Source organism: Pygocentrus nattereri, chromosome 1 (assembly GCF_015220715.1).
Source record: "Pygocentrus nattereri isolate fPygNat1 chromosome 1, fPygNat1.pri, whole genome shotgun sequence".
In the NCBI taxonomy this organism is placed as follows: domain Eukaryota; kingdom Metazoa; phylum Chordata; class Actinopteri; order Characiformes; family Serrasalmidae; genus Pygocentrus; species Pygocentrus nattereri.
Window position 1 is genome coordinate 25509940 of NC_051211.1, and position 285693 is coordinate 25795632.

The window sequence follows — 285693 nt, forward strand, 5'->3', positions numbered from 1 at the left end:
TGGAGCGTGTGAACAGCTTCAAGTTCCTTGGTGTCCACATCTCCAAGGATCTCACCTGGATGACCAGCTGCTCCAAGCTGGTAAAGAAGGCTCACCAGCACCTCTTCTTTCTGAGGAGGCTGAGGATGAACCACCTGTCCTCAGACATCCTGGTGGACTTCTATCGCTGCACCATTGAGAGCATCCTGACCAACTGCATCACAGTATGGTACGGGTGTTGCTCTGCCTCAGACCGGAAGGCGCTGCAAAGGGTGGTGAAAGCTGCCCAGCGCATCATCGGTGCACCACTTCCTGCCATAGAGGACATCTACAGGAAGCGGTGTCTGAAGAGGGCTGGGAAAATCATCAAAGATCCCAGTCACCCAGCACACAGACTCTTCACCCCCCTGCCCTCTGGGAGGCGCTACAGGAGCCTCCGGACTAAGACCACCAGGTACCGGAACAGCTTCTTCCCAACAGCTGTCACACTCCTGAACTCTGCCTCCCGACATCTAAACAAATAACAATGGACTGTACCCTAACACACAGACTTACACACCACTCAACACCACTTACCGGACTGTACACACAGACTTACACACCACTCAACACCACTTCCCGGACTGTACACACAGACTTACACACCACTCAACACCACTTACCGGCACTTACATCTGCTGTATATACTGCCCATTATTGTATATACTGTGTAAATACTCTACCTGTTCATAAGTACATACTTATCCCCCTTCATATTTATAACCTGTTCGTAGTACTTTATACCCCTTCATATTTATAACCTGTTCGTAGTACTTTATACCCCTTCATATTTATAACCTGTTCATAGTACTTTATAGCCCCTCATATTTATAACCTGTTCATAGTACTTATACCCCTCATATTTATAACCTGTACATTCTTGTTTATAACCTGTATAACCCCCTTCATGTTCATACCCCCTCATATTTTTTTTAACCTGTATATACTATACTTACTGTACATTGTAAGATATATATTTATATTGCTGCTAAGCACTTCTGGATGGATGCAAACTGCATTTCGTTGCTTTGTACCTGTGACATACGCAATGACAATAAAGTTGAATTCTATTCTATTCTATTCTATTTCAGATTACCATACAGAGCAGGATCATTTTAACACAATAGTAAAGGTGGGTATCTGTATGCTGCAAAAAATATACTGAAAGTGCAATTTATTCTGTAGTAATACTCACATGCTTACACACTCTTTGACCTTTTTGTTACATAAATCTACTCATTAATACATAAATCTACTCCAACGTAAAGCTAGATTTGAATATGGTATTTGTCTTGATATGCAGTATTCTGTAGCGCAACACTGAATCTTTTAGTCTTGGCTTGACAGAGTTCATGATTTTATATTGTTTTCATGATTTCGTTTATTGATGTTCTCTCACTATAATACCCACCATGTATTACATAAATACATCATACAACTATTTGACTAAATTTTCACTGGCCACTGATCTGTAAGCTAATAAATACTCCAAAGATTGCATTAGTTTAACACTTACCTTGCTGGTCAAACACTCAAGCACACAACTCAATAATCAGAAAAGACATAATATGAAAAAATTACTTTCATGGTGAATTTCCAGATATATCTGTCTGATTGCTGTGACATACAATTATGTTGCTATTGGAATATGAAAAGATGATGAAAAAATCTGCTTAACTACATAAAAAAAATCTGTGTTAGTTTTTACTCTGTGTTTGTTTGTACCCTGTGTTGTCCAAGATGGTTGGGTCAGAACTTACAGTGAGAATCCACAGACCTGTACTGCTTTAGGTCATAGTATAGAACGGAGGTGGAAGTTTGGGAAATGTTTTCTTGCCAACTTTTATACCAAATAGACAAATTATAAACAACACACATCATCTCAACCTCTCAACCACAAACATGACAATGTGGATAACTGTATTTTTTATAACACATTAAATTATAAGTAAAAATAAATAATAAATAAGTAAAAATTACAGTGCACACTACATGTATTCTGAATGCATTATTTATTATGTGTTGTAGTAAAACAGGGTTAAATACATTCAGGACAGTATATTCAGTATTCAGTTGTCACAGATTTTTCACAGAGTATACAAACTTTTTTTATCTCCACCCAATATGTTGATGCACATCTTGGGCAGGCACCTTTTAACCAGTCCAATACCATAATACCATCACTGTCCAGGTGTTATTTAAGTGGTGGACCATTCTCATCATTGCTGCTACTCCAGCAACACCACCTGTGCTAGATACAGTTGTGCCAGAACCTTACACATTACCATGTGAGTACCACGTCACTGAGAATGGTCCATCACCCTAAAAATTTGTGGACAGTGGTGGTCCTATAGTGGACCCTTTCCACTGATGGATGGGGTAGAGTGAAGCAACAGATGAGCTACAATCAGTGAGTACATGCAAAATGCACCTATATGGTAGATGTAGTTGATAAAATGGCCAAAGAGTTACATGAGCACCTGGCCAGTCTTTGTATATGACCAATATAGGCACATCATGATGGAGGCACATCATGAGTTCACTTTATACTTGCAGGGAGATGATATTTTTTCTGTCAAAGGATTCTGTCTAGATTACATTAATCTACAACTCATGGTGCCTTTTCATTACGGGCTGAAGCAAATCCAAGGCTCATGAGTCACACCATTAAAAGTATCTCTTGAAAATTCTCTTGGCTCAGTTAACATTTTCAGCACTGACTGCTTCCTCACTTCTCTAGGGCCTACACTGTGCACATTTTGAAACTCTTGTGAGTGAGTGTGGAAGAAGTATCTCTCTGGTTTGAGGAACTGAACCCGAAACACAGCATGTGCTATGAATCATGTAAGAACTGGAAGTTTTGACAAACACTGCACCTTCACCCCCATTCACTCATTTATTTCTGTTTTGTACTGATGATTCACACCCGTCCAACGTTTGGGCGTTGCTTAAAATTTTTCAGTAGCTATACTGTGGTGACTGGAGCTTTGGGTGTACTGTGTAGGCAAATCTACATACTCATTAGCCTTTGCACCTTTGCACAAAACATTGACCATGTAGCTTTAATGAGCCTGCTCTTTGTTAATATTATTGTTGTCATCAAGATTCAAGAGTTTTATTGTCATGTGCACAGCAGAACAGGCAGTTGCACTCTACAATGAAATTCTTACTTTGCTGTCATCATTGAGGTATATTCTTAGCAAAAATGTATAGTACTGAAAATCAGGTTCTTTGACTCACATAACACAGTTTTCCTATCATAGGAAATAACCATTTGGCTATGAAAAGAATCATTTATGCATTCAAATGGTTCTTTGAGTGTTCATAGTTCTATATTGAACCAATACCTTCACTAGCTTTGACAGTTAACTGATAACTTGCTATTCCCAAGTTCATCCCAGACAGATTACACTAAACAGACACAAATATGCTGCCTGATGCCTGAGACATTGTTTTACATTAGTTGTGAGATAAAGTTTTAGCCTAAACATAAATATTCTTATCATAATAATTAAAAAAACACCAATGTTACATATTAAAAACGTGTAGATTCGGTGGTCTTTTTGGACAGTAAATGGATATATTTTTGTTGTAGACACTGTGACTGTGGTTCCTATGATTACCACTGTAAAGAAATCTAAGTCGGGACGTTTTTCTACAATTAACTATTTCATATCTAACCATTCTGAATGACTTTGTTTATAACTTGAAGATTTAATTATGCAGCAATTTGAAAAATCAGAGAAATTCCCCCATTATAACTGGCACTGCAGGTGTGTGTGTGCTCATTGAAAAGGTTTCTCCCTTTAGGGTCACGATACTAGTACTTAGACTACAGTACCAATTCCTAAACACTAATTTTTTCATTGTCAACTGTGAACTGTTGCAGTCCCATAGCGGCATTCAAGTAATAAGGAATTAAAAGTGCAGATGGACAATCAGTGGGATTTAACTCTGAGTTACAGAGCTCTCTAGAATTACTCACAGCTTTGGTAGATGTGAGCAGGAAAGGCTTTGAAAATGCCACACTGACAATATGACAGCAATCTGACTTTTTTTAGCGAATTAAAATTATTTAGAGAAAAAAATATATCCTTTTTTCTTAAAAGCATGTCACAGATATTAGCATGCCTGCAACAGCAACGAGTCTTCTCTTATTAAGAATGAATGAAGCAAGAAAATATACATAAAGGGGTCTGAGGCCACACAAAATCTCTCCAGATTAAGATTTATATGGATTATTTTCTTTGAATGATTTTAATTCACTGCTGCTTTTCACATTTCTTGCATTAAATGCATCAGTGTATCAAACTGATAAGCAACCAAGACATATTTTCATAGTTTTTTTATAGGGGTGCATGATGATATGAGATTCATATCAGTGTCAGGAGAAATTGTATCCCTAGCTTGTTTAGGTGCATCTTTATCAAGGGGCCATTAGTTCTGAATGGTACTGTACATGATTTAGGCCAATATCCAGCTCACTAAGTTCTGGTTTAACCATTGTGAAAGGATGATGTTAACAAACTGTGGCAAACTGCAAGGAGGCTAGGCTGAGTTGGACCATGCTGATAGCACAAAACCCTTTTCACACACATCATTAATTTAACACATTACTACTTACAAGTCCAACTAATGTTTAATTCAGTGTCTGATTAGACAAATAGGCCGTGCCCATATGGTCGCCCTGTGCTTTGGTTGAAGCACCAAGTTAAGTTGGTTTTTCCTGCTGTCCCTTGGCAGTCCACCAGGAAAGGCTTACATTCAGGTCAGAAGGAAATGAGCCCTGTGTAGTGTTGGAGGGGGAAGTGGAATGGCAAAAGCAGTAAAGCAGTCGTCATCATCAGCCTCCAGCCATACCGGGTCCTCTTCTGACGGACTGGAACCGGGGAAAAGTCAGAGGCAGCATGAAGTTTACATCACTGTGACAGTTTAATGCAGTTCTGTTTCGATCGGCTCAACTAATCTCAATTCGGACTAGTGCCATGCCACTGATTTGTTTCCTTTCATTCAGTTAAGTGTTTTCCATGAATCTCAGGTCAAACGGCCCTGGACTGGCTAGGCCTCATGGCGTGCTAATTCATGATCTGTTCCAAAAAAAACCTTTAAAAGTTACTAATACAGCGTTAAAAATGACGCAGCGGAACAGAATCGGCTTGGTTAAACCTTCATGCAGTATCTTCTCAATAATTGTTGTTCATATACATAAACATCTTGCCTTCAGACATAAAGCATGACTGCCCTCTGGTGGTCGACGTTTAATAGAGGATCATTTCAAAATATGACTGATGTATTTCAAGCCCACTGTGTATTCTCTTTATGCCTTCATGTAGACAAAAAATCCATCTCTTCCACCTTCCTATAACCTCCTTCATGATCCCCATTTCTCTCTCTTACATAGATTTCTAACCTGACTCCAACCCCTACTGCACTCCCACTGCCTGCCAAAAGTGTAACCATAGCAACATAGATGGCCACTGCAGCTTTTTGCTTATTGCCCTGGTTAGGACCGCCTCATAATTCTGCACCTCTGTCCTCTCTGTCCATTTGCACTTGACAACACACACAGATTGTGTCAGGCCGACCTGAGGACCATGACTCCATGACATGCAATTCTGCACCTCCTATCAGGCACCAGTGCACCTGACGTTAGATGCCCACAGAATCATTCTATAATAGGCAGGTTTATTGATTTCACTAACCTAGAAAGATGAGTTTACATGTTTAGACCCATTTAGAATGTTTGTACTGTGTGTCTTGTGCCTCTGCACCATGCTTAAGTAACTTCATATACAACTACTGTTATTTGGAACATCTGGGTATTCGAGTATGGAACTTCTAAGAACCGTACTGGATATTAAAATCATGGTTCATGGGCTTCTGCTTTGTTGTTAGGCTACATATATTTATATAACATTATATAACCTCTGATGACAACTGGACTGAAATGCTCCAAAATAAAATCATACTACATTAACACACATAAAGGTGTAGACAAAATGGGACTCATGCAAGACCTCATAGGCCACCAATACTGCCACCTTTAGATCAGCAGCCTTTAAAGTTAGCATTTTTGAGAGATAGAAAATCAGGTTCCTCTCTTCCATCAGATTTGAAAAAGTCCACAGGTGTTTCTGTCCATCCTTCCACTGTGAGAGAATTTAGTTTTACTTTACATGAGAAGCAGAACACAATAAATTAAGGGTGATCTCTGGCTGTTGCACAATTAAAATAGTGTTAAAGACAATACAGTACTATATATATATATATATATATATACACAGTATACACACACACATACACTCACCAGCCACTTTATTAGGTACACAAACAGCTAATCAGCCGATCACACGGCCGCAATTCAATGCAAAGGTGTCAAGACAACTCACTGAAGTGCAGACCGAGCATCAGAATGGGGAAGAAAGGTGATTTAAGAGACTTTGAATGCGGCGTGGTTGTTGGTGCCAGACGGGCTGGTCTGAGTATTTCAGAAACTGCTGATCTACTGGGATTTTCACGCATAACCATCTCTAGGGTTTACAGAGAACAGTCAGAAAAAGAGGAAATATCCAGTGAGCGGTCAGTTGTGTGGATGAAACTGCCTTGTTGATGTGAGAGGAGAATGGGCAGACTGGTTCCAGATGATAGAAAGGCAACAGGAACTCAAATAACCACTTGTTACAACCAAGGACTGCAGAATACCATCTCTGATCATACAACATGCCAATCCTTGAAGAAGAGGGGCTGCAGCAGCAGAAGACCGCACCGGGTGCTGCTCCTGTCAGCTAAGAACAGGAAACTGAGACTACAATTCGCACAGGCTCACTGAAATTGGACAATAGAAGATTGGAAAAACGTTGCCTGGTCTGACGAGTCTCGATTTCTGCTGCGACATTCAGATGGTGGGGTCAGAATTTGGCGTAAACACCATGAAAGCATGGGTCCATCCTGCGTTGCATCAACGGTTCAGGCTGGTGGTGCTGGTGGTGTAATGGTGTGGGGGATATTTTCTTGGCACACTTTGGGCCCCTTAGTACCAAGTTAGCATTGTTTACATGCCGCAGCCTACCTGAGTATTGTTGCTGACCATGTCCATCCCTTTATGACCACAGTGTACCCATCTTCTGATGGCTACTTCAAGCAGGATAATGCACAAGGTCACAAAGCTCATGTCATCTCAAACTGGTTTCTTGAACATGACGATGAGTTCACTGTACTCCAATGGCCTCCACAGTCACCAGATCTTAATCCAATAGAGCACCTTTGGGATGTGGTAGAACGGGAGATTCGCATCATAGATGTGCAGCCGACAATCTTCAGCAAATGCGTGATGCTATCATGTCAATGTGGACCAAAATCTCTGAGGAATGTTTCCAACACCTTGTAGAAAGTATACCATGAAGAATTAAGGCAGGTCTGAAGGCAAAAGGGGGTCCAACCCTTTAATAGCAAGGTACCTAATAAAGTGGCTGGTGAGTGTAAGTCCCTTCTGGGCCATCTTACTGTTTGGCCCATCAGCAGCTAAACCTCTGGACCATGTTCTCGCTCTCATATACACACACACACACACACACACAACAACAAATATGTTTGTCAGAGAATTAGGTGCATATTTCATCTGGTTAGAACCATGAAATGGTTAGAATTGGCTACCAGGATATTCTGTAAGAATATACTTGATGTGACGTGACGTGACGTGACGTGACATGTTAGAAATTTGGGTCATGGACTTGACTGGAAATCAGCAACGCAGCAAAGCGACATTTTATAAATACCAAAGGGAGAATTTACAAATCCAGGGTAAATATTCACAGAAATATAAATAATAATAGAACCCATCATTTTGTAAGAAATTAATTAGGCAATGTCAGTTTTTACCTTTAGATCTTTTTATTCGTCCCCTGATTCCCCTCATGACAAACCAGCAACATTGTGACTGAACTGCAGATAGTCATTTCTCTTAGCTAAAGCATTAAAGTGAAGACAGTGAAAGATGATTTACATTCATACCACATATTCTACTATTAAATGGCCATCTACTCAAGGTTAGTAGAGCTTAAACTCAAAAGCTTATGTTAATATCAAAGGAAAAAACACCATGTACACTTGGGGTTGTCAGAAGTCACAAGCTCAGACTTTTACACATAATGCGACTTTATGGCATTTTAAATTTCTTTCATCAAACTTATCAAAATCCTTTTTGCTTTCTGTAAGTAGTCTGAAGTGACTAACGGGAGTATGTTTTAAAGCCCCAGTGGAGATTTGCTGAAACAGCACTACGAAGATCCCCAGAACAAGCTCTCAACTTACTAAAAGAGAGCACAGTAAATGCACATGCATATTTTAGCAGTTGATGTCTTGAAAGCAAGCTGCAACTTTAACAATGAATGAACATCTCAAGAACAGCTAACAAGACCCTCTTGAAGGCAGAAAGCATTTGCACTGAATCAGGTACAGGGTTGTTTAAGCTAGGTGACAGGCTCAGCAGTCACCAACACAACTTCCCAAAGCACTAGAACCGACCAAGTGGAAGCATAAATCAACCAAATATAGTTTCAAAGGCAAATGCTTCTGAACAGCAACTTAATTGGTTTATATGTGTAGATGTAATGCTGTTAAGTACTCAACTTTTCAGAACCTAGAAATCCACCAGTTGGTCTAAAACGATTTACCATGCTGAAAATTTACTATGAAAATTAGCCACATTAACTAATTAACACATTTGTTTTTACTATAAGATAGATAATATTTACGTTTGTCAAGTATATGTCCATTCCTACACAAGATTGTGTCTCTGCCTTCATCCTATAACGTAATACACAACATCTCTCAATCAGTACAAACAAGATAAAGACAAGCTATCCACACTGCTATCACCTACACATTTAGAGGCACCACTTCTAACAAAATAACAACGGTGCCTTGGAGAACAGTTTGTCATTTTTGCAATAAATTTCAGATCTTTTTTGCCATCATCACCGTAAGGCAGGTTATTCTTCAGAACAGGGCAATTCTGGAAATTCGTTGAAAAAGTGTTCCAAGTAGTGCCTATGTTCAAATTCCAGGCGAACTCTTGGTCAAGTGTGGGTTGTAGTTTTGAAACACAAACCACCTGTAAAGCTGAAGTGCTAGTCCAGCACACTTTTGTACAAAAATATATATATATATATAAACTTCCCTGTTTGTGTCTTTATGACACATTAATCAATTAAAAACATTCACCCATTTCATTATGCTGGAACTTATGAGTATGGAAATCTGTGAAGGTAACTGAGATTCAAAGAGTAAAGACTTCAGTCATGCCCTGCGCCCTTTTTTTGGTTGACTGTTGAATTATGCACCTTGTAGTAGCAAGCCTTCTGTCAGAGCTTCCGATGTCCTGATGCTGCAATCCAGAGGGGAACCAATTTAGCCCTGCATGAGTTATGACAGAGTGCCAGGGGTTCAGCAGCAGCCGCAATGGAAGTCTGCGCTTGGGTCAAGCAGGAGGGAGGCGCGGTTACGGTCATGAGGCAGACAGTCCAGGTGGTACCAGGCATCACAGTCATCGCACTGCACCCACTGCACAGTGTCCTGCTGTGGTAGACGACATCGCATTGCCGCACACGGCTCTACACCCTGGACTACCCCCATGTCTTCATCGTCATCATCATCATCCTCTGAAGAAGAGGAGGAGGATGAAGATGAAGAGCTAGAAGATGAGGAGGAGGATGAAGGGGATGGCAAGGAAGGGCGTGGCAGGGGATGTTTTCTAGGTCTGCCACGTCGTCTACTGCAGAAGAGAAGATGATAAATTTCAGATAATCAGATTATCAGATATTCAATAGGGCTAAAAGGATGACAATAAGTGTACACACTAAATCATCTTATTAACATGAATGATCCTGCTGCGCATCTAGTTTAGGAAATTTGACGAACATGGCAAATGAAATCACAAACAAACTTGTCTTGTCTTAAAGTTTCCTATTTGATTATGTTGATAGTCCACATTCATTCCAGTTGAATTCATCCCATAAAGATTAACAAACAAGAACGAGCAGGTAATGTTTTCCAGTAACAATGCAGAACTGACTTACCCAGTGGTGGCACTGAACCGTGCAACCTGCCCCCTCTCTCTTTCCACTTTTGACTGTCTAACTGATGGAGAGGTAAGGTGATAGTTTTCACCTTTCACCACCTGAGGGGAGAACACTGGAGAGCTGTTTGCCCTTCGCCTGCCCCGTGGAGCTGGTGTGCAAGGCTTCTGCTGTCGGTAGGCCACAAGATTAATGCCTTTGTTGTGGCCCATGTTTCCAACATCACGCTTTTGGATCCAAGTAAAAGAAGGATTAAGCTTTCCATTGGCCGAATGACTGTAAATGATGCCATTTTGCTTGGACATCACAGGCCTGGCATCAAACTGTGGCCTCATGCTCAGCTCTGTTTTGGACAACGGATGTTGGAATACCTCCGATTCGGACTTGTAAAGACGCCGTCTCTTTCCCCCTCTGGCTTTCCTTGCATCCTCCAATCCACTTCTACGACTGACGGGATCATCTGAACTATCGTCTTCCAAGAGCACCGTGTGGGCTGACTTGCGTCGGCTCTTAGACGATGGCGGAACAGACTTCGAGGAGGTCTCCATAGTAACAGCAGGGAGAGGTGGTGGAGTGGAGGGTGGCACCAAAGCTGTAAATGTGGGCGGTTTGGTGGAATTCAGGTCAGTGGTTTTGTCAATCTTTTTAAACGTCCAGCAGCTGCCATTCATCTTGCTCAGGCTGCCAATGGAATTAAGGATGACAGTGGCTCTGTTGATGGACAGTTTAGAAATGTCAAGATTGGGATCTGGTTTACAATCCAGGCTGGTTCTGATGCGGTTCTGAATGTCAGAGGAAAAGGAGCTAGCCTTTGGAACTGTAATGGCATTAAAGTTCTCTGGACGGACCCGAACCTTCTGGAAGAGGAAATAAAATTCCGGGCTCCCTTGCGCTGATTGGCCGCCAAAGATTAGTGTATCACCATCAAAGATCTCCATCAAAACACCCTGCTGCATTCGAATATCATTCACCCATGTACCTGTCAAACAAAGCAAGATCACATGTACTTATTATCACACATAAAATATTGTAAACTAACGACACAAAAGTAAACAGAAAGACAGACAAAATATTTGTATATCTGATACAAACCAAAACTGCTCCGGTCCTTCACATGGACTTTCCAGCTCTCCTCTCCTGATGTATCAGTCTGTCTTTCAGCATGCAGTTCAGCATGGATGCGGGACACAGTAGTTGACTCCAGGGTGACATCACACAACTCTGCCGCCCGTCCCAAGCGGAACACTGACTGGGGAAGCGCTGGGCGAAATGTGTACAGGTCACGGGCAGAGTCCGACACACTACCGGTGTTGCAATTAGCATTATCTGATGAACCGATCCTCAACAGCTGGAAACATGGCTGGACTCCAGACAACATATTGGCAAAGATAAAAGCCCAAGCTACACTCAGCAAGAGAGGCAGACTCACAGAGAATTATAACCCTCCATGTCAGATTTTCCTCTCCAGAACATGGACACTTAATAAAATATGCAAATTAAGAAAGCGCGTATAAAGTTTTACATTCGGCAAGAGGCAGGATCTGTGCAATGTCGACACGCTGAGTTATCTGCATGCTGAGCGACCTCCCGTGTCGTTGCACTACGATTGTTCAGCTTTAGATGAACGAACATAACAGGGTGTGTGGTGACCAGGCTGGCGGTGGTGGGGCGAGGCCACACTCAGATGATCTTCTCTCTGGAAGTAAAAGAAAAAACAGTTTTACGTTTCTCAATATGACTTACAGAGCGAGTGTGTATGTAGCGAATCGTTAAGATGTGTCAGTATTAAAGAAACTCAAAGCTGTTACTTTGCCTGGATGATGCTTCAAACACCTTAAACAAACACAAATCACACGACCTGCTGTAGCGCCGCACAAAACACCACACTTTCCCCTCGCGTCGTTGGCTCTATGTTTAGACGGCGGTTATGCAGCTGACCCATATGACCACAGCCAAGCCGGCGAGCGCTGGACCTGCAGCAAGGCTACAAAGCACCAGGCGCTGGTTTAGCACCAGGCGCTAAGTTAGCAAGCTAGGTTAGTTGAAAAAGCTCCGCGAGCGAACTTCCTCGCTAAATAAGCCAGTTTAAAAAATATCCGACTTCAAACTAAAGCGTGTCCGAAAATGTTTGAAACCAGAAACGTCCTTACTTTTTACCTTAACTACAGACTGGATTGCAAAACAGAAGGAAACACGGCGAGAGGCGGCGCAGCGCCGCGTTAGCCTCCGTGCTACCTGTAAGCCATCAGCCCGCATACTCACGAAAACTTACAATAAAATGTCTAATAGAAACGCGAGATCTCGTCTTAATGTAGCATCATAAGACAGGGACGCTTGGCGAAGCACACCGTACCCCATTTGCGGCAGCAGCGCTGCTGTAAGCCTCATATGTGGCTCTTAGTTTCTCCGCGGTTCACTTTTCGCGTCTTTTCCCAGGAAGTGCTTTGAAATTTGGCGCGCCGGGACGAGTTTCCTTGCGCGAGATTTAACGCCACTTCCGACGCTGTTGACACAGGACCTGTCAGCAGCTGCAGGGGGCGGCTTACAGCCCCCAGACAAAGTCCCGCAGAAACAGCCTCTTTAGGATGAAAATCTAGGTGTATAATATCAGTGTGGAAATGCGCTGTTTCTCCATACTGCTCTAAAGGGCTGTCGCGACAGGAAACGCCACACTTTTAACTGCTTAAATGTTAAACTTTTTAAGGCAATAAATCCCAGAAATTAATTATTATATCAGGAATTCAATGTTATTATTAATTCAGTAATGACTAGCGGAGATAATAGTTGTAATCGAAAATTACAAAAGGCTTATGGAAATATGGGCATATTTGTTTGAGAAATAAGCCAAATGTAAAGCCCTGATTGGGTTATATGGCATTTGCTAGAGAAATATTAAACTTTGTGATTCTATAGGAATTAATATTGTAGTATTGCGTTTTCTATTCGGTCATTTATGTGCAATAGTGTTGACAAAAACCAGCAAAGAGAGCCTGTTTAATTCTGAGAAATACAGAGAGGTTTGAGCCACTTTGGAGCTTTGGCCCCACTTTGGGCAGCCCTGGTAATGTTAATCGATGCAATGATAACGTGTTCCGTGGCTAAGCACGTTGTTGTGCATTGTTGTGACATTAATATTACCAGAGAACTTGTAGAGAGGAGAATTACTCTCTGCAATCTCTCAAACACTAGAGGGCGCTACCGAGCGAGTCCAGAATGAATGGGTTGATGCGGAGCATTTGAGCCAAATCGTAGTTTATAAATGCTTAAACATTTTTAATGTAAAATAAGACAATCGTTTCCTGAACACAGAACAGCATAAAACAGTTTAACACCGCTGTTTTATTTTGAAGAGCTTTTAAACTCGAGCTATAGGAGTTTAAAACGACGCCGCATGTCGGTCCATGACGTCAGTGAGCGCGAACAGCCAATGAGCTGCTCCGCTCGTCAATCAATCATCACTCTCTAGCAGTAAAGCCCGCCTCCTGCTGCCCAAACACCCGTTTGCTGTAGAAAAAGGGAAACAAATAGGCGTCATGCATCATAATTTTAAGTTAAATTTATTTCATTTTATTATGTTAATGTTATACAAAAGTCTGTGCATGAACATAAATGCAGAGATGGCCTTTATAGTGGCCTTTTATTGAATTGTGAATTCAGCACATTCATTACCTGTTGCATAACAATGTGACCTACACTCTGTTTCTCTTGTATGATGGTGAAGTACTGTTAAAGTCAATGATACTGAATTGTAAACAAATTCATCCTGCCAAAGAAAACCAAAGGTGCCCACCCCTGGCCGAATGTAGAAGATTTAGTGAATTTTATGTGTACAATTTTTTACTTGTCAATTCTGCATAGTCCTCTCCTAGTACAAATTAGTTACTTGTGTAATTAGATACACAGTACACACCACTGAAATCTCGAAATACATTTCCCATTGTCATTTCAAGCTATTCACAAATGGTGTGTCAAATCTGTTCTCCAAAGCTGAGACAGAAACATGTGCTATAGTGCAAGACTGGGTTAGGGTTAGGGTTTTGTTGGTTAACCTAACATTATTGTTTCTCTTATTTTGTTCAAAGAGAATTCCATCTATTTTTAAAGACGACAGTTTAATGGTTGAGTCAGATACTAACTGACTCCCGCTTCATTAAACGGTGATGATAGGAACCAGTGCCTTGCAAATATAGCCCTTTTACTTGCTATCCAAAATGTATGAACGGCTTAAAAAAGGTTTATGATCAAAGAAACAATGTCTCAGGCATCAGGCAGCCTGTTTGCATCAATTTCAGGAATTAGCTTCCGATGAAGTAGCTTTTAGAGGCATTAAACTCTTCAGACATCTGGTTCCTATCACCTCCACCATGAGCCATACTGACACCCTAAGCTCTAAAATACACCATTCCACATCAAATCGCTCTGAATGACTGTTCACATCTTTATTTATGCAGACATGTTGAAGAATCAGTGTTATTCCCCTGTACTTAATGTTGCCATTTCTCTTACTTAAAGTCACACAAACGTTTACAAAACGAACAACTTGTAGGATTACATACAGCAGTACATAGCCAGTAAGGCGAAAAGGCTTGAATCAAATCCGTCTTGCAACTCAGTATGCATATACCCTCACCAGCAGGCTAAGATCTGTCAGTGTGTGCTTTTCCCTTTCTGATGGAGCCGTTGTAACATTTCCTGAGAAAATTATTTCTTGACTTACGCGACAAGCCTTCAGCGCTAGAAGTAAATCTTATGTTCATCAAGACTAAACTCTTCCTTTTGAAGAGGAACCAATCTGTAGTTGTCGAATCTTCACTGCTGGACATGATGAGTCATGATGTCTCATCTTTTGTGATTTTTCAGTGAATGTTTTTCACACTCCGTGCCAAAGTTACATTGACTTTAAGAATACACCATCTGTTATAAAGTCTGAAGTCAGAGTAAGACCAAATGCATATGTGGATTCTTCTGTCAGACAAGCCATCTATATGCCAGCATGCTTAAATAACTATTTTAACTGCATACATTGAAGATCTATGGCAGCAGCTCTAAGGGAAGAGTGAGAATGTGATATAAGATAAGCATGAGCAGTTTGACTTGGTGCAGCATTTCTTTTCAATAAAACGAAACACAACATTCTCAAGTGCAGCAATAAAAGTTAAACGTTTCCAAGACAAGAAAGACAATACTTGTTAGAAAAAAAAAGACAGATCAAAATGAACGCTGGATTAAAATAAAGTTATTGTGGTGTTTCTTATTTCATTAATAGAACAGAAGCAACAAGAATGCAGCAGTCAAAGGATCAAAAAATATTGGTTTAGAAAAAAGTGTTTTCTATATACATGCAATATATGTATGTACAGGAGTCAGTGAACCTTTCTTTAAAATTGTTTGGGTTCTTTTGTGTGTAAATCTGACATTTGCATCTGTCCTGTGCTGTGTGTGTGTGTGTGCGTCGAGTGCCTGAGCACTGATATTGCTTTCTACAGCCTTGTTATTTCTCGTTCAGCCAGCATAACTGAAAAGGTTTCTTATGTTAATATATATCTACACCACACGTGTTTGACTTTGGACAAGGATAGCCAATCTTTTTACACAATGCTTGAACTATCTCTGTTGCAACACCTACATATATTGTTATGTAATGACACAACAATGCATTATAGTGACTCTATAACACCTCACAATGCTGTCAATGAACAAATTCAAACATCAAATTGTACCTTTTAGACATTTACTCAGTGTCAACTAAACATACCCTGTCTTTCTAAGATAATTCTGAGTGACCTAAGCAGGTCTAAACAAACTCTTTGATTCCTGCTTTTTAGTTGTTTTTTTTGCAGATCATTATTTGTACATTAACTGCAGTTTAAAAGACTATTGCCAGCATTATTGTGCTTTTCTTTGACTCTACACTACCATGCTTCCCTCACATCCCTGCAGACATCAAATGAAATGTGAGGTAGCAATTTTCCCAACAGGCTTAGCCACCTGGATGACACAAAGAGCACTGACCTGTGAGGGAATCGAGTAGCATCAGTCTGATTTTGTATTTAACCTAAATAAGATCTGAACAAGAGCCAAAAAATGTTGCTAAAGATTACACCCTTAAAATTAAGGGGGCCAAAAAGGGTTTTTGTGTGATGTCATAGAAGAACCACGGTTTGTTCAATAAATAACATTTTTTTTAAGTTTTAAGACCCACCATACGATGTAAAAGTTCTATGAAGAGAAGAACCCTGAAATTGATACAGAATAGGAAAAGTTGTTCCTCTGTGGCACTGCTCAAAGGACCGTTTCAGTGTTTTCCACTGCTCAAAGTATTGGAACCTGTGGCACTATAAAACTACTTTTTTCCACTGGCCATCAGTTGTATATACTGAATACTGAATAAATAATACTGAATACTGTTCTGCTCTGTCTTTGGCAACAGTTGCAGCTAAAGCCAATGACGATTTAACAAATTGTTTGCTATTCCAGTTGAAGACAAGACCATCCACCACTAAGACATGACCAAAAAATTGGAATTCAAAGAATTTAAGTTGGACAACATTTAAAATGTACTTTAGATGCCAGTTTTTTCTATGTCAGTTACATAACTTCACTGAGGCGTATTGTATGTTCACTTGTATGAAATGGCTGTTAGTATAGGTGGCTGAAAAAACTTTAGTTCAGTTTAGGTCCAGCTCAAACTAAAACAGCAAACATATTTTATAACTGATCAATGAAGGGTTGTAGGCACTCTTCCACTGTTCAGTGATAGTCACAACAAATGCAGCAGATAACATCAAGCTTGGCTAACTATTATAATTTCCCTGGGCTCAATAAAGTGTACTGATTCTGATTCTGATATAACATCTCATTTACTAGTTGTAGGAAATAAGATTAAAAGGTATATCACTGAGCAAAGGGCAAGGTAACCCTAGAATCAGTTTCCTATCTGACTTACTTCAACTTTTTTAAATAACAGGACATGCTTCTTTCTCTGTCATTATTTAGAATAATACTTGATAACAAAGTAAGAGTGCAAACATTTTAGAAACCCAGCTGTCCTTGTTTTTTGCCTTGTCCCCAAAGAGTCTTATCAGTCATATGCATTTTATAATCAGAACAGAGCACCAAACTCTGTAAGACAGATAAACTATGCATCTTCATCTCTGTACAAAAGTGTACCTCAAATAAAGAACCTCTTTATCCTCTTCTTGATGCCAACTTTCACATGCTAGAGCAATGCACAACATGTGTTGAAAACTGTCCTTATCATACAGGTCATGTCTCTTAGGTTCTAATTGAAGGATCCAGCACAAGTTTTATCATAACATGAGAAGCACTTCAGCTGTGGTTGTGAATTTGAAATATTCAGATGTTCTTCCAGTATCTCCACTTTTAAATGCAGGACATGAAAGGAGCAATAAGATGACGATGAAAAAAAATAATTTGAAGCAAAATCCTAGACCGTGGAGATATGCATAGTGCACAGATGAGAGATTCAAACAGTTAGAATGTGCCAGATTCCTCCTGTTTTCTCTGTAGCTGCCCTTCAGTAGGTAGGCCAAAACAGAGACTCCACAGTCCTGTTCTCTGGGGCTCTTTTTTGCTATAAGCAACAACCAATAAAACTACAAAGACATTGGTGAAGGTCTTTTCTAGTACTGAGAGGTTGTGTAGCTGTTTTAAAATAATATTGTAATGCTTTGGGGGCCAACTTCTATTCCATCAGAGCAGGGGTCACCAATCCTATCCACAGAGGGCTGGTACATCAGCAATTTTTCATTCAAACCAAGCAGTCAGTACACTTCATGTAACTACTCAGTTGTTTGACGACTGAGACCAACTGATAAAAAAAAAAGAAACATCTTTCTGCTTGATTTAGGATGAAAGCCTGCTGCCAAACTGGCACTTTGTGAGGAAGATTGGTGATCCCTTCTTCAGAGTGGCACCAACGAAGAGATCTTAAATCGATAAATATATTTTAACACAAAGCTCTATGATGTGCAATGTTTGCATAATACAGACACTGTAATCACAGATTGAGAGTCAAAACTTCAATTACTGCTTCTCAAGTTACTAAACTATGTGTCATCTTTTTAAAATGAATAAGTACTTTTGTTTCTTTGACTTTTAGGCATTCGTTGTAGAATACTTTTATCTGTGTAAGATCAACTGATGTATAGATAATGTAAGCAAACTAAGCACTGCAAAAAATATATTGGCAAGTGAAAATACTAAACTTCAGTCAATGTATCTTAATATTTCTCATTTTGAGATTGCTGTAAGAATAGACATTTCTAGCTATTTAGACATTTTTACTGTTAGTAATTTTATCTAGTGAAATTGTCTGTTTATTGACATAATTTTACTAGTTTAACAAAACAATGCTGAAATTTATCTGCCAATATAACGAGACAATTTCTTTGAAGAAATCACTTATAAGAGGTAAGATGTCTAAAAACAAGTTAAAGAGTCCTATAGTACTAAAAACCATCTCAAAATAGAAAACAATCTCACCAATTTAACCTGCACAGATACCAATTTTTTTGCATTGAAGTAGTAATGTCAATAGCAAATGGGACAGGAAAATATTCAATATTGTGGTTACCTTTTCCAGAGCATGGAAGTGCTCTAGAGTGCTGTTCTAGTTTTATAGAGTTTTGTGACAAAACATAGAACTGTTTCACTTTAAAGTTTAACATCAAGGTTCACAGTTCAACTCCATGGCATAAGGAAAAGATAAAGATAAGGAAAAATATTCTCCTTTTGAGTGTGTGACTGTTTTTCCAGACAGCCTAACATGCACTGTCACTGTCATTTCACACTAGTATTTGACTGCTAACCATCAAAAATCTTGGGCTATTTTAAATGCATGCATTGTGCAGGATCACATGATCCATGTTCTAAAAAGTTCTTAACGTTACTTCAGCATGTCTCCTTCTGGAGCAAATATTTTCTCTAAAACTTATTGTTCTAGGGTTAGGCTTTAATGCTAATCTATGTCAAAGCATTGTGAAAAATCAGATGACTCCATGCATAGGAAGTGTTACTGAGAAGCCTTAGCAATGTAAGCAGCGGTTTGTTCTAAATCTGGTGGCATGGGAGGGGAAGGACACAGTCAGGCTCACACTGGTTAGTGAAGGTCAAAATTCTGAGCATTTCTTTTAGCCAGAGAACAGACTCTCAGGTTGTGGAACCATCTGGACCATTGCTTTGATCCAATTTGGCCGCTTTATCAGTGAGCAGTGGGGCATCCTGTTTTGTTTCTGGCACTGGGCTGGTTGCAGGGGCTGAAGGTAGCACGACATCTAGCTCATGGGCTTTAGGGATTGTTTCAGGGGTGGTGGCTCCCATCAAGTCGGCATCTGCATAGGCTTCAGACCTGGGCTGAGAAGCTGGGCTGGCACTCAGAACAGAATCAGGGGTGCGGGTAGCACTGTGGCTGCCCTTGGATATGGCCAGGGGGGAGGTGGCGAGGATGTCGGAGTCAATGAGCAGCTTGTGGGGAACACAGGTCTGAGGCGCGTCAGTATCACTGTCCAAAGGGAGTGCAAAGGAGTTATATTCAGCACCTGAGTCACTCTCCAGGAAGGTCTTTTCTGAAGGAATAGTGTGGTAACGTCCTGGTTTGGACACTTCAAGTCCCTATAAGAACAAGACAATAAAGATCAGGTTGAAAAGGTACCATCGTATGACCATCTTGAAAATGGCAATTCACCTTGACACATTGCTGAAACATCTGCTCAGTTTACACTCAGTGGGCACTTTATTAGGTGCCCTTAACAATGTACACTCATTTTCATAATCATTATCATGCTTTTATTATACAGATGCTACAGTTATCAACAGTTCTACAGTTGAAGATCGTAATCAGCCCCAGGGGGGTTGAGCAAGTATTATTTGGGTGGTGGGCCATTCTCAGCCCTACAGTGACACTGACATGGTGGTGGTAAGTGAGTAGGTGTTGTGCTGGTGAGTGAATCAGACACAGCAGTGCTGCTGGAGTTTTTAAACACTGTGTCCACTTACTGTCCACTGTTTTATTAACTACTGTATTAGACATGTCTACCTCGTTGGTGACTTTGTAGATTTAATGTTAGAAACCATAGCTCATCTGTTGCTGCACAGTTTGTTAGTCATCCCCTTTTCCTTCATTAGGAATAATCAGTTAATCAGAAGGAGTAATCAGTTTCTAGCCTGAAAAATTTTGGTCACAGAGCTGAGAATGATCTACTAGCATTACTGCACCTATGGTAAGTGCACTGTTTTTCTTGCAGTGTTTGAGCAACACTCTTTGGTTTAACTTTCTTTCAGATTTTTGTTTACTTTACACTCCTGTATGGATACTGAACAACTGATGCAGAACAACAAAAACCTTCATGATCTTTTGCAGATACAATATGGAATCACAAAAAAGCCAGTTACCTTGATCTCAACCTCTGTGCTCTCAGTGTTGTTCTCCAATATAGACTGCATAGTGGACTCCTCTGCGAATCTGGTATAGGCCTCATGAACCACCTGATACCAAAGGAAGCCACACAGAAATACTCTAATGAACCAACCCTGTTTGGCTGTAAATAATACCTCAGGTGTTACCTATGTTGCAGATGGAAAGCACACAGTGGACCACAACAAAAGCTCCTTTACACATAGGGCCACTTAAATCACGATATATATTGTAACACTGTGAAACAGCTGGAGGAAACGTTACAATATGACTAAATCTCAGTCTTTCTGTAAGTATATAGGTCCGAGGTTAAGTTGTTTATTGTAAAGAAACTGGCTTCTTCTTCAGCATTAACTCTTAAAAATCATCAGTGGCATTTCATAATGAGCAAGCAAGCTTGTTGAAAATTCTCAAGAGAGAATTCCATAAAGGTATTCCATGCCTCCAAGAATATTGAAAAGGTATAATATACCCAATACCATCCTCACACTGCCACAATATATATCTGCATGTATGCACGCAAACATTTAATCAAGTCTTCAGGAGAACTAAGTAATACACAGCAACAACACAACAGAGGAAAATGGGCACCGTGTGGTAAATGATTAATTTTAGACCATTCTATTTCCACCCCCATAAACGTAAACAACCTACGCTTGGTGTGGATTCCCTCATAAACATGTTGTATTATTATCATACATATCAAACACACACTTAAATGCAACTCTATTTATAAACACACATATTAATGACCAATGAAAATCATCTGTTTAGTTAGTGTTCTAGACACAGTGGGGTAAGTTAATAAATTTGTCATTTGAAAGTTATATGTTTAAATATCAGCACTCTAAGATACAGATGAGGGACAAATTAAAGGAAAACCCTAAATAAATGAGTGGAGAAATAGAACAAGTACAGATACTTTTAGATGGGTTTACTACATGATACAATCAAGCAGTTAACATCCTACAATGCTTTGTGAGATGTATGAAAATGCTGAACAAGCCCAGTTTACTAATCAAGATGGCTAGAGGAAAAGATCTATGTCATTTTGTATAAGGTGCACAAAGACTGCTGAACTGGCTACAGCTTCAAATAGAACAGTAATTAAAGCAGGGCTGTTCAACTCTGGTTGGGGCTGTGTTCAACATATATGTTATTTACCTGCTCAAACACACCTGTTTCAAGTCATCTGTTAATTGCCAGGATCAATGGGTGTGATTGAGTAGCAACCTTCCGGGACCAGACCGAACACCTCTAGATTAAAGTCACATCTGCACTTACAATAATGGGATATCATTAAATTGGGTTGGAAAGATTGGTTGAATGCAAATATTGTGGTGCTCAGACATTAATGCATTATTACTCAGGTTACTGAGAACAGTCCAAACACAACTATATATGTGCTGCAGCGCATGAACCCTTATTACAAAAATAAATGCACATTCCGAGTACAATGATGTGAAAGCGCAGGTACTTTTCTACAAAAATGTGGGAAAAAAATTATATGGTCAGATGAATCATCCTTCACCATATTCTCCAGAAGTGGGAGAGTGCAAAAATGGCAAGAAAACAGTACAGTAGTGAGGTCTGGTGCCTCTGATAGTCTATGGGGAGAATTGTGTTGGAATTGTTTGGGTCTACTTGTCCTAATAAAGGGAAGAATCATTGCAGGTAAATATAAAATAACATAAAGCCATCTTTATCTTATAATGATACATTTCAATCCTGATGTGAGTGGTCTCTTCCAGGATAGCATGAAGGGGTCACTGAATGGTTTGATAAGTATGAAAATCATTTAAAATTTAAATTGTATGCTATGGCTGTTGCAGTCAAAAGAGCTGAACTGAACACCTATAAGAGATTTTTGTCAGACATATCAAAAAGCATTCTTCACCCCGTTTGGTGGCCCAACACTTTACCAAGACACTTTATGGTGGTTTTCCATTGTCACTCATCTGTATTTTTAACACAGCTGAAGTTCATTTCTTACTTTTAGCAATTCTGTCCAAATCCTTAATTACTTATTGTCAAAGTTAATGTAATTTCTATTATTGTCTAAAACAAGTAGTATTTATTTCTTAAACTTTCATTGGCATGAAAATGCTGTTTTAGGTTTATTGTTAGGGGATATTAAGACAATTAAAAAATGGATATCCACAAAGCAGAAATATACTTCATATAAGCTTCTAGTATGCATACTACAAAGACTTTAAAAAAAATACAGGTGCCTGCAGAGCGTTGGGATTTTACTGCCTAAGCTTTAGTTATAAAGAATAAAAAAAAACTCTTAAACTGTAATTAGGTCCATAATTATGCAGAATTAGCTAGGGCAACCATTTTTAAGATCACTAAGATGTCCTAAGGCTTAATAAACTATTAATCATTACCAACACTTTTTTGAGCACACACATTCACACAGAAACCAGCACACAGATGCACACACACATACACATAGGTCCACATTTAACTCTTCATTATTTGGAAAAAGAAACATCTAGGTTCATGTGTGTTTCAGCAACAGTATAAACCAAAACACCACTCTGTATACCTATTTGGAATAGAGCTCTAACTGCAGGGATCAATGCGATACCTTAGCAGTTATTTGTGTCTATAGACTTGGATGGAAAACAGAGGGAGGAATGTGGGATGGATGTCACACACAGACAGTCACAGATGGTTGGCACAAGGCCTTTGCAGCCTCTGCTCCTGCTTGACCATCCTATTGTGCTAGTACAAACACTCCTATAGATCCATCAAATTAGCTCTAGGAAAGGGAAAAATTAACACCAGAACGCAAAGCACGCTCACCAAGAAGGTGTTCCATCTGAGGCTCCTTTAAAAGGGAAAAATGCAATGCAAATCAAAGGTTAAGCTAACCTCTGCCATAGAACAAAAGCGCTGATGAGCTCATTACAAAACATTCGCATAACCAGTGAGATCTTTTCGCTCATAAACTACAACAGAGACAAACATAATGGACAGTTTATTGATGCATGAGGATTGGTGATTGACAGGGATGGATCATTTTGGTGAGTGAAGAGGGATTAGACTGCCAAGGAACTACAAGTAACAAGACAGATGTACACAGTAAGTAGAATACACAGTGGAATAAGTACTGTTGAATTCACAGAGCATTATCATTTTTGTTATGGGACAGCTTACTTTATAGTTCAAGGAATTAGCGTGACTTAAATGTGACACTAAAAATGTAATATTCCAATAAAGTGCAATACAGACTATAATATATGCTACATTCAGATACAGGTACAAAGATGGAGACAGATTACGTGAATAAGTTTGAACAGTCACCTGAGGTTTGCTAATGTCATCACATAGTACTGAGACCAATTTGTAGACTAACCTGTATTTATTTTGATTCATTTATATTTTACAATTTCCAGTTGAAATAGCCATTAAGTACAAGTTATTCATTTTTCAGAAGAATAAAAAATTGTGAGACCAAACATAACTTAACCCAGCTGCATAAAAGGGGACCCTCCAAGATCTGGTAGACCACCACAAGCTGTCATCTTTATGAGATATGGGAAAATCAAGGTCCACTCATGCTTCAGACTAGAAAAAATCCACAGGTGTCCTTAGTCCATAGTCTGTCCTTCCACTACGACAACTCAACTCAATGAGACTGAAAGGATGTGCAGCTGTCAAGAAGCCATTACTCAAAAAGTGAAATAGAAAAGACACTGAAAAATTGCTGAAAAATGAATAACTTACTTACTAATGTACATAATTGCCATCTTGTCTGGAAATGATATAAATCAAGGGTGGTCTTTCACTTTTGCATAGTACTGCCCATTATTAGAATGTTATAAAAGTTAGAACCCTTAAATGATAGCTTGTGTAATTGCTCTAGTGCTGCTTGTAATCATGTATCAATTATTAAAAGATTACTTACAAAGTTTGTGTGTGATAAGGGTAGGAGAAAAGTCAAAATCTCAGCAAACTTAATTTCATGACTCTAGATCAGAGTATGTATATATCCCTTTCCAAGTTAGCAACGTTTAGTTTGTGGGTCTTAAGGTTAGTTTAATGTGATGTGTTGTACCTGTCTGAAGGCTTCTCCACCACCCTTGCCAGCCTGCTGAGCAATGAGGGCAATCTTACGGGCTCTTGTTGCCCGACGCCGAACCTTGATCTGACAGGAGAGCAGACACACCAACAGCAGGAAAACCAGCAGACCCACCAAAGAGAGGATCACCACATATAACTGAGGCAGCTTGTAGGCTGAGGGCATGGAAGTGAGAAAGAAGGAAGAGAATGAAAGACCAGGGCAGAGAGGATATGATTAACCAAGAGAAAGAGAAGAGTAAACCTGAAGGAGAAGGCCAGGAACATCATATTAAAAAAAATCAACACACCACGTGATTTAATTTTAGCCAACATTTGCTGTTGTACTCACGCTCCACATTCACATAGACATCAGCTATGCGGAAACCTGTCAAGTCAGTCACTCTGAAAACGCCCATGTCACTGACTTTGACCTTCTTCAGGTAAAACATGGAACCCTCTACGGACACTCTTCCATCCAGCAAGGGGTCCAAAGGCATCACCAGCTCACCCTGATCAAGAATGATCCGGTCCTTGTGGTCAGAGTCTGGAGTGTAGATTATATTGACCTTGGTGTGGTTTATGTATAGCTTGGTCTTCAGAGTTGCATCATACTGCAAGCGCATGAAAATCTGGTGCTCTGGAATTTTGGGAAAAATGGAAGAAAAAGGATTTGATTGATTCATGGATCTATTATGCAATAAATGTTAATTTGTTCAGTTTTTGTATGTAAAGTTTTACTTTTTCCACCTCAGCCTGTCTTCACTCACCTTTAACATTCAGACAGGTCCTCTTTCTGACTTTTCCATCACTGTCCAGTACAGTGTAACTACCCTCATCTGCTCCGGTCACCAAATGGAGGTTAATCTTCTTCTCATTTGCACTGAGGCGGTTCCTGTACCCCTCTATGGGGATGGTGCTCTGGTTGAGAAGAACCAAAGCTGGTGGCTCGACTGTCTGGTTAATGTGACTTGATCTGAACTCCAGGGTGTAAGGCCCAATAATGTCATTAATTGTGATATGATATGTCTCACCATACTTCACGGTTGTCTCCAAGGCGCAATCTGTAAGGGTCAAGAGTTCTATACTGTCAGCAGAATAATCAACATAAAATCAATTACATCTGAAAATAGTTTTTGTATTAATGCAAAAAACTTTATAATTATACACCAACCAGCCACTTCATTAAGTACACCTACTTGTTTCTGCTGTCAGATTATCCATTTTATCAGGTCAACCTAAACCATAAAGGTACACTTTGAAGTTCTACAATTACAAACTCTGTACAATTGCTCATCTCTTTCTCTGCATACTTTGTTAGCTCCCTTTTACCCTTTTCTTCAATTGTTTTGACCCACACAGGATCACTACAGAGCAGGTATTATTTGGGTGGTGGATCATTCTCTGCCCTGCACTGTGTGGGGTTTTTAAACACCTAAGCATCACTGCTGTACTGAGAACAGCCCACCAAGCAAAAATATCCAGTATTATTGTTGTTAGCTGTGGGTTCTTTAAAAAAAGCTTCAGCTAGTTCATAATAATACAACTTAGTTTCAAGATAAAGAGTCAGCTCACATTACCCTATTTTGTACAGTATACACTGGCTCCATGTAATGTTTCAAATTCATTACAACATCCTAATGACGTATAAAGCTTGGTTTTAACCATTTAAAAATGGTTTAGCTCCAGGATATCTTACAAAAAACGTGAAGTGTTCATCCTGTGCATTTAGTTCATAAGAAGCAGGTGTATCAGTCGTCCATAGGGTCAGTTGAACCAGTGGTAGCTCCTAAACCCTGGAATAATCTTCCACAGGATATTAGGAATGCAAGCTCAGTAAACATTTGTGAATTTAGACTAAAGACTTACTTGTTCAAACTTGCTTATTCATAGTCCCTGAAAGTAACCATCTCCATAACTTGTAATAAAATGTATTTTTATTTTTTTAGTTTATTATTTAAATTCTTATTTTAAGATATTTTATATTTTACAGTTTACTATTATTATGGAGTTAATATTACATTTATGCTAATTATGTTTTTGTATTGGAGAAGCGGCTTAGAAAATTGATGGAGGGATGGATGTTTTTGTATTTGTTTAATTGTTTTTTTATACCACACTGTATCTCACAAAAGTGAGTACACTCCTCACATTTCTGCAAATATTTTATTATATCTTTTCATGGGATGCTACTGTTGAAATAAAACATGGATATAACTTAAAGTAGTCAGTGTACAGCTTGTACAGCAGTATAGATTTACTGTCCTCTGAAAAGAACTCAACATACAGCCATTAATGTCTAAATAGCTGGAAACACAAGTGAGTTCAACTCACAGTGAACTTGTCCAAACTGTGCTGAATTGTGTCGCTGTCCCTCCCTGGTGTCATGTGACTTGTTAGAGTTACAAGGTTCCAGGTGTGAATGGGGTGCAGGGCTGTTAAATTTGGTGTTTTGGGTACAATTCGCTCATACTGGCCACTGGATAATCAACATGGCACCTCATGGAAAAGAACTCTCTGAGGATGTGAGAATTGTTGCTCTCCACAAAGACGGCCTATAAGAAGATTGTTAACACCCTGAAACTGAGCTGTAGCACGGTGGCCAAGGTCATACAGTGGTTTTCCAGGTTCCACTTGGAACCTGTCCACGCATTCAGCATCATATCCAGAGGTCAGCTTCAAAAAATAGACGCATTAGTGCTGCCAGCTTTGCTGCAGAGGTTGAAGAAGTGTAAGGTCAGATTGTCAGTGCTCAGAGCATACACCACACAATGCAACAACTCGGTCTGCAGCTGACGCACAAGAAAGCCCGGAAACAGTTTGCTGAAGACAACCAGTCTAAAAACATGGATTATGGAAACCATGTCCAGTGGTCTGGCGAGACCAAGATAAACTTGTTTGGCTCAGATGGTGTCCAGCATGTGTGGTGGTGCCGTGCTGAGGAGTGCCAAGACAACTGTCTCTTGCTTACTGTCAAGCATGGTGGTGGTAGCATCATGGTCTGGAGCTTGAGGGAAACATGAATTCCATCATGTACTATGACGTTCTGAAGCAGAGCATGATCCCCTCCCTTCGGAAACTGCGCCACATGGCAGTTTTTAAACTTGATAACGACCCCCAAACACAACTCCAAGATGACAACTGCCTTGCTGAGGAAGCTGAATGTAAAGGTGATGGACTGGCCAAACCCCAAACCCAATTGAACACCTGCAGGGCATCCTCAAGCAGACAGTGGAGGAACGCAAGGTGTCTAACATCCACAAGCTCTGCAATGTCAATATGGAGGAGTGGAAGAGGATTCCAGTTGCAACCTGTGCAGCTCTGGTGAATTCCATGCCCAAGAGAGTTAAGGAAGTGCTAGATAATAATGGTGGTCACACAAAATATTGACACAATTTGGCACAATTTGGACATGTTCACTGTGAGGTGTGCTCACTTGTGTTGCCAGCTATTTAGACATTAATGGCTGTGTGTTGAGTTATTTTCAGAGGACAATAAATCTACACTGTTATACAAGCTGTACACTGACTACTTTAAGTATGCACTTTTGTGAGATACTGTATCTTCCAATTTCTTTATAATTAAGTTTGGTTTTACTACATATTTTTATTTTATTTTATTTTTGCCTAAGTTGTATGTAAAGCACATTGATATTTTGGACTCAAAATTATTTGATTAAGTTGATTATTATTATTATTATTATTATTATTATTATTAAAGATTATTATTAGTAGTAGAATTAGTAGTAGTATATTATTTTGACCCCTTGTTCCACTACTATTGTATAGAAATCTCATTTCTATACAAGTCATTAAGCCTACAATGAACCATTTCTCATCAAATACCTCAAATGACTCTGTTTATTTTACTATGACTGAATTATATAGACATTTTAAAGAACCAGTGGAATTCCCCTTTAAAGAACTACCTGAGGGTAGTCTAGCTGATAATTGCTGATAATTACTCATACCTCTAACTAACAGGATGATGCGTCTGACGTCAGCTGGTGCTGCAGAGTTTCTCACTACATATGTACCCTCATCCTCTTCACCCACATCCTCCAGAACTAAATGGCAGATGTCTTTGTTAAGCTTGGCTCTGGCATTCAGTATTTGCCCATTCCGGAAGAAATCTATCTCAGAAAGTGGGTTCAATCGAGGTTTAAACACCACCTCCGTAGTGTTCAGTGTTGGCAAAGGGATATGAATATCCTCCCCAAAAAAGGCAGTACGATGGTCATCTTTTGCTACATAGTAAGAAAAAGGCAGATTAGTGCATAAAGAAAACATAAGATGATGTATGATAATGCCACGTGTCATATACACCGATGTGCCAAAAGTCATGGGATAGCATGATTATGAAGTGCCATTACCTCATGGGACTTCTGGGGAACACGCACACTTGTATACATTGTGAGGTGTTATCTTCTGAGTGAGGTCAGCGTGTTCATGGCCAGGCGATGTGAACTGTAAGAGTCACGATAGTGGGTGCCGGATGGATTGGAACTTTTACGGGCATTGAACACTCCTTGATCCACAGTGTCCCATGTTTACTGGGAATACATTATAGAAGCATTACTACCCACAGTGGACAGCGCAGTGGCCACCCATGGGTGCTTATTGATTGTGACCAGTGGAGTCTGGCTAGAATTATCTGTACAAACAGTGCCAGTGACTCTGGCAGAAATCACATCCACATTCAATGCAGTGGGTTCCACATGCATATCTCGCAGGTCAATGTAGCATTTGTTAGCTTCTATATGATATGGGAGCAGAAGACCCACCAGAGTGCCTCTGTTAACACCATGACATCGGATACAGCACCTCACCTGGGCGTGTGGGGTTGCTAACTGGACCCAGGAGGACTGGCAACATGTGGCATGGTCTGACGAGTACCATGGTACCAATAATTTCAGGCTGATGGTAGGGTTTGTGGGTGGCACAGACCCCATGAAGCCATGGACCCTAGTTGTCAACAAGTTGCTTTGCAGGCTGGTGTGGGGTGTGCTCTCATGACATGGGATAGGTTCACTGGTCCACCTAAACATGTCATTGACTGGTGACTGCTACGCTTCACTGCTTAGAGATCATTTGCAACCCTTCACAGACTTCAGTTCCTGTTCCATAACTTTTGGCACATCAGTGTATAACAGTCACTAAACAAAATTCCTTTGGTGTTCAACACAAAATTATATGAAAGCCCATTTTGTGTACTGAATGTAGGGAATTTAAAAGCCAACTAAATTTGGAATTTTGAGGTTTGCAATGATAATTTCAGAAATTATGTGCAAAACCAGCCTTCAGACAGATTACCCACATAATTTGAAATCTTGGCCTATGAGCCTCTACTGTAACTGTAAGTATTCTGCAAAGTAATTAAATATAATGGTGCCACTGAAATCTAAACCATTTAATGACAAATTGGCATTAAAACATAATGTAATTATGTTTACCTTTTATAGTTGCAGACCAAGCTGTAAAAGAAATAAAAACAATGTTACTCATGGTTCAATATTCATGGGTCTTTTTCTACTCAAGGATTATTTTTTTCCATAAAGAACTCGGGTTAGTGACCTAGATATGAGAAGCCGTACCTGAAATGTTATTACATGCGATTAAAGAAAATGTTCACCGAAAAATCACATACAATTCTTCCTTTACCTCTAACATGGTCAACCAAGGCATGTTCGGTGCCTAAAGTTTGCTTCTTACGTTCTGCACAGCACCTGTAAGGCTAATGGATTGTAGCTCCAGTGCAAAACTAAAGAAGCAAACCTCAGATGCCAAACATGCCAGCTTTGATATGTAAACAAAACGCTTTTGCAGTGAAGCTGAAACCAACTACATGCTTGACGGAATTAAGAATTGAAATATTCTTCATCTTCTAGATCACGTACGTTCATGTTTTCAGGTAGTGAAAAAGCTGCAGCATGAAGTTTGTGTTTTACATTTTGTTTACATCATGTCTTATACTGTAAGTTTATTGGCTGGTTGCGAAGCAGAAATCCTGTCTGACTCATGTAGACCGAGTTTCCCATTATCTGATTACTCAAGTGCATGTACAGTGGTGTGAAAAAGTGTTTGCCCCCTTCCTCATTTCCTGTTTTTTGCATGTTTGTCACACTTAAGTGTTTCGGAACATCCAAACCATCATGGCCCTGTGTGAAAAAGTGATTGCCCCCCTCGTTAAAACATACTATAACTGTGGTTTTTAACACCTGAGTTCAATTTCTCTAGCCACACCCAGGCCTGATTATTGCCACACCTGTTCTCAATCAAGACATCACTTAAATAGGAGCTGCCTGACACAGTAAAGTCCACCAAAAGATCCTTAAAAGCGACACATCATGCCGAGATCCAAAGAAATTCAGGAACAATTGAGAAAGAAAGTAATTGAGATCTATCAGTCTGGAAAGGGTTATAAAGCCATTTCCAAAGCTTTGGGAATCCAGCGAACCACAGTGAGAGCCATTATCCCAAATGGCGAAGACATGGAACAGTGGTGAACCTTCCCAGGAGTGGCCGGCCGCCCAAAATTACCCCAAGAGCGCAGCGACGACTCATCCAAGAGGTCACAAAAGACCCCACAACAACGTCCAAAGAACTGCAGGCCTCACTTGCCTCAGTTAAGGTCAGCGTTCATGCCTCCACCATCAGAAAAAGACTGGGCAAAAATGGCCTGCATGGCAGAGTTCCAAGAAGAAAACCACTGCTGAGCAAAAAGAACATTAAAGCTCGTCTCAATTTTTCCAAAACACATCTTGATGATCCCCAACACTTTTGGGAAAACATTCTGTGGACCGATGAGACAAAAGTGGAACTCTTTGGAAGGTGTGTGTCCCATTACATCTGGCGTAAAAGGAACACTGCATTTCAGAAAAAGAACATTATACCAACAGTAAAATATGGTGGTGGTAGTGTGATGGTCTGGGGCCGTTTTGCTGCGTCAGGACCTGGAAGACTTGCTGTGATACATGGAACTATGAATTCTGCTGTCTACCAAAAGATCCTGAAGGAGAATGTCCGACCATCTGTTCGTGAACTCAAGCTGAAACGAACTTGGGTTCTGCAGCAGGACAATGATCCTAAACACACCAGCAAGTCCACCACTGAATGGCTGAAGAAAAACAAAATGAAGACTTTGGAGTGGCCTAGCCAAAGTCCTGACCTGAATCCTATTGAGATGTTGTGGTATGACCTTAAAAATGCCGTTCATGCTCGAAAACCCTCTAATGTAACTGAATTAGAACAATTCTGCAAAGATGAGTGGGCCAAAATTCCTCCAGAACGCTGTAAAAGACTCATTGCAAGTTATCGCAAACGCTCGGTTGCAGTTGTTGCTGCTAAGGGTGGCCCAACCAGTTATTAGGTTTAGGGGGCAATCACTTTTTCACACAGGGCCATGATGGTTTGGATTTTTTTTCTCCTTTAATAATAAACACCTTCATTTACAAATTGCATTTTGTGTTTACTTGTGTTGTCCTTGACTATTGTTTAAATTGGTTTGATGTTCCAAAACACTTAAGTGTGACAAACATGCAAAAAACAGGAAATGAGGAAGGGGGCAAACACTTTTTCACACCACTGTAAATGTAAATGCAATGATTACTGACAAAATGTGATTTTCTGCAGTTATTGGATTATTAAGTGCAATTATACAACAACTGCAGTGTTACACTGTATGTTTTTATATGTGAGACAACAGTTACTGAACACAGGAGAACACAAATTTTTGAACCAATTGTCAAAAGTGATTCAGAGCTGTTATAAAATTATTCTATAAATACATGTATTGTTTACAGTATGGCAATCAGTGAGGACACTGGCACAAATCTGGCAACCAGTGAGGACGCTGTAAACTGTTACACTCTAAATAAATACACTGTAATTTAAACAATTTTTTTGTTGTTTTCTGGAGGGGTAAAGTTAATGTTTCTAAGTAACAGTGAACATGAGTTAAATTTCATTTCTAAAGTTACATTTTTAAATATTCTAAATTCGAAAATGAAATAAATTTTTAGTATAAAATTAGTTAAATTCATTTACCTTATTTAAAAGACTTCAAATAAGTCAACTTGTGTTACAAGTTGTAAAAGGCATACTATTGTCATTAATACTGTAATTTAGATTTTTGTTGAGATTTTTTTATGTGAAAAAACAATTACCTGAACACAGGAGAGCGCAGAGAACAGCAATGCATATTGATTCCATTTTGACTGGATTTCTGTCAAAATAAAAGAGCATTATAGTAATATCAAAAAAATGATCTGTATTAGGTCAGACAGTGCAACACAATATTGGAAGTGGGAACTGAAATATAGAACCATTACATTTGCAGTACATGGATCAAGGCACAGGAATATACAACTCTTTTAAGGATACTTGAGATGAAATATTTTAAATGTGTTTTGAAGGCTAATGTCCTGCTCCATGCACTTTTCATTTGTAGGTGTAACGTGGAGCGAGGTAGCGGATGCATGTGCGTAGGTAAGCGACTTTTATTTAGGGCAAATCCAAAATCAGGGTCATAACGGTCCAGGGTCAATGAGCCAATATGGAGAGATCGTGGGGCAGACATGACATAAACCAGAATCCAACTAAACACAGACAGGGATTCAAACAACAATACATACAACTACAAAAGACCAGCAAAGACAAAGTGCAAACACGGGGCTTAAGTACAACAGAGTTAACGGGGGACAGGTGGAAACCAGGTGGCGACAATCATGGGTGGAGACATGAAAGGAGGGGATGGACTAAACCAAAACCAAAACAAAGGGGCACGTGGAAGTTCAAAAAACACAAACACATGGACAGGACGGGGAGGGGCCAATCATGACAGGAGGACATTATTATTTGGACGTTCTCTTGAGATTTCACAGCTGTCCAGAGGTGAAAGTGGTAACTTTTTCAAAGACAATTACAGGGCAACTGAAATATGAATGTATTCTCATTTCAATAGCCAATACTGCTTCCATCCAAAACAATCTGATCCAAGAAAATCTGAAAAGACACAACAAACTGACAGAGCATTTGTTAAGATGATGTAGGCGATGGAGGGTTACTATTAAGTGGCTTTCAAACTGAGGTATTTTGCTGATGGATACAAACGGGTGATGTCATACGCTGGGCTTGGCACAACTGATTGCTCATCCGTCCCCTTGGGACACAAACACACACACACACACACACACACACGGCATGAACCCAGTTTCTATCAGTTATTCTGCCAAAAGCTCCAGAAATTTGGAACGTGCTTCACTTTAATCCTCACTCACTGAAAGACTGATGCACTGCATTTACTCAATTCAGATATGTAGGGAAGAATGAGGCATCATATTTATATTCATTTTTATATTTATCTTTATCTTTATATGTATCTTTTTTTTGCATATTCCTATGCGAACATCATCAGTAAATATGTCAACAATCAGACAGGTATTTCTCAAGGATAACACTGAATGCTTTGTGTCACAAAATCTTTGTACAATAAAACTTTTTTTTATCATTCATGTTTTTCAATTACTAAAAAGTGTGTAACAGTCTCAAAATTCTAATCTGTAGTATTTTAATCACCCTCTTGGGGGCTATAACACAGAACTGCTTTGAAGCATGTAAATAATTCACAGTGGGTACTAGCCAGGCTAAAGTACAGCCTCCATTTGACAGGGTTAGTTTTCATACAATGTTGTAACTAAGCTACCCAAAGCTAGCAATAAGAGAAATCCATACTGCCCATATGAATACAAATAAAATGTATATTTTGACAGTTTTTGTGCACATATACATCAATGAACTACAGATATAATGAACTACAATAAAAAAAATGAACTACAGATATAATGTGAATGAAACCTATTTGTATTTTATCGTGCTGATATTTCCAAAAATAAAATTGGCATGTTTAACACAGACTCTTTATGCTAAAAATAATCATGATATTTGTATAGATATTATTACCTGTTTACGTTGGCATTTGCCCTCACTTTACTTTCAGGTCTATTATTGACAAATGGTAGATGTTTTTTTTCATAAAGTGTCTGTTTCTGTTTTTAGCAGATGCATGTAGATTACTTTTACAAAAATATTAATAAACTTCCTCAAATACTTATTTAGCCAAAAAAGTTACATCATTTCTACCACATGAGGAAAATGTATTACATCTCAGTCAATTCAATGTCTCAGATACAGATGCAGAAGAAGTGAAGGTTCACAGCGTCTGTCTCCTTTGAAAACCTTGTTAAGGCTGCACTCAAATGTTAACAGCCCATCAGACAAGAAGCAAGGGCGTGTCATGGTGGAGCTGTCCCACCAAAAACTAGTCATGAATCAATAGAATGAAACCTCAAAGCAAAACAGAGATTGAGATAAGTTAGGCGAATGGACCAGTTTGAACTTCACTCGGCTTTATAAGACATTGAAGTGTAAAAGTGCTCCTTAAATAAGCCACCCACACACACACACACACACACACACACACACACACACAGCAAGCACCCTATTTTCTAGGACACATACAGGCACGTTTGTATTGCTCGATTCCTGAAGACGTTCACTGGCTTTTGTATGACGTATAATAATGCTACACTTACACAACTAAACCTGTCTCTAGTCTTAGCCCAAACCTAAGTAACCCCCGTTTGTGGTTACAACAGTGTGTCTCCTTGTGAGGACCTGCAAAATGTCCTCACTTCTGTAGATTTTTCATGCTGTCCTATACTTTTGAGGACATTTGGTCCTCATAAAGACCTAAATACAGAATATAGGAACTAACATATGCACCCACACACACACACACACACACACACACACACACACATACACCCACACACAGAGCACACAAACGTGACCACCCCTGCGCAAAACCCCGGCTCTCTATTTAGTGCAATTACAGACTCTTACTCAGCGATTATTCTACAATGACAACCTCTACGTGCTCTTTCATGTAATTCTTCCTGGAATGCTGCTGGAAATAAAGCATCCAGTACTCCAGAATCCAGCTGGGTACCAGAAACAGCAGAAAAAGGCCTCTCATTAACCACAAATCAGCAGGTCATAGGCCAAATATACGAGAAAGGAAGCAATAATCGAAGCAAATAAACATCAGTTCCTTCATCCTGTCACTCAGCACGCGTTCATATACGGCTATGTTGATAAAAGACAGACGACGCTGGGAAGCTTAGTAAGCCCTCTCGACATAAGGAGTGATATAGACTATTTATAGATATGTGTTTCAAATACATCAATTAGGCCTCATCAAAATGCCATCAGCGCGTTGGTCGCTTCCTCTACATAAGCGGACAGACTATAAACAGTCACGCCGAGCGCCAGAGACGCAGAAGTTTGTTTTTAATCGTGTTATGGAAAAGACGCCGAAACGCAACGGTCTGTCCAGAACGACGCTGCATGCACATTTTCATCACGCCCTAGTTCATCTGCTGCTGTTCATATCTGAAGCACGCAGTCCCGCAGCACAGGCTTACTGCACCGATAAAACGGCAGAATTCATCCCGTCTTGCACCAAAAGCTGAAGATCCTCGCGCCGCACAGACAACTATGACGGTTACCGTGAGAGACGTCGTGACCGATGCATGTGAAGAACCCGAGATCTGCAGTGCCAGCGGGGAAGGTCCGAGGAAATAGCGTTGATGATCAAAACATGGTGATTTTTTCTTCCCCACCTCTTAGATTCCTCCCGCTTCGCTCCCAACCCGCCAAAGAAAGGGACTTTTGCGGCGTTACAGATCGGGATGATCGGGAAGGGTTCGGCTGATGTCGGCTAGGAGACCATTGGCCATCGGCTTCGCTCGGAAAGCATCGCGCCTGTCTGTGAATAATCAAACCATGCGTCCCGCAGAGCCGTTCGCGTCTCCTCTTCTCGCCTCCTCCATCCTGTAATGATGCTCATCTGTGCAAACAGCCTAGATTTACATCAACGACGAAAAAGACCTGTCGTGGTCACTGCTGTTGTCGTTGCTTTCTTGTAGATGATTTAAATAAGCTCCATTAAAAATAAGCTCCATTTTTAGTAACTCTTAAGTGGTCATGTACAGCGCCCTAAACTTGCCTAAAAGCATCCAGACTCCTCTAATCAGTCAATTTAGCTACTTTAAGGTGGACCCCTTGCTTACACAGGTGATCAATTGTGCAAACACCACTTCATTCAAGAAAAAACGTCTTGATTTGAATTTAAAAGTTATGAATATGTGGAAAACAGAGCTACCGGATAGCAACAGGATAGCACAGGCCCAACCCGGAGCAGAGACGTGCTCGCCTTCTCTGTCCCTGTGCTCTTCTTCCTCTCCCCTTTCAGCATTGTTCATCATAGCAGACAGCAATGCAGTACCTGCGGTTCGTGAGTTTATTGCTGTCTTGAATCTCATTGGCTGAATGCGGACAGGTGTATTCAGTTCATGCAAAACCACCTATGGCTTTCCTTCCTAAAGTATAACATGCATACGTGCTTTATTAGACCTCATGTCTATCTCTACCTATTTACATCATGTTCATTACATACCATCTATATGTTGACGTTATTTTTCCTTCATTCTCTCATTCATACAGGGATGTAGAGAGGAGCGCTGTAATGTTTGCCCCCCTGTCCCCTTTACTTTGTAAAATTTATAAATGTATGCACCTTATGCCTTCATCTTTGAAAAGATTACATAAAAGATTATGAAACTTGTGACTAGAGGTGGAGAGCAGTGTTTAGTCTTAGGCAAAATGTGTGTATGCAGTTAAATGTGTTCAGTTTTGCTACCACTGATGCAAGTGAAAAACATCTGAGCTTCAGATGTTCTGAATTGTGTGTCACTGTACAATACTAGTCTGTAAGTAATCAAGAAAAACTGTAACAAATAGGGCACATAAAATACTTGGGTACCAATAATTCATATATTTTTTATTCCCACACAACATGCATCTAATATTTTATTATTATATCTTACCCTGACGGAGAAGCGGATTAGAAAATGGATGGATGGATGGATGGATCTCAATATGTTATAATAATGTGTTAAGATTGTGTAGTTAGGAGTAGGGAGTGCTTGTCAATTGCGAAGCAGCCAGAAGCCTATTGCTGTGTTTGTGTTGTGCTGTCTGTAACTGTAGGGCTGATGCCATACTCATCACTAATCACTTCCCAATATCCTCTCTCTCTCTCTATCTCTCTAAGAGACAGGCACTCACACAAACACACACACACACACACATGCACACACACACACACGCGCACACACACACACACACACACACACACACACACACACTGTGTGTACAGTAGGAAATGGACTAGAATTCAGAAGCAATTTTGTGTGACAAGGCCAAGTGTAAAAGGCCAAGAATAGCATCACTGCAGCAGTGCACCTATATGCTATATGCTAGACCTCACACTGGAGTCTAATTTGCTGTTGAATCAGCGAGAAATAGAGAGGTGAGTGAATAAGCAAATTAATTAGTGATTTAGCTAAGAGAACATTTTTTCTAAATCATATTTAATAACTTCACCTAATACCTCTGTGTCCATATCATTTAATTAAAAATGAGCTCCCCTGTGACATGTGTCCTGCTAAAGCTGGGGGAGAAGAGAAGGCAGTTAAAATATGTCAGGCATGTCTGTCAGTGACAGTGTGGCTGGTTCAGATTTGTCAACTGTAATATGAATAGCTAACCAGGTATTGCAGTAATCTGGGACTGGGATTTTAGTGGGATTCACTAAAAATAACAGTCAGATTTATCAGAGAGAGAGAGAGAGAGAAGAAAGCAGAAAGAAGAACAAAGTTAAAAAGTCAATGGGATAAAAGTGGATGAAGTAATGCTGTTTCTGAAAAATTGAGGGCAATAAGCAACAACCAACTTGGGGGCCCCTTCTCCCGCCCCTGTCCTATTACTTGGCATGCAAGAGTGTAAAAGTTTACACAATTGAATGTCTAGATAAAAATATGAATAAATGATAATGCTTTAAACAATACATAATAATACCAACAATTATTGTTTATATAGCAACTTTCATACACTGTGGTCATTTAAAGTGCTTTACAAATGAGAAAATACAAAGATAATGCAAATTAATACTTAAAAACTAACAAGAAATAAGGGAGAATAGATATTAAAACATGATTAAAACAAGATAAAAAAATAGATTTTAAAAAAGTATTTTAAAAAAATTAATTAATCATTGAATTCAAAATCAAATAAAAAATTAAATGAGGATAATAAAGTGCCGTTACAGTAGTGAAGTGCAGTAGAGCTAACAGTGTTTCAAAACTGAGATGAAAGCCTGCTCAATCAGGAACGTTTTCAGCCCGGATTTGTCTAGTGTCAGGGCTCTTCTAATCCTCTCTGTCAACTGTCTGACTGACTAGTTGCTAATGATCTAATCTGACTATTAATTGCTAATTAGCTCATACTGCTGCAGCATATCTGAATAATACACTGGCTCTATACTATAGTGACGAGGAGCGAGGAGGCGGACGCATACGCGGAGATAAGTGACTTTTATTATGGGCAAATCCAGGGTCGTAGTCATAACGGTCCAGGGTCAAACAGCCAGAATATGGGTCAGACATGACAAAATCAAACAGATCACAGAATCCAAACAACTTCAACAAGCAAAACAACTAGCAAGACAAACACATTAAACAGTACAATCAAACAGTACAACCAGAACAATACACAACAAAGACCAACACAGACCGAGACAAACACAGGGCTTAAATACACGAGGGCTAACAAGGGATCACAAGACACAGGTGGAAACACAGGTGGGATCAATCAGGGTCGGAGTCATGAAAACAAGGGGCTGGACTAAAAACCAAAAAAAAACACATGGGCTAAACCAAAACACAACAGAACACATGGACAGGACTGGGATGGGCCAATCGTGACAACCATTAGGTGATTATAGACCAGTAATAGTACCTTAAAGTCTATTCTGTAACTTACTAGCTGGTGTAAAGATTTAAGAATGAGGTTGATGTGTTCCCTTCTTTTAACTCTGGCATCTGGACTTTGTATCAACTAAAACTGTCGTTTTTGGGCGTCCAGTTAGGAGACCATTACAATAATCAATCCTGCTAGAAATAAAAGTGTTAATGAGTTTCTCCACGTCTGGCTTAATCAGAAAATATCTAATCTTGTTGATGTTCTTAAGGTGATAAAACTGACTACTTGGGGGATGACTACAAAAACTGATATCAATAGTCCATTAGGACACTAAGGTATATGCTAGTTCTTTAGATTTTTCTCTCAAATCTAGATAGGCAGTAAAACAAATCTAGATCTGTGCTATCTTTATTCAACTACAGAAAGTTGTGTCCCATCCAGTTAGTTATGTGCTAGAGGCACTTGCAAAGTGAATCAATGGGATTATAGTTGTTTGGGGAGTGGGTAAATCTGATTATCATCTGCTTAGATGTGGTAAGCCAGTACTGTTGTGGTATTTGGTCAAGAGGAATCATATATAAATGTAATATGAGCTGCCCAATAACTGAACCCTGGGGGACAACTCACATCAGTGGCACTCTCTCAAAAGCATTATTTTCTATTTGAACCTAGTCTTCCCCCTTGCAGTTGTGAACTGAACCATTTTAGGACAGTTCCTGAGAGTCCAACACTGCTCTCAAGTCTTTCTATAAGTATTTTTTGGTCAATGGTATCAAAGACAGTCCTTAGATCAAGTAGATGTAGAACAGATATTTTTCCAGACTCTGTTTTTAAACAAATATCAACACTAATCTTAATTAGATCAGTCTTAGTACTATGATTAAGATGAAATCCAGACTAAAATGTGTCCACACCATTGATTAAGGATAAAAAAGAAGATCCATCCATCCATTTTCCAAGCCGCTTCTCCGTCAGGGTCGCGGGGATAAAAAAAAAAGATGATTTTCTCAATGATTTTTCCAATGAAAGGTAGATTTGAGATCAGTCTGTAATTATTCAAAAGAGTTGCTTCTAGATTTTTCTTTTTTAAGAATGGCTTCACAAATTCTGCCTTTAATGTGTTAGGAATATAGCCAGACATGAGCAAGGTATTTACTATCTGAAGTATATCCACTGCTGAGCGAAAGACGTTCTGTAAAATTGGGTTGGTAATGTGTGAAGACAGTAAATAGATGATTTGAGATTCAATTTCATTATTAATCATCTCTCAGTTGACACAAATTAAGGGACCATAGGTGATTTTGTTAGTTTGTCAACCACAGCTAAGAGTATTTTTCTGTTGTTAATATCATTGTTGATAATGTAGGAGAAGAAAGATTGTCTAGCTTTGCACATGTCTGTGTTGTAGTCATGCAGCCAAAGATTTCTCTGTGGGTCTGAAGCTTGGTTTGGCGTCATCTGCATAAAAAAGAGTCTCAAAGCTGCTTTTTTCTTTATACCTACAATGAGAGGATGAAGCGGAACTTGGTTACAAAAAAGAAAGAAGTACAATGAGAGTGAAGTGCAGGAGCGGCAATCAGGTGAACTTCATCTCTCCAAGATTGATGTAAGCAAATAACAGTAACATTTAACAAATACAAGCTGATATGCTACATTTGATCAACACCAGCTGTGTTTAGCCACGTCACGCATACACAAAATTACAATCGCAGCTGCAGCAGCCTCTGAGGAGACCAAACCAAGTCCTGACAACATGGGCATGATGGCACTCTCCTTATAGGTGCACATCATTTAGAAACAAGACAATGATCATCTACTATGTCAGTGAATGTGTAGTTACAACTCTGGAATAATGCAAAAGGAAAGCAGTGGATTGATACTGACTATATTTAAAAAAAATTGAATTTAAAATGTTGATTCCTTTGCATATTGGGCAATATGGATGGACATCTCTCAATGATAACAGCCATCACGTATTCAGGCAAGCCAGAGTATAAATAGTATTTTACATGTGAAAATATTTAACAACAAGCCGTGGGTAACAAAGGACATTAAGGCTCTCCTCAACAAGAAGAAGAGGGCCTTCAGAGCTGGAGATAGGGAGGAGGTGAGAACGATCCAGAGGGAACTGAGGACAGCTATCAAGGAGGCGAAGAACAAGTACAGGAGGAAGCTGGAGTGGAAACTCCAGCAGAACAACGTGAGGGAGGTCTAGAATGGGATGAGGACCATCACCAGCTTCAGGTCCAACAACAACAGAGGAGTAGAGGTCAGTGTGGACAGGGCCAACAAGCTAAATCTGTTCTTTAACAGATTTGACATGGCAGGCTCTGTCCCCCCCCAGCCTGACTCCTCTGCTGCCAGTCCTCAGCAGACCATACCACTCATCCCCCCTCCCCCTCCTGATAGCCTGCCCCCCTCATGTGATAGCCCATCTCACACCTCCATCCCTCCCCCACCCACCTCCTCTACAGTGTGTCTCACTGCTGACCAGGTGAGAAGACAACTGAAGAGACTCCACACAAACAAGGCTGCAGGCCCTGATGGGGTTCCACCCAGGGTGCTTAAAGCCTGTGCTACCCAACTTTGTGGAGTACTTCAACGTGTCTTCAACTTGAGCCTGAGTCTCCAGAGGGTCCCCATGATGTGGAAGACATCTTGCATTGTTCCTGTCCCAAAGACGCCACGACCCAGTGACGCCAAGGACTACAGGCCAGTGGCACTGATGTCTCATGTCATGAAGACCATGGAGAGGCTCGTCTTGGATCAGCTCCGACCCTTAGTCCAGCCTTTTCTAGATCCCCTCCAGTTTGCCTATCAGCCCCGCCTGGGAGTTGAAGACGCCATCATCTACCTGCTCAACAGAGTTTATGCTCACCTGGATAAGCCAGCCAGCTCTGTGAGGGTCATGTTTTTTGACTTCTCCAGCGCATTCTCCCGCTCTTCTGGATGTATCAGCAAGGGTGAAGAGGATGAGTACAGGGCAACGGTGAAGGACTTTGTCGCATGGTGCGAGCAGAACCACCTGCAGCTCAATGTGACAAAGACAAAGGAACTGGTGGTGGACCTGAGGAGGGACAAGGCATCGGTGACCCCTGTGTCCATCAGCGGGGTCAGTGTGGACACTGTGGAGGATTACAAATATCTGGGTGTGTATATTGACAATAAACTGGACTGGGCTAAGAACACTGACGCCCTCTACAGGAAGGGCCAAAGTCGTCTCTATTTTCTGAGGCGCCTGAGGTCCTTCAACATCTGCCGGACTATGTTCAGGATCTTCTATGAGTCTGTGGTGGCGAGTGCTATCCTCTATGCTGTTGCATGCTGGGGAAGCAGGCTGAGGGTGGCAGATGCCAACAGACTCAACAAATTGATCCGCAAGGCCGGTGATGTTGTGGGTGTGGAGCTGGACTCGCTGACGGCAGTGTCGGAGAGGAGGATACTGTCTAAACTGCGGGCCATTATGAACAATGGCTCCCACCCACTCTACAACACAGTGATGAGACACAAGAGCTCATTCAGCTCAAGACTCATCGTACCAAAATGCACCACAGAGCGCCACAGGAAGTCATTCTTACCTGTGGCCATCAAACTCCATAACTCCTCCCTCAGTGTGTGATTAAAAAAACTGTTCATATGTGCAATAACAACAATTGTGTGTGTAGAGTACTTAAATCTGGTGTACATACTGTAAATTCTATATATTGTCTTAAATTATTAGTAAAGTGTTTATTTTTACATAAATGGCTGCAACTGTAACAACTGCAATTTCCCCCTGGGATCAATAAAGGAATCTGAATCTGAATTTGAATCTGAATTTAAAAAGCAATTCGGTGGTGCCAGCTTGAATAGCCCAGATGCAGCCCTGATAGAATGAATAACAATTCTATCCATCATTTTTCAAGTGCTGTGCTTAAGTTTGTCAGTAGAGGAGCAAATACTGATTGTAATAATAACATATTATATTCTGCATAGGTCCACTTATTCCGAAAGATAGAGCAAACTGTTTCAAAGAAGGGAGGACTGTGTTGGGAGCACTGGGGTGTCAGGTGTGACTGTGTGGCAATTGCATGTAGTTTCCAAGGATCTCGGTCAGGCAGAAAGGCCCCTTTGTAGAATGTTGCTTAGGGCCCCAGGGAGGTGAGGGCCTGTAATGCATAAACCATACCACATGCAGGTTTCCTCATTTAGAGTAATCTTAAAATCAAATACTCGTTAAAATCGCGCTCGTTTGATGCGGTCCTGTTTCTAAAAGAAAGCCACTAGTGAGAAAGAGGTCCGAGAGAAGGGCTTCTTGAGGATGAATGCCACGGATGAATGACACCCCTCCCATCTTTCCATATCAGAGGAAACTGTTTTTGTACACAGACGCTTTCTAAACGAACCGCTACATTACATTTCACCAGATGGCGGCCGTTTGATGGGAGGGGCGTGGTGTTGCCAGGAAAACGCCATTATCCCAAGGTCCGTATCCCGAGATCCAGGACCAGCGTCGGCTTCAAATGCTAAAACTCTCCAGCATAACAGAAGCTGTAAGACTGGTCTCAGATCAGACCAATAGAAACGATAGCTAGGCCTACCCACCATCATTCCGATTCACAGGACCCCGACTGCTGCGCACAGACCTTATAAAGCTGTGGAAACTGCCATCCTGTTGAAGAACCGTATTTGAAGCGTCAATTCGAGGGGAATATTTCCGTTCTCGGTGAGCAGATTCTGTTTTTCTCGTGTGAAGACTGGAAGACCCGTCGCTGTGACGCGTTAACGAATGTAAACATCGGGTTCATGTTGTTCGCTCCCCAGGCTGCTCCTCGCTTTAAACAAGCGCATTCAGCTGCGTTTTCTCAAGTGTAGGCTCGTTCATATCACGCGAGGTCGGGCTATGTTAATATCGGGTAGTATTGAAACGACTCAGAATATTGGTTGAATATTGGTTGAATATTGGTTGAATATTGGTTGGGCTCGATAGCCTACTGGGCGTGATTTTCCCTGCGTTAGCTGGAGCTGGACATCGAGCGGGGTAGGCTCGGTTATCTTATTAAGAGGCCTCTTACTACGCAAAACGCATTTTGTTATCCGTCTATTATCAATTATATGAAAAGACTGAATTAATGCCAGTCTGCCTGTATAGGCGATGACTAGTGCACGTAAAGGTAACGGCGTGCGTCAGAACGCAGTGAGTGCGTTTTGCATGTATGTGACTGTTCTGTATGTTAACTGATCACCGAGGTTACTGATAAATAACTTGCTCAGTCAAAGTTAATTTGATGGATTTGATGCTGTGGCATAATAGTCTTGAGACAAGTAGTCAATACGCTGTACCCACTATTTTAGGAAGCAGAATCCATCCAAATGTAATTAATTTGATATATTCTAAATTATTTTTTGTATTTTTACGTCATATCTGAGAAACCAGTAGCCTAGATCAGTGATTAAAGTGGGATTTAACACAGTGGTTTTCTTTCCTGGTCCTGGAGTACCACTGCCCTGCATGGTCAGTGTTTCTCCTGCTCTAACACACCCAGTTTAATCAGCTGAGGTCAGGAATAGCTCGCTGATTAGAGATCAACTGGCTGAACATTAAACAGTCCATGTTTTTTTTTTTTTCTCAGTTCCACTTTTGATGACTGTTTAGTTTTATGTACCAAAATACAACCCTGTTTCCAAAAAAGTTGGGACGCTCTGCAAAATGTAAAGAAAAAAACAGAATGCAACGACATGTGAATGATTTAATTTTATTTAATGAATGTATGAAAATGGTTAAAAAAAAGGGCAACAAAAGACGAGTAGGACCCCTGAGCCACAAGAGACCTCAAGAGTATATCATTTTTATTGTAGTTGTTGTTGTCACTGTTATCAATATATTGTTTTTTAGCGTTGTATTAGATTATTTTAGAAAAATGTCTTACATATATGTGGATCATTAATTCATTGGGTATAAAACGGATGCAAGGGACAAGGCCGAAAACCAATATTGGATGGTCGTGATCACAGTTCAGCCAGCTTCCATGATGATATCAGGTTGCATTAGTTCAAAAGGCACCATAAATGATGAACTATATATAGGTATTGATGCAACATATCGCTGTTGGACCAAAACCTCGTATCTCCAGTTTTGTCGATTTGAAAATGCATGTTGGCCTTTATATTGTGTGTACATTTAATGAAGGATGGACCGAAATAAATGGCCAAAAATGACTTGGAAAAAATTCTGGTTCCATTGACTTGCATTGAAAGTAATGCATGTTTTTTACTTCTCCTGTAAAGTTACCATTTTAGAGATATGAGGTTTTGTTTCGACAGCAGTGATATGCTGCTATTCCGTCTTTTTCAGGTAAGGCTTTCCTTATTTCAGCAAGATGATGCCAAACCACATTCTGCATGTATTACAACAGCCTGTTTCCATAGTTAGAGTCAAGGTGCTAAACTGGCTTGCCTGTAGTCCAGACCTGTCACCCAACACATTTGGCACGTTATGAAATGAAAAATATGACTGAATTGTTGAGCAACTGAAATGCTCTATCAAGCTAGAATGGGAAAGCATTTTACTTTCAAAACTACATCAGTTGGTTTTCTCAGTTCCCAAATGCTTACAGAGTGTTGTTAAAAGAAGAGATGATGCAACACAGTGGGAAACATATCCCTCTTCTAATGTTTTTTAATTGTGTTGCTGGCATCAAATTCAAAATAGGCATATATTTAACAAAAAAATTCTCAGTTTTACCATTTGCTGTGTTATCTTTGTATTATTTTCAATTAAATGTAGGGTTTAAATGGTTAGTTTTTATTTACATTTTGCATAGCATCCAAATATTTTTGGAAATAGGGTTGTAAATAATTTTACTTGATCATTACATGATCAATCTCTCTTTATGCCTTTATGCCGAGTTAAACACACTTTTTTTTAGTATATAGAAATGACATCTCTTCTAAGCCCATGCCATGTATAAGGCTTCATTCAAAAAAACAACATTCCTTATCACAACACAATTTATAATTTCTGCATGAATGGCCAGGGCTAAACTAATGTAGGCTGAAAAAACAGATATATATGAATACTTTGCGTAAGAACTTTAATAAAATTATTTATACACAACGCAAAAACACTCAGCTTTTCAGCCCGCAAAGTAAGACAAGATGCCCCCTTTGACTTTTCAGTCCTTTCTTTTCTTTCTTTATAGCTCAGCTCAGTTCAGTTCGGTTCAGTTTGGCTTGGCTCGGCTCTTACACCTTCACAGGTCTCTTTCTCTCTCTGGGCTCTGCCACCTACTGAGAGAAGAGATAACTATAAGTACACTGGCAGAAACAAGGCACAGATGAACATCACTAGCTACTTAGCCCACTGGTTCAGCCTGACCAGCTTCTCCATCCTGCATTTGACGCTCAGCTACGCCCCCTTCTCCACACTTTGGTTTTCATGAATTAATGACAATGAATTCAAAACAAGCTGTTGTCTTTAAAGACACTGTATGATAAATACAATCTGTAGAGATGGTCAGTATTCAGCCTTTACAAAAGCCTATTTCTATTGTTTTATGGTGTACAATGTACATTTACCTAATTTTTAATGTTATACAGTATCAAGAACAACATAAGTGATTCTATTTGAGATTACTTGACAGCTTTACACAGTTTGAGGCAAGTGTAAGTCATGTACTTTGCACAAGGTTAATTGGTAACTCTAAGCTTACGTGGTGTGTTAGCTACATTGTAGCCATTTTTTGACATCAGACATTTTTGGGCTGATTGACTACATTTGGAAGAAGTGGAAAAAGATAAACATTTGATTTTTGGTTGAACCACTGCTTTAATGGATCCTTCTTTCTCTTCTCTAAGTGTGAAGATGTTCTACACTTGTGGTCCAAATGAGGCTATGGTGGTATCAGGTGATGACAAATGCAAATTATTAGCAATTATTATGTTATATATGTGTTATTGAACCAGAGAAATACAGTTCATAGAGATATGTGTTATTACTTTGCATACTATTACATGACTGTTGAGAATATCTTCAGATTAATTTGCGGCGATAATGTGCCTTCATATTCCTTTTCTTTTAGGATTCTGCCGCTCTCCTCCACTGATGATATCTGGAGGCAGAGTGTTTGTGTTTCCCTGTGTCCAACAGATCCAGAGGTATTATCTTTTATCATCTTTTGTGTGTTTTTTTGTGTATTTTAAACTAGACAGTTCATTTATTTGTATTCTTTCTCAGGATCTCGCTCAACACTTTAACTCTGAATGTGAAGAGTGACAAAGTCTACACGCGTCATGGAGTGCCTATCTCTGTCACTGGCATTGCCCAGGTGTCCTTTTTCTCTTTCTCTATGCAGGAATACTGTATCTAAAATACAAAATGCCCCAACCACACTCTGCCAAAATAAACTATGAAGTACTTTATCCAAAGTACACTCGGGACCAAAAGTCTGAGACCACCAGTGCAGTTTTTTATCCGTATAACAATCTGAGTTAACAGTAGAATCTTTGAAATTTTGAAGGGACCGTAGAATGGAAACCTGTATTTACATTGGCATAGTTGAAAAAGGAGTTTGGTACATGGACCTGATATGCCATGAATCTCAAACAGTGTAGTTTCCTTCTTCAAATGCAAATCCTGCATTTGTAAAAGAGGGCAGTTTACGTCGGCCAATTCCAGAATCCTGAACTGTTACTTAACAGTTTTAACTCATTGATATTTACGCCTCCACAATTTACATATACCAGCACATGTTCTAGCCCAACAACAGAGCAACACCAATTAAAATGGCAGACTATGCACAGAAATGTACCTTTCCAGGTTTTGAAGGGTTGTCGGCACTTTTCATGCACTTTTCATACCTTTCCTATTCACCTTAAGTGGTGTCGCAGTTACATTCTGGCATCTCTACAAATTGTAGCATTTAAGGTGGAGCAGAACATTCAATTAAGAAGCTCATGAATAGGAAGCCAACTTCAGCTTCCACATCTTTAACAAGATCCTGGACGGCTTTAATTCAAAGTTATTAGACAGTTTCTCAAACCTTGGATAATATTGAGCAGTGTTAGACACTGAAGAGAAGGGCAGTTATAACTTTATTAGCATCACAACCTGAACGTAGCTGTGCGATTTTATCCACTTTTTGACAGTGGAAAGTAGATCATCTTATATTGAAGGTTTTTTAGTGAGCTAACTTATTCACTTTGTGTTCTTGATTTTGTGATTGATACTTTATGATTGAAATCAGGTGGCTAGTATAGGTAATGTTAACTACTAGCAAGCTCCAAGTAATTAGCATAGCCGATTAAATAGTATGATGATGTAGCTTATTTACGCAGAGGTTCATTCATAAAAGCATTCTATTGCATCTTTAACATGAATTTCACAATATCTGTAGATTGATATAGAATAATGTCATGCACTGGAGCTGCCTCTGATGGGTAGATCAAATCCACCTGAAAGTCATTTGAACACAAATATCTAGGGAAGGAATATCTAGGGAAGGAATAAGGCTCGAAGAAATCAGAACTAAGGCCTTAACATGAGCAAACAGGAGCAAATTTGACTAATGACCCAGAAATAGTACAGAATCTTAAATATTTCTTCATCCTTTTACTTTTATTTACTTACAACTTACAAAATTCTAAATTTTTCTGTTGTTTATTTGCAGGATTGAATGAAAATAATCCTATATTTTCCAAGTGATCTCAGACTTTTGGACCTAACTGTATATTTACATTAAATACACACTTTTGTATTTTGAAAATGCAATAATACTCTTATACAACAACAAGAGATTAGTATGTCTAAAGTCACCTGAATAAGAAATGGGCCATGGGTCAAAATAAATGCTTTTTTAGATTTTCCAGGATATTTTTCAAACATATTTCAAATGCAGTATATCAGAAATGACACCTACCTCTGCCTACATGTGACAGTAAACTATTAAACTGTGTTGTTTTCCAACCCATTTTTATGAAGTGACAGCAATTGTAATGTTGTTGACCACAATGTTGTTTTTCCCCAGATGAAGATTCAAGGACAAAATAAGCAGATGTTAGCAGCAGCATGCCAGATGTTCATGGGGAAATCTGAAGCAGAGATTGCACAGATTGCCCTGGAAACTCTGGAGGGCCATCAGCGAGCTATCATTGCCCATTTGACTGTGGAGGTAATTTTTATTAAGGATCAGTTACTGTTAATTGTCCCTTAGCCCACTGAAATCTGTAAGACAAACAGTCTAAGAAACTCAAGTCACCTCTGGCATGTGTCTGCTCTGAAGGAAATCTATAAAGATCGTAAGAAGTTTTCTGAGCAAGTGTTTAAGGTGGCCTCATCTGACCTTGTCAACATGGGCATCAGTGTGGTCAGCTACACGCTCAAAGATGTTCATGATGATCAGGTGTGTACACATCTTTACTTTATATGTAGCTTATATATATATCGTTGCTGTCTGACGGAAACCTCATATCTCCATTTTTGATGTTTTTCAATTTTTGACATAATTTGAAAATACCAGTTGGGCTTTATCCATCCATCCATCCCATCCATTTTCTAAGCCGCCTCTCCGTCAGGGTCGCGGGGGGATGCTGGAGCCTATCCCAGCAGTCTTCGGGCGGAAGGCCACTTGGGCTTTATATTGTCTGTAAATTTCATGATGAATGGACAAAACAAACTGACCCAAAACAACTTGGGAAGACGTCTTGTTCCATTGACTTACATTAAAAGTAAAGCATGTTTTTTGCTTCTCCTGTAAAGTTGCCATTTTGGAGATACAAGATTTTCTTCCGACAGCAGCAATATACATATATATATATATATATATATATATATATATATATATTGTAAGTTAATATTACATTAAGTAAATATTACAGTTTTTTGTCTGTTTATTCTCTCCTCTGTCAGGATTACCTGCACTCTCTGGGAAAAGCTCGCACAGCTCAGGTGCAGAAGGATGCCCGTATTGGAGAGGCTTTAAACAAAAGAGATGCTGTTATCAGGGTGAGACAATTCAACCTCTCTCTCTTTTCTCACATTTTTAATTGCTTGTACAGCCTTTCGTTTGTTCTTGGTTGAGGCATTTATTGGCCTGCATTGGAGTTACTTCCTCACTACATAAATTTTTTTGAAAAGTTTTCAGACACCTGTTCAACCCATGTGTCTTCCAGTATCTTTTGGGTACTTTTGGAAACAATGAGTCACAAAAAATACCTGCTCCTTATAGTGGATAAATATTCACTTGCCCCACTGGGTTAATGCCATTGGACAGACATTGTTTCAGAGCTTTCATAAATGTTGCTAGCCTACTGGCTACAAGCCATGTTAGCAACGGTAGTCAATAAAGGTTTGTGTAAATCTAGCCTGAAACTAACCTAAACTAACCTAAACCTTCAAACTCTCCTTCTTTTTTTCCATGCATATCTTTCTGTAGGAGGCTCATGCGCTGCAGGAGAAGGTGTCTGCTCAGTACATGAATGAGATACAGATGGCTAAGGCTCAGAGAGACTTTGAGCTGAAGAAAGCTGCCTATGACATTGAGGTCAACACAAAAAAAGCAGAATCTGAAATGGCTTACCAGCTTCAGGTAAGTACTACATAAGGTAGAACAAAAGGGAAAAAATACATATGAGAAATCACATGTACACACTCACAATGTAAGAGGATTGGCTAGGTTCCAACTAATGCCATACCCTGCTTAGAAGCCAGGGGGAATAGGAAATATGTGCATTTGTGTAATAGTGTTTTCTCTAATAATACTGGTCAAAGTTTACAATGGGTACATGTAGCCATATTTACCCAGTGAACACAGGCTGACTAGGTTGTTGAAAATATGAGAAACACTAGAACCGCTAGAGACTGGGAAGAACCCAGAGTCTGAGGGGCAATGATCAGTGAGCCAGGGACCTGTGAGGTTTAGAAACTCACCACAGGCTAAATTCATGAGAAAACAACAAAGGCTTTGTTCATTGAAAGCAAAACACAGCAACCAGAAAGACCACATCAGAGGTCAGGAAGGCAACTGGATATATGTTGGAAGCTAGGTAAGTGATGGAGGCTACAGGAGCCAGGAACTGATTGACCAGCAAGGCTAAAGCTGCTGTAATTGGCCTTAAACTGTCTGAGAAAGATGGGTACACGTGAAACACAGACAGCATTGTTGGAATCTGAGCTCCTGAGGTAGAAAATGCAAGAGTGTGAAAAGCCATTTATACCACTATTTAGGACTGACGTTTGGAGGGAAGGGGCTGTACTTGTTTGACTGAGTTAGCTTCAGTAAATATCCACCAAAAAGTGATGACTCTGCCTTTAAGACACAGAAGCAGAATGAGGAACAGTGGTGACTGATGCCAGAGGATCAGGAGGCTTAGCAGTGATCAACATGGATGAATGTCCATGAGATAACTGGTGCTGCTGAATTCTCTTAATTGCCTTGTCCATTTTGTGCTGCTTCTTTTAGGCAACTCAGGGAAGGAATATGTACAGTTTATAGAACAACTCTTTCTGTAGCACACAGGAGGAGGGCTAATGGTAGAGAGCCAAAGAGAGAGAGAACCCGTAGAGTTGTTAGAAGCTGAATGAGATGTAGTTGTTACTTTCACTTCTAGTGTAGTGTTTTAAGTTTCATGCAAATAAAAGGCGACTTTTCACCTCTGCTTCGTCTCTGAGTATTCTTTTCTTGTTCTTGCTTGGTATCTGGTTTAGAGTGGCATAGTCTGCCTCCAGCTGTTGATGCATTTTCCAACCATATTGTCCTTGCTCTCATTGTTCCTGCGGTAAAAGTGTGTCTTTGGACTAGCATGTCTGTTTGTATCCTAATCACATTCACTAAGTCCATGGTTTACAGCCAGGTCTTCTGTAACAAATATGATACATAATGCAGTGATTGTAAGCCTTGGACTGATACTAAAGAAGATCTGATGCAAAAAAATCTTGTATTGGGAGAAAAATATCAGAAACAAATCTTTTCTTCCCAGCTACGTTCAGTGCTGTAGTTCTGATTATTTAAGTGACTAATCACCTAGAAATAGCTCAGTGTGTAACTATGACATTTGAAGTGTGAATTTGAAGAATTCACCTGTCGATTAAGAAGCTGAACTTGTTAACTCTCAGATAGTTTCAATTCCATGGAACTAATTTTTGACATGCTGGTTTACCTGCACAAGACGTAGTTCAAGTCCCACAAAATTACAGTGAGAGCTCATGTGTTCCATGCTGGTCTGGTGCTGGTATAGCGGACCACTAAGCATGGCCATGTTTGTTGACAGGCATGTCAGCATCCAAAACACAGCATACGTTGCTTTTGCTTGTGATCAGCTGTGCTGGTCTATACTGGTTATTGTATCAGATAACTAACAAGGCAAAATGTTTGAGTGAAGCTTTTGTTTAATGTTATTGCTAGAAAAACATCTGACTCACTGAAAGTTTTTGTAGTCTAGGCTTAGGCTTATTCTGGGTCTGGGAAACTATGTACTGTGCACTGTCTAAAAGTCTTATTTATATGGGCAGTAAGCACTAATTTGTTTGGAAAAAAACAAAAACATTAGAATGATTACAAATGATAAAAATTGTGATTTGGTGGGTGTCTGTGTGTTTGCGTAACCATTTCCAAACCTCTTCTCAGGGAAGTACAGTATTTACAGTTGCCGTCAACTACCTAGTTCATTTAATCGGTTCTTTATTAAAGTACACCAGGTATGCTGCTGATGGAATTTAACAAATCTATACGGTGACTGGAGTGTGTCAAGAACAAAACCTATGTTCTTCTTTATTAATAACCCAAGACATTAACAACTTTTTAAAAAACAACAACAAAACTCCTACATTATACAACCTTTATGTTTATTTGTATTTATTCTAATGTTAATATTCTAATAGTGTTTACTGTCAAGATAAATAGGTTTAAACAATTCTTGCTTGACCTTTTGCACAAACTGTAATGCATCTCCTCAACTCTCACCCATACTTTCTGTTGTTTGCTCCAGGTGGCTAAGACAAAGCAGCGTATTGAGGAAGAGAAGATGCAAGTGCAGGTGGTGGAGCGCACCCAGCAGATCACCCTCCAGGAGCAGGAGATCACTCGCAGAGAGAAGGAGCTGGAGGCCAAGGTCAAGAAACCAGCCGAGGCTGAGCGATACCGCCTCGAGAAGCTGGCAGAAGCTGAACGGTAAGTCTGAGTAGTTGAGGCCAATAAATACTTCAATAATGGTCAATAACACTAAGAGCACCACAAAAAGTGATGGCAGCTCTTTTAGTATTTTTTGTGCACTTTCATTCTCCTGTGTCTCCCTTTTTTATGACAAATACAGTCTTCAGCTCATCATGGAGGCAGAGGCTGAGGCAGAGTCCATTAGAGTGAGTAAACAGTAGCCTTTTAAAGCTACACTCAGGTGTCCAGCATCACTTAGAAACAAAGATTGAAAGTCTCAAGGCTGAGGTTCCAGACAAGTATTAAGCTTAGTTAAATTTCATGGTATTGGTTTTCCCATTGCGATTCAAAGTACAGTATTTATGGTATATTTAAAATGTAGTAGTATAGTATGTGTAATATGGTATGTTCATTTGTGATATCTTGTATTAAATAAAATACAGTGAGTTACTAGTTTCTCCCTTCAGGTGAGAGGAGAGGCTGAGGCATTTGCTGTAGAGGCTAAGGGGCGTGCCGAGGCGGAGCAGATGGCAAAGAAGGCTGAAGCCTTCCAGCAGTATAAAGAGGGAGCCATGGTGGATATGCTGTTGGAAAAACTGCCACAGGTAAGACTCTTTGTATGTGTGCAAATCGAAGCTGTAATAACAAAACCTCCAGCAAAAAAAGTCTATTAATGTATTTCATTTGCAACAAAGGTTATGTCAAAATGGTCATTAAGTTCAAGTTATTCATTTTACAGGATATTCCTGAGGAGATTAGAAATAACTTTAAATAGCATCCACATGAACATGGAGGACAGTCAATGGAAAATAAGTAAAAAAAAAAAACAGCAAAACAAAACAGGAGATTCCAAAACTGTAGAAAAATGATTAAAAGATGGAGAGAAAAATGGGGACTTTTAACAACCATTCAAGACCTGATGACAATGGTATTTAGATGTTCAGGTGTTTGCATAAATTGCAGATTAACATGTTTTCTACTTTATTTCCTGATTCTGAAAAGTAAATAATTTGAATTTGCTTCCAGTTTTGACTAGAAATGAAATAAATCAGTTGTGGACTAGGACCTTTTCACAGTACTGTCTATTAAGGTAAAGATATTTTAGTCGAGTAATTTTGGATGATTTTTATTTGACTATGCATCATGAAGTGTTCACAAGATAAGCAGCTGGCCTTTTTAAATGTTTTTTTGTTTGTTTTTGATATGACAGTTAAGGTAAGGGAGAGAGTTCAGCATCACCTATGTTTCACAAACAAAATTAAACATCTGTAACAGACTCAAGTTATGTTTAAACATAATATTAATCAATATTAACAGCTAGGGGAAACAGGGGAAACATTAGACCAGTTTGTAACATATAACTAACATTATTGAAATGATAAGGAACAGAGATCCCAACATTTTTAAAGGTAATTGTAAAACAAACTGTGAGAGCAAAATAAATGTAAAATCTTCTCTGGGCAGTAATTACACCTACATAAGTTGAACCAATAGCCACCATGGTATTTCACAGGACAAACAGTCATTAAAAACCCAGGTTACACAGAACCCATTGCAGCAGCCTTAAACCCCTAAACCTTTTATGATGGGGGTGGTATGGTGGTGCAGTAGGCAGTGCTATCATCTTACAGCCAGCAGGGCCCTGGCTGGTGGCCACGGTCCTTTCTGTGTTGAATTTGCATGTTGTCGGCATTGGTTTCCCCCAGGTACTCAGGTTTTCCTAAAACATGCTGCGCTCAGAGGCTCATGCTTAATGATTACTTTAACTTTCCTGTCTTTAACTTTCCTCCATTGACTACCACTGTAGCTGTTTCTGTAACAGTCAGATCAAGACCACCTTGATCAGAACTGCCTTCACTGTCACTGGAAGAAGACTGCTCCTTTTAAAGGGAGGGATTCACTTTCTTTTCCCTTGTCTTAGTATGGTTCAGCAATTCATCTTTCTCTTTTTCAAGCAATTCCACTTTTACTTGCAGGACACTGATAGTGTTGTTGCTCTGTTCTTACAAAAAAGTGCCACTGTCTGAACACCTGAACATACCCATCAATGTTTTTTCTTTACACAATTGCTCAGAACCATAAATAAATGCTCCAGACTCCATTCTGAATCCTCTGCAATCACATACAAAATTCATTTTTCTTTGAACACAATTTATCTAACATTTCTGAGAAGTCTCCCTCAAATGCATGTCTTTGTGCATACATGGAAGGCTAAGACTGTAGATGTTAAATTGGACTGGGAAAAAGCCACACCATTTGGGTGAATAGAAAAAAAAAACCCTGCCAGTAATTCCGGAACACTGCCCTGCAGAATTAAACTGTGTATCCCCCATATCGTCAGACCCAGGAATGTTGTTGTGGTGACCTGCATTGACAACCTAGGATTTAAGCAACTTACAGTCAGTAATTCACAGCATAAGTCTTACTTGACTTTAATTAACATCCTCCAACTTATGCAACTGAAGTTAAGGTTGTTTTTATTAGGTCTCATTTACAATTTTGCTGCAGTGAAAGAAGGATACTGACTTAATCCCATCTATGTCACTATTGTCGTCAGTCTTTGTCTTTTCCACGAAAGAGAGTCAGGAGGACAGGGCTGGCACTCTTATTTGAAGAGTGCGTGCTGTTCATTCTTCTACAAACCCTAGTCTCAAGAATAGACCTATAGCTTTACATAGAGCTTTACACTCTACAACCCCCAAGAGAGTCATAAAGGATACAGTGGATGTTCTCTGAGATTTGAATCCTGTTGTAAAAAGGACAGACTTGATGTCATAAGCAGAGTGTTTTGTTCCTATCCTTAGGATGTGTCGTAAAAGGCAACTTGCTGTTGTTGTTCAAACCATGATAAAACAACATAGCATAGTTCTCAAGAGACCACTTCAGCATTAACACTGCTTATCAATAAATAACCAATTAAAACAAGAAAAAAAGTAGAAAATAAAACAATTCCCAATGGTATCCGTCTACGTTTGAAAGTCTCAAAATCTAAAGTCTTAAATATATAAATTTTATATATTTATATCCAGACTTAAATAAGGTCTGGATATAGTAAAATTGACTCACTGGGGTTTCACATTCATAATGTGTTACCTGTGTTCTAATGTGTCCTCTAGGTGGCAGAGGAGATCAGCCAGCCTCTTTCAGCTGCCAATAAGGTTACCATGGTTTCAAGTGGTGGCTCAGAAGTGGGTGCGGCCAAGTTGACTGGTGAAGTTCTGGATATCATGACTAGGCTTCCGGAGACCATTGAAAAATTGACTGGAGTCAGCATCTCTCAGGTGAGAACACTTTAATAAAATGCAACACATGCACATCGACAGTCATAAACTACTTGAGCATTGTGGTGGTTAAAGATATGTGTAGTACGAGGAGAGCAACAACAAAAAAAGGAGAGTGACCCCATCATTAGAACTGAGTGGAAAACAAATCCTATACACCTGCACTGCGTTGGTAAGCAATTTAAATGAGCATAATCAAACCTCCTATTCCTTTTTCTGCAGGTGGCCCGAACTGGCTGAACGCTGACGCTGTGTTGACACCTTCAGCCTTCAGATCCGCATGTGTCAATCTTTTCCTCTTAATGCTCGTCTTTCCTGTTGTCTCTCTATTACCCCACCCACGTGTTCATTCCTGTTAATCCCTTATTTATTTCGTCTTACTTGTCTTATCATTCTTCTCCATCACTGCCTGTTAACTTGCCTTGCTGCTGAGCCCAAAATGCTCAGTAAATCGTTAACATGCCAGTACAGCAAGTAGTGAAACAGCTATTTAAGGAGGTTGCAGTTTACTGACCAAATCCAAAGTATGAAGCCTTTAATCAAAGTTACCGAGATGCTGTTTCTTCATGATCATGGGTCTATCTGTATCTATCTGTATAAGCTCATATTGATAACTTATCGTCTTGTATCTATATTTGTCCTGAAATTTGTAATTGAGATTGTGTCACATATCTTGATACACCTTAACAGTAACATTTCTGTTTGACTTGTATTCAAAGGTAAATAATACAGAATTTTTGATACCTAATGATCTGAATATGGCATATATCTCTCATGTCTCTTGTATTAGTAATTGTAAGAGTTCTAGTGCCACTTTTTCTGAACTGTTCCTGGTAGTGATTTCATAACTAAAAACATGCAAATACAGGAAGTCTCGTCAAGCTATTCATCATGGGCCAGTATTTTATGTATTTTTATGTAAACACCTGTACCTGTGTGCTTGTTAGCAATACTTTCTTTTATACTTCAGAGATTACTGTAATAATCTGTTTGATAATCAAATGGTTTTAAATAGTATACACTTGATTTTGGAGCCCAAAGTTCACACTTGCAGTTAGTGGTTTTGCTGTATACTCTAGGTTGACTAATTTTTAAAGTTATTAGAAGTGCACAAGCCTTAACTGTATGGATATGTATTGTATCTTTGGGGGACAAGTAGTTGCCTACATTCTCAAAATGTTAACCCTCTATTGCCCACATTATGAAAGCAAAACATGTCCTGTTTTCTTGCATGAAATAATCCTAATTATTAACATTGAAAACAAAATTTAAATTGCATTCAGCATCCTTTTTTAGTATTTTGCTTTGAGGAAATATGAATATACAACATCTAGAAGTTGAAGAATATTCAAAGGATTCATTTTGCGAAGCATGTAGTTGTTTTAAGCGTGGCTCCAAAAATGTTTTGTTGCTATCTTGCAGATGCCGTGTTAAATGCTTTTTCCAGTACTTTGGTCTCGTGTTTGCACATGTGCAGGCTGAGAAAATGAAGGAAATGAGAGAAAGAATATACATACGTAGTCAGATTACTGAGATAAAATTCAGCTCTCTATATCAGATTTCTTAATAAGATTTCTAGGCGTTACTCCTAATAATCTAGGAAAGTATGCTTTGCTTATAACCAAATCATTTAAATGATGCTGAATGTTAAAAACCAAGGTGAATGATATTTTTGGGTGGAAATAAAAAGATGAAAAATTGTTTTTCTGAAAGATTAGATTAAGAGACCCTTATTAGTGCCACACAGCGGGCAGCCCTATCCGCAGCGCCTGGGGAGCATTTCGGGGTTAGGTGCCTTGCTCAAGGGCACCTCAATCACGACCTGTCAATTTCCAGGATCAAAACATTGTTGGCTGGTTCCCTAACCTCCAGCCCACGACTGCCCCTGAGAGCTCTTAGCTGAAAATGTATGCATCCGCATAGACTACCAGAGATTTTTTAAATGTCCACCAGAAGACAGTTAGACCTAATGTAAACGTCTTATTGTTTTATTTTGTCTTTTTTCATTAACCATTTTATTCCCTTTACAGATGAATCGCATCAGTCTAAAGGGAGGAAAATTGGTTCTTGAGGTTATATTGTGCCATAGAACGTGTTCTGCCCTGATATTTCCTAAATGCTGTTAGAACATCTCAAATGTATTGGACTGGGATATTTACGTAGTCCTAAACCATTTTGATGTAGTATTTGGAAAAGGATGGTGTGTAGTGTGCACTTGGAGACTTGTGCATGTTTGAGACACTTAGACACTTACTGGAAAGCACATAAACACGCACACAAATACATGAAACTGCAAGTATGAACTTTGGGAATTGCCGAATATTTCCGGAGGTGGCTGCTGTAAACTTTGCAGCAAGCAAGCATGAACATGTGGTTGCCATTTTGCTGAATCTTAAGTAGGTGTTTTGTTGTTGCTAGGTTTTACATCAGATGATTAGCAAGCAAATTATTACTAACGTTGGCCCATCATCAAGAGATTGCGATATCCAGTTAAGCTACAACGACCAGTGGCCGGGAGCCGAGAGCACAACTGGCCTTCCAAGGTGGCCCTCCCTCTCCCACCATCACTCAGCGCAATGCTAGCCAGCAAGGGCTTCTTTTGGCTGATGTATGGACATTGAGCTCTCCACAGACATTGCGTTAGTGCAGTTCGATAAGATGCGGTGGTTAGCTTCACATGACTTGGAGGTTGTGTTTGCCTTCGCCCTCCTAGCGCTGGCTGTATCGTGTGACTGGGGGAGCTCTAACCCCAGAGGGTGAAATTGGATATGGGGGTGTATTTTGCTGTATTTTGCGTATCATTACTTTGAGAATTTTTCACATTCCCTCATGGGACTTGTTCAGGGCCATGACTGAAATACAGAGCAAAGACATTCTTACATGTCTTGTAGATCAGTGCATAATTTCTGTCTGTTCAAACTGCCTAAGTAAATATATAAAACAGGTTTCTCCCTAATTAATAAATGCATTTGAAGCACCATTATAGAAGTGCTGCATTGCCATGTTAGCCTGTGGTACAAATTGTGTGCTGAATATATATTTCACTTGACTGTTATATATAAATCACAAATAAACACAATAAATACTGATATCCTGGTTGATCCATACTGCAGCAGATGTGTAATATTTTTTAACAAAATAATAGTTTACAGTATATTTTTTTCCTTTATTCTGGAACAGCCATGTCCATGCCTATAACAATCTGAATCATTCCTTGCATGAACTTAACCCTAACTTGTTTTAGCCACCTTAAAATTACAGCAGAGGTATGACATATAACTCCATCCTTTTTCCCTGCCTGTCCTTTCCTCTCAACAACGCAGAGTCTGCTTACCAGCCAAATCATGCATAAATAAGCTTTTTACACTATTTGATTATCTTCAAAGTGGTAGGTTAGCACACCTAACCAATATTATAACCTGTAGCCAATCTATACATAGTATGGAAGTCTGGGCTACAAGTTGAACCTGACAGTGACTGCTTAGACTTGAAGAAGGACTTTTTCGCACACTCAGCATATTGTTTGTACTTTGTAAAACCCATTCTAATTATGTACGTGATTGGACCACCATTACTAAGTGTTCTTTTGTGATTTTGTATGTTGAGTTGCGCTGATGCTATTCTGCGCATACCTGAGAAATTGTACTTTGTTACTACATTTTAGTACATTACTTGAGTATTATTGGAAATGAATACTGAGAACTTTCTCAATTACACTGACTTTTTGATCCTTACTCTTTACCTTGAAAGCACTCATAACAAATACCAAAGACCGTGAGATTTTTCTGTTGTAGTTCCCGTGTACCTCAATTTGTTTTTAATGAAACATCCAACTAAATTCAAAACACTGTAAAATGCAACTGTGCACAGCTATGCTCATTTTTTTTACTGCCCCTTAGACCCTTCGCAACACAGCCCAAAGTAAAGAAAACTTTTAATTTATCTTTTAAGGAATTTACTTTTACATACTTGACATTCACTCCAGTATGTTTTTAGGTTGTGGGGCAAGTCACATGAACATGAACTACACTGTGCTCTAAAGTAGATCTTCAGGAGGAAGGCTGGTCATCACTGTACTAAACTACATACCTGAAATTGATATTATAATAAAATGTGAATACATTTCAAGATTGTCGGTAATCTGTTTTCTTAAGGCAAGTAAAAGGGGCTAAACTGATTATGATCTCAGGAATAGTGAGATCACATAAGAAATTACATCTCCATTTGCTTTTAAGTGCTAACCATAAACTGACAGCACTAGTCTTCAATGACCAATGCAATGTCTCTTCTTTTTTTATTATTCATATAAGGTGAAACAGTTATTTAGATGAATGAGCATGGTTTATACAGCAAAGTCAGCATAAAGAGTAGTTAACAAGAGTAGTAGGAGACATTAATTAATATTGAGAACTGTATTATTTTCCAAAGACACATAATGAGATACAACAAGGATTACACATGGAAGACCCAGCCAAACAGCAGTCTGCTTACTGCAAGTGGAAGTGCAGTATAAAAGTCTGTGATTGGATGGCTCAGAAATACGTTATCATTCTGTAACCTGTTCTCTAATGTTAATTTTAATACTTTTTCTTTTAAATTGCATTTCAACAGGAGCAGAGAGACTATCCTTCCCTTTTCTTTAAATGAAAAAATGTCTTCTCTATGTGTATGTACAGTAATTTCCAATCAATAATGAAGGATAATTATGATAATTGCATAACTAAAAGCAACAATCAGTAATAGTTGGTATTAAAAGTTAAAAAACACACTACTAAATAGTACCTGGTAACAAAATCTGCACCAATAGTTCATTTTCATCTCTCTTCTCCATCCAAAAAAAAAAATAATCTGGAGAGGGATACATAATGACTACACTCAATGACAAAAAAGGGAAAAAAAGAAACCTGGACAAGTTCTGGTATTTTCATACGTTAACTCGCCTAGCTCCCTCCCCACTGACATGCTCTTTCAACCATCTCTTCACACGTTCTCTGATACACACATTCACAAACACACACAATTGTGACAGACAATAGAAAAATACATAAATATGATACATGACTAAAATGTAAATGATGAAAAACAAAGTATACGTTTCATTTAAGTGCTGTATCTCAAACAATATTTTGCCTTCCTCCATCTTAGTGCAGTCTAGAACATTCTTTCTCTCAGATCATAACTGGTAGTAACAAACAGATAACACTTGTACTTGAACTCTGTCACTGGCCCCCCTCAGAACAGCATCAGAACAGATCTCAAGGAGACATGATGGCTCATAAAAGCAGTCATAACATTATTGTTTTTATGGTAGCTTGAAAACAAGTGCAAGCTATAACATGGCAACTTTTACTGGCAAATATTCAGACAACATAAACAGTTAAGCTCACGTTATCTTATAAAGTAGCCTTATAAAGACATTGCCTTGGATATACAGTAACTAGATATTGGATATTGTATCTTTGTTACAGGGAGAATTCCCATTTCTAATGAAAGATATAAGATTATACCAGTTTGGTACCTTTCTCAAACCTTGGCAAAGTCCAATCTCCAAATCCATTCTACTGACCTGCAATGAGATTCAATAATTAAGCAGGTACTACTGAGGATTTTACTCATACTCTACTTAAACTTTACTTATAAATGCTTGAAGGTTGACGTGAAACATTGAAATGTGTGCATTTACTGCCATTTAAAAACAGGGAATAAAAGTATGAATATGAGGTTACTGGGGAAAAGATGGACCAAATGGCGTTATGAATGCCTGAGACCTTTGTTGGAACGCTGCTGTGCAGTTCAAGACAGACAGTTCATGTGTAGTTTCAAAAACACAGGGACACTTAGGCATCTGTCGCAAATCTTGAGAGCCACTACATTAGAAGAACATTACAGCATTTTTTCATCCGTTTAGACATTTGTCATTTTTTCTGTGAAAACATTCATTGAATGCAAAGAAGAATCAAGGAACTCCTAAAACCTGCAAATCACTCTATAAATTCAACAATTTCAAACAGTGCATTGTAGCATCTTCCTATTACTGAAATGTTCCAAACTAAAAGGGATGTTAAATAGCAAGTTTATTTTTTTTATTCAAATATCTATGCCAATGAACAAGACCTGACAGAGCTTGACTGACCTTTTATGATAACACTAATTCAGAAACAGAAATAGGAACAGAAACAGATACAAGAAATAAAAGGAAATGATAAAGACAAGTGTTTCAGTGATACGGAAATGAATCCATATGCTGTTAAAATTAGTGCAAAAATAAAAGGTACTGTCCGCTGGTTTTGAGTTATTTTGACTTTTTAACATTACTATATACTGACCAAGCTATTGTCAAGCTATGGTACTTTAGGGAAAGTAAAGAAACGTCTGAAAACAAAATGGCCAATTTTGGTAGTAATAAATGAAACTTTTCTTTACACCCAATAAATATTTTCACTAATTAACGTTTCAGTGACTTCAACATCACTTTTGTCTTTATTTGCAGCAGCTCGAAAGAAGCTCTGTGATCTGAGTGAAAACCTTTCTTCAGCTGGTTTGACATGGAATGACTTATGTACTACTCCTTTCATCTCCCAGTCTCTCTTTTCTCTCGTTGTGCCTCATTCTGTTTATATACAGGGTTTAGCTTCTGTCTGTTCTCCCATCCCAAGGCAGTGTAGTTTCTCTCTCATTTTTCTCCTTTCTCTTTTTATTATATAGTTCACCATCCCTGACTCACGCTCCCCTTCCATTTCTCCTTGCTCCTTTATGAGTTCATGTGTTCCACTTGGATGGCGGAGGTGGAGACCGTGAGGCAAAGGTCTTTGTGGGCTGATAAGTCGGCCACGCTGACCGGCTTGTACTGGATCTCTCCAGCTGATACAGTCTTGTACTGGTGCAGGTCAAAGGGGCAGGGAACTCCCTCTGTGACTGGGTAGCCGCTTGGTTGGTTGGGATTGGGCTGGTTCTGTGCCTGGGCCCCTGCTCCAGCAGCAGCAGCAGCAGCAGCAGCAGCTGCAGCAGCAGCAGCAGCTGCAGCAGCTCCAGTACCCCTGCCTCGGCCCCTGCCCCGACCACCCCCGCTACCTGGGGCCTGAGCTGGATTCTGACCCTGCTGGGCCTGCTGTGCGGCTACGGCAGCCGCTACAGTCAGTGGATCGGGGTTGTGTTTCCGCATGTGTTTCATTAAATACGTCTCCTATGAAGAAAAGATGGCAGCAGACAAAACATATGGCCAAGATATTAACCAAAGTAAATGCACAGAAAATGAATTCATTTTAATCTGAACATCCTGCAAATAACTACGAAGCACAACGTGCACTAATACAAGCAAATCTGACCACTCTGCACATTTTCATTAATTAGCTTGCAGTCATTACAGCTAATGTCTATGATAGTTTATGGACGAATAAACTTAAAAACAGTTTTCTTTCAGATACAACTGCTGTAAGGGTTAGAATAGCATGGCATAGACTACTCTGGTTATCAGAGGTTTAACAAACATAACATCCAGAATTTTTCCGCCAAAACCCTAGAATAAGGCAACAGACAGGATTGGCGATCCCAGGTTAATAAGAAAAGATTATAAAACACGCTAAACTTGCACAAGTGTTTGGATATTATACTGACTTTATACAACTGCCACAACCATTTAATGTTATTACATGCCTGACAGTCTAGTTCAACACAAAAACTGCACATGGACACAGACCTACACAAGTATTAGTATTTGAAAACTGTAACTCTCTACAGACTTTTCATTTATCGTACGAACACTCATTTAAAAAAATTCTATTTTGTGAATATATTTTTTGAAGCTGCATAACTAACTCAATTGAATTAGTAGTTTAATTTAAGGTTACAGTCTATCTCTCTGCCAGTCGCCAATCACAGCTAATCTCTCAACAGAGTATAATTTGAATAAAGTTAGCTCAAATCACAAAGCGTGCCTGTAATTTAAAGTCACTCTGGTTTTAAATCCAATGATGTAGTAACAGGTAGTCTGCAAACATTACCACTGACATGAGATGGCAATTTACACTGTCAATGGATCATTTATTTTCCTATTCTGTGTGAAGTGGTCTTGCTACTAAAGTGTATGGCTGGGAAAAGCCACATTTAAGTACTAGCGATGCTTTGAGACAATCATCTATTATTGGTTAATAACGCAGTGCCAATGCACCCTTCTTGCTGGCTCCACTTATTTAATCATCATAATAATCATAATTATGTTATGATCTACTGATTGTATGAATGCTGCCAAAGTAATTAACAATGTTACATTTTACCTCAATTACTGTCACATCAGCTACAAATCCTCTTCACACGTAACATTCTACTAGATAATGCAGTTAACCTAGCTGATGTGACAAAGAGCACCTCTGTGCTGTGGGTTTATCAGTATACTGCCTGGCTCAACCTCACAAAAAAGGCATCTATAAGAGGTCCACTTATATACAGATAAAGGGTCAAAAGATTAAAAGACAACTTCTACACTTGCCGTCTAGCCATGTTTCATAAGTTGTACAAAACAACACATGTAACAAGACATAACAAGAAAAAGGTCTTACAGAGGTATATGCTCGGTTGCAGAGGCCGCAAGAGAAGAGTTTGGCATGTTTTACTGTGTGTGTAGACAGATGAACCTCCAAACTAGCTGCATCCGTGTAACCACGATTACAGTTGTGGCACTTAAACGGCTTGTCCTTGTTGTGCTGTCTGCGATGAGACTGTAAAAAAAAAAAATTAAAATTAAAAAATGACCACCTTGATTTTTGAGCCTCCTTGTCAGGATGACTGGAGCTGCTGGGATTTAAACTCTCATTTCAGAATCTCATAGAAACTGTGCTTTTTGAGCTCCTCTTGACCTCAAAATCTTTCATTATACTACATCAGAAGTGTTGAATCCTGTTCCTGGCACACCACAGTTAGCAGAGAATAAGAGTTGTTCCTCTGAAAGGCCGAAGTCAACGTACAAACGGCCTAGTTAACTGATGAGTTCAGGTGTGATTAATGATGTTCATTGCATATCTCTGCAGTGCTGTGTCTCATCAGTCAGGACTGGAGCAGTATGATAAAGAAAGAAGAAAAGAAGTTACCTGGAGGTTGGAGAGCTGAGTGAAGGCTTTCTCACAACCAGGATGAGAACACTTGTATGGCCGATCACCAGTGTGGATCCTATAAAATAAAACAGTAATGAACTTCAAAACATTCATCAGAAAAGTTCCATTAGTACTTTCTGACTGAGCATCAGGGGCAAAAAAATAAACAAAACATGAGCTATAACCGCTTCAAATATGGAGAAAGAGGGAAGACAGATGGAGATGGAGTATCAAGATGCACTGATCCTAAATCTAGCTGTCCCTGGCCATTACCTGTGATGTTGCTGTAAGTGACTGAGCTGTCTGAAGGTTTTCTGGCAGTAGGAGCAGGTGTACGGCTTGGCCCCGCTGTGGATGCGGATGTGCTGGGACAGGTAGCTGGAGTTGGCAAACGATTTGGAGCAGTGGGGGCACTTGTGCGGTTTGCTCTCTGTGTGGTTTCTAACAAGGAGTTAAGGGAGGGATATAGGGAGAGAGACAGAGAAGGAGAGAAAACAGAGAGAGAGATTTATAAAAACCACTCAAGCTATGTATCAAATCATAAGATCACAAAATGTGTAGCATGAAATGTGCTTGTAGTTTGTCAGTGTGCTCTGTTCTGTGTCTGAGTTACGAAACGCAGTACACAAACACACACACAATGCACAATCATCCTGGTCTCTCTCTCATTCTTTCTCTCTCTCTTGCTCTTTCCACCCTTCGTTCCCTAACTACAGTGAACTACCAGGTCAGGTCAGAGATGTTTCTGGAGCCTAGATGTTATGGAGACTGAAATATGGCTCACAACAGCATGCTATGGTACAGCAACAGGATGTAAATGAGACAGCACACTAAAGGGGCACACATGTCAATGAGTTTAAAACACACACACACACACACACACACACAACAGCAAGAGGCTACTGAGACAACCATTATGGCAATGACAGACAGAAGCAGAAACAGGCTTTAAGAAGATACTTGATCTGTTAAATGAGGTCAGTATAGTTGAGGCCAGGCGAAAATGACCACACAGGACAAAAGACAAAAAAATAAAGTAGGTAAATTATAGGTACATCAACTTATTAGACACAAATGACGTTTTCGTAAGATGGGAGATAATCTCACAAGATAGATAAAACGAGCAGTAGAGAACTTGAGAAGTAACTATACACATACACACACAGGTCCTGTCACAAATATTGGCACCCCTGGTAAATATTATCAAAACAGGCTGGAAAACATTTGTTATGGCTTATTCTTTTGATCTTTCCTTGAAAATATTAACAAAAATCTAACTTTTATTTGAAGTACAATGATTAAAAATACTAAACTGTGTGTGCCTCAATTGTTGGCACCCCTTCATTTCATAACAGCTCTGAGTCTTCCCTATAATGCTTAGTTAGACTGGAGAACACACGGCAAAGGATCTGAGACCATTCCTCCATGCAGAACCTTTCTAGATCCTTCAGATTCCAAGGTCTGCATTGTGGACTCCCCTCTTCAGCTCATCCCCCAGGTTTTCTATGGGGTTTAGGTCAGAGAAGTAGAATAGCCATGGCAAAATCTTAATACTGTGGTCAGTGAACCATTTTTGTGTTGACTTTGAGGTTTACTTTGAGGTTTTCATTGTCCTGCTGGAAGATCCAAACTATGACCCAGTTTAAGCTTCCTGGCTGAGGCAGTCAAGTTTTGTTTCATTCCTACAAATCCATTCACACTATGAGGAGGTAATTTTCTGCATGGCTATCTGTGTCCACGCCAAACCCACCTCTGGTGTTTGTTACCAAAAACCTCTATGTTGGTTTCATCTGACCATAGAAAACAGTGCCACTGCAAGTTCCAGTAAAGTCAAATCAAATCAAATCAAATTTATTTGTATAGCGCTTTTTACAACGAATGTTGTCACAAAGCAGCTTTACAGAATTTCGGAAAAGACAAAGTTTCAACAGGACTGTAAGAATGTACAGAAACCCCCCCGGTGGGCAAGCCAGGGGCAACAGTGGCAAGGAAAAACTCCCTCAGAACTGAGGAAGAAACCTTGGGAGGAACCAGGCTCACCAGGGGGGACCCATCCTCCTCTGGTCAAACTACCTACAAGTGATTATATTACTAATATTAATAGCAGTAATAAAGCCTGGCAAAGTGAATGTGCTTGATCTTTTTGGTCCTCTACAGCAGATGATTTCTTCTGGCAACACTATTAACTTGTGGTTACATAGGCGAAAGACTAATAGGATGGGTAATTAAGAAGAGTTTTAACTTTTCACGTTCAGTTTATGTTCATGCTCAATTCATGGGGTGTCAATATTTGTGGATGGCACTGTATATTTACATGCACATGTGCGCGCGCACACACACACACACACACACACACACACACACGCTAAATTCAGTTAAACAGAAGAAATTACGCTCTTTGTAATAAAACATCCTGTTGATCAGTGTTGCACTTTAAGTACTGATATTATTACATGCTCAGAAAACAATATTATGACATAATTTATCACAATAACAATAAAATATTGCCATATTGCCCACACCTAATTGGATGCACATCAAATTACTTGAAGAAATAAACTGCAACATACAATTTAAAAAAAAGTTACCGCAATGTATTTTACAAGATTCAAATGTCCAAGCCTAAGCTGGAGCTGCCATAAAATGTGAATCGATTGGAGGGGTGTGGTTCATAAAAACTGGCAGTTTTTTTTAATTGATTAAAAAAGTGAACAATTTGATTCAATATACTAAACAGTGTGATTTGATTCAGATATTCAAACACCTTTAAAAGTAAACATATCAAATTAAAAATAATGTAACGCAAAATGAATGTATAATAATGTAAGAAAAAAAAGACTCAACAAAAAATTCTCAGACAAAAATTGAATACTGAATCAATTAAATTACTTCAGTAATGTTTACTGTAACAAATGTGATATTAAAGAAAACTGCTCTATATGGGCTTAATTCCCTGGAATATCATTACAATCTAAACAAGGTGTGTGGATGTGTGTATGGATGTGCATGTGTGTGAGTGCAAGGTTATGCTTGTTATAGGGTTCATTTTTTGCAAAATGTTCCAAATTACATCATAAAATCCACAAGCAAAATATTGAGTATCAACATAACTAAAATTTCTATTCAGTGATACAGTTTTGCCTGTGGAATCGCTCTTTTGCTTCTGAACATTTTCTTCTGCTTCTGACTTTTGGCACTTTTTAACAAGGGGTGCGTCTTAGAAGAGGGTGTTCACCTGCGCTCTCTGTTGGTCAACTGATTTGGAGTGACAGCTCTTCTAAATATCTAACCACTCGACGTGAACAGCCCCAGCACATGTTGTACTGAGTGCTGCGATGAGTGCAGTGCTGCACTGGCATATCCGACATTATGAAGTTATTTATGTAGCACCGGTTTATGGGTCCTGTGTCGACCTGTGTAAGATGACCGAACTGTTATTTTGGTCATTAAAGAAATGTGTTGTTTATGAATGCATGTAGCTTTTGAGGTTGCAGCTGCTATTGTTAGCTTGCCTAGCAGTGTACTCAAGGACTAACTAGGCTAGCCAGCCTTGTAATGATTGCTTAATGATTGCTAAATTGCTTAAAAATCTAGTTTGTTTAATGAATTAATGTAAAGACAGAGATTGGAGCTGCAGCATTATGTAAACTAGCGTGCTGAAATAGAACACCTGTTTCAGTTACTGACATGAAGGAACTCTTTGGGTAGAAACAAGAAAAGACCGACAAAACAGCCTTCATAACAACCGGAACGGAACAGCTAACCATAACATGTAGTGATTCAACATTACCATCTATCAGCTTTCTCACAGTGGCAGTAACACGTAGCTGGCAGTAATCAGTGGTATTTGCTTCACTTATGCTACCTTATTATAATTTCCCTCGACCCGCAGCACTGCAGGTTTAACAAATTTCTGCCCCAACACACTTGACCAGCTTATTAATGGTTTGGTAATGAGTTGATGAGCTGAGTAAGATGTTTTAAGGCATGGAATAACTGAAACCATGTGGAGCTGCAGGTCTTCAAAATCAAGGTTAAAAAACACTGATTCAAACAGCTGCAAATATCGCCTAGTTCGTCCTTTAGCGGACACCGCAAGGCTAGTTAGCCCAAATATCTGGAAACCTGAAATGTCGTACAGCTTTCTTCATCAGCCATGTTTAGCTAAAATGCTTCAAATATGACAAACGTGGCTCATAATGTCGAGCTCAAACCATGCCAGCGCAAACCTCTTTGACAATACTACTCTATATACGAGATGTTTGGCCATATTTGAGGCAGACTGCACCTCCCAGAGTAGTTCATGTTCAGAAAACCTGTCACTAATTAGTTGGCCAATAGAGAGCATGGGCGAACACCCTCTTCTAAGACTCACAACTACTAAAAAACACCAAAAACCAGAAGCAAAAGAACAGTTCCAATATTGTAGAACAGCTAAATAAGTAATAAGTTTATATTAGAACGAGAGAAAATGAGTAGAAATCTTTTAAAATATTTTTTTTATTTTTTATTTTTTAAAACTTGATTTAACTCATTATTTGTATTTGCAACATATTTTGGATATTTTGATACTAATGGAAGCATACAGCTAGTGGATTTTATTATTTTATTTGAAAATTCTGGCACAAAATTAACTTCACAGTTTGCACACCAAATAAATCTTAACATTTTTAATGTCCACAAACTATTGATGATCAAGTCAACCTGGTTCTCAACCTGGGATTCATGAGATGGTCTACAACAAAAAAGGGCCTATATATTTGAGATAATTCTTCAGTTCAAGTTCAGTACAGCCTGCATGCTGAGCATTTTTCTACATAAACAGCGTGTTCGTTTTTAAATTAGCCTCTTGCAGCTTCACCTACATTTCCTCTACTATATCACATTATCATTTTGAAAGTAGGCTGGTGGGTGATTTAAGGCACTGATACACAGTTAAAGCAAAAACATTTCTTAAGTGACATGGTTGAACAGCCTTTAGCTAATCCACTAACTGCACTACCTTTCATGTGTTTCAGCATTACTAACAGACCATCCAAATACTGAGCACTGATTTGTTAAAGACTAATGACATTAATCAAACACAGTCGTTAGTTATGATTAGTATTAGCTTATGAATGTTTGAGCCACTCGCATACAGTATGGCTGAACTCTGAGAAGAATCTCATGTATTTGTTCATTTGTTGTTAATAAATCACTCCATTATTCCATTTGTAGCAGCTGAAGCATGGTGATTTTATAAATTAAAAAAAAAAAATTCTACCAAATATCCCACCCCTTACTTTCAGCCCTCCTTCCAAAGCCACTCCCACAAAACACACAACTGTGCCACTCACGACAGAGCGTACTGAAGCCTTTCAAAACCAATACAGACTACCACAGGACAAACACCATTAAACGACACTTGCTACACAAAAAGGCCATGTTGGCTGGGTTACTCTCTCACCATAATGGCGCTGATGGTAGCTTCAATGGCAACAAAATGTGTGGTTTAACAGTTGTTCTTTTGGAAATGCCTTCCAACAGTGGTCTTCTATGCACCAATTGACATCTTACAAGTCTCTTTTGTCTTCACTTTGAAAAATGAGTAACAATTTACTCTTTCCATCAAACTCTTGGTACCTACAACAGTTTTGCAGATTTACAAATATGCTTGTAAAGTTTTTCAGAGGTATCCTGGACATAGTTGCAGTTGCAAGGCTTTAAAGGATCAACTGGATGAAACAGTTTGCTAAAGCACCACCTTGAGGTAGGCCAGTGATAGCATCTTAAGTTTGTATTTTTTTTTTAATAAATAAATGCTTATTTTTAATTTGATGCCAACAAGACGTTCCAAAAAAGTTGGGACGGGAACATGTTTACCACTGTGTTTCATTACCTCTTCTTTTAACAACACTCTGTAAGCGTTTGGGAACTGAGGAGACCAGCTGCTGTAGTTTTGAAAGTGAAATGCTGTTCCATTCTTCACTGATATAATATCTTAGCTGCTCAATAGTTCAGGGTCTCCTTTGTCATATTTTTCATTTCATAATGCTCCAAATGTTAGCACTGGTGACAAGTCTGGACTGCAGGCAGGTCAGTTTAGCACCCAGACACTTAATATGGAGCCATGCTGCTGTAATACATGCAGAATGTGGTTTTACATTGTCTTGCTGAAATAATCAAGGCCTTTCCTGAAAAAGATGTCATCTGGCAGCAAATGTATATATCATTCAGCATTAAGGGTGACTTCACAGATGTGCAAGTCACCCATGCCATGTGGACTAATGCACCCCTATACCATCACTGATACTGGCTTTTGAAATGTGTACTGATAACAAGCTGAATGGTCTTTAGCCTGGAGGACACGGTGTCCATGATTTCCAAAAAGTATTTGTTGATTTGTTGGACCACAGGACACTTTTGCACTTCCCCTCAGTCCATTTTAAATGAGCTCAGGCCCAGAGAAGGTGGCAGCTTTTCTGGAAACTGTTTATATATGGGTTTGTCTTTGTTTTAGAGTTTTAACTTGCATTTGTGGATGCAACGACGAACTGTTTTCATAGAGAGTGTTTTGTAGAAATGTTCCTGAGCCCATGCCGTGATTTCCACTACAGAATCATGTCTGTTTTCAATGCAGTGCCGCTTGAGGGCCGAAAGATCATGGCCAGAAAATACTCATGGCCTTGTCCCTTGCATGCACAGATTTCTCCTAAATCTTTTAATAATATTACATACCATAAATGATGACAAGCAAAAGTTCTTTGCTGTTTTATGCTGAGAAACGTTATGCTTGTATTTATATGCTCGTGCAGTCTTGCACAGAGTGGTGAACCCCTCCTCATCTTTATTTCTAAAAGACTCTTTTTTTATACGCATTCACATTACTAACCTGCTATCAAGCAACTACTACACAACTTTACCAGCATTTTGTTACCCAGTTGGAACGGCCCAACTGTTTTAGAACGTGCTGATGGTACAGAAATCAAAATATTTTTCAAAAAACTATAAATTCTCAGTTTCAACATTTGACATGTTGTCTTTGTACTATTTTTAATTAAATGATTTGCACATTTTGCTTTTATTGACATTTTGCACCGCTCCCCAACTTTTTTGGAAATGGAGTTGTAAGTTCCTCCATAAACACAGCAAACAAGATCATTACCTGTCCAACAGAAATAGTAACTTAGGCACTGCTCTTCAGGCCTTCACAACCATTGGAAAGTCACGCCATGCTCACTCTGGTTTGACCACTATCTCTATCCTACCTCATTTTGTTTTAAACCTTTTCTGGTTCTGTCTTTCTTTGCCAGTGCAAGTTTTTGTAGGTACTTGGGTAACTTTCTCTGCCATTCTTGTGAACCTAACTCACTACCTTTCATTTGAGTGTGTGTAGAGACGCACGACGGACTACAGACTTGCACAAAATGAGAATGTGCAGTATGCGTGCATGAGGGCAGGCTGTGAGGTAAGTAGGTAGACAGGCAGATAGGCCATCCAAATGATCCAAGCGAAATGACAGCACAGAGTTTTTACAGTCCTATGGCCTCCACAGACAATGTTTTCGTTTCTTTTATTGCCAGAGTATTTGATTTATTGATTGTTATAAGGATGTAAGGAGTATTTCAAGAAATACAGCAAAAATGTTTCTAAAATAAATCAACTACTCCACCTTTAAAGAATGAATTTTCAAATAACGAATACCACTGCTGTATGCAAAATAACACTGTAAATCCCACAGGCATACAAAAGAAGCATTACCATAGCATTTGAATGTTTATGTAGGCTTTGTTCCATTTTTGTAATTCATTGTGTTATTATTGCAGCTAGACAGAAAAAAGCAGAAATAAAATTATAAATGGATGAGTAAAGTTATTTTTAAGTTATCAACTGGATAATTTAGGAAATGATTAAAAGCTTTCCTACTTTTAAATCCGCTGTTCAGTATCAAGTCACATTTTTGTCTGTGTTTTTAGGATTTCATAGAAAACAAAAATGTATATTTGTGCTTTAAAAAACAGCTAAAGAGAAAGCTTTACAAAAGTCACAGTAACTGCAATCTACTAAGAGATCTATCTACAAATCTAGATAAATGAGACACAAGGTTAGATCCACCAAGACTACTCAGTACTAACTCCAGTCTTTAGTCTGTGCTGCAAGTTATACAGTAATTCTTCCACTGTTGCAGGAATGTAATAAATTCTATCCACCCAACACTTAAAAGAAAAGGTCAGTACCGTGTGTGCTGTTGTAAGTGACTGAGCTGTCTGAAGGATTTCTGGCAGTAGGAGCAGGTGTATGGCTTGGCCCCGCTGTGGATGCGAATATGCTGGGCCAGGTAGCTGGAGTTGGCAAATGATTTGGAACAGTGGGGGCACTTGTGTGGCTTGGCCTCAGTGTGTGACTTGGCATGGATCTGCATATCCGACTTGCTGAAGAAAGTCACGGCACACATCCGGCATCTGGAGTGACAAGCCAAGTTGAAAAATAGTGTAATTAAGAACTACGTGAACACGATTGAAGCCACAATCAGTGTGTTTTTTCCTAAACTCAACTTCAAGTAAATTAACCTGTCACCTGAACCTACATACCTGTAGAAAGATGATGATAAATGTGAATACTGACTTGTACGGAACAAACTGAACACAGATTTGCCAATCTGCCCAATTCTCTTTCAGAACCAAGAAGGACATCGCAAATTGAGCAGTGATCATTCATTCATTGCCATTTCAGCTATATAAAAGTATACAGTGAAATGAAACAACATTCTTCCAGGACCATGGTGCAACACATCACCAGCTGTTATCAGCTGATCTCAATTAGCTGACAGCTCAGCTGATCCCCTGCAATGCATACAATTGGCCTAATTCGTCAGGGCGTTTATTTAAGCTTGCTTGCCCTTTCTTGCACGTCCTCTGCCAGCCACTGCAATTTCCTGCTGGCTGGTGGTTTGCCATGTATGGTTGTTTTGGGGGTCTTTCTGCTGTTCTACCTGCCTTGATTGCACCTCAGTGTGTACGGTAGCCCACTTCCTCATGAAGTAGTAGAAAGTTGGCTGCGCGTAGTAGTTTATGTTGAGCACAGCCTGCGTAGCCAGCTCAGCAGGACCGCTATGCCTCAATGATGCTAAAGAAAGGAAGGGTTTTATTTTGTTTGCCTGTGAAATTGGTATATTTTATAAAGTGTTTGTTTCTCTTGAAACATGTAAGTTTGTGTTCGTAGTTTGGCGAGTCAGCAAATTTACGTTTTTCCGTCCTGAGGGGCGCTGCGGTAGCATCTTGCTTGTGCTAATTTTTATCCAATTGGAATGTGAAGTGTTTGGCATCCAGTGACACAGACTTGCATTGACAGTTTATGAGAACGGGTTAAAGTCACTGTTTTACTGTTCTAATGAATCCTTTAATCTCAATTGAAAGTTGTTCATAAAGTGGTTTGCATCAGTGTCATTGCCCAGCTAGTTATGTGGTTCTGCAAGCTTAAATTTGAGGTTTAATAAATTAAAAGCTATCGGAAATTATTGAGTTGCTCTTTATGCTTCTCAGAAGAAACCTGTTTTAACCATTACACAAACATTGACTAAATTAGTCAGGGAGCTTATTTCTGCCACTTTTGTTTGCTCCCTGTTCTCACCACTTCCTCTGAAAGCATCTTCACAACCTCCTACTGGCCAGATGTTTGTTTGGTACAGTTGGTTCGGGGGGCTTTCTGCTGCTTTTTCCATGTATGCACACGGAAGGGCAGGGAGGTCTCAGAACAGAGCCATACCACCAAATCTAACTAACTGCACATGGAAACAAAATATTTTCTTTGACGAAGTGGCCCTGACTGATCTAAAATAGCCAAAAAAAAATTGTCTCTCAAATTGTCCTGTTTGCTGCTTCATGAGTCATGAATGTGTGTTAACACACATCACACAACACATCAGCTATAAACACAAGGATAAACCTCCATATTCCTTGGTTGTTATACAACCATATAAAGCAATAATCTGACTTCATGAGTCATAGTGGTGCTGATTCAGTTCTGAGGGAATATGAGGCCACAATTTAGAAGTTCACTGGCCAGCTATCCCTGTCAGGTGACTTTTGAGATGACCCCTCTTCCTCTTCACTGACTTCACAGTTTTTCTGTATTTGGCAAATGCTGTGAAGAGCTCCCTCTACAATACATTAAATCATTTGATTTTTTGAATCAATACACCTGCAAAATTCACATTTCAAAACGCTGACTGTCAGCACTGTGTAGTTGCCTTTGTCAATGTTAATCAGTTGGTGTTTTCATTATTTTGTCTACCTCTCCAAAGTATATAAACACACTAGTTTGTATACATTATGCTAACAAGTAAAAATGTTAAAGAATATAGCAGCATGTCAGTTCTGTACCTGTATGATTTGCTCCCATCTTTGCCTGTATGATCATCCTCATCATTAGACAGGTCATACGGATCTGCTGCGTGGTGCTAAAACAAGACAGCAATCAAACATACAAACATAAGTAACGTTCTGTGTGTAAAACTATAGCTAACATGTTTTTCTAGATTTAAAATGGTTACCCACTAGCAATCAGTTAACTAGACATGTCTCTTACTATGCATCCTTCTGGAAAATGCTGATTAACACAATATCCATTTAAAATTTCAGTTAATTTACTTACCTAATGGCTCTCCACAGTGTACGCTCTTACAAAATTAAAGTCTCCTACATGGTTTACGGCTCGGATATAGAATAGAATCTTTAATTGGTATAGAAACTTTAACCTGTAGAAGGTTCTTCACACTCACATATCTCATTTACAAAAATGTATTTTTGAAATTACTATCAATCGTAATTTTCTTTAATGGAACCAGACATGTCCCTGTTCATAGCACCACTCCAATAAATCCTTTCTGGCATCTTTATTTTTAAAAGTGTAGTATATTAACACTTTTAGCTATAAAGAAGTTCAAAGTCTAACTCTGTAACTCTATGCATATTTAGTTTTATTATGAGTTATGCAATCAATTGTGCTTACAATTGATTTACATTCCTTTTCTTTCTCTTTCAAGAAACAACAAGCCTGTCTCCAAAAGACCTGGGATGATGTGTGAAATGTAAATAAAAACAAAATGCAATGATGTGCAATTTTTTTAAGCTCTATTTCATTGAAAATGGCACAAAAAATTTCAAATCTTAAAAATGAGATTTTTTTTTTAAATGTCTTTGATGTACTTTGAGTTTGATGCCAGCAACACATTTCAAGAAAGCAGGGACAAGGGCATGTTTACCACTGTGATGCATCCCCTCTCCTTTTAACAGCATTTGGGAATGCAAGAGACCAACTGCTTTAGTCTTAAAAGTGGTCTCCTTTGCCATATTTTTAGTTTCATAATGCGCCAAATGTTCTCAGTGGGTGACAGTTCAGCACCAATTCAGCACCCAGACCTTTATTACAGAGCCATGCCATTGTAATATGTGTTGTAATATGTGTAGGACGAGGTTTGGCATTGTCTTGCTGAAATAAGCAAGGCTCTCCCTGAAAAAGACGTCAACTGGATGGGAGCATATGTTGCTCTAAAACCTGTATGAATGCGCAAGCCACTCGGATCATGCGCCCCCCATACCATTACGGATGATGGCTTTTGAACTGTTGAACATTTATTCTTGAAATGATGCATGGCCATGCAGTTTTTTACTGAGTGGTGAGCCTGTCCACATCTTTACATCTGACTCAGCCTCTCTGGGATCCTCTGTTTGTACCCAAATCACGTTATTCACCTGTTGCCAATTAAGCCTAATCACTTCTGTTACACCAGGTGTTTTTTTTAAGCATTATACAAATGTAGTAGTTTTCTTCTGCCCTGTCTCAACTTTCTTTAAACATGTTGCAGGCATCAACGTCAAAATGGACATATATTAAAAGAAAAACAATAATATTTCTCAGCTTTAACATGTAATATTTTGTCTTTATACTATTGTCAATGAAGTATAGTGTTCAAATGATTTGCACATCATTGCCTTTTGCACAGTGTCCCTACCTTCGGAAACATGATTGTACAAAAAACGTTCCCCCCCATTTCTCTGGGTGTTAGGCCCACCCTTCTCCCCCTTATAACTCGAACGCGATGCTAGCGCAGTCAGCGCAGTCGTCTGTTAGCTGATGTAACAGAACTGGTGGTTGGCGCTTTCCTCTGAGCATGTTTGCCAGTCCAATGATGTTGCATGAGCGGCAGTTAAAAAAGATGCGGCGGCTGACTTCACAGCGCTGGTAGTATCATGTGATTGGGGGAGTCCTAACTAGTGGGTGCAACTGAAAACGACTAAATTGGGGAGAAAATAATAACTTTTCACCAAATGTGGTTTCAATTAAAAGTTTACACTCTGCAGTTAAGACAAAACGTATCTGCTTGTTTAGAATCCACAGCTGTCAATGAGCTATGAATGACAAAATATGAATATCGACTTAGAGCATGTTTTCATTACGGCTGACCACAACTGTGACTTCTAAGGGTTAAACAACAGTTTCTACTCTGAGGGACAGAAAACCTGGCTTAGTACTGCTTGAAACAGTTCAACAGAAATGTTTCTACTGCTAAATAAATGTGAGCATTAATCACTCTTGCCTGCCCTCCAGCAGCCAGGTGAGCAAGAATTAATGCATCGCTTCCTGTGGAGAGTGTGTGTGTCGTCACAGGACCCGCTCTGGGCATCACAGACTTCTTCTTTCTGCCTCGCTTTGAGGGTGCTGGGATAACAACTGCTGGAGGCACACTGCCATCCTCTTTCTTATCTGGAAAGGAGGGAAGAAGCAGACAAAAGAATAAAAAGAGGGACAAGATATTTGGATGAGGCAAGAGTAATTCCTGCTGCACTAAGCAGTGATGAAACAAAACTAGAGCTCACAGAAGTATCCAGAAGAGAAGAGGACAGGCAAGGACCTACATCTAAAGAAAAGTTGGTGTTTAAGAATATTTATTTTGGATTAGTCTCGAACATAAACACCTAAACAACAAGTAATGTGCTGAATCCACTACAACTTTATAGACAAACATACTAATACTGCAGGTTAATACTGCAACTGGTCTGATCGGATTTAAAGTTGTGAAAGTAAAGTTTTGCATGTGACTTGATAAATGTCTAATGTTTTTTACATTTCATAATAATTCATTTCTAAATGAACAAAGTATTTATTAGCGTTAGTCTTTAAAGTTCGATTATTATGATGCATTAGCCATTTCACAAATGTGTAGTTTGAACTCAATTAGTGTCATGTTTTAGTTTTTACGTAGTCCAACAAAACACCCTCACACAAAGCCCATTTTACAAATACCAAAGCAGGAGATTTACAGATGTTGCTTTTATATACAGTAATGACAGAAGACCAGACATTATATAGGCTAATGGCATTGAGACCATTATGGTTATATATGGTGCAAATTCAAGATTCCTTTATTGTCACTACACAGGGTATAACGAAATGACGGCTCAGCTGAAAATGTCACTCCTAGACACTGCATACTGACACTGTGCATCCCTATGTTTGATGTATCCGAATTTATAAAGGTGTAAAAATAACTTTTCACTAAAGCTTATTTATTAATATCACTCAACTTGTGTTCAGAATTTGTCCTGAAGAGCAAAACATTATTAAAGTCTAAAAATATTGCAGATAATTTGCATTTCAAACTATTTTGAAACCTCTGTACAGTACAAGGAATCAAACTGAATTAAAACGTTACATTGTTTCACTCATTTCTACCGTTAATTAAGTCTATTAGTTTAGTGTTACTGGGCACTAAGTCACATAACAGCTTTCGTTGTTACAGCAATGCCTTGACAGCTGTCCCCTACACAGCGATTTACGGCCACATTGAGGGACAAAACTCATCAGCCTCTCCAGCGATATTCAGGATACTGCTTTTGAGACTCAGTTCAAAGTTATTAGTGATTTCTTTGTATTAGTTCAATTAGATTTTATTAAGAAGACAGAATGTTATTTAAACCCCCCCCCCTCCCCCCCCAAAAAAAACAAAAAAAAACAAACAAGGAGTGATAAAATAAAAGAAGGCCTCCCTCTTCTGCCTCCATAAACAACTAAGGGTTTTACTATTGTACTTTATTTTGATACAAGTTAATTGTAGTAAATTTGTAGTTATGTATTCGTAATTGGGGGCATGTTCTCTTTTATGTATTTTTTTCTTTTTTGTATTCTTGCCCAAGTCAGGTTATAGCACTTTCTAGTATTTATGATCACAAAGTGGCACAATGACTTGCTCCTCCATTCTTCTTTAAAAAACCATAAGCACCAGTGATCAGCAGAAAGCACAATTTATAAATACAAAATGTATCATTAAAAATCAAAAGAACATAAAATTCCATATCCTTTGACACGCAATCACTTCCACAATTATTGGCATCCATGATAAAGATACAAAGGTATAAAAGGTAATAAACAACTGTCTTTGTAGTTAATTAGCCCAATCTCACATTGATATATTCACAAGTATGAGAAAAACATTAAATGCATAAAGTAAATTTAATCTAAAAAAATAAAATAAAATAAAACAAGAAATGTTTTTAACAAAACCACATCTGTTTTTGCACCCTCCTTAACTAGCAATGTCTCCAGATCCTCCAGACTCTCACCCCATAGGTTTTCACAGGACTTAGGTTAGGGGGACTGGCACATACATTCTGTGATCACCGAGCCATTTTTGTGTGGATTTATGTTTTTGAGTACTTTACTGCTGGAATGTGTCACAGACCCAAAATCCACTGGTCCTGCACCATATTTAAGAGTGATATTCTTTTCTAAATAACCATCCTTCTTTTTTACACCAAATCCACTTAAATTTCCTTCTGGATCAATAAAGTTTGATCAGTTAATCTATCTATCTATCTATCTATCTATCTATCTATCTATCTATCTATCTACTGGAGTTTTACTTTTCAGTCCATTGTCCTCTCTGTGCTTTAGAGTAAAACATGTATCCTCTTCCAGGCAGGTTCACTACAGCTCTGGGTGTTTTAATATTCTTATTTATTGCCCCATTAATGCGTAAGGTCCCTTTTCAGTCACGTTGCTATTTATTCATAGCCTCTGACGCTGAGAGTCTGCTGGTTCCATTTTGCTCTCTCAATAACATCAACAAAGCGGCCAAATTCTGATTCTCACCAAATACGATTGTTTTTGTTTGGCTGTTCACAATATCTTCAAAATATGATGTATATGTGACATCAGTCTGAACAGATCAAACTCCTAAACTGACTTTGCTTCATATGGCACGCTCATTCTGAGGTAAACAATCAACTGCCAATGAACACCAGTCTGCTCCCAGAGGTTTCAGTTTCATTTTTACCAGCATCACAAGAGCGATCATGACGCTTCACTGACTGACAGCTGTGCTCATCACCCAGAATGTGTTTGTGCTCGCTGTTAAAAGGGTACGGTCACTTCTTTTGTTCATGTCCTTGGATTCTTTAAACTGCTTTCAGACTTTTAACTGTTATTTCACACAGCAACCTCGATTTCCTACAGCCTCTTCTTTCAAAATCTCTTCGAACATGGAGGAGTTTGGATAACTCTTCTCATTTTTTATCACACCAAATGTTTATGAAATCTCAGCAAAGCGAAATGACAAATGTGGAGTTGGATTGACATAAAAGTCACATGAATTCCGATCTGGCTGTTCAGATTGAGTCGCACATTGGATATGTTTCGGATTTTAGTACCACATATGAAAGCGTCTCCAATTAAAAATGATTCAATGTGTTTTGAACCCATCTGTGTCACATACGAAGAAAAACATCGGATTTAGTCCACTTTTACCTGCTGTGTGAACATAGCCTAAGTGACCACATAGTGGCAGATGAGCGATAACTGAAAGACACAGCTCAGCTGGCCAATGAGGCGGCTCTGTTAGTGTGTTCTGCCGTTACAGATTCTGCCATGAGCATTCTTACTGCTGCTGCTTGTCGTCTCACACTGCTGATACATTATGCCATGGGCTTGTAATTTACTACTGAAAGCAAAAGATCTTAGTTGGTCTTTGTATATGTGTAAAAATGCTTTTACACTGCCTGTCACTGAAGAGACACCATCAGAAATCCGGTCTATAGCCTCGATTTGTGGAAAAATGGCTCATAGTTCAGCTTCATTTATTATAAAGTTATTAACGTCTGAGTAAAGGATGACGAGTGGCTTTTTCCAAGTGTCCTTTTCGTATCTCCAAGCGCCCTTTTCCAAACTGCTAAAACAGCATCTAACAAGAATTTCTCCAAACACAGTGTATGGGCGGTTTGGTGGGTATGAGCACACACTAGCACACACTGCCATGCTATACTGACAATACTGCACTCCCTTTTGGCCCACCAGGGGCCAGAAATGTCTTCAAAATGTCAAATCAACCTCAAATAACTTTCTATATCATCATAGACCGTCTGTCCATTGCTGAAAAATGTAAATGTTCTAAAAATATATATATGTATATCACATAATTCAGCAATTATAAGTCAGATAACAATCTGTCAGATGCTCAAACCTATTTCAATTCAAGAGGACCACATTCCTGAAGGGAGTCTTCTTCAGTATCAACTATACTAACTATCAATTATACAAACATCTCTCATTTCTAATAATAATCCCCCAATAGGATCCTATTGAGCTGCAGTGCTGCCACTGGCCTCCTGTGCTGTGTAATATTCGTGCGCACAGAGTTATGAAATAGACAACAATAACACACATGCAGGCAGAAAATCACGAAGTCTATAACAGAACCGACATACCTGCTTCTCCTGTCATTCAGCATGCGTTTCCTACCTGTGCTCTCATTACCGGAAAAGGAATGATTCCTTCCAAGTTCCTAATTTTAATTCTTTAATTTTTGACAAACCCTCAGTAAATAATTTCTTTCTACATGCCATCAAAAACCAAACAAAAAAAAATAAACACCCTAATAGCGATTTTCGAGGCGTTTATGAAATCTTACCTATATATTTTTCCTTTTTTCTACAGCAAGAGATGACTGATGACGAGCTGTTCACGCTCCCTGGCTGTTCGTACTCACTGGCGTCATGGACATACATGAGCTGTTTTAAACTCCTATAGCTCGAGTTTAAAGGCTCTTAAACATATAGCAGCGCCGTTAAAATGTTTTATGCTGTTCTGTGTTCAGGAAATGATTGTATTCTGTTACATTTAAAATGTTGAAGCATTTATAAACTATGATTTTGCTCAAATGGTCCGTATCAACCCATTCATTCTGGACTCACTCGGGAGCGCCCTCTAGCGTTTGTGAAACCCAGAAGACATTGCAGAGTGGGAATTCTCAGGCATGAAGCCACTGCATCATCGCTTCCCTTTTTTCATGATGTTTCAAAATAAGAGACCCATTCTCACAGGTCATGACCTGTTTAAATAATTAAGTGGATTATGATGGTCGTTAGTTCTAAAAGGATCTCAGGAATTAAAAAAATCACGTTTATAAGTCTATGATGTGCAATGAAGGAAATAAAGTAAAAGTAAAAATAATATGTATTTCAATTAAAAATAAATAATTATAATTGGCATATATGCTCTGCAATAACTCAAAATGAGGTCGTCTTACAGAATAATGACACTTGTTCATGATCCCAAGAATCAGCCCTTTCATTATTTTTTTGTTTGTTTTGATTTGTACACACTGGCTGACATTTTCCCTTTAATATGAATATCCATAATTACAATTCATATTTCGTAGTTCATAGTTATTGGGAGTCACTTATTTGAAGCCAAATTTTTATTAGCTATTTTAAAACTTTACTTTGCTCGTGTATTTAACTGGAAAGAAGAGTTACGGTTTTCATGTGAAACCTACGTTTTGAATGCAGCTTATGAAAAACCGAAGTTATGAAGTGAAGGATATAATGAAGTGCATTGTGGAACTGGTGACACTGTGGTTCCAGGGAGTTTAAGAGGTCTTAACACAGAGGACACCCCTTTGTGGCCATAGCAGCCTCCGCTCTTCCGGGAAGGAGTGCATCTATGGGAACTTGTGCTCATTCAGTCAAGAGAAATTGAGGTCAGGCACTGATGTTGGACGAGAAGGTCTGGCAGCAATTGACATTCTAATTCATGTCAAAGGTGGTGCTGAGGTCAGGCCTCCGGAGTTCTACCACATCAAACCAGTAGTATCCAGCTGCAGACCAGCAGCACCGCACTTTCAGACCCTCACTATCAGCTTCTTACAGGTACTTCTAGCGGTTCATTTCAGAATTGCAGTTACACTTTCCTGCCCTTCCAGGAGAATCTTAATGTGACATTTTTGTTTTTTTCAGCACCCAAGTGCATTAAGCACGTTCAAGTGTTTTTTGTGACAGATAAAGAGAATACTGAGGTTGTGGAATAGGTGTTTATTAGCTTGCTGGTATATATATCAGCTGGGGTATTTTACTGGTGTTTGAACCCATACACTTTTAAAAAGGATGGATGAAGGTTCTTCAAGGGTTCTTTAGGAAAGACAATGCTTAGAACTATGAATTCTACATACAACCATTTCGTGCTTAAATAGTTTTTCTGGAAATGGTTCTTCAGATTAAATCTGTAAAATACATTTATAAATGAAATAAAACAGCTTTGTTTGTTCAGGGTGATAATGAAAATGGCAATGTGGATTTGTTGAAATATGATGGAATGAAAAGAACATTATTAAAACATATATTAAAATATTTACAACTTATGAAAAAGTTCAATTTTTGGGCAAAACACAAAGCACATTAACAAGGAATAAGAATAACTAATTTATATATATATATATATATATATACCATGCATTAATGAAATAAACACTCTCGTGTTTGACTATCCAGGGTTAAATAGCAATCTTCTTTTCTCTTAAACTGTCTATGACAAAATGTACTATGTCATCAACTGTAATAAACATTGCCAAATTATTTCAGAATTACATAGCATCTGAGGGTTTTTTAAACATTATGCAGCAATAGACATCTGCATGCATATCTCCCATGCTCACCGTGTTGCAAATGGCAAGCCTCTTGACCTTTATGTGACATCATATCCGGAGCTTAGCCTGCAGGGCTGAGAGTGCTGTGCTGAAAATACGGTACCGCTCGTCTGCAGCTAGGCCCTTCAAACTCCTCAAACCTTATGGACCTAGCTTTGTGCGCAGGGGCACAGTCATGCTAGAATAGGAAGGGCCTTCCTCAAAACTGCCGCTACAGTTAGAAGCATATAATTGCCTAAAATGCCAAAAATGTATATGCTGAAGCATTAACATTACCCTTCCCTGGAACAAAGGGGCTTAGCCCAAACCCTGAAAAACAGCCCCAGACCAAACTGGGGTAAAAGTGACATGCTAGGACAGTGCCATGTTTAAAGTCACTGAGCTCTTTGGCATGGCCTACTACACTGCCAATGTTTGTCTATGAAGACTGCATGGTTATCAATGGGTGGTGCTGAAAAATCTAAGCTGAATAGTTAGGAGGGCTGTCCACACACTTTTTGTCATGTGATGCACTGTTCAAACTGAACAGCTTAAAACATTTTGATCAGTCTTGGCCTTGCCAGGAACACAAAAACACACTTGGGGCCATAAAAGGTCAACTTTTAAAACAATTCCTTACTACCCTGTTAAAAGCAATAGCAATGTGGAAAGCACATACATTAACACACACAACCAATGCTTCAAAACAAAGGATACAGTATGTCATCACATACTGCTTAATATGTCTAACTCTAAGAACTTCATTGTTCATTCAACAGGGGTGGAACTAATGGGCGAAAATATCTGGTTTTAATGAATAATTACAATACATGAAAGTCTGATGTGTGTGTGTATAAATACTTACTGTGGTTGTGGAGGTAGAAGGAAGGGGGCCGCCTGGCCTCTGACAGAAATCGAGAGAAGAGCAGAACACACTCAACACACAGTGCTCGCTCCCTCCATGCCCTCATCCTTCTTTCCCTCCCTTCCCTCTCTCATTAACTTTTCACAATTTGGCTGGCTCAAATTGAGCTAGTGGAAGATCATGCTGTGTGTGTATGGTGTGTATGGCAGAGTAAAATGTAATGAGTGTGAAAGCTACTTGCATACAATAATTCAGTCATTAGCAATTATTCTGCGTTTGCTAGTGAGATGCACTGCAGCCACCTAATGTATGTTGTTGTGAAAATTATGGCAAAATGTAGCAGAAAAGAACACAGAAAACTGTGTGTATGCATGAGGAGGGTGTCCTCTTCTTGGCTAGCAGATTATTTTCAGAGATTCTTATTTGTAAACCTGCCAGTAACCCATAAAACACTATGGCTACTTTAAGTTTTCTATTGCTGGATGATCATGAGGGTTTAGATTATACTTAGATTCTAAGGGGATAAATAGGCCACTCAAAAGTACTAAAGCGCAAAACAAACACTGGGTGTGATCCATTCAGGACGCAGCTGTCTGAGTAGGCATCATTTTAAGGCAGTATTGCATAGACCTGAGACAAAGGATGTTACATTCTTAATGCACAAAAGTCAAAATCTTAGAGAAGGCAATCTAATAATACGGGTCATGGCAAAGTTCCTTCATCTCAGTTTGATAAAAATGGTTGTTGTTCCGAACGAATACTTTACAAATGTACATTATTTCTTGTCTTTTGTCCTAACTGTTATAATTGACTGCCCTATTTGTGTAACATACAATGCACTTGAATGTTTCAGATCATCAAACGACTTTTAATATTAAACAAAGATACCATAATTAAACACAAAATGAGTTTTAAAATGATGAGTTCATTTATGGAAGGCAAAATACCCTACCTGGCCCTATGTGAAACAGTAACTGCCACCTTAGCTACTTTGGGTTCAATTTCACCAGCCACACCAGGCATGATTACTGCCAGACCTGTTGAATCTCTCTAGAACGTGGCATCACATGATGCTGATTCTAATACAGATGGGAAGTAAAGTCAATGAAATCTGCAAGTCTGCAAAGGGTTACAAAGCCATAGCTAAGTCTCTGGGATGGGAGTGCCAGCAAAACCCAGTGAAAGCCATTAACCACAAATGGAGAAAATTTGGAAGAGTGGTGAACCTTCCCAGGACTCATCCATGAGGTCACACAAGAGCCCAGACGAAAATCTTAAGAATTGCAGGCCTCACTTGGCCCAGTTAAGGTCAATGTACATGATTCTACACTGGGCAAACATGGCATCCACGAAACAGTTACAAAGCACAAAAAAACTGCTGACCAAAAAGAAAACAAAGGCTCATCTCGCATTTCCCAAAAAACATCTAAATGACCCACAAGACTTTTGTCTGCAGATATTATTCTGCAGACTAATGAGTCAAAGGTAGAACATTTTGGAAGACGTGGGTCCCGTCACATCTGCCGTAAAAGTAACACCACATTCCACCATAAGAACATTGTACCAACAGTCAAACATGGTGATGGTCTGGAGCTGCTCTGCTTCTGCAGGACCTGGACGACTTGTCATAGTTGATTAACTGATGGAACCATGAATTCTGCTCTCTATCAGAAAATCCTGAAGGAGAACATCTGCCCGTCAGTGACCTAAAGCTCAAGGGCAGTTATGGGTTATGCAGCAGGACAATGATCCAAAGCACATAAGCAAGACCACCTCTGAATGGCTAAAAAGAAACAAAATAACGGTTTTGGAATGGCCAAGTCAAAGTCTGACTTGAATCCTATAGAAAAGGTGTGGCAAGACCTTAAACGGGCCGTTCGTGATGAAAAACTCTTCAATGTAGTATATTAAAAAAATCAACACTTGAGTGGGCCAAGATTTATCCACAGTGATGTTAAAGACTCATTTCAAGTTGCTGCAAACATCAGATTGCAATTGTTACTGCCAAAGGGAGCACAACAAGTTATCAGGTTTAGGGGGCAATTAGTTTTTCACATGGATGATACAGGTTTAGAATTAATCTTTATCTTCAAGAAATGGAATAATCATTTAAAAGCTGTGTTTTGTCTTTACTCCTGTCGTCTTCATCTTATATTAAAATGAATTAGATGATCTGAAACATTTACATGTGACAAATTAGCAAAAATAGAAGAAACTGATACTTTTTCACAGCAATTTAACATACATATCTGTGTTTGTAATTCACTAGAAACTGTTCCTGTGGTTAAATTCAGGCAGTTCACTAACATGGCCTGACTGCCTGCCTTTGTAAACACACTGGCTCTTCAGTACAAGAGAGAGCCTAGTTTAATATACTGGTTGTTCACTGTTCTGTAGCGCTTTTTGTTTATAAACAGTTTAACAATTTGGTTTTAAGCTCTGAGATGCTGCTGCTGCTAATTTAGTTTTTGTTTTCTCTCCTCAAGAACTAAAGAGATGAATGGTACAGAAACAGACAAACGCTGGCTGAGGAAGAGGGGCTCTTACATGAAGAAAACTGCACCTAATGGCTTGCTTTTCCAGTGCATGTGGGTAAAAATATGTCAGAAGTCAACGCAGCAGGCTGACTGTCCCGGAACGATAAGGAATTCTTTAACTTGCCTGACGATGTAAAAGTTTTGAAATAAAATGTTTTTCTACATAAACACAGCAAATGCTTGTATTACTATGCTTATCACAGTCACATCAGCGTTAGGTGAATACAGACAGCTATATGTCATAATAGAAGCACACAGATCAGATGAAAATGCATGAAATAAAATGCATATTAGCCATTTTGGCTGATTAGGTGTAATCCTTTTTCCTGAGTGCAGGAAAAAAGGTGTATTAAAAAAGTTGCATAGCAGTGTTGAGGGGAGTGGATTGGTGTTTACCTGTGTTTGAGGGGTGCAGGGTGGACACTATCATGGTGGTGGCGGGAGGTCCAGTAACAAAAGACTGAGAGGAGGCAGGGGGAGTGACCAGAGTGCCCTGAGGAGTGGTGATCACTAAACCGGCTGAAAGAGAGAAAGACACCCATGATCTAATTGATTCCAACAACACTTACTCAAAGATTCTTCATTGCCGCCCGAGCTAACTAGGAGTCATATGCTGCTAATGAACCTTCAATATTTGGCAAAGACTCACTGTGCGAATTCTGTGAAGTCTTCAGAGCATTTCAAGACATCTAGGAAGGTAGACTTAGACTTGAGGCCTCTCATGATACTTTTAAAGTTCCATAATTTTAAAGTAACACACACAATAAAGGTGACCTGAGATGTCTAATTTGTGCACATGATGGAGAAAGACGGCACCCAAAATTAGAAAACATCATGAGGAAAAATGAAAAACAAGCTTTCTTTTTATCTTACTGCAAGCTAACTGCAATTATGTATTATTGGATGTGGACAGTATGACACACAAAACCCATACCAAGCAAGCTTCAGCCAATTATGAGCTGCTCAGTTAATTAAAAAAAATCAATCAAATTATTGTTGTGCAATGTTGACATGGTACAGTCTGCAATCTCCTACATGCCTGTTATTCTTTTCTGAGGATATTGTGGATTGTCAGTACTTCAAGAACACTGCATGTTTAATTACAAAGAGAGCATAATTTGTCCTGTTACTTATAGTTCGGAGCAGCATGTGAAACACTGAATAAAATTATTATGGTCCTAGATTTTAATAGCATTTTTTAAAATGTGGCATAAGTGCAGCTTTCTTTTGTACCAATTTACAAAACCTCAGAAAAACTAAAAACTTTAATAAGTACTGTTCATTGTGTTAAGGTTTCGGTATCGGATGTTGTATTTTTGCCATTCGGAATTCTTTTAGTCTAGGATAAGAGGGAAAGAAATAAACTGGCACCAAATGTTCAGAACTTCCTCATACCATATCTTTAAATATTGTCTTTAGAAAAAATGCTATTGCCCTATGAGTTCTGCATGGCCATCTGTACTCAGTATAGGTTTCTGGGATAATAAGGCTAGTTGTATGCATGCACAATACATAAAGGAATAATGCTGTCAAGTTTCTGTAGATATTTAATGTGTTATAAAAAAAAACAGCTTACTTATAAGACATATTGTAATCACTTTGCCATTGAGACAAATAAAGTACATTCATTTCCTCATGAAGTAAGAACAGCAGATGTCAAACTGAACCACTCACCTGCTGTCATTATGCCAGTGGAGGGAACTGGCACTACTGTGATGTTCTGCGAGGAATGGGGTGGATGGAGGTGTGCTCCGACAGCGGCCATTTGTGGTCCTCCTGGACCACCTCCTCCTTCCTGCTTGGGCACTCTGGCAGCTGTTCCAGCGTCCATGGTGGCAGGGCCAGGCACAGTAAGTACAGCAGCAGGGTAGTGTGTGGAGGAAGAGTGAGGGAAGGAGGCACTCTTTTCTGGCCCCAGCTGCTCTTTCATCTTGTTCAGAAACATGGCGTTCTCAATCTAAAAACCAACAGCGGGTAGAGAGGTAGGTGGAACAGATGGAAAAATGGAGGGAAAGGAGGAGGAAGGAGTGGAGAGGATAAAGAAAAACAAAGAAGGAACATGAAGTATGAGATAAATGCAGAGGATGAATGGATGGAAGAAAAATGGGAGAAAGAGCAGCAAGGATTATTTTCTTTTGGGAAGTGGGCACTGTCAAGTTTTTCAAACTTTCACATGGATCAGAGGGAGTCTTGTTGTAGCCATCCCAGCCTGCTATGGAGCACATACATATATACATTTTTTTTTTTTTTTACTTCAATTTTGCTTTTTAAGCATGGCGTCTCCTAGACACAATGATGTACTGTACAAGAGAGTCCAATAATAAGGTTTCTACCTGTCCTTGCACTGTGGGAACGGGAGACCAAAAGTATGATGAGTTGAAATGGGAATCTTCCATTATTTCTGCAATTGAAAAGCAACATCACTTGTAAACACCCATTCTGCGTTTGTCTACAGTTTTGAAACTTACCCCTCGCCCTTTGTTTTATGGTTCGTGTGTGGGATTTTGGTAGGACTCTTTGCTTGGGTATGAAGTCAGACACCCAAGCAAACCACACAAATCAAAGTGCTTCAATCTGGAAACCACTAAGCAACTGTGGATGCAAGTGGAGTCTCTTTACATGCATTTTCCCTTCATAATTATTTTTTTAAAGTTTGGCAAAGGGACACACAGATGGCGGATGACCCTATGCTTGCCATAGGACAGCCAAAGGGGCGTCTTCAATTTTTTAGGTATGTTCCATGGTGCATGCATAACTAAAGTGCAAACAATTACGCATGCACAATTAAAATAAAAAAGAAATCAATATCAAGTGTGTGTACTAATGCAGTATGGGCGTTACCTGACTTACGAAACGTGACAAGAGGTAATAGGGGAGAGACACGCGCTGCTGTTCAAGATCTTTATTCACATACAATTAATTGATGTTTACTGAGGTACATACAATTTGCTGTGCTGTTCCGTGTTACATTAGAGAGGAGAGGAGAGGAGAGGAGAGGAGAGGAGTTACTCGTGTATCTTAAGTTAACCCAACATTCCCTTTCACTGCGACTGAGTGACGCCCACTTGCACCGAGAGAGGTTCTTCTGTCACACTATAAATAGGCATCAAAACAAAAGCCCAGCCTGCGTCAAAACCGGTTAACTTTAAGACGGTTCTCCGTTATCTGCGTGTTACGGCAGGTTGTCTTTGCATTGTGGCAACTCATCTGCAGCCGTATACTCAACGGGTCCCCGACTTCACAGCTAATACTTTTTCTCCAGCCGTCCTCTTCGGGGAACCCAGCTAGGTCAGCTAACTAGCACGTTAGGTGCTTTTTATTCGTACAGTAGGGCAACAACAACAACAACAGCACGCGAACACCCAACAAACGTTAATACTGTATGTAACTTTGAGCTGGGCGATGTGGCACTAGTACAGGCACTACGCAAATGTAATGACTCCTTTGATTTGAATGAGCACTCCTGGCCAAAAACAATGCGCACTTTAGTCAGCTTGCTAACGACATCTGGGCTACCCAGCCAGCCTCCATTAATATTTCAGCTTTTGTTAACTAGCCAAGCAGAAGCGTCATTAAAAGCCAGGTACAAGTAAACTTCCGCTTGAAACAATATTGTCCCTATGCCTCTGTCGGTCTCTCCGGTTAGTCTGACTGTGAAAATAAAAAAAAGAAAAAAAGCTCGAGGATAAAAAAAAAAACGAACGGTGAAAAAAACGTCGACGCCAATGCCCCTGTGCGAGAGACGCAGCTTCATGCAGACTTCCGGCTGGCGAGACAGAGGAGAAGCGCCCGAGTGAGTTGCTCAAATTCGGAGAAATTATTAACGATCGAGTCAGAACTCCGTATTAATTACCGGTGGTGACGTTTTCCTTTCAATCCCGGGACCCCTTCGAGTCGGGACAGTTCGGAAACTTCGTCCAAATCCGCCCGAACCTTCAGATTCACCTTTTTCCCCTGTTTTTTTTTTTTCGATTTTTTTTCCCTCCTGTGGGGCTGTCCGACTATTCTCCGCCACACTTCCGGTGAATGAGGTCAAACTATAAAATGGGAACAAGTCATTAAACCGACTTCCGTCATGTAAGGTCATAAAATATTTTTTCCAAAGTGAATCGATAGACACGAGTACCGGTAGTCATTATCAATAAACATGCATATTGTGTAATTTGTGATATATTCTTGAGTCATGTATTTTAAATGATGTCGTTCGGGCCGTTCCAGGTTCGTCTCAAAACGACAACCATAGTTTCATAATATGACACACATACATATATACATGACATTATTTATATATATATATATATATATATATATATATATATATATATATATATATATATATATAACCTACTTACATAAATTCCTGTTCTGTACTTATGCAATACCTTCACCATTCCTCAAGTGATTTAATAACCTGGGAAAGGCCAGGGAAGTCGGTTCTTTGTCACAACCAGCATTCTTCATTTATTCTGTTCTTTATTACAGTATGTAATAAATAAGGCATCTAAATGTGAAACCTAAATGACAAAAAATAAAATTAAATAAATAAACAAACACATCCCAAACCGCCTTCTGTTTTCCTGAGATCCTCAATACAATCTACCTGTAACGTTACACCCCTACCCATCCCTCCCTTCCGACCCCACCTTCGTCAGTGCAGTGGGTGGGACAAAGGCGGCTTGTGTTGTGTCATGTCCGTTGGGTTTGATTTGACCAATGGAGCGTCAGCGTAAACAGCGGTAAAACATTTAAAATTCTAACGGCTGCGATCGCCCTGAGATCAGTGCATCGCTGGAAGACCCGTGAGTCGGTGGTGAGTTCAGGAATAATTACTGTAAAGCAAGATTTCATCATCATAGCGCGGAAAAGACGTCGTTCACAGACATTTCTAGTTAACTATTTACTAAAAACCTTTCGTAAAATCTGTGGTACTAACCTAGACGACAGCGTCAATTTAGCATCATTCAATTGACTGCGTAGCTGGCTGGTTCATGTTTGTCATGATGACTGCGTTAGCTAGGGTTACTAGCTAGTTAACCTAGTTAGGTACTGACGTGCCTGACTAACTCTACTAACTAGCTAACGCTAGGTTAACTAACTAACGTTAGGTAGGTTATCATTTCGTGAAAAGTTAACGGTTAGCGTTACAGGCTGTGTTAGATAGGTTAGGTTAAGTAAGCTAAGCACTTATTTTGGTATTTGCAAAACAACCACTGACTTGGCTAACCTATCTTAGCTAGATTATCTTATCCGACATCTTCTGCGTTGATTTATGTTCCTCTAATGTCAACTTCGTTTGTTTTAAGAACAGTCGGACCTGGTAAATGAACAAAGAGGTGAGTAACGTTATTAATTCTTTGACGTTCATCAGCTCACGTTAAATCGTTTCCCTGCCTAAAATAATGTGTTAAAACTAACGTCACCATATTATTCTTTGTGCCTTTATTATCTTTCTAACGATTGATTTAGTTAACCTACCTAACGTTAGTTTTAACCATCGAAGCGCATTGACCCTTAATTCTCCTATTATGTTACGGGTCAAATTGACCCGTTTCAAAGTTTGAAGATCTAGGGAAAATAGTTAAAAGTATTTTTTTTTTCAGCATGAAACGTCTTCTGCTTGCCTTAAATAGTGTAATCATCATAATATGAAAATGGTTCATCTCATATATTTGTAACCACCCCCTGCATGTTTATATCACATAGATAGTGTTTGGGTCAATATGACCCAGCAGTCAAACTGGAGGTAAAAAGGTGTCAAAAATGTCAGAGTATTTCTTTCTTTGCAACTGTGAGACATATTTCACCCCAATCACACACACACACACACAGAGAGGTGCAGATGTTATGACTTTTACGGAAACCATTTATGTTCTCGCGGGTAAACTCCACCCACATTCAGTGGACACTAAACAGGGGAGGGGCAGAATATAAAAGATGCTCTGCATGGGAGTACACCCAACATTACACTGTCAAGCAGACCAGACCTTTACAAAATGAGCAGCTGAAGCAAAAGGATGACAGTCCAGGAGGCTCTGGAAGTCATCGTTGATCATGACAGTGAAATAGAGGAGGATCTGTCTGAAGACGAAGACTATCTTGAGCTAAATTCTGATTCTGTTGATTCTGATTTTGAACCGGATGAGGGAGTTGCTATTCCTATTCCTCCAAGCAAGACATTCGTGTCAAAAAATGGTGAAATACAGTGGTCTTCATCCCCAAATATGCGTCAGGCAAAACTGTCTGCAGAAAACATAATAAAGACAGTGCCAGGGCTCACTAGGATGGCAGTGAGTTGTGTACTGACATCAAGGCAGCCTTTGAGCTGGTCATGCCAGATTCAATACAAAAAAAATCATTCTGGAAACGATAAATCTAGAAGGGAGGCGTGTTTTAGGGGAGAAGTGGAAGGAGCTGGACAAAACACATTTAGTTGCATATTTGGGGCTCCTCATCCTGGCGGGGGTCTATAAGTTGAAGGATGAATTGACAGCCGTTCTGTGGGATGCGGAGACAGGCAGGGCTATATTTCGAGCCACGATGTCTCTGGAGACTTTTCATATTTTCTCCAGAGTAATTTGATTTGATAAACGAGAGACAAGCTGGCAGCTATTAGGACAGTGTGGGACAAGTGGGTAGAGCGACTTCCACTACTCTACAACCCAAGCCCTAATATCACAGTGGATGAAAGGCTGGTGCCAGGTCTGCAGGCCATCTGACGATGTCAAGACAAGCATGACCTGTGTGAAATGTGCAAAATTCATTTGCACAAAGCACAGTGTGATGACCTGTCACTCGTGTGCTGTGTAGATGTACAGATGCACACACACGTTCATCTTGCGATTGCTTGTTGTATTGCAATTTTGTTCATTTCTGATTCATAGTGCATGAATGTAAAACCATTGTGTTTATGTTGGCGTTTCAAAAGTAATAAAGTAGTAAATATTGGTAGAATAATTAGTAATGGAGTTAGTAATTAAATATTCAAACTGCTTGTTAGGATTTTTTGGTTTCAGGCATCTTTTGGGTAATTAAACATGTACTGGGTCAAATTGACCCGGGAACACCATGGCTGTTCCTGACAAATGAACATAACAGGAGGGTTAACGTCCGGGTAAAGTCTCTGCTGCCGTCTTGGTGTGACGAGGTTGCCTGTGTAATATGTTGGTTGTTACGCTGCTAACGTAGGTTAGCTAATCTAGTTGCTAAATTTTGTCGGTTTGTTCTGCCCAAAATGGCATTAAATGGCATGGACTATCATGACCATGATAAACGAGATCTACTACTACCCTAGCATTAGTATATTGGTGTTGCTGTTCTGCTGAGAAATCTCCAACTTGGTCATGTGAAATGACAGGTTCCCAGTCCTTTTATAGTGGTCCTTAGCGAATAACCCGTAGCAACGGAACGCTAAGAAATGCAGTAATTTTGAGTGCGATAGAATAAAATGGGATGGATAAGTTTACTTCATAAAATGTCAAGTTACTGTAGGTACAGGTTCGATGTAACGTTACCTAAAAAACCAGCAGCGTCGTGTGTCTGGAGTCGAGTAGAGAAGTACATGGGAAGTTCCCTGCATTGTTCAGGATAATGTTTACTTGTCCTCTGCATGATGCAAGTGTGTATGTGTCTGATTGGTTACACTCTTAGACTAGACTATAACTGTAAGGTAACTTTCTTTCAAGCTTTATCTGTTTTGTGGCTTTGTACAAGAAGGCACCTGATGTAGATAGAACTGTTTCACCTATCCTCATTTGTCTAGTTGTATCTGTGGTGATGTGAGCAGAGTCACGGTGGATGCACTAATTTTAAAGTGTGACGCAAGAATGCCGCTGTACAAAATGCACAACACATTGTAGTGTGAACTAATCTGTACTTGTACAGTTCATTTTAAGCTTTAACATTATTGGGTATGAATGATTGTTGTAATGTCAGTGATTTAATGTTTCCTTTTCAGAATATAATGTCCCGTTTACCGGTCATGTCCGGAAAACGGCCTCACTCCAGTATCGCGGATGGAGAGCATCAGCAGCCTACACTGGTATGGCTTTGTGTTCTTCAACTGCACTTGGACAACCATATCTATGTAAACACAAACAATTATGAATCTTCTTGATGTTTTAATTGTAATTTTAATCTTTTTTTATCTGTGTCTAAAAGAAATTACGTAAGGTTGAGGGAGGGACTTCTCAAAAACTCCGACCTGCTGCCAGTGTGGCGCCCCCCAGACGTCCTGTGCCAGCCAAAGCAGCCAGTAAGTGATGAGCCAACAAGCTGTGGTAGTTATTTATGAGAGTTGGCTTTAAAGTATGCGTGCACACCCTTATGCTTTTAGGAATGTGTAATGTAATGTTTAATCTGTAGAATTCAATCTAGGCATTCCATTGGTTTTGCAATGTTTAAAAACTTGAGTACAAGATGTCGTTGTCAGCAGTTCTACTTCCTCCTGCTCCAATACATTAAGGTGTAGAATTCTTACTCTTGTTTGTCTCACAGCCAAGCCTCTTCGTCCAACTGGAGCGGTGACTCTGGCAGCAGCCCCCTCAAGAGGTCAGTTATGTCTTGCTTGTTTCTGTGGATGGCATGCTACGTTTCTGATTAAACACATTCAAACATTTCTGAGTGCAGGCCTGGGTGATATTGTCAATGCCTGTATTAATATCTCGGTCACATTATGATTTTTGGTTTCAGTGTACTAATTGATAGCAAGCTTATGAATTGCTTTCTATTCCATTAACAGCATTATAAAATCATACTTGAGCGAGTTCCTCTGAATTTTAACCATAATGATGTACAATTCCAATGATGTTGGGACTTTGTGTAAATCATAAATAAAAACAGAATACGATGATTTGCAAATCCTTTTCAACCTATATTCATTTGAATACAAGACAAGATATTTAATGTTCAAACGGATAAAATTTATTGTTTTCTGCAAATATTCACTCATTTTGAATTTGATGCCTGCAACACGTTCCAAAGAAGTTGGGACAGGGGCATGTTTACCACTGTGTTACATCACCTTTCCTTTTAACAACACTCTAAGCATTTGGGAACTAATTGGGACACTAGGACACTAATTGTTGAAGCTTTGTAGGTGGAATTCTTTCCCATTCCTGCATGATGTACAACTTCAGTTGCTCAACAGTCCGAGGCCTCCGTTGTCGTATTTTGTGCTTCATAATTCGCCACACATTTTCAATGGGAGACAGGTCTGAACTGCAGGCAGGCCAGTCTAGTACCTGCACTCTTTTACTATGAAGCCACACTGTTGTAACACGTGCAGAATGTGGCTTGTCATTGTCTTGCTGAAATAAGCAGGACGTCCCTGAAAAAGACGTTGCTTGGATGGCAACATATGTTGCTCCAAAACCTGTATTCAATGTTGGTTTTCTGCCTTGCCGCTTACTTGCAGAGATTTCTCCAGATTCTCAGAATCTTTTGATGATCTTATGGACTGTAGATGATGAAATCCCTAAATTCCTTGCAATTGCACGTTGAGAAACGTTGTTCTTAGTGTTGGACTATTTGCTCACGCAGTCGTTCACAAAGTGGTGAACCTCGCCCCATCCTTGCTTGTGAACGACTGAGCATTTCAGGGATGCTCCCTTTATACCCAATCATGACACTCACCTGTTTCCAGTTAACCTGTTCACCTGTGGAATGTTCCCAACAGGTGTTTTTTGAGCATTCCTCAACTTTCCCAGTCTTTTCTTGCCCCTGTCCCAACTTCTTTGGAACATGTTGCAGGCATCAAATTCAAAATGAGTGAATTTTTGCAAAAAACAATAAACAAACTTTGAACGTTAAATATCTTGTCTTTTGTAGTGTATTCAATTGAATATATGTTAAAGGATTTGCAAATCATCATATTCAGTTTTTATTTGTTTTACACAACGTCCCAACTTCATTGGAATTGGGGTTATAGGACTGGCAGGTTAATTAGTTGTATTAACAGCTGCTTTTGGGAGCATAAAAAAAAAAATCTGAGTCTTGTTCAGAGAAATTCACTGAAATAGAAAAGTTCAGTGTCCCAAAGCAGTCAAATCTGCAGAGGATTTTGTTTGTACTGTAATTTACGTTGTCATGTTTTCTCTCCGTGAGTAGTATTAATTTTTATTAATTTGTTGCTTTAAATATTTAAATAATCATTTTGTGTGTAGGCCTCCCTCCAGATTAGGGATGACTTATGGAAACGCCTCATTTTTAATTATGGCGGCGGCTAAAAGCTTGCTCTGCTGATTTCACTTTAAATCCAGTTGCAAATTGCAAGATTCCTCCTCCCCCTCCTCCAAAAAAGAAAGTTTGGTGTTTTTAGACATGTTAGTCTTCTGTTCTTAGAAACAGTTTTTGATACTTTGAGCTGACATGTCTCTGTAAATGATTGGATTATAACTTGTTTTCCTGTGTTAGGTAACATGAAAAAGTCATCTGCAGCTGCAGCAGTTGCTAAAGGTAGGATCTGTCTTTGAACGGTAAATACTTGGGGACTAGTAGTATCTGCTTGCTATTAACTTTGTAGGTCTGACTATTTGGGCTAAACCTTAGTTTTGAGATGAAGAAAGGGGCTAGCGTTCATTACTCTTGCATTCTTTTTGTGACATTCCACTCCTCATCCACAGGTGTTGGCACATCAAGAAGACCAGGATGGGACTTGAAGGGGAAAGTCAGCGACATGGAGAACAAAATCCAGAACTACCAGAGCCGAATTAAGTCTGTTAACCAGGAAAATGAGAGCCTCAAAGATTGCTTTGCAAAAGTGCAAAAAAACGAGGCTGAGATTCAAGTGGAAAACAGAAGATTAAAGCAACGTCTAAGGTATGTCAGAGTACATTTTGAAATTATATTGATCATTGTTTTTTGTAATTTGGCTATCGGATCAATACTCTTACTTATTCAAAATTTTCCCTGAATATCTACTTTTCAGGGAGCTTGAGGAGGAGCTGGCTAAGCTAGCAACAGTGAAATTTGACCTGGAGAAAACTTCTGAAGAGAGAGATGGCCTGCAGAAAGACCTGAAGAAGCTATCAGATGAACACAACGTTTTACAGAGTCTCAGACATGACCTAGAAACAGAGCTCCACAATATGCAGGCATGTCTCTGTCATACCTAAGTAACGAGTACACTTTATAAAATGTAGAGTAATATCTAACTTTTCTAAAGTATACATAGCTAAAATGTGTTGTAGGTAAGAATGGTTTGTTTCCATTTCACTTCTGTCAATGAAAATGGAGCTCATGGATCTTAATTACTAGGTGTACATTCTATTTCAGAGCCAACTCTCGGTTCAGACCTCTGCTCTAGGCCGCTGTCAGGACAGTTTGCGGGAGAGTCAGGAGGCTGTAAAAAGCTTGGAGCAGATAGTGGCACGGCAACAGGATGACCTCCACTATGGAGAAATGGAACGCAGGAAACTCCACAACACCATCCAGGAGTTGAAGGTGAGCTGAAGATGGACAACTTCATACAGAAAGAGTTCCAGAATGTTTGTATGGATTAGTACTTGTACAAATACCTTGATCCTGAGCATAACTTTAACCAAGAAGTAAACAGTAAGCTATTGATGAACTTGATAGAAATGGTTAGATGCACTGGCAAGCCAAACTCATCAAAGGGGGCTTAGGTTCATTTTCAGTGTTCATAATTTTATTTTTGGGTTGTGTTAAAAATAGACTTATGTGCTGTAATGTTCCATAAACACATTTTTCTCATACTGTGCTTCTCTGTTCACCTCATCTCTGAACTTCTGTGTCTAAATGAGCCTTCCTCAGAATGCCCCCAGTGTGCTCTGATTGGTCCGTTTGCTCACTTATTCTTATTGGTCAACCACCAGGGCAACATCCTTCTACAAGTTCTGTCCATACACTGCTGTTGCTGTTCTTACAGGTTTTACTGTATCAGTTTGAGCCAAAGTCTGATCATCAAAGTCAGGTCGGACAAGTTGATGGACCTGAGCCGCCTTTCACAAGCAAGACTAGAGCAGGATTTTTCAGAGTGGGAAACTTTATTTCACTTTATGGCTCTCTTGTGAGGGTGTGCTATACTTGCCAAAGGCAGGCTGTAAGGATAGGAAAGGAAAAACCAGAGAAGCACAATAGGTCCCCTTTAACAAGGCAGTATGTCATAAGTAATGCTCACATCACCAGGTTTTCTAACTAATACTAACCATACTCTAAAAGACTGAAGTCTGACACACTCTCACATCTTTGTCACAGTTTTTAGTCCTAGACTATGATTTTGCAAAGACTGGGGATTTTGTAGGGTCACTACTTGCAAGAGTGCAACTAAATTTTGAGATTTGCCATCATGCACTTGGTGGAAATTTACAAGCAAAGAAACCCTTTTCCTTCATCACTCTTTAGTAGTGCAAATACGTTGTCTGGGCAGGTAAAGATCTGGGGCTCAGTCCAGTTCCCTGTAATATTGTGGCAGATAATCACCCAGTATTTTTATTTTTTTTTTAACTAACCTGTAAAATGTGCATTTCTTAATTTAACAACGATTTACACATCAACAAAACATGCAGTGATTCAGCATTCCTGACTGAGTTATAAACTAAACCATAAAAAAAAAAAATGGATAATGGGGGAGAAAACGCTTCTTCAGACTTGGTGAACTTGAAATATTAAAACAGATTACATATAAGTTACGATGATTTGTGTTAAAGAACACGTTTGTAATTTACAGAGATTTCAGGCATGCATGCATTTTCTCCCTTGCACTCTATAGTGTCGCACACATTTGCTCGCCTATTCTCTCACACGCACCCCTGGCACATCGCTATTTGCATGAGCCAAGACTTAAAACTTGTGACAGTATTAAGTGATTGATTTTGTCGTAACGTCAAGATGGGGAAAAAGACTGACCTTAAACAGCCACCCTGACCACCTTTCACTAAATGATTGAATTCTAGCGAGACTCATGATTTTATTCCAGAATTGTACATTTTTCTGCAACAGTGAAATCATTTAAAGTCGTTTGGTGTAAGGCTGGCATTTCATTTTGAACAGCATAGTTCATGAGGAATGTACTACAGTTTAAATATTGGTTGGTAACATAATGCATGGTAAAGACTTTTTTTCTTCTGTGTATCCTTATTTTTAGTCATGTTTTCTCAGGGTAACATCAGAGTATTCTGCAGGGTCCGCCCTCTGCTTCTCAACAAGGAAGTGAGCATTCCACACATTCAGCTGCCTGCTCATGATGACAAGTCGCTAACGCTTGCAAAAATGGAAGAGGTAAACATTTCAATAAACATTCATGTGTAGAAAAATCTTTTTAGGCCCAGAGGGCCAAATGTTGGCTTTTGAAAAGGGGAACCGGTTCTGTGTTCATATTTTAAAGTGCAGCATTTGTCTCTTAGTCCCACGTAGGACGCGCCACTGACATGCAGAAAAGCTACAATTTCAACTTTGACCGGGTGTTTGGGCCACGCAGCTCCCAGAGCGAGGTGTTTGAGGAGATATCCCTTTTGGTGCAGTCAGCTCTAGATGGCTACAATGTCTGTTGCTTTGCATACGGACAGACAGGCAGTGGCAAGACTTTTACAATGGAAGGAGAGGACATGGATGAACTGCGAGGAGTCATCCCTCGAGCTGTCCAGCAGATTTTCAAGTGTGCCAAGTTGCTTGGCGAGCAAGGCTGGCAGGTAATGGTGCGAGCATGTTTGGGTATAGTCAAGTCAGCTTGATAAAGTCCCCAAATTTCTTCTACCACAATCCCTCTTCATTCTCTGTTTCTGAAAATGAGATTACATGAATCAGATTTATTGACTGCAGTTCAAGCGACAGAACTTGCAGTATTTGTCTTGACTCTGAAAAATGTAACTGTTTTGTCCCTGTTTATTTGAAGTACACTTTTACAGCCAGCTTTGTTGAAATTTACAATGAAACCTTGCGGGATCTACTCTACACGGGCAAACCCAACAAGAGGCCAGAACATGAGATTAGGAAGACTTCAAACAATGAAGTAACAGTCACCAATCTGACCTACCAAAGAGTCAACACAGAGGATGAGGTACTTGCTGTCTTCTACTGGCATAATGTAATATCTCTGACTACTACATATAAACACAGCAAGCACTTTTATTGGGAACACATGTACACTTGCTCATTCATGCAGTTATATAATTAGCCAATCGTGTGACAGCAGTGCATTGCGTAAGATCATGTAGATACAGGAAACACCCACATCAGAACAGGCTCGTTTGAGCATTTCTGTAGCTGGCATTTTCATATGTCTTTAGAGTTATGTACTCAAAACGGTGCAATAAAAAAATAAGGACAGAAACACATTGATGAAGTCAACTGAGATTGGCCAGACTGGTTCAAACCAACAGAAATGCTCCAGTCAGTCTTAACAGTATAATTTCATTGAACAGAAAAGCATGTACACACATTTAATCACACACAATGTGTATATGTAAAAAAAAAAAAAAAAATCTCACTGTTGTCGGAACAAAACCTTGTATCTCCGAAACTGTAACTTTACAGGAGAGGGGAAAAAACCTGCTTTACCTTTTAATGTAACTGAATGGGACGGGACATTCTTCAGATTCATTTTAGGGAATTTCTTTGGGTCCATTCATCATTAAATTTATATATAATCAGTTGATAAATTATGCTGGTCTAAACAGTTGTTTCCATACTCTAACATGATTGAGTTTAGTCTCAGTCACTGGATGTAAAGCTAGAACACTCATGCTAGAGTAAGGAAGACTAAACTGCATTCAGGAGATTACCTTGGCTAGACCAAACCTTCATACTTCTGCTAACATTTTACTATGTCTCTGCTGTAGGAACTGTTTTTAAATGATTGAAATGCCCTGGTTGTTTGGAAAAGTCATACATCACTGACATGCTTTAAAAATGTTAATTGTATTATAGCTACCAAATGTCCTAAATTATTTTAATGATTTACTAATAAGTCTTGGAGTATGCTGCTGTAATGTTCGTTTTTTTTTTTTTGTTTTTTTGTTTTTTATTTTGCTTAAATCTCAGGTTTGCAACTTGATCATTTTGGCAAACCAGAATAGGTCCACTGCCCGGACAAACATGAATGACCATTCCTCCCGCTCCCATTCCATTTTCCAGTTGGACATTGAGGGAGCAAACGTTGGCCGAGGCACCAAGTGCAAGTGTAAGCATTAAAAATTGTCCCATGAGAAGATGATCTATAATCCATTTTTTCTCAACTTTTAGTGGAAGAATTTGAATGGAGTGTCATGATTATTTAGAAACTTGTTTACTGTCTTAAATTGAGTTTTTCTGTGGTCCGTATAATACGAAAATGAATCACTTTAGCAGGGCAGCATGTCAAAAGAAGATTTTGTTAGTGTTCAGCATGTTCTAGTATCTAGTTCTGAACCCTGTTCCATTTAATATGCCTATGTCCCCTTGGCCTTGCTATTTCCCCTCAAATCCCTACTCCATCGTCAGGGCTTTTTCATTACTTTATTAGCTCAAGTGAAGCCCTCGTAAGAGTGAGGGACTAGGTAAATGCTACGGTTCAAAGATGAATTGTTACGGTGTCAAAGTTGCAGTTTGAAAGGGTGAAATTTTCAAATTGCCAAAGCTTTTAATTATCCAGGGTTTCTGCAGATCCTTAAAAGCTGTTATAAAGTCTTAAAATAGATACTGAACATTTCAGGTCTGAATGTCTTGTGTTTTGCTATTAGAGATGTGAAATTGAGGGACATCCAGGCATAATTTAAGGAATCAGGTATCAGCAAAAATAAACTGAATCCCTTTGCATCCACTTAGGATTTTTGTTTTTGTGCTGTTTATTTTAGTATTGCTGAAAACATTGAACATTAAATTCTAAACCTTGTGCCTCAGTGGTTGCGTTCACCTTTTCTGGTTTAAAACTTATGCTTGCAGAATGTTAGCTTGTTCAAAGGTGAAAGAAGAGAGCAGCTCCTGCATACGCGTTCTACAAAATACATACTCTTCTACAAAATCTGAGCCTCTCCCTCTTTTGAAATAAAGGCTTAGCACTAAGGTTTGGGAAAGCTTTACCTTCAGTCTCTGGCATGTGTTTCAGCCTCCCTGTGTCTGGTGGACTTGGCTGGCAGTGAGAGGGTCCAGAAGAGCCAGTCTCAAGGAGAACGATTTAAGGAGATGACCGCCATAAATTCTTCTCTCACCAATTTGGGCATTGTGATCACTGCTCTGGCCAACAAGGTCTGCTTGAGAAACTTCAGAGCAGTGTTACTCATGTTTTTCTTTAAAATACAAGTGATGAGTATAAAATTAACTTGTTCCTTTTGGTTTTCTGTAGGAGAGTTTTGTGCCATATCGCAACTCTAAGCTTACCTACCTTCTTCAGGGATGTCTTGGCGGAAATAGCAAGACGTGAGTTGACGTGAAACCTTGGTCAAGCGTAACTTATTGTGTTGTTCAGAATAAAGATGAAAATGAGCAGTTAGTCCTTTGGAGCAGAGCTTTTATTTACCACACAAACCCAGTAATGTAATAATTATGTATGTAGTGCTTTATACTTGGGACTGCTATATCAATTGTTGATGGTTTTATTTATCTTTAGTTTGATGTTTGTAAACATTTCACCGGAAGAAGACAGCTTCAATGAATCACTCAATTCACTTCGCTTTGCCAGCAAGGTTGGTGTTACTCTAAAAATGGCTCTTACTGGAATAGCCTGATCATTGATTCCCCTCCTTCCTCATCTGACTTTAGAACATCTTCTAAATGTTTGGAAGTCTAGACATTTATTGATGCCAGATTAATTACTTTTTTTTTTTAATTTTGTTAATGTTTTCTGTATACCGTTACAGGTGAATGACTGTGTTATTGGGACAGCCACTGCCAATCGGAAGTAGCCCCATCTTCAATTCCCCTTAATGATCTTCTGCGAGCTTTTTTACTTTCATTATTTCCAATGTTCGTTTTGTAGATTGTCTTGGAATTTTAAATACTTCATATTAAGAACATCCAATATTTTAATCCATTTATCACTGCATTTTAATCAGTATTTTTAAAGCATAATAAAGTTGTGTAGTTGAATTATTGTCCTGTTTGTTTTGTGGAGGTACCATGTCACCTAAAACTACAGAAATCCGTTGTTGTGGTTGTGTTGTTTCAGCGGTCTAAACAGAGGTTGTGTGTAACTGGGCGATAATATCCAAGATTAAATGTAATTACAGGCGGTGCACTGCCTCATTGTACTGGCATGCATTTTAGTATACCACTGGACTGTAACAGCACATCGTTTCAGCCTGTTTTTAAGATGGCTCAGTGAACACCCAAATGCATGGCTAATACGTTTTGTTTAGTCTGTTTGGAGCCTATTTCCATATCGATCAGAAGCGCCAAGAGGATTATTCGTGTTTAAAAACGGCGGAACCCGTAACGGGTTAGTCCTGTGTTTAGGGCCAGCGGAAGGTCAAATAAGCGCGCTGCACGATTGACTAGTTGGCCACAACTTCAATAACTGACCCGCGCCTGTCTGAACGAGCAGCCTCTCAAACCTCCCATTACTTCTGACGCCTATTCATTCTTTGATAAGGCGAGTTTGTCACGATTCTTGTGTTTATTGTAACGTTAGCGTATGTATTCATATAAACAAATACAATCTAAACGAGATGTTATGGTAAGCTTATAGTATGCCTCTGTTGCATTGGATGCAGGAGAACTGCATAAAGAATGAAACTTACTGAAAAGTTAGAATTGCATTAGTGTTTCCTTTATAGTCTGACAAAGTGGCCACTAACACGGTTAAATATGGTTTACTCGCATTTCAATGTGTGTTTAATATTTCGGATTGCGTTGAATTTTGACCGCAATAACTTCGTGTATTTCAAGACGCGAGTCTCGAGCAGAATTCCTGAAGTCTCGCCTGCATTACTGTTGCCATGACAACACCGTCTGACAGGCAATTTCCTCGCACCACATTTTCAGTCGGCCAAGTCTGGCTGTCTGGGATTTCTTAAAGGCAACGAGCAGGCATCCGTATCTCTGTAGGCAAAGCTAATCGAGCAGTTGATTCTACTGCTCCACCATTTTCCTGAAACGTTACACAGACCGCGAGGAAATGGAGATCGCTCTGTATGAATATTCCCGTTTCAGTGCCTGAAAGCTATTTTTCGGGGGTAAGACCTGTCGCCCAATCAGACGTTTGATTTGCATACCAGAAACACTAAACGGCTAGCTTGTAGCTTGCTAGCTTCGCACATAAGCATTGTTGACAGGGCCAAACGTGCATGAATCAGTGTTTGCGTGCAGCTGTAAGACTCCTGGATGCCATGGTCACTGGCTGAAGCAAAGCAGTGCTTTTATTAAGCTTGATAGCATTTTGCAGCCTATCACTGGCCGCGTCAGCCACGGCAGTGCAGTGTGCAGCAGTCCAAGTAAGCAGCTAGCTGGTCGACTAGCTGCGTAGCTAGATGAAGTTGTGTCTGTGGATTTAAGCCACGGGATCCCGAGCCCGTACAGCTGGCTCTGCACCCTGCACATCTGCGTTTTCTTTCTCCGTCAGTGGACAGAAGGTTTTATGGATTTTATTTTGGTTTTCAGCTGCTTAGACTGACTAGTTGATTCTAAGAAGCGAACTGTAGGCTGGTGAGACTGAACACCTGTGGGCTTTGCACATGTACCCGATCATGTAGGCTGCTTGAATGCAGATCAGAATGCAGACAGCAGGTCAGAAAAGTGTTGAGATACTTTCCAGAGCTGGTTGACCCAGCCAGCTGCTGCTGCGTGCTACAGAACGGGTAAGCAAGACCGTCGCAGGCAGTGCCAGTTTAATCAGCGCAGCATCAGACCTGCCGTGTTTTCGATCGTTCGTAGAGGCACTTCGGACGTTTAAACACGGCTTTCAAGGAGCAGCGCTACACATGTTGCAGACATACTTTCGTCCAAAGCAAGTAATCCTTAAACAGCCGTTCTGTGCTAAAAGGAGGGCTGATATGGACCTGCAGACGAAACTCTCTTCATGCCTCTTTTGTATTGAACGAACTTGTTTGAGACTTCATTATAAGTTATTTATGCAGTGCAAATATTGCAGCATGTTTTAAATGAAGCATGCCAACTCTAATCCAAACATTCAGTTTCTTCAACGGACCAGAATTTCCAGTTGGTTGTGTAAAAACATAACGTTTCTGGCTTTTGAGTAATGACAAGACAAGGTTAATATCCCAGGCAAAATTCTAATTAAAATGAAATTAGCAATTTTCAAGTAAATGTTGGCTCAAAATCAAAATAAAGGTTCAGCAATGACAATTCAAGTGTTAATATTGGCATTTCAGTTGCACAGAGACTTGCACGTTTTATGATTTAAATGTAAAACTGGAAAATAATTTTTTTCTGAACAGCAAGGATATATTTTATGCGCTTATGAAAAATATGGTACTATTATTATTAAGTTATAATGTACTTTATGCCTTTGCTCTCTTTAATAAGGACATTGAAAATGTCCTTATTAAAAACAACATTATGCAGGAAAGAAGGCAAATATAACATTTAAAAACAGAATTAGCACCTTTCCTCTTTGCGATTGCATATTCTTGGCCTTGGCACTGATTTTGTTGCAATATCAGGTAAAGAGGCAAGGCCATACTGTTGAGGTCTGTGCATGGAACATGTTACTACACAAAATGTGACAATTTAAATGACATTGTAGTTACATGAAAGTTGTTAAGTATAAAAACTTTAATGTAACTACAAATGGACGGCAATGGAGTGACGGCATTCCTTGAAAGATTTCTTGTATAAGTTAATAATTAAAAAAAACACATAACATTTCTTTTAACAGCACAAATGCAGCTGAATGAGACAGTCTAGATGTTGCTGAGGGGCAGAGGGACATCACAGGAGATAAAAATTTAATGTTTAATATCTCAAAAAGTGCCAGAAATTATTCAATGGCACAAACAAACGCAAATGAATATTAGCGTTTTTTATTTCATATGTGACCACATGGGGTGACAGCCACACAGAGGTTTAAACACAGAACGTAGTCCAGTGTGTTCAGTTTTTGTCAAATGTACCTGTTCTGTAGCTAGAATTGTTCTTTCTTTCTTCTTGTAGGTATGCAGTCAACAACCGTGGAGAACAGTTGTGATGGCACCTCTGGGGTGGCTACTGGGGCAATGGTGCAAGTGTGCTTCCCCAACGTGCAAGCATCTGTGCTAGACAGCCTTAACCGACAGCGTGAGGATGGACAGCTGTGTGACCTTTCCATACATGTGCAGGGGCAGGTGTTCAAAGCCCATCGCTGTGTATTAGCTGCATCCTCACCTTACTTCCATGACCAGGTGTGTCTTTTTCTGACACTTTAGCCTCATAGTGCTTTTTGGCAGAGGTCATTAATTCCGATCTCTGCTCTGTAATATACATCTCTGCTGTGTAATATACAAACCTAAACTGGTAATTAATTTTAAGTTGAAATAGGAAAATCACTGCAGTGCTGTACTCTTGTCTCCCTGGTAGCTGAACCTCTTTATCCTCTCAACTGCTAGTTAGCACTCAGAAGTCGTTTTGCTTACGTAATTGAATGAAAATATAGAAAACTCATTCCATTTACTCTTGTGTTAAATGTTGTCAGGCTCCATCTCTGGCCACCTGTGAATGTGCTTTGAGTGATCTTGGCTGTGTTTACACACAGTGAAATCCGATTACTGAACATGCATGTTGATGCAAGGTGTAAAAAGCTTTACAGCATTTAACACTAGATCTAACAAGTAGAGCCTAAATGCTAACTATGTGTCTGTGCTTGACAGGTGCTACTGAAAAATATGTCCACAGTGTCCATCCCAGCTGTTATGGACCCACTAGCTTTTGAAAGTGTTCTCAGCTGTGCCTACACTGGACAGCTGCGAATGCTGCGTGAAGACATTGTTAACTACCTCACTGTAGGAAGCGTGCTCCAGATGTGGCACATTGTGGACAAATGTACAGAACTGCTCAAAGAGGGCAGGGGAGGATCCAGTGGGCCGCAGGATGTTAGTGCTGCCCCAGAGAACGCTAGATGCAGCAGCAGCGCTAACAAGGATGCCTATGGAGATGAAGGGGACACTCAGTCTATGGTGCAACCTCCTAACCATCCCTCGCTGAGTGAAAGTCAGTCTCCTAGCAGCACAAATTACTTCAGTCCCAAAGATGCTAATTTTGGTGGGGCTGTGGTAACTACTGGTGCAGCAGGAGATGGAGGCGTACATTCGACTCCTAACTATTGCATGCCATCCGGTCGAGAGGAGACTTTCTTAATTGAAGAAGAGGATGAGGAAGATGACGATGAGCTTTTGTATCCCAGGAAACAAGAACGAGGGAGCAGCAGGAGAAAGAAGTCTATCCCTGTCTCTGATCAAGAAATGGGGGAGAGTGACAGTTTTGGGGTTTCGTCCTACCAAGATGGTGAGTCATCCCCACCCCAAAAGCGCCCCACATATAGTCAACCAAGCATTATGCCCCGGAAGCAGTGGGTGGTTGTAAAAACTGAGCGCTCCAGGGATGATGATCTCATTGTAGTTTCGGGAGAAGAAGGAGGCGACGATGAAGAGGAGAGGGAGTTAGAGATTGCCAAGGAGAGAGAGAGAGAGAGAACATTTAATATTTCTAATGTCAGGACCCTCTCAGCAGACCTCAGCAGCAGGGAAGAAATGGAAGCACACGTAAGTCACCAAGTTCTCTAAGTTTGCGTTTACTTTACTTAACTATTTTAGCAATCGATTCTAATAGCTCATGATTTCACAGGTTGACTTCTGCCAGTCTTCTGAGGACTACCTCAAGTTTGAAAGTGGTTTAATGGACCAGGCATCATCACAGCACCCACTTGAAAACTCCAGCCAGAATAGTAGTCGGGCAGTGTCTGCCTTACTGGGTTCAGTTCAGTCAGCTGCTGCCAGAGCCCAGCTCTTCCCACTGGACATGCAAGGCAATCAGATTCTTCTGTATAATCAGGCCACTCTTGATTCTTCTCCTCCATTAGGTGTTTCAGGAGGTTTGTCTGGAGTGTCTTTGAAAGGAAATGTGGAGCATGGAGCAGTCCACTTGTCCGGGCAGAGTGGAATAGACGGTGGATTAGAGGGCTTAGATGGCAATGGAAGTGGCAATTCAGGCAAAGTCTTCATGTGCCATTGTGGCAAAAGGTTTACCCACAAGAGTATGCGAGACCGTCATATCAACATGCATCTGGACCTGCGGCCTTTCCACTGTCCAGTCTGTGCTAAGAAGTTCAAGATGAAGCATCACCTCACAGAGCACATGAAGACACACACAGGTTTGAAGCCCTATGACTGCCATGGCTGTGGGAAAAAGTTCATGTGGCGTGATAGCTTTATGAGGCATCGCTCCCACTGTGAGAGGCGCAATGGGATCAACGGTACTAGTGAGGCACGAGGATCAGAAGGGTCAGTGATCTCCCCTCCACATCACCTTCAGCACCAACCTTCAGGCAATGAAGGTACTCAAGGAAATGTTGCTGGTAGAAGTGGAATCCCAGTTTTGTCTCCACATCACTCAAGTACTGGTAATAGCGGAGTCCCTTGTTTGACAATGGCTGTACCTGGTCCTCTTTTAGGGCTAAACCCCCAAAGTGGGATGTATGGTCTTGGTTCTGGTGTTCTTGGGGTAGGGGTAAGTCATGTTGGATGTGGGGAAGAGGTTAGTGAAGTTAGTGTTGGTGAAAGCAGCATCACTTAAGCTACTATGTGAGAGCGTTAAGCAATTTCTTGCGTCTCCATTCCTTAAGTGGAAGTGTTACCTTATAATTCTCAACAAATTCAGAGGGACCATGTGTACAGTCTGACTATTCTAACACTTACAGTCTTATGTGTTCTAGTGCATGTGCCATATGATGAGATTAGGAAAGAGTCCTTATCAAGTAACCATTGTTAGAGCACTTATATACACATAGTAAGAGATGTTTAAAGTAGACTGCTATGGTGGTTATCAGAATTCAGAATAACATTATTCTGATCTGGAATAATGCCAGCCACTGTTGCACACAACCTGCCTCAATAGTACAAGATGTTTGTTCACACTCATTTCAAAGTGCCATACATTCCAGTAGCTAGTGTTATGATGATATATGATAGATAACTTAGTATGTTTTGACCATAAAATTTTACAGACAAAATGTTGGCCATATATGTAGTGTAGAACCTTCTCTTTCCAGTTCGCCTAAGCTATGTTAAAGGCTGCCTCTTAAATAATTGCAGAAATGTGCAGCCTGTATGTTTGGATAGATAATTGTTAAATGTTAAGACTAATGAATTTATCATCTCAAACGTTTTAAAGGATGCACATTGCTGTACCCTGTATTTATTTGGTATTCTCAGAGTTACTAGGGTGCATTAAATGTTTAGTTTTTCTTTGGATTGTGTGCATTTTCTTTAAAATCGAAATTGAAGAGAATCGTTCTAGGCTTTCTCAGTGCCAAGACTTTGGCCCCTTTGCAACACATGATCTTTATTAAAACCAAACAAGGCTAAATCAGTTTAAGTACGGGTTAAGTTATGATTGAGCAAAGCTCTACTTGCTCAGCAAAGCACAACAACAAACATGCAATCTATGCAAAACTGCATTGGCAGAAGAAAGGCGAGTTTTAAACATTGGCTAGCTGCTGAAAAATACAGACAGAGTTGTTGCAGTTGAGTTCCTGGTGTCTGTCTTTCATTGGATTGAGGTTGTTTTCTGTATTGGATTCTGTAATTCTGTAAAAGGTGACTGTAGAAATGAACTCACTCAATACAAAAGGAGACTTGGCTTTGACAGTTGGTCCTTGCTGCTGAAAGCTAGTCATTACATAACTCTGCCTTCAAACAGCATGACTTAATCCTCAGAATAGTGCTAGCCTCATTTAAGATGCTGATATGATGATGATCACATGAACTTTAACTGGAAAGAGGAAGTTATTGCTCAAAAGGAGACCTGTAGAGTTGCACGCAATATTGCATATAAAGACAACTGATTCTGTTTTTGAAGCTTGATTTTAACACTTTAATTCCCCTTCAACAAATTTAACATTCTTTCATAATCACACATGTTGAAGTTGCTTTGCTTGCAAACCTTAGCGTTTTGCAGGCTAGTGAAAAATGACTATATGAAAACAGTTTATTTTTATTCTGAAAGAGTGAAAGGTAAAGGTACACAAGATATTTTGCACAATATATTAAGTAACATCTTGCATTTCAGATCTTGTTGATGTGAGTTTTTCCAACTGAGGGAATGTGGTGACCTAACAATAAAACAGTATGCCCAAAATAAGTTTGGAACCATTATGCTCACATAGTACGTCCTCAGCTGTTTAAATACTTGACTTAAATACAGGGCTCTGTTAGATTATAATTAGTCCAGCACTAGACTCTGTAGGCAACACTGGTTCTGATTTTGATTACAAGGCTTGCCTTCCATGAAGGCTGTAGAATTGGTTTGCCATGTTTTGAAATGGACCTGTAGAGCTTTAAAAGAAAGAAATGTGGAGGATGGTCCCTTGTGTTTAAAAAAAAAAAAAAAAATCTAATTGTTTAATTCACACAATTTATTTTCCATGTCATGGAGATTTTTTAACTAGTGAAGATCCATTATGTGTGAGAGAAGAATGGACCTTTTGGTATGGAAATGGAAAAATGGAAACTTCAAGCTAATTTCTAATTTAAGCATAAACTAAGGGGCTCTTAAAAGACAAAAATATTTTAGAGATTGTCATTGGCATCTGCATTGAACTGATTTTCTGTCCAGGGTTTGGTTTAATCAGTTCCTGGGAAAACTAGTCTAATTTAGTCTAGCCTTAGATGTCTTTAAATGGAAAAAAAGAATAGTGGCATATAGAATATTTAAATAAAATGCTAGCAATCAGACTGCCTCTCATCAGTTGAAAATGTTCTGATGCTGAACTGGTGTAAGCAGTCACCAGCTCAAAGTAAACAATGTTGGCCGCAAAGACCAGATACCTCAAACCTCGTCACGTTTTTTTTTCCTACTGCAGCTGTATTTACATTACAGTTGTTGTGGTTGAGTTGCTAACAGAATATGAATTTTGTTACACGCTTATTTGTAAACATGCTACTAGCAGCAGACCAAACTGCTCATTTCTAATTTAGATCCAGTAGATCAATGTTGTCAGTAAAACCTACATGAAAAAAGAAATAAACACTAACTGTTGCAGTGACCTCAAATCATAGTCGTCCTTCTTTCTGTTCTATTAAAATTATATGCAGTATATGTTCGGGCACTACAAGCTACCAGAACAGGTTCTGTGTGCATAGATTGGCTAGGATTCTACGCTGAAACTGAAACAAACTGTAGAGGGATAGAACATGCCATAAAATATGATTTATGTTATTTTGATACTCACTAAAACATTCAGTGACCCCTCGTGCCCTTTGGATGTGGACATTGTTATCACTCTCATCAGGATAAAACTTTTCTATCATAGAACAATGGTGATCAGTCATAACTTTGTAGTGAGCTTCCCTGAATGAGAAGAGGACTCATAACAGCATAACAGATCCACTGGACCCCCTGACTAAAGGGTGAGGTATTTAGACTCTTCTGTTGTCTTTACTGTAGATCTAACCGCAAACATCAGTCACTGTTCCTACTGCAACTCTAGCCAGGTGAGCCATCTCTTGCTATCCATGCTGAAATAATGAATGGTCTTTCATAAACTTTGAAATGTTTTCTACTTGCCTCTTGGTCCAAAACCAAGATCAACTGGGCCTGCTCAACATTTTTATTTATTCCACAGAGCATAGCAGCATGTTAATTCTTTTCATTTTTCACCTACCTATATGCAGGAAGAAATACATGAGTGGGAAAACACAGTGAGCACAGATGCTTCCAGTAGGTACTGCAATTAAGCATTTAAAACCCACGTTTCCAGCATTAATATTATTTCCTACCATGCTCTGTGGTATGTATAAACAGAGCACATCCAGCAGACCTTGGTTTTTGGCAGTGGTTCGGTGGCTGTTTTATGCTGAGGGAACATTTTATTGGCATGGTTTTGGTCCACTGGTCCTCTTAGAGGGAAGGTCACTGCAAGTCAATACAAAGTTATTCTGAATGATCACCAAGCACTTTATTTAAAACACTATACCAGTTCTGGTTGGGAAGATGATGGAAACATTCCTTTGAGATTCTGGTCCAGGTTGTCATCGTGCAATTCCTGCAGATTTTTTACGTTTCGCTTTCATGCTGCAAATCTCCCATTCTACCACATCCCGAAGTTGTTCTACAGGATCCGGTGACCGAATGGCCACTGAAGAACACTGGAGTCATTGTCATGTTCGTGAAACCAGTTTGAAATGACTTTTGCGTTGTGACATGGTGCATTATCATGCTGGAAGTAGATATTAGAAGAAAACTGTGGCCTTGAAAGGATGCATGTGTTACAATACTCAAATAGGCTGTGGCGATGACTGGTATTAACACGTCCGTGCCTTAGAATGAGGTCATTCTCAGCACTGCAGTGACACTAACGTGTTGGTGTGTGTTGCTCTGGTAAGAGTGGATTAGTCAGCAGCGTTTATACACCACCATCACGTTAGTGTCACTGCAGTGCTGAGAATGAACCGCCACCCGAATAATACCTGTTGTGTAGTGGTCCTGCTCTTCAATGGAGAGCTAACAAAGTACAAAGAGAAACAGACTGACTACGTTTTTGGACCTTTATTGTAGGACCACAAAAGGAGATGTACTTAATGAAATGGCTGGTCGGTGTGTGTTACCGTGTTGTGTCTTGTGCATTTTCAATTCTCCATTCTACAGTATATCATGTAATTCATGGGATCACCAATGAAATGAATTCTCACAGCATCCAAAATAAAAAAGAGAATTACAAAGCATTTCTCAAGGTTTTGAGAAGCTGGGGAAATGCAGCTTTCTGATGTGTAGTGTATGCTGTAGATGGCTACCGTGTTTGAATCAAAGCTCCAAGAGAACCTGATGCGTAGTGTTACAGAAACTGGAAGCTCTACCCATCTGTGCAGCTGCTGCTGTATCTGATCATCAGGTAAACCTTTTGGATGTTTTTATAGGCCTTTCTGGATCAGTGCACGATGCAAGGATCCTTCGCACAATACTCTATCAGCAGGTAACATGATCCTTGGTGATGGTTGCTAGGTCCCACTCCTGGATCATGGAGACTTCAGCTCCTAAATGCAAACCTGTAATCTTACCTCAATTTGCTTTCTTTTGCCAAGCTGAATTATACTCAAGATTTTTTTATACTAATCTTCAACTCTGTCTTGGAACTTACCTTGTATTTCTTTTTAGGTTGTGCCACTTTTTCCTGTAGCCCCAATTCCAAAGGATAGTCCTATAAATAAGCAGGCAAAATCAATTTGGGGTTTTAAGCTTTGTTAGAGAATTGGTAAAGAGATTGAAAGAACCAACAATATTCAATTAAAATTTTAGCCAAATAAGTAAAGTGCTTAACCACACAAGCATATTACTTCTACTTACTTGCAAGTTGTGACTAGCAAATGTTACATTTTATACTATAGTATGAAATAAGTATGCATGATTGACTAATTGGTGTCCGATGGTATGTGCAAAGAGCCTGTGTGGCTGCAGATTTTATGATTGTTTTTCCTGATTAAGGCGAATCGGGTGAGCTCCTGCTTGTTTCCACTGAAAACCTGGAGCTACAGCCACTATTTCTGCGTAAGATTGGACACCCCTCATCTAACTGGTGAACCATCAACCTAACTTTCTTACGTCCTAGTTGACAAAACAGAGTTTTTCTCCCTGGTGAACAGCTTCTCTCTCTATACTACCCTTTATGAATGCTTCAATGGCTGATCTGGTCCCTGAAAGAGTGGGAAAAAACTTGTGTATAAGAACACAGAGAACTAAATAACCTGCTATCTAGCAAGTTACAGAAATGGCATCATATAACCCTCATTATTCTACCAAATTATTCAAGACACAAATGGATCAACACTGATCAAAGATAGTACTAGCTCATCATTAGCTAACATTTGACAAAACCTACTGCTAGTTAAGCTAATTCACTAACATTCATGTGATGGAAAAGATTCAATAAAACATTCCCTGATTAATAATCAATAAACAAAATATTGCCTGACTAGAGAGTTTGGAGCTCTCCTAAAAAGGTCATATTGGGGAGCAGGCTATGGACTGTATGCATTTGGAATCTCTGATGGAAGAGAGTTCTACCAGATGCTCTTACAAAAGTACAGTGTGGTGTTCTGCAAGGCTTTGTTTCCGCTGCTATGCTGATGACACGCAATTATACATATATATCAACCAAACCAGATGACAAATTTGAAGTCTGTGGAAAAGACATCAAAGAGTAGATGTTGAGTAACTTCCTCCTGCTCAAACCAGACAAAACAGGTTCTTCTTATTGGTTCAAAAGCTGCTTGAAACAAACTGTCTAATTTAACACTTAAGCTTATTCGTTTCTTAGTTGCATCAGGTACATCCCTAAAACACCTTGGTGTCACCCCTCAGCACCTGAGTGAACTTATAATGCATAATAATCTCTTATTATGAACCATCACGGCTACTGAGATCACAAGGTGGTGGCTTACTATTCGTACCTAGAACTGATGAGTGGGGGTAGAGCCTTTTCATATTAAGCCTTAAAGCCTTTGGTAATTAGTTTTTCATGTTAGCTGAGGGGTGTAGATCAGAGAGATTCATGAACATAGAGTACCATGATAAAGTGTTAGGAGTGTTGGTGTGGTCGTCCCACTGCTCTCACTTGTTCACTCAAGTTAGTTGATGGTGGAGGGGAGGGGTGCTGACATCTCAGGGAGCCCTCATGTCTCTTACCTTCTGGCTCTCCCTTTCAGGTAAGCTATAATAGCTAGACCTGCTGAAGTCTCTGCTGCACTCTGCTAGCACTGTGTACTGTAATTTTTAACAGAACTTAACAGAACTATCTGTGTTTCTTTGCCGAGCTGAATAACTAAAAAAAAAGCCTAAAAAGCCCTGATGGCAAGCCTTATGAGGAGCATAGATTGAAAGTTGGTAAGTTCTGATTTTGTTATGTATCAATAATAAATTGTTATCTCTCCTGGTCAGCCTGCTCTAATGAAGACAGAATACAATGCAGTTGCAGAGAAAGTTTCCAGAAAGTTTCTGGTATCCGTCACATTCACCTGCTTGCACTTGATTCGGCATTATGCGTGTAAACTGCTTCTGTATGTAGTCATGAACGCTGCTCTTGCTACCCTGCATTTTGTTTAAAACTTTGTTTATTAATCATGTTTATTTTACTGACCAAAGGTCAAATCTGTTTGCTGTGTGGTTAGCAAAGTTTTAGTGATGGCTCTGACACTGATCCCAAACACATGCAGTGAATGCTTCACTAGCATTAAAGTAAACCACCTGTGCCTGTCCAGACCACTCGCATGTTTAATGAGTGTTTAGGTTTATTGTTAGGTTGTTTTGAGGAGAGACATAAAATGCAGTGGTGGACGAAGTACACACATCATGTACTTGAGTTAAAGTACAAGGTAAAATATTACTCCAGTAAAAGTAGAAGTTCCTCCCTTTAGACCTTCACTTGAGTAAAAGTACAAAAGTATTGCCTTCAAATGTACTGAAGTATCAAAAGTAAAAGTACTAAAAGATTCATTATGACTTTAATGTCCTATGACCATATTTGTTACAAGACTCTTGCTCATTTTAGATGAAAATACTCAGGTCACTCTTGATAAACCAATCTTTTAATAGAATTTCATTCATTAGTCTGACTACATAAGTACAGTAACAAACCACATTTACTTAATACATAAGAAAAAGATGCAGTCATGGGCTGGAGGTTAGGGAACTGGCCCTGTAACCGGAAGGTTGCCGGATCGACCCCAGTGATGACGGTCCATGACTGAGGTGTCCTTGAGCAAGACACCTAACCCCCAATTGCTCTCCGGGCGCCGTGGATAGGGCTGCCCACCGCTCCGGGCAAGTGTGCTCACTGCCTCTTAGTGTGTGTGTATTCACTAGTGTGTATGTGGTGTTTCACTTCACGGATGGGTTAAATGTGGAGGTGGAATTTCCCTGTTTGGGGCATTAAAAAAATGTCACTTAACTTACTGTCCACCATTGATAAAAATGCTTGATCGTGTCGTGAGATCAGACCTAAATGCATGAATCTCACAGCCAATGCGTGAAGAGTTGGCAGACCTGTTTTCATATTTCAGTTATACAGTTTCCTAAACCACATCAAGTCTTTGCGATCTTAATGGAGACTCGGATTTGGTTTGAGCAGATAAGATTTTAGTGATGTATTTTTACAAAAACAATTTGGGCTATCTGTGTGAAAATTGAGCTCAAGCGTCTGTTAGCAAGGTTTGCCTTGCCACTCCAGTTCCAAGGAAGAAAAGTTTGTACTCCAAATCTCTCATCCAATCAACTACATGTGGGGTAAAAGGAAAATTCTGTAAATCTGATTTTTTCCAAGCCCTCGTTTTATAAATAAATTGTATTTGTGTGGAGATTTGAGGGGTTTTGTGAAACAGTTTAATGTTTGAATGCATTCCCAATATTAACCTTTTTACTTTGTAAAATTGAACTATATTTGATTTTGCAAGCTGTATGTAAAATTCCTAGCACCTTATATGACTCTAAAATAAGAAGCATACACACCAAAAGAATGGCAGACATTTAAGGAAACAAACTGACCCGCACACAAAAAACAACTGCCAGCATCTACATAGTGTTCTTTTCCATGTACCCTGTATATACATTATATTCCCAAAAGAATTCGGTCTTCTGCCTTCACACACATATGAACTTGAGTGAGATCCCATTCTTAATCCATAGTTTAATATGATGTTGACCCACCCTTTGCAGCTATAACTCCTTCCACAAGATTTAGAATTTTTGTCTCTGCTCTAATTCATCCCAAAGGAGTTCTATCAGGTTGAGGTCAGGACTCTGTGCAGGCCAGTCAAGTTCTTCCACACCAAACTCGCTCATCCATGTCTTTATTGACCTTGTTTTGTACACTGGTGTGCAGTCATGTTGGAACAGGAAGGGGACATCCCCAAACAGTTCCCACGAAGTTGGGAACATGAAATTGCCCAAAATCTCTTGATCTGCTGAAGCAGTAAGGGTTCCTTTCGCTGGAACTAAGAGCTCGAGCCCTACTGAAAAACAACCCCACACCATAATCCCCCCTCCACCAAACTTTACACTTGGCACAATGAAGTCAGACAAGTACCGTTCTCCTGGCAACCGCCAAACCCAGACTTGTCCATCAGATTGCCAGATGGAGAAGCGTGATTAGTCACTCCAGAGAACACGTCTCCACTGCTCTAGAGTCCAGTGGCGGCACTTTACACCACTGCATTCAACGCTTTGCATTGCACTTCGAGATGTAAGACTTGGATGCAGTTGCTCAGCCATGGAAACCTATTCCATGAAGCTCTCTACACTGCTCTTGAACTGATCTGAAGGCCACGTGAACCGCTCTGTCATTTTACATGGCCTACCACTTTGTGGCCGAATTGCTGCTGTTCCCAATCGCTTCCGCTTTATTATAATAATATAATAGTAGTGAGGAAATTTCATGACTGGACCTGTTGCACAGGTGGTATCCTATCACAGTACCACGCTGGAATTCACTGAGCTCCTGAGAGCAACCCATTCTTTCACTAATGTCTGTAGAAGCAGTCTGCAGGCCTAGGTGCTTGGCTTTATACACCTGTGGTCATGAAAGTCATTTGAACGCCTGAATACAATGATTTGGATGGGTGAGTGAATACTTTTGGCAAAAGTATTCCATTGTCTAGGAATTGGATTTTAGGTCTTTAGCTTATATATATATATATATATATATATATATATATATATATATATATATATATATATATATATATTTATTTTTAATAGTTTTATATATATATATATATATATATATATATATATATATATATATATATATATATTTATATATATATATATATATATTTATTTTTAATAGTTTTATATATATATATATATATATATATATATATATATATATATATATATATATATGCATGCTGTCAGGTTGCTTATCTCCTTTAGAATATAAAGGAAAGGGTAAAAGTATACATGCACCGAAAAGTCTGATTACTGAGCTAAAATCCAGCTCTTTGTCACATCTCCTAACTGAATTCCTAGACAATACTCTGATCTAAAAAACTTGATTATGCTGTATACGTGACCATTTGAATAATCTGATGATTGCAGAAATCCGATTCTGAATGGATTATTAAGTGCATGTAAACACACTCATTGTTACACACACTCACAAGATGTCTGCTTAAACTGTGAAATGGGATATGTGCTGGTTTCATTTTTTCATGAGAATTTGTAGGGTAGGGTTTTTGAGGAAATGATTTTCTTTAAGAATTTCATTTTTCTTTAATAATTTCTTACTGAAAGGTTAGATTTTTTCTGAATTTTATATATACACATATATATATATATATATCCCGCAGCAAGAACTGAGTTTTCACATCATCTTCTGTGAGTTTATTTGCCGGTTGCAAAGCAGAAATCTCATAACTGTTTTTCATTATCTCTTGTAAACACACTGAAAGTTTAGATTTTCTTCCATGACATGACTCCTTTTTTTTTTTTAAATCAATAATTCTTCCCAAGACAAAATAGATTTTCTAAAATTATTATTTTGGTCATCAGTAATGAAGCCAGCCATGCAATTTAAGGTGTGATAGTTTCTGTAACAGTCATTTTTGCATCTCTTTACAATTTATTAGAAAGAAAATACCAGTCAAAGAGTTACAAAATATCATTTTATTAAGTGTGTAAAAGAACCATTAAAATATAGGCATGGCCTCTAATTTTGTCCCATTACACAGTTTCTAAAACAAAAATTTCACCAGCTCACTCAGCTTTCAAACAAAAGAATATCTAAATTCAATAGTCGTTTACAATTAAAACATTACTAAAAACACTTAGAAGACCCTGATTTTAGGCTGCTGTTCCATCTGGGCAGTGCCATGTTTTACAGTATAAAAAGATACTGGAATGGTAGAATGGCGGCAAAGGTTAAGCTCAATGCAAAACTGCTTTCCAATTAAGCTTTGTTTCTCTGCTCCAATAGGAGTTCACATTGGCAGGCACTAGCACAGCCAGAACAAGGAAGAGGTATGTGGATGAATGCTCACTGCCCTGTAATGCAGCAGTGAAGACAGGTCAGTCGGAATCGGAGAGAACGATTACCTCTTCTGGATCACACTGAGTCGCCACATTCACCTGTAGATTGAATCATAATAAATAAATGCATTAAACTTTGCCTTACTTCCCAAACAGTGTTTGTGCCTCTGCTAAAACTCAAAACAGAAAGAATCTTTATCTGTATAACACAAGTCGAAGTTGTTCTAAAGATGACAATGTTTTCCCTTCTGAAAAGCAGATAGTTGTGTGTGTAATTGTCTATTTCAGAGCTCATCTGGCAGCTTATAAACATTCCTCAATTATGATTTGGTATACAGGCTAAAATACACACAGGCACAGGTTAAATGATGCTAAAAAGTTAAGGTCTTGGAACTCACTTTATAGGACTTGAGGCTTTATCTGGACCTTAGCAATAAGCAAGTGCTTTTTTGTTCTTTTGAATGGACACCTCACTGGGGGAAGGAGCCAGAGCTTGTGCGGGAAGTTGAGAGGTACCAACTAGATATAGTTGGGCTCACTGCCACCCACAGTGTCAGCTCTGGAACCAAACTCCTTGATAGGGGTTGGTCCCTCTCCTACTCAGGGGTTGCACAGGGTGAGAGGCACCAAGCAGGAGTGGGGATACTCAAGTCCCCGGCTGGATGAGAGGGTCGCCTCAATGCGAATTAAAATCGCAGAGGAAAACTGACTGTTGTGTGGGCTTATGCAAGAAACAACAGGTCAGAGTATTTGGCCTTCTTGGAGCGAGTGGTTCTGGAAAGGGTCCCGCCTAAAGACTCCATAGTCTTACTGGGGGGACTTCAGTGCTCATGTTGGCAATGACTGGGAGACCTGGAGAGGCGTGATTGGGAAGAAAGGCCTGCCCGATCTAAACCCGAATGGTGAATTGTTATTGGACTTCTGTGTCAGGCATGGATTGCCCATAACGAACACGAAGTTTGAACACAAGGATGTTCATAAGTGTACGTGGTACCAGAGCTACTTCGGTCAGAGGTCAATGATCGACATTGTTGTTGTTTCATTTGACTTGGGACCGTATGTTCTGAGCACTTGGGTAAAGAGAGGTGCTGAGCTGTCAACTGACCACCATCTGGTGGTGAGTTGGATCAGATGGCAAGGAAAACTGATGGTCAGACCCGGTAGTCTCAAGCGAATAGTGAGGGTGTGCTGGGAACGACTGTCGGAGGCCCCTGTTCAGAATGATTTCAACTCCCACCTCCGGGAGAGCTTTTCTCATGTCCCAGGGGAGGTAGGGGACATGAAATCTGAATGGACCCTGTTCAAAACCTCCATTGTGGAAGCTGCCAGGCATAGCTGTGGCCAAAAGCCTGTGGGTGCCTGTCGGTGCAGTAACCCAAGAACCCCCTGGTGGACACCAGTGGTGAGGGAGGCCGTCAAGCTGGAGAAAGAGGCCTTTAGGGACTGGATGGCCCGAAGGGCTCCCGACACAGCAGACAGGTACAGACAGGCAAAAAAGGTGGCAGCTGCAACGGTGACAGTAACAAAATTCAGGGCGTGGGAGGAGTCTGGCGAAGCCATAGAAAAAGACTTTCAGTCGGCTTCAAAGAGGTTCTGGACAACTGTCCAGCGACTCAGGAGTGGTCGGGGTGGCTGTGCCCAAGCTGTATTCATCAAGGGTGGAGGAACAATGCAGATTCCATCCCGGCCGTTGAACAATGAACCAACTTTTTACCCTCTCACGGATTATTGAGGGGGCATGGGAGTTTGCCAACCCAGTTTACATGTGTTTTGTGGATTTGGAGAAGGCTTACGACCGGGTTCCCCGAGATATCTTGTGGGAGGTACTCCGGGAGTATGGGATACCAGGGCTACTACTCCGTTCAGAGACCATTCGTTCTCTGTACTCCCAGAGTGAGAGCTGTGTTCGTATACTCAGCATTAAGTCAGACACTTTCAGTGGTAGCGTTGGGCTTCGGGTTGTCTCCTGTCTCCACTCCTGTTTGTGATATTTATGGACAGGGTGTCAAGGCATAACCAAGGTCAGGAGGGCATTATGTGTGGAGGCCGGAGGGTGGTGTCTCTGCTATTTGCAGATGATGTTGTTCTTTTGGCTGAATCACATGGATGCCTCCAGCGCTCACTGGAGCAGTTTGCAGCTGAGTGTGAAGCAGTTGGTATGCAGATCTGCATCTCCAAATCTGAGCCCACAGTCTTAGCCCGGAAAAGGATGGCATGCCCACTCCAAGTAAGGGGAAAGGGCTTGCCCCAGGTGGAGGAGTTTAAGTATCTCGGGGTCTTGTTCACAAATGATGGGAAGAGGGATCATGAGATCGGCCGCAAGCTGGGACAGGCGGCAGCAGTAATGCGGTCACTGTACCGGACTGTAGTGGTGAAGAGGGAGCTGAGCCATAAGGCAAAGCTCTCTGTTTACCGGTCGGTCTACGTCCCAACCCTCACCTATGGTCATGAGCTGTGGGTAATGACCGAAAGAATGAGAATGAGAATACAAGCAGCGGAAGTGAGCCTTCTTCGCAGGGTGGCGGGCTACACTCTATTTGATAGGGTGAGGAGGTCGGCCATCCGGCAGGAGCTCGGAGTAGAGCCACTACTTCTCCGTATTCAGAGGCCAGCTGAGGTGGTTCAGGCATCTGATTCGGATGCCCCCTAGACGCCTCCTGGTGTGGGTGTACCAGGCACGGCCTACCAGGATAAGACCCCTTGGATAACATCTCCAAGTTGGCCTGGGAGCGGCTTGGGGTCCCTGGGAATGAGCTGGAGGAAGTTGCAGGGGACAGGGTCATCTGGGAATCTCTGCTCTCCCAATTGCTACCGCGACCATATCTGGATTAAGCCGTTAACGATGATGAATGGACAGTTAAATTTTATTATTCCTGCTAAATGTATGACTTCTCAATTTAAGGTCAGCTCTCAATTTTAAGAACATTAAGAACTGGGTAGTAGTGTTGCACTGTGCAGGTGATCAACAGCAATGTCCATACTAAGACAGTTTGGGCAGATGCTGTTGTCAAATTGGCCCTCGCCATTTTCCCCCAATGTCATCTTAAGGACCATTCCAAGTTAAGTTTGTTAGATGAACCCTTGGAGAGGCAAGGTACCAAATCAACATAAAGGTTGACTTCAGCTGCAGAACTGAAATCATTGCAATGTAACGCTGTATACTTTTAAAATGTGGACAAAAGACAAAACACTAAAATACTTTAAATTAATTAATATTTTAGAACTATAATGGCGTAATGTAAACATAACAAGCTAAAGACTACACAGCAAAATTTGAAAGAAAGGCAATATACTATAGCTCTAAGTCTATTACTTAGTTACCTTATTCCTTTTAGGGGGAGGTGTGGAGTGAGAACTGCTGACCATGTCCTGAGTTGGTGTGTCAGCGCGTGTGGAGTCAGCTCGCACAGGGCTGCAAGTTACTCCTATATCCAGCGGAATATCGACTTCACTAAACAGAATGAAAAAAAATGCTCAATAAGAACTGAGAAGGTTGGAGTCATTTAATTCAGAAAATGAATGATTATTGAACATTAAACAATTCTGACATTGCAAAGGGAACTCAATACATTTTTTACTGGATTGTTACCACATTGTCGGTTTTTCTTTTATAGTTACGACATAACGATTACAGCGGACTGATTACAGTTCTGTGAAAAAGTATAAGCCCATGATTTCTTCTATTTTTGCTAATTTGTCACATATAAATGTTTCAAATCATCCAACCAATTTTAATACAACATACACAAAATGAGTATTGCAGCTTTTTCAGCTGCAACTGAAACTTCTTCAGGATTTTCTGATAGAGAGCAGAATTCATAGTTCCATTAGTTGTAACAAGATATCCAAGTCCTGCAAAAGTAGCCCCAAACAATCACACTAACACCACGTTTGACTGTTGGTATGATGGATGGTGGTAAGGTGGATTGCAGTATTAGTTTTACACCAGATGTAACAGTAAAATGTCTTCCAAAGTGTTCCACCTTTGACTCATCAGACCACATAATATTGTCCCAAAAGACTTGGAAAGAGGGGTCATCTAGATGTTTTTTAGGCAAATGCACGACAAGGTTGTGTGTTGTTTTGGGTCAGCAGTGGTTCATACCTTGCAGCTCTCCCACAGATGCCATTTTGCAGTGTCTTTCTTATTGTGGAATCACGTACACTGACATTAACCGATGGCAGCGACACCTGTAGTTCTTTAGATGGGTTCATTTGTGACCCCCTGGATAAGTCATCAGTGTGCTCTTGGTGACATTTTGGTAGGCCAGCAACTCCTAGGGAGGTTCATAACGGCAAGTTTTCTCCATATGTGGCTAATGGTGGTTTGCTTGCGTCCAAGAGCCTTAGCAATGGCTTTGTAAACCTTTCCAGACTAGCAGATTTCAATGACTTTGTTTCACATCTGTATTTGTATCTCTTTAGAATATGGCATCATGTGCTGCTTTCTGAGATGAAATCATTTACAGATCATCAGCAGCACTTTGTTTACTTGCATCATCTTTGTCTATTATTAAAATTAGCTGACGATCTGAAACACTGAAGTGTGACAAATATATAAAAAAACAGAAGAAACTGGGAAGGTGCAAATACTTTTTCACAGCATTATTATTTCTTTCCACTTACAGCTCATGTTTTGAAATGAAAGAATACTTAAGACAGCTTCACAAGTGTTTATCAACTTTACCTCACACTGTTTCGTCTGATGCTGCCATTTTGTACAGGCATGAGTTTTGTCTTTGATTCACGTTTTCTCTTTTTGCTGTTAGATGTAGTGTCATTTACATCAGGGCTTGGTGGCAAAGCAGTGCAACTAGCTGAAACTGCTGTCAGGGTGGGCACTGAGTCCACATTCGTTGACACAATCTCTGTGTCACTGATGCTTTCAGACACAGCTACCACGTGATTGTGGGAAGTAGACTTGTTCTCATAAGCCAGAGATTTCACCACTGCTGACTGGCTGGGGCTCTCTGAAGAAGATGGACTTTCAACAGCATGCTTGCTGTCAGGTGTTTTTTTGGTGGTAATACTCCCATGTGCCTCACTGACAGGTTGTAAGATCTCATCACCACATTCTACTTCATCTTCACCCAGTCTAACTGATGGTGATGACTCATCATTGCTAGGCTGTTCATCATCACAGTTGTTTGACTGCTCCTCCTCATTGTTGCCGTCGTCATCATCATCATCATCATCCTCTGAAATGTGTCACAAAAATAAATTACAAATAATTTATTATGCAAGTTTAAATTGTGGTGGGAAATTATTTTTTTTGTGAGCATAATTAGGCAAGTTTAAATGGTTTTGTGCAACACAGTAAGTGAAGCCCTGAATAAAAATTAGGGACACAAGATGACATCAAAAGAAAAAAAAAAAGTCAGTACCAAACACGATTCGATTTGACTGATATTTTAAACTGATATTTAATTATCTTTTCCTCCAGAGAAGCAGAATGTTTCGGTGATGCTATGCTACACTAATATAAAATAACCGCCCCCCCAAAAAAAAATTATTTATTTTGCTGCCCAATTTTTTTAAAACCCAATATAAATAAGTGTTCCATTTCTCTGTAACAGTAATTTAGGTGGATCTTGTTCCAATTTCCGCATTTATAAATGTTTATGTATCAGCAGATACATACAAAATTATTGGATATCAGCACCTGCTCAGAATTGCCATATCAGTAAAATCCTATTAAAATCATTCAATGCATTGTTTTTGACTGTTTTTTTAATACATCACAAATAAATGTTTGTTCCAAATGCTCAAACCTCTGAAAAACTAAACATTGTGATGCATATCATGAACACTCCTACTTTTAAGGATATACCATGTAAGATTTGGGGAGTTCTTCTAATGTTTATACTGCTATGGCAAATTAAAGGGGCTGTAAAATATATATTTGTAAAACAGAAAAGATTCCATAAAACATTTTCATTATTTCAGGTGCTGAAATACACACTTTAGATAATCTTTTAATAATTTTCCAGGTATTTTGCATTACTGGAAAGCAAGACTTACTAGGTTTTCCAGGGCATGCAAGTATCCTGAAAATGTTTGGTACTGTAAGCAGAGTACTTAATATGTACAAAGCACTCTGTGTTTAACAATGTTTTGCTTCAAAGTGGAACAATAAAGAATAGTAGATGTGTTGCTAATTCGAGATAAGCAGCTATCGCAGCTATTTGCATGATGAAACTGTAACAGTGTCACTTGTCACGCCATATAAATTAATTCTGTCAAGATGATGACACTATACCAGACAAGTATACCAGACAATAAAAACTGAAGTTTTCGTCTTTTTTCCCCTTCCTCCATATCCATTTCTCACCTGGCCCCACTTGTGCTTCACTGGCTTGGATCTCTTCCTCAATATCAGGGTCTGAGGAATCTTCATCTTCCTCCTCCTCCTCCTCTGGCTCCTCTTGCTCTTCCTCTTCTTCTTGATCATCTTCTTCCTTCTCATTCTCTTGTACTTTTGTGACATTCATCTGACCATGTTTTAAAGGAGGCAAAAGTAATTCAGTTCTACTGAAAGTTTTAATAAGAAAAGTAGCAAAAGATGCTGACTGCTCAGCAACTACATATTTTGTCAACAATAATTAGCTCAGTAACTCTGTAATCAGCCAAGTTATCCATATCTTATATACCTTTAATCAGGCCTAAAATTCTGGTCCAAAGCCAAACAAAGCGTGAGAATTTTCTGTTTGAGTTTGATCTGACCCATAGCAATAAGTTGAGTCTGAACCTGGCCTGAACTGGCTCAGTCAAATAAAACCAGATTAAATTAAATTACTGCATAACAATGTAACCCAAGTAACTAGGAAAAAGTGTAAATTTGTTCCTAAAAAATCTGGAGAGTTACAGGGACAAACATGTGGTGCACAATAGCACTCGCTTTAGGCCAATTGGGCTCCTGTTGTACGCCTGAAAAATCTTGACAATTCCAAAAGGGCTCCACACAATCATGTTTGAACCCTAAATCTAGACACAAATGGCAAAGAGTGGGTCCAAGCACTCATCAGCACAGTAAGCTCTTATGCAGTTTAAGCCAATTAGGCCTAACAAGGCCTAATGCAGTTTGGTCCTTATTTATTGGTAGAGAGAAAAGGATGTCAGAACGTATCAAAAGGGCTTCATTTGCCATAAACAATGAGCAGTGGTCTTTTACGTTCATATGTACTGATTTAGATTTGAACACGTAAAAGATGTAGATGTCAAAAAAAATGAATGGTGGTAAAATTTCTAATCAGTTTGCAAAGTGGCTTGTTTGTCTATGTTTAACCCTCTAATATGCATGCCATAATGAAGCCTAATGTACCCATAAGGGGCCCTTTTGGCATACGGGAGCTAAGCAAAAGTTAGTCAGAACTGGTCAAAATGTCTCCATATGTTACAATAATTGATCAGGGACCTTCAACACAGCTTCACTGAGTTTTGTTTAGACGGACCTTTTGACTTTTGTATAAGCTGTAAGTCAAAATACCAGACAAGGAATCCAATTCATGATGTAACATAAGTAAAAAGCTTTTGAAAGTTTAGTGTTAGAAAGTGCCTACTTGGATACACCATTCAGGTTTCATGATGACTGGTCAATGGTAGGCTTGTCAAATGCCTGCTCAAAGCTAATTGGCTGAATATATTTGACCTTAAATATTCATTTATAGTCTGTCTTATTAATGCTATCTGCAGGATCAGAAGTACGGCTGCTTAGAAACAGTTATTTGGGATTTAGAGCCCCTCAAATTTAACATTTTCGGACAAAGGATCAAGTTATGGATTTTTCAAGTAATTATAAATTATTCCAAAAGAGTTAATCAGCATATGGCAGCCATTTTGTTTACAACTGTCAACCTTTTTTTTTTTTTTTAGGTTTTTTAGTTTTAGGATCTTGTGAATTTTTGACAGCAGTTCCACAGGGATTAAACAAAACCCTAGGACTAATTTACAAAAGTAGTTTGTTTTGACCCAAGGAATCAGGAAAAAATTGAATTTTGTCTCTATAAACAATGTTGTGCTGTGCAATAGCACAGCTATTTAGGCCAACTGGGCTCATTTTGTGCACCAGAGTAGTGGAAGGGACTACTACACGTTTACTAAGTTTCATGTCTCTAGGACTTAGACAGGGTGATTCATTTTAGAAAAAAAAAAGAATAATAATAAGAAAAACTAACAAAAACAAACATTAAGAAGCACTATGGTGCTTGGACTGCTAAAGATTCTAGCAAATACAATAGGGCTCTACACACTGTAAGCTTGACCCCTAATAAGAAAAATCTTAAGTAGAAGAAAAAAAACCTAAGCATTCCAATAAGGTTTTATGCACTACAGGCTGAAACCTTAATAATATGACAAACTAATCAAATTTCTAAAATTAAGAATAAATTCTGGTTTTGAACACTGCACTCTCCTGAACAGATTAAATATTGAATTCATCTGCATAGCACTGACCCCACAAAATGTTAAGGTAATGAAAGCAGGGAGAAAAAAAATAAAGTGGGCAAAATACATGGTAAAATCTGTTAAAAATGCGAGGGGCATGAGAATTAAGAATATAAAACCTGATCCTAACCTGAACCAGAAACAACATCAGAACTAGGCATAAGCAGTCAGGTCAAACCAGGCTTGGGTTAAACAAATGAAAAAACAAAAAGAAAAAAAAATCCCCACTTCTCAAGTTCTGTTTACAGCCTCAACCCCCCCCCCCATTTAACTCTCACCTCTTTCTTCTGTCTCTCTTTCTCCTGACGTTTCTGCCTTTCCTCTTCTTCTGTATCATCCTGCTTATAGGCATATTTATTGATGACCTCTTCCAAACTGGTGAGAGCTACCTCTCTGTTGGAGCGCAGCTTCTGGGCCAACACTGGGTTACACAGGGCAGGGTCTAAGGCTGTGGAAATAAAGAGACAGAGACTTTAGCACTGCCTGAGAAGATGCCAAAGGAGGTGGCCACAATGTATGAAAAGTAGCAGACCTGCTGCAACTTTATCAGGAGCAGTCCCAGAACTTACAACTGGTATAGCAGTTTCTCACAGGACAGGATTCTATTACCATGTATTACACTAGTTACCTTCTTGTGTCTTTAAAGTGATTACTAGAATTGTTGCTCAACAAACACTGATTATAACCATTTTAAAGAGGTGAGAATTCCTGTGTATGCTCCAACTTGGAAGTTACTAATGGCCAAGGTAAATTACTGGGCTTATAGAAGTCTGTTAGGTGAGAGCCGAAGTTGTAGACCATGTCCAAGTGCCGCCTCTCTTGCAGCCTGTTCCCAGTCTCGCGGAACGCCTCCTGTGCAATCTGCATCTGTTGCTTTCGGCTGAGCAAGAGATTGTAACGTTCATTAGCACGTTTCACCACTTGTAGGATATCAGAGTAGTCTGGAGGATTCTGCTGGGTTTCTGGCTTGTTTATGAATCTCTCAATCTGAGCAAAGGGTTGGGGGGAAAAAAAAGAAAGGACAGGGAAAAAGACAAACAAAAACAAATGGAAAACAGATGTAACAAAATGTTCCCTCAAATTCAACAGTTACTAAGCTCTTACAGAATAAAAATTATTCAGTGATTCGTCTTCCACATCAGTGTTTCTAAACTGCAATTCTGGAAACCCATTTGAACAATGTTTTTCCTGCTCTAACACAACTGATTCTTTTCAAGAAAACTAAGATGCAGGAAAAACACCATGCAGGTTGGTCTCCACGTTGTAAACATCAGTAAACACATTAATGAGCTAATGCAACTGTTCTAGCGCACTTCACTAAATTGGAACAAATAAAGTAATACCTTCTTGTTGATCTCAGGGTAGCGTGTGCCACTGTAGGGAATTCTCTGCTCGATTACTCTGCCAGTCAGTGTGGTGCAGCCCTTCAGTTCACACAGTTTATCATAGATCTTCATCATCTAGAAACAAAAAATAGAGTAAAAATAGGCCTAGGTTCAGTCACAACACTGGAAATTAGTCATCTCTAGTTTCTTTACCTCTAATTTCCTTGCTGCAACAGATGCTGCATATATTCAGATTGATGGAAAATTTCCACCACAAACACACAGGTTTTCTACAAAAAATTATTTGTGGCAATACTCTCACCATACACTGTTGCCTTCTAATCTGCTCATCTGTGTTGCCATTAGAAACTCAAAAAACATGCTTGATTGTGTTCAGCTCTAGTCCAATTTATATAATTTGCCATTTTAAGCTAAAGCTTTTAACTTAATATGAATTTTGGTGAGGGTATACCAGTGATATTTAAGTGAAGAATCACAGAACACTAACTTTGCGTTTGAGCTTGTGCTCTTGGATGTAACTGCAGTCCTCCTTCTCAAGATCCTCCAAACTCAAGTCCTTCTCCTGTAGGCGTTTGATCTCATCATTATAAACCTTTAGCAGGTTCTCCAGGTACGCTATCTGAGTGTGAGAATCAATGTAAGACATTGAAAGAATGAGAGATATTATGTTAATACGTAACAGTTATTATGTTTATAGCACCTTATACAGGGGGTCCTCGGGTTACGAACGTTGATCCGTTCCTACGTCGCGTCGTAAACCGATTTTCGGTGCAAGTTGGAAGATACGTACATACTGCACATAAATACTGTAAGCACTTATCCTAACACAGTACCCTGCATAATTGCACTGCCGTCAGAAGAGTCTGCCTTACGCTTGGGAGCCATAATGAAGGGCAAAAGGTTAACAAAATCGGAACACACGAGAGAGAGAACGACGAAGCAACAAGCCAAAATGGCGTACAATGTGACTGGGGTGACGCCGTCTTCCTCGGTCCACAGCCGCGTCACGGCGTATTCTTCCGCTGCGCACACCAACTAGTTCCCACACATGAAGTTTGCATTTACGACGTGTACGACGCAAAACCACTTAAGTCGAAACAAGGCTTTATATAGTATATGGGAGATGTGTCATAACCACAAAACATCGTAACTCGGGATTGACGTAACCAGAGGACCTCCTGTATGTGGTTCATATAATCACGTTATATTAAAACATTAAATAAAAGAAACAAAAAAACATGAAAAACCCAAATAAGCACAACAATTAATATGTAAAAGCAACATTTTTTTGTAAATAGTTAAATGCTAAAATGAAGGAATATACTTTTGCTAATTTTTTAAAAATATCAATGACAAAAGGAGCCTGACAAATGTTTACTGGCAATGGGTTCAAGATGTTGCACAAAAACAGAAAGCTTCTTCACCACTCTTTAAATTTCATGCACTAGATAACCTTAAAACATAATTTGGAACAGTTTATTCAGAGATATATAAAATATGTTCTACCAAAGAGACTTAAAAACTAGTTGTAAAATGTTACATTTAATTCCAAACAAGCAACCAGTGGAAAGATGCTAAAACTGGTCTAATGATCTTGTTGTCTAGTACATCTTAGTGTTCCAACTGCTGCATTTTGCAAGTTGTAGTATATTTGTTGTAGGTTTAAGCCCTGTGAGGAATGCATTACAATAGTCAATGTGGAAAAATGTTTTTTTTTTTCCCCCCTCAGAAAATAAGTATTTCCATTACAAAGAAACATGTATCTCCCGGTTTATACTTTTACAGTGGCTTCAAGATCTGGTTTAGATGCATTGGTATTATTAGTAAAGTGTTTATTTTTACATAAATGGCTGCAACTGTAACAACTGCAATTTCCCCCTGGGATCAATAATGGAATCTGAATCTGAATTGAATACCTTTGATTTGGCATCGAATAACTGTAGCACCAGTGGCTTCTAGTTTTCATAATCAATTCTGCCAATCTGTAGGCAGTTAGTACTAGGGTATGGACTAGCCACACACGTTTGTCCTGTGTACATATGACCTCTCAGACATTTTTCATAGAGTATACCGACAGGGGAAAGTAAGGCAGCCATCCTTTACACCTAACGTCAAAGTAACCAGGTGAGGAACCTTCTTATAGACCCTATTTATTATTTATGGCCGCATCCATGAATTATTTCAGGAAAAAAGTATTTCTACAATCAGATAAGAAATAAGCCTATTTATACCTGTCTCCTTGAAGCTCTTTTAGTTTTCTTCTCCTCCACCAACTCTTCTGGCTCACTTGATTTAGACGGGTCCTTTTCCTCCATGTTCCCTTTCTCCCCTTGGTCTTTGCTGTCCTTTTTGAGATTAGGAGGCTGCATGAGGACCCTCCTCTTGGCCGAGTGCTGCTTGAGAAGGGTGCAGAGCTCATTGATGTAAACAAAGGTTTTGGCGGTGTTGGCCTGGGCTCGTGTTAGGCAACGACCCAGAGCATTCCGGAACTCCACTGACATCAGGAAGTCAGGGGAGGCCTTTGAGTACTTTGTCTGCAAGAACGTCACAACCTCTGGATGGTCTTGGGTGTGCAGTGTGCAGTGTGCCACAAACTAGACGAGGATCAGATAAAAGGATAACCAGTGAGTGATGCTGAGGGCGCAGATTTCACTTGCTGCACCAAACATTAATAACCAAACAGTTAACCATCAGTAACACATTGTAGTAGCTGTAAGTCCCACGTATAAACTTTCTTGGTAATGGTCTTCACCTCATCAAACTACCATTTGTTTGAAAAGAATTTCAAGAAATGGATTTAGTACAGCAAGTGCATCTCTCTTTTTCCTATTATTCTGTCTGTACTTGGTCTCCCTGGTGTCTTTTTAATATCAGGTGCAGCTCTTCATGACTATTATTACGCACAGTAGTACAGCCAACAGCAGTCATATTGCTGCTTCAGCCATTTAAATTTGGCCAAGAGCACAGCAAGCATGCAGACTTTCATGGACAACAACAGAAGACAACGTTAACACCAGTAATGAGGAGACACATGGTTCGGAGGAGAAAGAAGAGGGGAGAGAGGTCTTGAGAGGAATGATTAGTAATTGATAGAGATGCTGGGTATGGCAAATGGGCAATCCAAAGCTTTTCTGGGTGAATGCTGCCCCTGATGGGGGCATATTTCTCCTCATTATTCACCACCATCACTATGATATTTTATCTGATCAATTTTCATTACCCTAACACATGAGGGTAGTAAGAAGGGATGGTGTAGAATGAGTCTGCTGTGTCTGTGCTTTTTAAAATATTTTTTTTATTAAAATTAGAAAGAAAGAAAAAATCTCACAACTGAAAGCACCATTTTGCAGTATGAACAAAGGTTACATCATTATGCTAGTAGTGAACAATGCTGCCTATAACAGTTGCCTAAAAATGACAGACACAAACAGTCAAAAGAGAAAGTTGTCCTAGACACAAGAGAGTATTTAGGAAGTTTTGTCTAGTTATGATGATTCTGTAATGCTATTTTTTTTAGATCTGTTGTTAAGATAAGACAATGAACTTAAGAACAGCTGTTCTGTGATAGCTAGTGTCCTAATTTATCATATCTGAAGTTGTGATAGTGACTTAATAGATAAGATTTCAAAATTAAGATGTATGTGTAATAAAGCCCCTGACAGTAAACTGTCCAACCTGAGCGCCATCATGATAGATGGGATCTAGTGGCATTCCTGACACTTGCTGCACCTGCTCAAGCCTACAGTCAAGAGGCCATCTTCACGCTGCAGAGAAGGGCATTTAACTACAAGAGGTGGAAGCAGTTTAGTTCAGCTTCAAGCAAGGATGCATCGACCATCCAACTAGAATTAAGAGAACTCAAAACGCAGCTAGATGCTGCTTAAAGCCAAGCGCAGTGTACTTTTATATTGTATTGTTGTGACAGATGCATTTATAGTTATATGACGCTACTATATTGATGTGTTCTAGTGGGAAAAAAATCCTGACATAACTAGGAGCGCTTGACAAGGCATGTTTAAGTGAATATGGCTGCACACACGCATAGATGCACAGTTGAGCACACACACAAGCACACCTACCTCTTCAAAGAGCTTCTCATTCTCTACTTTCAAGATATGAGCTGCCTTCTTAGCAGTACCAAAAGGGGACTGTGTGATGTGGGTTGGCCTAGACCCTTGGACCTTAGCTGGACTTGACACACAAGAGGTCATTTGAAGATGTAACGTAGATGAGGAAGGTTCTTGGGTTTCATCATCATCAAGGATCACAATGTCGTCCATCTTCGTGACACCTGGCATCAATGACGGCAGCTGAGGAAATCTTCTGAGTAGTCTAAACAAAAATGTGATGAGAACCTGATTAAAATGAAACAATCCTTTACCCAAACCATAGTCATGCTAAACTACTTATACAGTGTTACTGTCAGCTACCCCTTTGTCCTATCTGGCCTATTCCTTTTCCTACCTCTTGACACCCTCCTCAGGCAAAATCAAGATACTTATCTGAAAAGATCAGCCATTAGAATACTCCTTACAAACTACCTATACAAAAATGAATTAACTGGGATAACGTCTTACTTCAAACACTGAGATGTGCTTAGAACGCATTTTGTGACACCCAAGGCAATGTTCTTTACAGTTTGGGCACCTTAACAGAAAATGAACAAACTGTCAATTGAGTATTATATTAAGCGAAACCGACATACTCTGTCAATCTACCAAAATGCTCTGGACTAATCGGTCGAGTTGATGGCCACGCATTCTAGTTAGCTATCGCACTAACTGTCTGTTAGAAAAGAGTCAACTTGTGGCTTTTACCGACTCGTTTTGCCTGGGAAAAACAGAACAACATATACACACCTGCCACTTTATTAGGTACACCTTGCTAGTAAAAGGCTGGACCCCCTTTTGCCTTCATAACTGCCTTAATTCTTTGTGTCATACTTTCAACAAGGTGCTGGAAACATTCCTCAGAGATTTTGGTGGTTATTTGAGTTCCTGTTGTCTTTCTATCATCTGGAACCAGTCTGCCCATTCTCCTCTGACCTCTCACATCAAGGCATTTTCGTCCACACAACTGCCGCTCACTGGATGTTTCCTCTTTTTTGGACTGTTCTCTGTAAACCCTAGAGATGGTTGTGTGTGAAAATCCCAGTAGATCAGCAGTTTCTGAAATACTCAGACCAGCCCGTCTGGGACCAACAACCACGCCACGTTCAAAGTCTCTTAAATCCCCTTTCTTCCCCGTTCTGATGCTCGGTCTGCACTTCAGTGAGTTGTCTTGACCACCTCTACACGCCTAAATGCACTGAGTTGCGGCCGTGTTATTGGCTAATTAGCTGTTTGTGCTAACAAGTAATTGAACAGTACCTAATAAAGTGGCCGGTGAGTGTATAAATTCAACTGGTGCGTCTTGGAACTGATGTCACACGAATACCTAGGTAGCTAGCTAAGGGAAGCTAGCCGGCTAACAGCTGCACTTTATAAAGGCAAAATACAAAAGGAAACCACTCGGGTTTAGCCGTTTAATTACCAACACGATATCACCAACACTCTAGTACGAAACATTTAGCGTACACGAACTTAATTCACATATGCTACTTACACTTCCTACACAGCTTAAACAAAATAAACAACGTTCAACTGACAGCGTCAGCGCGCCCAGCCGAGCTTCCTTGTGGGCTACTTCTTCTCCAGTGAGCTAGCTTAGCTTCCTAGCTCGCCCGCTAGCTGGTGTGCAGAGCTCCAACTACAGCTGACTAACCACTAAACTTCAGGTGGTTTACAGTCTCCTCGAGTCGCATGGGCCGACTTACCTACCCCATACGGTCATTTTCACAGACCCATGATCTAGCGGCGTATTTATGCAAAACCACGCAAAACAAAAAACGCAACTTACCCGCTCGACTCGGGAACCAAATTCAGAATTTAATAACTCCCAAGGTTGCCATGTCTTTGGGGAAATAACGTCTTTAGCGTAGCAAAGAGTGTACATAAAAACCACCATTAGTTATTTAAACTGGGACACAAAAGAAAGCCCAGTCTCATACACTACACAATCGTCGTTACTTTCTCATTCATTGGACTGTTCCACATATATTTAATAATGGCTTCAAAAAGCGGAGAACAGGCATCCCTTCCCGCATGTACCTGAGCGGAAAACGCCGCACGAAAAACACCGTTATGGCAACCCATTCCACTCTTCAACAAAGAGACATTCGATTGGTTCTAGGGCAGTTATCTCTTAGACGATTGGCGAGATCATTTTCTTCTCCGTTTCCCCGACGTCAGTCGGTGCTCGTTGCCGCCATCTGAGGCGAACAGAGAAGCTTTTCACAAACACAGCTGCGCTTCGGTTTCTTCACCGCTGTCTGCAATGACGGCACAGCGGATCAAAACAGCGAATGTCAACTTAGTGGAAGGACACACGAAGAATAACAAGAAAGAGAAAGAAAAGGAAAAGGGGCAGGGGGTTAAAAGGAGAGAAAAAGCCGGAGGGTAATTATTCAACAATATAAAGTAAGACATACATTCATAAATAAGAAACAAATGAACTCTGATGAAACAAGAGTCAAAGTCAAAGCTTTTCTATTGTCAGATAAACTACTAAGCTCATAAACTGAAAGCAAATAGTAAACTACTCAAATTCCTCAACAAATGGCCTGATTTGAATTTTACAGGTGTGTAATTTAGCTGGACAGTTCATCTGTGGTAGTCTAATTGGTGAAAATGACACGGCAGGAGGCTTCCAGTTTTGCCATTTTCCATGGTTTTATTGAATTTGTATGTGTGCATTTCTTTAGCTTTTGACTTGTTTTGTTTCAGATTTAGTTTTAGTTTATAATTACGATGAAAGCCGTGACGGTATTTGACAATAGTAAGGTAAACAGCTAATGAATCATTTCCACACCAACTGTAGAACTGTTAACCTTTAGTGAGTTTCACAACACCAGAACAGTTCTTATGCACTGTCTCCCCCAGAAGGAGAAGCGGCTTAGATGTGATGTGTTAGAAGTGTGTGTGTGTGTGTGTGTGTGTGTGTGTGTGTGTGTGTGTTTTGGTAATTAGTATGATGTGATAGTAGCACAAACATTAAGTAATTCATAGTTTTATTGTCATTGACCATCTTGAATAATTAGTCTTTCGAGAGCTTTGGCAATGCTATGTCTATGCTTATATTATTAATTAGTTCTACTACAACCCCAATTCCAATGAAGTTGGGATGTTGTGTAAAACATAAATAAAAACAGAATACGATGATTTGCAAATCCTTTTCAACCGATATTCAGTTGAATACACTACAAAGTCAAGATATTTAATGTTCAAAGGGATAAACGTTGTTTTTGCAAATATTCACTCATTTTGAATTTGATGCCTGCAACACGTTCCAAAGAAGTTGGGACAGGGGCGTGTTCACCGCTGTGTTACATCACCTTCCCTTTTAACAACACTCAATAATCGTTTGGGAACTGAGGACACTAATTGTTGAAGCTTTGTAGGTGGAATTCTTTCCCATTCTTTCTTGATGTACAACTTCAGTAGCTCAACAGTCCGGGGTCTCCGTTGTCGTATTTTGCGCTTCATAATGCGCCACACGTTTTCAATGGGAGACCGGTCTGGACTGCAGGCAGGCCAGTCTAGTACCTGCACTCTTTTACTATGAAGCCACGCTGTTGTAACACGTGCAGAATGTGGCTTGGCATTGTCTTGCTCAAATAAGCAGGACGTCCCTGAAAAAGACGTTGCTTGGATGGCAGCATATGTTGCTCCAAAACCTGCATGTACCTTTCAGCATTAATGGTGCCTTCACAGAAGTGCAAGTTACCCCTGCCATGGGCACTAACACACCCCCACACCATCAGAGATGCTGGCTTTTGAACTTTGCACTGTTAACAATCCGGACAGTCCTTTTCCTCTTTGGCCCGGAGGACACGACCATGATTTTCCAAAACAGTTGTGGACTCGTCAGACCACAGGACACTTTTCCACTTTGCGTCAATCCATCTCAGATGAGCTCGGGCCCAGAGAAGCCGACGGCATTTCTGGGTGTTGTTGATATATGGCTTTCGCTGACAGTGACAGTTTTAACTTGCACTTGTAGATGGAGCGACGAACTGCATTCACTGACAGTGGTTTTCTGAAGTGTTCCTGAGCCCATGTGGTAATATCCGTTACAGAATGATGTCGGTTTTTAATGCAGTGCTGCCTGAGGGATCGAAGGTCACGGGCATTCAATGTTGGTTTTCTGCCTTGCCGCTTACTTGCTGAGATTTTGTTCATATTATGGACTGTAGATGATGAAATCCCTAAATTCCTTGCAATTGCACATTGAGAAACGTTCTTAAAACTGTTGGACTATTTGCTCACGCAGTTGTTCACAAAGTGGTGAACCTCACCTCATCCTTGCTTGTGAAAGATTGAGCCTTCCAGGGATGCTCCCTTTATACCCAATCATGACACTCACCTGTTTCCAATGAACCTGTTCACCTGTGGAATGTTCCAAACAGGAGTTTTTTGAGCATTCCTCAACTTTCCCAGTCTTTTGTTGCCCCAGCTTCTTTGGAACGTGTTGCAGGAATCAAATTCAGAGTGAATATTTGCAAAAAACAACAAAGTTTATCTGTTTGAACATTAAATATCTTGAATTTGTAGTGTATTGAATTGAATAAAACTGAAAACGACTTGCAAATCATCGTATTCTGTTTTTATTTATGTTTTACACAACGTGCCAACTTCATTGGAATTGGGGTTGTACATAACACAAAAGCATTAAAGACTAACACAAATATGTACATATATTTTTATTTTGAATTTGTGCATTACAACCAGATTTGCTTTCGTTAAGAATAGAACACATCCACATACATTTCAAACCAAATGAACAGGTAAATGCAAGTCAAATTAGAATGTGTACAATCATGAGGGTTTTGCTGAGCAGATGAAAGAAAAGATAGTAAATAATCCTAGAACAGTACCATTATTTACACAGCAGTTAGACCCGGAACAGCTCAATGTACTTTACAACCCTGAACCATAAAAATTCTAATTAAATTAAAGCAAATTAAAATTGAACTAATGGGAAAACAGAATTTCTATGTATAAGTATTTAAATGTCATAAAGAAACACCAAACAGTAAACAGGACAGCAACTGAAGCAAATGCAATGAAGAAAACACACTTAAAACAGCAGTGGTTAATGAAACGTAGACCTAGCCGCTTACAACTGTAAATCCTACAAAATTGGAAAATATTGCAAATTGTGCTTTAATAGTGATTTAAAAGGAGCTTCAGGCACTGTAGATCTAAGACAGAACAGGAGGCTGTAACAGCATTTAGGGAAAAATACAGAATATGACAATAATTTTGTGTAAGGATTCAGTATCTGCAGATCAGGATGTCCAGGAATTTTGAGCATCATGATTATTTGTCCTTCTAAAAAGTCAAAAAGAAAAAAGTAAGCACAAATATTTTCCTGCATATATGATAGTCATAAATGGTACATGAATTTTGCTGGACTTGGAATAAACAAATGGATTATGCAGTTTTTTATAAATTTTGTGTAAAGGAAACAAATTACCTTATCGTTTGGATCTGATTTGTTGGTTTCTACTGAAATGGGCACACAAATAAAAATGTAAAATTAACTTTACATAGTTCACACAGTACTTAGAAAGATTGTGTATTGCAGTGCAACGAATGAGTGTGAAAAAAAATTTGCATGCCGTCTGGAATAATCTGGATTTCTACATCAAAGCCCCTAAAATATGGATTCATCCTTATCTATGTCAGTGGTTCCCAATCCTGGTACTAGAGTATCTCCTGCCTTCACATTTTAGTGTTTTCCATGTTCCCAAAACACCTGAGCCAAAGAATAAATTAATTAACAAGCCTATCCTGAGTAGACGTGGGTGTGATGGCACAAGGAGAAAATGTGCAGGACAAGGGACAGGAACTTACACTTGTATGCAGCAGTTTGAAAACCCCCGGTCAAATGACGTTTTAATGATTTTCTTAGAGTTATTTCTAAGCTATAACTCTATAAATCAAAATTTTTCCCCAGTATACTACATTAAGCAAATTATGCATCAAAACGTGCAGAAGTGCAGAGAATATGCACTTTTTCACTTAGATAATGTGCAAAACCAGCAATTTGAGCAGGGACACTGAAACATTTGTATACATCTTTACATAATAATGGTACATAGTCTCCTTTAATAAACAACAAACAAAATTTTATTGTGATATTTCTTTAAATCTTTGAAAGAAAAAGCATGTCAACTCTTATTTATTGATTTACCCCTGTACTTTTGATCATTGTCACAGGACAACAGGGCGCCATGGATAGGGCTGCCCACCACTCCAGGCAAATGTGCTTTCTGCCCCCTAGTGGGTGTGCTCACTAGTGTGCATGTATGTGGGTGTTTCCCTGCACGGATGGGTTAAATGAGGAGGTCTAATTCCACAGTGTGCAAACACAGAGACAAATGGTTCTAAATTCAGAGGTTTTAGTAATGATTTGTTTTATCAAAACAGTTCAACAATGCTGAGTTCTTTGCATTTGTAAGCTAATAAACTGACAAATCCAGATTCCCAATAATTCACAATGTTTAAAATGTTGCAGTATCCTGTATCAAGCTAAAGTTTTTCCTGTTTACCACTTTCAAATTTAAATTCAATTTGCAGCCTAATAAACACACAGTAAAGTGTAGCTTACCTGTAGATTTGAAGGTCCAGAAAAAAACCTTTATCACACCATACAGAACAAGTGCCACAGCAACCATTGCCATGGAGTCCTCTATGGAAGGAGCACTGACGCCTGAAAAACAAAGACAGAATACATTTTTAAAGAAATCTGTAATTAAGAAGGTCATTAAAACGTCTTGTGTCTGGCAGATACTGTATAATATTTTAAAAAAAAAAAAACTATATATATATATATATATATATATATATATATATATATATATATACACACACACATATATATAAACACCCAATATATATGGTATATATATATATATATATATAAATATATATAAACACCCAATCACACCACCCCATCTTCACAGCCCCTGCATCTCCACATCCTTTGCTAACAGATCGTGATACCGCAATAACATAATGTTGCCTTTTTCCACCCAGCAATAACATCATGATTAGCACGAAGGCACTCATCAGATAACCCACCAATGATGTTCAGTGTCACACTAGCGCGTCTAGATCCTCCTTGGTGATTGGCCACGCAGGTGACCTCACCACCACGGCCAAGACCCAGCTTGGTGGAAGACAGCTCTAGACGAGTGCTCTGGCTGTAGGTACCATCAGTGGCCTGCCTGTGACCTGTCACACTGCCTTGTCCAAGGGATCGCCTTTTACCATCAGCTCCCGTGAATTCCCAGCCCAGGTTCAGAGAAAGAGGCGAAAATCCAGAAGCCTCACAGTGAACTGACACCACTTGCCCAGGTGCAGAGAGGGGAAGGGGGGACGGATAGATGGCAAGAGATGGAGGCTCTGTGAGGAGAAAGGGGAGGCAAAGACATAGCCAGATGAAGAATAATATTGAAATTAATATACTAATATAATAAATATATAATACTATAATAAACTAATATTGAAAAGTTATCTTTATTATGGTAGAAAGAGAGAACTAAATATTGATTTACACAATAAATACTTTTCTTAAATGTGTGTGCCACAATTGTTGGCAAGACTAGAAATTCTTAAGAGTGAAATGTACATTCCTACTTATATATTCCCACTCATTTAAGTTCACTTGAGTGATTAGGAACACTTAAATTGTCAGCCTTCCTGTTTTACTAGGTAATATATATATATAAGACAGAATACAGGTCAAATGCCCTCAGCAGTCCAGCACTGTGAGAAAGAACAGGAAATACAGCAGTGATGTGTGACAAAAGATTGTTGAGCTGCACAAAATCAGGAAATGGTTACACTTGAAGATACCACTTTCCACCATCAGGGCAATTATTAAGAAGTTTAAAGCAACAGATGTAAGTCTACAGTGACATATGCCTATAGTGTAGTGAGAAGGATGGTTCAAATGGACAAAGAATCTCCAAGGATTATTGCTGGGAATTTGCTGAAACTAGTTAGGTTTTGGGGTCAAAGCATCTCCCAAACCACAATCTAACACCACCTATAAATCCACAAGTTGTTTGTGGATGTTGCCAGAAGAAAACCTCGATTGTAAGGGCCAACAAAATCAAGCACCTCAGTTTGCCAAACGTTACTGGAACTTGGGGAAAGTTGGGATCTGTGCAAAATGTAAATACAAACAGAATGCAATTATGTGCAAATCATTTAAACCCCATATATTAGTTTAAACTAGTACAAAGAGAACATATCAAATGATGAAACTGAGAAATTTTATTGTGTTATACACACACACACACACACACACATATATATATATATATGTGTGTGTGCCAATGTAAAATTTGATGCCAATCTTTCACAGAGTGTTGAACCCCAACACAGGGTATAAGAGCATCCCAGTGAGTCTTTCAGAAGTAAAGATGATAATGGGTTTGCCACTCTGTGAAAGAATGTGCAGGTAAATAGAGCAATAATTCAAGATTAATGTTCCTCAATGTAAAATGGCAAAGAACTTGTGGATTTCATCATGTACACTACATATCATTAAAAGATTCAGAGAATCTGAAGAAATCTCTGTATGACCTCAAACTGTTGAGCAGCTGAATTCTCATATCAAGCAAAAATTTAAATTGGTATAGCAATATAGCTGGTCTCATCAGTTCCCAAACACTTAGAGAGTTGTTAAAAGAAGAGGTGATGGAACACAGTGGTAAATATGTCCCTCACAACTTTTTTGGATCATGTTGCTGGCATCAACTTCAAAATGGCCATATATTTTTCAAAAAACAATAAAATGTCTACTTTCAACATTTGACATATTGATCCATTTGATCATTGCATTTTATTGTTATTTACATTTTGCACAGCATCACAACTTTTGTGGAAACAGGGTTCTACTTCAAATTTTGAATGAAAGATTAAAAAGATAAACAATAAAGAATGTTTTTTACATCCTGTTTTGCTCATGTTTACCATGGGTACTGATATTTGAGGACACTCTATATAGTGAGTAATTAAAGTGTGGAGTGTAGTCCTTTGAGTTTAAGACATAATATTTTAAGACAAAACACCAGTGTGTGTATGATATACAGTGCAGTTGAGGCAACATTTTTACTGTGGATCAATCCATTCTCGTTTATGAGGACACATGGTTACTACTTTTAACTTGAATGGAACCTTGGATACAGCCAGCATTGTGCCATTTTCTCTGCTATAACAGCTAAGATGGCATTTTATTAGATCCGTTATGAGTTGAATCAGGCATGTGGGAGCAGGAAAAACACTGAACTATGTTATGGCCCTTTATAATCAGGTGTAAAGACATCTTATCCAATTTATTGAGACATGCCCCTAATACTCACTAACAAAATGTCAAAAAACATACCAACTATCTCCAGTTCCATGGCCACCTGAGCCAGAAGGTGTGGTAGGTAAACGGTGCAGATATAGGTCCCAGAATGCCTTACTTGAGCCTCTTCCAGTACCAGAGATGCGTTTCCTGACTTATAAAGGGAGGTGATGTCCAAATCGGCACCTGTCTCCAACGTGTCAGCAAAGCGATCAGTCTTGCCGTCATAGGCTATAACCAGCCTCCCTTCACCCCGGAACTGGTAGCGCCACTCCACAGCAAAGCCAGAACCATGAAGTGGGGAGGATGGGTCTACCCAGAACCCACAATCTAAAAGAACGGGCTGCCCAAGTCTAGCACGGATTGAGGCAGTTTTACTGGAGACACTGAGGATTACTAAGCGAGAGAAAGGATGAAAGAGAGAGAGAGAGAGAGAGAGATTAAACTTTGTCTTAAATTCTGCTAGTCTACTCATTTCCTTTCCACAGCTCAACAGCTAATTCAGAAAAAAATAATACATTTCTCACTGATTTAACACATGACGTGTCTCCTGATAAACTAGGTCAGGCAAAGTCTAAATTAGTGGGCCATACAGAATTTAAAATATACATCAAAGAATAAGTAGAATGTTCATGATCTTATTTTCTGTTCAACCTTGTGCAAACAAGCCTGTGCAAAATATGCAAAACCACCTTACCACTTGGTTCCCTAGAAGCAGATGATGCTCGCATCACATTGGACAGTGTTAGCTGTCCATCAAGGCCCTGTGCCGCTACAGAAAACCAATCAGCATCCAGGTAGGTGGGGCTCTGGGCTGTCTCAGTGAGTGCTGCAGCCCATTTTACCATAGATGCTTGAGGAGTGAATGGGTTTATCTCACATTGAGGTCTGGTTAGAGAGCCTTCAGGCGGCTGGAGAGCAGGGCTGCAGAAAGTGGCAGCAGGGTCTGAGAGATTTAAAGTACAGTTACTGTGAAATTGGTGGACAGTGTTACCATATGCTGAAACACTACAACCCAGGTATCTATATTTAGTTCTAGTCACTCACATTTGACAAATTGATTCATTTGATCATTACATTTTATTTTATTTCTATTTTGCCCAGCATCACAACATGTTTTGGAAACAGGCTTGTACTTCACATGAAGGTTAGATTTTTGTTAATATTTTGAATGAAAGTTCAAAAAGATAAACAATAAAGAATGTTTTTTGCAGCTTGTTTTGCTCACGTTTACCAGGGGCATCGATATTCGTGGAGGACACTTTAAGAGTGAGTAACTGAAGTGTGGAGTGTAGTCCTTAGAGTTTAAGACAAATAATATTTGAACACTAATATACTCCTGTATCTTAGGAGTGAAAAATGTCAAATCATGCGGGTTACAATTTGGACTATGACAAAAACTCAGTGGTCACTGTTTAAACAAAGCCTTGCAAAAGAATTACTACAAAAACAATACGTTTAAATTAGTAAAACCACCAAATTATTTGTCATTCTTCTTTTTATTGAGTCTGTCATGTAGTTCTTCTACAGCAAGCTCACACAGGTTAATACTAACCTATGACGTGGTAAATCCTGGAGGGATCGACATCTGATGGAGGTTTCTGTTGGGTCTTCTGACTATCTGGGTCTGTTCTGACATAGATCATGGACTTCTCTTGGCTCATTGCAGCGGAGAAGCCCCCTCCACGGCCTGGCTTCTCCTGCACAAACCAGCACTCCAACACCGAACATCCTGAACTAGAGGCTGTTACAAAGAGACAAAATGGCCTTCAAAGCACACAATCACTTATATGTGAAATGTTATAAAGGTAGACAACAGCAAAAACGGGTTAGAAAGGCGGAAAGTTAGGCTTACACTGGAAATCTCATGGTAGGTCAGAATTTAAAAGTAGTTTATTTTATGGTTATAAGGCAAATCATGTGTAAAATCATGCTTTACATCACCTACTGAAACACCTAGCACGTTTTTAGACTGTCTATAGACATGCTTTCAACACTAAAAATCCACAGGGGCAAGCGATTGTACTTTATGCTTTTATAGCGACGAGTGCCTCTAAGACTACAGTAAGCTAGAGCTGCTGTAGCTGGTAGCCTACTTACCACCGACGAACAATGCAAAGGCGATTACAGAGATCTTGTAAATTGTCGAAACGTTAGACATGTTTTCTTCGCTCGATGAATAATCAGACCGCTTGTACGGGTTTGGTGTCACCAACAGACACCGAGCACACACGGACTTCCCCGAAACACCCAGACGAACTACATTTCGGTTTCACTTGGAAAATGCGGACTGCGCATGCGCGAATTTGCTCCGGGGCCAGCTCTGACTCTGGTTGAATTTGCGAGATTATGGTTAAAACCCAACGAGTCACGAAGTGCAGGGATAATTTTTGCGGGCAAATTCAGTTGATCGGGATCCAAGAGGCCGCTAATTAAAAGGAAAAATCCAAGGTTTCTGTGTACTTTGGATATGTTCACAATGTCGCCACTAGAGGGCGAAACAACTTTATTTAAATCCTTTCTTCAGTCAGGAGGGTTGTGTCCAAAACTGAAGGCAGCTGTCTCTGAGCCTTGCTGCCTGCGTTGTCCTCTGTGTCAAAGCTGGTGTTTTCTTCTGTTTTTTTCTGCTCGGCGTGTACACAGACGACTTTGGAATATGTAAGGCAGCAAATTATACGCTGCCTTCAACATATGGAGGAACCCCTGCAGGCAGCATTCGATGTGCACCTCACTGATGACCTCACCTGGTCCCTCCACACTAACACTATTGTGAGATCTGCACAATTGTTTGGTCTGCATCCTCAGATCCTCACCAGCTTCTACAGATGCCCCATAGAGAGCATCCTCACGGGCTGCATCACTGTCTCAGACAGCAGCTGCACTGCCTGTGACCGCAAGGCCCTTACAGGAGTTTTGAGGACGGCAGAAGCCATCACAGGCAGCAAACTACCATCCAGAAAGATCCGGTCAGACAGAAGCCACCCAGCACACGGCCTGTTCACCACCCTGCCATCAGGCAGGAGATTCTGCAGCATCCAGGCTAGAACAACCCGGCTAATGAACAGTTTCTACCCACAGGCTGTCAGGCCTCTGAGCAAGCTGTGAAGCTGTGGGTCCTTTCCCAACTACCATTTCACCCAGACACTCTGTCAGTATTATTATCATATCATATCACTGATATGCACAATAACACTTCAACACTAAATCACTTTAAATAACAATAACACTGAGTCACTTAAGCCACTTTAAAATGTATATATTCTTCACAGATTATCCTACAGAATACAGAAAATCCACAGATATTGTTTAATATAAATATACTTGTACATATCAGATATGACTTTTTCTCCTTACATAGGTCCCTCCTGTCTCTATATTTTGTGTATATTTAATGTATTTCATTTTTATTTTCTTGTATTTTTATTTAATTTACTTTCTGTAGAGTGATTACCTGAGCGTTGTCACAAGTATTTCAATGCAAGAGGGCAAATGACAAATAGACTTGAAACTTTTATACAAGCTTTAGGTTCGGGCATGGTGATTACTTATACAGAATAATGTATGAGTAGGAAGAGTTTATTATGTTTCAGACACAGCCATGATTTCTCTCTAAGTCTGTGTCCAGTTTGGGCTGTTGTTACTGTGCATTAGGCTGTCAGTGCGTGAGGCTGTGTGTACTGTGTCCGAGTGTCTGTGTGAGAGATGGGTACTGTGTCCGAGCGTCTGTGTGAGACATGGGTACTGTGCCCGAGCGTCTGTGTGAGAGATCGGTACTGTGTCCGAGCGTCTGTGTGAGAGATGGGTTCTGTGTCCGAGCGACTGTGTGAGACATGGGTATTGTGTCCTAGCGTCTGTGTGAGAGGTGTGTACTGTGTCTGAGCGCCTGTGTGAGAGATGGGTACTGTGTCTGAGTGAGAGGTGTGTACTGTGTCTGAGTGTCTGTGTGAGAGGTGTGTACTGTGTCTGAGTGTCTGTGTGAGAGATGGATACTGTGTCTGAGCATCTGTGTGAGAGATGGGTACTGTGTCTGAGTGAGAGGTGTGTACTGTGTCCGAGTGTCTGTGTGAGAGGTGTGTACTGTGTCTGAGTGTCTGTGTGAGAGGTGTGTACTGTGTCTGAGTGAGAGGTGTGTACTGTGTCTGATTGTCTGTGTGAGAGATGGGTACTGTGTCTGAGCATCTGTGTGAGAGATGGGTACTGTGTCTGAGTGAGAGGTGTGTACTGTGTCTGAGTGAGAGGTGTGTACTGTGTCTGATTGTCTGTGTGAGAGATGGGTACTGTGTCTGAGTGAGAGGTGAGTACTGTGTCTGAGTGTCTGTGTGAGAGATGGGTACTGTGTCTGAGCATCTGTGTGAGAGATGGGTACTGTGTCTGAGTGAGAGGTGGGTACTGTGTCTGTGTGAGAGGTGTGTACTGTGTCTGATTGTCTGTGTGAGAGATGGGTACTGTGTCAGAGCGTCTGAGTGAGAGGTGTGTACTGTGTCTGAGAGTCTGTGTGAGAGGTGTGTACTGTGTCTGAGTGTCTGTGTGAGAGATGGGTGTTGTGTCTGAGCGTCTGTGTGAGAGGTGTGTACTGTGTCTGATTGTCTGTGTGAGAGATGGGTACTGTGTCTGAGTGAGAGGTGTGTACTGTGTCTGAGTCTCTGAGTGAGAGGTGTGTACTGTGTCTGAGTGTCTATGTGAGAGATGGGTGTTGTGTCTGTGTGAGAGGTGTGTACTGTGTCTGATTGTCTGTGTGAGAGATGGGTACTGTGTCTGAGTGAGAGGTGTGTACTGTGTCTGAGTGAGAGGTGTGTACTGTGTCTGAGTGAGAGGTGTGTACTGTGTCTGTCTGTGTGAGAGATGGCTACTGTGTCTGAGTGAGAGGTGTGTACTGTGTCTGTGTGAGAGGTGTGTACTGTGTCTGAGTTTCTGTGTGAGAGATGGGTACTGTGTCTGAGTGAGAGGTGTGTACTGTGTCTGAGTGTCTGTGTGAGAGATGGGTACTGTGTCTGAGTGTCTGTGAGAGGTGTGTACTGTGTCTGATTGTCTGTGAGAGGTGTGTACTGTGTCTGAGTGTCTGTGAGAGGTGTGTACTGTGTCTGAGTGAAAGGTGTGTACTGTGTCTGAGTGTCTGTGTGAGAGGTGTGTACTGTGTCTGAGTGTCTGTGTGAGAGGTGTGTACTGTGTCTGAGTGTCTGTGAGAGGTGTGTACTGTGTCTGAGTGTCTGTGTGAGAGGTGTGTGTACTGTGTCTGAGTGTCTGTGAGAGGTGTGTACTGTGTCTGAGTGAGAGGTGTGTACTGTGTCTGAGTGTCTGTGTAAGAGGTGTGTACTGTGTCTGAGTGTCTGTGTGAGAGGTGTGTACTGTGTCTGAGTGTCTGTGAGAGGTGTGTACTGTGTCTGAGTGTCTGTGTGAGAGGTGTGTACTGTGCCTGAGTGTCTGTGTAAGAGGTGTGTACTGTGTCTGAGTGTCTGTGTGAGAGGTGTGTACTGTGTCTGAGTGTCTGTGAGAGGTGTGTACTGTGTCTGAGTGTCTGTGTAAGAGGTGTGTACTGTGTCTGAGTGTCTGTGAGAGGTGTGTACTGTGTCTGAGTGAAAGATGTGTACTGTGTCTGAGTGTCTGTGTAAGAGGTGTGTACTGTGTCTGAGTGTCTGTGTGAGAGGTGTGTACTGTGTCTGAGTGTCTGTGAGAGGTGTGTACTGTGTCTGAGTGTCTGTGTGAGAGGTGTGTGTACTGTGTCTAAGTGTCTGTGAGAGGTGTGTACTGTGTCTGAGTGAGAGGTGTGTACTGTGTCTGAGTGTCTGTGTAAGAGGTGTGTACTGTGTCTGAGTGTCTGTGTGAGAGGTGTGTACTGTGTCTGAGTGTCTGTGAGAGGTGTGTACTGTGTATGAGTGTCTGTGTAAGAGGTGTGTACTGTGTCTGAGTGTCTGTGTGAGAGGTGTGTGTACTGTGTCTGAGTGTCTGTGTGAGAGGTGTGTACTGTGTCTGAGTGTCTGTGTGAGAGGTGTGTACTGTGTCTGAGTGTCTGTGTGAGAGGTGTGTACTGTGTCTGAGTGTCTGTGAGAGGTGTGTACTGTGTCTGAGTGTCTGTGTGAGAGGTGTGTGTACTGTGTCTGAGTGTCTGTGTGAGAGGTGTGTACTGTGTCTGAGTGTCTGTGTGAGAGGTGTGTACTGTGTCTGAGTGAGGGGTGTGTACTGTGTCTGAGTGTCTGTGTGAGAGATGGGTACTGTGTCTGAGTGTCTGTGTGAGAGGTGTGTACTGTGTCTGAGTGAGGGGTGTGTACTGTGTCTGATTTTCTGTGTGAGAGATGGGTACTGTGTCTGAGTGTCTGTGTGAGAGGTGTGTACTGTGTCTGAGTGAGGGGTGTGTACTGTGTCTGAGTGTCTGTGTGAGAGATGGGTACTGTGTCTGAGTGAGAGGTGTGTACTGTGTCTGATTGTCTGTGTGAGAGGTGTGTACTGTGTCTGATTGTCTGTGTGAGGGGTGTGTACTGTGTCTGAGCGTCTGTGTGAGAGATGGGTACTGTGTCTGAGTGAGAGGTGTGTACTGTGTCTGAGAGTCTGTATGAGAGATGGGTGTTGTGTCTGAGCGTCTGTGTGAGAGGTGTGTACTGTGTCTGAGTGTCTGTATGAGAGATGGGTGTTGTGTCTGAGCGTCTGTGTGAGAGGTGTGTACTGTGTCTGATTGTCTGTGTGAGAGATGGGTACTGTGTCTGAGTGAGAGGTGTGTACTGTGTCTGAGAGTCTGTGTGAGAGGTGTGTACTGTGTCTGAGTGTCTGTATGAGAGATGGGTGTTGTGTCTGAGCGTCTGTGTGAGAGGTGTGTACTGTGTCTGATTGTCTGTGTGAGAGATGGGTACTGTGTCTGAGTGAGAGGTGTGTACTGTGTCTGAGTGCCTGTGTGAGAGATGGGTGTTGTGTCTGTGTGAGAGGTGTGTACTGTGTCTGAGTGTCTGTGTGAGAGGTGTGTACTGTGTCTGAGTCTCTGTGTGAGAGATGTGTACTGTGTCTGAGTGTTTGTGTGAGAGGTGTGTACTGTGTCTGATTGAGAGGTGTGTACTGTGTCTGAGTGTCTGTGTGAGAGATGGGTGTTGTGTCTGTGTGAGAGGTGTGTACTGTGTCTGATTATCTGTGTGAGAGATGGCTACTGTGTCTGAGTGAGAGGTGTGTACTGTGTCTGATTGTCTGTGTGAGAGATGGGTACTGTGTCTGAGTGAGAGGTGTGTACTGTGTCCAAATGTCTGTGTGAGAGATGGGTACTGTGTCTGAGTGAGAGGTGTGTACTGTGTCTGATTGTGTGAGAGATGGGTACTGTGTCTGTGTGAGAGGTGTGTACTGTGTCTGATTGTCTGTGTGAGAAATGGGTACTGTGACATCACTTGTGGCCGTTCGACTGAATGTTCCCAATGTTCTGCCATTCATTTCCTACATGAATACCGCCTTTAACGACAGTTTTATGAAAACCGTGTATTGGATCACTTAGACAAGCACAAGCAACCTAATTGGACATACCCAGCTGGCATTTCAATGCTGAATCAACATTGAATCAACGTTAAATGTTATGGTTGAATCAACATTGGATTTGGTGTTGATTTTGAAAAGTGAATCAACGCTGGTATGGCAATGTTGTTTCAACGTTGTACTTTCAACCTTGAATAGGTGCTGCAGTCCTCAAAACTTTCGTGGTCCTAACTCGAAAACTGTGGGATGAGAAACATTTAATTTTTTCAGCATAGAACAATAATAAAAAGAATAAGTTTATGAGGAACAGCAAGTTGGCTTTTCCAACAACAACAACAACAACAACAATAATAATAATAATAATAATAATTATTATTATTATTATTATTATTAACTTAAACTTAAAATTATTATTATTATTATTATTATAAACTTAAAATTATTATTATTATTATTATAAGGAAAAGTTTGTGCAGGTACTTTAAGTTGGCTTTAAAAGGCCAGCTAAATACGTTAAAATGTTGGAAGACTGTCGATGGGTGGTAAAGAGTTGTATAGATGTTGTTTAGATTCGGTTGCTACGGTATCCAGTGTGGATGGTAATGTTTTGCTAGGTGTTGCTATCTTAAACTGCTACCTTAAATTTTTGCTACCTTAAATGTAATCATCACTTAAATTTACTGCCATATTAATTTGACTGCCACCTTAAAATTACTTGCATCTTAAATACATTGCCACTTTAAATTTACCCATGCCCTATGTACACGGCCACCTTAAATTTACTGATACCTTAAAGACACTGGCACCTAAATTCACTGCCACCTAAAATTTACTGCCACTTTGAATTTACTGCCACCTTGAATACACTTATACCTTACATCCATCGCCACCTTACTGATACCCTGAAGTCACTGCCACCTTAAATTCAGTGCTGCCTTAAATGCATTATTTCTGCTGTTATTGCTGTGCATTAGACTGTGAGAATGTGAGTCTCTGTGTGCTAAATAGGTCCTATGATCTTGCAAAGATTTGTGGTGCTAGAGCTCAAAAACTGCAGGAAAATGAAAATGAAAAATGAAAAATATTTTTGGAGCCCAGAATAATAATAAGAAGATTATGATGAACAATAATTTGTTCAACTTCAACAACTATCAATGTTATTTTTCCAAATTATATATTTCTTAAATAAAAAAATTACTTGAAAAATCAATTTTTAATTTAAATTTAATAATTTAATTTTAATTACCCTTATAAGCTCTCGCATATATATCATTGCAATGACATATTTTAGCCTATAGTATGTGTGTGTATGAAATACCTGTACATCTGCACATCAAAGTCACTCTGGGAAGTGTAGGGTCTTATACAGAGATAAACATAATGAGCAGTAAAGTCTATGGCCAAACCACAGCATTTATGAAGTCTAAGAACTTGTCTTTACTGATTTGGTTATGAACATGACAGGTGCTGATACTAAACTGAAGGCTTAACCCTTTTGCTGTGTTCATGTTTTTATTACTCAGTTGGTCTGGTGAACCCACCGCATTATTTTTTATTTATTAATACAGCCATAACAATTTATATAAAAATACAAGATGTTTAAAATATGACAAGTGGCCATAGGGTTCTCTTTTTGCAGCAGTAACCAGTCAGTAGCCTGTCCATGTTGTCCACCCTCAGACACATGCACACATTTACAAACACACACACACACACACACACTAACAGCAGACCATATAGGAGCAGAACAGAGTGAAGGGACACAGCACCTTCTCACTTTTATTCGCCACAGGGTTACCCGGACACATTTGTAATCTAAATGTATTGGGGTGTGTACAGTGTGAAGCCATTGAAAATGTTCTTCACAGAAAATTAGCAAAGGCCAAGGAATCTGAGGTTGAAGTAACAATAAATCATATCATTTTTTCTTTTGGTAAACATTGAAAATGGGTCCCACCGACCCGCAACACCAAACAAAGGTTAAAGCAATGACAGATAGCAATATTCGCTAAGCAGTGACTGGACAGCTGAGAAAATAAAGTGAAAATAAAGATTTTGACTGTCCATAATACTGTGACATCACTCACAGAAAATAAACAAAATTTCATTGGCTTAAAAAATAATGCGGCTTAATGAATATTCCATTTCCATTTTATTGGCTGGGACTGTGCCCATTGCTATGCCCTTCAGTAGGCTTCAATGCTGTGCAGAAATCAATGCTGAGCCTTGTAGTCATTGATGTTTATGGATTTTATGGATTTAACTCTCATGTGGTTTCACTGCAATAAACCAGCCATTAGGGTTGTACTTTGTGTACTTTTGGTGCCGGTCCCAAGCCCGGATAAATGGTGAGGGTTGCGTCAGGAAGGGCATCCGGTGTAAAACTTGTGCCAAAACTATCATGCGGATCACAAATATGATTGCCATACCGGATCGGTTGAGGCCCGGTTTAACAACGACCGCCTCCGGTGCTGTTGACCAGCAGAGTGCCGGTGGAAATTGGACTACTGTAGGTCGAAGACCATCAAAGAGGAGAGGAGGAAGGCAGGTTAGAAGGCAGCGAGAGAGAAGGAAAGGCAGGAGTGTGGAGGTTAGAGTTGGGACTCTGAACATGGGGACAATGACTGGTAAAGGCAGAGAGCTTGCAGACATGATGGAGAGAAGGAAAGTAGATATTCTGTGTGTTCAGGAGACCAGATGGAAAGGAAGCAAGGCCAGGAACATTGGAGGTGGATTCAAACTGTTCTATCATGGTGTAGAGAGGAAGAGAAATGGAGTAGGGATAATCCTAAAGGAACAGCTTGGGGAAAGTGTTCTGGATGTAAAGAGAGTGTCAGACAGGATCATGAGTCTGAAGTTGGAGGTTGATGGTGTGATTTTGAATGTGGTCAGTTCATATGCACCACAGGTTGGTTGTCATTTAGAGGAGAAAGAGGAATTTTGGAGTAAGATGGATGAAGTGGTAGATGGTGTCCCTAGAGAGGAGAGATTGATGGTGCAGACTTCAATGGACATGTTGGTGAAGAGAACAGAGGGGATGAAGAGGTGCTGGGTATGTATGCTGTGAAAGACAGAAATGCGGAAGGTCAGATGGTTGCAAAGAGAATGGAAATGGCTGTGGTGAACACGTATTTTCAGAAGAGGGAAGAACACAGGGTGACATACAAGAGTGGAGGGAGGTGCACACAGGTGGATTATATCCTTAGCAGGAGATGCCACCTAAAGGAGACTGGAGATTGTAAAGTGGTGCCAGGGGAAAGTGTAGCAAGGCAGCATAGGGTGGTTGTCTGTAGAATGAGATTAGAAACAAAGAAGAGGAAGAGAGTGAAGACAGAGCCAAAGATTAGATGGTGGAAGCTGAAGGAGGAGGATGGTTGCAGGCAGTTCAGGGAAAAATTGCAACAGTCCCTTGGGGGCAGTGAGGAACTACCTGATTGATAACGTCTGGTCAGAGGAAAGAAGACAAGGAAAGTTGGTGGTGGAATGAGGTAGTCCAGGAGAGTATTCAGAAGAAGAAGGTAGCTAAGAAAAAGTGGGATAACCAGAGAGATGAAGGAAGTAAGCAGGAGTACTGTCAGGCTAGTCGCATAGCGAAAAGAATGGTGGCAAAGGCTCAGGCCTATGATGAGCTGTATGAGAGGCTGGACAGTAAGAAGGAGTAAAGGACTTGTATCATTTGGCTAAACAGAGAGATAGAGCTGGAAAGGATGTACAGGAGGTTAGGCTGATAAAGCATAGAGAGGGAAATGTACTAGTGAGTGAACAGAGAGTGTTGAGTAGATGGAAGGAGTACTTTGAAGAACTAATGAATGAGGAAAACGAGAGAGGGAGGAGGACAACGGGGGGAGAGATAGTGGATCAGGAAGTGCAGAGAATTAGTAAAGTGGAAGTGAGAGCAGATTTAAAAGGATGAAGAATGGAAAGGCAGTTGGTCTAGATGACATACCTGTGGAGGTATGGAGATGTTTAGGAGAGAAGGCAGTGGACTTTTTAACCAGGTTGTTTAACAAAATTCTGGAGAGTGAGAGGATGCCTGATGAGTGGAGAAGCAGTGTACTGGTCCCCATTTTTAAGAACAAGGGTGATGTGCAGAGCTGCAGTAACTACAGAGGTATAAAGTTGATGAGCCACACCATGAAGGTATGTGAAAGAGTTGTTGAAGCAAGGCTAAGTTGAGAGGTTCAGATCAGTGAGCAGCAGTTTGGTTTCATGCCCAGAAAGAGTACCACAGATGAAATTTTTGCATTGAGAGTGTTGGTAGAGAAGTACAGAGAAGGTCAGAAGGAGCTACATTGTGTCTTTGTGAATCTAGAGAAGGCATATGATAGGGTGCCAAGACAGGAACCGTGGTACTGTATGAGGAAGTCAGCTGAAAAGTATGTTAGGGTGGTGCAGGACATGTATGAGGATAGTGAGACAGTGGTGAGGTGTGCAGTTGGAGTGACAAATGGTTTCAAGGTGAAGGTAGGGTTACATCAGGGATCAGCTTTGAGCCCCTTGTTTGGAATGATGATGGACAGGTTTACAGATGAGGTCAGGCAGGAGGCTCCATGGACCATGATGTTTGCAGATGACATTGTAATCTGTGGTGAGAGTAGAGAGCAGGTGGAAGAGAATCTGGAGAGGTGAAGGTTTTGCACTGGAGAGGAGAGGAATGAAGGTCAGTAGAGACAAGACGGAATACATGTGTGTGAATGAGCTGGAGGTGGTGGAGATGAAGATGCTGAGATTTTCGTTGGGAGTGACAAGGATGGACAAGATTAGAAATGAGCAGATCAGAGGGACAGTGAAGGTGGAGCAGTTTGGAGATAAAGCCAGAGAGGCCAGGTTGAGATGGTTTGGACATGTGTTGAGGAGGAATAGTGGATATATTGGGCAAAGAATTTTGGAGATGGAGCTGCCGGGTAGAAGGAGAAGAGGTAGACCTCAGAGAAGGTTTATGGATGTAGTTAAGGTGGACATGGAGATGGTTGGTGTGAAAGTGGAGGCAGATGATCCGCTGTGGCGACCCCTAAAGGGAGCAGCCGAAAGAAGAAGAAGAAGTGGTTTCACTGCAATATGCTCACCATAGTCATCGCTTACCATGCTAACAGTGACTGCTTTTCATAGATTTATTTAATAATAATAATAGTAATAATAATAATATCTATAATAATAATAACAGCTTTACTTTTCAAGCCGGTGGCATCTCAAAGTGTTTTGTTTTTGTCAGGATCTGTGCAGCTTAACAATAATAGACAAGACAATGACAGATCAAGTCTAAAAGAAATACCAAAGAGACACAGAAATTTATTTGAATGCTGTGTTAAAAAGATACATTTTCAAATGTTTCTTAAATGTCTGAACCGAGCTTGACCATCTAAACAACTGTGGAATTGAGTTCCACAGTGTAGAACCATGATAATTGCCTCTCCATATTTTCTGTATATTCTGAAGGTATTTGCAAAAGGCCTGGATCTGCAGGTCTAAGCTGCTAACATACAAACATTCTGTGATGTAAGTGGGTGCTATGTCATTTAAAGCCATAGTAGCAGAACTTTAAAATCTATTCTGAGAGATACAGGTAGCCAGTGGAGTTCTTTTTAAATGGGAGTGATATGATCTCTCTTTCTTGTCTGTGTTAGGATCTGTGCTGCTGCATTTTGTATGAGTTGTAGAGGATGTATTGTTTTCTTAGTTAGCCCAGTGAAAAAAGCAGTATACTGTAGTAATGAATTCTGCTTACAAATAGATTAACAAGTTTCTTGGTTCTCCTTCCACTGAGAAATATGTGACACACAGCTGGTAAGTCAACAAAGTCATCAGAAGGAATCAAAATGAATAATTGCGTGTCATCAGAATAGCTATGAAAATGTATGTTCCCTAAGGACATCACCTAGAGGTAACATAGAAAGAGAAGAGCAAAGGCCCTAAAACCTTTCTCATCAAAATTTCTTATTGTTACTCTGATAGGCCTCTAACATCAGTAATCATTTACCAGTGGTTAATCTACTTTTGTCCAATGGCAGGCTGCTTTCTTTCTCCTTTTTCTCTACATTCAATATTGTATATTAATTGTAAAATCTTAACCTCTACTCATATTGCTCTTCTTGTTTTATTAATATGCTATCTCATGTTGACCAGAGGAGTGTTTCCCTTCTGAGTCTTTATTCTTTTCAGGGTCTCTTCCTCTTGCTCTTAAGGAGTCACCCTTGGCTTGCTCAGTGGGGCTTGGACCTGGATATTCTGTAAAGCTGCCTTGTGACAACGCTTTTTGTAAAAAACAAATGATTTTTGACTTGATTGACGAATGGAGAAAAAAAACATTAAAATCCCCTGAGGTCCGGATGTCAGTGTCCTCATGGTGAGTCTGCCTCATGAGATATAGGTGGGCTATTTTTCATAATGCAGTCCTGAATTAACACGCATTCGATACCTCAGGACCTGGTTTTCTATAGCTTGCAAAGAAATACATCTTTAAAATGTCAGCATTTAATTTGCAAAGCATCTTTATTATGAATAATATCAGGTGAAGTCACAGAACAGTAATGGTGTTTCAGTGTCAGTATACACACTGGTCCAGGATCAGAACATTCCCTTCCTGTAGCGGTGAATTAGCTCAGACACATCCTCCTTGCACACCTTGATCCAGCCATCTTCTTTCATGTGATACACTAGGAGGAAAAAAGAACAAACACAGGCAAATTAACATTAACAAATATGCATACACAAGTATGGGCCCAGAGATGCATTTTAATTGCACAGCAGGCCTACACTGCTGCAAGTTGTGCATAGTCAAGCTAACCTTTAGAAGTCACAGTTATTACTGGCAAAAACAAAAGCATGCTGTAATTTAATAATAATTTCTTCCTTGTAACTCATTAAAACAAATGTAAAATTGTACATTTGTGTTCAAAAGCAGAAGAGAAGATCAATGCTATTATTTTTTAGTACAATATTGTTCTGTGGGAAAAAATTTTTTTTTTTGCATTTTCCACATTTTTAAGTTAAGTGATACTTTTTCAAGCCCACAAATGGGGAAATTCCACCTCCGCATTTAATCCATCCGTGAAGTGAAACACTACATACACACTAGTGAATACACACACACTAGGGGGCAGCGAGCACACTTGCCCAGAGTGGTGGGCAGCCCTATCCACGGCACCTGGGGAGCAGTTGGGGATTAGGTGTCTTGCTCAAGGACACCTCAGTCATGGACTGTCAGCACTGGGGATCGAACTGGTGACCTTCCGGTCACGAGGCTGACTCCCTTACCTCCAGCCCACAACTGCCCCCCTTATTACTGCTTGACATCAAAATAAATAAAAAAGTGTATACTTAAACCTCAGTTGTGACTGCAATTGAATGTCCTGCATAACTATGTAATTCCAAAATTATAGATTATATAGCCAAGTTACAGTGATAACTCTTTACATGTAAATGTTCATTTACTCACATGCTCACTGAAAGAATCCCGTCACCAACGCATAGACAATCTTAGTATGATATGAATGAATATCACTTACAATTGACAACTCCACCAGAGTAGGCATCTCTGTGTGTGGCATGAGCAATGCCACGGCGACCCAGCTCATATGCTTCTTCCACTGTCATGTCTTCATTATAGCCACTGTCCACTACCCCGTACGCGTAGCTGTTCCCACAGCCCGTAGAAAACATCCGGCCTGAGAGACGTGTGCCGTTATCATCAACGTAATACAGACCTGGACCCTGGGTGGCAAAGCCAGATACGCACATGAACATAAATGTCCACTTTTGGTACTACAGGGTGGGCCATTTATATGGATACACCCAAATAAAATGGGAATGGTTGGTGATATTAACTTCCTGTTTGTGGCACATTAGTATTTGGGAGGGGGAAAACTTTTCAAAATGGGTGGTGACCATGGCGGCCATTTTGAAGTTGGCCATTTTGGATCCAACTTTAGTTTTTTCAATGGGAAGAGGGTCACGTGACACATCAAACCTATTGAGAATTTCACAAGAAAAACCCATCCACTTTCCAGGAAACTGTTCATCTAGGAATGCTCAGACCTGACACCCATAATGTGGTGGTGCACCATCTTGCTGGAAAAACTCAAGGAACGTGCCAGCTTCCAAAGTGGATTGGTCGTCGTGGGCCAGTTGAATGGCCCCCCAAGGTCTCCTGATCTGACCCCCTTAGACTTTTATCTTTGAGGTCATCTGAAGGCAACTGTCTATGCTGTGAAGACACGAGATGTGCAGCACCAGAAACTAAGGATACTGGAAGCCTGTGCTAGCATTTCTTCTGCGGCGTTGCTATCCGTGTGTGAAGAGGGTTGCATTGACAATCCAACACCATGGGCAGCACTTTGAACACATTTTATAAGTGGTCAGAAACTTGTAAATAACTCATGAAAGAATAAAGTTACAACCAAGCACACCATTGTTTTTCTTGTGAAATTCTCAATAAGTCTGATGTGTCACACGACCCTCTTCCCATTAAAAAAACTAAAGTTGGATCCAAAATGGCCAACTTCAAAATGGCCACCATGGTCACCACCCATCTTGAAAAGTTTTCCCCCTCCCATAAACTAATGTGCCACAAACAGGAAGTTAATATCACCAACCATTCCCATTTTATTTGGGTGTATCCATATAAATGGCCCACCCTGTAGTTACTAGCAGACTTTGACTTCAGACTTTTCTGATACCAGTACTGGAACTGGAACCTACTTTCATTTCAAATATCAAAAACACAAAAATATTTGTATTATGTTTAAGTAATAATTCATGCAAAAGAGGGCTACAATACTCTTTTTATACCCGGCCATGTGAGTTAGTTGGTAATTGCTCCTCCAGCTGTCTTTATTAGTACCACTAATAAAGAAAAGTACCACTTTTCAGCCTTTTGTTACCCCGTCATAACTTTTTTTGAGATGCGTTGATGCCATTGAATTCTAAACATTTTTCATGAAATGGTCAAATGTCTCACTTTCAACATCTGATATGTGTTCAATGTTCTACTGTGAATAAAATATGGGTGCATGAGATTAGCATTCAGTTTTTATTTACATTTTACACAGCATCACAAGTTTTTTGGAATTGAGGTCAGATCATGCTCAGATAAACACCAAACTACCCTACAAAAAGAAAGTTATAGCCAAGAACTTGTTTACTTCAACCCTTTAAAAAAACTGGATTATTTTAAATGGAGGAATGGTCATTCCAGCTAGCTATTCATTGGTCTTACACTGAAGTTAGGCTTTTGTTGTAATCCCGTGAACTACTGTTTAACTTAACATCTTCTTGCAGTGCATTCCTGAATAAATTACTTCAATGGGTTATTTGAGTTATGCCATAGAAGTACCACTTCTGTTTCCCCGAAGAACCATATGAGTGTAAAAAACTCTTGAAGGTTTAAAGAATTAATTGCATAAATCTGACAAAACATGATTAGTAACTGGATGATGTAAATGTTGCCCATCAATTAATAAATAATTCTCACATACACTTGCATTCACAGAACATATATACCTTCTTGTCCCAGCCACAGATCATGCTGCCCATGGAGAGGCCCATGCCTCTGTAACCTAGCATCATATTGGACAGCAGCTTGGAAGCTGCAGACACCGAGATCCTTTGCTTGTTCCGCAGCTTGTAAAGCCTGAAGACAAACACAAAACACATACACACACACACAATGACCATTTACTGTAAAACAAATGTGTCCATTTCATATTAAAAAGACCTGGAAGATGTGCACAGGCATGTTCCTTTTAGGTGCTACCTAAGTGGTTTTAGGTCTCTCTATGCAGGCTATGTCCTATAATAAAACAGAACATAAGATTTGTGTTCCAGATGCTCTTGATTGTCTGTTCCGCAGTAAATCTTGGGCACACATTTGATGTAATGCTTTCAGCAGGGAGCGAGACTTATTTTCAGACTGGGAGTTACATTATGCAGACCAGCCAGACTCTACACACGTGAGCAATGTCATTACGTGAGCCTATAGGCTATTCCTAACTGAAGTGCAGTCGTCACTGTGCATATTCCAACTCTTCTGTGGTGACAGAAAACAGTTGCCAATAAACCAGAAAACTGGCTTCACATAAACACAAGCAACTGTACCGTGTTTTCACTAGAAATCATGTGTTTGCTCACCACAGGCACAATGTCTGAGCAGAGAAAATAAGTTAGAATCAGACAGTTGAGATGCACAACGACGAGAAAAACAACATAGCAAACTTTAAAACCTAAACCTAATTATCGAAGGTAAAAGCATATTGCTACGGCAGGCATGAAACACGTTTATGGTCCATTTATGTCTTACCTCCACCATTAGACATCAGCTTTGACATTTTCCTATGCATATCCTATCGTTTGGAATATAAAGGTACTGTATCAAATTTGCAGAAAACCAATGATGATGAGACTTTTTTCCATTTCTTTAAATGTCCCTAGTTACATCTTTAACCACAACTGGAGCGTCAAATTCAACAACTGATCACAACATCATTACAAACTGAAGGTTTGAAGCAAATGTAATAAACTATGTAGAGCGCTGCCTGTTGGGTCATCAAACTAGGTGATATTTTATATCACTATAACACTTATCCTTTTATCTTTTCAATACTTCTATGGCATCAAAAAAGGACCTTTGATAAAAGTATAGAACTAACCCAGACTCCACTGGATAAATTTCCTGACACAGCAAAAACCCTACTCCCCCCACACACACATACACGCACAAACAGGCACACTTAACTGTAACATTATATGCGTGCACCCCTTCCACCCCCAAGACACACACTTTAATTCATGTTCAGACAAACCTGCACTCTTTAGCCAGAAGTCTTTCCCAGTACTGACAGTCTGCTGCACTGCCGGACATTGTGCCCAGCAGGTAAGGGTTGATCTCAATCACTTTATTTGCCTCCTTTGATGCTGTCCAAAGCAGAAACATTAAGATTGGTACAAAAATTCCAGAGTTTGAAATGAAATGCAATTGACAATCACATATGACTTGTTGACTCAGTTGTAGAATTCAGTGGCTTTGGACATATGCAAATGTATTTTTATCTCTGTGTAATAATGTGAGTATGCCTACCAATGTAGCTACCAGCTGAGGCCCTAGAGTCAACTGCCACAATGACACCGTGGCGGAACTTGAAAGCCAGCGTAGTGGTGCCATGGTTCATGTCGATTGATACGCCATCCTCACAGTTGCATGATTTCAGAAAGGTTGAGGGCTGAAAAAAGATTAAGAAGAGTTCCTTTAACTTTGCAATACATTACAAACACTTTGATCTCTTGAGGGCAGGGAGTATATTTTGGAGTCAATAGGCCGAGTTTCAAATGCTTTCACATTTGAGGCCAGTGCTGCCTGGCGTCGTTTCTCTTCATTTCATCTTTGTCAGCTACCTCACTCAACTTAGAATTCAAAGACTGACTTTTTTTCAGATTTCAAATGTAAGACAGTGTAAAACTGTAAGCTGTTCTACGTCATAAGCTACAGGAGTAAAGCCAACAGGGAGACGAACAGTAGGCTATCAGTCTAAACCTCAACGGGGATGCTGGACATTTACTGATTTTGAGCGTGTGTTTGACCAGCCACGAGTAGCCATCTAGGTCAAAACTTTTACTGTGCTCAAACAAAAGCTCAGTAAAGCTCAATAAAAGGCAAACGAAGGATAGATGCATAGATGTTATGTCACATGGTGCCGTCCCGATGCTTTTCAGAACACTATTCACAAACTGGCTCCTATATCAATTTGCAGTACTCATTACTCACGTCAACTCCAACTGGAACAGCAAATTCTTGAGATTTCGCCCCAAAACTGTAGTGATTCGGTCGGTCCACGAGCTGTGCTTGCCTGTGTTTTCCGAATCCGGAAAAGGACGAAAATCCGCTCACATCTAAAAGAGCCATGATCTGTTTAAAACAAGAAATCTTACTGGGTTATTGTAAACGCAGGAAAAAAAACATAAACTCTGTAAAAAGAAAACGAGGTCGTTTTCCCCGGTGAAATATGATCTATCAAAGGACGACAATACTCCACTTTCGAAATCGGAAGATATGCTGGGTGAGATGCTGGGGTTTAGTTTCGGTTATGGTCACGTCTCGCCCTCCGGCTACAATACGCCACGCGTTTTTTCATAAAATTGTCAAATATTAGGAGCACTTCATTTTACATTTGCATTCATCATTTTAGGTTAAAATAATAATAATAATAGGAATCGACGATTTTACAGAAAACAAAAAATACACACCTACCTGACAAGTTTCCCGCAGGACTGTCCAATGGGAGCGCTCGCCTGTTTGCGTCATTAGTTCACAGGGAGACTTCTTGCCTACGGGTTGCGCCGAGGCCGCTGTGAGGTTGGGTGCTACAATAACTTCGGTATAGTTTAGTCATTTTCCTGTTAGATAATTCATGAATTAACAGAATTTAATGAACAAGTCCAGCTTTATCACGTTCGATGTATTTTGCTTAAAAAGTTTATTTAATGAACCACAAAATGACAAATGAGGAGAGAGGAGAGGCAGACTAGTCTATGCTGGCTTTGGGTTTTTCAGAACTTTCCTTCTCAGCACGTTTACTCAAAACATTTCACAACTTAACTTACAGTAAATGGAAAAGAGCTTCAGTCCAATTGATTTTAGATGACACTGGATTAAAACAGGTCACCCCTCTTAATGCAGTTTTAAACCTTATATTTCAACAATTCCTCATTGTTCTAATCTATTATGGACCTACCATGACGATGACGTTGCTTGTCTCTGTCAAAACATGTTTGGTTGTATTTTGCTTTTAACCATGAAAAGAAACAAAAGATACACAAAGTCCATCATGCCATTTATTACAATGTCATCATATACACATCTATCGGTGAACAAATGAGCATTCTATTGCATTCTAAACAGTATTCATTTCACGCATTCGTTTCTACAATGTTGCTGGTTTTTCTGTTCTTCTTTCGCTCAGGATGTTTCCATTTTCTGGACTGTCTCGTGCACAAGCTCCAGCTCCAAGCGAACCACCTTCTCACACAAAACAGGAGTTGTACCTGGCTTATATTTATACTTTTTTTGCCTGATAGAGAGACAGAGAGAGAAAAAAGAAGAAAGAGAGTATTAACCACATGGACACAAGTTTTTCCTCATTTTTGATTGACCCCTAAGCAGGATTGCAAGAAGCCTCCAACAATTAAGGAATAACACAACTCAGCTTTTCTCAAAATATGGGAAAACATCCAATTATATATTAATATATTACACCATATTAATAGTATATCAGTTATATATATTATGCATTTTCCAGAAACAGGGTTTGAATTGTGCTAGTATGTGTAACTGTGCTGCTATGGTATATATGTTGTAATTTGCTGTTTATTTGTAAATTGATTCTATTTTTGTTAATATTGTTAGCTGGTAACGCTGTTCATTTGGTCTTGTCACCTGTTGTCCTTGTATTCAGATTCCTGATAGGGTCTTATGTAATCCACCCCTTTGCTGGTGATGACACATATGTCTATGTTGTTCCCTGAACCCAGGTCACTCATGATACCTGCACGGATGGCATCACGCACCAGTGTCTTGGCCTCCTCTTGCTGGAGGACAGGATGAGTGTGAGAGTAGATTAATCTTTAAGCTAGTTTAGAGATGTTTCAGAATGTTATGTGTTTACAGACTATACGAGTTAAAAAAACAGAAGATGCAGAACAACTTAGTACCTCCATTCTGGGTTTGAACCTATCCTCCAGTACACCCATAGCAGCTAAATCACCAGATCCTAAACAAAACCATTGAATAACCAATGAAGTATATATACAATATATGACAGTTTAAAAAACTAAATGATCATTAAATATAAATGCATTTGTGCTTAATTTGTGTCACATGCTTACCCATAGCAAGATATGGAACCTTGTCCATGCTCCCATAAGGTCCCACTCTGTAGATGTGGCTCCCAGTGCAGTCCACCCCTCCCAGAATCAGATTTGCTCCAATCGCACCATGATACCTGAGATAGGATAGCAAGATTAACAGCATGAACAACAAAATGGCAACGAGAAAACTTAATCTTGCATTTAGGGAGCATTGTTGAAAATACACAGTGCTAAAGCCCTTCAGGACTTGGAGTCACTAACATGGCTGAGATGTATTAAAAACGATTTTTTCCATACTTAAAATGTCCAGACACAATTGTTTTTCATTTTAGGTTTACTAACAACAAAAAACAAACGTCAAAACTCACCTGAAGAGCATATTCTGTAGGATATTAGCTGCCATGACGACTCTGGGGTTTCTGCCACTATTCATGGAGAAAATGGTGAGGTTGGAGGAGAGCAGTTCTGTAGTTTTCTCAGTGTCTGCTGCAGTCCCTGCTCCACAACAACTAAAACACAAACAGATTAGTCTATAGACATATGAGGCCTTTTACTGCCACACAGGTAAATATCTCACATTTTTGCTTCTCTATAAAAGAAGATTGTATGACATAACGATAGCAGGACCTTTTGGTTCTACATAGAAACACACACACACACACACACACACACACATTTTCTAAGGTGCTTCTCCCTCAAGGTCGCGGGGGGTGCTGGAGCCTATCCCAGCGGTCATTGGGCGGAAGGCAGGATACACCCTGGACAGGTTGCCAGTCCATCGCAGGGCAGGCAGACAGACATACACAATCACTGACACACTCACACCTAGATTCAGTGTATCATGTCCAATTGACCTAACTGCATATCTTTGGACTGTGGGACGAAACCGGAGAACCCAGTGGAAACCCACACAGACACGGGGAGAACATGCAAACTCCTCTACATAGAAGTAGTTTTTTTTTTTTTAAGAACCTTAAAGATCCATCTAAAATTACTTTTCCATCAGAGAAGAACAGATTAATCATGCAAAGAACCACAAAAAGGGCGTGCTTCAAGAATCTTCAGGAGTCATTACCTTTTGAAAAGTTAACAACAATAGCAGCATTTCATGATCCACCACTTCTTTATAACATAAAAGTCATGAATAACGTTTTGACGATTTTGGAAGACCTGAATGGCACCCCACGACATCTTGACTTACTATATATTTGGGGCAATGTAGTGAATTTTGGCACACATTTTGTCCGCTACTACTTCACTGGAGGTAGCCCTTGTGTCTGCGCCCAGGACCACGCCATCCTGCATCACGCACACACAGACAGAAAGAGAAAGGGACACACATAAAATCTACTGTTTCGAATCTCAAGAGTGTAACTACGCTGCGTTTGGATTGTCCATCCATTTCATACCTTACAGACCACTCCTGCGATCGTGGTGCCAGTCTTCAAAGGTTTAGGCGCGTTGCTTTTCCCTTCGCCCAGCGCGTCCTCCAATAAAAGATTTCTGAATGACAAAAAAAAGATGAATTTTAGCAGCGGCTGTAAGACGTGACACGACAAGACACGGCATATTTCCTGATGCTTCCACGAAAACGAGAGACGAAGTGAAGTTCCAGCAGTTTTCACCGTCTCACGTTCAGCGCCAGTCTCTTTGCCTTTAGATTCGTTTAAAACGTAGGTTGTTTGTACTAAAGACTAAACGCGCTTTGTACTAAAGAGTCAATACGCGTTAAAAAAAATCATACTTTCGCTTTTGGTGAGAGCGCAGATGTTTGCGCAGTTAAGCCTTGATTGCGCATTTCATGAGCGAAAACTTACCGCGCCGATTGTTCAGGGCAACAGATCTGAGCTTACCTGGTCGAATTCTCGAAGTTAAAACCAGGTACAGGTGATTCAAAAACATGCGAGAGCGCCATGTCCACAGAAAACTCCTTCTGCTTGACGTGGTGTACTTCGGCTAATGGCTGGTGGGGTTGGCTTGATGTAATTACATCTCCGTGTCCAGTGGTGCCGCCATCGTGCAGCAGACTGGCACAACTAGGAAAAGCAGCTCTGAATGGAGTGACACGACCCAAGACGACGCTCGCTCGTTCAGTGATCACCCCATCGAACAATGGAAGAGCGCCCGAACCACCAATATAAAGGCGTCAGCACCGGCGTAAGTACAGCCGCCTTGTCTCATAAGACTAACAGCACGGGGTCTGTGAGCGCCGCGCATCGTTTTTTGGATAAGGCTATGTTGATGAATTCGGTCGTCGTCAAAGTTGATCAACATTATATTGTTCACCATAACTGCTCATCTGTTCCTTTAACTCGCCCTATAGTATGTAAGTGGTAACTTTAAAGCGATATGGGAAAGTATCGATAAACGATCGATAATTAAACGTGTTCAGAGTTACTTTCACTTTCATCTTCTGCCATTGTTGGAGCTCTGGTAACCTGGAGGCCGCCCGCCTTGATTGCAGATACAGAAGAGTTATAAATCCTGGGGAATTAATCCTGTAGCGCTGATCAAAGGTTTGGTATAGTTTCTCACATTAAACCGTCATTGTAAGCATTAACAGCACAATGGCTGCACTCATCACATCAAAAAAGACTTTCTTTGTTTACCAACATCCAATCAACTGTATTTAAGGTCTCGAATTATGACAGTCGTTGCGCAACTGCAAGTGAATAGGATCCTTTGATCACTAGGACATTCATGACTGGGACCTGTTGATTGAATATTCTCACTTTTTTTTTTTTGACAGACGACCATCCTTGCAGTACAATTCAATGGAGGGGTTATCATTGCTTCTGACTCCAGGGCCTCAATGGGTGGGTGAGTAAAATCCAAAGACAAATGTTCACATTCTGATCATTAATTATACACAAGAGTAATTAATTCAGTGCTCATCTGAGTCGAGCTTTACAACAGATTTTACTGCACGCTGGCACGTACACACAAATGCTTCATTTTCACTGAGTTGTTTTCTGAATCCATAGGTCTTATGTGTCCTCTAAAATCATTAACAAGCTGATCCAGGTTCATGACAGGATATTCTGTTGCATTGCTGGCTCACTGGCAGATGCACAAGCTGTAACAAAAATGGCCAAGTTCCAGCTATCTTTCCACAGGTACATCTGCTTATCCATACACCTTCAGAACAGACATATACAAAAAAACAAAAACAAAACAAAACCTTAGAGCCACTCTGCTGATCTGGGATCAGGTTCATCCACCAGATTCTGTTCATCCAAGTAATTATGAACATAAATTTGAATAGATTCAGGAAAGGCTGTCAAGTAAAAGTAAAACACTCAAAATACTCTGAAAGCATTCAGGTATTGGCCTATTTTAACACTCTTATACTAAGCTATTCTATTGTGGGCTTGTCAAAGCACTTATTTTATTGTGTGAAACATTGTGATTCGATTTGGCTCATGTATGTGAAACAGGTTTATAGCAACTCTGTTGATGGTCCATGTCCTAGCAGTAAATAAAATACAGAATTTTGAAAATGAGTGAAACATTAAAAAAACCCAAAAAATAGTCATAAGATTTTGATATGATAAAAGTGACAAGCTTTATAAAAGATTAATACACAACATGACAACTTAAAGGAAAAATGAACATAAATTGCCCACAAGTGGAGCGGCATCTGTTTGCCTTGGCATAGATTCTACAAATCTCTGGAACTGTACTGGAAGAATGGAACATCATTTCTATAAATATATTCTTTCAACTGGTATTTTTAATGAAAGTAGTGGAAGCCAGTGTCTCCCCAACAGGCTCAGTTGAGTTGAGATCTGGTAACTGGGAAAGCCATAGCATATGATTTACATCATTTTCATAATCATAAAACCAATGGGTGACCCCTTGTGCCCTGTGGATGGAGACATTGTTATCCTAGAAGATACCACTGCCATCAGGATAGAAATGCCATATCAAGTGATCTGATCACACGTGGACAATGAGACATTAGTTGGGACAATGAGCTGTCCACTAATGATCAGCTCACCTAAGATCATCATTAAAGTGGCTTTCTTAGTCGAGTTATAGTGCATATTAACTAAGCAGCAACCCAAGTGAGGGTCTTAAATGATACTAGAGTGTCATTTTAGAACATTTTAAACAATACAGTCTAAACACAATGTATAAAAACAGTCAGAAACCTGTTCCATCTGAGAAGAGTTTTCAGATGGACAATTGCTTTGCTCAAGCTGATCTGTACTATGAAATGTCCATCAAAATTGCTTTCGATCTAAATGCCATCTTTCACTAGTATACAGATGGAGTCTCCCCCCTTGGTGAAAGCCGCAGCATCTGTGCTAAAGGAGCTTTGCTACAACAATAGGGAGGACCTGCAGGCCGGTTTCATCACAGCAGGTTGGGACAAGAAGAAAGGGGCACAGGTATGACTTTTCTTATTTACCGAGAATAACGGAGCAGAAGGCTAACATTAAATACTCCGTTACAGAAGACTCTAACTTGGAGTTTGCATCTAATATATAGTGTGCTTATAGACTGACTTTGTAGCATACATGAAAGTCTCTTTTGAAGGACCAGCTGTGCACAGATAACACAGGAAATGCTTTAGGTGGTAATAACTTTGTGTCAGTTCTCCGCAGGAGATGGCTTGGATGATTTAATAGGTATGATTATGACAAGTTACTTGAAATACATCTTGAGTGGCAAATTTAAAATGATTTTTACATGCTGTTAAATCTAGCACCATTATCAAGATGTGATGAGTAGAGGAGGAAATGGATAGGGCAAGATGGAGGCAGATGATCCGCTGTGGCGACCCCTAAAGGGAGCAGCCGAAAGAAGAAGAAGAAGATCAAGATGTGATGAACAGCATCACCTGCAAGCTTTCATGTTCTTTTCTTGTCTATTGTGTGTCTGTTTAGGTATACACAGTATCAATGGGAGGAATGCTGATTAGTCAGCCTTTCACTATTGGTGGTTCTGGTAGCACCTACATATATGGCTACGCAGATGCTAAATACAAACCTGATATGAGCCGTGAGGAGTGCCTTCAGTTCACTACAAATGGTACAGTGAAATTTAACGAAAACTTTTGGAAAACACAAAATTGAAAAAGAAAAGTCTTGTTTTCTGACGTATCAGTCCTCAGTGGTCCATTTCTTTAATTACCCTTAAAGAAGGCATATAATAGAAGCTGGTTATGCACAATATGGCAGCATTTCCAGGACATCCCTAATTTTGTCCCTTATTGTATAAAGATATGTATATGATTTATGTGAAAATGGACTGGATGAGACTGAATGGTTGACTAATCTCTTTGTCTTCCCCAGCACTGGCCCTGGCTATAGGCAGAGATAATGTCAGCGGGGGTGTGGCCCACTTGGTGGTGATTACTGAGGATGGAGTGGAACATGTGCTTATTCCTGGTGATAAACTGCCTAAGTTTCATGATGAGTAGAATGTCTCTAGAACAGTGGTTCTTAGTCCTGGTCCTGGAGTACCACTATCTAGCATGTGTTCTTAACTTTATGATAGCGTTATACGTGTCTTAGGCTGGAAGAGTTGACAAGGTAAAATCTCATCACAGCCTCTGCCACTCGTGCCCATCCATGTATCTTGCTTTCCGCCATCACACCACAATTATCATTTTTTCCAAGAGGAATTTTCTTCCACTATCACCTGTAATTCTTCGCTATATTTTTTAAGCACTTGGTTTGACAATTTTCCCCATTTTGCTGTCCTCTGAGTGGATTAAATAGAAATAAATGACAGTTAGTACAAATGCAGAACGTGTCACACATCGTTTACGGTAAGCTGTTAAATGCCCCATCGTTTACATAAGAAAACAAGAAAATAGTTAAGCCTGTCTTAAGAGAATATGTGAGAAGAGTTTTTTCCAAGAATTGCATTTAAGAACCTTCTTGTGAACTTCTTAATGCTTGTCTTAATATAGTCTTTATGAATCTAGCCCCACGACTGAGAACCACTGCTCTAAAACGAAACTATCGACATAACAATCATAACAGTCCACAGTCAGTTGAAGTCCTGTTGAAAATCTGTTCACATGTAAATCAATTAAAAATATTCATTTTTCTGTGCTACAAAATCAGTGGTAAATCTGTGTGTTTGTCTGAGCTAACCCACTCTAGCCACACTGTACAGGAGCTCTTTGAATTGAAGGTCTTACATTTAGTATGTCATTCTTGTATTTGCAAATGTGCATGCATTCAAATAACAGCATACCTGACCCAAGCCCCAAAAACAAGGATTTCTTAAAGTACCCCATATTATCTGATTTGCTCAAGTACACTTTACTTTTATTTAGTGGACAATGAGTATAGAAAGATCACCAGAAAGTACTTTGTAGTCACTCTTATGCTGAATGTGAATAGCTATGTGAATTTTTTTTTTTTAGTTTTTTTTTTAACACATCAGTGTTTAAAAGTTTGGACTCACTTGTTCTATTAATAGTTTATAATAGATAATAATAATAGCTTATTGGTTTAAATACTAATAGAGTGTAAACACCAATCAGGCATAAAATTATGACCACTTCTTGTTTTTACCCTCATTGTCCATTTTATCAGCTCCACTTCCTGTAAAGGTGCACTTCATAGTTCCACAATTACAGACTGATATGAGTGGATCAGACACAGAGGTGTTGCTGGAGTTTTTAAACACTGTCCACTCACTGTCCACTCTATTAGACACTCCTACCTTGTCGGTCCACCTTGTAGATGTAAAGTCAGAGACGATAGCTCATCTGCTGCTCCACAGTTTGTGTTGGTCATCCTCAGGACCTTCATCAGTGATCACAGGATGCTCTTGGCTGGATATTCTTGGTTGGTGGACTATTCTCAGTCCAGCAGTGACACTGAGATGTTTAAAAACTCCAGCAGCAGTGCTGTGTCTGATCCACTCAGACCAGCACAACACACACTAACACCACCACCACCACATCAATGTTGCAGAGAATGATCCACCACCCAAATAGTACCTGCTCAGTGAGGGTCCACGGGGGTCCTGGCCACTAAAGAACAGGGGGCTAACACAAAGTATCAGAGAAACAGATGGACTACAGTCTGTAACTGTAGAACTACAAAGTGCACCAATATCATAAGTGGAGCTGATAAAAATGGACAATGAACGTAGAAACAAGGAGGTGGTCATAATGTTATGCCTGATTGGTGTATACGCTGTGAGCTAGACACAGGGCTTTAGATGTTTTATTTGTACAAAGTGGTAAATAACACAGTACTTATTTATTTATGGCAATTTCTTGGTAAGGTATCTGCCTGTGATATCATTTTAAATTTCATCATAGCTTCATTTTCAGTGTTCTACAGCTTTTCTCCGCTGGAATCATCAACAGCTCTGTTCATGATTCAAGATACATCATTTCTTATTTCACTGCTTCCCACTAATGATTTGAAATGTGTGGAATTGCAGAGTGGCTCCATCCTAATAGAATTATTTCAAACATTTATCTGCAACATTTCTTATTTGATTTACAACGGTATTCCCAACCGTTTGAACTGTGATTCCAGACTAGTGTAAATTAGCAGCATATCCACGAATTAAAGCATTTTCAATTCAGTTCAATTCAATTCAACTTTTTCATTATACAATACAGGGTGGTACAGTATAACAAAACACTATCGGGCTACTTCTCCGGTTCAGTATTGAAAGATGAAGAGCAAACAGTGCAAAGACAAAAGACAGTAAAAGGCCAGACAAAATGTGCATAGTCAATAAGTACAAGCATCGAATGTAGACGAAATGTGTAAAGGCGAAGGACGTATAGACAGTATGTGCATAGTCAGATATTCAAGTGTATCAGATATATAGACAGAAATGTGCATAGGGCATTGCAGTACAGTAAATGCAGAAGTACTAGTGGTGCAAAACCAGATGTAAACAGTGATCTGTATATAAAGTGTACAGTGCAGGTAGAGAGTCGCAGCATAATGTTCAGGTAACATCTTAATAAACACAATAAATATACTGGAATAAATATATAAATATAGAAATATACCTTTGATAGAGTCAAACAGAATGAACGCCTATACAAAGTAAATGGTGTGAAGGGAATGTCGGGGCTTTCTGAACGTCGTGTCGTGAATGAGCACCTGCGGCTACGCGCGGCTTGCGTGAGGTTCGCATGAAAGCTCGAGTTAGTTTCGTTTTCAGTTTGAGGGAAGAGGGGAAATGATGTGACTGCTAGGCCCAGCCGTCGGACCAGACGTATTAAAGCCTTTGGGTTTGTTTTAGCTTTAATATATCGATATATTCGACGCTCTGTGTGTTTTTGTTTTGTTTGTAGCTTCGCTTCATATCTAGTTCCACGCGGTTCTGATCGGCGTTAGACGCCCAGGTAGCGCTGCGTTGTGGTGTAGCTACATTACACAGGCTAATCCTCGAGCAGCTTTCGAGACATATCGGTCGTCGTAATGTTGGGAGAATCGTCCATACAGCCCGAATGGCTCTCCGAAGAGGTCAAAACCGGGGTAAGTGGGTGCCAAATTCGTTGAATTCGGCATTAAAACGATTAAACGTCGTTAACACATACAGCCTGCACTTTGGTGTTTTGAGTGATGCATAAACCTGTGTTCTGGAAACACTTTCAGTCCATTTATATCCCCCTTGCATTGTTATGGATATGATGCAGAAGAGATTCCTCATTCATTCTACCTCTTTTTGCTTTTCAGACTACAATCATAGCAATAGGGTATGAAGGGGGGGTCGTTCTTGGCTCCGACTCACGCGTGTCTGCCGGGTAAGAGGCTGATCCCAGCACTGAGGTTCCTTTAGCTGTGTCTCAAAACTCAAGTTGTTTCTTTGAAAGAAAAGATGAAGGGGGGAAAAAAGACATTTAAGAAGGCGTCTTTGCGGATGGATGCTATGCACAAAGGTGAAACTGATCATCTGTTCATTTGTTCTGAGACACAACGTCCAAAAATCAGTGTTATCAATCAAATAAAAATGTTACAGATAGATATATAAAGTGGTTTCATTAAGCCGCTATTGTGCAACTTCACAAATTTCAACCAATTAGTAGGAAAAAAGAAGAAATGTAAGATGATCAGAGATGATCCCTTAAGACCTGGGAAAAGGCTATTTAACACTTAAAATGAAGTTATCATGAAATTAACATCCAGGATGCCATATTTATATATATAACTTATATAACTTAGATAAGATATTTCTATGAATGAGTGCTGTGTATCATTACCTTGGTAACATCATCTTGGTGTCTAAACGACAGTATTTCATCTCCACTCTAGAAGTGTTCCAATTGAATAAAATGACTGTAAAATTACAATTACAAATTCTTTTTCTTCTGAGAATGTTCCACGTTCTTTTTGCAGCTTATACCTGAAACATCACAATTGTGACTCTCTTTTCGGGCAGGGCTTCAGTGGTGAATCGGGTCATGAACAAGCTCTCGCCACTCCATGATAAGATCTACTGTGCTCTGTCTGGATCTGCTGCTGATGCTCAGACCATTGCAGAAATCGTCAACTATCAACTTGACGTGCACAGGTACTGATTCTTAACTTAATACGTAGACAAGAAAGTAGATTACATTGATGGATTCGATCTGCTTGACAGCACTAATGATCTAAGATGTAGGATCCATCTACAGTATTTTTACACCTTGAGGATCTTAACATGCTTTTTTTCCTTTTTCTTAACATAAATTATGCCATATTGCATAAATAATTTTGCTCCATAATGTGGCATATTTCCAACTGAAACACAGTATCAAGGAGCTAGCTGATTTGGGGGGTAGATGGTGGTTGGATGGTTAAAGCATGATGTCGTCAGGTAACATAGGTTTTCACTGCCTACTGGGGCACAGTGACATAGTCAAAACTCGTGGCCAGAAAAAAAATGCATTTTGATTGAAGATGTCAGGAAAGCAAGAATTTGGTCTTAAATGGTATTACTGTACAGTGATTTATACAAGATATGCTGACATATAAGTCTACCATACCATATAAGTAAACTTAGCAAAATTAGTTTTAAGACTGGGTTAGAACTTATGATTCAGATATCACAATCAATCTCGCTGAACTCGAACGAGGCACCAGAAATGATGCATGTCGCTGTCGGAACAAAGTTTTGGGCTTAATTTGAAAGTATCCGTGGTCCTTTAGATTGTGTGGAAATTTCATGATGAATGGACCAATAGAAACGAATCAAAATGACTTGGAAAAAATTCTGGTTCCATTGACTTACATTAAATTAAAGTATGTTTTTTCCTTCTCCTGTAAAGTTACCACTGTGGAGATACAAGGTTTTGATCAGACAACAGCGATATACAGAAAGACAGTTTAATCTGGATTTGAACCCCTATGGGTACAATGAAATTCCTGTTAATTATTAATGTGAATAAGTCATACACTGCACTACCTTTTCATTTTTACTATCCATACTAATAATGCAAATGTATATGTTCACGATAGTATTGAGGTGGGAGAAGACCCCCTAGTTCGCTCAGCTGCTACGTTAGTGAAGAACATCTCCTACAAGTACAAAGAGGAACTTTCTGCTCATCTCATTGTTGCAGGCTGGGACAGGAGAGCTGGCGGACAGGTTAGTGATAGCCAAGTTATGGTAGAGCTACACTGATTATGTAAATGTTTGTAAATGTAATTTTTTAAAAATGTTACAAAGTGTTTATATGTTATAGGTCTATGTGACACTGGATGGCTTGCTGTCTATGCAGCCATTTGCCGTTGGTGGCTCAGGCAGTTCATACATCTATGGATTTGTAGATGCAGAATACCGGAAAGGCATGACAAAGAAAGAATCCCAGGAGTTTGTTGTGAACGGTATGCATTGTGACCTGTGCTTAGATTAGAGCACAGATTAATGATAAAAACAGTGAACATAACTTTTTATATTTCGCTCTTTCCTTCTAGCGCTAACTCTGGCTATGGGCAGAGATGGTTCTAGTGGAGGTGTTGCTTACCTTGTTACCATTGACCAAGAGGGAGCTGTGGAGCGGTGCATTCCAGGAAATGAACTACCTACATTTTTTGACCAGTGAAAAAAGAGGACTTTCATATGCACTAGAAATAACATTTGTATTACCAAATGTCATAATCCTAATCCTAAATATAAAGTACATACATATTGGCTAAACCCAAAAACTAATGTCAGATTCTAAGCATTTCCAACATTGACAAGATGTGGCATATTTTTTCAATGTTCAGAAAATAAATAAAAACAGTTTGAACATATTGGTTGTTTATGCTGCCTTGTTTTACATTTGTTACAGTAATAAAATCTCTTTAATTATTAAAATATCATATGGAGCCAGGCTCTGAGCAAGAAAACATTTTTAAAAAATTTTAAACATGAGGGTACATTACATCTGTGAACTGTGTAATATTGTTTCACCTTTTTTAGAGCCTGAAAAGCAGGCAAGAACTAAAACTGTCAAAGGCATTTTATTTAAGCGAACATCCAGTGAACCCGCTTCATGAAAGTGATCCATTTCTACAAGCCTGACTACCTTCTGATCAGGGCATTTGTGTTTCAAGCGCTTGCTGTCCTCTGTAGGTATTGTGTTCATTTAGATTTTTTGAATAATCAGTGAGTGAAGCATCCGTGCTCAGGCGAGATTGGTCTTGCATTTTCAGTTGAAATGTTCATTCCATTGTATACTGGAAGGCTTACTGATATTCACTGTACCGCTGAGGTCCAGTCAGCAATAATATTCATGACACTGTTCTATTTTGGAAGGTCGGTAAAAGAAACAATACACAAAGCCTTTTTTGACCAACATCTTGATCACAGCACAACGGACAGTCTCTTATGGCCCTAGGCTGTCTGTTGTAATAGCACCCTAATCAGTGATGTGACTATTTCAACACTGACTTTTGGCATTATCAATAGACTGCTGCTTTCTCTCGGATTTCAGCTCTTTCAGCACAGGCTGTCAAGGAGGCCTCTTCATGTTTGCTTTTGGGAGCTTCATTTGTGGTGTAAAGCTGTAGCTCTTTGGCTTCCTTATCAGGCAAGAAATTGTCTTTATTTGGAACACACAAAAACTGGTACATCTTTAGATGCAGCTGCAATATTTCTTCTCTTCTTCACCTTGTAGGTGTATAATCCACATGAGCCATGGGCCATGAAAATAAAATACACTGCTCAAAAAAATAAAGGGAACGTTTAAACAACACATTATAACTCCAAGTAAATAAAACTTCTGTGAAATTTAAACTGTCCACTTAGGAAGCAACACTGATTGACAATCAATTTCACAGCTGTTGTGCAAATGGAATAGACAACAGGTGGAAATTATTGGCAATTAGCAAGACACACTCAATAAAGGAGTGGTTCTGTAGGTGGGGACCACAGACCACTTCTCAGTACCGATGCTTTCTGGCTGATGTTTTGGTCACTTTTGAATGTTGGTGGTGCTTTCACACTCGTGGTAGCATGAGACGGACTCTACAACCCACACAAGTGGCTCAGTTAGTGCAGCTCATCCAGGATGGCACATCAATGCGAGCTGTGGCAAGAAGGTTTGCTGTGTCTGTCAGCGTAGTGTCCAGAGCCTGGAGGTGCTACCAGGAGATAGGCCAGTACACCAGGAGACGTGCAGGAGGCCGTAGGAGGGCAACAACCCAGCAGCAGGACCGCTACCTCCGCCTTTGTGCAAGGAGGAACAGGAGGAGCACTGCCAGAGCCCTGCAAAATGACCTCCAGCAGGCCACAAAGTGCATGTGTCTGCACAAACGGTTAGAAACCGACTCCATGAGGATGGTATGAGGGTCCGACTTCCGCAGATGGGGGTTGTGCTCACAGCCCAACACCGTGCAGGACGCTTGGCATTTGCCAGAGAACACCAGGATTGGCAAATTCGCCACTGGCGTCCTGTGCTCATCACAGATGAAAGCTGGTTCACACTGAGTGCATGTGACAGACGTGACAGAGTCTGGAGACGCCGTGGAGAGCAATCTGCTGCCTGCAACATCCTTCAGCATGACCGGTTTGGCAGTGGGTCAGTAATGGTGTGGGGTGGCATTTCTTTGGAGGGCCGCACAGCCCTCCATGTGCTCGCCAGAGGTAGTCTGACTGCCATTAGGTACCGAGATGAGATCCTCAGACCCCTTGTGAGACCATATGCTGGTGCGGTTGGCCCTGGGTTCCTCCTAATGCAGGACAATGCTAGACCTCATGTGGCTGGAGTGTGTCAGCAGTTCCTGCAAGATGAAGGCATTGAAGCTATGGACTGGCCCGCCCATTCCCCAGACCTGAATCCGATTGAGCACATCTGGGACATCATGTCTCGCTCCATCCACCAAAGCGACGTTGCACCACAGACTGTCCAGGAGTTGGCAGATGCTTTAGTCCAGGTCTGGGATGAGATCCCTCAGGAGACCATCCGCCACCTCATCAGGAGCATGCCCAGGTGTTGTAGGGAGGTCATACAGGCACGTGGAGGCCACACACACTGAGCCTCATTTTGACTTGTTTTAAGGACATTACATCAAATTTGGATCAGCCTGTCGTGTGTTTTTCCACTTTAATTTTGTATGTGACTCCAAATCCAGGCCTCCATTGGTTAATAAATTTGATTTCCATTGATTTTTGTGTGATTTTGTTGTCAGTACATTCAACTTTGTACAGAACAAAGTATTCAATGAGAATATTTCATTCATTCAGATCTAGGGTGTATTATTTGAGTGTTCCCTTTATTTTTTGAGCAGTGTATATATATTTCAGGCACGGGGTGATGTTTCTTAATCAAATCACGTTTATTGTCCCCCTTATAGATCTTAAATACCAAAAAATCTATAAATATCTAAGAATAAAAAAAATTGTGTAGATATATATATAGTGACTTTGGAACTATGAAATGTGCTGCTGTACACATTCCGTATGTGCAGTTAGTCTGAGGTGGATAATAAATTAGGTACTCAGGGATGCAGAAATCTTCCAGATTATACAAGATATGGATAGATGCACAAGATCTCAATCTATATGTGCAAGTACAGATTTGCTAGATTGAAGGTGCAGACGATCAGTGAGTCTGATGGTGTTGATGAGGTGGTGATTGTCCATGGAGATGATGACTCAGAGGTGCAGTGACAGGCCTATATACTGATGCACCAGCACTACTGGCTGTTCAGCAGCCTGATGGCCCGGGGGAAGAAACTGACTCGGAACCAGCTGTGAGAACAAACAGAGGCTTGGGTGGGTGGAGTCCTTTAGAACCCTCCTGGACTTCCTCAGGCAGCGGCTGGTGTATAAATCTAAAAGGTTTGATAGCTGGACCCTGGTGATATGCCGGGCTGTCCGCACAACCCTCTGCAGAGCTTTCCGCTCAATGGCAGTGAAGTTTCCATACCATGTGGTGATTGGCCTGTTAGAACACTCTCCACTGTACGTGTGTAGAATGTTCGGAGAATGCAGGAGTTCATGCCAAACTTGTCATGACAACAATATTTCCTTCAATGCAGACAAGACCAAGGAAGTGATTGTTGACCCATGGAGGAAGCAGAAGCTGCACACACCCCTGTTCATTGGTGACACTGAGGAGGAGAGGGTGAAAACCTTCAAATTCCTCGGCATCCACATCAGTGAGGGTCTCACCTGGTCTCACAACACACACCTCGTCATCAGGAAGTCCCAGCAGTGACTGTACTTTATGAGAAGACTGAGGAAATTTGGCATGCCAGCCAAAATTCTCAGCAGCTTCTACAGGAGCGCAATCGAGAGTGTTCTTACCAGCTCCATCACAGTCTGGTATGGAAACTGCACTGCACAGGACAGGACGGCTCTCCAGCGTGTGATCAAAACTGCACCGTCCATCTCAGGAGCAGCCTTCCCCTCACTACAGGACACTTACAACACCAGGGTCATCAGGAGGGCCCACAACATCATCAAGGACAGTACACACCCCCAGCACAGACCCCTCACACTCCTACTTTCAGGCAGACGCTACAGGAGTGTGAAGTCCAGGACTACAAGACTGACCAACAGTTTCTATTCACAAGCCATCAGGCCTGTGAATAGCTCACTTACTACCTCTTCCTCCCTCCCTTATGAACTGGTTTAACCTTGCACTCTATAACTGTACCTTGCCTACATTGTACTGCTGCTGTTAGAACAATACTGTTTACATCTATTCCCTGCACAGAACACAATTGTTTACTGTTTACATCTGTTACTTGATGCACTTTATGAACAGCTGCTCTACAATTGTTTACTGTTTACATCTGTTACTTGATGCACTTTATGAACAGCTGCTCTACATATTTGTACATTTGCACATATGCACATGTAACTTTAATTTTATTTCAACTTTCATACTGTACATTTTTACTTTACTTTTTACTACTATTTTTAGAGTTATTCTTGTATATATATATATATATATATATATATATTTTTTTTTTTTTTTTTTTTTTTTATATTCTCTTAAGATTATATTTGGTGACTGGAGGAACAGCAAAGTAAGAATTTCATTGTACAGTGTAACTGCCTGTTCTGCTGTGCATATGACAATAAAACTTGTATCTATGTGCTATATATCCATATCAATAGAGACCTAGCACAAAAATAGCTTTGTTTTTATTGTGTAACTTACATAAGCTCATACTCCAAAATGGATAACGATATCCTAAATTTACCTCCTTTACCATCTCTCTACAAGCTCCTGCCCCAATTTTATATTTAACTCATATTTAACTCCCACCCACCCGTGAAAAATCACGTTTAGAAGGCATTTTCTAAGATTCGACAACGGTGGGTGAAATGACAATAAGAGCAGGTAATAAACAGTTACTAGGCTGGTTCTGGTTAACATTATGGGCTACTAACTTTACTCAGTGCTGAGCCTAATCTGTTATCTGTTAATATTCCCTAAATCTACTAATTTAGTCGGGGATAACCCATCCATCCATTATCTTCCGCTTCTCCGGGGTTCGGGTCGCGGGGGCAGCATCCTAAGCAATGAAGCCCAGACCTCCCTTTCCCCAGCCACTTCCACCAGCTCTCCAAGGGGGATTCCGAGGCGCTCCCAGGCCAGCTGGGCGATATAGTCACGCCAGCGTGTCCTGGGTCTTCCCCGGGGGCTCCTCCCAGGTGGACTCGCCTGTGACACCTCCCGAGGGAGGCGTCCAGGAGGCATCCTAACCAGATGCCCGAACCACCTCAGCTGGCTCCTCTCGACGTGAAGAAGCAGCGGCTCTACTCCAAGTCCCTCCCGGATGGCTGAACTTCTCACCCTATCTCTAAGGGAGAGTCCAGACACCCTGCGGAGGAAACTCATTTCGGCCGCTTGTATTCGCGATCTTACTCTTTCGGTCATTACCCAAAGCTCATGACCATAGGTGAGGGTGGGAACGTAGATCGACCGGTAAATCGAGAGCCTTGCCTTATGGCTCAGCTCTTTCTTTACCACAACAGACCGGTAAAGAGCCCGCATCACTGCTGACCCAGCACCAATCCGCCTGTCAATCTCCCGCTCCCTTGTACCATCACTCGTGAACAAGACCCCGAGATACTTGAACTCCTCCACTTGAGGCAAGAGCCTATCCCCGACCCAGAGAGGGCTCTCCACCCTTTTCCGCCTGAGAACCATGGTCTCGGATTTAGAGGTACTGATTCTCATCCCAGCCACTTCACACTCGGCTGCAAAGCGATCCAGCGAAAGCTGAAGTTCGCGGCCTGATGTCCCCAATAGGACCACATCATCTGCAAACAGCAGCGATGTGAACCTGAGGTCACCAAACCGGACACCCTCCATCCCTTGACTGCGCCTAGAAATTCTATCCATAAAAATTATGAATAGAATCGGTGACAAAGGGCAGCCCTGACGGAGTTACTGCCGGCTATGCGAACCAAACTCCAGCTTTGTTTGTACAGGGCCTGAATGGCTCGTAGCAAAGAGCCATGTACCCCGTACTCCCGAAGCACCTCCCACAGAATACCCCGGGGAACACAGTCGAATGCCTTCTCCAGATCCACAAAGCACATGTGGACTGGTTGGGCAAACTCCCATGAACCCTCCAGAATCCTGGAGAGGGTGAAGAGTTGGTCCAGTGTTCCACGACCAGGGCGGAACCCGCACTGTTCCTCCTGGATCCGAGGTTCGACTATAAGCCAGACTCTCTTCTCCAGTACCCCTGCATAGACCTTGCCAGGGAGGCTGAGGAGTGTGATTCCCCTGTAGTTGGAACACACCCTCCGGTCCCCTTTTTTAAAAAGAGGCACCACCACCCCAGTCTGCCAATCCAGTGGCACTGCCCCCGATGTCCACGCAATGTTGAAAAGGCGTGTCAGCCAAGACAGCCCCACAACATCCAGAGCCTTGAGGAACTCAGGGCGGATCTCATCCACCCCTGGACCCTTGCCACCAAGGAGCTTCTTAACTACCTTACTACCTTCGGCCTCAGTAATGGACAAGCCTATTCCCATGTCCCCAGACTCAGCCTCCTCACTGGAGAACGTGTCGGTGGGATTGAGAAGGTCCTCAAAATATTCCTTCCACCGCCCAATGACGTCTTCAGTCGAAGTCAGCAGCACACCATCTCCACTATATACAGTGCTAGTGGCACACTGCTTTCCCCTTCTGAGTCGCCTGACGGTTTGCCAGAATCTTTTCGGAGCCGACTTAAAGTCACTTTCCAAGGCCTCACCAAACTCCTCCCATACACGGGTTTTTGCCTTGGCGACAACTGAAGCCGCAGATCGCTTGGCCTGTCGATACCTGCCAGCTACCTCTGGTGTCCCACAGGCCAACCATGACCGGTAGGACTCCTTCTTCAGCTTGACGGCATCTCTCACCTGGGGTGTCCACCACCGGGTTTGAGGATTACCGCCCCGACAGGCACCAACTACCTTACGGCCACAGCTACAGTCAGCCGCTTCAGCAATGGAGGAATGGAACATGGCCCATTCTGAGTCAATGTCCCCCACCTCCCCCGATATCTGGTCAAAGTTCTGACGGAGGTGTGAGTTGAAGATCAATCTGACAGGTTCTTCTGCTAGACGTTCCCAGCAAACCCTCACTATACGTTTGGGCTTGCCTGGTCTGACCGGCATCTTCCCCCACCACCTGATCCAACTCACCACCAGGTGGTGATCAGTTGACAGCTCAGCTCCTCTCTTTACCCGAGTGTCCAAAACACATGGCCGCAAGTCCGATGACACGACTACAAAGTCAATCATTGAACTGCGGCCTAGGGTGTCCTGGTGCCATGTGCACTTATGGACATTCTTGTGTTCGTGATGGACAAACTCTGGTTTGCGCAGAAGTCCAAAAACTGAACACCACTCGGGTTCAGATCAGAGAGGCCATTCCTCCCAATCACACCCCTCCAGGTCTCACTGTCATTGCCCACGTGAGCGTTGAAGTCCCCCAGTAGGACAATAGAGTCTCCAGGAGGAGTACTTTCAAGCACCCTTCCCAAGGACTCTAAGAAGGCTGGGTACTCTGAACTGCTGTTCGGTGCATAAGCACAGACAACAGTCAGGACCCGTTCCCCAACCCGAAGGCGTAGGGAAGCTACCCTCTCATCCACCGGAGAAAACCCCAACATACAGGCACCGAGTCGAGGGGCTATGAGAAAGCCCACACCTGCCCGCCGCCTCTCACCATGGTCAACTCCAGAAAAGAATAAAGTCCAGCCCCTCTCAAGGAGATTGGACCCAGAGCCCAAGCTGTGTGTTGAGGTGAGCCCTATATCTATATCTAGCCGGTATCTCTCAACCTCGCGCACCAACTCAGGCTCCTTCCCCGCCAGTGAGGTAACGTTCCAAGTTCCAAAAGCCAGTTTCAGCAACCGAGGATCAGAACGCCAAGGCCCACGCCTTCGGACACTGCCCGATCCACAACGCACCGAACCCCTACTACTGCCCCTCCCATTGGTGGTGGGTCGATGGGAGGGCGGGGATAACCCACTGACATGCTTTAATATACATGTTAAAATGTGCTTATTCTGTAAAGTGATTCTTTAAATGTCTTATGCTTTAAAAGTGCATCACAACCGGTCTATTCTGCTGCAGCTCTGCTGTGCTGCTAGTATTGGCTGCTGACTTCAGGGAACTATTGAGAAAAAATGGTCTCTAAGCTACTCTCTCTCTCTTTCTCTCTCTCTCTCTCTCTCGCCAGGGCTAAACCTCTTGGGGAAGGAGGGGATCTGTAAATTCAGGTCATTTCTGCTTATGCGACGCGTGGTGGCGTTAACTAAGCGCCTGGCAGCACCTTGCGTTTACCTGGACGGCGAAAAGAAACCCTGAAACGTCGTTTTTAAACATAGCGCGTCGTTTATACGTTGTCAAAACCCTGATGAATTCTGACCCACTTGGTTTGCCATAGTAGCGGAGGCAGGGACTTGGGATTTGCCTCGAAATGGGTGTAGAAAGCATTCAGCTCGTCTGGAAGCACAGCGCTGATGTTATTCACAGAACGAGCAACTTCCCAAAAGTTCGGTTTGTTGAAGTCCCCAACAACAATGGAGGCGGACTCCTGCCTGTAAAGAGCCTCGTACAGTTTCCAGAGCGCCAGGTCTGTGTCAGCCTGTGGTGGGAAACATGGCGGTGACAGTGAGTCCTGAAATCTCTCTAGGCAGCCACAGCGGTCTGCACGAGATGATTAGATATTCCAAGTCCGGAGAGCATAAAGACTTGATGAAGCGTACATCCCTCTGATCACACCAAGCATTGTTGATCATAAAACATACATCTCCCCCTTTGCTCTTCCTGGAGAGGTCCTTTGTTCTGTTCATGCAGCACACAGAGAAGCCTCCAAGTTCAATGGCCTTGTTGGGAATCTCCGCTGATAGCCAGGTCTCTGTGAGGCAGATTATACAGCAGTCCCATGTTTCTTGCTGGAAAGAGATTTGTTCCCTGAGTTTGCTGATTTTGTGGTCCAGAGAATACACGTTTGCCAGTAGTATGCTGGGGAGTGGGGGGCGATTAGCACGCCATCTCAGCCTGACCAGAATACCAGCTCTCCTCCCTCTTTTCCGGCATCTACAGTGCATATGAACACATGAAAAATTGCTATCAGTAAATTACCAGTGCTTTCATGTTTGCATTTGTGAGGTCAGACACTGATGTTGGATGAGAGGGCCTGGCTTGCAATTTCCGTTCTAGTTCATCCCAAAGGTGTTTGATGGGGTAGAGATGAGGGCTCTGTGTGGGCCAAGCTGGCATGGACCTTTATTTGTGCACTGGGGCACAGTCATGCTGGAACAGAAAAGGGCCTTACACAAACTGTTCTCATACATTTAGAAGCATCCAATCTTCCAAAATTTCTTGGTGTGCTGAAGCAAAAATGTTTCCTTCAGTGAAATTAAGGGCCATAGGCCAATCCCTGAATAACAACCCCACAGCAATATTCCTCCTCTACGAAACTTTACACTTGGCAGTGCAGTCAGGCAGATAACGTTCTGGAGTTTGCCCAAACCAGACTCATCTATCAAACTGCCAGATAGAGAAGCATGATTCATCATTCCACAGAATGCGTTTCCACTGAGTCCAGTGGCAGTGCTTTACACCACTCCAATGTGCTTATCACTTCAATCCATTCCAGTGTTTGTCTATTGAGACTGCAAGATTATATTCTTAATTTTAACCGCTTGTTAGCAATGCATGTGGCTGAAACATCTGAAGTCAATAATTATGAGGTGTGTCACAGTACTTTAGGATGTAGTGTACCACATAGTATAGCATACAATGTGTTCTGAGACGCCCAGATTGGACCTGTTTGGCTGCACAAACAGTGTGGTGTGATCGGCCATCTTATGAGATAACTATTTCTATGGATGCAACAAAATGGTTGATAGAGTCAAACCTGAAACAGGTTGGTGTAGGAAACCAGAATGGATGATAATATCCAAAGTATTAATATTCTTACTGACTCCATACCCATCTATTTGTATCACATAAAGGGTATGTTTTTCATCCATTTTACAGTTTGACTAATTATGTTACTAATACTAGCCAAGCTCTGTATTACTTATTTGTATTGTAATACTTGCAATTAATTCATTTGTTTAACCTCTTTCCAGCTGTGCTATTATTATTATTAATATTAGTACTATTATTATTATTATTGTTTTGGCATCTGCCACAGAAGGGACTTGGGGCATGGTATCTTTCCCTTTCTGTTAAAAGAACATTTGTTGTTGTTAATGATGTTGTTTGTTAGTTTAGGATGTGTTTGTGTTGATGGTATTCTGTTGTTTTGGGCTCTGGGTTAGGTTATTTATCTCATCTTGTTCAACAGTCTCTGACTAAAAATATTGGTCTTAACTAAATTATATTACTTTGATTCACAGCTTGACATTTGATGACTCTTGCACATGCTGCTCACTTCATGAGGTGTATCTATCTTGCATCAGAACCTCTTGTCCATTTGGTGAGCAACCATGTTTTCCAAAATATATATATATATATATATATATACACATGCACAGCGGGTGAAATATGTATTGAACACATCACTAATTTTCTAAGTAAATATATTTCTAAACATGCAATTGACATGAAATTCTCACCAGAGTGAGGCAACAACCCACCCAATCCACTCATGCAAAGAAATCAAACCATAGATGTCCATTCATAGAAGTTGTGTAATAATAAGAAATGACACAGGGGAAAAGTATTGAACACACTTACTGAAATTTATTTAATACTTCGTTGAAAAGCTTTTGCTGGTGATGACAGCTTCACGACGCCTCCTGTATGGAGAAACTAGTCACATGCATTGCTCAGGTGTGATTTTGGCCCATTCTTCCACACAAACACTCTTCAAATCCTCAAAGTTCCGTGGGCTCCTTCCATGAACTCTGAGCTTTAGTTCCTTCCACAGATATTCAATTGGACTCAGGTCAGGTGATTGGCTGGGTCATTCTAGCAGCTTTATTTTCTTTCTCTGAAACCTGAGTTTTCTTGGCTGTGTGTTTGGGATCGTTGCCTTGCGGAAATGTCCACCCTTGTTTAATCTCATCGTCCTGATAGATGGCAACAGATTTTTATGAAGAATGTCTCGGTACATTTGTCCATTCATCCTTCCTTCAATTATATGAAGCGTGCCAGTTCCGTATGCTGAAACACAGCCCTACACCATGATGTTCCCACCTCTAAACTTCTTGGTATGGTGTTTTTGGGGTGATATGCAGTGCATTTTGACATCCAAACATGATGTGTATTATAGCATCCAAAGAGTTAAATTTTGGTCGCACCTGACCAGACTATTCTCCCATTAATTCACAGGCTTGTCTAAATATTGTTGAGCAAACTTTAAACATGCTTTTTCTTCAGCAATGGAGTCTTGCGCGGTGAGCGTGCATACCGGCCATGGCGGTTGAGTGCAGTACTTATTGTTTTCTTTGAAACAATTGTACCTGCTGGTTCCAGGACTTTCTGTAGTTCTCCAGAAGTGGCCCTTAGCTCTTGCACAACTCTTCTGATAATTCTTTTCACTCCTCTGTCTGAATTCTTGCGGGTAGTATTGGTCATGGCTGGTTTATGGTGAAATTATGTTCATTCCACTTCTGGATTATGCTCCAACAGTGCTCACTGGAACCTTCAGTGGTTTAGAAATTCTTCTGTAACCAATGCCATCAGTGTGTTTTGCAACAACAAGGTTGTGACGGTCTTGCGAGAGCTCACTGGTTTTACCCATTATGAGATGTTTCTTGTGTGGCAGCTTGGTAATGAAACACCTTTTTATAGGTTATCAGTTGAACCAGCTGATATTAATTTGCACTAAGTGTCAGGATTGCTTTCTAATTACTGATAGATTTCAGCTGGTGTCATGACTTTCCATGGTTCTTTGCACCTCTCTTTATTCATGTGTTCAATACTTTTTCCCTGTGTCATTTCTCATTATTACACATAACTTAATTTACAGACATCTATGGTTTGATTTCTTTGCATGTGTGGATTGGATGTGTTGTTACCGACATCTGGTGAGAATTTCATGTAGCATCTTTAGAAATATATATATATATATATATATATATATATATATATATATATATATATATATATATATATATATATATATATATATATATATATATATGTTAATAGGCAACAGGTCAGTAACGTGATTGGATATAAAAGTATCATTCCAATCATTCCAGATTCCAGATTCCAGAGAGGCTTTCAGAAGTAAATATAGAGGGGCAGTTCACCGCTCTGTAACTGCATGGGAAATTAGAGCAACAATTCCAGGATAACAATTCTCAACATAAAATAGCAAAGAGCTTGGGGATTTCATAACTTATGGTACAAAATATCATTAAAAGAGTCAGAAAATCTGGAGAAATCTCTATGTGCCCAACTTCAGGCCCTCAGCAGCACAGCATTAAAAACAGACATAATTCTGTACTGTATGACTGCATGTACTTAGGAATGCTTCTGAAAAACACTGTCTGTAAACATAGTTCATTGCTACATTCAGAAATGCAAATTAAATCTCTACCATGCAAAAAAGAAGCCATATATAAACAAGATCCAGAAAAAAGATCTTCTCTGGACTAAGCTTATTCTAAGATGGACTAAAGCAAAGAATCGTCCTGTGGTCTGCCTTCTTCAGGCTAAAGAACAGAGAAAACATCCAGCTTGTTATCAATGCACACTTCAAAAACCAAAACCTGGTATGGGGTTGCATTAATGCACAAGGCATGGGTGACTTGTGCATCTGTGGAGGCAACATTAATGCTGAACTATATATACAGGTTTTGGAGCAACATATGCTGCCATTCAGGTGATGTTTCTTTCAGGAAGGCTTTGTTTATTTCAGCAAGACCATGCTCAAACACATTTGGCAGGTATTACAACAGCATGAGCTCCTTAGTAAAATAATCTGGTGCTAAACTGGCCTGTTTGCTGTACAGCCTTGCTACTCATTAAAAACCTTTGCTGCACTATAAAGCTAAAAATACGACAAAGAGACTGCTGAGCAGCTGAAATCCTCTATCAAGCAAGACTGGCAACTTTTAAAATTACAGCAATTCATCTCTATAGTTCCTGAGCTCTGTTAAAAAAAAAAAGATATGATGCTCACATAAAATTCAAAATGGGCATATATTTTTCAAACAGCCACATTTCTTGGTTTTAACATGTGATATATTGCCTTTTAGTACTATTACTATTTTATTACTTCATATTACTATTTTCAATTAAATATGGGTTTAAATGTTTCGCACATCATTGCATTCTGCTTCATTCATGTTTTGCACAGCATCCCAAATTTTTTGGACACAAGGTTTTACAATCTATAATGGTAGAACTACAAAGTGCAAATAAATGGTAAGCAGACACTAAAAATGAGTGTTGAAACAATGTAACTAATAGTTAGTGGTTAGTGAGTGTATGTGCTTACATGTATCTGTTTTATGTATCTGTGCTAGGGTAGTGAAGACTAATGAATTATTTGACTCGTTTTTTTAAAGCTAAGCTTTGTGCATCTACTACAAAATGTGTATGGGTGTGCCATGTATGTGCACTTGACTGTATCACTCTGGAAAATTCTCATTCACTTTCTTTTCACTTTTTCATTTTATTCTTCCACGTTTGCTGTAGCATCAGATTCAGATGTGGGTGCTGACATGCCAAAGCCAAACCTTATTTAATGTCTACTGAGGAGTGGGGTTTAGCTTACAGTTTGAGAAATGTATCTCTGAGACTTTGTCCTCTCTCTTTCTCTCTCTCTCTCTCTCTGTCTCTCTCTCTCTCTGTGTCTCTCTCTCTCTCTCTGTGTCTCTCTCTCTGTCTCTCTCTCTCTCTCTCTCTCTGTCTCTCTCTGTGTCTCTCTCTCTCTCTCTCTCTGTCTTTCTCTCTCTTCCTTCCTCTTTCATACACATGCAAACACACAATCACACAGAGACACATACACACATTAGCTGATAATAGTTTAATTACAATTCAGCCATACACCACCTGCCAAACCAGAGTAAGTTATAACATCATAGCTCAAACAGAGAAAAGCTTCAGTCCTGCTCAGGGTTAATTTGAGGACTTATAATGTTCATCCATTCATTATGAAGTGGGGGAAAAAATCTAGTATTTCTATTTAGCGCCGGCATTTCAATATTAGCTTTGTTACATTACATTACATTTAGCAGACGCTTTTATCCAAAGTGACTTACAAATAATGAGGTACATAGAACAAACATAGTCAGGCCTTAAAGGAGGCCAAAGGGTAATAGCGGGGTAGAGAAGGGAAGGAGGGCAAGAAGGAGATGAGGTTGGTAGCTTTGTATTGATGCTAATCTATTATGAAGTATTTGACAGCCTCTGACTTTTAGATATGTATACTAATGAATGCTTCATTTTATGCTTTCCCAAATACATTGTATTTTACTGCCTCTTCAAATTGAGCTTTGATCCAGTTCATCTTTTAATCATTTAAACAAGTTCACCCATTACAAGAATGATAAACTAAATTACTGTGATGTGTATGCAATAGGATGGCCTGTTGGTCCCTGGCGTGGCTTTGATATTCTCCTAAAACTCTCAAAGGCATAACACAAAGTAAAAAGGTGTGGAAAGTCCCTTCATTATGTGTATGTTGAGTTCTTCGACATGCTAAGACAGCGCCCTCAATCGTTTATTTTGGAGACTGCACCTAACCCAACTAATCATGCATTGCTTAATGGTTATGAAATGAGATGATATAATAATTCAAAGACAGCCCTCAAAATATGTATGAGAGGACTGAATGTTTCTTTTCGAAGGGAATTGATTCTTTTTTTTTAACTCTAAATCCAACTTTTTAAAAAAAGGTTTATTCAAAAGGCATGCCATGCTTCACTTTTTGTTATTGAGACCCATGTTTCATTGGTGCAATTCTGTGGAGTGCATGTTTCTTGAAATTCAGTGTTTCCCAATCCTGATACCAGAGGACTGTGCTGCATATTTTTGGGTTTATTCTAGATTTTGAGTTTTTCTATTACATGCCATTTTAATCTAATGATTGGATTTTAGGCCCTGTGATGGACTGGCGACCTGTCCAGGGTGTATCCTGCCTTCCGCCCGAAGACTGCTGGGATAGGCTCCAGCACCCCCCCGCGACCCTGACGGAGAAGCGGCTTAGATAATGGATGGATGGATGGATGGATTGGATTTTAGGCATATAGATGAACTGGGACTCTCCCTATCAGAGAGAGAGAAACTGTCACTATCAGATAAACAGTACTTAATGCTTTCATCTTTGAGAAACAAGAGAAAATCAAACTTAATACTCTTATCTAAAATCTGGAAAACCCACAGATGTTTCTGTCTATCTTTCCACTGTCGGTTGGTGCAGTGTAGTGGTTAACACCTCTGCCTTCTACGCTGTAGACTGGGGTTCAATCCCCTACCTGGGTAAGCACCCTACACTATACCAATAAGAGTCCTTGGGCAAGACTCCTAACACCACCTTCGCCTACTTGTGTAAAATGATCAAATTGTAAGTCGCTCTGGATAAGAGCATCAGCCAAATGCCATAAAAAAAAGTAAAAATGTAAATGAAAGAAGAGTCTGACCTGTCAAGAGGCAAAGAACGAAAACTTGCAAATCAAACTTGATTTCTATCAGCAACACGTATGACCACACATCTTAATACAATGAAGGACTGATTGTCTGGTATTGCTGTGAATACATATATGAAACAGGCAAACAATTAAACAATGATTAAAAGATTAAATGATTGAATAAATAAAGTTATTACACATATGAAACTGCAATATGGCTTAAAGTTTTCCGGCACCAGGCCAGGTTGTTTTAGATTGAAAATAGATAAAACTGATAGTTCCAATCCTAAACTCTAAATGGGTAAGCCGCGTTCAAAGCTGTGTTAAAATATTCAATGTAAGCACACTTCTGACCACCTCACAACAACTGAATTCAGTATTACTGCGCCATGTCATGAAAAACCATTGTGCCGGTAATGGAATAAACAATGATTGTAATGCTGCTTGCATGGACCATCGAGTGCAGTGATGAAATTAAAGCCCTTTTAGTTTAAGTCAGGGGCTGATAACTTATTTTCTCAACTAAACTTAGGTAGGTCAGCTATCTAACAGGTTAAAAGATAGTAAATATGTTAAACAACTCCATCATTAATATCACACTCTTGAATTAAAATACTTGCAAATGATTCACCGTAAAACATCACTCTAAAATGTTAAAGAACATCACTAGAATGACTTTCATGTTTCAAATGTCTGTATTTCAGTCAGATCTGCCATAAGTAGTAAGCAACATCTCAAATGGCTCCATAATTAGTTTGCTACAGAAGTTTTGAAATTCTAGCTTCTACAGCCAAATAGCGCATTATTTGTTGAGTTTGGACGTGGCTGAATCCCAAATGGCTATTTGTTTGCCATATTATGCACTGTTGGGTTGGATGAGCCAGTATTTAAAGACCTATGTAATGCACTGTGTAGAAGGCTGGAGACCATTTGAGATGCAGCACCAGTGTGGGAGGAGAGGAGCCATTAGCTTGGTGCTAAATAAGTCCACCCATCCATCCATTTTCTAAGCCGCTTCTCCCACAGGGTCACGGGGGGTGCTGGAGTCTATCCCAGCGGTCATCGGGCGGAAGGCAGGATACACCCTGGACAGGTGCTAAATAAGTCTCATGGTGGTAATTTGGTGACCAAAACGTACTGATAAAGCCAAGGTTTTTGCATCAAACAGTTCTCTGTTAAGATATACAGTACTGTGTGAAGGTTTAGGCATCTAAGCACATTTTTAAACAATTTACCTCAACAGTGACTTTATCACAATATACACTAGAATAAAGTCGTATTCATAATTCAAATAAACATAAAAACAATAAAAAATAACAAGAATTTCTTGGGTCCATTTTGTCCTTGACACCTTCACAGCCACCACAGAGACTTGTTAATATCATTATCAGTTACATCATGAGCACAATTTACTGAAGCACTGATTGGTCAAACCAGGAGCTGCTTTTTAACTACATATAATACTGGGCTTCCCTCCCGGTTTCCTCCCGCAGTCCAAAGACATGCAGTCAGGCCAATTGGACATGCCAAATTGCCCCTAGGTGTGAGTGTGTGAGTGACTGTCTGTGTCTGTCTGTCTGCCCTGCGATGGACTGGCGACCTGTCCAGGGTGTATCCTGCCTTCCGCCCGATGACCGCTGGGATAGGCTCCAGCACCCCCCCCCCCCCCCCCCCCCGCGACCCTGACGGAGAAGCGGCTTAGATAATGGATGGATGGATGGATGGATATATATATATATATATATATTAGGGCTGTCGAAGTTAACGCGATAATAACGCATTAACGCGATTTAAAAAAAATAGTGCCTTTAACACAAATTCTATGTGGTCCTGCGAGTCATCTGTAGTTCATGTTGAGACTTCACCATGCGCGGCGTCTCATTAAGAGTTTAGGAGTGAGTGTCTGTGTTTACATGCAAAGATTTTCCCAATCCGACTGATTACAGATTATGAACCGGATTACAGACTCAGAATGAGGTGTTTATTCTCACTCTGCTCAACAGTCTGATGAAAACCTTCCTTTACGTGCTCACTACAAGTAATCCGATGCAGAATGACGCGCATGCGTGGAGCAGCGCTTTGAGTGAACGTTACCATGACAGCGAGCATCACGTGAGGGCCAGTCATGTTGAACGGTATAAACCTTTCGCTGTGACGCCCCGCGCATGCGCAGACCGTACTTACACGTTCCGGTTGGAGTTGGATCCGGTTGGATTCAGGCGTTTACACGGATATAATTTTTCTATTTATCTGATTATTTAGAGGTTTTACCCACCTCGTTCAATCGGATAGGAATTGTGTTCCGAATTACGTTTACATGGACGTATTCTATTCCGATTGCACTATTAGTCGGATTATTAACGGATCATTAGGCTGCATGTAAACGTGGCTAGTGAGCTGTTTACAGTGCTGTAGGACTGTGGTATGACACTCCATTTCTTTAATGAAGTCCAACTTATTTTTGTTTGTGCAGGACTGTGAAGTCCTATAGGCTGTGACTGAATACAACTTCAGCACAATTGAAGTTTTATGTAGTTTTTATTTTCTTTTGTTACCCATATCTGAACTGAGACACAGTAGTATGTGACTACATGTCTTATATTTGAGACTACAGCTCCCTAAACTACTACAAATCCAATTTTGTGTTTTGTAGGTTCAGTATTACTAGTATGTGAGAATAAGTGAATAAAACTCCCCTAGTTTTCTCTTGTCCCAGCAGTTTTTAACATGAGTACATTTACATGAGTACATAAAATGTGTTCACCATTTTAATTCTAACATTTCACTTAAAAATCCTTATTTTCTATAACATTTACACAAAAATGCTGATTAACTATATGAAATTCTGAGATTAATCGCGATTAAATTTTAAGTCGTTTTAAGCGTTATATTGATAGAGCTTTATATATATATATATATATATATATATATATATATATATATATATATATATATATATATATATATATATATATACATACATATATAAAGGGCTGTCAATATATATATAAAGTGTGTGTGTATACATATGGTGCATTTCTCTCATTAAAATGAGACAATGAACTTACCAAAGAGTCTTTTGTTGCATATCCTGAGATTATTATAATGACTGTTGTGTAAAAATGATTTACAAATTATTTCATTTGGCTGGTACACCCTATGTTCTCTTGGTTAGTCAGACTAGACTGTCAGTCTTGGGACACAAATCTGTTTATTTTTCAACAAGAACAGATGTAGTGACCCTAAGAATTTCCTCTTCTAACACATTATGAAAAGTAAATGTGCAAAAACATGTAAATGTGTAAAAGTAAAAATGTACTTGAGTAACCCTTAGACGTTTAATGCTGTGAACCTACATGAGTTTCGTCAATTCATTATTCAAAGCATACCCAGTGTAATTATTAGCATTTTTGGTAATTAAATATGTGTTATTTTTTGCAAACCATGTCTAATGCCTATAACAGTAACATTAAGAAATTGATGGAAAAACTACTGAACACAAATTCAGCTGGTGTGAGTAAAGACAGTGACTCCAGTGGCAATATTTTTTTGTGAGACAAGCATCATTAGTAAAATATACACTGTATGTTGAGTCATGATCTTTGCCATTTGCAGAGATGGTTCAGTAGTTTCTCAACCTCCCTGTGAAGAATAGGGTTTCACAATGGGGCTGCATACCAACCATTTCCATCTCTATAAGCCTCTGCATTTCTTAGTGCATTGTCTATGGGTTAGGAGTGGAAGTGCAAATGGTTCTTAGAATACTTGTCAATGTTCACACCTAGAAAACGAGCACTTGATGAAGGGCTGTAAATCCACACAAACTGACCACTCTAAAAATACATTTTAGTATGCTACAACACAATTAAAGCCACAAACACATATTTTTACATCACATCATTGCTAGCAATTTGGTCATTAAATAGCTGTTCAACACAAGCTGTAAAATCATAATGAGTATTGAGAAAAAACTAGTATTAGAACCAGTCCAAACATTAAAAAAGGTGACCAGTAACTTGACTAGTAACTTCTACTATCTTCCAAGTATATACACTAGTAACAGTTACTGGTTACTAGAATTTGACATATCTGTACATTCCAGTAAGAACACAAGTAGGGAAGAGCAGGGAACAGCCTAACACATTTTGATTTTTGCTAAATAATTTTAAAAAGTTTTAAAATACTTGAGCAACATTAAAATGATTTAACTTAAAATGCAAATGCAAAGACTATGTTGATGGTAACACCCTGAAAGTCTAGCTGTAACAATTGCTTGAAAACAATGTGGTAAAACAAATCATGCCCTGTGGGGCATTTAGCCTGGCTGTCTACCACTGTCACCTTGGTTTATGCTTTAAAACACTGCTTGGAATGAATTCTGTTATTTCTACACACAAGTCTGTGATCAAAAACACTTATGATCAAAACATGAATTTTATGGAACAAACACAGTCTTCAGAGTGAATCTTGAGAAATGTCTCTAAGACATTTACCCATGACATAATGCATAAGATAAAATAAAAAGATAAAAACAAGATAAAATAAATATAAAATATAACAAAATAAAATAAAATAAAACCTGCATTCCTACCATCACTCACTCAGACACGCACACACACACACACAAACACACACACACACACACACACACACACACACAAACACACACATTGTGCAAAGTCTAAAGTTAAAGTGCTGAGTGCAGCAGCAGTTAAAGGGTGTATAGTGGCAGAGAAAGGGGTCAATGAGGTGACAGTCAGATAGGTGGGGTAATATGGCAGGTGAGTAAGATGATAGAATAAATACTGGTTTGAGCAGCAGTTCCAGAGGATGGAGTTGAACTTGATACTGTATATGAGTATCTGTAGAAGTGCAGTTTGAAGCTGGAATATTGTTTTGTGTGATATTTGAACTGTTCAAGAGAGTGATGGCTTGTGGGAAGAAGCTCCTTTGTAGCCTGGATGTCCTGATCATCATCTGGCTGAAGTGCCGGCCTGAGGAAAGGAGCTGAAACAGGTGGTGTTCAGGGTGAGAGTGGTCTGTGGAGCTCTGCACGCTGCTTGGTTCTAGAGGCATGCAGTTCCAGCAGTGTAGGCAACTTAACCCCATTTGTGCACAGAGGTCGCCAACTTTCTGAAAAGTCAGTCGCTACAGGCCTCCAAACTTCATGTGGCCTTCAGATTAGCTCAAGAACAGCATAGAGAGGTTCATGGAATGGGCTGCCATGGCCGAGCAGCTGCATCCAAGCCTTACATCACCAAACGCAATGCAAAGCGTGGAATGCAGTGGTGTACAACACTGACATTGGACTCTAGAGCAGTGGAGACGTGTTCTCTGTAGTGATGAATCACGCCTCTCCATTTGGCAATCCGATGGACAAGTCTGGGTTTGGCGGTTGCCAGGAGAACGGTACTTGTCTGACTGCACTGTGCCAAGTGTAAAGTTTGGTGGAGGGGGGATTATTATTGTGGTGTGGGGTTGTTTTTCAGGAATTGGGCTCGGCCCCTTAGTTCCAGTCAAAGGAACTCTTAATGCTTCAGCAGACCAAGAGATTTTAGACAATTTCATGCTCCCAACTTTGTGGAAACAGTTTGGGGACAGCCTTTTCCTGTTCCAACATGACTGTGCACCAGTGCACAAAGCAAGGTCCATAAAGAAGTGGATGAGCCAGTTTGGTGTGGAAGAACTTGACTGGCCTGCACAGAGTCCTGACCTCAAGCTAAAAGAACACCTTTGGGATGAATTAGAGCAGAGACTATGAGCCAGGCCTTCTCGTCTAACATCAGTGTCTGACCTCACAAGTGCGCTTCTGGAAGAATGGTGAAAAATTCCCATAAACACACTCCTAACCCTTGTGGAAAGCTTTGCCAGACGAGTTCAAGCTGTTATAGCTGCAAAGTGTGGGCCAACATCATATTAAACGGTATGGATTAAGAATGCGATGTCACTCAATTCCATATACGTGAGAAGGCAGACAAGTGAATACTTTTAGCAATACAGTGTATATTGAACCCTCTTCAAAGGATTCTTTAAGTGTTCATGATTCTATATGGAACCATTTTCTTTAGGAAAGAGTGTACTTAACACATGTGCTTATTTTTCTTAGCCCAGAACTACATCTATTGCTGAGGACAGCCACCCGCTACAAATAAGAGTGTGTGAGTGTAAGGGAGAAATCAAGTCAAGTCAAAGTTTATTTATATAGTACTTTTTACACAATCACAAAGCAGCTTTACATTAAAATCCAGGTCCAAGCGACTATGAGCAACTCAGTAGAGATAGTGAATGCGTTTACATGCACTCAGTAATTTGATAACTGCAGAAAATAAGATTTTGTCAGTATTACGATCAATGTGTTTACATGTACTTGAGTAATCAGCTAATGGAAAACTTTAGGTCTACATGAGTTGGGCAGTAATCATATTTTTGCGTTGAAACGAGCCAATAAACTTGTAGAAGAAGATGTGACATAAATGTAATGTAAAACCTCACGCTAAGACTTTTTTTTAAACATTGCACGACTTTACCTGAAAATATGAACATACATCATCTAAAAAGTGAAAAATATTTAAATCATTCATTTCATCAAGCATGTAGTTGGTTTCAGTGATGCTCCAAAAGTATTTTGCTGCCATCTTGCAGCAATGCTGTTTGCTTATTTCTGGTACTATGGTCTTTTTTTGCACATGTGCATGCAAATCTGAGTAAGGGTTTACATGCACTGAGAAATCTCTTCACTGAGCTAAAATCCAGCACTCTTCACCAGAATACATAAGAAATCAGAGCATGCTGTTTGCATGATCATTTGAATAATCATATAACTGCAGAAACCATATTATCGGATTATTGAGTGCAGGTAAACACACTTAGTGGCAAGGAAAAACTAAGAGCAAGAGGCAGAAACATTGAGACCAACCAAGACTCAAAATTCATGTTTCTGTGAGGCACGGAGCACGAAAATCATAATTAGTTAGAGGATTAATTTACAACATTGGCCTTAAAAGGGGCAGCACGGTGTCTTGGTGGGTAGCGCTGTTGCCTCACAGCAAGGAGGGCCTGGGTTCGATTCCCCGGCCGGGCAACCAGGGTCCTCTGTGGAGTTTGCATGTTCTCCCTGTGTCTGCGTGGGTTTCCTCCGGGTTCTCCGGTGTCCTCCCACAGTCCAAAGACATGCAGTCAGGCCAATTGGACATGCTAAATTGCCTCTGGGTGTGAGTGTGTGAGTGAGACTGTCTCTGTCTGCCCTGCGATGGACTGGTGACCTGTCCAGGGTGTATCCTGCCTTCCGCCTGATGACCGCTGGGATAGGCTCCAGCACCCCCCCGCGACCCTGACGGAGAAGCAGCTTAGAAAATGGATGGATGGATGGATGGCCTTAAAAGTGTGAGAAATGTTAAGTAGTCCTAACCAGTACATCAACAAAATCAGAGATTTTCTGGCTAAAGCAGACCTGGAGAAACTCATCCACGCCTTTGTTTCTACTAGGATTTATTACTGTAATGGGCTCCTAACTGGACTCCCAAAAAAGACAATCAAACAGCTTCAGCTGATTCAAAACGCAGCTGCCAGAGTTCTCACTAGGAGTAAAAGAAGGGAGCACATCACTCCTATCCTTAAATCCCTACACTGGATACCAGTATGTTACAGGATAGACTTTAAGGTACTATTACTGGTCTATAAATGTCTTAATGGTCCAGGACCAGTATATTTATTAGATGTGCTCCAGCAATATGAGCCGGGCAGAACTCTCAGATCATCAGGAACTGGTCAGTTAGTGCAGCCTAAGGTAAAAAGTAAACGCGGAGAGGCGGCATTTAGCTACTACGCTGCTTTGAAATGGAACGATTTGACAGAGAGCATCAGAAGAGCCCCAACACTCGACACTTTTAAATCCAGAATGAAAACCTTCATGTTTGAGCAGGCCTTTAGCTCATTTTAATCAGCTTTTATCCTGTAACGGCACTCTTATGCTCATTCATTTAACTTCTTTATATCTATTGTTTTAATCATCATCAATATTTTTATTCTAATTTTTATCTCCTTCTTTTAAATTTGATTAACTTATTTTAAATCTATTGTTTTAATTATGTTTTTTAATTTTTTTTAATTATTTTTTTTTAATTTACATAAATTTGATTTTATTTACATTAATTACATTTTTCTGTATTTTTTCATTTGTAAAGCACTTTGAATGACCGTTGTGTATGAAAGGTGCTATATAAATAAACTTGCCTTGCCTTGCCTAAGTATTAGACCAAAGGTGCCTTAATTGCAAACTGGTTTAACTGGTCTGATATTGATTAGTCCATTGCCATACTACATTGCCAAAATTATCCACTCATCTTCCTTCATATGAACTTGAGTGACATCCCATAGCATTTAATATGATATCAGCCCACCTTTTGCAGCTATAACACCTTCAACTCTACTTGGAAGGCATTCCACAAGGTTTGAGTGTGTTAATGGGAATTTTTATTCAATCATTCTTCCAGAAGCGCATTCGTGAGGACAGTCATTGATGTTGGATGAGAAGGCCTAGCTCTCCGTCTCTGCTCCAATTCATCCCAAAGGTGTTCTATCAGATTGAGGTCAGAACTGTACAGGCCAGTTAAGTTCTTCCACACCAAACTCGCTCATCCATGTCTTTATGGACCTTGCTTTGTGCACTGGTGTGCAGTCATGTTGGAACAGGAAGGGGCCGTCCCCCAACTGTTCCCACAAAGTTGGGAGCATAAAATTGCCCAAAATCTCTTGGTCTGCTAAAGCATTAGAAGTTCCTTTCACTGGAACTAAGGGGCCAAGCCCAGCATTTGAAAACCAACCCCACACCATAATCCCCCCTCCACCAAACTTTACACTTAGCACAATGCAGTCAGACAAGTATCATTCTCTTGGTAACAGCCAAACCCAGACTCGTCCATCGGACTGTCAGGCAGAGAAGCGTGAGTCGTCACTACAAAGGACATGTCTCCACTGCTCTAGAGTCTACCTTACACAACTGCATTCGACACTGCTCAGCCATAGCAACCCATTCCACGGAGCTCTCTACTCTGTTCTTGAGCTGATCTGAAGGCCACATGAAGTTTGGAGGCCTGTAGCGATTGACTCTGCAGAAAGTCTATGACCTCTGTGCACTATGCCCCTCAGCATCTGCTGACCCTGCTCTGAGGCACTGTCATTCCCAATCACTTCCACTTTGTTACAATACCACTGACAGTTGACTGTGGAATATTTAGTGGTGACAAAATTTCACAACTGGACTTGTTGCACAGGTGGCATCCTATCATGGCACCACGCTGGAATTCACTGAACTCCTGAGAGAGCATTATTTCACTAATGTCTGTAGAAGCAGTTTGCAGGCCTAGGGGCTTGTCTTTATACACCTGTGGTCATGGAAGTGATTGGAACACCTGAGTTCAATGATTTTGAGGGGTGAGTGAATACTTTGTGTGGACATACACGCAAAGCTCTCAAATGACCTATTTAACCTACTCTTCAGTATCTATCATGGTCAAACTATAGCGCCTGGTAAATAAATCGTTTGCCAAGAAAACCGTCGCCTGATTACGAGCCATGATGTGGTCTGAAGCTTTGAGCAGCTTCCTGTTATGTGGGGGTGGATATTCTCCAAAATCTGGCAACAAAGATTCTTCGCCATGGCTGTTAGTCAGATGCTTAACCACACATCTACTAAATACATAACACACGTGGAACTACTGCGTTTATAATTTACAATCATCTACAAAAGTAGAGATATTGGGACCATTAAGCGAGTCTATTTCCTGGTGGCGAAGTTCGTTTGATCCACGTGACTTTTTAAAGCCAATCAGAGGGCGGATGACGTTGCAAGTAAATCCTTTGTTCTGGACGCTTCCTTGAAGATGTCGATAGATTAATCTGTAATGTTATGGATTTGCGCTCATCCTGCTGGTAACCTTCGTCTTTTAACGGCAATACGTTTGTTCGATGAGCACAGACTTTTAGGTTTTGTTCAGATCCGCGCGTTCACTGCGCCGCTTAGTTGTGAATATCACATGACTTTTCCCTCCCCTGCTCCGGTCCAATGAATGGGGAAGAAGGAGTCGGACATGTTTGAAGGAAATATGTTGAATAAAGAAACGTGGCCGAAGACAAGAAGAGAAAGGGGAATATTTCGACTATGAGGATTTCAACGCCGTCCTAACTTTTTTTTGCCTTTTATTCAGCCTCAATAGAGGTATAGACTGTTGAGCTTGTTTTCAGGTTTATAAGGGACTTTTTTAGGGGACATCACGATTTTGCTTTTTAATCAGTGATTTGCTAAATGATGTAGTTAGTGATTGTATTTCTGTTTAGGGAAGTTACGCTACACTTCATAACTTTAATGAATGACTAACGTGAGTTTCGTTTCATTAGGTGACATTGGCACAGTTGTCTAACCTTGATAGCCAGCGTTAGGTTAGTGGGGGATGGGTAGCGCTGGTTACTCAAGCGAAAGGTTTCTAATCCAATCTCAATCCATGTATTAAGAAAACTCGTCTTTGAATCCGTTTTTAAGCAGGTTGATTGACCCGTGCTGGTTTAGTGTTGTTAAAGGGCCCTCAGTTGTAGCTATGTAGCCTGGGGTTTTGGATTAGGCCTAACGTTACTGAACAGGCAAAGTAATCGTGTAGGTTCGTCGTCTCTACCTTTCCAAAAGGCTTCAGTCTTAATGTTTTATAAATATCTTATGAAGTCAGATTATTTTCCTCGTTGGCCACGAAGACTGGGTGAATCATCTTGTCAAAAGACAGACTTCGTTTTTCTTCGATTCGTCGTGTTTTATGTGTAATGTGTTTTTGTTACATTTGACCTGCTCCGTTTTAGACGGGGAGCCGAGTCAGGCGCCGAAGCTGCTGCGTCATTGTAGCTGCGGCGAGAGCGCAGGACTGCGGGCGCAAACAGTCGTTTGGTGACGTTTACGTGTTTCGTCGAGGTGGGACAGTGACATGGTGCTTTCAGATGTTTGCCGATCTAGCCGAACGTGGGTCGTCGAGGTTTCGCGTCTGTCTTGGTGCGGAGATCAAAAATCCAAGCCGCTCATTTTGGCCGCACTGTGCTGTTCTAAAATGGCGACTTTGTCCAGGTGGATCTGTTTGCCCGCGCAGCGCGGAGACCCCTGACAGCATGTCGCCTTTGTCTGATACGCGTGACTTGTTCATCGAGCCAATCGCGCAGCTCGAGCCCGCCCCGGATGATCGCGCATGGGTTTTAGTAACCAGTCAGCGGCCTATGTGCCGCACGTTGACGTAACCGAAATGCAGCTCTTGTGTCGGCAGCCGCAGCAACGCGGTCCAGGTACCCGGTAACATTCGAGTGATGTCCTGGTTATTTGAGGCACCGGGTCTTTTGAAGAAAGGCCGAGTAAATTAGTCTGACTTCGTGACCGGAGGTGCGTGCCTCAACCTTTAGGTTTCGGTTTTGGGCGTGGTCTGCGTGATTGACGGCCGACGTGGCGTATAGGAAGCGCGAAGGCGTGCGCGGGGAGCGCTACATTAGCCAATGGCGAAGTCCGATGGTTTATAAAGAGTCGGGCGGAGGCGTTGCGTCGCCATTTCACTGTAGCTGTGACTAGAAGAATAAAGGAAGTCAGGAGTGAGGTCGGGAGGCTCGGGCGTTTGAAGAGAACCGGTCTCTAAACAGAATCCGAAGCCATCCTTATGGAGACGGCCATAAACCAGCTCTTTGACAGGTACCGATTGGATCCGTTGATGCTGAACTTGCCGTCAGAACGAATATTGTTACTGGCGAATTGTCAGCGGTCCCGAATTTCGTTTCTTCGTTGTGATCCTACCGGGAACTTGCTTCTTCAGCGCCGCTGTTGGGACTTGTAGATATTTGTTATTAGTTTTTTGCGCTTTTCTTAATTTCTTCGTTGACGCCTGTCGGAGGGTTTGCGGTGTTTATACCCAGCTACTGTGTTTAATTCTCCGACCTATTACTGCGCAGGCGCTTTAAGTTGCTTGCTGATACTGCTGTTACTTCCTGGCGTCCAGCTAGGTTAACTTCATTTGGAGTAAATATTTATATAACGCGCATCTTCTGTTTCATGCTGTGAGGTGAAGGTTGTGTTCAGACTGAAGTAACTGTGGGTGGTAACGCGAAGCGCTCTAACGACACGAGAGCGCGTCTTCTTGGCGTCGGGTTCTTCTGGCTGGTCTCGGCTAGCCAGCTAACCTAACTTGGCTAACCTGTCTTATCTTCCTTCTGCCCTCTGGCCAATATTGTCTTGGCATTCCGAGTCGGTCCGTTTTATAGACGTGGAATTCGTTTTAAAAGACAGAGTTGCAGTTTTGTTTTGTGTGGCGTTAACCACCTATTATTGTAGCTGGGTTAGCTTAGCTCTTGGTGCTAGCAGTCGGGCTGCGCTCCTGCCCGGATGTGATTATGATGCTGAGCTGGGCAGGTCAGCTGGCTGTTTGTATGGCCGCTTCAGGAGCGCCTTTTCAGTTTCAGCCCCGTCTGTGTGTCCGTCTTGGGAAGCGGCGGGTCCTCGACTGGAAACGGCTTTAAAAGGGCCCTTGGTAGCTAACGCTAACTTAGCTAGTAAGTGACGAAGCACTCCAAACTGAGGGCTAGTTTACTAGTTCACGGGTGTCAAACTAGGTTTTTGTCTTTTTGGCCTAACTAGCTTTGATGCAAATGTTTTGTCAACATTGGAGATAAACTTAAATTTGTAATTGTGATGGCCACCTTCACAGGAAAGAAAGTAGTCGCTGTTGTCGGAAGAAACTCGTATCTCCAAAACGGTAACTTAACAAGAGAAGGAAAAAACCTACTTTACTTTTAATGTAAGTCAATGGAACCAGACGTCTTTCCGAGTCGTTTTGGGCCGTTTCTTTCGTCCACTCAGCATGTAATATAAGGGTCCTTTGAAATAGTCAAAAACTCAAAGATGACAAATTTAGACAAGGTTTTCTTCTGACAGCAGTGCTTCGTAATCAGCTAAAACAGCTAAACGTGGACGTACAAAGTAAGATTACCATCTGCTTTTCACCCAAACACTGTTTATATTCCAAATCCTTGACTAGCGTTTTTTGGGTCAAGTGCTGTAAATTAATTTGAGTTTATTTTGTAGTTTTTATTTTTATTTTTTTTGTCTAACCACATTAAACTTCTTAAACTAGTTGTCTGATTTGTTTACCAATTTTATTAGATTTTGTTGTGTAAATTGTGTACCCCTACTTAAATCGTTTTTCACAATAAACTGTTTCCAATGTCAATTGTTTGTACATTTGTATTATTCACAAAGTTGTATATGTTTACATACACATTTCACTGTACAAAGTGAGTTGGATTTCAGAAAGAGACCAGAAAGTGCTACAGAAGTTTCTTTAAAAATATTGGACTCATTGGGCTCATCATGGATTATAATCCAGAAATATCAAATGATGGGTTTTTGACTTCATGGAAGTTGGGCTACATGGTACTGGCAAGATAGTTTGTTTACTCTGGGACTAGTGAATAAACGAATGCAGTCTCTATGAACTAGTTGTGCAGATGGCGGGAGTTTGAGGTTCGTAGAATAAGGATTATATTGTCAGTCCTGATCTAATGTAAGGGCAGCACGTTTGATTAACATAAAAAACGTTCTGAATGATGCAGCTTTGATGGAAAAGGCTGTGCTAGTCAAGGATAGCCTGACCACCTATTCAGGTAAGTTTTAATTAGGTACAGATTGTATAGATGTAATGCGCTTGGGGCGTTCTCCAAAATCCAATCTTACTCATGGGCTCATTCTATTCTAGTAAAGTTACGCTGTATGTAAATGACAACTGGTAAAGACGCTGCCACCAAGTTTTGTTACCAAGTAAAGTGATGCAGGAATAGAACATATGCATGGGGATTTTACCTTAATTTTTAACTTATAAATGTTGACTTGCAAGTGAAATACAGCTGTACAAAAATGTAAAGATGCAACTTATGTATTTCTTAATATTATTACAGGCGTTGGTGGTCTTAGAATATCTGGTGTTGAGAAATTATGATGTATCTCATTGCACAGAGAAGTATAATTTTATTAGTTTTTTTTGCAGGATAATTGCTGAATAAAGTACCTTTCTTAAAAAGCCTTGTCTGCAGAATAACTTGCCTATGATTTGGGTGACAGTCTAGTGACTATTATTGATTTTCTGTGCAGAGCCCAGAATAGACTTGAAGATGACTCAACTGGACACATTTTTCTGGCATGTTGTAGCTTCTCATGTTTAGGATGGAAAATGCTCCTTATAGTCATTTCATTCTTAGTTATGTTTCTTACTTTTCTTATTGTTGCATCATGTTATCTGTGCTTTCATAGCAACCTTTCTTCATTTAAATGATCTTTAATTTTTAATTTACTTCTGTATTTCTTGCTTTTTGTTGCAGCTCTATTGGTGGGGGGGGCATGGGTGCCCAGGGAGTGACAATGATGGCGCAGCCCATCGCTGGCCCTGGCAAGCGCATCCGCAAGCCATCGTTATTTTACGAAGGTTTTGAGGGTCCTGTGCTCCCACAAGTTCCCCCCACTGGACCCCCTAAGCCCCCTACACATGATCCCAGCCGGCAGGGTAGGATGACGAACCAGCTGCAATTCCTTCAGAAATCTGTCGTGAAGCCTCTCTGGAGGCACCACTTTGCCTGGCCCTTCCATGAGCCTGTGGATGCTGCAAAGCTTAACTTGCCTGTGAGTAATTTTAATTTAAGACACAAATGAAATGAAACAAGCACTTTAGGTAGCTGATATTGATCACACTGAAGTTTTTGTGTACAAACCCATTTCCAAAAAAGTTGGGATGCTGTGCAGAACATAAATAAACATACAATGGAATGATATGTAAACCAGTCTAAGCGAACTGAGGAAACCAATTGCTGTAGCTTTGAAAGTGAAATGTTCATCATCTTGTTTTGATCTAGAGTTCAGTTCAGGGTCTCATTTGCTGTATTTTAAACTTCATAATGCACAAAAAGTGTTTTTAGTGGGAAACCGGTCTGGACTACAGGCAGGCCAGTTTAGCACCTGGACTCCTAATACGGAGCTGTGCTGTTGTAATACATGCAAAATGTGATTTGCCAATGTGTTGGATGGCAGCATATGTTACCAAAACATCTCTCTTGTTCAGCATTAATGGTGCCTACATAGATGTGCATGTCACACATATCATGTGCACTAATGCCCCCGTATTATCATGAATACTGGCTTTTGAACTATGCACTGATAACGAGCTGATTTTTAGCCCAGAGGACACAGGATCCATGATTTCCGGACTTGGACTAGAGAAGGTGGCAGCAATCCTGGATCCTGTTTGCATTTTAGAGTTTAAGGTTGCATTTCTGGATGCAGCGACGAATTGTGTTCATAGACGGTGGTTTTTAGAAGAGTCCATGCAGTAATTTCCACTACAGAATGTTGTCTGTTTTTAATGCAGTGCCGCCTGAGGGCCCAAAGATCACAGCCAGCAAGTACTGTTTTTGGCCTTGTCCCTAGCATACAGAGATTTCTCCAGATTCTCTGAATCTTATGATGTTATGCACTGTAGATGATGAAAAGCAAAAGTTCTTTGCTGTTGTACATTGAGAAACATTATTCTTAAATTGTTGCACTATTTGTCTGTGCAGTCTTTCACAGAGTGGTGAACTGCTCGTCTTAATCCTGAAAGACTGCCTCTCTGGGATGTTTTTTATACCCAATCATGTTACTGACCTGTTGTAACATGATTGGGTTAACAACCAAACGTTTTTTCTTAGCATCACACAACTGTTGCCCATGTAAATGGGCATATATTTTTCAAAAACAATTTTAAAATTCTCTGTTTCAACATTTGATGTTGTCTTTGTACTATTTTCAATGAAACATGGGATTTAAATGATCTGCACATTTGCATTTTGTTTTGGCTAGCCGCAGCATCCCAACTTTTTTGAGGTACTTTACTTCTGACAAAGAAACAGGCCAACTTTATGGTGTATTAATTGCATTAAAGCAATCTTCAGCACTGAATTCTTAGAGGAAATTTCAAAATTTTGAGTCCAAGTTATTCCAGTTGTATGTTAAACTTTTTTGACATGATTTTATTCATTTAAACAATGCATGTGATGTTTTTTTTCCTCTTTTTACATTTATTCTGCCCCAGGACTATCACAAGATCATCAAACAGCCAATGGATATGGGCACCATCAGGAAAAGACTCGAAAACAACTACTACCGCACTGCTTCTGAGTGTCTACAAGACTTCAATACCATGTTTACAAATTGCTACATATATAATAAGGTAACGCATATTTGTCCTTTTGAAGGTTGTGGTAAAGGTGTAAACCGTATAAACAAATGTATGGGGTTATAGTTTCAGTAGATTGGATTGATGTATTGAAGGCATTTCAGAATTATCTCAATTTGATGGCTGTTCTCAGATTTTAGCTTCGTTTATTTGTAGGTCTTAGCACACATGAATACACTTTAATTAGGATCAAGTTTAATGGCTAAGTGTGGTTTGATTTTTAAATTATGGTGCAAAACAAGAAAGTGTGTGTTTGAGACATCTGTTCATTTATCAACTTTGTTGTACCAAATACTGATTTTGAGTCAATAATTTTCACCTAGCCAACCGATGACATAGTTTTGATGGCTCAGTCACTGGAAAAGGCCTTCTTACAGAAGGTAGCACAGATGCCTCAGGAGGAGGAGGAACTGGCCCCACCTACCCCACGAGTCAAACACGGGAAACCTGGCAAAGGCCGCAAAGCCATATGTAAGCACTAATTTCATTAACACCAACTTGTGTGCCTTTTGAGAAAATTTAGCAAAATTTTATTAATAATTTTAAAAAATGTACTCTGACCATTTCTCCTTTTTTCTCCTTTCTTTTTTCCAGTCTCAGGTGGGATAACAACAGCTCATCAGGTTCCTGCTGTGTCTTCAGTGTCTCAGTCTGCATACTCTCCGCCCATGCCAGACACTCCGGACTCACTCCTGTCCACCCCACCACAGACACTGCTGGCTAAGACTATGCATGCTACTGCCCACAGTGCTCCTACAATGTTGGGCCTACCCCCTACCCAGCCCACTGCAAAGGTAAACAGCCATGACACAGCAGAACAGATCAGTAAGACTTACTGAGTGCTGTCAGCTAGCTAATAAACACATTTTGACCATGTCATCCAGAGCATCAGGCATTATCAATTCCCTGAGTTTAAACCAATCAGTAAGCTTTGTTAATTAACCCCAGGTCACTTCCATACATTGCTCAGCATTGTTTTTTATCTTTTTGCTTTTATCTTCTCTTAGAAAAAGGGAGTCAAGCGCAAAGCTGACACCACAACGCCGACGACTATGGCCTTTCCCCTTACCATTGGTGTTGGGGGTATGAGCCTTGGGATGGGCAGTGGAGATGACTCACCACTCACCCTTTCTGCCCTTGGTGTCGACCCCAGCCATGGCATAAGCCTTGGTGTGGGCCGTGGTGGAGGTCTGATTGGAGGGAAAGTTGCAGCACGACGAGGAGGCAGTGGTCGGCCCATCAAGCCACCCAGGAAAGACCTGCCAGATTCACAGCATCAACACCAGCAGGTGCGACGGGTGAAGCTTAGCCAGCAGCTGCGCTACTGCAACGGAATTCTCAAAGAGCTACTGTCAAAGAAGCATGCGGCATATGCCTGGCCTTTCTACAAGCCCGTAGATGCATCATCACTGGGGCTACATGACTACCATGACATTATCAAGAATCCAATGGACCTCAGCACTATAAAGGTGCTTATTATAGTGTTGTGTTAGTTTTTGTCTCTCACAGTCAATAATACTCATGTTGTATTGTGTGCTAGTAAACCTAATTGATGTCCAATCTGTTACCCTGCAGGGTAAAATGGACCGACGGGAGTACAGGGAAGCATTACAGTTTGCAGCTGACATCCGACTCATGTTTTCCAACTGTTACAAGTACAATCCTCCTGACCATGACGTGGTGGCTATGGCCAGAAAACTACAAGTAAAATTAACTTTCAGTTTACACTTGAATATGGGGCTTCGTACAAGATTTATTTATTTTCTAACGAGAATGTAATTATCTTTTTGAAGAGACGATTTTTAGTATTTCAAAGCTTTTGCAGCTGAATATTCTTTTCTTACTTCTATCCCAGGATGTTTTTGAGTTCCGGTTTGCCAAAATGCCTGATGAGCCTCTGGATTCCCTCCCACCTGCATCTTTGAATGATGGATTGGGCGGTCACTCCTCCTCCTCTTCATCCTCTTCCTCCTCATCGTCGGAGACTGAAATGAGCAGTGAGAGCGAGAGTGAGAGTACCCCCAGTTCAGACAGTGAGGAGGAACGAGCACACCGTTTAGCACAGCTTCAAGAGCAGGTTTGTACATAGGCAGTAACTGGGTTTTACTGAGCACATGTAGCAGCATACACACACTCACTCATGAGATGTTTTTGCATGTGATGTAAGCTTTTAAGTATCTTTTCATTGTCTAAGGCATCTCATGATACGTTATATGTACATCTGATCACACTTATACGAACTTGTTGGACATCCCATTCCAAAACCATGGGCATTAATGTGGTGTTCCCAGACCAACAGATAATGAAGCATGATTCATCCTCCCGTATGTACACTATCTGTCCTCCTGCTTTTGCTGCAGTAACAGCTTCTTTTCCTCTGAGAAGACTCTACACTAGATGTTGGAACATTACTGCGAGGATTTAATTAAATTTAGCTACAAGACCATTGGGTCACTGGGTGAGGTCAGGCACTGATGGTGGATGATTAATTCTGGATCACCAATTTCACTCAAACTAAGGCCTGGGCAATACCTACAATGATTAGCATGATATTTTATAGTTTAACAAATTGCAAATATCAATAACATCCACCACCACTTCTGCCCAAAACAAACATGTAGCTTTGCATGTAGACTTGCTTGCCTCTGCTTTAAATTTTAGCTCCCCTTTTCTTGCATCAATAGCTGCAAACCTTTCCACAAAAGTAGAAAAGTTTTTTGTAAAATGTCTCAATGTTCTACTTTTTAAGCGGCTAAAATCAGCTTAAATGGTGCCCGAGAGGCCAGAGTGTAACTACAGCACTATTTATAAGGTTGAACAGGAAAATTCGTACAAAAAGCTAGAGAATGAAAAACTTTTTTTTGGCAGTTTCTCCTTGCTGATTAAATGCATCAGGAAACTAGCTGGGGTGCTTATAAATGCAAATAAGTATATTAATCAAATTCTTGATGTTCATCTTAAATTCTCTTTGCCTTTTCATTGTCTTCGAGCTAGGTGAACTAGTAGTCAAAAGTTCCAAGTTGTCGCACAGTGAGAAAATAAGAAATCCTGCATAAAAAAAAAAGATGCAAAATGCATTGATAATTGTTTTATAATTGTCCACCCCTAAATCAGAATCAGAATACTTTAATGATCCCAGAGGAAAATTGCAGTTATTACAGTTGCAACCATTTATATAAAAGAATAAAACAAATAAAAAATTTGCAGTATGTACACGAGATTTAAATACAGTAATGTGGCAGTGACTGTGATAATGAATATCAAACATACTGTAGAAAGCAGTTCAAATTATTGCACCACTGAGTTATTGCACACATCATTATTCTTATTATTACACATATAGACAGTATAATTTGGTATTGAGTGTTTCACAGATGAACCAAAGTATCATTGAGGGAAGAGTTATAGAATAAGAATGACTTCCTGTGGCGCTCTGTGGTGCATTTCGGTAGAATGAGTCTTGCACTGAATGAGCTCCCGTGTCTCATCACCGCGTCGTAGAGTGGGTGGGAGCTGTTGTCCATAATGGCCTGCAACTTAGACAGCATCCTCTTCTCCGACACTGCCGTCTGCGAGTCCAGCTCCAACCTCACAACTTCACCGGCCTTGCGGATCAGTTTGTTGAGTCTGTTGGTGTCTGCCACCCTCAGCCTGCTTCCCCAGCATGCAACAGCATAGAGGATAGCACTCGCCACCACAGACTCATAGAAGATCCTGAGCATAGTCCGGCAGATGTTGAAGGACCTCAGGCGCTTCAGAACAATATCCCATTATATAGCTAGATCATCCAGCCCTACTCCAGCTCATCCCATACTTGTTCTGTGATGCTTCACCTCTCCAGGGGACACAGTTCTGCTGCTCCACAGCCCTATGCTGGGCCGTTTTGTACACAACATGATACCTGCTATTCAGCATGGTGATTTTGGGCTCATATGCAGCTGCTCCAGAGCATACACTTGGCAGTGCTGTTCTGTGGCGATTATACGAGCTATCCATGCACTATTTCAATAATTATCAAAAGATGGTTTTCATCATATTGTGTCTTTGGCCCATCATGGTGCCATATCTCATTTTTTTTTTACTCGCTGATTCACAATTTCATGCAGGTGGGTTTGGGTGTTGACCTTTTACTTTTTCCTTCTCAACAGCTGAGGGCAGTACATGAGCAGCTGGCTGCTCTCTCTTCAGACCCCATCATCAAGCCAAAGAAAAAAAAAGAAAAGAAAGACAAGAAAAAAAAGAAGAAGCCAGAGAAGCACAAGCGAAGCAGAGCAGTGGTGGACAATGAGATGGTCATCCGGGCTCCCAAAGCACCAAAAATTACAAAGGCATCAAAAAGCAAAAGTAACAGCAAGGCAGCAGCAGCGTCTTCCACACAAAGCAAGAGGGCACCCAGCAAGAAGAGCAGCAAGAGCAAGTATGTCTTTTAAAAGCAAGTTTAATATTGTTTATTAATTAACTGAGATCTATAAACATAGTTTTTGATTAAGGCTAAGAATGCACCAATGTATGTGTCAGTAACAATAACTAATAATTTATATATATATATATATATATATATATATATATATATATATATATATATATATATATATATATATATAGGGCTGTCAAACAATTAAAATTTTTAAGCATTTAAGTTTCATATAGTTAATCGCGATTAATCGCATTTTTTATCAGTGTAAATGTTATAGAAAATAAGGATTAAGTGAAATGTTAAATTGAAAATTAAATTGGTGAACACATTTTATGCTAAATGTACTCATGTTAAAAACTGCTGGGACAAGAGAAAACTAAGGGAGTTTTATTCATTCACATACTAGGCAGTAATACTGAACCTACAAAACACAACATTGGATTTGTAGTAGTTTAGGGAGCTGTAGTTTCTAATATAAGACATGTAGTCACATACTACTGTGTCTCAGTTCAGATATGGGTAACACAAGAAAATAAAAACTACATAAAACTTCAATTGTGCTGAAGTTCAGCCTATAGGACTTCACAGTCCTGCACAAACAAAAATACATTACAGAAAGTTGGACTTCATTAAAGACATGTAGGGTCATACCACAGTGCTACAGCATTGTAAACAGCATGTAAACGTAGCTAGTGAGTAGACGCCAACTGGAAACTCCTCTCACGCCGACTGGACATCATGCGATTGTTCGCTGTCATGGTAACGTTTACTGTAAGCGCTACTCCACACGTGAGTGTCATTTTGCATCAGATTACTTGTAGTGAGCATGTAAATGAAGATTTTCGTCTGATTGTTGAATAGAGTGAAAACAAACACCTCAGTCTGAGTCTGTAATCCGATTGTTTACAATCAGATTGACAAAAATCTTTGCATGTAAACACTCATTCCTCTACTCTTAATGGGAGATGCCGTGCATGGTGAAATCTCAACATCAACTACGGATACGGAAATAGAATTTGCGTTTTTTTAATCACGTTAAATTTAGATCGCATTAATGTGTTATCGCATTAACTTCGACAGCCCTGAGAATGATCCACCACCTAAAAAGTATCTGCTTTGTCTGTGAGGGTCCATGGGGATCCTGACCACTGAAGAACAGGGTAAAAGGAGGCTAACAAAGTATCAGAGAAACAGATGGACTACAGTCTGTAACTAGAACTACAAAGTGCATCTGTATAGTAAGCGGAGCTGATAAAATGGACAAATGAGCAGAGAAACAAGGAGGTGGTCATGATTATAAGCCTGGTCGGTGTAAATATAAAATACAGTCACACAGACATTCTTCTGGGCAAAAAAAGGCAAAACATTGTTTTAATAGATGGTAAATGGTTAAACAAGTATAAAGTAACTTCATATTGCAGAGCTTGTTTTTTAATTAATTTATTTATTTAAATATGTAATTGTGTGTAACTTTTGCAGACAGCTTTTTACAGGAAGAAGTATTTTTCCACTCTGCATCAATGGCTTCAAGACACTGAAAAACATTGCTGAGCTAGTTTGTGTTTATGGGACCAAATATTCTCTGTAGGGTTTAAATCAGGACTCTGACCAGGCCAAAATATGTAATTGTTTAGCATTCTCAGTGTATGAAAGTGCACTCTAAATGTTCTACCTGCTGGCATCTTAAAGAACTTGTTTGAAAAGCATGATGTCATTTAGAAATTTACTTACTCTTCAGGTCCTCAAAGAAGGCTCAAGCAGCCTCCATCAGCGCTCATGCACTGGCCCTCCCTCCCCACTACGATTCAGAGGAAGAGGAGGAGAGCAGCCCTATGAGCTACGATGAGAAGCGGCAACTTAGCCTGGATATCAACAAACTCCCCGGCGAGAAGCTTGGCCGTGTTGTGCATATCATCCAGTCACGCGAGCCCTCGCTACGCGACACCAACCCTGAGGAAATAGAAATTGACTTTGAGACACTCAAACCATCCACGTTGCGTGAGCTAGAGAGCTATGTTATGACCTGTTTACGCAAGAAGCCTCGGAAACCATATGGTAAGACCCCCTTTTCTCCTCCTTTCTTACTCGCAAACTGAAAAATTGTTGATCTCCTAAATTCTGATAAACTGAATGGCACTTAATTTACAGAAAATTAAATTAAAGAGGATTTGTTATTGCTGACTGCACCATATAGAAGGGTTATTCAACTCAACAGATGCTTCAGTATCTGCATAAGATTTTACTCATGGCCCTTGGATTTCATGGATTTTCTTTGTCAGAGGGGTCCTAATTAGTGAAATCAAGTGACCATATGCAGAGTGGTCCAAATACTTGCAGACCCTCTAGATATTGAGTTGTGTACTTCTGTGCTACAGTCTTGCAAACAGATTTTGAACTTCCTAAATGTCACACAGCATCTGAGGTAACTAAATACTGGTATTTAGTATTTGCTAAGTATTTAATTTGTCTCACCTTTTTGCATGAGCTCCTGTGCGTGCGTGCGTGTGTGTGTGTGTGTGTGTGTGTGTGTGTGTGTGTGTGTGTGTGTGTGTGTGTGTGTGCGCGTATAATACAGTAAGGAATATTTTACTTAATGCTTTGTGTGTATGATAAACTTCTATTGGTATGTATTGCAGTTGCAAAGAAAGGTGGTGTAGGCAAATCCCGTGAGGAACTGGCTCTGGAGAAGAAGAGAGAGTTAGAAAGGAGGCTACAGGATGTTAGCGGCCAGCTTAACTCAACCAAGAAGGCTCCTAAAACCAAAGGTAAAGATTCTCTAGGGATGAAGTGTTTTTTTACAGTCACATTGGAACTGTACTGCCCATGTTGAATATTTGATAAAGCAAAACTGATCCACTGTTTCTACTCTTGATAGACCATAGTAATGTGTGGATTAGTTCTTGTCCGTTTAATGGATTGAAATAATAAGTAGTCTTACTATAGTTGTCACAGTCATGAAATTGTAACAACTAGGTGCCTTATAAATAATTTTCATGAATCTTCCACCTTATCTGTCGGTACTTAGGCTTGTCGATGCCATGTATTCACACTGCAGGCAAATTAGATTTGTTTCTCAGATCAAATCTAATCTTTTAAGATGACTGTCAGCACTGTTATTTGCAAGTAATCTGATTGCATTTGTATGTCCAGACATCACCAACCTATCTGCATGTGTTACTGTTGTAATAAGTTAGGCATCAGTAACTATACTGGTGACTTGGATTTCAAACGAGGATGCAGGAAAGATGGAGGTGCATCATGTCACTGGGGCTAAGCCTTACACATTGACCAGACTAAATGACCCTTTTGTATAATGTGCTCTCCCTCTTTATCCCTCTCTCCCTACTGCTGTCCTTGTCTATGTGTAGTGGAGAAACCCAGTGTGGCAGAACCTCATGCTATGGCTTCTCGTCTCAGTGACAGCAGTTCCAGCTCTGACTCTTCTTCCTCCTCTTCATCCTCATCTTCGGACACTAGTGACTCAGACTCGGGTTGAACATGCAAGTAAAGTGGGCAAAGACGCATTCTCATGTGCACGTTGTCTCAAAGTCAAATGTGCCATTGCTCTGTACCACGCTTGACAGAAGTGACTGTAAAGATGAAAAAATAGTTAAAAGTTTAAAGAAAGCAAGGTTTTTCTGTCTTATATGGTGTGTATGCAGTGGATGAAGAATAGAGGCAAAATAATGCACATGCTGCATGGAGAGGGAAATGACTATTGGAACGAAGAACAGCATGGTTCCTTCTCTGCTGTAACTTTTTTTGTCTGTCTGTATTTACTGATTATTTGAGGGGGAGAGAGAGAGAGAGAGAGAGAGTGTGTGTGTAAAATATATGTACGTATGTATCTATATGTATTGCTGATGTCGGAAAAAGACCTGGTGTCTCAAATGATAACTTCACAGGAAAAAGAAAAAAAACTACTTTTATTTTTAATGTATGTCAGTGGAACCAGTTCTCTCACCTCCCCACCCCCAGTCATTTTGGGTTCATTTCTTTTGGTCCATTCATACTGAAATTTACGTATGCCAAGGGGAAATGATAAAAATGGAGATACATGGTCGTCTTCCGAGAGCAGCGATATCCATATAAATTTCTTTTATAAAGAAGAACTTAAAGAATCCCCTAGATGGGAACAGAGAATTGTCTTGAGCAGACTTATTTTGTAAGCTGTTTTTATAAAGAAAAGGTGTGGGAGCTGTTGTTAGCTTTGTTTTTATGATTGGGTGTGTGCATATGCTTTTGCTTCGAGTTAGAAATTCCAGCCTACTTCTGACACACTCACACTTTTGCCCACATAAAAATGATGGTGATATTTTGTAGCTTGATGCCATAGTTCTACATTTGAATAAACCCTTTCATGCCACAAAAGTATACCTTTTCAATTATCTTGTAAGTCTTAAAAGTTGGCATAGCTGAAAGATGGCATTCTTCACCATGGCCTTCTGTTTCCTGTAAAATGCCAAGAGCACTGGAATGTAGCCGCCATTTTAATCCTTTGGCTTGTACTGCCTGTTATAATTAATTTCAAAGTTGAAAAGGTCTTCATTTCTAGAATGTAGTGCTCTGTTATTTGCATGACATTTTATAGGTAAAGAAGTTGCTTCATATGTCATGAAGATTAGTTGCCTACATTATTTTGAGCATTCAGCAAAATTTTTGAAGTTGTGCCCATGTCTGTTTATGTATCTGAAGATTTTCAAATGCACGATTACGGAGATCCAGTTCTGTCATTGATTTTATCCTTTTGTAGATCCAGAAGGGTGCATTATATATCTTGTTGCTACAAAAAGTAAAATGGGATTTTGTACCTATGTAAATGTCACATTTTGAGCATGCATACAACCTGGCTTACCTCTTTTACATTTTTTTTCTTTTCTCCCCTCCATCAATTATTGTGACCGTTATCCCAGCTCATTTTGATTTGATATGTTGGGCGAAGAAAAAGCCCACACTAAACGAAGCTGCAAGCTACATCACAAAGGGGTAACATCACACACTTCCTTTGACAAATTGCATTAATAAAAAGGATGAGATGCGCTGTGAGTAATTTCAGTGTTCACTTTTCTGTGATATAGACAGTTTTTCTTAACATTTTGGTTTAACTCTACATCATGATAAATATACATAGCTTATAGATTCATTTTTAACACATTTGGCTGGGATGTATGTTGTCACTAGGTGGCAGGAGTACTCTGCAAATGGGTTTTACTATGGATAAAGGCACTGGACAATATAACTTAAGAACTGCAGCTACAGAAATAAGGCAGCAGTCAGAGAAGCCAGTGACCTGTTGGGCAGGGCTTGGTCTATGTTCCCAAAGGTCTACAACAGAATGGGTTTTAGCTACTTGCTCATGAAGGTCTTTACAATTTGCAGGTGATTTGAATCAAATGGATTAAAACAAGAAAAACAATAACAAATGCCTTTGCGGTCCTGTGACCATTTGAGTCATTTGAGTGAGAAATTGTATAAAACAATAAAAAGAACAAAATGAAACTCCATTGATGTATTTTTTTATATTGAATTTTAAATAGAAATGTGACACGATGGATTAGAAGGGATTTCCCACCGATCACAATTATAACAACACACAAAGGGAAATTCCACTGATGAAATTGTTGTTACACTGTATAGACAAAAGTATTGGGACACCTAAAGAATCTTCTATAATGTCCCTTTCTAAATCTGTAGGTAGAGTTGGTCCCCCTTTACATCTAACAGCTTCCGCTCTTAGAAGGCTTTCTACCAGATTTTAGAGTATGCCTGTGGGAATTTTTGGTCATTCATCCAAAACAGTATTTGTGAGGTCAGACACTGATGTTGGACGAGAGGGCCTGGCTTGCAATCTCTGTATTAGTTCGTCCTAAATGTATTTCATGGGATTGAGGTCAGGCCTTTGTGCAGGCCAGACAGGTTCTTCCACACCAAACCATGCCTTATGGACCTTGCTTTGTGCACTGGGACACAGTCATACTGAAACAGAAAAGGGCCTTCCTCAAACTGTTCCCGCAAAGTTGGAAGCATACAATTGTCCAAAATGCATTAGTATCAATCTGCCAGATAGAGAAGCTTCATCACTTTCTGCCACTTTGTGACTGAGTTGCTGTGCTTGCTAAATGCTTTCACTTTTCAACAATACCACTTACAGTTGATTGTGGAATTGGAGGGAAGTCACAAACTGACTTGCGAAGGTGACTTCCTATTACAGTACTATACTCGATTCAGTGAACTCTTCAGAATGACCCATTCCTTCACAAATGTTTGTAAAGGCACAATGAATTACTAGATGCTTGATTTTATACGCAGGTGGCAATGGGACTGAATAAAACACCTAATACCTTTGTCCATATGGTCATTCAGTAGTTTGTGTGAAATGTTCTTTTCCAAAGAAACTTACCAAATCAGAACTGTTCACAGTGAGAGTGATAGGAACTAGATGACTAAAATGTTTCATGCCTCTAAAACAAGTTATTGTGCACTTTGTTATGTTGCCTGACTTCTAAGACATTGTTTTCCATTAAAAGTTTGGTCTAAAATGTATTTTTAAAAGTCACTGTATTGAACTACATGCAGGGCATTGTAAGACAAAACGGTACTCAAAGAAAAACATTTTTTGATGAACTCAAAAGACTTATGGATAAGACATTCTACCAGAAATGTACATTATCTGTCCTGGCGTTTTTACAGTGTATACAACTTGATTGAAGATTGATTTCTATAAGTTATTCTGTAAAGGAATAAGTTATTAATTTTTTATTTATTATATCATAACCTGCTGCTGCAATGATACTCAGTGTGCACTTTACACTGAAATCGCTGCTCCTACTCCTAGTTATGTTTATATTTATAGCGTTGCCTCACTTCATGCAGTACAATACCTGTTGTCATGGTTACCTCTCTCTCATAGGTTATTTTAATTTCTGTCTATTTTTCTATCTCTATGTAGTTTATGCCTGCTTTTATTTCTATTTTTATTTCTGCCTAATAGATGTAAGTTTATGTGCAATTATATTTCTTGCTACTGTAACAATGTAAATTCCCTTCAGGATCAATATCCATTCATCCATCCATCCATCTACACTTTTAAAAAGGATAAATCCTAAGAAATGGACTGTTCTCAGCAAAATGTGAGCTACATCTTCCATAGTTTGGTTATAACTGTTTTTTAGAACAAAAACATCAATAACAAATCTAAATTTCTATCATTCGCATAAATTAATTACAAACATGAAATTATACAAATATTTACATTTACAGCATTTTGCTGACACTCTTATCCAGAGCAACTTACAATTTGATCATTTTTTTTTTTACCATAGGCAGGCCAAGGCGGTGTTAGGAGTCTTGCCCAAGGACTCTTATTGGTATAGTGTAGGGTGTTTGCCCAGGTGGGGATTGAACCCCAGTCTACAGCGTAGAAGGCAGAGGTGTTACCCACTACACTATAAATACCACATATAAATACACAAATAAATAGTATTTCCCGTCTGTCCCCATGTTTTCATCATGTCCCATCTAAAAATGTATGGCTATAAAGTTAAGACTTAGAGAAATTGAAATACTTTGACAATGGTAATTCTGACATGAGTGCAAGCGAATGGGTCAGGCTCTGTCATGCTAAAATATCCCAGAAAAGAACGAAGTTGTGATAAATTCACAACATGAAAAGGTTTGCATGTTAACAGTTTTGGTAACAGGCTGAACAATGGCAGGTTAAAATCGCTGACCGTGAAGTCCTGTCACAGTCCTGTGGTACAGTAAGAGCCTTGTGACAGGGCCTTACAAATGTATGGCACAGTTCCTTTTTATTACACTTATTGCATATAACATATATTTAATGAATATTACAGTAAAACATAATTTGAATAAATAGACATAATACTGTAAATTTGAAGCTCATGGACAGAAGGTTGTTTGGACTAGGGTTAGTCAGTCCTATTCTAATGAATTAGGTCCTTGCTATATGTTCTTGACTAAACTTTACAATTAATATCTAACATAACATCTCCAATAAAACCATAACAAGAAATTGAAGTAAGAATGCTTAAGTAAAGAACACAAAACAACTTTTCCTGCATTAACGAATTCCATAGAGCCGGTCCTGTCACAACACCATCAGTCCTGTCATGCAGATATAAAAAATTGACTATTAGAAAGTATTCATGGATTTATCTCTTTAACTGTGTAGATGAAAGTGGAGAATGACTTCAGTCACATCATAACCACTGAATAATGCAGAACCTTTGAGAGGTTCCTCTTTAAATATGGTTCATTTACTGTAACATACATTCTTGTGAGTCCTTTACAGGCACTAGACAGTTCAGTTCATTGTTTGTTTGGTATGAGGAAGAATGAGGAAATTACAGTTTATGAACAGGGGCGTTCTTAAACTGCGTTTTTTTAAAACCTGAGTTTCTTGAACTACATCTGCTGGTGAATTTTGCTTGTAGCATCAAATAATCTCAAATAAGGATATCAGCAAAAATACCATCATGAGAACACAAAGAGTTGGAGGACTAAGACTTCTAGATAGAGTTCTACTCATGGTTCTTGCTTTGTCATGTTTCTCAGCTGAGGGTGAGTACAGAGTACAAGTATATCAAGTTTCAGTTGTTGATCTAAGATCTATGTTGCACAAAATCAACTTGTAAAGCAATTATAGCAACAAGAATTTTAAAAAGATTTGAATGATCAATTAGCTATTTTATTAACCCTCCCTTGAATCTCCCTCAAATTTTCTTTTCTGTGTAATTATAAACCAAATTCGTAAGATTTGATGCTTTTGTTTGTCATTCAGATGGCCACGTCTTCCAGAATATAGTAGACTGTGAGTACAGCAGAGAGGACTTGTCAGACATGGTCTACCTAGTGAAGTTGGTCTTCAACCAGAAACTTTTGTGCGACTATGACTCTCGAAGGGGGAAGTATGTGGGATATGATGAATTTGGGATCAGAAATGCTGAGAAATTTAACAACCAGAGCTATAAACTGGCTGCTCGCAAAGCTGAGCTGGAGACAGTGTGCAAAGCCAATGCAAGATACTATGTCAATACCACAACTAGAGAGGGTAAGTGAATTAATTATGTTCAAAACATGCTTTTCTTAAAAACAAACAAATGTGCAATAACACATAGTGCTGTCATCACTTCTCATCTTATTTGTCGATTTGTAGTTTTTTTTTTTGGATATGCAAACATTCATTTTAATATATGAAAAAGTCAACTTGAGTAAATACAAAATACAGCTTTTCGTGATGCTTTCATCCACCAATGCTTGATTACAGTTGAATCTAAACATTACTTAGATAGAACCTTTCCAGTAATGTGAAGTAGGCTAAGAGGTCTCAATAAGCACACGAGAAAAACATAATCAGAGAAGAAAAACGTAACATTCTGGAAATTATAAAGCCTTTTTTTAAGGCACTGAGATTTCAGTCAACCACAGTAAGAGCTATTATAGCCAGGGAGAAAACTCCATATTTAATGCAACAGTGGTGAATTCCTCCACTGCAATGACTTATCCAGGATGCCACAAAAGAACCTGGAGTAATACTTTAGGAACTGCCTCTGATAAGTTCAGCAATTATGATTCCATTAGAAAGAGACTGGGCAAAAATGGTAGCCAAAAGATCACTGCAAGGTGAAATCCACTGCTAATCAAGAATAACATGAGGCTTGTCTCATATTTGCCCAAAAACACCTTGATGATCATCTGGCGTAAAGCTAACATGGCATTCAAGAATCACATAAGCAGTCATGCATGGTTTTGGTGGTGTGATGGTGTGGGGATGCTTTGCTGCATTGTGGGGTTTGTAGTGCAATGGTATGGGGAAGTGGTGGACAGTAAATGTAATTCATTTCTGTGCTTAAGTAGTTTATTTGTGTATCTTTACTGAAGGTTTTCCATTTTGGCCAACTTTTTATTTTCACCCCACCACATTTCAAAGTCAAATATCTGACTTTTTACTCTGGTACATTATGCAAAATCTGTCGTTCCTTTTGGGTTTTGTGTGTATAAATACATAACATGTCAAAACAAAAGAAGCGCAAAGCAAGAACACCAATCAGGGCACAGCGGTCACTTTGTTTAGAGCTGGTTTTGACCTGCTGGTCATACCGACCCAGTGCAGCACACGGTTCAATGTCAGCACAGCAGCGTAAAATTTTGGGAGTCTGTTCATCATAAATGATGAACTAACCTAACTCTGTGTAAATAGACTACAGCATAGAAATATGTACACGTATGCAGCTGATGCCGTGTGTTTTTTCTGTATTTATACAAACACTTTCATTTTATAGTAAATTTATTTTTGCTGGTTTATGTTTATGAACAGAAACATACAGATGCAATGCAGTAAAGAAAACTCATTGGTGATCCTGAGTTTAAAGCCAGTTTTTATTAAACTTAAACTTGAAACTAAATTGCAAATAAATTTTAAACTGAAACTTTGCTTGTTTGTAAAAAGTGATATCAGAGCCATTCGGTTCTACCTAATGGAAACTGTTTGCCTTCAATGTTTTGTGCTTATGATCATTTTAATAGACTTCTGCGTCAAACTAATTAATGACATTCTATTAAAAGATTGGTTTATCAAGAGTGACACAAGTATTTCCACCAAAAATGAGTTGATAAAGCAAGAGTCTTGTTACAAATATGGTTATAGGACATTAAAGTCATAATTAATCTTTTAGAACTTTCACTTTCGATACTTCAGTACATTTGAGTGATATTTCACCTTGGGTAGCTCTACTTTAACTCAAGTACATGATTTTTGTACTTCGTCCACTACTGGTATGGGGATGCTTTGCTATTTAGAGGCTTTCATGTGATGCTTTGCTTCTTCAAGGCCTGGGTGAAATCCTGTACGTTACTGTGGGAAACTCAATGTTGACTAATAGTCTATCAGAAGTGTTAGCATAGTCAGCCTGGCTTGAAGGCATATGTCCACCTTGACTTTCTGCTGGGCTTCCACTATTGCAGCATAAAAATACACATTGAGGCATGTGGAAAACATTGTTTTATGAAGTGGAGTAGGTGTCCAGCTGTTTATCTGCCATTCAGAGCTATTAATTTCTTTTGAATTTATATTATTCTCTTCTGCTGGTTTTATGTAGATCAGCAAATAGCTTAAAAAATAGACATAATATAGGTATTATTGACTAAAATATTGTATTAACAAAATACAATAAAAGAGTAAAAATATGCCATGTAGGGACCACATTTCCAAACCGGAAATAAAAAATAATAGAATATACAGAGAAATTGATACAAGACTTGGTAGACCATCAAAAATTTCACCATCATAAGTTTTTGATATACAAAATCAAGCTCCATTTCCTATGGGTCTAAAAGAGTCATATTGAGGAATGAAAAAGAACAAATGAAACAAAGAGTCCAAACCTTAACATAATGGAATGTGTTTGGGCTTGCATGGATTGTGTGGAACAGAAAATGCAACCACTTCTAAGACTGAACTCTGGTGGGGTTGAAAAAGAAATCCAACTGAAAAACTGTCTTCTGAAAAGAAAGGAAGTTGTTATTAAAGCAAGAGGTGGGCACACATGATACTAAATATAATTAGAAATTATAGTTACTCATAGAGTTAAATATGTTTTGTGCTTTTTGCCGTTGCTGAAAAATACTAACTTGTGCTTAATTCAATTCAATTCAATTCAACTTTATTGTCATTATACAGTACAGCGTAGTACAGTATAACGAAACACTATCGGGCTACTTTTCCAGTGCAGTAATAAAAGATGCATAGTAAACAGTGCAAAGACAAAAGACAGTAAATGACAGACAAAATGTGCATGGTCAATAGGTACAGGTGTCGAACGTAGACAAGATGTGCTTAGGCAAGTGTTATAGGTGTATTGGACGCATATACTATAGATGTATAGACAGTTAGTGCATAGTCAGATATTCAAGTGTATCAGGTATATAGACAGAAATGTGCTGGTGAAGTGCAGTACAGTAAATGCAGAAGTACTATTGGTAAAAAAAAAAAAAAAAAAAAAAAAAAGATGTATATTTCTATGTTTGTATATAAAGTGTACAGTGCAGGTAAAGAGTAGCAGCATAATCTTCAGGTAACATCTTAAATAAACAGTAACAGTATAAATATATAAATATACTAGAAACAAGGCAAGCCAGAGATGAAGTGCACTGCATACAGTCCTCTGAGCTGGTGGAGCTCAGTGTGTAGTGTGCTGGGTTGTCAGGCTGATCAGTAAAAGACTGTAGTGTTGTTGCTCAGGTCGATGCTGCCGGTGTGATCAGTTTGAAAGCTCAGGGATAGAAACTGTTCTTGAACCTGGTGGTTCTGGCTCTGATGCTCGGATGTGTACCTCTTTCCGGGTGGCAGAGGATGGAATAAGGGGTGGCTGGGATGTATGGGAATGTGGCTTTCCTCTCACATCGGTCATCATATATATCCTCTATGGGTGGGAGGACAGCTGCGGTGATGTGTTGAGCAGTTTTGACCATCCTCTGCAGGGCCTTCCGTTCAGCAGTAGTGGCGCTGCCGTACCAGATGGTGATGCAGCTGGTCAAGATGCTCTCCACTGTGGCTCGGTAGAAGTTGCAGAGGAACTGTTGTGGCAGGTTGACTTTTTTAACCTTCTGAGGAAGTGAAGACGTTGTTGGCTTTTCCTGATGATGTGGGATGTGTTGAGTGACAAGGTGAGATCCTTGGATATGTAGAGATCAAGAAACTTGAAGCTGTTCACCCTTTCCACCATCACCCCCTCGATGCTCAGTGGTGCATGCTCTCTACTACCGCTCCTGAAGTCAACAATCAGTTCTTTGGTTTTGCTGACGTTGAGGGAGAGGTTGTTGGTGGCACACCACTCTGTGAGGAGCTTGACTTCCTCTCTGTACGGTCCTCCATCATTGTTGGTGATATTGCCTATGACTGTGGTCTCATCCGTAAATTTTATGAAAGTATTGGATGAAAGCTGTGTTTTGGAGTGATGTAGGTGTACAGTGTGTAGAGTATTGGTGAGAGGACACAGCCTTGTGGACAGCCTGTGCTGAGTGTGAGGGAGGGGGAGGTGTGTTCACCCATCCTAACACACTGGGGTGTGCAGGTGAGGAAGTCCATAATCCAGCTGCACAGGGTGTGACTTATTCCAAGTGTGTTGAGCTTGGAGACGAGTCTGGAGGGGATGATGGTGTTAAAGGCGGAGCTGAAGTCGATGAACAGCATTCTAACATAGGTGTTAGTTCCTTCCAGGTGGTTGAGTGCAATGTGCATTGCCAGAGAGACTGCGGCCTCAGTAGATCTGTTTGCCCGGTAGGCAAACTGGTGGGAGTCCAGGGTGCTGAGAAGACTCCTCTTTAAGTGAGTGAGGATCAGACTATGGGTGTGAGAGCAATGGGGCGGTAGTCATTCATGCTTGAGATGGTGGTTTTCTTTGGGATAGGGATGATGGTTGTGGCTTTGAAGCAGGCAGGAACAACAGACTGTGCCAGGGAGATGTTGAAAATGTCTGTGAAGGTGGCAGCCCGCTGATTGGCACATGCTTTCCTGCCATCAGGGCCTGCTGCTTTCCGAGTAGAGACCCGTGACAGTGTTCTCCTCACCTCTTCAGTAGTCAGTGTGAGTGGTGCAGGTGGGGGCTCCTCTGTGGAGAGGGGCAGGGTTAGCACGTTTAGACTGAGCAGTGGTCTCAAAGCGTGCATAAAAGTTATTCAGTTCAGTAGGGAGGGAGGCATCTGTGGTTAATGGAGCACTGACTTTGTTCTTGTGGTCCGCAATTGCTTGGATCCCTTGCCACATCCGTCGAGGGTCCGAGTTAGTGTTGAAGTGGGCTGCAATTTGTGTGCCGTACTTGTGCTTTGCAGCCCTGATGCCAGCCTTAAATGGCTGTTTTGACTGTAAACTGAATAAATGAAGTGTGGTCTTTGACTTTTGCACAGTAGCTGTGTAATGACATGCACAACTGGCGCATGTTCATGATCTTATTACTGTATCTGACTTAAGTGGAAACAATATTGTTCTCAGGACAGGGCAGTACTTAAGCCATTAAGCCATATAAAAAATTGGTTTCTAGCACACACTGAACTTACTCAGCAATATTGGCTTTCATGACAGGTGCAGTCTTATAACACTGTATTGGAGAGCTCCCTGTAAATGCTCTGTAGATATTTATCTTTCATTTGACTTTCAGTTAACAAAACTTTTTCTAAGCTTAATCCTGGGCCTAACCCTAAACCTAACCTCAACCTAAGACTTAAACGTAATGCTTGTCCTAATTCTCACCATAGTCCTTTTCACCGGATAGTTTGTTAATAATGTGAACATGTATATAACCCTGTTGGGATGCTTTGTAAAATGTAAATAAAAACAGAATGCAATGATATGCAAATCATTGAAATTATATATTAATTTGAAAATAGTACAAAGACAACATATCAAATGTTTTAGAAAAATATATGGCCATTTTAAATTTGATGCCAGCAACAAGTTTAAAAAGTTGAGATGGGGGCATGTTTACCACTGTGTTGCATCACCCATTTTTTTAACAGCACTCTTTAAAAGTTTGGGAACTGAGACCATTTGCTGTAGTGTTGAAAGTGAAATGCTTTCACACCTTGCTTGATATAGGATCAACTGCTCAGCCGTTTGTGGTCTCCTTTGTCGTATTTTTTGTTTTATAATGGGCCTTCCCTGAAAAAGCCATCATCGTAGCATATGTTGCTCCAAAACCTGTAAACACTGATCAATATTAATGGTGCCTGCAGAGGTGTGCAAGTCACCCATTCCATGTGCGCTAATGCAACCTCATACCATCACAGATGCTGGCTTTTGAACTGTGCACCATTAACAAACTAGATGGCCACTTTCCTGTGTGGCATCCATAATTTCCAAAAAGACTGACCACAGGAAAACATTTTCACCTCACCTCAATCCATCTTAAATGAGCTCAGGCCCAGAGAAGGCAGTAGCATTTTAACTTGCATTTGTGGATGCAGCGACAAAATGTGCTCACAAACAATGGTTTTCAAGTGTTCCTTGTCTGTGCATTGATTTCCATTACAGAATTTTACTGCAGTGAGATTTTTCTGGATTCTCTGAATCTTTTATGCACCATAAATGATAAAATCCCCAAAATCTCTTTACTATTTTATGTTGAGAAATCTGCCCATGCAGTCTTTTACAGAGTGGTCAACCTTTCCCTGTTTTTACTTCTGAAACATTCAGCCTCTCTGGGATGAGCCATGTTACTGACCTGTTGTCAATTAACCTAATTAGTTGTGAGAGGGCCTTCCGCCCGATGACTGCTGGGATAGGCTCCAGCACCCAGCAACCAACCCCCCTCCCCCCCCCACCCCCCCACCCAGCGACCCTGACGGAGAAGCGGCTTGGAAAATGGATGGATGAATGGAGTTGTGAGAGGTTCCACCACATGTTTTCTAGCATTATACAACTTCACCACTCTTTTGTTGCCCTGTGAAACGTGATGCTGGAATCAAATTTAAAATGAGCATTTCAAAAAACAAAAAAAACTGTAATATTTCTACCATTTTAAAATAAATGTAGGGTTTAAATGAATCATTGCATTCTGTTTTTATTTACATTTTGCAGAGCATCCCACCTTTTTGGAAATGGGGTTGTAGATAATATATTGTGAGCTCAAATGAGCCACTTTATATCCGATCGTATAATAAGGGGTTAAACTGGAACTGGACACACCAGAGTGAAGCAGTATTTTTTATGTGAAATCCCATCCTCTGGGTTTGCAAGTACATATTAAGGCTTTCCTGTTTGATGATGTTTTCACTTCCTAAATAAATTTGTTAATTATGCCTCAACATTTAAGTAACTACATTATTTGCCATTATTTGGCAAATTGTTTGCACAGCCAGATGCACCCAGCGATCAGATTACATTTTTACAAGGTTATTCAAGCAGTGTTTTAAACTATATGTTAATATTTTTTGTCCTATTATGAACGATTTGTGAGTATGACTGCTTGGATCTGCGATGTTTTTTATTAAAGGTTCACATTTTAAGAATTTAAGAATTCATATTTAATTGCTGATGTAGGTTTAGATGTAGTTGCACACGTTTATAGTCGTCACAAATCAAGAAGGCCTAAGGCCTGACTATTGATCAGGTCAGCTTCATATATGGAATGAGTTAATTAATTATGTTCCAAATCAAAATCACCAGTGCTGAGCTATCAATCAGAGTACTTTTTCAAAATAAACACTGTAATATGTTGGATTTCTCATCATAATATTGGATCTTACTCTGCAATTTAAATTCTTCACTTTTAATGTATTTTTTCTTGTCACAGTGCCACCTGTGGTTACAGTGAGCTTCAATGAGAAGTCTTACTATGGTCAGCTGACCGTGTTGGAATGCCATATGTATGATTTCTACCCAAAAGACATTGCTGTCACCTGGCTGAAGGATGAGACAGTGGTCAATGAGGGCATATTCCAGTCTGAGACAATGGCCAATGGCGACTGGACATACCAGTTCCATTCATACTTGGAGCTTGTACTTCAACAGGGGGAGAAAGTGAGCTGTCAAGTGGAACATAGTAGTTTCAAGAAGCCCCTGGTTGTTTTATTGGGTGAGTTCTGTCAGGGAACTAGGGTTCATGTTATTTAGGTTCAGCCATTTTATGTGACATAAATGTAAATGTGCCATTTGAAAAAAATCCTTCCCACAAACTGAAAAAAACAGCGATGTGATGACTATGATTGCTGAATATCAGGTATTACGAAAGTTCAAGACTGTCTGATATGAAATTTAATATGGCCTAGAATATTTGTGAGGTCCACTTTGCAGAAAAGTGACCGGCATCATACAGTGAATAAACAAACTGTGAGTGTCTCCTTTGGGATTTTTTCTTGCCTATCCATAATTATGATGTTTTCCCATTCAATTCTTCCTATATCCATCCTTCCATAAAAAAGCTACTACCACTGTTGGTTAAATGGATTTGATTCCAGTTACTCTGTTTAATTTTATTTTGTTGATTAATTACTTGTTTACCCATTTATTTTGAAACCTTGACATACCAAGTCATTTGTCTACGGGACGTTTTGGGATGCAAACTTTTCTGCATAGTAGACTACCTCATTATCAGTCACTGATTCCACCCTGAATCTTATTAAACTCTTTCAAAACTATGCAGATTTAGACCTCAGTGTCCAGATGCTAGTTACGGCCACAAAGTTTACTATCCACCTTACTAGTCAACTTTCTTGTCTTTGCCAATAAACTGTACTATTAGCTTTACTGTCCACTGTATTGTCTTTGGCTTCTACTTTATGGCAAATACAACATTCACAGGATATACACTGTATGGACAAAAGTATTGGGACACACCTCTTAATCAGTGAATTCAGGTGTCCCAAAGGCACAAGCATATAAAATCAAGCACCTAACCATACAGTCTGCCTTTGCAAACATTTGTGAAAGAATGGGTCATTCTAAAGAGTTCACTGAATTAGACTGTGGTACTGTAATAGGATGCCACCTTTGCTCTGCTGACTCAATAACTGTAGAATTCCTCCCCTGGCATTAACATCAGCACAAAGACTGTGCATCAGGAGTTTAATATCATGGGATTTCTTGGCCGAGCATCTGCATGCAAGCCTTACATCACAGACACAGTGCCGAGGGTCGAATGGAGTGGTGTAAAGCATGCAACGACTCTGGAGTCTGGAGCCGTGGAACCTTATTCTGTGGACTGATGAATCACGCTTCTCTATCTGGCAGTCTGATGCACCAGGCTCTGGTTTGGAAAATGCCAGGAGAATGTTACCTGCCTGACTGCATTGCACCAAGTGGAAATTTTGGTGGGGGGTTTTCCAGGGGTTGGTATAGGCCCCTTAATTCCGGTGAAGGGAATGCTTCAGCATGCCAAGACATTTGAGACAATTAAATGCTTCCAACTTCGTGAGAACAGTTTGGGGAAGGCCCTTTTCTGTTCCTATACCTCTGTCTCAGTGCACAAAGCAAGGTCCTTAAAGACATGGATGGGTGAGTTTGGTGTTGAAGAACTTCACTGGCCTGCACTGAGCCCAGACCTCAACCTCATTAAGCACATTTGGGATGAACTTAAACAGAGATTACGAGCCAGGCCCTCCCATCCAACATTGGTGTCCTCCCAAATGCTGTTTTAGATGAATGGACAAAAATTCCTATGGACACAGTCCAAAATCTCGTAGAAAGGCTTCCCACAAGAGTGGAAGCTGTTATAGCTGCTAAGATGGACCAACTTCATATTAATGCCTATGGATTTAGAATGGGATGTCATTAAGTCTCCTGTACTGTAATGTGTAGGTGTCCCAACACATTTATCCATTTGAAATTACAAACATGTAAAATATAAAAAAAGCATATAAATAAGCATATAAGCCTTTTAAAAATAATACTTATGCAAAAAAGCATTACCTTACAAATTCCTACTCAAAATCTGAGTGGCACTTTGTACGGTCAGATGCAAAGGTTTGAACACCTCTGGTCAATTAAATGTTTTGTTGATTTTCTAAGATAAAATAAGTTACAACATCTTTTACAGAGAACAACCCTGAATGTGGCATGTTCTGTAAATTTTAGTACATAATTGATTTGAATTCTGTTAAGTTAATCACAACGGCTATTGTGCCATAATTTTTGCACAGTCCACATTTGCCTTTGCAATATATTAAATAGAGCAATTTAATAGTAATAATTGTGCATTAGAATGTGCAGGTGTGTGTCCTCTGTAGAAGAGGGATGCTCAGAAACTCAACAAGACATGTAATTTAACCAAGGGCACCCAAACTTTCTCATAGAACTTGCATATGTTTAATTTAGTAAATACACAAAGTAAAGGTCATAAAGGTATGAGAGACTTTCTCTAGTTAGACTTCCATTGACACAGAAATATCACATTCAGTACTTTCTCTCTCTTTTTCAGACTCCTCGTCTCTTGATAACAGAATCTATAAGTTAGCAGTGGGTATCACTTCTTTGATTCTTGGTCTTATTGTGACAGTTGCTGGTGCTTTTTACTATCGCTGGAGAACGCACAGAGGTGAGATTATGTTGGTACTCCCATTGTTTTCATTGTTTTACATAGACAATACTAGACAATATGGATTAAGGACATATGAAAAGAATGAACCTTTTTTCAGGTTTTCCAGGTTGTGCTGTGGTTCCTTTGCACTGACACTGCCTCCATGTTGGACATTTATGTTGGGGCAGAGCACCTTGCCTTCTACGTCTTTTTGGTCTGGTGTATGTCATTAGGTTAATTCCAGTGCTGCTTTATGATTTCACGCTGTCATACGGCTTAACATCTGTCAGGTGCTAATTACTTTTAGAAACTGCACTGCTTGTCAAAATGAATGTGACCTTGGCTACAAGATGATGATGTAAAAGACAAACTGTTCACTGCAGCTGTTGAAGTGCTTCATACAAAATTTAATAGAGCTATTAATTAGAAATCAACCGTAACTTGTCAATGGTGTGACATGTACTAAACAATCTCCTCCTTTCTTATAATTATATGTCTATGAATGAATTTGGGCACTGGAGAGGATACACTTTTTAATGCAGAGCTTGCTTTATATTTGATAGATGTTCAGACAGGTTATATTTGTTGCCTTCTCATACTCAATTCATTTAGTGTTCAATAAACAGCGTCTATATCCAGTCTTATTTTATACCTACATCCACACTGTCTCAATACTGTCACAACGTGAATTAAAGAATGAAAAATCAAATATTTTCACTTTTATTTCTAGAAAAATGTCAAAGAAGATATAGCCTATGCTGTAAAAATGATTTGTTAGTTCAGTCTAAAAATTCTTTGGGGTAATGAGCCATTTAGTTTTTAATTCAACTCAAAAAAAATCATTTGAATAAAACAATAAAAAGCTAAAAAAGTTCCGTTTTTACAGTAAACACTGTAAACTTAAATGAGCAAAACAAAAAAATGAGAAATTTAGGTCAGGAGTGTGTACAGCTCTTATTTTGGTTACACTAAACTTACATTATTAAAAAGGGCAACAGAAATATTTTGAATCACTGAAGTGTTCATTTCCATCATTCACTGTAAGTTACAGTAATTGAAACCAATAAATGTCATCACAATAAAAAGTAATTCCACTGGTTTTGTTCACCTGATTAGACAATTGTTTACCTTTATTGAAGCAATGTCTTAACATGACACGAACACGGTAAAAAAATAACTAATACATGTCATTTCCTTAACACGCTTATTACCACTATCATTTGTAGATGTATAGCGTCTGTTACATTCCCACACAGATGTATGTAGAGAAGAAATGACATGGCCTGTGATGGGAGAGGGAAGGGAAGGACACAAGGACACAGTAGTTGAGATTTCAGTCTTCAGTGCTTTTTTCTTTACTTTTCTTCCCACTTGCAAAAAGTGTATGATTGATGAATAATGTTTACATCAAAAGAGCAAAAACTGTGATGCAATGAGCCAAACTTAGAATGAGTTAGAAGGCAAGAGTCGACTAACCACTGGCTATGAAATAACATTGACTAGAAGGACCCAACCAACCGCTAACGTAGACGGAGAACGGTGCCAAAGGAATGAAATAAATAAACCAGTCTAATCTGCCAGGCCATGTCTGCTCCCGCCAGAATACAGCAAGTGGCACGTGGCCCTCACCTGATGTGTCTCAACAATCAAACAACTACTGTGCGTATATAGGCGCGCCCAACTTGCCTGTCCACCCATCGCGCTTGGGAGAGAAAACTAAAGAGGGAGCACAGGAGACTACTGGCTACATATTCATAGCTAAAGCAGACAGCAGCGACTGAGGCACAGGACAGCGCAGCCAAGCATCAGTGACGTCCTCATTGGTCCATCGCACACCTGTACAGTGATCTGGGTGGGGAAAGAGAGACATTTACATTCACAGCACTTAGCAGACTTACAAAATGTGCTTTGTCTTCCTAGAGAAAGAATATTTGCTAGTTACGAATAGGCAAGAGAAAAGCTAGTCCTGAGCTCAGATACTGGCAGGAGCGAAAGCGCGTGTTGATACCGAGAGAGAAAGGAGCAGAATTAAACACAGAGCAGTGCAATGCATTTCAATAAGCGCCGTGCATTACAATAAACACTTAACTCAGTGCGTCACTCCAGATGTGCAAATGCAGTTCATTTCTACTTAAGAGACGCGTGGTGGCGTTTACCAAAACGCGAGGACGGCGAGTTACGTTAGTTAACGCCACCACGCGTCTCATACGCAGAAATGACCTGAATTTACAGATCCCCTTTATTTTACAGATGCCTTTTGCCCATATCTGCATGCACGTGCGGTACATTTACATAGCCCTGCTATGTCACAGGTGTGCATATACACCACTTCCCGCTGCGAGATGTACTCAGGGCTTGACGCAGGACACTCGCACAGCCGAACAACTCTTTGCATACTGACGCAGTTGGTTGCCAGACATTTTCGCCATCTGGTGGACGTTCTGCTATTTGCAACTTATCCCAATAGAGTCTGGCTGCAGACATGCACTCTCAGCCAGATGCACTCTCAGCCCCAGTGACGTCACGTGCACAGGCACTCTCAGCCAGATGCACTCTCAGCCCCAGTGACGTCACGTGCACAGGCACTCTCAGCCAGATGCACTCTCAGCCCCAGTGACGTCACGTGCACAGGCACTCTCAGCCAGATGCACTCTCAGCCCCAGTGACGTCACGTGCACATGCACTCTCAGCCACAATAGGCGTTTTTCACGCTCGAGTTCCGGGCGAGGTTGTGTGTGAACCTATTTCCGGTTTCCGCGCCGCTGCGCTACGAATTCGGCTGTTTTTTATTTCTCATCATCTCTGGCTGAACTCCCTGCTTCAGGCAGGACGATGTGGTCAGAACTGTGGAAGAGCCGTCCAGCACCAAGCTCGATAAGGGTTAGAAGTTCTTTTTTGAGCAGTTTATTTTTGATTATGAAGGTAAATCGTTAGCTGGTTCCCAGTGTTGTAGTTAGCTAACGTTACCTTACTTACTGTCTCAGACAGGAGGAGCGATGTTACCCCCCCCACCCCACCCCCCCATGAAAACACAACACACATGACTGTTCAACTGCAGCACAAAGCTAAACGAAAACGAATAAACGCGTATTATTAAAATGGGAGCAGACTACAGTGGTTGTTTTTAAAAGTGTAGGGGTATATTTTAATAACAGCATTTCACACACAATGTAAGTAATGGTTGCCTCATACACACAGATGAGCTGTGGCGACGTGCCGTTTTGGCGCCCACGGCGTTGTCCTGTGGTGTAATTCCTAAGAAAGTTATGGACCTTGTCTGATAACTTTCTAGGAGGTCGTGACGACGTTGACGAGACAGCAGAAGTAATCCGTACTACGCCGACAGCCTCCTAGAACCCATAATAAGTTCAGATTTAATCAATATTACGGGTTTTGATAACCGGCTCTGATCGTCTTCAGCCTGGCGTTCATGAGTTTCAGCGGCAGCCGTTTCGTGTTTTTCATGTCTGAACGCCGGAAGGTTTTATTTTGAAAGTTTCCATGTTTCATTACCTTATTATCACTATGGCAACGCTAATATACATTCAGCGTGACTCTTGTTGCCCAGCAGTTCGTGCTTCGCTGTTTCTCCTCATGAAACTGACGAAACCACTGTCATGGCAGAGCAGCTCTGACGCCGTCAGCAGGCGGGCGGTGCCGGGCAGCCTGAGTGGGCGGGCAGGCAGGCGGTGCAGGGCGGGCTAAGAGGGCAGGGCCGCTGATCTTGCCCCTCCACCCCAATTTAATCATGGCGGCGCCCTGTCGACTCATATCAAGGTTGGCTGTTGTGTCAGGTGACTTTTCTTTGCTGCTCTTTTTTGTTATTCCCAGTCAGATGATCAAACTGAAAACGAGAAACACTTAGACGCCTTCATTCAGCGGTGGTGAAGATTTATTCCAAATGCCCACCGAGCATTTAATTCATGCGTGTTTAAGCTCGAACGTGTTGGCTCTCCGTCTGGATGTAAACGGCTTCGTCTAACCCGTCAACAGCTCCAGCACTCGTGGCAAAGGGACATGTCGCTAAGCCCGTTTCGGATCCGTTTAAGAAGGTGTCCAGAACTAATGCGGTTGTCGCTCTGAAAAGGATCTGGCGGAGATGTCGTGGCATAAGTAACGTTTGTTCAAAGGAAAACAATCATGTTTCCACGAGAAGCGCTGTAGCCTGACAACCTTAGCTGCAGATTACCTACTCACATGAGCTGATAGTCTACCCTTTGTGACCTGTTCTTAAATGGTTATATTTTATAGTTTATATATATATAACTGTTTTTATATGTTGTATAATAGCTGATGTTTTGTTTTGGGAAAAATAAATTATGAAGATCGCGCGACGTCGTATGACTGCTGTTATTTATATCACTTCTGTTGAGTTTTAGTGGCTCTTCCTTATGATGGCTCACGCCAAAACAGAGAGATGAGAGATTTTCATCTATAATCATATTGGAACCTAGACTTCATTATAGGCAATCACATTTGTAACTATTTATGATTAATTTGATTGGCTCTTAGTTTTGCAAGAATAATAATACATTAATCACTACTGATGTTGGCTGATTAGTTCTGCATCACAGAGGCCATTTCAGCTCATCACAAAGGTATTAGTATTGGTGCTCCATTACTCCAGAGAATGCAGTTCCACAGGCCAGTGCTGTGGGTTTCACACTCCTCTAGCTGTGGATGACCAGATGTCAGGGGCATCTGTGTTTTTGGTGGCCTGTCCCCAGCTGGAGCTGCCTCTGGAAATGTCAATTATAAACACATCTGGAAGTTCCAAAGAAAGACCTGGCAGCAGAGCAGATGGGAAGATGTCTCACCTTGTGTTTTGGCAAGAGAGGGGCTGGCAGCTGCTGCTGTCACTTGCTTGCCTAGTTTTAAGGAATACTGCTTTTCTACTCTAACAGAAGTTAGCAACCCAGAGGTTAAAACCAGAGTGGGGTTACAGGACTTGAACCATACTGCCAGGTGATGGGCAGCCTGTCTGATTTGTACAGGCTACTTGAATGTAGGCTACCATGTTGTCTACAAATAGTGCATCATTTATTAAAACTGTGTCACTTCTCCGGACTTCCATATATGGCATATGTTGTATACGTTGAAAGCCGTCATCTGTCTCAACAGAACTGGAGTGTGTTTCACGTCTGGCTATTGGACTATAGGCACAGGTCTCTTTTTACTGCCAGAATATTTAATACAGTATATTTCCAAAAGTATCCGCTCGTCTGCCTTCACACGCATAAGAATTTGAGTGACATCCCATTCTTAATCCATAGGGTTTACCATGATGTCAACCCTCCCTTTGCAGCTATAACAGCTTCCACTCTTCTGGGAAGGCTTTCCATAAGGTTTAAGATTGTTTTTTTGGGAAATTATGACCGTTCTTCCAGAAGTGCATTTGTGAGTTCAGACACTGATGTTGGATGAGAAGGCCTGGCTCATAGTCTCTAATCTAATTCATCCCAAAGGTGTTATTTCAGGTTGAGATCAGGACTCTGTGCAGGCCAGTCAAGTTCTTCCACACCAAACTTGCTCATCCACATCTTTATGGACCTTGCTTTGTGCATTGGTGCGCAGTCATGTTGGAACAGGAAGGGGCCGTCCCCAAACTGTTCCCACAAATTTGGGAGCATGAAATTGTCCAAAATCTCTTGGTGCTCAAGCATTAACCTTTCACTGGAACTAAGGGGCCAAACCCAACTCCTGATAAGCAACCCCACACCAAAATTCCCCATCCACCAAATTTACACTTGGCACAACGCAGTCAGACAAGTACCGTTCTCCTGGCAACCGCCAAACCCAGACTTGTCCATCAGATTGCCAGACGGAGAAGCGTGATTGGTCACTCCAGAGAACACGTCTCCACTGCTCTAGAGTCCAGTGGTGGTGCTTTACACCACTGCATTCGACGCTTTGCATTGCACTTGGTGATTTAAGGCTTGGATGCAGCTGCTCGGCCATGGAAACCCATTCCATGAAGCTCTCTATGCTTTTCTTGAGCTAAGCTGAAGGCCACATGAAGTTTGGAGGTCTGTAGTGATTGACTCTGCAGAAAGTTGGCGACTTCATGGCCGAGTTGCTGTCGTTCCCAATCGCTTCTACTTTGTTATAATATCACTGACAGTTGACTGTGGAATATTTAGTAGTGAGGAAATTTCACGACTGGACTTGTTGCACAAGTGCCGTCTGATCACAGTACCATGCTGGAATTCACTGAGCTCCTGTGAGCGACCCATTCTTTCACAAATGTTTGTAGAAGCAGTCTGCAGGCCTAGGGGCTTGGTTTTATACACCTGTGGCCATGGAAATAATTGGAACACCTGAATTCAGTGATTTGGAAGACTGAATACATTTGACTATATAATGTATGTATATGAATTAAGGGTTCATACTACCATAGAATAATTTTTTGGTAAACTCATGCCTGCCTAAGCCACTATACTTTTGAAGCCCTTTTTACTTTGCAAATCTATTTCTAATATAATTAATTATATTAGAAATTATAATTAATAAAATACATATCTAATAGGACTATTGTAATTCATTCCTATGTGTTCTGCTCAGAATAACATTAACACCAGTCTCCGTCATCAGCTTCTCCGGCAGTAGTAGCTTTTTTTTGTTAAGTTGTTTTGGGAGAGTCTTTGGGTTTAAATATATATTTTCCATCACATCTTTATGACCCTATGCATAAATGGGAAATGCAGTCCATATATAGTGAGCATGTTTCATGTTTCATGTATTTACTGCAGTGGCCTGAGCCACCATTTTTGTAATGTTTAAGACTATCAGTGATCTTTAAATGTTGTGGTAAAAGTCTAAACAGACTATGATAATGTGAGATACTGCTTGTTTATTATCCACCGCAGGCTCCCCTGGCTTAAGAAGACTAATGCCGTATTTTGTTAGCAATAGATAACTAGTTTGATATGTCTAGATTTATTTGGTACATTAAAACTAGACAAAAGCTTCTACATCTGAAGGTGTACTAATGTGTCTCTGTACCTGTGTATGTCTAACTAGGGTTGCCAAGTGTTCTGATTTTGGACTGTTCTAGCCTTCTCATTGTCCTTCTCTCTCTCAGCCTTCTGTCTAAAAGCTATGCTGATCTGTGCCAGAGGAATCACAGGTCCTTGTAAACAGCGAAGAAGAAAAGGAAGCAGATATTAGAATTCTTTTAGTGTCAGAGAGAAAATGTGAGTTTAAGGACTTGATTTACCCAGTAGGGAATTGGTCAGTTCTTCAACTGTGTTGTAATTGTGAGTAATTCTGGTAATAGGAAGATTGATAGCATGAATTTTATATTTTCAGTGTAAGAATATATTGCGTATAGTGCGTATTTAATGGTGCTTTCCTAGTGTGTAATCAGGGTCAAGCAAAATACTTTGGAAAAAATAGTGAAGGCTGAATACTAAATACACTGTCCTAAATTCACTATTGTATTCTGTTATGTTGCATAACACAGTAACATACTCAGAATACATTTATAATGCATGTTATATCAGTCTGCTTAGGCTTTAGCAGAGCTCAGTAACACTGAGATAAATAACAGCTTATCACTTTGAATTACTTATCACTGTGCTTAGGCTTTAGCAGGAACTTCAGTGCTTGTGAAGAGGCTATTCATTATGGTCCTTTTTAGAATTCGTCTACCAAGCATGTTTACTACATGTGCACTGATTCTGAAATAGTTTATTAACAAGATATGTATTTTTCTCTCCATATATTGTATGTTTTTTATTTAGTGGATAAGTATTCTAAAAGTATTGTACCAAAAATATAAAAAGTAACTGTATTCTGATTACTTCCTTCACAATGTAACTTGAACTGAATGCAGACACTCAATTTTTTTTATTCTGAATATGTATTCCAAATACTTTATACTTGCATCCCAACCTTGTGTCAAATGTACTTAATGCTAATAATTAGTATAACACATTTGTTATATGATGGATCAGGTAGTATGAGCAGTGCACATGAAACACATAAGCTGCCTTTTGAAAGAATACTTTGCCAAAAAGAAAATGACAATCTTGTAATGGTCTGTTTAAAATAAAGACCATTTGGTTTGAAATTTTGTTTCCTAACACAGAGAACTTAATACATTTTAAGTATGACATAAATATCCAAATTGTTTCTGGGGCTGCCATCTATAATCAATGACACAATCATGGTCACAAATGATTAGAAAAGTAATATTACCCACAATTCTTACATGATATGACATTTACAGGTTGGGGAGGCAAACATTGATCAGTTAATAAGTCAGATTGCCTTAAAACATTGACTTTGACGTCTCATGAGATAATGTGTTTTTGCAGGAGGAGGCAGTGGCATTGGAAGGGCAGTGTGCCAGAGGTTTGCTTCAGAAGGTGCTTCCGTAGTTGTAGCTGACCGCAACGAGGAATCGGCCCACAAGACACTTGAACTCCTTTCACGTAACTACAGAGGACAAGAACATGTGGCACTCGAAGTGGATGTGTCATTGAAGGAGAGTGTAGGAAGATTAGTAAATGCTATACAGGTGTGAGATTATTTTGTACGTTCTTACAGTTAATTCTTTATTAGCCTCCATGTATCGATGAAGTCAGAACAAAACCTTGTATCTCCAAAGCTTTACAGGAGAAGGAAAAAACATACCTTACTTTCAATATAAGTGAAAGGAACCAGATTTTTTTCCAAGTCATTTTTGGCCATTTATTTTGGTGCATCCTTCATGAAATTTATACCCATTATAAAAGCCAACATGCATTTTCAAATTATGTAAAAAACTGAAAGTCGACAAAAATGGAGATATGAGGTTTTGTTCCAAAAGCTCATTTATAGACAAATTCAGTTAAATATTCACTCTAAGTCTTGCTACTTTGTCCTAAGAAGTGTGTGAGCATTCCATCCATCCATCCATTATCTTACGCTTCTCCGGGGTTCGGTGTCACGGGGGCAGCATCCTAAGCAATGGGGCCCAGACCTCCCTTTCCCCAGCCACTTCCACTAGCTCCCCGGGGGGGGGGGATTCCGAGGTGCTCCCAGGCCAGCTGGGCAATATAGTCACGCCAGCGTGTCCTGGGTCTTCCCCCGGGTCTCCTCCCGGGTGGACTTGCCTGTGACACCACCTGAGGGAGGCGTCCAGGAGGCATTCTAACCAGTTGCCCAAACCACCTCAGCTGGCTCCTCTCCAGAGAGTCCAGACACCCTGCGGAGGAAAGTCATTTTGGCCACTTGTATTCGCGATCTCATTCTTTCAGTCATTACCCAAAGCGCTTGACCTTATGGCTCAGCTCTTTCTTTACCACAGCAGACTGGTAAAGAGCCCACATCACTGCTGACCCAGCACCAATCCACCTGTCTCGCTCCCTTTTACCATCACTCGTGAACAAGAAACCATGGCCTCGGATTTGGAGGTACTGATTCTCATCCCGGCCGCTTCACACTTGGCTGCAAACCGATCTAGCGGAAGCTGAAGTTTACGGACTGATGTCCCCAATAGGACCACATCATCTGCAAACAGCAGAGGTCACCAAACCAGACACCCTCCCTCTGACTGCGCCTAGAAATTCTATCCATAAAAATTATGAATAGAATCGGTGACATGTGGACTGGTTGGGCAAACTCCCATGAACCCTCCAGAATCCTGGAAAGGGTGAAGAGTTGGTCCAGTGTTCCACGACCAGGGCGGAACCCGCACTGCTCCTCCTGAATCCGAGGTTCGACTATAAGCTGGACTCTCTTCTCCAGTACCCTTGCATAGACCTTACCAGGGAGGCTGAGGAGTGTGATTCCCCTGTAGTTGGAACACACCCTCTGGTCCCCTTTTTTAAAAAGACGCACCACCACCCCAGTCTGCCAATCCAGTGGCACCGCCCCCGATGTCCACGCAATGATGAAAAGGCGTGTCAGCCAAGACAGCCCTACAACATCCAGAGCCTTGAGGAACTCTGGATGGATCTCATCCACCCCTGGAGCCTTGCCACCAAGAAGCTTTTTTACTACCTTAGTGACTTCGGCCTCAGTAATGGGCAAGCCTATTCCCGTGTCCCCAGACTCTGCCTTCTCACTGGAGAACGTGTCGGTGGGATTGAGAAGGTCCTCAAAGTATTCCTTCCACCGCCCAATGACGTCTTCAGTCGAAGTCAACAGCACACCATCTCCACTATATACAGTGCTAGTGGCACACTGCTTTCCCCTTCTGAGTCGACTTAGTCACTTTCCAAGGCCTCACCAAACTCCTCCCACACCCGGGTTTTTGCCTTGGCGACGACTGAAGCCGCAGATCGCGGTGTGAGTTGGTGTGAGTTGAAGATCAGTCTGACAGGTTCTTCTGCCAGACGTTCCCAGCAAACCCTTACTATACGTTTGGGTTTGCCTGGTCTGACCAGGATCTTCCCCCACCACCTGATCCAACTCACCACCAGATGGTAATCAGTTGACAGCTCAGCTCCTCTCTCTCTGTCCAAAACACATGGCCGCAAGTCCGATGACAAAACTGCAAAGTCAATCATTGAACTGCGGCTTAGGGTGTCCTGGTGCCATGTGCACTTATGGACATCCTTGTGTTCAAACATGGTGTGCGTGATGGACAAACTGTGGTTTGCACAGAAGTCCAAAAACTGAACACCACTCGGGTTCAGATCAGAGAGGCCATTCCTCCCAATCACACCCCTCCAGGTCTCACTGTCATTGCCCATGTGAGCGTTGAAGTCCCCCATTAGGACAATAGAGTCTTCAGGAGGAGCACTTTCAAGCACCCTTCCCAAGGCCTCTAAGAAGGCAGTGTACTCTGAACTGCTGTTCGGTGCATAAGCACAGTCAACAGTTAGGACCCGTTTCCCAACCCGAAGGCATAGGGAAGCTACCCTCTCGTCCACCGGAGAAAACCCCAATATACAGGTATCGAGTTGAGGGGCTATGAGAAAGCCCACACCTGCCTGCCACCTCTCACCATGGGCAACTCCAGAAAAGTCCAGCCCCTCTCAAGGAGATTGGACCCAGAGCCCAAGCTGTGTGTTGAGGTGAGCCCGACTATATCTAGCCAGTATCTCTCAACCTCACGCACCAACTCAGGCTCCTTCCCCGCCAGTGAGGTAACGTTCCAAGTACCAAAAGTCAGTTTCAGCAACCGAGGATCAGAACGCCAAGGCCCACGCCTTCGGACACTGCCCGATCCACAAAGTGCTGAACCCCTACTACTGCCCCTACTGTCACACTTTGTCTGACCTGTCACCTAGGACCAGTTTGCCCTGGAAGACCCTACCAGGAGCTTTTGCTCCAGACAACATAGCTCCTAGGATCATTTAAGCATGCAAACCCCTCCACGATAAGGTGGTGATCCATTTTGAGGTGTGTGAGCATTCCAGTGCTCATAAAGTATAATCAACAGTACAAATAGAAATTAATGAATATAATGTGTATTAACATATTTTTGATGTTCCAGAGCCATTACTTTCAGCCACCCTCCATATGTGTGAGTGCGGCTGGCATCACTCAAGATGAGTTCCTACTGAAAATGGAGGAGGAGGACTTTGACAGGGTCATTCAAGTGAACCTCAAGGTACTTCCCTATGCCATGACAGTGATATCCTTGCAACATTATATACTGAGGCAGCATAGTTGGGTGGCTACCTTCAATAAAATTTCTAGGGGACGCATATTACCACTGACCGTTGACCATAGATATATGTAATATGGTGTAAATATTTTATTTTATGACTAATGTATATCTAAACTTATTTTAGTATTAATATGTACATTTATTTCTGGTATCTGAACAGGCATGTGTAGTTTGGAATAGAACAAAATTGAAAAAATTGCATTATCTTGTCATTTTTAAGAAGATTTTTGACACAGTATGCAACGTAGAACTGAGGCTGTTTCTAAGGCACACCTTAAGGAAGGACCTTAACAGCAATTTATATATGTATATACAGTCCCTGAGCACTTCTTTAGGAACACCTGTACACCTACTCTATTGTGTGACAGCAGAGCGGTGCCTAAAATCATGCAGAAATGGACCAGCAGCTTCAAGTAATGTTCACATGAAACATCAGAATGGAGAAATATGTAATCAAATCACATAGTGATTTTGACTATGGCATGATTATTGGTGCCAGATAGGATTTTCATGCACAACAGTCTCTAAAGTCACTATGGTGAAATAATGAAAATGAAAAAATATCCAGTGAGCGCCCGTTCTGCTAACGGAAACACCTTGTTGATGATGTGAAAAAATAATTACCAGACTCGCTCTAGCTTACAGAAAGGCTACAGTAACTCAGGCAACCAATTGGTACCACTGTGGTTAGCAGAAAAACATTTCAGAATGCTCATCGAACCTGGAGGAGGATGGGCTACAACTGCAGAACATCACGTCGGTTTTCACTTCTGTCAGCCAAGAACAGAAAGCTGAGGCACAGGCTTACAACACTGGGCAGCTGAAGAAGCCCATGAATACCAAACACTTATTGCTTGAATGCCACAGCCTATTTGAGTATTGTTGATGACCATATGCATCCCTTCATCGCCACAATTTGCCCATCTTCTAATGGCATCTTTCAGCGTGTTAATGCACCATGTCGCAAAGCAAAAGTCATTTCAAACTGGTTTTATGAACGTGGCAATGAATTCAGTGGTCGTCCGTTGCATGATGTATTTGCATTTGACCATAGCAACTTTAACAGGGCAGAAATTTGACTTACTGACTTGTTGAAAAGGTGGCGTGCTATGATAGTGCCACATTGAAAATCACTGAGCTCTTTAGGAAACCCATTCTACGGCTGGTGTTTGTATGGCTGTGTGTTACCAATTATAATGTAGCTTATACAGCCTAACTGATTAGAATGGGTGTCCACATACTTTCTTCATGTAAATAAAAATGTTATAAGTGGACACAATGCAAATTCTTGTGTTAAGTGTTGAAGCATTTTAACTTTTGTGCATCATCTGCTGTTACACTCTCTTTTCTATTTTAGGGTACTTTTCTTCTAACACAGGCAGTCTCAAGTGCTCTTGTTGCTGCTGGCATTTCCAAAGGCTCCATCATTACAGTGGGCAGCATAGTAGGCAAGGTCAGCTAAAATATAACATATGTGCAACGTACAGCGTTGTATGATGGCACACTTAACTGTGAAAGCAAATGTATGAAATTTTGTGATTTGGTGTTAATTCCAATTCTGAACAACTACTGAGGAGAAAATACTCTACATGTACAAAGTTTACAGAAGTGGATCAATAGAATTAAAACAAAAAAATGTTGTTTTCTGGTAGATCGAGAATATTATATAATGATGAAAAATTTTTGTAATCAATTTGTTATGAGTTATGTGGTCACCTGTAAAATTTGATGAGAAAACGCACAGATTCATCTTAAATAGTGGGTTTATGTAAACTTTACACGGATCACTATTATGGCTATATCATGACTGAATCTGGGCTTCTGTTCTTGTGTTTTTTTTATAGGTACAGTTTTTATAGAGAACTACATCTACTCTTTGTTTCCATGCTTTGACTGTGTGCTTTATGTTTGTTCTTGGCATTCACAAGGTGGGGAACGTTGGTCAGATCAACTACTCGGCCTCTAAAGCTGGAGTGGAGGGACTCACTCGGACAGCAGCCAAAGAACTTAGCAAGTATACACACACATTGTCATGTGAAGAAGTATTTGACATTGTGAAAAGTTCAGACTTTTTTGGACATATAAATTGCTATTATTTAAACAATGTTGATAGGTAAAAGTAATATAATTCAACAACTGACCCTTAAAATAAAAAATTCTGCATTCTTTACATGATTGAAATAAACAGAAGTGTTCTATATTTGTAAAAATTAAGTACACCCTTATCATCTACCACTTGACACAATGTGTCAAATTGAAATAAGGTGCTAATGTTTAGAACACAATTAGAGAATATTTTGGAGGATCCCGTCTTATTTAAACCTCAAATATCTGGTCTGATTTGCTCTTTGTTTTTGGAATTTGGGGTATCATTATGCCTAGATCATAAGAGCTTTCTGAGGACTGAGTCTGGGAAGGAGTTAAAGGAAATATCAAAAATATTGGAAATTTTTGGCCACAATATACACTCACCTATTTTACTTTATTAGGCACATAACCTGTTCAATCGCTTGTTAACACAAATAGCTAATCAGCCAATCACATGGCTGCAACACAATGCATTTAGGCATGTAGTTGTGGTCAAGACAACTTGCTGAAGTGTAAACCAAGCATCAGAATGGGGAAGAAAGGTGACTTAAGTGACGTGGCATGGTTGTTGGTGCCAGACGGGCTGGTCTGAGTATTTCAGAAACAGCTGATCTACTTGGATTTTCACGCACAACCATTTCCAGGGTTTACAGAGAACGGTCCGAAAAAGAGGAAATAACCAGTGAGCGGCAGTTGTGTGGACGAAAATGCCTTGTTGATGTGAGAGGTCAGAGGAGAATGGGCAGACTGGTTCCAGATGATAGAAAGGCAACAGGAACTCAAATAACCTCTTGTTACAACCAAGGAATGCAGAATACCATCTCTGAACACACAACACGTCGAACCTTGAAGAAGATGGGCTACAGCAGCAGAAGACCACACTGGGTGCCACTCCAGTCAGCTAAGAACAGGAAACTGAGACTACAATTCACACGGGCTTACAGAAATTGGACAATAGAAGATTGGAAAAATGTTGCCTGGTCTCGATTTCAGCTGCGAAATTCAGATGCTGGGGTCAGAATTTGGCGTAAACAACATGAAAGCATATCCTGCGTTGCATCAACGGTTCAGGCTGGTGGTGGTGATGGTGTAATGGTGTGGGGGATATTTTCTTGGCACACTTTGGGGCCCCTTAGTACCAAGTGAGCATTGTTTAAATCCCGCAGCCTACCTGAGTATTGTTGCTGACCATGTCCATCCCTTTATGACCAGTGTACCCATCTTCTGATGGCTACTTCCAGCAGGATAGTGCACCAGGTCACAAAGCTCATATCATCTCAAACTGGTTTCTTGAACATGACGATGAGTTCACTGTACTCCAGTGGCCTCCACAGTCACCAGATCTCAATCCAATAGAGCACCTTTGGGATGTGGTAGAACGGCAGATTCGCATCATAGATGTGCAGCCGACAATCTTCAGCAAATGCGCGATGCTATCATGTCAGTGTGGACCAAAATCTCTGAGGAATGTTTCCAACACCTTGTTGAAAGTATACCACAAAGATTTAAGGCAGTTCAGAACACAAAGGGGGGTCCAATCTTGTACTAGCAAGGTGTACCTAATAAAGTGGCCGGGGTGTGTGTGTGTGTGTGTGTGTGTGTGTGTGTGTGTGTGTGTGTGTGTGTGTGTGTGTGTGTGTGTATATGTGTGTGTATATGTGTGTGTATATGTGTGTGTATATAAACACTAATCAGGCATAACATTATGACCTACCTATTGCCCATTTTATCAGCCTTTAACACTTACTATATAACTGCACTTTGTAGTTCTGCGATTACAGAGTGGAGTTCATCTGTTTCTCTGTATACTTTGTTAGCCTCATTTTACCCTGTTCTATATGCATACACACTACATGGACAAAAGTACTAGGACACATCCGTTGATCATTGAATTCAGGTGTTTCCTTCAGTCCCTTTGCCATAGGTGTATAAAATTATGGGTCATTGTAAAGAACTCACTGAATTAGAACATGGCACTGTAATAGGATGCCACCTTTGCAACAAGTCACAAAATCCCCTCACCCAAATATTCCATGATCAACTGTAAGTGGTATTGTTGAAAAGTGGAAGCATTTAGGTAACGAAGTAACGAAGACAATTCAGTAACGAAGTGGTGACCCATGTAAAGTTACAGAGCAGGGTTGTCGAGTGCTGAGGAGCATAGTGCATAAAAGTCGCCAACACTCTGCTGAGTCAGTAACTTCAAAAAGTTCCAAACCTCCTCTGGCCGTAACATCAGCACAAAAACTGTGCGCTGGGAGCTCCATGGAAAGGGGGTTCCATGGCTGAGCAAATGAATGCAAGCCTTATATCTCCAAGCACGATGCAAAAGCATCAGACTCTGGTGCAGTGGAAGCTTATTCTGTGGAGTGACAAATCACGCTTCTCTATCCGGCAGTCTAATGGACGAGTCCGAGTTTGGTGAATGCCAGGAGAACGTTACCTGCCTGACTGCATTCTGTTAATCGGTGGAGGTGAAGTTTGGTGGAGGAGGGATAGTGCTATGGAGTTGTGTTCCAGGGGTTGCCCCTTAATTCCAGTGAAATCTTAAGGCTTCAGCATGCAAAGACTTTTTGATATTTGTATGCTTCAAACCTTTGGGGAGTTTGGGGAAGGCCCTTTCTTGTTTCAGCAAAACTGTGCCCCAGTACAAAAAGCAAAGTCCATAAAGACGTGATTGGGTGAGTTTGTTGTGGAACAACTTCACTGGCCCACACAAGCCCTGACCTCCACCCCATCAAGCACTTTTGGGATGAACTAGAATGTAGATTGCGAGCCAGGCCCTCTCATCCAACACTGGTGTCTGAGTTCACAAATGTTCTTCTGGATGAATGGGCAAAAATTCCAATCCACACAATCCAAAATCTTGTGGAAAGTCTTTGCAGAAGAGAAGCTGTTATAGCTGCAGAGGGAGGACAAACTCCAAATTAATGCCCATGGATTTAGAATGGGATATCATAAAAGCTCATGTAGGTGTAATGTGTAGATGTCCCAACATTTTGTCTGTATACTGATTATGAGTATGTTTATATAGTGAATATGAGTATGTTTGTGTGGGTGTGTGTATGTGGGCAAGCAGGTACCTTGTTATACTGTAAGTGTAGCAGAGAAAAGAACAGTATTTAACCAGCATTATGCGAACAGTGAGACAGTTTTGATTTTCAAATTGATATTTCAGATATGGAATACGCTGTAACTGCATCCTGCCAGGGTTTATTGCCTCACCTATGACGGAAAACCTGCCAGAGAAAGTCATGAGCAAGGTATGACATAGAACCAGTGTTGTCAGCTACCTTCAATGGAAAGTAGTTAAAGCCTGCTTGAAAACACTAATGTTGCTACATGATGCCTGATTATCATATTTGCAGAGGAGGCAGAAGTACACAAGTTTCTTACTTAAGTAAAATTACTAGTCATCTAGTAAATAAAATACCAAGTAATTGTAAAAGGACATTGTTGGAATCTCTACAAAAAAAACTTGATTTAAATTTTAGTAGTCCGTACTGAACATCAGATCAGATGACCCTTTTAAGTAAGGCCAGTGGGACTTTTCAGACCACGAGTTACATTATATATATTTGCATTTGTTTTAGTGATATATGGTGCTTTTACAAGCACAGGCACACTTATTGCCAAGATAAATTGTTTACCAATGTGATTAGATTCCCGACACTAGCACAGTACTGTATATGTCTGTAAATATTACATTACCATATTTAGCGGGAAGTCTTAGTCTGTAAAGATTTACTATGGTAGTGAAAAACTTGAAATGCTAGTGAATATTAATGTATTATTCATTTGCATTTATTGACTGAATTTGTTTAATAGTAATAGAAATGAACAAAAATGTAACAGCTCTACAAACATGCTGCAGAAAAATCTATCAAAATATTTCAGATTTTGGACAAAAAACCTTAATGCACCTGAAACCAATTCTGCAAGGAACACAAATCACTTGATTTTTTGAACTTGGCTGCTGAACAGCCAAAAACACAATATAACTGTAGAGACTTAATCAAATTACTGCATTAATCAGGGAACTATGAACCTTAAACGTATTAATCCAGTCAACTGTCTGAATGCAGTTGCTTGCAACATTTCTTGTACATTAAGATATATTGACGCACATACATCTGGAACACAAGCCATCTCACTGTGTTGTTTTCTATATTTGATTATAGGTCAGCCCATTGATTCTGATGGGCAGAATGGGGAAGCCTGCAGGTTAGTTACTTTAGTTAGACCTACAATGTAAACTCTGGCCTGTCATGTTGTGTTCTAAAATATAAAATTACATTCATCACTTGTGTCACTGCCTCTGCATTACTATCTTTGTAGAGGTCGCTGATGTTTGTGCATTCTTGGCCTCAGATGATAGCCAGTACATAACTGGAGTCAGTATTGAAGTTGCAGGTGAGGAATTTTCTCATTTTACCTGAGTTTTGTTCTTCAGTTTTTGTCATTTAGTTTTGGATACATTTAAATCTGATATTTATTTCTCTCCACTCCTTCAGGAGGCTTGTTCATTGGGTGATATTGTGTTCTGCTGCCCTGAGTGAAAACAACCTAATTGCAAGATCTCCAAGTGATGCCTTTGGTGTTGTAAATGACCTCATGTAAATGTACATTTTAAATTACGACTTGAAAACTGTATTGCTGTAAGGAAATTATAATACACTTACAAGTAAAAAAAATCAGCTCAGATATTTTTTCTAAACAAAATATTTTGTTTTAATTGTTAAAAGGATCAGAATCTGAATCTTTATTCTTAGTACAGGTTTTAACATAATTTCCAAATATAAAAAACATCAAATATGGGGGAAGAAATGTATCCTGTCTATTCACATGAAGGAGGAAAACCTCAACAAATGATGGATATTCCAACAAGACAAATGAAACAAAAACACATTGAGAGGCATTGGTGGGAAATGTGTAGAGAAAAGAAAATCCAACCACATTTGATGGTCTATGGACAGGCGTGAAGAATGTGTAGGAAGCAGTGTTGAACATTTCGTCTAGGTTTGGAGACAACCTCATACTGCTTTATCATACTTTCCTAAAGTTTTTTTTAAATAGAACTTTTTCCAACATATTCTTCACTACTCCTCAAACCATTTTTTTCTTGTCCACACACGTTTACAAATTAGCCCAGATCAATGGGAAAATGGGCCTGAAGTTCATTAATATACTATGTGGCGTCTTGTCTTGTTGAAATGTCCATAATTTATCTTTGTCAGTAAATCTTCATTTTGAATAGCCCATTATGTTTACGTTGTTGATGCTTATCTTGCATTTAACTTGCATCGAACTAAGTATCTCTTCAATTCATCTCATTTTCCCTAACCCTGGCGCTGATACTAAGCCTAATCTTAACTGTACCTCAGAATAAAATGTACCACTGGAAATTTAGAATGACGTTGGAACTAACAACTACAAAAATTTGAAGCACTGTTTTGAAATTTTGCATGAAATTCTTTTTGCTCAATTTTTTGTCTGAAATTGCAAAATACGACAAGTTGGTAGTAATAGTAGTAATAATAAGTATTACTAAAATTATAAGACATTTAACAGTCTTACTATTCAGATCCCTAATTTCCCTAAATAAGGAAACCAGCAATTTGAAGAGGAAGATGATGAATAAAAACAAGTGAGTCATATAGGTCTTTTTAAAAAGATTATATATATTACAGAAACATTTAAAAAATACTTACACACATACAATAATCTTTTCCTCAGCACCATATTTAAGACATAGATGTTTGTTTTGCAATAACACAGCACACCCCTCCTCAGTGTTTCCTGATGAGACCACGCCATTAAGAATTGTGTATAGCTTCTGTGTCTCCCAGCTCTCTTTATGATATAAAAAAAAACGTCATTTAAATAAAATATTTTTGGCTTTACCTTGTGACATTTTTATTTGTTATCCTTCCCACATGCTCTGCCCTCCTCGTTGTAGCTCTATATACTGTTTTATCATCTTTATAATCTCTACTTGTGTCAAACGAGATATTACTCCACTAAAATCCACTTGATCGTAGTCTACATGACAACGTATTTACTTCACAAGCAAATAGACAGAAGTGTAGTGTACTGAGAAGATTGTTCATAGAAGGCAGATTTTTTTTGTCAAGTTTTAATGCTTATATGTGAACTGATGAGAAAACTACAGGAAATAAATACAGATGAAAATACCACATTTTATTTTGGATTGTAATAGTGTTTGCTCTTTGTAATTAACATTCTGGTTCACTTTTTAAAAATAAATACAATAAAATAGTGTTTCTGTACAAATGGTTTCTAATGCACATTTCCAGCCTGAACACTGAGCTGACAAGAGAGGTTAGTCATTGTGAGATCATGAGCTCGTCAATACTGATCACTTTAGATGGATATAGCACCTTCACCATCTGCTGTCAAATCTTAACAACACAGATTTAATGCTACTATAAAGATATTTGTTTTTGTGTCACATGTGCATGTGCCTCATGCTTGAGAACAAAGATGCATTACATAAATTTGTTTTACCGTCTTCCCTGTAAATGCTGGTCATACTTGGCATTCTGATCATGGTTTGCTTGCAAAATCTTAACATGAACCTCTGAAAACACAATTTCTATCTCTCTATTAGACATGTACACATCAAAACAATTTACAGGGATTTTGAATTCATTGCATATATTAGGCTCAACAAAACAGTACAAAAACATTGCTAAGGTTTTATTACAGTAAGGAAAGGCTAAATGTTTGATCTTATTCACATTTGATTCCAACCAGAAATATCAAAGTGAGAAACTCCATTCATATGGCTTGATTTCACCTTATTTTTCAATTATCTAAAGGAAATGACCTTGTTTTGGTCCTCACATCCTTATTTGCAGGTCATTACATTTCAATAAGGTAAAATGTACTACATGGCTGGGTTTGTATGAAACTAAAAGTGGACATAGAGGTAGAGAGAGTAGGACACCTCAAAAGAGCACCAACGAGGGGGAAAGAGGGATCTGAGGGGTCTTTTGGTGGCTTTGCAACAGGACCTGCAACATTCGGCCAACAGCTCATGCCAGAGCCGCACTCTTTGTAATACACATCCATGCGCGTTGATATTTAATCTCTTCTGCCACAAGAATATTTCACCTCGGCTCTTTCTCCTCTCTTGTCATCCATCAGATGGGTAAAGGATATTTTCCATGGGCGTGTACTTGTTTGAGTAAATTTCTGCTTTACACCAGCTTTTGTGTATGTTTGTGTGAATTGCACATCTTAGATTGTCACTGAGCATGATGTAAGTCTATACATTTAATGCCGCATGAAAGGTTTTCTTCCAATGTGCGCAAATGTAATAATTTGAGACTGCGTTCTTTGGCACACCTTTGTGTGGTTATTATTTGTCATGGCTTTAGGTATGTGTGATGTGTGTTTGGGCATGAATTAGTGCCTATGTCCACGATTGTGTATGTCTGTGTGCTCTCACTTAGGCTTGTGTTCCTTTTGCTGTTTGCATGTGTACATGTTTACCCTAGGAAACAAATAGGTCCTACTTCAAAACCAAACCTCTGATCATTCTCGCCAAAGTCAGTGATCTTAATGTCCAGGAGAGGGAGCTGTTCCACCTGAGGCGTATTTATCTCCAGAACTGTTCTGTCATTACCTTTTCGATACTAGGTAGAAAGAGAAGAAAAAAAATGTTGTTTAGATGTATAAAGGAACAACATATGTTTAGTATGAATGATTCAGACCTTAATTTTCTGTGAAGTACATATCTTCAGTGCCAAGCAGGCTGGTAAGCACTTAATATTGGAAATGAATTTCTCAAATGTTTTTCAATACATTTTAACTGTATATGCTTAAAATCCTCGGTAATCAACTGCTCAACTGCCAGATGAGATGAGAGTGCAAATACTCTTCATTCATCGCAACCAGTGTCAACACAACCTGTAACAACCTCAGTACGCTAGGGACGGCAACACTTTTCTGCACTGTGGAGAAACAGCCTAAGCTGGATGGGCTACTTAGGGGTTCAACAATGTTGCTTAATAATTTAGAAAAAAAGTAATAACTTACAGAACAGCCATCTGAGAGGGCCTTGATATAGGGGTTAGTCTCATAACTCAGCTCTTCTTCATTAGCACCCTGGAAATGCAGTGCCCTGTGGTAGCCGTTGTCGGAAGTGCTGTCAGCCCAGGCCACAGAGCGGTGGCAGTGGTAGGTGAGGTTCTGGCGGGCCTGAACACTAAGCAACCGCAGGAAGCCCAGCTGGACCACACCCACAGGCTCACCATTTGAGTCCACATATGAGAGCTGTGAAAATTGTAGATTGCTAAGCCTTTTTATTGATGATGTACTCAAAGCAAAGCATTTAGACTGAGGTCTCTCTGCTGGCCAGATCATAATGAAGTACTTTTTTGGTGTAGGTACACATTTAGTTCAAAGAAGAAATGCTCACCTTGTTTCCTTTAGCAAAGCTACTGTACCAAGACCCAGGCTTCTCCTTTGGCCAAGAGTTCATCTTTACCTGTGAAGATTTATACACACAAAGACCACTATACATTATGCATTCTGATATAAGTCTATAAATTTTATGCTGCATGAAAGATTTTCTTCCAATGTGCGAAAATGTAATCATTTGAGATGGTGTGACCTCCATTGGCTTACATTCTCCACATCTTTTCCAGGATAAAGGCAAGTCTCCCCACCAGCTGTAAAGTTGCAGTAAACCTTAAAAGCGTCACGATCGCAGCCCTGATTAGGATCAATCCAGTATTCACCTTGACGGAAACGAAGAGAAACCAAAGAGAAGGCTTTACTAACTTGACATATTTAGTCGAAGGAATCTGATGTGACCAAGAGCTAGCATGCAACGTGACAGGCTCGAAACATCATTGTGCTTGGACAATCTGAAAATAATTTCTTTATGCCCACAGATACCACACCCTCAGTGTGAGGTAAGTTGAAGTCAGGGATTCAGGGATAGAATGATAATTCTATTTTCTTTCATTTTCTTTTTCTGTTAATCTAGTTGGTCCGCTATTCTCCTATGCAGTAAGTGTTCCATTTGTTTTAATATTCTGCCAAAGCCTTTTTAATGTCATGGTTGCTTGGTTGTTGTTTTTTTTCTGTTGTTACCTTCACTTAGAATCAGTTTGCCTAAGTTATAACATTGCTTTTGTAACATTACTATGAAAGTGGTACTTTCTACTTCTCCACATATGCAACATATTTATATTCACCATACCATCTTTGTAATCTGGTTGACTGAGGTGGAGGTCCTGGCAGGTGCGGGCTGGACTTTCTTTTGTTCCAAGTGGGAAACGCATGGCCTCAATCTCCAGGCGAAGAGAGTTAAGTGAACCAAAGATCTCTTCCATGCCTTCGTTGCCAGTCAGGAATTCAGTGCCCGTGGCATCAGCCTTGGCAGCCTCATCTTCCATCTCAGAGAAAATCTTACTGGCATCAATGGATCGCTTGGATTTCTTTGAGATCTGAATGGGCAGGGGCTGGATGACATCACCAGGTGGTCCCTAGAAATTCAACAGTGAGATGTTTGAAAATATAATATGTTGTACCTCCTCCAATATGTATTATTTTACAGTGTCAAAACTGACAATAACTGTCACATTTCAGTCGTGTGTTAAGAACTTACAGGGGGTCCTGGATGCCCTTGCACACCTTTCTCTCCTTTGGGTCCAGCTCCACCCTATAATATCACAATAAAGGCTTTAGAATAGCATGATCCCACCTACCACAACTTGGAACAGCTATTGAAGACTTTTTTGTAGTAGTTACTCACAGTGGCACCCTTTGCTCCCTTAATACCTCGTGGGCCCTGCAAGAGACAAAAGTAGTACATTTTTTGTGTGAACATGTAAAAATGTAAACAGTGTGAAAACACCTGCAATGATGTATGTATCAACAATATGCTCACAGGCAAACCAGCGGGACCAGCAGGGCCTAGAGGGCCAGTTCCACCAGGCATACCCTAGAACAGAGAACAACACATCAAATACATCTTTGCAAATGATGTGAAATGTATGCTGCTGTGTTTACAATGCTATGTTTAAGGATGTATGTGCAGTCAAAGGAGTATGGTGTAAAGCTGAATTGATGCTTTAATATGCAGCTAGCTGAGCTGGACAACCAGCTTGACAAGGCTGTTAAGCCTCACTTACAGTTTCTCCTTTGGGTCCAAATGATCCTTGAGGGCCAGGCAGTCCTCTGTCTCCCTTTTCTCCCTGCTCTCCTGGTGGTCCAATTAGACCAATCAAACCTGGGTGTCCCTTTTCACCCTTAGAACCAGGGTCACCACGCAGACCCGGTAAACCTGAAGGACCCTGAGAAGGAGGGGGAGTTACAATATTTCACTGAATAAATTTGATATAATTCATGGATGAATTCTAAATCATAACACAATATACATTCATTATTGTTATGTCATTTTAATTTTCTAAATATTTACAATGGGTCCAGGAGGTCCTTTCTCGCCTGCAGGGCCTGGAGCACCTTGCTCTCCCTGAGAGAAATCAAGAATTACATTGGATTAGACAATAACTTAGACAAATGCTGCACTCTATTACTGATACTACTGTGAAATGTGCAAATCATAAATGGTGATTCAAGTACAACACAGATCTTTTCCATATTTCAAGAGATATTTAACATTGGGACCCCACAAAACATCTAAAGCAGGGCCACTTTCAAACAATGAACAAGCCAAAAAGGGCAAATGTACCACAGAACAATGGTTGACTATGAACCTACCACTGATCCTGGCAGTCCTCTCAGACCCTCTGTTCCTGGTTTTCCAGGAGAACCCTGTGGGCCCACAGGACCAGTCTTTCCTGGAGGCCCAGCAGCTCCTGAAGCACCCTAAGAAAAATATATTAAGAGAGGGAGATGGAATCTATGTTGCACTTTACAACAAACCACATTTAAGGTCAGTAGCCTGAGCAATAGCAAAAAAGAGCAATAGCCTGTGTTAAATGATATGATTTAATGCTTTGGTGTCATCCTTACCTTGCTTCCTTTCTCTCCTTCACGACCTTCAGGTCCTCTTGAACCTGGAGGACCCTGGAAAAAGTGTTTGGATATGTTTTAGAAAAGTTTCAGAACTGTTTTGAGATGGTGATTCAAATCATATAAAATGCCCATTTCAAATCACTCAAGAGACGTTGTGTATAATTTTAGCATTAGTGAAAGTCTGAAAATCGCCTGTGTACAATCAATGAGGGTCAAGTATATGAAGAAATGTCAAAATGTTGGTTGTCATGTTTATTCCTACTCTTTTTCCAGGTGGCCCAGGTGGTCCATTTTCTCCAGAAGGTCCTGGGGAGCCCTGAAATGAGTGTCAGAAGTATATTTACCTTGCAATTGAGATGAACTGTGCAACATCTTGTCCAGAAAGGAAATTAAATTTATAAAGTGTCAAGATTGTTTTAAATCAATATAATACTTGCATTGAGATCACAAGCCTTAACCAGGGCTTCTACTGTTTTCATCAAAGAATGTTTTATTTTGTTCTTGACCTGATGATTTGGCGTGATCGTACAGCAAGTTGTGCCTTTTTTTTAACTGAGTCATGAAATTAATCTGACTACTCATCATGTTTCATATACATAATATGTGAAATATTTGGGACTCTCTAACTGTTATCTGAAACAAAAGACATAACAAATGCCACTCACAGCCTCTCCTTGTTCACCATCCTCTCCCCTCTCTCCTTTTGCTCCATCCTGGCCCTTTATAAAGATAAGATATTAGAATATAAACTTATGGATGTATCAGTAAGGATAATGAGAAACAATAACTGTAGAAATTCTTTTCAGATTCCAATCAATAGAGCTCACAAATGAGCAAAGTTTAACCTTAATAATAAAATCTCTTAATTGGAATTAAATACAGCAGCATTTCAGTAATGAAGTTCAACATTCAGTAGCCAATTCACAGCTATAGCAGATGTGAACATAGTATGTACTTACTCTAGGTCCAACTTCACCAGGAGGGCCAGGATCACCAGGGAAACCAACAGGACCCTTAAAAAGAGATAAAACCGGGGCAAAGATAAATCTCTACAGAATAATATATCTGACCTGCTTTTTATATCAGGTGAATTTTTATTTTGTACCACATACAGGGTTTCCTTTAGGACCATCATCTCCTGGAGGTCCTTTTCCACCAGAAGGACCAGGAGTGCCTGGTTGTCCAGCTTCACCCTTCTCACCACGTTCTCCTCTTGGGCCCTACCATTGGTGTCAATCAAGCAGTATATGAAACACCAACAATGGAAGAGCCAACACCATAATGGAAGAGCAATAAAGAGCAGTAAAAAGCAGCAAGAAAGTGGCTCAGAATACAGTAAAATTCCAATGAATTCTCACCTTTTTTCCTGGCTCTCCACCTATACCAGGTGGTCCATTTTCACCAGGTTCACCCTGTCAGAACACATTAAAGGTCAGCACAATCTATGACAGGCATACGCCTTACCATACATAGTAAACAACAACTGCACAAAAACTACATTTTCTGTTCACCTTTTCTCCAGGGGGACCCGGGTTACCCAAACCACCAGGAGGACCTTGAGGACCCTGGTAAGGAAATTATGTAAGTGTTTTGCACTTTATAAAACTTTTTTTTGTACATTATAAACATTTGTATGAAATGGTTAAAAATGTATGATTACTCACATCAGCACCATTTGGACCAGCTGGACCACGGGGTCCAGGGGGGCCAGGAGGACCCTAAAAAGTGAGATAAATCAGAATTATAGCTCAATATGATCGACTGATCCTTTTTTGGACCAGCCATATTTTGAAAAGGAAGGCTCACCAGTGGTCCGACATCTCCAGTCTCACCCTTCTCCCCAGCAGGTCCTGGCAATCCCTAGGAAAAAAAGTATACTGATCATACAACTGCTTGGTAAGAAAATGGTAAATCTCTTTTCTTTTGATTTGGTACCTGTAGCCCAATGGGGCCTGGAGGTCCAGGGAATCCCCGTGTTCCTTCATCTCCTTTTGCACCGAATGGGCCCTGCTGACCTCTGGCACCTGTTTCACCATCGGCACCCTGACAGAAAGACAAAGGAATGCAGGCTCTGTCTCATTACTAAACACTTGTTGAAGATTAGTCTACATTCTATTAAAATGTTTTAATGGAGAAATTTCATGCTTACAGGTGGACCAGGCTGTCCAACAGGACCCATTGATCCAGGTGGGCCAGGAGGACCCTGTCAATAAACAGTTATCGCATTACAACATGAAATAATCTATACAATATACATTGCAAAACGCTATACAGAAAATCTACCCTTTTTTTGGTCTATTATGATTTATCATAAATGTGCACATTCACTCACTTGCTCTCCTTTGCCTCCCTTTGCTCCCTTCTGTCCATGTTCTCCAACTTCACCCTGTTAGAGGATAAATCACAGTGTCTGTCTTTAGCACAGGCAGACAATATAATTTTCTGCCTTAAGAATTGAGATGAATAGATCACTCACCTTGTCACCATCCTCTCCTGGAACACCTGGGGGTCCAGCAGGGCCTGGAAGACCAACTGGGCCTTGGATGCCATCACGACCAGCCGGACCAATTGGGCCTTTCTCTCCCTGAAAGATGAAAGAATGTCATGTTACTGGCTCATGATATGTACTTTCAATATTAGGCTTCAATATTATGAGTGCAACTAAATTGCAATTAAAACTTACAGGCACTCCTTTCTCTCCTGCAGCTCCAGGGGGTCCTTGAGGTCCAGGTCTTCCAGGAGGACCAATGGGTCCTGCTGTACCTGCCAGTCCTCTCTCACCTGGTGATCCCTATACAGCAATTAAGCTCAATTATTGAAAGAGAAGTTGTCATGAACTTAGTCATAACTAAGAAATTAAATACACCTGTTGTACTTTTTGAAATGTAAGATCAAACATAAAAACTTACAGCTGGTCCAGGTGGTCCTGCAGGTCCCTCATTTCCTTTCAGCCCACCGCCACCCTATTGAGAGCACAAACAAATGTAAAAAATATATATCTGTATCAATTGTTAAGGCTCTACAATTTTGTGACCCCACAGTTTTAGTCCAGTTGAACTGTGCATCTTATAATACGTGTAATTCCTAATGTTAGTGTTCTTGAGCTCTCACAATCAGTTTTTGATTAATTTTCTTACTGGTGTTCCTGGGAGTCCTCTCTCTCCAGGGAAACCTCTCAGTCCAGGAGGTCCATCTTTGCCAGGGCCTCCAGGAGGACCAGGGTCACCTTTGGTTCCTTCTTTACCAGATGGGCCAGAAAGGCCTTGCTCGCCTGGTGGTCCAGGAGGTCCAGAGTGGCCACGCTCACCCATTGGGCCAGTCTCACCTGAAGGACCCTTAATGATAAGGAATGATAATTAACTGAAGGAGTATGGCTCTGTGTGTTGTGTGGTGAAGAACCAGAAGAACAGAACACCATTCTTCCAAAAGATATTTCCTCAACTGGTGAAGAAATGCGTTGTCCAGCATGTTGTCTCAAATTCTCTTATAGGTGTTCAATTAAACTGAGATCTGGTGACTGCAAATGCCATACTACAGAGGTGTCTTATGTGTAAAGGGCCGATGTGGCTGTAGGTTTCCATTCCAACAAAGCAAGATCGACTCTCTGAAGACCAATTGTTTAAACAAGTGAATCAGGTGTGCTCCTGCTTGTTTCTGCCAACTCCCATCAGCGTACAAATACTTCATCATAGAACAAAGGTAATTAGTCAGGAAAAATGATACATATACATATGTGAAAATACAAATACTTCTGTATTGTCTTGAATTTTCCTTTCCCTCTAAGGACACAACCTTGTCAGTAAAATGCCCCTCAGCAAAACAGAGCCATCAGATACTGTACCTGTGTACATACAATCCTATATTGTTCCCTTGGTACGTGTACACTTGTGGAGAATATGGTGAAGGATAACTCTGACCATATCACTTTTTTCTACATCTTTGTAGATCAGTGGTTATGATTTTTGCACCACTGAACTCGCAAACTTCCATTTGTTTTTGTATTTTGACAAGCAAGAAGAGTGGTCCTTTTGGCTGAAACTTTTGAATTCATGTCCCACTAATATACTCTCTTTCAAAGTTTTCCTTACAACCACCTCATAGAAAATTATACTTTGATTTGTTACTCACTTGTATTTGTCTTTCAGCAAATTTGGCATAAGATGCATTTCCTTTATATATTTGCTTCATGGTCAAAACCCTGGTGATGGAGCCACAGTAACACATACCCAATACATACACTGATGTCACTCCTCTTTAAAAACACACCTTCCATCGCTGGCCATTACAAACTACAAGGCTCAAATAGGGAGATCTGTACCAAGACGTCAAGACAATGAAGTAAAAGTAACTTACAAAACAAGATAAATAAAGATTTTAAATCTTATTTTCTTATCTCAATCTGCTTCAAATGATAAATAAATAATTAATCAACACAGAATGATCATTCATGACCAAACAACAAGCAAATGGGATGTTGTAGCGGCTGGGAATGCATACTGCTCTGGGAATGTTCTTAATGTTGAATAAGGTTTGCTGTTTCCAGATCCTCAGTACTGCTCAGTGTTGCTAACATAACATTTCACTTATGTGAGCAATACTGTATGTAACAGAAGCTCTCAGATTTTTTTATTATATATATATATATATATATATATATATATATATATATAAACCAGAGAATGCTAGAATTAATCTCATGTCATACAATTAATTTTGCTGAAATGTATTTCATTTATAATTATATTTGGGAATTTGATAGAAACAAACACACAAAAGGTGCCAATGACAGTTAAATAAAGTTTACCTGCGGTCCAACAACTCCAGGTGGCCCAGGAGGCCCAGCCTTGCCTTGGAACCCCTAAAAAAGAGAAAAAAAAGAAAGAAAAGAAAATCAACTTTAACACTAACACTGACTCCTGAGAATCTATACAAAGTACACTTTGTATATTTTGTTGACAAAAGGTTATATAATAACATTCTGTTATAAACCTCTAGCATACTCATACAAAGCATTGCATTTTAAAATTCTAGTGAATCAGCAAAATAATTAAATATTGTGCAAGTTGCCTGACAAATAAAGTTTGGCAAAATACTCACGACTTCGCCTCTCTGTCCAGGGTGTCCGGGCAGTCCGTCTTTCCCTGGAGGTCCCTTCATAGATCAGAAGTCAAAAAAAATATTAGAAAAAAATGTTATTATTAAAAAATACTGAAATTTAATCAAATTAAATTCATTACATTAAAATATGACATTATTAAAATTACTTTAAAAATGTTATATTTAATTTATTTTTTATAATAAGTGGATTAATGACGAGCTCTCATACTGGAGGTCCCTTTGGCCCTGGGAATCCATTTGCTCCTTGTGGTCCAGGTAATCCCTGAAACAGTTAAGTAAAATAGAAAGTCAGATTTAATGGGTGACTGTTATATGAGTTACATGGAATAGTTAGCGAGACGTTTGTTAAAGTAGTGAGTAATTTAAAAATGAATTGCTGTTTTAACTTAAAAATTAATGAAAGGATGTTTTAAAAGTGAGTTTACTGAATATTAAAGTTAAGACAATCTAAATTAACTTGACCCAAAAGAAATACCTATAACAATAAAAGAATGAAATTTTTTTAAATGAATACTTAAATTAACTTACTCTCTCTCCTGGTGGTCCTGAAGGGCCATCACTACCCGATGAACCCTAAAATATAAAATATGAAATTTTCATATAATGCATACAATTTTGTAATATTGAGAAAATATTCTGCTAGAAGTGATGTTTACCTTGGCACCTGGTTTTCCAGTAGATCCACGCTGACCTCTCTGTCCTCTGGGCCCCTAAAGAGTTAGAACGTTGGGTCAGTGATTGAACAGAGAGGAACACAATTGTGTTGATAGGAAATTGGACTGCTATATTACTTGATGAAGAGAAGAGAAGAGAAGAGAAGAGAAGAGAAGAGAAGAGAAGAGAAGAGAAGAGAAGAGACTAAACTGAAACGAGAACATACTGTTGGTCCCCTTTGCCCTCTTGGCCCAGTCTTTCCAATTAGACCCTGTAAAAAGAAAACTTAATTCAGGAGTGGCTCAAAGGAAAGTGTATTTAGAAATAAAATAATCCATTAATTGGTGAATTAAAACACTGCTAAGCACAAACATTTTCAGGGTCAAATTCCAGCTGTGCCATATATATCTGGTTGGGAAGGGATGGGCTCTAAACAAGCACAAGTGCCGTATCCCCTAGTTGGCGCAAAGCATTTACTGAATGTACTGAAGCCACAAACAATAATGTGTGATCAGATTTTAAATGTATTTTAGCTGTAGTTTTCATGAAGAAAGCTCGAGCAGTTTTCTCCCACCCAGACTGGATACCTGAAGAGGAGGTAATGCTACACTGGAAATCTGATGTGACTATGTATTAAACAGCTTCACTGGTTTTATCAAAGCTTGATTGCCCACAGTGACTATAATTACACACTGACACTACAGGCACAGTTGTACAGAATTCATTGATTTCTAAGTACAGTTTTAATTGATATTGATTTTTCAGTTAAAATGTTGATTCTGAAGTTGTTTTTACACCCACTGTGTAAGCAGTATTTTTGAGGCATGTAAACACTGCAAGCTTGTGCAAGGAGATGGTAAAGAGTGATCACTGAAGATGAATAAGGCAACATAAATAACAGGAATACATTTCTGAATTGTTTATTGTTGCTGTTAATTTTATTAAATTTAAGTTTTTAATTTTTAATTTTGTTGTGGATGGTTTTGCTGTGACGATAAATCAGACATTTGTTTACTGTCAGCTATGTAGTAAATTCAGTTTCTACTAAAACAGTGATTGGCCACTTCAGAAATGAAATTATTAAAATATTAAGTGGTGAAACAAGGATAATAAAATTCAGTACAACTGTTACTATTATTATTATTATTATTATTATTATTATTAGGTTATACTATGTCTATTTGTCAATCTGTTTGGAATTCTTACCCTTGTACCCTTCTCTCCATTTGTGCCAGGGAAGCCTGGAAAACCAAGTGAACCCTGACAAAACACAAAAAGCCACAAACTTACTATACAAGCTTTTTGTAACTGTGCAACAAATAAATTCTTCAAATCACAGATGAAGTGCAATTTACCTTAGGCCCTTGCCTTCCTGGATAGCCAGGTAATCCAGGTACACCAAGTTTTCCCTAAAATGGCATAATTTGTCTTTAAATATTTAGTGCATTTTTTTACATTAGTTAACAAACAAAAAATACAACAAAACAACACAACAACAACAACACAGCTACACATATTCACAATGACAAATGGGCAAACTGTTACTATGCTAAATGAAGGTCCACAGGTACTGCATGTATCCAAACCCAGTTAGACATACTCCTATTTTCAATTTACCTTATCTCCAACTGGGCCAATAGATCCAATCTCACCAGGGGGACCAATACGACCTTTAGGTCCCTCAGGACCATCCTCTCCTCTGGGACCTGGCACTCCTAGTTCTCCCTGAGAGACAGTAGGTCAGAAAACAGAATAATTAAAATGCAATTTACACGAAATGTTAGCAAAATAAGTTTCTGGTATCTAGGATGCAGGTCAAAATTTAATAGTAATGTAATGTCACAAAGAAGTAAAAATGCACAAACGTTATTTCACTGTATTTCATTATTTCACAGGGGCAGAGCCCCAAATACCGCACGCCTGAGTTCACCACCTGCTGGCTCGCCTAGACGGAGCCGGCCCTATAAAAAGCACCGTCAGAGGACCAGCCGGTGAGTGGTTGCCATTCCAGCAGCGGTGGCTGAACTAACGCCTCTTGTTTTCTTTCCCTTGTTGTTCCCTCTCTCTCTCGACCTACCTAGGGGACTAAACCTGCTACAGACTGAATCGTCATGCCCCTGCAGCAGTAAAGAGAGTGTTGGAGGCATGTAAAGAGACTGAATGCCCTCCCTGTAGGGACCCTTGATTTGGTTTATGTTTTTATTTCCTTTCTGAGAGAGAGTTGTAATAAAATCGGCGCAGTGCCGCCCTGACCTGAATTTTTACGTGAACTTGTGTCATCCCTCTTGGCAAATGCCCCTCAACATATATATATATATGTGTGTGTGTGTGTGTGTGTGTGTGTGTGTGTGTGTGTGTGTGTGTGTGTGTGCGTGTGTGTGTGTGTGTGTGTTATAGATGCATGTAATAAAACTTGGTAAGGGGTAATTATGCACACTGTGAAAGTCTTACCCTCTCTCCTTTTGTGCCAAAGTCTCCCTTGATTCCAGGGAAACCATCCTCTCCCTAAAGAAAAAGCAATTTATAATTTTACACATACAAAAATGCCAGAGGTACTTCCAGAAAAGTGTTGGCCAAATCTAGAAGTCTTTGCATGTCTCACTGATTTGAATGCAAAAATTATAAACAAAAAAAAATCCAGTATTTATAAATGCATGCATACAAACATGTCACACAACAACAACAACAAAAAATATTTTGACAGCTCACCTTCTCTCCCTTATGACCCTTCAGTCCACGGATACCTTGAATTCCCTGGGAATATTACAAAACTTATATTTATAATATTTATAAACATACATCCAGTCAAACATCACAGTATCATGTCTTATAAGGCTAAGCACTAAATCTAAAGTCTGTCACTGTCATGAAATAATTTTTGACTGTCTGTCGATGTCAAACAAAACAAGACGTAATAGTAAACAAGGATTGAATAAATATTCAACCTATTTTCCCCCTGACAACATGACATTCTGCACCGGCTTTACACTATATGGCTATACTTCCAAAACTATACTGACACAAATGACTGAAGTCAATTACTTTAAGATGCACCTATGGCTGACACAGGCACTCAACTGCACACACACACAGCTAGTCTCCATAGAATGGTACTGCCAATAGAATGCTCCGGAGCAGCTGCACATGAGCCTAAGGTCACCATGCCCCATGCCACTCACAGTACTAGGCTGTAGAGTAGGGGAACTGCATTCTCTGGAGTGACTGAAGACCAACTAACATGTCTAAAATAAGTCTAAATGCCATTTGTGCTCCAGAACTAACTACACAACATCAGTGCACTATTGATCTTAAGGCTGAAAGCAATCAAATCATCATTGCATTCACTGCTCTCCATCAGAACCTGAGATTTTAGAAGGCCTTGCCACAGGATGCCATTTTCCCAAATAGTCAGTTCAAAAAAATTCTGAAATGTTAGACATGTGCCTAGTATGCACTGTTATTGTAAAATGGAAACGTGTAGGAGCAACAATAACTTAGGTGTGAAGCAGTATGTCACAGAGTTGGACTGCCAAGTGCTGAAATATGAATCATTTTAAAAACTGCTACTGGAGCAAAATCAGCACAAGAACTGCTCTTTGGGAGCTTCATGGATTGCGTTTCCATGGCAGAGCGGCTGAACACAAGTTAAGACTATCATACGCTCCAAGCATCCACTGGAGTGAACTCAACACTGAACTCTAGAGTAAGTTTACATGTTCTCTGGAGTCAAAAATCAGTCTACCAGAAGACTTTGGGTTTAGCAAATGCCAGGATAGTGCTATCTGGCTGAAGGCATAGTGCCAACTGTAAAGCTCGGTTGGGGCTGGTTTTCATGGTTTGGATCTAGGACTTTCAGTTTCAGTGAAGGAAAATTGTAACTTTAAAGCAATAGTTCAGGGAAGGCCTTATCTCTGCATGGCAATGCCTCTGTGCACCAGGTGAGATCCATAAAGCAATGGCTTGCAGTTTCTGCTGTGGAAGAAATTGAAGGGCCTGCAAAGAGTTCTGAACTTAACTCCATCACACACTTTTGGAATATATTGGAATGCAAATACCAAAACAGTTGGGATGAACTGTGAGCTAGGCCTTATCGCCCAACCTCTTTTGATCAGGTGGCTGTATGGAAGTGAATCGCCCTCGTGGAGTTCCCACAATGCCCATTAAAAAGTTTAATGAGCACATATGAATGTGATGTTTGGGTGTCCACATATTTTGGCCATGCAATGTATATTAACTGCATATAACTTCTTTATTTATATATTGGTTGTGCAACCAATTGCCAGATCGCCATCTACACCCACTGTCATTAAACATTAAGTAAAAACAGAGAACTGTCATACCTTAACTCCACGAGGGCCAGGATAACCAATAGAACCCTGAGGACCGCTAGGCCCCTGTGACAGAAAGTGATAAATACATTAAAACAACATTGATCATATATGACAATAATAATATCATATAATAATGATAATAATAATAATCATAATAATAATAACAATCTTAGATGTTGAACTGGATTTGTTACATCTATTTATTTATTAGACTCCTGAGTAAATTACATCACTGGTTGATCTATTATGGGTACAGCATCATCTATTATGTGTAGAGCAGTAAGTTTATCAGATGCTATGTTTACATGGTAATACTTCCAAGTAAGGTGCATGCTATTATAGACACTTCATTCTGTGGTAGGAAGATATGAAAATAGAAATTCTAATGAAAGAAAGAAAGAAAGAATAAATAAATAAATAAATAAATAAATAAATACAAATAAACTGAAAGAATAAATAAATAAAATAAAATAAATTTAAAGAATAAATAAAAAAAAGGATATTCTCAGCTTCATAGATCAGGTACGTATTTCCATACACTGCACACCTACAGGGCAGGGATTCTTTAACGACTCCATAATGACCCAATGTCTAAAATAACTAAAATGTTTTTGCATGACCTGTACTTTTCACCATAATGACATACTGTCTTAAGGATTAGAGTAGTAATTAATCAAACATCTTTTTAAAAATCCTTAAAACTGTATGTGGCAGTCACCTGACCCACTGAAAAGTGGCCCGCTTTGGTTTCATTGTTTCTGTTTGCATGGTGTGAAAATAAAGTTGAAATCACAACCGTCTACCCTGCCTCCAGTGCTCTTGCTAGAGTACCGTAAAACTAATAATTAAGGTTTGACTACAGTGTTAAGATCTACATATTAGAGAAATACTAATCCAAACATGTATCTTATGAAGTCTGGCTAAAAAGAATTATAACCAATAACGTCAGGTTTCAGCTCATCCCACAACCTCCAATTCATCCTGCTGCATGATAATCCAGCGAAATGCTCAGCTAGCTCAGAGATCCTCTCTGACAGGGGTGGTGCCAAACCCAAAAGTAGTGGGGCAAAATGTATTGTTTCCCCAAAACAAACAAAAAAGCACCATTAGCCAGTGACAAAACGCAGTTACGCTGCTAACTAAAACCTTTAATGTCATGCTAAAAACATTTCACTAGAAATAAATATAAACAGGGTCAGTGTTTGTTTTAACCCCGCACTTCACTGGGGTCAGCCTCAGATGGCAAACTCTGCTAGATAATGTCTCTGAGGAACATTAAGCTGCACCAAATGTTCAGAGAGGCAAGGCAATCACATTTGGCAGCACAAAAAATAGAGACGGTTATCACAATCAGCAGTAGTAAGAAATCTTACTTGATATCAGCCTCTTTATGATTACCAGTCTGAATTTAGGCTAACCAATCAGGTTGCTGATGTATAGCAAAAAAATATGCGTTGTGATCCATAAGTCAAAATGAAACCCTTAAAATGAAAAGTTTAAAAAATCTATTCCACTGTTTAATTGCTCTTCTGCCATTATTAGCAGCAGCTGGAGTTTAAGGAATGATATGAGTGTCTGCAAAGAGTGAAATGTTAAAGCAGGCAAATAATACCAACAGTACAGTGATGATATGCACTGAGAAAAGCATACTCTGTTTAATTCACCGGCGAACTATATATATAGTGGTATATTAGTGGTGGCATGAAAAATATGACAGTTTCTTTGCCTGTTCAACTGCTATACTAATGCTTATGGTATAATATTGCTTTTCAAGCGCTGTATCCAAGATTTGTGTTAGAATCCTCCTATTTTACATAAAAGGATTCAAATTCAAAACGAGAAAAAATACACATCATTTTACTTTTTACAACTTTAAGCAAGAAATCAAGTGGATATTGTGAATGCCAGGCAAGTCTTCTACTTTACTATTTCTTTAACATACTTTTTTGCAGCTTTTTCGCTGAATCTATTACAGCCAGTTAGTTAAATACTCATACAAGCATGGAGTTAGATTGAGTAATGAAGGATTAGAATTTTCAGACTATTCAGTGAGTTACTGTGAATGTTATTCAAGCAATTTTCAAAGAAGTCTACCTTAACACAGGCAAAAATTTGCAACACTTTTACCACATCTGCCAAATATACAGTAATCGATTGTTTTAAAAACAGAAGATGAACAAACCTGATTTCCTTTAGTTCCTGAGGGGCCTTCTTTTCCTGGGTGACCCTAGAAAAAATGAGTTAGAGTATAATTGAAAAACTTTCTTATGATTGAGTCATCCAAACAGAACAGTGGTTTGGTGGTGCTTGTGGTGTATCAATTACTCCATAAGCTTTTGGATTATTTAAATGATTTTATGCATTTCATATACTGTGCGGTACTAAATCCAGTTAAACATGACATATTATGCTGTGTTTTTATTAAAATAGGCCAGTGCTCTTTAGTTACTGACAATATCCACAAAACGCTCAAAACTGCTCATTGTGATGTAATTTATTCTAATAAAGTATTGCAATTTCACCCATTCCTAAATGAAGGTAAAGAAAAACATGAATGACTAAAAGAGAGATCTTTGAGAAAGGTAAGGATGAGAAGCCCTTACAGGGGGGCCATCAGCTCCTGGCATGCCTGGAAGACCTGGTTTACCTGTAGGTCCCTAAGAAAACAAAACAGTCAGTCAAAACTGGGTGTTCCACAGACAATCATAGAAAATCAAACTAATCCTCAGCAATGACACATCCATCCGTGGCTGGGAGTCCAAGACAGCACAATTGGCCTCACTTTTTCTGAGTGGGTAGAATAGCCCTTCCTCTTCTACCATCACTCAGCCCAATGCTAACCAACACAGGTGTCTGTTAGCCAATGTAATAGAATTAGTGTTCTTTTCCAAGCATGCTTGAACTGTCCAACAATGTTGCATTAGCGGCAGTTCAAACAGATTGGATGGGTATACGTGTACATGTCTCAGAGAAAATACTTGGTAACATTCACCCTCCTGGCATGTGACAGAGAGAGGCATTACTAGCAGTTGTGAATTGGCCACAACAAAACTGGGGAGAAAAAAAAAATGATATAAATAAAACATAACAAAAAAAACTGTATTTAGTGTTTCTTTTGAATTTTTGTGAGTTCCAAGGTTTTTTTAAGGACGGCAATTATATGATGCTAGCTGTTACTGCAGTTGACTTCCATAATGGGCTGAATTTAACAAGGCACACACCATGTACACTACATGCTATAACATTTTGGAGAAAAAAAGTTGCTGAAGATCTAAAAAAAAAAAAAATCACCTTCTCTCCTGGAGGACCAAGAGCACCCTGAGGGCCAGCCATTCCCTATAACAGAGAAAAATGTTATTTTCATACTCATCGTGCATTTTACTTCAAGAGTTCAGAAGAAGTAGATACAAATAATCTTTGACCATGTATTTCATATCCTAACAATCCTAACAAGCCACTCAGGAGGCACTCTTTGTGACAATACTTTTTAGTTCTATTCACATCATTATTGTAATGTAATAGTCACCTGTGTTCCTGAGGCCCCCTGCTGGCCTGGAGGACCTGGCTCTCCCTGGGGTCCCTATGAAAAACAAATCAAGAAAAACAGATCATTAAGGTTTTGTAGCATTCATTAGTCCAAACGTTCACCATTCTAAAGCAAATGAGTTAAATGCATTCAGAGAAACGAACTAACCAAGTTTCCTTTTGGACCAGGAGGACCATCACTTCCACGAACACCCTGAAAACAGACAAAAAAATCAGTGGAACCTCTGTGTATGAAAATAACCATTTTTGGAATGGAATATAAAATGAGTACAATTTATGAAGGGCAAACATTGTGTAGGGGGCTTCCGATTTGCTATCACACAGTTTTCAAAGCACTCTCTGATTTGTCAAGTAGCATCTAAAATGCATAGGCAGCAAAGCTAAAAAACCTCTGAATCAAAAAGGAAGTGAATTATAATTGCATTGTCTGTTATTATTGAAGTACAATAATTTCATATTTCGGCATATTTGAAATAATACACACTGTATCCAAAGGTTTCCAGACAGCTCTTCTAATTGGTGAATTCAGCTACTTTAAGGTGCACCGAACTGCTGACACAGGTCTTCAATTGCACACATACACACTGCTTGTTTAATATTAAGATTAAGATTAAGTGACCGTTATTAGTCCCACAACAGGGAAATTTCACCTCTGCATTTAACCCATCCATGCAGTGAGACATACACACGTACACTAGGGGGCAGTAAGCACACTTGCTCAAAATGGTGAGCAGCCCTGTTTGCAACTCCTGGGGTGCAGGCAGAGGTGGACGAAGTACACAAATCATGTACTTGAGTTAAAGTAGAGATACTCAAGGTAAAATATTACTCCAGTAAAAGTAGAAGTCCTTACTCTAGACCTCAACTTGAGTAAAAGTACTAAAGTATTTCCCTTCAAATGTACTTAAGTATCGAAAGTAAAAGTACTAAAAGAGTAATTATGGCTCTGATGTCCTGTTATCATTTTTATAACAAGACTCGCTTCATGGACTCATTTCAGGTGAAAATCCTCCAGTGTCTCTCTTGGTAAACCAGTCTTTTAATAGAACGTCATTAATTAGTGACGCTGACGTCTATTAAAATGATCAGAAGCACAAAACACTGAAGGTAAACAGTTTCCATCAGGGAGATTCATTCAGTGGCTCTGAAATCACTTTTTACACACAAGCAAAGTTTCAGTTTAAGATTACTTTGTAAAGTTACAATTTGAATAAAAACTGGCTTTAAACTCAGAATCACAAATAAGTTTTCCTTTACTGTGTTGATCTGTAGGTCTCTGTTCATAAACATAAACTAACCCAAACTGATTTACTATAAAATGAAAGTGTTTGTATGAATTCAGAAAAAAAGAAACCTGCCAGTCACGACTGCATATGTGGACATATTTCTATTTTGTGGTCTATTTACAGGTTAGGTTAGTTCCATCATTGGTGCTCTTGCTTTGTGCTTCTTTTGTTTTGACATGTTACGTTTTTATGTACACAAAAACCAAAAGGAATGACAGATTTTTCCAAATTTAGTGGAGTAAAAAGTCAGATATTTGACTCTGAAATGTAGTGGAGTGAAAATAAAAAGTTGCCTGAAATGGAAAAACTTAAGTAAAGTACAGATACACGAAAAAACTACTTAAGTACAGTAACAAATTACATTTATTTAGTTACTGTCCACCACTGGGTGCAGGTTGTCAAAATATACAAGAAAGGAAGCCAGGTAGGAAAAACAATAAAAATAAAAAGAGGGCTTCCACAATTGTGTTGCCATTTTGCTGTTATAACTCTCTTAAATTTAGTTTTTATAATTTTTTAGCATTAAAGAAAAGAAAATATTTATTTAACTGTTGAAAAAATATGATAACCCATCTCAAGAACAATATCATTCTTGGGTTTTGGGTTGAGGTCAAGGTCAGGGATAGGATTAGGGTCAGCGTGAGGGTTAGAATTAGATTTTGGGTTGATATTATGGTTAGGATTAGGGCCAGGATTAGGGTTAGGTTTCAGGATGAAAGAGGTTTGGCATGAACTCCTGCATCCTCAGAACATTCTACACATGTACTGTGGAGAGTGTTCTAACAGGCTCAATCACCATCTGGTATGCAAACTTCACTGCCATTGAGCGGAAAGCTCTGCAAAGAGTGGTTTGCAGCCCGGCATATCACCAAGGTCCAGCTCCCAAACCTTTTAGATTTATACACCAGCCGCTGCCTGAGGAAGTCCAGGAGGGTTCTAAAGGACTCCACCCACCCAAGCCACTGTTTGTTCTCAGATCTGGTTCCGAGACAGTTTCTTCCCCTGGGCCATCAGGCTGCTGAACAGCCAGCAGTGCTGGTGTATCACTCTGAGTCATCATCTCCATGGACGATCTAAACCTCTTCCACACCATCAGACTCACTCTGATCTTCTGCACCTTCAATCTAACAAATCTGTACTTGCACATATAGATTGAGATCTTGCACGTCTGTCCATATCTTGTATAATCTAGAAGATTTCTACATCAGTATTCTATCCCTGAGTACCTGCATCTCATTTATTATCTCCCTCAGACTAACTGCACATTCGGAATGTGTACAACAGCACATGTAATCATATGTATTTCTTTTCTTCTTAGATATTTATATTTTTTTTGTATTTAATTTCTATAAAGGGGCTACGCGCGGGAGATTTTCACTCACTTTCCACGTGTAAATGTGATGTGACAATAAAAGTGATTTGATTCGATTTGAAGTTAAGGTGAGGGTTAGGATTAGGACCAGGGCAAGGGTTAGTTTATGGGTTTATGTAAGGTTAGGTTTTGCATAATATAAGTAACAAATTAAGTCTACTTCATGTAACATATTAATACTTAATGTAAATAATATATCAATAGTACATCTTCAAGATATTTACCTCAATGTATTCAGATGCTTCACTACTGCTACTTCACTGACATGTTGATGATGTGTTACTGATACAGTGTTAATAGTTGTCCACGAAGAACCACTTGAAATAAAGTTTTACCAGAGTTTTTAGTATAGAATTAGCAAATACATAAAATGTGATTGACTAACATCCAAAGTAATGGAACATTTTTCTATCACTATGGAATATTTTTCAATCTATGATCTCTGTGATAATCTCTTGTGACCAAATTACAGCAGTGTTTGTTGTGGCACACACTCATGTTCTATTATTTAATTATTTCCCAGCCGCATGTGTATGCTGAAGAGCTGGGCAGAAACCTGTCAGACTCATCGTGTTGAGCCAGAGCTGAAATCACCACCACTAGCTTGTCAATAACATAAGTAGGGGTGGTACTGGAAAAAAAACAAAACTGTTTTATCTTGGAGCTGAATACTTACTGGAGAGCCAGGTATTCCAGAAGGACCTTTAGGCCCCAGCAATCCACGAGGCCCCTATAAAAAAATAAAAAAACAGTTATTAATGATATGTGCTGACAACACAGACATAAATGTAAAATATGAGAGAAAGCTGAGAGGAAGAATGAATAATTCCTTGAGTGGTTTTGGGGTGGGTTCACAGACACAGATTAAGCTTAATCAAACTTTTAATATGAGTGTGATTTCTCTAATGAAAATAGTTTAGTACAGAAAAGGTTCTGGAGGGCCACGGCATTGCAGAGTTTAGCACTCTACTTCATTTAATCTGTTTACACACTGTCACACACATGCAAACATCTTTTCCTATAGACATTCTCTCTCTCTCTCTCTCTCTCTCTCTCTCTCTCTCTCTCTCTCTCACACACACACACACACACACACACACACACACACACACACACACACACACACAGGTGATGGCCATGGTACAGTGAGTGACAAAGTTCTTCTTTTCCAGAATATGCTGGTTCTGATGTTGTACAAATCAAGCAGTTTTTTTGCACACCTAAGGATGCACTGAAAACTCTAAATGTAGTTCACATCTTTATTGAGAATTGTGATGGCTGGATGAAGCAAGAGGCTTCTCCTTGAAGTCCACCATCATTTTTGCTGTTCTGACCATCATTCCATCCCCAGGTGAGACTTTACTTCTACCTTTTACCTCTCACAATACAGCAAGTGTTGCCCTCTGATTAGCTTGATTTGGAGTTTAGACAGCTTCTTGATTTCCCTGAGCATTCAACTGTGTAGAGATGAAGGTCAAGGTGTTGTACAGCGTTGTATGGAACAGATTCACTGAAATGGACTTTAATTAAATGAAGCGCAGCAGAGACAGGCAAGTATTGTTAAGTAACAGCTTGTCCTTTTTTCAAAAAAGTGAGTGGATTGAAGTGAGTGAGATTCACTGGGGGTTTAACCATGCTTTCCAGCATGCTTTCCCCATTTCCATCTCGGTCTGTGTCTCCTGATGAAAGCAGCAGATCCACTGACTAAAATGTCCAAAAAGCTGCATTAGTATGAGATATCAGGAGTAATGCTGATAAGCTCAGTGTAAGTTTTGGATATATAATAATTTTTAGAAGGTTCACCAGCGACAAGACAAGCATGAGCTCAGTTTGGCGTGTTGGAAGAGGGAAAACCGTAATCTCAGCAGGGCAGTGGCGTACCAGCACCTAAGGCTTATATATATATACAAACACTCATATATAACATAGACAGGGACACTCACTGGTTCACCTGGGAGTCCTCTGGGTCCAACATCTCCATCATCTCCCTGTGAAAGAAAATAAAGGCTGACTACATGCTATTCTATAATACATACATATGCTGTTGAAGTAATTTGATGTTAACAAGGCTGAAAGGTTTTGTGAAGCTACTAACTCTCTCTCCATCCTCTCCAGTGGGTCCAGGTGGTCCCATTCCTCCAGTGTTGCCCTGGATGCAAAAGATAGAAAACAATTCTTTGAAATCATCAGCTGAAACTGTTGATACTCTAAACACATTAGAATAACATAATAGATAGTCCACACACATTATGTATATTATCACAGATATGTAAAAATATAATCTCAGTAATACCTAATGGTGATTTTTTTTTTTTTTGGTAAAACTGATTAAATTTGCCTTCAGCACAAAAGTGTTTATTCATCGCTACTCTTAAAAACTAATGAGAAACTGTAGTGTATAACTCAGTTTAACCTACAATATACATTCCTTATTTCATATATTTATTATGCATATGTGTGAAAGTTCACAGTTTTGTGACAGATTGTAATTTGATGTAATTTTGAAATTGTAATTATGTAACTGATCACACAAAATGATTAAAGCTTGCAATAGCTGTAAGGCAGTGGGGGATGATGATTGAATAAACTAAACAAATATTTCAAGCTTTACATCTCAGTGTGTGCCTTCACTCACATGTGTACTCTACTAGAGTTTAATGGCACCATGATGGCATTGGTGTGGGAGATTTATGGAAAAGTCAGTAACAAAATATGTTATCAATATGCACTTATCAATAATGTTAATCTCTAAAACCTTAATAGCATGATTATTGCGTAACCTTTCACATACATACAAAATCATTTAAGATTAATAGACTATAAATAAAAGTACTTTGATAAAAATGAAATATTACAATTTCTTTCATTCGACTGGATGAGATTTTTGACCATGTTCCAGTTCAATTGTCCAACCTTGCAATATTTTTGACTAGAACAGTTTTATAGGAGTAAAGCTGAGTCTCTCAGCTTGTGAGCTCTGTCCACAAATGCACTTTTTCATAGTTCCTGTTACTAGGGTACACATTATTGTAGCTGTTAGGTTATACATCTTAAACATACATTTTGCTACACTGTGCACAGAACACTTTTTTTGTACTGGACAATGAGAATAGCATCTTCAATAGCTAGTTAGCTAGCTAAAAAATACCATCTCACATGTTAGACAGGTTATTTGTGACTTGAACAAATATGGATTGCATTTTTTTTTCCAAGCCGCTTCTCCGTCAGGGTCGCGGGGGGGTGCTGGAGCCTATCCCAGCAGTCTTCGGGCGGAAGGCAGGATACACCCCGGATGGGTCGCCAGTCCATCGCAGGGCAGACAGACAGACACAGACAGTCACTCACACACTCACACCTAGGGGCAATTTAGCATGTCCAATTGGCCTGACTGCATGTCTTTGGACTGTGGGAGGAAACCGGAGAACCCGGAGGTAACCCACGCAGACACGGGGAGAACATGCAAACTCTATGGATATGGATTGCAGCAGTTGTATATTTTTGTACTGTCAAAATCATTTTTTCCTGATTTTCTAGTACCATGTTAACCAGGCACAGGCCTACCTAACTAAGACTTCTTGTTTCCACAGCCATTTACTGGCAGCATATTCTCTTGTAAATAATTTCAAAAGTCTTAATCACAATGGTACATTCCAAGCACCTTAACTGCCTTAAGTGGAAGTTTCAGTTTAGTTTCTGTGGTAATGAGTAGAAACCCTAGTTTTATGTTGTGCATGTACTTTGAGAGCTATTGGTATAATATACTGTGATTTAAGGATCCAGTGAATTTGGAAAATCCTTCTCTGATAAGCATGCATATTGAGGTAAAGGTTGCAACACTCACTCGATAACCTTTGTCTCCTGGCAGTCCAGGCAACCCATCAAAACCCCGGTCACCCTAAAACAGACCCACAATAACAGTGAGGAACATAGGATTTAAAGCACTACTGAAGCAACCAACCAGCCCATTATTACTAAAATAAGAGACTAATAGACAAATATCACAACTCAGAATCGATTACTGGAACATATCTAACCTTAACTCCAGGCTCTCCTGGCATTCCTCGAGCACCATCAGCACCAGCACGGCCCTTTAGGAATCATAAACATTACTAAGAAAATCCAGATATACAGTTCTATATTTTAAGAGTATCCTAAAATAAATCATAGAGGACCATTGTAAAGATAGATAAATTGATTGGTCCAAACATGATCACTCACTCTTCTCCCAGCTTTGCCAGAAGGACCGGACAATCCTTGAGGACCTCTGGGACCCTGCAGAATAAATGAAGGGCACGACATCATGATATGAATAATCTAAATGTGTATGGGTGAAGTAACTCTACATATTTCCCTTTTTTCAATTCAGAAGCTGAATGTCTCTAACTAAGGATTAATGAGCATTATACACATATGCACATAAACACATAAATACAAATACACTCTCACCTGTGGACCAGGGTCTCCAACCTCTCCCTTCAAACCAGGACTTCCAGGTGAACCCTATTAAAAACATTCATTTTTGTTATGTGCGATGCAATGGACTACATACCACTGCAAAAGCAGTTAGCCTTGTTCATCTATTCATTCATTTAGAAACATACAAATAAAGAGATCTGTTTGAATATATCTTCTTACCAGGGGACCAGGTCGACCAGTAAAACCCATTGGCCCAGATGGGCCCTTCAGAGCCATCTAGGAGAAAAAAGAAAAATGTAATTATCCAAGAGACTGTATTTAAAACATTAACTGTTCATTCAAGAATTATTCAAGAACTAGTGGAACGTGGTAGCAAGTATGTAATTAGAAGGTTAATGGAATTGGTTAACAAGTTTGTAATTAGTTGGTGAGTGAAATTGGCTAATAAGTATGTAATTAGCAATGTATGGGGTTAAGAATGTAACTTAGCAGGTGTGTGTAATCAGCTTGTTACAGTGTCAAGGTTTCATGTTAGTCATGGTATACAATGCATATATAGACTTTTCCAAAATTATACAGTACAATGCATTTACATCTACTGCTGTCTATGCATGAGGTCTCCTTGTTTCTTAAAAAAGTAAATCTAAAAAAACCTATTTGAGTAATGACTACCTCTTGACTCCTTCTGAAACACACTAGAGCAACCTTGGTCATGTTTCTCTAAGGAGGGGATTCAAAACAATTTATCTGCAGTAGTTTCAGTAGTTTATAGGACCACAGATTTCATTCAAGATTGCCCCTAGATACCCCCAGTTACTGTATGAATTTGTTAAATTCCATCATTAGCACACCTGATTTCATTTAGTGAAAGACTGATTATTCAGAGCAGGTACTATGTGATAACAGAGCAAGTAAATGTTTATGACCAAAAAAGGGCTTTTTAAATCAATCAACTCTACTACGCATGCAGCACTGTGCAAAGGTCTTGCAAAGTATGTGAGAAAATGACATGTAAAGCCTGTTCTGTAAATAATAATTTGCTCAAAAACACTAATATTAGAAAAAATGCAATTAACAACACATGGAGTTAACCATTTCCAAACCTCTCCTCAATGAAGCCCAGTATTTACAATTACCATCCAAAATCTAGTTTCAGATAATCAATACTTCATTTAATTCTGTGTACTAGTGATGGAATTTAACATTCTTGTAATGACTAGCGTGCAGTGAGAATTCAGAAACCAGTGTAGTCTGAGTTCTTCTAAATTTATTCTTATAACATATCAATAACTAGCCAAAAATATATAATGGTATAGTGTTTTTATTGATAAAAAACAATTCATGCCAAGAATAACATTTTAAAATAATGTTCTTTGCACTATATAGTCTATGTATATTAGTCAGTGGCCATAACATGTATGTTAGTGTGTTTCACTGGTTTGAGACAATCAGACACAATGGTGCTGCTGGAGTTCTTAAAACACTGTCAATTTACTGTCCAAGCCCACTATGTTGGCATACCTTGCAGATGTAAAGTTAAAGTTAATAGCTCATCTGTTGTTTCAGTTTGTGTCATCCTCTAGTCTTTCATCTGTGGTCAGTTTCTGGCCACAGGACACTGCTGGCTGAGTATTTCTGGTTGACAGTCCATTCTCAATCCAGCAGTGACAATGAACCTGCTTATGTCTTGCCTTAACATTTGTTTAATTTCCAGATTATATCTGGATAAACTTTAGTTGAATTACATTTAGGTGGTAGTTTTTTAATGCAGTGGGTAACACTTCTGCCTTCTATGCTGTAGACTAGGGTTCAATCCCCTGCCTAGGCAAGCAACCTACACTATACCAATAAGAGTCCTTGGGCAAGACTCCTAATGCTACCTTCACCTATGTAAAAATGATCAAATTGTAAGCTGCTCTGGATAAGAGCATCAGCCAAATGCCATAAATGTAAATGTGGCTACCAATTCAGTGCTAAGAGTGATCAAAATAATACTTGCTGATACCTGTGGGGGTCATCTAGGGGGCTAATAAATTAAACAGAGAAAGCAAGTACAATCTGTAATTGAAGAACTACAATATGCACCTATATGAGAAATGGGCCAAGTTAAATGGACAATGAGTATCGATACAACATGCACCTGATAAAGTGGCTAGTGATTCTAATTGCTACCGATGCTACTAATTGCTACTCCGATGCTTCTATTTCAGGCTAGGCATAACTTCATCACACAAAACAGCAACCAAATGCACACAAAACACTGCACTGTAGGCCATAAACCAAACAACAACTATGCAAACATCTGACAGCTCTAACATTCAAAGTGATGTGTTTAATTTTGTATGTTTTTTAGCGCATTTAGCTAATAAACACATAGATGTCAGGTGCCTGGGGGCCTGAGGAGCTTTTAGACAAATCTGTAATTTGTACATAGTTAATAATTTTCATACAAACAAATTCAAACAAAAACAAACTTGTATACTTAGCAGAGAATAGCATAAAATATATCCACATACATAAAACCTATAATACATAATACCTATTCTATTCTTTTTGTGTACAGTATATCAGCAAACTAGAGTGTAATGTAACCTAATGTACATTCATGACATCAGGGAGTGCAAATAGCTTTACTCAGCCAGTGAACTGACCAACTCACCAAACAATCAGCTAGCATCAGTGCAGTAATGCTAGCATCCAAAGACTACTGTCCAAAGGTTTTTAGCTGTAGAAAACATTGTTTTTCTACGCAACTCATTCTTCTAATTTCCAAAATTACTGTTAAACATTTTCAGCCATTCAACTCCATTCACCCATTAATTTAGGCCTCTAACGTTTCACAGTCATGTTTTTGGTATAATGAGACAGGCTCTCCTTAAATGGCTATAGTTTCTCATGATAATGTGTTATAATTTGCGTGAGCTTTCTTTAATATTATACATATGAAATATTGTGCAACCCGCATGAAAAAGTTTATAAATGTTTTTCTGGAGAACTATTTTTATAACTCAGATGTGAGGTTAGTGTGAAGAACCGTTTTAAAAGTTTAAAGAACCTCTGTATAGTGCAAAATGTCTAGGAAGAACCCTTCAATTTAAGCAACCAAAAATTGTTCTTCTATGGCATTACTGAAAGAACCTTGATTTCGAAGAGTATACACCTTGAGTACCACCTACTCAAACAACAGAGTAGCCAAAAATATTTCAGAAGGCTACAGTTTACACAATAATTTAAAATGTGGTAGGGATTCAAAAATTCTGTCTCTTTTTTTACAAAAAAATAAAGAAAATGTGAGTAAAACATCAAAAATTGCTGAATGAAAGCAAAGGAGAACAGCTTTAGCCTTGATATCTTTATTATTATTCTAAAATGTGGAAAACAGTAGAAATAATGGAAACTATCAAACTTTTGAACAGTATGTCAAATGTCTTATCCTGCCTTTTGCTGACTGCTATCCTGACTGCTGAGATAGGCTCCATCACCCCTATGTCCCAGAAGTATAAGCACTTTAGAAAATGTGTGTGTGTGTGTGTGTGTGTATGTGTGTGTGTGTGTGTGTGTGTGTGTCTAATGTCTATGGTTTCATTATGCTAGATATTGAAAACCATAACTCATTGCTATCAACCAACGCTTTTACGTTGCTAAGTGGTTCATATTTGCTACTTACCCGAGCCTGAGAGAGAATAGCCTGAGCCTGGGCCTCCTGGGCTGAGACAATGGGGCCCTTGTCCCCTCCACTTTGTCCAAATCGGAACTATGGGATTAAAATGTGTGTTAATAGACATATTAGCAGACATTATTTTAAAAGATCTTGTGTTATATGTGTGTTTTTGTGCAACTATTCACAGCATGTAAAGCCAACACAATAGCTACAGCAAAATAAAGCCTATATCTGTCTGTAAGATAGCTGGCTAAATAAGGTCCATTTTTCCTTGTATTTTTACCACATCACAGTAATGCTCAAGCAATTCTTGACATCTTCACCAACTACATACACTGTTTCCAAATCACATTCAATGTCATAAATACTCACCATGTAATGCAACAAACATGTCATGGAGAACGGATTCATTGGTAAAAAAATGATCAGGATCTGCCTAAGGTCTGTGTTACTTAAATCTTTGAATCTTTGGAGGTATTTCTTATTATTATACTTTTATGCTGACATAATGGTGGAATATAAAAAGGACAAACAAATGATGAAGTAATGCTAAAAAAGAGATTAAAAATGTGATGGCAGTAGAAGTAATACATACTGGAAGCATGACAGATGTTCCAGGAGGTCCAGAAACACCATTAGCTCCAGGCAGACCAGCTCTACCAGGTGGACCCTGAAGAGAAGGTCAGTTAGGGGGTCAAATATAATATATTACACAAAATTCTCACCCACAACTAAACATAGCTGTCAAACAAGACTTCATTACAAACTTACCCTCTCTCCTGGGTCCCCCACAGACCCCGGAGGTCCAGTAGGCCCAGCTGGGCCAGGGAGACCCTGCGGTAGAGATGTAAATGGTGATTTACTGTATACATTTTATTCAGCAGACATAGATAACCGTAGAAGAAAGAATATATGAACGTTTAAGCAGAGTTGTGAATTTCTAATAACTAATACTGGATTAGTAATTTAATGGCCCAGAATAGCTTATCAATAATTCAAGGTTTCTTGAAATTCTATATGATTCACTCACTGCTGGTCCTTCTGGTCCTGGTGGTCCTTCAATCAACATACCCTACGAGAATGGTAAAACAATAAAAAAAGCTTTCATTTAATAGCTGTGTCTTTAAAGTATTTATTTGTAGTATGTCTCATCAAGAACAAACTAGGTTTGACAATGAAATGTGGTGTGAAATGTACCTTCTGACTGTCTGAATGTATAACTGCCCTGGAATGCACAGTGAATTAATGTGGAGATTTGTTCTGCATATAAACATAAGTTACTCTTACTGCTGATGTGTAGATGAATAGCAATGCCTTTTGATTATCCTTCAACCCCTATGAATATCTTTTAAAGGAAACCTGTATTCCAGGAGTGACCATTACTACTCCTGTTGATCTGCTCAATCTAAAGAGTGCAGTTCCATCTAACGCATCTGATCCATTTAATCAGTGAGATTAGATTAGAAAGTAGGACAAACAGCAAGAATTCATTTAGGGTTGGAACTAAATTTCCTACTAGAACTAAAGTGTAGATCTCCAAAAGCAGGTTCGGGCAGCCTGGTTCTATTCAAAGCTGAAACTTACAGGCTCAAGGACAGCAGGCTCTCCCTTCTCTCCTTTCTGGGCCCTCACAGAAGCCTGAGGAAAACAGATATGTAACCCACAATACAGTCCAGTTAATACACAGCAAGAAAGAAAAGTCCAAGACAAGCAAATTCCATATTAAACTGGTGAGGCCAGTTTCATGCAGATTGATTACACCTAGGCTTGGGCTAAACTGCAATGTCAGCAGCATTTCAGCATTAAAAAAATCCATTTAGCTCAGGCTTAGGCTTAATCTGAATCTGAAAACATATTATTCTGCAATGTGTAATATCTTGTGTTGACAAAAAAGCAGAAACAGTACAATAAATCCAAATGTTAGTACTTACTCAAAGCCTTACCAGTATGTAGACTCAGAAACAGCCTCAGAGCATTGACTAAGAGAATGCAATTTTACCTTCCAAGTAATTTCCTGGGACTCTGCCTGAACCGATTTGACAACGTATGCAAACCTTGATTTCAACTTATTTTTGAGTTTAATGGTCATAATGAAACGAGTACGACAGCACTTAATTTGTTCCCTGGTGTTCTGTTTGGTCTTGCATATTGTTTTTCAGAACTAAAGTTTTTTTGTTTGGACCATTGTTAAATTAGGTACAGGATCGCACATGGTGTTTCATATATCTCTGGTTCTGTAACCATGGTCACCATGGTCATGCATGATGAAAGAGCCCTATGTTAGTATCAAAACTAATATATGCAACCTTGGCAGGAATACTTCATATATGTACATACATACATACATACATACATACATATATATATATATATATATATATATATATATATATATATATATATATATATATATATATATATATAGCACATACATATATAGTGGAATCTTTAAGCAGGTCATGAAGACTGGTAATGGCAAAGGAACAAATTATTGTACATTAAATTGAAGTAGATTTAAAGCTATTGTCACAATTTGACACAATTAGGTCTGGATAGGTTAGCAAATAAGTCTATGCCCAGTCTCTTGCCATTTCTGTAAGATGCCTCTTTGACTATGTATAGTGCAAAGGCAAATGCTACTTTAGCTCTCAGCTTTCAAGAGCCTGGAAGAGAATTTGCCAGTCATCACAAAATAACTTACGCCTCCCTCATCTGTGACAGCAGACAGGACAGGGCCCATGGCACCATCTGTCTCCCCTCCAGGAATGGGCTCATTGTAATCCTTGTAGGAATAGTCATACTCCTTCATTCCAATGTCTCCTGTCACATATTCTTCGATGAAGGCCTCATCTGGTGTTTCAGATACCTCCTCACCACCTGCTTTCACCTTTTCACCCACTACAGTTTCCTCCACCTGGGGCATTCCATTGGGAACATGGACAGTAGAGAAGATAGTTGTACAAAAGGAGTTGGTTAGAAGATAAACAAAGACAGTGGGTGGGTTAGTATGTCAAGGATATAAATATACTCATCAAAAAGGAAAGAGTAGAGAGGAAAGGAATAATAGGGAGAAACAGGAAGATACCAAGAGAAGATGGAGAATCAGAAAAAGTCTTACCTGTGGATAGACAGACAATGAGAAGGATACAGACACGCACACTAATGCTTATTGCATTGGATCTAAATAATAATGGAGGATAGGCAAGAAAAATCTCTGGTATTCCACATTTCTATTAAGTTACTGACTTCTTAAAGTGTCCTGTCTGTGTCCATGTTTTGTGTCCTGGAGAATGTGTTCTGCCTGTACCCCACCATTAAAGTAAATGGCAGCCCATAAACTTGTGTACTGTGCCTCAACAAACAATAGCCCTTTAGGGCAAGTTTACCATAATATACATACTGTGTAATACCACAAGTGTTGTGATAACACAAAGATCATTAATCATAATTAAAGTATGATTATTAAAGAGAACACAGAATCACACAAAGCCTATGATGATGCATTAACTTTATGGAAGAAATGTGACCCCAGTTTCTACTGGAGTGTTTTGCATCTTTTATGTTTCCTTAACATAAACTTACCATTTCCTGTGGTCATGCCTTGTGGTTTTGTAATTACATTTTTAAACCTGACAATGACAAACCTAGCTTCTTACTTAACTGAGAGGGCAATGGTTGAATACAACTAATTCAGTGAACTGAAAAAAAACAGCAAATTAACTGCAAAATTAACTTTTAAAAACTGTTATAAGCCCTTCAAATAGATGATGTATTTAAAAAAATTTAAATAAAAAAAGTTTCAAAAAAGTTTCAAACCATCATTAGCAGTCCATGTACTAATGCATAATACACATTCAACCTTTAAAAGCCAGACTTCCTGGTTGACTCCTCAAGATTTTTTGTTCTTATGTCAAGATTATGAAGAGATCCAATCTTGATATAGGAACAAGAGTAAATCTGGTGGAATATGTCAAGTGTCAACAAAGAAAGTCTGATAAAGTGAATGCTATGCATTCTCCTTTGAGGGAAGTAAAGCACCTATCATGGCACCAGTAGCTTCAGAAACATGTTAATAAGAAATGATATTGTTATAGACTGTAAGATTATTGGATTCTACATAGGCTGGTCTCACCTCCATTGTAACAGACTTATGCAGCGCTGAAAGTTTTGACATTGCTAATAGAGTCTAACTAAAGTGCATGAGTTACCTGGCCTGTGGTTACATCATGTCCAGTCACCTCACTTTTTGGCTGTGGGTTGGCCTCCTCCCCTTCCAAGGTGTAATAATACTCTGTCTCTGTGGGGGTGTGGTCAGCCTCAGAGTAAGCAGGATCTACATCCTGATTGGGCAAGCCAAGGAGAAGATAGGAATGGGATGGAGGTATGCAGATTTGAAGGAGAAAGAATGGTTAGTTTGAAGTAAGTTCATAATGTGATGAACTTATTAAATGCAAAGAGGA

General features: G+C 39.9%; 16 protein-coding genes and 1 long non-coding RNA gene across 41 annotated transcripts in view; 8 read left to right on the forward strand and 9 right to left on the reverse strand.

Annotated features, from left to right (window-relative positions):
- Window positions 1–7885: 7885 nt before the first annotated feature.
- tcf19l (transcription factor 19 (SC1), like) lies at window positions 7886–12563 on the reverse strand. 3 transcript variants are annotated; one of them, XM_017708496.2, is made up of 4 exons: window positions 12448–12563; window positions 11187–11790; window positions 10095–11073; window positions 7886–9790 (listed from the first exon to the last, which is right to left on the reverse strand). In XM_017708496.2, exons 2-4 carry the CDS (start codon window positions 11470–11472, stop codon window positions 9463–9465), a joined length of 1593 nt encoding a protein of 530 aa, XP_017563985.1. In that variant the 5' UTR covers window positions 11473–11790; window positions 12448–12563; the 3' UTR covers window positions 7886–9462. The 3 variants fall into 3 exon arrangements, with proteins under 3 accessions (XP_017563985.1, XP_037389114.1, XP_037389085.1); XM_037533217.1 differs by lacking the exon at window positions 12448–12563 and adding an exon at window positions 11953–11983; XM_037533188.1 differs by lacking the exon at window positions 12448–12563 and adding an exon at window positions 11903–11967.
- A 1067-nt stretch (window positions 12564–13630) lies between these two features.
- LOC108433739 lies at window positions 13631–36476 on the reverse strand. Of its 3 annotated transcripts, none has more exons than XM_037538381.1 (9): window positions 36278–36476; window positions 32762–32820; window positions 30050–30070; window positions 28568–28843; window positions 25368–25661; window positions 24950–25237; window positions 24596–24774; window positions 20508–20600; window positions 13631–19727 (listed from the first exon to the last, which is right to left on the reverse strand). In XM_037538381.1, exons 2-9 carry the CDS (start codon window positions 32805–32807, stop codon window positions 19266–19268), a joined length of 1659 nt encoding a protein of 552 aa, XP_037394278.1. In that variant the 5' UTR covers window positions 32808–32820; window positions 36278–36476; the 3' UTR covers window positions 13631–19265. The 3 variants fall into 3 exon arrangements, with proteins under 3 accessions (XP_037394278.1, XP_037394277.1, XP_037394280.1); XM_037538380.1 differs by having other exon boundaries at window positions 36164–36476; XM_037538383.1 differs by lacking the exon at window positions 36278–36476 and adding an exon at window positions 36085–36103.
- Window positions 36477–43909: 7433 nt separating this feature from the next.
- Window positions 43910–59993, forward strand: flot1a (flotillin 1a). Of its 2 annotated transcripts, XM_017708494.2 has the most exons (13): window positions 43910–44184; window positions 47316–47365; window positions 47540–47615; window positions 47695–47785; window positions 49484–49627; window positions 49739–49858; window positions 50365–50460; window positions 50891–51043; window positions 53442–53623; window positions 53766–53811; window positions 54073–54210; window positions 56722–56886; window positions 57109–57126. In XM_017708494.2, the coding sequence occupies exons 2-13, from the start codon at window positions 47323–47325 to the stop codon at window positions 57124–57126; spliced, it is 1272 nt and encodes a 423-aa protein (XP_017563983.1). In that variant the 5' UTR covers window positions 43910–44184; window positions 47316–47322. The 2 variants fall into 2 exon arrangements, with proteins under 2 accessions (XP_017563983.1, XP_037395598.1); XM_037539701.1 differs by lacking the exon at window positions 43910–44184 and having other exon boundaries at window positions 47323–47365; window positions 57109–59993.
- Window positions 59994–61154: 1161 nt separating this feature from the next.
- Window positions 61155–92302, reverse strand: znf384a (zinc finger protein 384 a). 4 transcript variants are annotated; one of them, XM_017708490.2, is made up of 12 exons: window positions 92162–92299; window positions 90642–90709; window positions 89983–90265; window positions 88705–88827; window positions 85772–85810; window positions 78550–78716; window positions 76334–76410; window positions 74189–74413; window positions 66246–66413; window positions 65970–66048; window positions 65442–65600; window positions 61155–64069 (listed from the first exon to the last, which is right to left on the reverse strand). In XM_017708490.2, exons 2-12 carry the CDS (start codon window positions 90702–90704, stop codon window positions 63638–63640), a joined length of 1815 nt encoding a protein of 604 aa, XP_017563979.1. In that variant the 5' UTR covers window positions 90705–90709; window positions 92162–92299; the 3' UTR covers window positions 61155–63637. The 4 variants fall into 4 exon arrangements, with proteins under 4 accessions (XP_017563979.1, XP_037395587.1, XP_037395588.1 ...); XM_037539690.1 differs by lacking the exon at window positions 66246–66413 and having other exon boundaries at window positions 92162–92302; XM_037539691.1 differs by lacking the exon at window positions 74189–74413 and having other exon boundaries at window positions 92162–92301.
- A 62-nt stretch (window positions 92303–92364) lies between these two features.
- Window positions 92365–105327, forward strand: kifc1 (kinesin family member C1). 4 transcript variants are annotated; one of them, XM_017708485.2, is made up of 17 exons: window positions 93037–93118; window positions 93617–93641; window positions 96263–96346; window positions 96466–96559; window positions 96802–96855; window positions 98719–98760; window positions 98928–99123; window positions 99233–99398; window positions 99580–99747; window positions 101425–101544; window positions 101670–101954; window positions 102158–102322; window positions 103306–103444; window positions 104348–104487; window positions 104585–104658; window positions 104849–104924; window positions 105099–105327. In XM_017708485.2, exons 2-17 carry the CDS (start codon window positions 93630–93632, stop codon window positions 105141–105143), a joined length of 1860 nt encoding a protein of 619 aa, XP_017563974.1. In that variant the 5' UTR covers window positions 93037–93118; window positions 93617–93629; the 3' UTR covers window positions 105144–105327. The 4 variants fall into 4 exon arrangements, with proteins under 4 accessions (XP_037395586.1, XP_017563974.1, XP_037395582.1 ...); XM_017708486.2 differs by having other exon boundaries at window positions 93076–93118; window positions 93612–93641; XM_037539689.1 differs by lacking the exons at window positions 93037–93118; window positions 93617–93641 and adding an exon at window positions 92365–92385.
- A 935-nt stretch (window positions 105328–106262) lies between these two features.
- On the forward strand, window positions 106263–113438 carry zbtb22b (zinc finger and BTB domain containing 22b). 3 transcript variants are annotated; one of them, XM_017708482.2, is made up of 4 exons: window positions 106263–106412; window positions 108349–108575; window positions 109041–109931; window positions 110014–113438. In XM_017708482.2, exons 2-4 carry the CDS (start codon window positions 108351–108353, stop codon window positions 110959–110961), a joined length of 2064 nt encoding a protein of 687 aa, XP_017563971.1. In that variant the 5' UTR covers window positions 106263–106412; window positions 108349–108350; the 3' UTR covers window positions 110962–113438. The 3 variants fall into 3 exon arrangements, with proteins under 3 accessions (XP_017563971.1, XP_017563973.1, XP_017563972.1); XM_017708484.2 differs by lacking the exon at window positions 106263–106412 and adding an exon at window positions 106707–106808; XM_017708483.2 differs by lacking the exon at window positions 106263–106412 and adding an exon at window positions 106863–107033.
- A 7588-nt stretch (window positions 113439–121026) lies between these two features.
- daxx (death-domain associated protein) lies at window positions 121027–137360 on the reverse strand. Of its 4 annotated transcripts, none has more exons than XM_017708480.2 (11): window positions 137342–137360; window positions 135272–135524; window positions 133424–133786; window positions 131680–131811; window positions 131190–131306; window positions 130602–130833; window positions 130125–130294; window positions 127736–127895; window positions 126092–126602; window positions 124726–124855; window positions 121027–121503 (listed from the first exon to the last, which is right to left on the reverse strand). In XM_017708480.2, the coding sequence occupies exons 2-11, from the start codon at window positions 135488–135490 to the stop codon at window positions 121444–121446; spliced, it is 2094 nt and encodes a 697-aa protein (XP_017563969.1). In that variant the 5' UTR covers window positions 135491–135524; window positions 137342–137360; the 3' UTR covers window positions 121027–121443. The 4 variants fall into 4 exon arrangements, with proteins under 4 accessions (XP_017563969.1, XP_017563967.1, XP_017563966.1 ...); XM_017708478.2 differs by lacking the exon at window positions 137342–137360 and adding an exon at window positions 137091–137314; XM_017708477.1 differs by lacking the exon at window positions 137342–137360 and adding an exon at window positions 137008–137039.
- Window positions 137361–139880: 2520 nt separating this feature from the next.
- Window positions 139881–146946, reverse strand: tapbp.1 (TAP binding protein (tapasin), tandem duplicate 1). 2 transcript variants are annotated; one of them, XM_017708476.2, is made up of 8 exons: window positions 146757–146946; window positions 146212–146400; window positions 145354–145602; window positions 144693–145052; window positions 142379–142702; window positions 141906–142007; window positions 140769–140797; window positions 139881–140623 (listed from the first exon to the last, which is right to left on the reverse strand). In XM_017708476.2, the coding sequence occupies exons 1-8, from the start codon at window positions 146815–146817 to the stop codon at window positions 140612–140614; spliced, it is 1326 nt and encodes a 441-aa protein (XP_017563965.1). In that variant the 5' UTR covers window positions 146818–146946; the 3' UTR covers window positions 139881–140611. The 2 variants fall into 2 exon arrangements, with proteins under 2 accessions (XP_017563965.1, XP_017563964.1); XM_017708475.2 differs by having other exon boundaries at window positions 140769–140800; window positions 146757–146945.
- An 11623-nt stretch (window positions 146947–158569) lies between these two features.
- Window positions 158570–164402, reverse strand: psmb8a (proteasome 20S subunit beta 8A). Of its 2 annotated transcripts, none has more exons than XM_017708470.2 (7): window positions 164338–164402; window positions 163855–163995; window positions 163171–163312; window positions 162896–163007; window positions 161598–161727; window positions 159605–159809; window positions 158570–158752 (listed from the first exon to the last, which is right to left on the reverse strand). In XM_017708470.2, exons 1-7 carry the CDS (start codon window positions 164389–164391, stop codon window positions 158664–158666), a joined length of 873 nt encoding a protein of 290 aa, XP_017563959.1. In that variant the 5' UTR covers window positions 164392–164402; the 3' UTR covers window positions 158570–158663. The 2 variants fall into 2 exon arrangements, with proteins under 2 accessions (XP_017563959.1, XP_017563960.1); XM_017708471.1 differs by having other exon boundaries at window positions 164334–164351.
- Window positions 164403–164908: 506 nt separating this feature from the next.
- Window positions 164909–167959, reverse strand: psmb13a (proteasome 20S subunit beta 13a). The gene is made up of 8 exons (XM_017708472.2): window positions 167807–167959; window positions 167363–167456; window positions 167155–167252; window positions 166322–166462; window positions 165972–166087; window positions 165798–165856; window positions 165523–165674; window positions 164909–165157 (listed from the first exon to the last, which is right to left on the reverse strand). The coding sequence occupies exons 1-8, from the start codon at window positions 167866–167868 to the stop codon at window positions 165046–165048; spliced, it is 834 nt and encodes a 277-aa protein (XP_017563961.1). The 5' UTR covers window positions 167869–167959; the 3' UTR covers window positions 164909–165045.
- Window positions 167957–172029, forward strand: psmb12 (proteasome 20S subunit beta 12). The gene is made up of 6 exons (XM_017708474.2): window positions 167957–168110; window positions 168703–168773; window positions 168938–169069; window positions 170218–170347; window positions 170846–170990; window positions 171254–172029. The coding sequence occupies exons 1-6, from the start codon at window positions 168066–168068 to the stop codon at window positions 171379–171381; spliced, it is 651 nt and encodes a 216-aa protein (XP_017563963.1). The 5' UTR covers window positions 167957–168065; the 3' UTR covers window positions 171382–172029.
- Window positions 172030–174092: 2063 nt separating this feature from the next.
- psmb9a (proteasome 20S subunit beta 9a) lies at window positions 174093–177172 on the forward strand. The gene is made up of 6 exons (XM_017708473.2): window positions 174093–174430; window positions 174632–174699; window positions 175335–175466; window positions 176393–176522; window positions 176620–176761; window positions 176852–177172. The coding sequence occupies exons 1-6, from the start codon at window positions 174374–174376 to the stop codon at window positions 176977–176979; spliced, it is 657 nt and encodes a 218-aa protein (XP_017563962.1). The 5' UTR covers window positions 174093–174373; the 3' UTR covers window positions 176980–177172.
- A 25093-nt stretch (window positions 177173–202265) lies between these two features.
- brd2a (bromodomain containing 2a) lies at window positions 202266–218616 on the forward strand. 2 transcript variants are annotated; one of them, XM_037533123.1, is made up of 12 exons: window positions 202266–204134; window positions 206810–207107; window positions 208552–208689; window positions 209019–209166; window positions 209290–209489; window positions 209703–210164; window positions 210271–210399; window positions 210551–210772; window positions 212844–213112; window positions 214851–215167; window positions 215749–215877; window positions 216481–218616. In XM_037533123.1, the coding sequence occupies exons 1-12, from the start codon at window positions 204103–204105 to the stop codon at window positions 216606–216608; spliced, it is 2472 nt and encodes an 823-aa protein (XP_037389020.1). In that variant the 5' UTR covers window positions 202266–204102; the 3' UTR covers window positions 216609–218616. The 2 variants fall into 2 exon arrangements, with proteins under 2 accessions (XP_037389020.1, XP_037389024.1); XM_037533127.1 differs by having other exon boundaries at window positions 202266–202640.
- Window positions 218617–221618: 3002 nt separating this feature from the next.
- On the forward strand, window positions 221619–232777 carry LOC108433714 (SLA class II histocompatibility antigen, DQ haplotype D beta chain-like). Its single transcript, XM_017708451.2, has 5 exons — window positions 221619–221692; window positions 221913–222182; window positions 229420–229701; window positions 232042–232158; window positions 232259–232777. Exons 1-5 carry the CDS (start codon window positions 221659–221661, stop codon window positions 232291–232293), a joined length of 738 nt encoding a protein of 245 aa, XP_017563940.1. The 5' UTR covers window positions 221619–221658; the 3' UTR covers window positions 232294–232777.
- A 688-nt stretch (window positions 232778–233465) lies between these two features.
- LOC119263474 lies at window positions 233466–235759 on the reverse strand. Its single transcript, XR_005130293.1, has 2 exons — window positions 235654–235759; window positions 233466–233988 (listed from the first exon to the last, which is right to left on the reverse strand). It is a non-coding gene; the product is annotated as an uncharacterized LOC119263474 (long non-coding RNA).
- Window positions 235760–235781: 22 nt separating this feature from the next.
- Window positions 235782–251736, forward strand: hsd17b8 (hydroxysteroid (17-beta) dehydrogenase 8). The gene is made up of 9 exons (XM_017708467.2): window positions 235782–235934; window positions 240459–240661; window positions 243569–243685; window positions 245103–245198; window positions 245674–245759; window positions 249012–249096; window positions 250015–250057; window positions 250172–250246; window positions 250348–251736. The coding sequence occupies exons 1-9, from the start codon at window positions 235889–235891 to the stop codon at window positions 250365–250367; spliced, it is 771 nt and encodes a 256-aa protein (XP_017563956.1). The 5' UTR covers window positions 235782–235888; the 3' UTR covers window positions 250368–251736.
- The window catches only part of col11a2 (collagen, type XI, alpha 2), a 49960-nt gene continuing 15761 nt past the window's right edge, over window positions 251495–285693 (reverse strand). For 3 of the 6 annotated variants that reach the window (XM_017708464.2, XM_017708463.2, XM_017708466.2), the window contains 59 exons: window positions 285442–285573; window positions 283935–284147; window positions 282818–282871; window positions 282264–282305; window positions 282005–282067; window positions 281829–281903; window positions 281240–281326; window positions 277792–277848; window positions 277603–277656; window positions 277375–277428; window positions 277191–277244; window positions 276998–277051; window positions 275252–275305; window positions 275100–275144; window positions 273833–273886; window positions 270647–270691; window positions 270479–270532; window positions 270244–270288; window positions 269556–269609; window positions 269135–269179; window positions 266962–267015; window positions 265331–265375; window positions 265073–265126; window positions 264239–264346; window positions 263977–264030; window positions 263828–263881; window positions 262848–262892; window positions 262624–262677; window positions 262496–262540; window positions 262176–262229; window positions 261947–262000; window positions 261654–261707; window positions 259987–260184; window positions 259759–259812; window positions 259533–259640; window positions 259326–259433; window positions 259182–259235; window positions 258999–259052; window positions 258785–258892; window positions 258656–258709; window positions 258514–258567; window positions 258361–258414; window positions 258208–258261; window positions 257962–258069; window positions 257809–257862; window positions 257515–257568; window positions 257112–257165; window positions 256847–256900; window positions 256592–256699; window positions 256290–256343; window positions 256003–256164; window positions 255759–255812; window positions 255624–255659; window positions 255477–255530; window positions 255069–255354; window positions 254489–254601; window positions 254280–254348; window positions 253898–254134; window positions 251495–253494 (listed from right to left, as the gene is read on the reverse strand). In XM_017708464.2, coding sequence (XP_017563953.2) covers window positions 253348–253494; window positions 253898–254134; window positions 254280–254348; window positions 254489–254601; window positions 255069–255354; window positions 255477–255530; window positions 255624–255659; window positions 255759–255812; window positions 256003–256164; window positions 256290–256343; window positions 256592–256699; window positions 256847–256900; window positions 257112–257165; window positions 257515–257568; window positions 257809–257862; window positions 257962–258069; window positions 258208–258261; window positions 258361–258414; window positions 258514–258567; window positions 258656–258709; window positions 258785–258892; window positions 258999–259052; window positions 259182–259235; window positions 259326–259433; window positions 259533–259640; window positions 259759–259812; window positions 259987–260184; window positions 261654–261707; window positions 261947–262000; window positions 262176–262229; window positions 262496–262540; window positions 262624–262677; window positions 262848–262892; window positions 263828–263881; window positions 263977–264030; window positions 264239–264346; window positions 265073–265126; window positions 265331–265375; window positions 266962–267015; window positions 269135–269179; window positions 269556–269609; window positions 270244–270288; window positions 270479–270532; window positions 270647–270691; window positions 273833–273886; window positions 275100–275144; window positions 275252–275305; window positions 276998–277051; window positions 277191–277244; window positions 277375–277428; window positions 277603–277656; window positions 277792–277848; window positions 281240–281326; window positions 281829–281903; window positions 282005–282067; window positions 282264–282305; window positions 282818–282871; window positions 283935–284147; window positions 285442–285573 — 4554 coding nt within the window. In that variant the 3' untranslated portion in view covers window positions 251495–253347. The remainder of the gene's footprint in view (window positions 253495–253897; window positions 254135–254279; window positions 254349–254488; window positions 254602–255068; window positions 255355–255476; window positions 255531–255623; window positions 255660–255758; window positions 255813–256002; window positions 256165–256289; window positions 256344–256591; window positions 256700–256846; window positions 256901–257111; window positions 257166–257514; window positions 257569–257808; window positions 257863–257961; window positions 258070–258207; window positions 258262–258360; window positions 258415–258513; window positions 258568–258655; window positions 258710–258784; window positions 258893–258998; window positions 259053–259181; window positions 259236–259325; window positions 259434–259532; window positions 259641–259758; window positions 259813–259986; window positions 260185–261653; window positions 261708–261946; window positions 262001–262175; window positions 262230–262495; window positions 262541–262623; window positions 262678–262847; window positions 262893–263827; window positions 263882–263976; window positions 264031–264238; window positions 264347–265072; window positions 265127–265330; window positions 265376–266961; window positions 267016–269134; window positions 269180–269555; window positions 269610–270243; window positions 270289–270478; window positions 270533–270646; window positions 270692–273832; window positions 273887–275099; window positions 275145–275251; window positions 275306–276997; window positions 277052–277190; window positions 277245–277374; window positions 277429–277602; window positions 277657–277791; window positions 277849–281239; window positions 281327–281828; window positions 281904–282004; window positions 282068–282263; window positions 282306–282817; window positions 282872–283934; window positions 284148–285441; window positions 285574–285693) is intronic. The other 3 variants (XM_017708465.2, XM_037538448.1, XM_037538454.1) reach the window with 2 other exon arrangements.

Excerpts from the sequence above, each read along its gene's own strand:
- tcf19l (XM_017708496.2), bottom strand. The coding sequence starts at position 11,472 with ATGTTGTCTGGAGTCCAGCCATGTTTCCAGCTGTTGAGGATCGGTTCA. Across the intron at positions 11,074-11,186 it reads GAAGGACCGGAGCAGTTTTG|GTACATGGGTGAATGATATT; the intron begins GTTTGTATCAGA and ends TTTGTTTGACAG. Across the intron at positions 9,791-10,094 it reads CGGTTCAGTGCCACCACTGG|TAGACGACGTGGCAGACCTA; the intron begins GTAAGTCAGTTC and ends TCTCTTCTGCAG.
- LOC108433739 (XM_037538380.1), bottom strand. The coding sequence starts at position 36,189 with ATGCATCGGTCACGACGTCTCTCACG. Across the intron at positions 24,775-24,949 it reads TGTCTATGTGAATGTGGAGC|CCTACAAGCTGCCTCAGTTA; the intron begins GTGAGTACAACA and ends CCATGCCCTCAG. Across the intron at positions 19,728-20,507 it reads GCACAGAGGTTGAGATCAAG|GGACTTGAAGTGTCCAAACC; the intron begins GTAACTGGCTTT and ends TTGTTCTTATAG.
- flot1a (XM_017708494.2), top strand. The coding sequence starts at position 47,323 with ATGTTCTACACTTGTGGTCCAAATGAGGCTATGGTGGTATCAG. Across the intron at positions 49,628-49,738 it reads TTGCCCATTTGACTGTGGAG|GAAATCTATAAAGATCGTAA; the intron begins GTAATTTTTATT and ends TCTGCTCTGAAG. Across the intron at positions 49,859-50,364 it reads AAGATGTTCATGATGATCAG|GATTACCTGCACTCTCTGGG; the intron begins GTGTGTACACAT and ends CTCCTCTGTCAG.
- znf384a (XM_017708490.2), bottom strand. The coding sequence starts at position 90,704 with ATGGAAGATTCCCATTTCAACTCATCATACTTTTGGTCTCCCGTTCCC. Across the intron at positions 76,411-78,549 it reads ACCTGGCTGCTGGAGGGCAG|CACCACGCAGCAGATCCGTA; the intron begins GCAAGAGTGATT and ends GTCTTGTTTTAG. Across the intron at positions 64,070-65,441 it reads GCAACCGAGCATATACCTCT|GAGACGTATTTAATGAAACA; the intron begins GTAAGACCTTTT and ends TTTTCTTCATAG.
- kifc1 (XM_017708485.2), top strand. Across the intron at positions 96,560-96,801 it reads TGTGCCAGCCAAAGCAGCCA|CCAAGCCTCTTCGTCCAACT; the intron begins GTAAGTGATGAG and ends TTTGTCTCACAG. Across the intron at positions 99,124-99,232 it reads AGATTAAAGCAACGTCTAAG|GGAGCTTGAGGAGGAGCTGG; the intron begins GTATGTCAGAGT and ends TCTACTTTTCAG.
- zbtb22b (XM_017708482.2), top strand. The coding sequence starts at position 108,351 with ATGCAGTCAACAACCGTGGAGAACAGTTGTGATGGCACCTCTGGGGTG. Across the intron at positions 108,576-109,040 it reads CACCTTACTTCCATGACCAG|GTGCTACTGAAAAATATGTC; the intron begins GTGTGTCTTTTT and ends TGTGCTTGACAG. Across the intron at positions 109,932-110,013 it reads GGGAAGAAATGGAAGCACAC|GTTGACTTCTGCCAGTCTTC; the intron begins GTAAGTCACCAA and ends ATGATTTCACAG.
- daxx (XM_017708477.1), bottom strand. Across the intron at positions 127,896-130,124 it reads AAGAGAGACAGAAGAAAGAG|ATGAATGTCACAAAAGTACA; the intron begins GTGAGAGTTAAA and ends AAACATGGTCAG. Across the intron at positions 121,504-124,725 it reads CTCCCCCTAAAAGGAATAAG|GTGAATGTGGCGACTCAGTG; the intron begins GTAACTAAGTAA and ends TTCAATCTACAG.
- tapbp.1 (XM_017708475.2), bottom strand. The coding sequence starts at position 146,817 with ATGTCTAACGTTTCGACAATTTACAAGATCTCTGTAATCGCCTTTGCA. Across the intron at positions 142,703-144,692 it reads CATGGAACTGGAGATAGTTG|AGCCTCCATCTCTTGCCATC; the intron begins GTATGTTTTTTG and ends TTCTCCTCACAG. Across the intron at positions 140,801-141,905 it reads CTGGACCTTCAAATCTACAG|TAGAAACCAACAAATCAGAT; the intron begins GTAAGCTACACT and ends TGCCCATTTCAG.
- psmb8a (XM_017708470.2), bottom strand. The coding sequence starts at position 164,391 with ATGACGCAAACAGGCGAGCGCTCCCATTGGACAGTCCTGCGGGAAACT. Across the intron at positions 163,996-164,337 it reads TCCTGCGGGAAACTTGTCAG|ATCATGGCTCTTTTAGATGT; the intron begins GTAGGTGTGTAT and ends TGTTTTAAACAG. Across the intron at positions 163,313-163,854 it reads CTGTTCCAGTTGGAGTTGAC|CCCTCAACCTTTCTGAAATC; the intron begins GTGAGTAATGAG and ends ATCTTTTTTCAG.
- psmb13a (XM_017708472.2), bottom strand. The coding sequence starts at position 167,868 with ATGGCGCTCTCGCATGTTTTTGAATCACCTGTACCTGGTTTTAACTTC. Across the intron at positions 167,457-167,806 it reads AACTTCGAGAATTCGACCAG|AAATCTTTTATTGGAGGACG; the intron begins GTAAGCTCAGAT and ends TTTGTCATTCAG. Across the intron at positions 165,675-165,797 it reads GGTTCAAACCCAGAATGGAG|CAAGAGGAGGCCAAGACACT; the intron begins GTACTAAGTTGT and ends CCTGTCCTCCAG.
- psmb12 (XM_017708474.2), top strand. The coding sequence starts at position 168,066 with ATGGAAGAGCGCCCGAACCACCAATATAAAGGCGTCAGCACCGGC. Across the intron at positions 168,111-168,702 it reads ATAAAGGCGTCAGCACCGGC|ACGACCATCCTTGCAGTACA; the intron begins GTAAGTACAGCC and ends TTTTTTTGACAG. Across the intron at positions 168,774-168,937 it reads TCCAGGGCCTCAATGGGTGG|GTCTTATGTGTCCTCTAAAA; the intron begins GTGAGTAAAATC and ends CTGAATCCATAG.
- psmb9a (XM_017708473.2), top strand. The coding sequence starts at position 174,374 with ATGTTGGGAGAATCGTCCATACAGCCCGAATGGCTCTCCGAAGAGGTC. Across the intron at positions 174,431-174,631 it reads CCGAAGAGGTCAAAACCGGG|ACTACAATCATAGCAATAGG; the intron begins GTAAGTGGGTGC and ends TTTGCTTTTCAG. Across the intron at positions 174,700-175,334 it reads GACTCACGCGTGTCTGCCGG|GGCTTCAGTGGTGAATCGGG; the intron begins GTAAGAGGCTGA and ends CTTTTCGGGCAG.
- brd2a (XM_037533123.1), top strand. The coding sequence starts at position 204,103 with ATGGAGACGGCCATAAACCAGCTCTTTGACAG. Across the intron at positions 209,167-209,289 it reads CAAAGGCCGCAAAGCCATAT|TCTCAGGTGGGATAACAACA; the intron begins GTAAGCACTAAT and ends TCTTTTTTCCAG. Across the intron at positions 213,113-214,850 it reads AAGAAGAGCAGCAAGAGCAA|GTCCTCAAAGAAGGCTCAAG; the intron begins GTATGTCTTTTA and ends CTTACTCTTCAG.
- LOC108433714 (XM_017708451.2), top strand. The coding sequence starts at position 221,659 with ATGGTTCTTGCTTTGTCATGTTTCTCAGCTGAGG. Across the intron at positions 221,693-221,912 it reads GTCATGTTTCTCAGCTGAGG|ATGGCCACGTCTTCCAGAAT; the intron begins GTGAGTACAGAG and ends TTTGTCATTCAG. Across the intron at positions 232,159-232,258 it reads TCGCTGGAGAACGCACAGAG|GTTTTCCAGGTTGTGCTGTG; the intron begins GTGAGATTATGT and ends ACCTTTTTTCAG.
- hsd17b8 (XM_017708467.2), top strand. The coding sequence starts at position 235,889 with ATGGCGGCGCCCTGTCGACTCATATCAAGGTTGGCTGTTGTGTCAG. Across the intron at positions 240,662-243,568 it reads GATTAGTAAATGCTATACAG|AGCCATTACTTTCAGCCACC; the intron begins GTGTGAGATTAT and ends TTGATGTTCCAG. Across the intron at positions 243,686-245,102 it reads TCATTCAAGTGAACCTCAAG|GGTACTTTTCTTCTAACACA; the intron begins GTACTTCCCTAT and ends TTTCTATTTTAG.